General features: G+C 43.2%; 4 protein-coding genes across 4 annotated transcripts; all 4 read right to left on the bottom strand.

The window, feature by feature from the left end:
• Window positions 1-63733: 63733 nt before the first annotated feature.
• Window positions 63734-75247, bottom strand: LOC311136173 (monocarboxylate transporter 9-like). Its single transcript, XM_084170268.1, has 6 exons — window positions 74960-75247; window positions 73870-74114; window positions 67843-67986; window positions 66863-66958; window positions 65653-66516; window positions 63734-65366 (listed from the first exon to the last, which is right to left on the bottom strand). Exons 2-6 carry the CDS (start codon window positions 74072-74074, stop codon window positions 65182-65184), a joined length of 1494 nt encoding a protein of 497 aa, XP_084026394.1. The 5' UTR covers window positions 74075-74114; window positions 74960-75247; the 3' UTR covers window positions 63734-65181.
• A 12921-nt stretch (window positions 75248-88168) lies between these two features.
• On the bottom strand, window positions 88169-112561 carry LOC311129226 (coiled-coil domain-containing protein 6-like). The gene is made up of 9 exons (XM_084161528.1): window positions 112284-112561; window positions 111188-111337; window positions 108858-108986; window positions 108337-108440; window positions 107922-108082; window positions 105308-105464; window positions 104949-105049; window positions 98080-98201; window positions 88169-89499 (listed from the first exon to the last, which is right to left on the bottom strand). The coding sequence occupies exons 1-9, from the start codon at window positions 112536-112538 to the stop codon at window positions 89311-89313; spliced, it is 1368 nt and encodes a 455-aa protein (XP_084017654.1). The 5' UTR covers window positions 112539-112561; the 3' UTR covers window positions 88169-89310.
• LOC311129215 (E3 SUMO-protein ligase ZBED1-like) lies at window positions 98730-101336 on the bottom strand. The gene is made up of 3 exons (XM_084161519.1): window positions 100767-101336; window positions 99650-100278; window positions 98730-99565 (listed from the first exon to the last, which is right to left on the bottom strand). The coding sequence occupies exons 1-3, from the start codon at window positions 101323-101325 to the stop codon at window positions 99173-99175; spliced, it is 1581 nt and encodes a 526-aa protein (XP_084017645.1). The 5' UTR covers window positions 101326-101336; the 3' UTR covers window positions 98730-99172.
• Window positions 112562-115358: 2797 nt separating the features above from the next.
• On the bottom strand, window positions 115359-209361 carry LOC311130034 (ankyrin-3-like). The gene is made up of 47 exons (XM_084162651.1): window positions 209291-209361; window positions 201189-201290; window positions 199904-200002; window positions 198906-199004; window positions 198154-198252; window positions 194033-194218; window positions 189722-189820; window positions 187407-187505; window positions 187004-187102; window positions 186555-186752; window positions 185066-185164; window positions 184471-184569; window positions 184208-184306; window positions 183880-184077; window positions 182519-182617; window positions 181475-181573; window positions 173850-174047; window positions 170513-170611; window positions 169738-169836; window positions 169362-169460; window positions 169025-169120; window positions 167996-168068; window positions 167711-167767; window positions 162956-163079; window positions 156973-157075; window positions 155674-155780; window positions 153270-153494; window positions 152851-153005; window positions 152310-152521; window positions 151832-152039; window positions 151544-151640; window positions 139341-139569; window positions 139097-139222; window positions 138750-138872; window positions 138203-138232; window positions 137094-137175; window positions 128186-135376; window positions 127283-127357; window positions 124995-125126; window positions 124298-124441; window positions 120972-121953; window positions 120506-120692; window positions 120112-120186; window positions 119570-119653; window positions 119252-119368; window positions 118389-118477; window positions 115359-117509 (listed from the first exon to the last, which is right to left on the bottom strand). The coding sequence occupies exons 1-46, from the start codon at window positions 209324-209326 to the stop codon at window positions 118409-118411; spliced, it is 13407 nt and encodes a 4468-aa protein (XP_084018777.1). The 5' UTR covers window positions 209327-209361; the 3' UTR covers window positions 115359-117509; window positions 118389-118408.
• Between the last annotated feature and the right edge of the window lie 78997 nt (window positions 209362-288358).

Here is a 288358-nt window from a genome sequence, read left to right as displayed (position 1 = left end):
CAACCGGTATGTACAATTCACCAGTGATGGTTCACTGATGGTTCACCTCTCAACTTGTGCCAATGTCTGAAAGTATTCACTGAAATCGCCTTAGACTCACCGTTCTGTTCCATGTTTTGGCAGAAATGTACTATCCAAATATTTTTTTATTCCCAGACGAGATTAGAAACCCTGTCATCAAGGATTTGGTATATTCCTTGAAATGTAATAAGGCCAATTAAAGCCACCTGTTTGGGAAATAATGTGAATCAGGAGAAATGTTCCCTCAAATTTTTTGGGTCACTGAGCAAATCTCAGGTCTACTGGGCTCAAACTTGAACGTTGTGAAAATTCTGTGCAACTTCCTGCGCGTTTACTGTGAACACTGAGGCTGTACCTGCTTTAACAGTGGTCAAGTAGGCTACTGTGGCTATTTGATCATAAGGTAGGCCTACCAGAGTGGCATACTATCAAAAACAATGGAGAAAATGCATCTCATAACATTTTAACATGGAAATAGCTGTTCTATCGTTCAGCCTACAGTAGCAGCCAATGTGTGGTGTTCAATGCAGCCTACATTCCATGAGACTTTTGAAAAAAACATGCAGGGCTTGACATTAACCTGTTTATCCACTTGTCCTTCAGACAAAGAGATGACTGAAAATGTTGTTGTGTTGTTTGATGCAAGAAACCACTTTACAAATTAAAATGCATCATTATTCCCATACCATTATTACAGAGAATGAGACAAATTATGCTCCCCTCTGCCTATTGGCTAATTAGGCGTGAATAAGCTGTCTCAAAATACAACACTGCCCCTTTAAGACAAAAAAAATCTCTTTACTTGACTGCTTTTCAAATATGTCTAGACAAGCACACATTTGGTGATCTTGTAGGAAGCAATCACTCCCCCATTACTGACTACAAATGATCTATAACTAGGCTAATAACTCACTAACTAGGAAAGGATATGAACAAATGTACAAATGTGCACACGTTGCTACATGTAGCTCTCACTTTGATCTCAAAACAAGCACATCTACTTACGACCGCTCATGCTGTAAAAATAGTCCAGTTCAAAGTGAATGCCACAGATCCATACACTATATATGCAAAAGTATGTGGACACCCCTTCAAATTAGTGGATTCGGCTATTTCAGCCATACCCGTTGCTGACAGGTGAATAAAATCAAGCACACAGCCATGCAATCTCCATAGACAAACATTGGCAGTAGAATGGCCTTAATGAAGAGCTCAGTGACTTTCAACGTGGCACCATCATAGGCACCATCATAGGATGCCACCTTTCCAGTAGTGTCTGTCAATGCAATAGAATCCTACTCCGATGCGTTCTGCCTACAACACAATCTCTTGCATAGTTCGTTTTGTTTCAGTATTTTGCCTCAAAGTGACTAATATTGCGTTGATTCGATCACAATTCCCACAGTAAAGGGAAACGTTGATAATGTTAACGGGGAAAACTCTAGAAAGTTGAGTGAAGTACAATCTCGTGCTTCTCTGCGCAGGCTGATATTTATTCTGCGCAGTGCACAGCTTAGAGGGAACATTGGTCAGGGGGTAACTGGACCATACTAGAACCTTCAGTGTCAGCAAGGGCCTCAATCCTTTGCCAGATCAGCCTAGATGCTCACTTGACCACACAGACACATCGTAGGGACAACACACTCTTTGTGGGTCAAAGAGTTCACCCTCCTCATGTGTGTGTGTGTGTGTGTGTGTGGGGGGGGGGGCTGTCCAAGACCACTGCCACCTGCTACCCTCTCTGGGTTGGTTGGGGAGCAGGTTGTCAAAGGACAATTTAGTGTCAGACAACACTGTCTGGATCTAGCTGGAATGACTCAGAGCTGGTGTTTGTGCTTGCGTGTTTGTGTGTGTGTGTCTTTCCTATTGGCAAATCACAGATGATTTCACAGATGCCCCTCATTATACTGCGGAGAGGGGCTTTATAAATAGACAAAACATGTGGCAAATAAGATGTTGTGATGATGTGGATTTATGCCCACTCGTCACAAACACGCAGACTGTCCAATCAGCCATCAGGACCTTTTTTAGAATAGCACGTTCTATTTCCCTTATGCATTTTGCCATTTCTTTGTAGAAGCAGATTACTATTATTCTTTAGCTCCTTTGTTAGCAGTAAGCTACAGTTTATAGTTCATGCACAGTTCGGTAGGAAAATGTTTGTATGGAAAGGTATTTTTGTACAATCGGTTCCACACATAAATGCTGCTATTAACTGTCTCTAGCCTACGGGAGTGAAATGTTGTTTCGGTACACAGAATCATCGTAACACTCACAAGTTAGAAACGTTGTTTCATTCTGTTAATGCTTTCCTTTGTTCATACTTCCCACGTTGTGACAGAGCTCCATGTGTCCTGTCTTGTCTGTGTCATTTAGGCTGTGCATCAGGAGCGCGCGCGCGCCTTTGCGCATCGCTATATGTTACTCGGCTGCCATCATTCGCCGGTTCTATTCATGTAACATGTGCCCAATTTAAAGTGTACATGGAAGTGGTCACGTCTGTTTTAGACTGAATGTAAAACTCATTCTGAAAAACTCATTCTGATTGGCTGGGCCTGGCTCCCAAGTGGGTGGGCTCCCAGGCTCATCCATGGCTGCGCCCCTGCCCAGTCATGTGAAATCCATAGATTAGGGCCTAATGAATTTATTTCAATTTACTGATTTCCTTATATGAACTGTAACTCAGTAAAATCGTTGAAATTGTTGCATATTGCATTTATATTTTTCTTCAATATATGTCATGGGGTAATTATGAGGAAGCCAGTTTCATTTGTATACCAGTTATGTGGTTACTTGTCATTGGACATGTCTCAGGGAGGGGTTTAGAGAATATAAGCGCCAGTTTTGGGATTTCTGGGTAGATTGGGTTTGGTGATAGAGTGGGGAGGCTGCTTGAGCCAGGTACACCCCCAACCTGTAATAGCTATGGAAGCTACAGGGTAAGCCTGTTTTAGGCTTAGTGCAGTTTGTTATTTTGTTTGAGAAGTAAGTCTATTGTCTACCTGCTTGTCTTGTAAATATTCATTGCCGGCTATCACTATTGAACACTGAAAATAACCTTCTGCCTCCTGAATATCTGCCCTTAAGATCGCATCTCTATGTTACCTATTTCACAGATGTCAACATGATATGCTTTATATTTGGGGCTGAGATTTGTTATAGAGCTCGCTGTATGTTTTCGTTCCGAGCATAGTCATTTGCATAATAATGATGTGTCAAAATATGTAGACTCTTCCTTCTTGGCAGCTCACTGAGCTCAGTATGTAGTCTGAATCCTATCCATCAAATATCTCTAAGATAATCTCTCTATAGACTAGATGTTGAGACATGTCTTATCCCTTCTGTCCCTTGTTACATTGCATTGAGGGTGGTAGTGGGGATTTTTCTGAAGGTCTGGCTGAAATAGCCGAATCCACTAATCTGAAGGGGTGTCCACATACTTTTGCATATATAGTGTATGGATCTGTGGCATTCACTTTGAACTGGACTATTTTTACAGCATGAGCGGTCGTAAGTAGATGCGCTTGTTTTGAGATCAAAGTGAGAGCTACATGTAGCAACGTGTGCACATTTGAACATTTGTTCATATCCTTTCCTAGTTAGTGAGTTATTAGCCTAGTTATAGATCATTTGTAGTCAGCAATGGGGGAGTGATTGCTTCCTACAAGAGCACCAAATGTATGCATCTCTAGACATATTTGAAAAGCAGTCAAGTAAAGAGATTTTTTTTGTCTTAAAGAGGCAGTGTTGTATTTTGAGACAGCTTATTCACGCCTAATTAGCCAATAGGCAGAGGGGAGCATAATTTGTCTCATTCTCTGTAATAATGGTATGGGAATAATGATGCATTTTAATTTGTAAAGTGGTTTCTTGCATCAAACAACACAACAACATTTTCAGTCATCTCTTTGTCTGAAGGACAAGCGGATAAACAGGTTAACGTCAAGCCCTGCATGTTTTTTTTCAAAAGTCTCATGGAATGTAGGCCTGCATTGAACACCACACATTGGCTGCTACTGTAGGCTGAACGATAGAACAGCTGTTTCCATGTTAAAATGTTATGAGATTTATTTTCTAAATTGTTTTTGATAGTATGCCACTCTGGTAGGTCTACATTATGATCAAATGGCCACAGTAGCCTACTTGACCACTGTTAAAGCAGGTACAGCCTCAGTGTTCACAGTAAACGCGCAGGAAGTTGCACAGAATTTTCACAACGTTCAAGTTTGCGCCCAGCAGACCTGAGATTTGCTCAATGACCCAAAAAATTTGAGGGAACATTTCTCCTGATACACATTATTTCCCAAGCATGTGGCTTTAATTGGCCTTGTTACATTTCAAGGAATATACCAAATCCTTGATGACAGGGTTTCTAATCTCTTCTGGGAATATTTTTTTTTTGGGATAGTACATTTCTGCCAAAACATGGAACAGAACGGTGAGTCTAAGGCGATTTCAGTGAATACTTTCAGACATTGGCACAAGTTGAGAGGTGAACCATCAGTGAACCATCACTGGTGAATTGTACATACCGGTTGTCTTTACAACAGGAATAATACAGCCCTACAAGGAACTAAACACAGCAAAAAAAGGAAACGTCCCCTTTTCAGGACCCTGTCTTTCAAAGATAATTAGTAAAAATCCAAATAACTTCACAGATCTTCATTGTAAAGAGTTTAAACACTGTTTCCCATGCTTGTTCAATGAACCATAAACAATTAATGAACATGAACCTGTGGAACTGTCGTTAAGACACTAACAGCTTACAGACGGTAGGCAATTAAGGTCACAGTTATGAAAACTTAGGACACTAAAGAGGCCTTTCTACTGACTCTGAAAAACACCAAAAGAAAGATGCCCAGGGTCCCTGCTCATCTGCATGAACATGCCTTAGGCATGCTGCAAGGAGGCATGAGGACTGCAGATGTGGTCAGGGCAATAAATTGCAATGTCCGTACTGCGTGACGCCTAAGACAGCGCTACAGGGAGACAGGACGGACAGCTGATTGTCCTCGCAGTGGCAGACCACGTGTAACAACACCTGCACAGAATCGGTACATCCGAACATCACACCTGCGGGACAGGTACAAGATTGCAACAACAACTGCCCGAGTTACACCAGGAACACACAATCCCTCCATCAGTGCTCAGACTGTCCGCAATAGGCTGAGATGGTGAAGCGTGAATCATCACTCCAGTGAAACTTTTTCCACTGCTCCAGAGTCCAATGGCTGCGAGCTTTACACCAGTCCAGCCAACGTTTGGCATTGCACATGGTGATCTTAGGGTTGTGTGCGGCTGCTTGGCCATGGAAACCCATTTCATGAAGCTTCCGACAAACAGTTATTGTGCTGACGTTGCTTCCAGAGGCAGCTTGGAACTCGGTAGTGAGTGTTGCAACCGAGGATAGACGATTTTTACACGTTACGCGCTTCAGCACTTGGTGGTGTCGTTCTGTGAGCTTGTGTGGCCTACCACATTTTTACATTTACATTTTAGTCATTTAGCAGACGCTCTTATCCAGAGCGACTTACAGTTAGTGAATACATATTTTTTTATACTGGCCCCCCGTGGGAATTGAACCCACAACCCTGGCGTTGCAAACGCCATGCTCTATCAACTGAGCTACATCCCTGCCGGCCATTCCCTCCCCTACCCTGGACGACGCTGGGCCAATTGTGCGCCGCCCATGAGTCTCCCGGTCGCGGCCGGCTGCGACAGAGCCTGGATCCACTTCACGGCTGAGCCGTTGTTGCTCCTAGACGTTTCCACTTCACAATAACAATACTTACAGTTGACCGGGGCAGCTCTAGCAGGGCAGAAATTTGATGAACTGACTTGTTGGAAAGGTGGCATCCTATGACGGTGCCACATTGAAAGTCACTGAGCTCTTCAGTAGGGGCCATTCTACTGCCAATGTTTGTCTATGGAGATTGCATGGCTGTGTGCTAGATTTTATACACCTGTCAACAACAGGTGTGGCTGAAATAGCGGAATCCACTAATTTGAAGGGGTATCCACACCCTTTTGGCCATGTAGTGTATTAATCACCTAAGAGTCAGATGCAGAGCCATGGGGAAAGAAATAATATCTATAGTCAATGAACCTCTCTCACTGCATCCAAAATGCTTGGTACCCGCATCCACGTTTTCAAAATAGACTTGCTAAGGAGCAAAGCCTTTTTCAGTTTGGATAGGAAACGTTACTTTGAAACAGAATGCTGTATTATGCAGATGTATCTTGGGGACCAATTAGTCATTGTTCCACTTTTCTACATTTTCCAATAGTGAGGCAGAGACTGTTTTTATGTGTGGATACCCCTTCTAATTTGAAGGGGTGTGGATACCCCTTCAAATTAGTGGATTCCGCTATTTCAGCCACACCTGTTGTTGACAGGTGTATAAAATCTAGCACACAGCCATGCAATCTCCATAGACAAACATTGGCAGTAGAATGGCCCCTACTGAAGAGCTCAGTGACTTTCAATGTGGCACCGTCATAGGATGCCACCTTTCCAACAAGTCAGTTCATCAAATTTCTGCCCTGCTAGAGCTGCCCCGGTCAACTGTAAGTATTGTTATTGTGAAGTGGAAACGTCTAGGAGCAACAACGGCTCAGCCGTGAAGTGGATCCAGGCTCTGTCGCAGCCGGCCGCGACCGGGAGACTCATGGGCGGCGCACAATTGGCCCAGCGTTGTCCAGGGTAGGGGAGGGAATGGCCGGCAGGGATGTAGCTCAGTTGATAGAGCATGGCGTTTGCAACGCCAGGGTTGTGGGTTCGATTCCCACGGGGGGCCAGTATATAAAAATAAAAAATAAATATGTATTCACTAACTGTAAGTCGTTCTGGATAAGAGCGTCTGCTAAATGACTTAAATGTAAATGTAAAATGATAGGGTAAACCTTTGACTTTGCCATCTATTGTTATCTCCAAAATTTTGGCATACAATCCACTGCTCTAAGAAGTGACTGTAATCCACACTTTGGTTTTGGTAGAAAAGTGACTGCCAAGAAAAGCTTATGTTAGCATTTTCAGACAAAAAACGTTATTTTACTCAGCATAGTAGGTCCGAAGATAGCCCACACATTTGATGAGGCCACGCAAAAACACTTAACTAATGATTAGTAAATGGTTTATAAGGACCTATATTAAACATCTTATGAATTATCTTATGAATCATTATAAAATATTTTAAAAGTTGTTTATAAATGTGTGAATAACTAGGTTAGTAACATTTACAAAAGTACAAGTAATGATAAAAAAATGATGAATAAACTATTTACTAATTCATTATAAATGCTTTATTTACATGGAGTTATTATAAAGTCCATAAATAAATGTGTTGTAGCATAAAAAGATTTCTCACAAAAACTGAAGCCAACAGTCATCAGGTAAATACATCATATTTACAGTGCATTCGGAAAGAATTCAGACCTCTTCCCTTTTTCCACATTTTGTTACGTTACAGCCTTATTCTAAAATTGATTAAATTACTTTTTTCATCATCAATCTACACACAATACCCCATAATAACAAAGCAAAAACAGTAGTACTTTATTTACATAAGTATTCAGACCCTTCGCTATGAGACTCGAAATTGAGCTCAGGTGCATCCTGTTTCCATTGATGATCCTTGAGATGTTTCTACAACTTGATTGGAGTCCACCTGTGGTAAATTCAATTGATTGGACATGATTTGGAAAGGCACACACCTGTCTATATAAGGTCCCACAGTTGACAGAGCAAAAACCAAGCCATGAGGTCGAAGGAATTGTCTGTAGAGCTCCGAGACAGGATTGTGTCGAGGCACAGATCTGGGGAAGGGTACCAAAACATTTCTGCAGCATTGAAGGTCCCTAATAACACAGTGGCCTCCATCATTCTTAAATGGAATACGTTTTGAACCACCAAGACTCTTCCTAGAGCTGGCCGCCTAGCAAAACTGAGCAATCGGGGGAGAAGGGCCTTGGTCAGGGAGGTGACCAAGAACCCGATGGTCACTCTGACAGAGCTCCAGAGTTCCTCTGTAGAGATGGGAGAACATTCCAGAAGGACAACCATCTCTACAGCACTCCACCAATCAAGCCTTTATGGTAGTGGCCAGACGGAAGCCTCTCCTCAGTAAAAGGCACATGACAGCCCGCTTGGAATTTGCCAAAAGGCAACTAAAGGACTCTCAGACCATGAGAAACAAGATTTTCTGGTCTGATGAAACCAAGATTGAACTCTTTGGCCTGATTGCCAAGCGTCATGTCTGGAGGAAACCTGGCACCATCCCTACGGTGAAGCATGTTGGTGGCAGCATCATGCTGTGGGGATGTTTTTCAGAGGCAGGGACTGCGAGACTAGTCAGGAACGAGGGAAAGATGAACTGAGCAAAGTACAGAGAGATCCTTGATGAAAACCTGCTCCAGGACCTCACACTGGGGCAAAGGTTCACCTTCCAACAGGACAACAACCCTAAGCACACAGCCAAGAAAACGCAGGAGTGGCTTCGGGACAAGTCTCTGAATGTCCTTGAGTGGCCCAGCCAGAACCCGGACTCGAACCCGATCGAACATCTCTGGAGAGACCTGAAAATAGCTGTGCAGCGACACTCCCCATTCAACCTGACAGAGGTTGAGAGGATCTGCAGAGAAGAATGGGAAAAACTCCCCAAATACAGGTGTGCCAAGCTTATAGCGTCATACCCAAGAACACTTGCGGCTGTAATCGCTGCCAAAGGTTGAATTTGTTCTCTTGCCAACATTTCTAAAAACCTGTTTTTGCTTTGTTATTATGGGGTATTGTGTGTAGATTGATGAGTAATTTCTTATTTTTCCATTTTAGAATAAGGCTGTAATGTAACAAAATGTGGAAAAAGTCAAGGGGTCTGAATACTTTCCGAATGCACTGTAAATGTGTCTAAACCAAAGGGGAAACACTTATCACCAACATACAGTATGATAAAGACTTACTGTAAGCAGTTCCTTGTTTTTATTAGCTGGTTGTCACAGACAGTACACATACAGTAGGGCAGCATGGTATGTGGTAAACTTGTTGAAATGTCTCTGTAAATGTAAAGGCCTACTGTATATGCAAGTTTCTGGACAATTGTCTGTGACTGACTACAAAAATGTGATCTACTAATTCCTCTAAGAATTACAGTTTTGGAACTGCACAGAATGGCGTGTCAGTTTGCATTACCACAGTGAAGTGGACTTGAGGACTGACTGTCTGTGATTCTAATAATGGGACACATTGTGGCTAATTTACTGTATGTCTTGGAACCGTACAGCTGTCCAGACAGAGACAGTACTCCCATCCCTGCAGGGTGTGTCCTTAATTCCTGACTATCATCTTATATTTGTGCATGACTGCCTATTAACAAAAATAGAATTTGTTCAGGGATTTCTAAAATGTTCTGTAACCAACGTCAGAGCAAGTCAACTGACACCACACAAATGTTTCACTGAGTTTTTGTGGCCACAAAGTCAGATTGCTGATCAGACATCATAACATGCTCGGTGATAACATCCAGGGAACTAAAGCCTAACATCCACATGGGCGCACACATACAAAGCGTCAGGAGTGGCCTCGGTTTCTGCAGACACCCACTAATAAAGGTATCAAAACAATCATGAAATTACATAATGTACATAACTGAGCTGGGACAACTTCTCATAAATGTAATCATAACTTCATAAAAGGATGATAAAAATGTTTTAATTGTAGTGTGCATTCAGGTCAGGTCAAAGTTCAGAAATGCTTGTTTACAGTTATTGCTAATAACAATGTTTGAGATTCAGCTGACAAGTGACAAGTACATGATGTAAGTAGAGCAATTATATGTTCTAAGAGGTGTGATCTTTACAAGCTATAAGTTTTAGTTTACTGCATAACCTTACATGTAACTGAATTATCCAGAACATTGAATAGAGAATGTGGCATGATTGTTCCATACATTACTGCACAAGTGCACATACCTGGCATGGCCATTTAGAAAGGAATTTTGTACATATTGAGTATATGTTGGCCTTATGTAGACATTCTCAACATATAACCACTTTTGTTGTTGCTGAATACTTTCATATTATTCCACCTCTCTAATGGCTCCCATATGGGCTTTTTCAGGTGATACTATTCAGGGGACTGCACCTGTTCAGGTTGGATGGCATCCATGCCTTGCTGTGTGTGTTGGCCGTAAGACCTCCGGTCTCTTACGTGGTGCTGTCTCCGTCAAACCTTCCCACACTAATCTAGTCTGCTACATGACTAAAATGTCAAATGTAATTCCCAGTTAAATTTTTGTAATTTAGCAGATGCTTTTACCCATAGCGACTTACAGTTAGTGCATTCATCTTAAGATAGCTAGGTGGGACAACCACATCAGTTGTAGTAAGTACATTTTTCCTCAATAAAGAAGTTATTAGCAAACTATACTAATCAAAAATATAAATGTAACATGTAAATTGTTGGAAATAAAAGATCCCAGAAATGTTCCAGACGCACAAAAAGCTTATTTCTCTCAAATTTTGTGCACAAATCTGTTTACATCCCTGTTAGTGAGCATTTCTCATTTGCCAAGATAATCCATCCAACCTGGCAGGTGTGGCATATCAAGAAGCTGATTAAACAGCATGATCATTGCACAGGTGCACCTTGTGCTGGGGACAATAAAAGGCCACTCTAAAATGTCCAGTTTTGTCACACAACACAATGCCACAGATGTCTCAAGTTTTGAGGGAGCATGCAATTGGCATGCTGACTGCAGGAATGTCCACCAGAGCTGTTGTCACAGAATTTAATGTTCAGGTCACTACCATAAGCCGCCTCCAACGTCGTTTTAGAGAATTTGGCAGTACGTCCAACCGGCCTCACAACCGGCCTCACAACCGCAGACCCCGTGTAACCACGCCAGCCCAGGATCTCCACATCCGGCTTCTTCACCTGCAGGATCGTCTGAGACCAGCAACCCGGACAGCTCAGGGAAGCTCATCTGCATGCTCGTCGTCCTCACCAGGGTCTTGACCTGACTGCATTTCGGCGTCGTGACCAACTTCAGTGGGCAAATGCTCACCTTGGATAGCCACTGGCACGCTGGAGAAGTGTGCTCTTCACGGATGAAACCCGGTTTCAACTGTACCGGGCAGATGGCAAACAGCATGTATGGCATTGTGTGGGCGAGCGGTTTGCTGATGTCAACGTTGTAAACAGAGTGCCCCATGGTGGCGGTGGGATTATGGTATGGGCAGGCATAAGCTACGGACAACAAACACAATTGCATTTTATCGATGGCAATTTGAATGCACAGAGATACCGTGACGAGAACCTGAGGCCCATTGTCGTGCCATTCATCTGCCGCCATCACCTCATCTTTCAGCATGATAATGCACAGCCCCATGTCGCAAGGATCTGTACACAATCCCTGGAAGCTGAAAATGTCCCAGTTCTTCCATGGCCTGCATTCTCACCAGACATGTCACCCGTTGAGCATGTTTGGGATGCTCTGGATCAACGTGTACAACAGCGTGTTACAGTTCCCGCCAATATCCAGCAACTTCACACAGCCATTGAAGAGGAGTGGGACAACATTCCACAGGCCACAATCAACAGCCTGATCAACTTTATGCGAAGGAGATGTGTCACGTTGCATGAGGCAAATGGCGGTCACACCAGACTGACTGGTTTTCTGATCGACAGATGCATCTCTATATTCCCAGTCATGTGAAATCCATAGATTAGGGCCTAATTAATTTATTTAAATTGACTGATTTCCTTATATGAACTGTAACTCAGTAAAACCTTTGAAATTGTTGCATGTTGCATTTCCATTTTTGTTCAGTGTAGTAATATTGGAGTTAGCCTGGGCATAATGTTTGGTATGTTCTGTATAACCCAGGGGTGTCAAACGTACGGCCCGCGGGCCGAATCAGGCCCGCAAACGGGTTTAATCCAGCCCGCGAGTTGATTTAAAAAAAAATATATAAAAAATAAATAAATAACGTTTTTAAATATAAAAATGCGCTGCAATTTTTCAATAAAATAAACTGCTGTTCCAATTGCGTCCACTGGATGCCGCAATAGCAATTGTGTTAAGCAAGCAAACTGTTTATACCGGGGCAGAGCAAGTAGGTCAAGCACGTGCAGCCAATGAGCTACAGTGGGGGAAAAAAGTATTTAGTCAGCCACCAATTGTACAGGTTCTCCCACTTAAAAAGATGAGAGAGGCCTGTAATTTTCATCATAGGTACACGTCAACTATGACAGACAAATTGAGAAAAAAAATTCCAGAAAATCACATTGTAGGATTTTTAATGAATTTATTTGCAAATTATGGTGGAAAATAAGTATTTGGTCACCTACAAACAAGCAAGATTTCTGGCTCTCACAGACCTGTAACTTCTTCTTTAAGAGGCTCCTCTGTCCTCCACTCGTTACCTGTATTAATGGCACCTGTTTGAACTTGTTATCAGTATAAAAGACACCTGTCCACAACCTCAAACAGTCACACTCCAAACTCCACTATGGCCAAGACCAAAGAGCTGTCAAAGGACACCAGAAACAAAATTGTAGACCTGCACCAGGCTGGGAAGACTGAATCTGCAATAGGTAAGCAGCTTGGTTTGAAAAAATCAACTGTGGGAGCAATTATTAGGAAATGGAAGACATACAAGACCACTGATAATCTCCCTCGATCTGGGGCTCCACGCAAGATCTCACCCCGTGGGGTCAAAATGATCACAAGAACGGTGAGCAAAAATCCCAGAACCACACGGGGGGACCTAGTGAATGACCTGCAGAGAGCTGGGACCAAAGTAACAAAGCCTATCATCAGTAACACACTACGCCGCCAGGGACTCAAATCCTGCAGTATCAGACGTGTCCCCCTGCTTAAGCCAGTACATGTCCAGGCCCGTCTGAAGTTTGCTAGAGTGCATTTGGATGATCCAGAAGAGGATTGGGAGAATGTCATATGGTCAGATGAAACCAAAATAGAACTTTTTGGTAAAAACTCAACTCGTCGTGTTTGGAGGACAAAGAATGCTGAGTTGCATCCAAAGAACACCATACCTACTGTGAAGCATGGGGGTGGAAACATCATGCTTTGGGGCTGTTTTTCTGCAAAGGGACCAGGACGACTGATCCGTGTAAAGGAAAGAATGAATGGGGCCATGTATCGTGAGATTTTGAGTGAAAACCTCCTTCCATCAGCAAGGGCATTGAAGATGAAACGTGGCTGGGTCTTTCAGCATGACAATGATCCCAAACACACCGCCCGGGCAACGAAGGAGTGGCTTCGTAAGAAGCATTTCAAGGTCCTGGAGTGGCCTAGCCAGTCTCCAGATCTCAACCCCATAGAAAATCTTTGGAGGGAGTTGAAAGTCCGTGTTGCCCAGCGACAGCCCCAAAACATCACTGCTCTAGAGGAGATCTGCATGGAGGAATGGGCCAAAATACCAGCAACAGTGTGTGAAAACCGTGTGAAGACTTACAGAAAATGTTTGACCTGTGTCATTGCCAACAAAGGGTATATAACAAAGTATTGAGAAACTTTTGTTATTGACCAAATAGTTATTTTCCACCATAATTTGCAAATAAATTCATAAAAAATCCTACAATGTGATTTTCTGGATTTTTTTTCTCATTTTGTCTGTCATAGTTGACGTGTACCTATGATGAAAATTACAGGCCTCTCTCATCTTTTTAAGTGGGAGAACTTGCACAATTGGTGGCTGACTAAATACTTTTTTTCCCCACTGTACTTTGTTTTGCCCGCGATATTTATTACGGCTTCTACTTTTAACATTATGTGCTTTGGCACCCTCATTGCCCCAATATGTCTCTGTCAAAAAAGAGAAAAGTGGACGCAGAGTGCAGAGTGTTCCAAGAAAAATGGTCATCCTATTTAATCACGGAATTGAATGGGAAAGCTGTATGTTTGGTGTGTTCAGAGCATGTTGCAGTGCTGAAAGAATATAACCTTCGTCGCCACTATGTGAGTCTTCATGCCGACAAATATGACAACTTTCAAGGACAGCGGAGATGAGAGAAGGTGAATGAACTGTTGGCGGGTCTGAAGAAACAGCAGTCTGTGTTTACTCACAGCCGAGACATCAGTGACGCTGCAGTGAAAGCTAGCTACCTCATTGCTAATGAAATCGCAGTGGCTTCAAAACCATTTAGTGAGGGTGAATTTGTAAAAACATGCATGATGAAGGCAGTGGAGATTGTGTGCCCTGAAAAGCGGCAGGCTTTTGCAAATATCATCCTGACAAGAAACACAGTTGCAGACAGGATTTCCGATCTTTCAGTGGATTTGGACAGCCAGTTGAAGCAAAAAGTAAAGTCATTTATTGCGTTTTCGGTTGCAATTGATGAAAGCACGGACATTACAGATGTTGCACAACTGGCCATTTTTTCATCCGCGGAGTTGATGACACATTGACCGTCACCGAGGAGTTCGTGGAGTTGGTGCCGATGACAGATACAACGACAGCAGCTGATATTTTTACCGCACTCGTCGGCGCGCTGGACAGGGTCGGAGTGGACTGGTCCCGCGCTGTCAGCCTGGCTACAGATGGTGCGCCCTCAATGATCGGGAAAAAAGCAGGCGTTGTGACAAAGTTCAGAGAGAAAGTGCAATCTGCAAATGGAGGACGTGATTTTTTGACTTTTCACTGTATTTTGCACCAGGAGGCTTTGTGTTGCAAGTCATTAAAGATGGATAACGTCATGAAGGTGGTCATCCAAACTGTTAATTTCATCCGATCCAGAAGCCTGAATCACCGTCAGTTTGACAGCCTTCTCAGAGAGAAAGACCACATCTATGGCCTGCCATACCACACTGAGGTAAGATGGTTAAGCAGAGGTGCTGTGCTGAGGCGTTTCTTTGATTTCCGAGAAGAAATTGAACAGTTCATGGAAGAAAAGGGCAAACCAGTGTTAGAATTTCATTCCGCAGAATGGATGCCGGACCTTGCATTTATGGTGGATGTTACAGAGCACCTGAATAACTTGAACAAACAGCTGCAAGGGCGCAACAAAGTTGTCACGCAGTATTATGACAGCATACGTTCTTTCAAGTTGAAGCTGTCATTGTGGGAGACGCAACTTGCCGGTGGTGATGCAGCTCACTTCCCCTGTCTGAAAAATGTGTGCGCGACCCAACATGTGGCAGACATGAAGCGGTTCAAAGATAAAATAACTGGACTGTTACGGGAGTTTGAGCAACGCTTTCAGATTTATGTTTATATGTTTTTATGTTGATGTGCTATTGTTTTTAATTGATTTTATTTTATTTGTATATTTAACCTATTCTTGACTCTGTGGTTCTTGCACTTGTTTGGGGAACAGGATTTCATTATCTTTATCTACATTTCTGCCTGAGAAATGACACCCTGATATAGTTCTGTGATCTGTGAAACAGTTCTGTTAATCACTGAGGCATTGTGTGTTTGTGTGTTCTTTTTCTTTAGAATTTTCAAATAAACTTGACGTGTTTTATGATTAATAGTGATGTTGTGCTTGTACTATTTTGGACACACTGTCCTCAGGTTCCAGCTTTATGTTGTATGTTGATCGTATTAAAACAAAGAAAACAATCTGAAGTTGTTGTTTTTAAGTTATATATACCATGATTTTTCCGGTCCGGCCCACTTGGGAATAGATTTTCCTCCATGTGGCCCCTGAGCTAAAATGAGTTTGACACCCCTGGTATAACCCATATATGTGACTTAAATGGGTAATTTCCACCTAATACTTACCTAAGACTTGCCAGTGTTTATGTTAATGTTGGCGCTAGTGTTATTGTGTTTCCATCAGGATGTGACACTAAAGACTTGGAGCGAGCAGAATCAACAACCTCTGCATTATCAAGACAGTTGCTTTGTGAGAAGTTTGAGCCTTTTTGGTAAAACACTAGGGTAAGTCTCAGGTGGAAATTTGCCATAATCCTGTATGATTTATAATATAATTATTTTATTCAGAAACATGCATTTCACAGTTATTGGCACAGCTGAATTTAATACTTTGCCAAGATAACAGCTCTGAGTCGTCTCCTATAAATATTTGATGAGGTGGGAGAACACATAGGAAGGGATTTGTGACCATTCCTCCATACAGAAACTCTCCAGATCCTTCAGAGTCCTTGGTCCTCACTTGTGAACTCTCCTCTTCAGCTCACCCTACAGGTTTCAATGGGGTTTAGGTCAGGGGTCTGAGATGGCCATTGCAAAAGCTTGATTCTATGGTCAGTGAACCATATGTGTGGATTTGGAAGTATGCTTTGGATCGTTGTCCTGCTGGAAGATCGATAGACGACCCAGTTTTAGCCTCCTGGCAGAGGCAGACAGGTTTTGGCCTAAAATCTCCTGGTACTTGATGTAGTCCATGACGTAATGTATCCTAACAAGGTTCCCAGGGCCTTTGGAAGTAAAAACAGCCCCACAACATCACAGATCCACCACTATACTTCACAGTGGGGATTAGGTTATTTTCTGCATGACCATGGCTCTTTTTACACCAAACCCACCTCTGGTGTTTGTTGTATAGTATCTGAAGATTATGCCTTTGTTAAATGGTTTTCATGAAGAAATGGAATGTGTTTATGTTAGTATCCAGAGGGAAGGTTTTAGGTGTAACGCCACATCCAGCAGACCGGAAGTGTCTTGGAGACTGGGGATTGGCCAGAAGAGGTCAGCTTCGTTGTTTATAAATAGGGGGGTTAGGCGAGGAAGACGTCAGAACGGCCATGGCAATCGGGGAGCCGTTCTCCGGGTGTCATGTCACCTGTCATTTATGCTGTAACCTCGTGATTTTAGTAAAAGCCTCTAACACGATGCAGCATAAAACGGACTCTTTGTTGACAGCAATAATGACCACCATTCATCAGATACGACATAATGGCGCCCAACGTGGGGCTGGGTTTGCGTCTCTTCCTTGTTTCAGTCAATCGCCAGGCTAACCTGCTCTGAAGCATGGCCAAAAAAAAATGGTGAGTTTTTCTTACCGCTTCGGAGTTTGTTAGATTGGATATGACTTGTGTACACTGGAGAGATGTTCCATTAAGACCTTGCCTCGGTGGCGTTATTGCGGTCGACTGGAGTCTGCTAAAATGTTATTTCATTGGTAACGGGTGACAATGATAATTTAGAGCATTAAGATAGATTTCATTGGTAACGGGTGACAATGAGGATTTAGAGCATTAAAATGTTATTTCATTGGTAACGGGTGACAATGAGGATTTAGAGCATTAAGATAGATTTAATTGGTAACGGGTGACAATGAGGATTTAGAGAAGGCCGATATGCATTCATCTTTAGGGCACTGGACCGCTTTAAGACCCCGAGGGGGCCATTTTAGATAATGGGCTGGCAAACCCGTGTGTACGATAGAATGTATATTCGGTGAGTTTTTGAAGAGAACTCGGGTTGGTGGAATTTATCTGATTGTGATTATGATTTGACTCTCGTCCGACGGGGTGTTTGATTAGGTCTGATTTCTCGGTGTAATGGTCATTAATTCTCGGCAACAAAAACGGTAGGAGAAATAGGTTCAAAATAATTAGGCCAGTGCAGGGTGTGTGATTGTGTAGTAGGCCGCAGTTAGCTAGAGGCTAAGGCTAATGTCAAGGCTAAATGGGAGTGTGTTTCATGCTACATGGTACATCGTGGCTAGAGGCTAATGCTAAATGCTAATTGTGTTGTGTGCTACATGCTAACGTATCCTTAGAGATTCCATTGCGATGGATTAAAGTCTCTTAAATTTGTCTCTGTGTGTAAGTCAGGTTATATGTTTTGTGAGCGCTGTTAAATGTTGTTTGACTATAAGGGGGAAACGGGAGTTACAGCTGGAGTGTTATTCTGTCTGTTTGGGGAGAGAGAGTAGAGAATCTTCATTCCACGGTGAAAAGGGATTTTTGAATGGCTGTGCGCATGCGTTTAATTTTGCGATACTACACTACAGAAAGGGGGAGTTTATGACACGAGATTAGGACACGTGTTGATTTTACGGGGCTAAAAACTACGACATGAGGTTGGGCTAAGCCTACAAAACAAAATGGTGGGTTAAGGTCATAGGTCCCATTTGGCGTTACCCTGCAAGGGAAAATAGACAGACAGAGGAGAAATTTTAACACGATGATTCTAGTTTAAACTGCGATTGGTTAAAGATGAAACTTGTTTTGGAACCTATTGAATTTATAAATTAGATATATGGTAGCGGATTATAATAAATTGAATTAAATAATTAAATAACGGATTAAAATAAAATAATGTTTTTGAGCGATCTATTTAGTTCTGAGTTTAGTCTTAGAGTGAATAATGTAGAACGAATGAATATTGAATGGTTGGAAATACTCAGTGATGGCATTAACTACTAAAAGCTGTTTCTGTGTCTTTGTCCCTTGTCATGAGAGACAGGAGAGAGGGGGAGCGAGGAGATACAGGAAGTGATCACGTGACGCGGCAGAGGATCAAGTCAAAAAATAAGGTTTTGAGACTGTTACAAGATATGTGATGTTATGACAATTTTACATAGGCTTGGCAAATACTATTTCATTAAAAATTGCATTTTGGAAGCTCTGTGTATCACTGGGGTTTGATTACAGATGTGTTGGGAATCAAGGATGGATTGAGGATTGTTCTGTAAATTTAAGATAATTAGGTGCTGATAGAGCAAGGGGTTTATGGGAATTGGAGTAATGATAGGGTTAGAGGCTTTGTTTATGGGTATTTTAGTCTGAAGATGACTAACTTGCATTTACTTGCAGTTGATGGGTTGTGGTAAGATAGCCAACACTAATGGATAAGTTGGTGACATAGGATATAGGAATAAAAATTGGTTTTAATTATTCAGGATTTTTAATTGGGGTTGTTAGGGTTATATTAATAATTTAAGGGGGGAAGCCTTAGGCTATACAGTCTAAAATAAGATAGTTCACAATAAGGGAATATAAAAGGCTTGATATAGGGGAAAATTGATTAAAATAGTCATTCTTTAACTAAAGTAGTGTTAGGAGAAACTAATGGCAGATGTTAGTACACCTTTCTCACATATGGATTCAGCAAAAAGACACCCACCTTATGAGAAGGAAGCTTTCAGTGATCATCTAGGAGGGTGATTGTTACATCAGAGATGAAGACGAATAATAGATAGAGGACAAGCAGAAACGACGATGAAGATGAATCCAGAACTCCAGAAGGAAGAAAATGTGATGTATGGAAGAGAAGAGTGAGGTTAAAGAAGATGAGGATGATGAAGATGAGAGTGATGATGAAGAGGTCATGGGTGGATATGACTCTGTGATCAGAAGGAAGTTGGCAAGAGAGAAACGAAGAAGGATACACGAGATTTGATCTCTGATGAAGAGAGCGATGAAGATTTGGAGATTAAGGGTGCTTTATGTTCAAGAGGATTTTATCCTACAATGACTGGCAAAGAAGAAATAGGAGATATAGACCGAGGCGTATCAGGCCTGGAGGAAGCGACGACTTTGGGAGAGGTAAGAGAGCTAGAGGAACAGCTCGAGACGCTGAAGATACAGAAGAGGAGAAACTGCTGAGAGGATCCCAAGAATTGGAGAAGAACAAAGAAGAAAAAGGAGGAAGATTTCAGCTACACTTTCAGCAACTTTCAGAAGACTGTTATAATTGTGGATAGATTGGTACTTTACCTGTGATGAAAATGAGTCGGGAGAAAACAACAGAGGAAGATGAAGTAGCAAGTGAAGATCACCTGTTAGTGTCTAGAAGATCCGGAAGGGGGGTGCATTGCTGAGGGAATCGATTAGAGAAGAAGAGAAAATAGCTAACAATTGAAGTTAGGGAATCAATGGAGCTCTGCTATAAAAATCAAAGAGAAATCAAAATAGACATACTAATATTAGAAGAAACTGTTATGGCAGTGTTGGGAAGAGATGCATTGTTTAAATTGAATTGTACAATAAGATGTACACTAGACGACTGGGTTTTTGGGAATCATTTGCTTAAAAAAGATAATATCATAGGAAGGATGATAATATATTGTTCTGTCTATTAGACAATCTGTCTGGAAAAATAAAGTTAAAAGGGGTGACTGTTTATTCTGGGTGACATTCTTACACTAAGGGATTTCAGGCTAGGCTAAAAGGTGTTTAGTCGTTTTGCCAAGTCTGTGTGTAATGAGTCAGAAGCAGGTGGGGAACTTTCCCAATCACATATTCTAAACATTTGGTGGTAAGGGATTTTGTGGAAAATCAGGGGGAAAAGTTGTAAATGTTATGAGAGAAAAGATTAGATTAAAATAAGTTAGGAGTAGATTAGGGTTGAAGGAACTCTGAGACAGTAAGCTAAGTTTCAAAGTTAGTAGTAAGACAGAGAGAGAAGTGGTGAATGACATTTTTAGAAGTTTAGTGGGAAGATATGGTAGGAGGTTAGATCTGTTAGGGGCAGATGCATTGAGAAAGTATGTGTTGCTGAATGATAAGAAAAGATTGAGGGTGATTGAGTATCTATAGTTACAGTTCCCAGCAGGGAGATCAAGGTAATTATAGGTGTATTTTGTGTAATCACAAGTTTGAAAGTCAGGGATTAGGGAAAGGACTGAGATTTGGGGAAAAAGTGACACTAGTGGTGATAGATGGAAGTACAAGCAAAGACAACTAACTAAGGACATTAACACTTCAGTCTATTATAACAACAGTGAGAAGCAATTTTAACTCTTTCAACATTGATAGGTATTAAAGCCATAAATATATCGCATTTGGTTATAAGGGAACCAATACAGCACCAATTTTAGGGGAAAGAATACTTATTAGGGTTAGGATGGGGACGTTCCTCCCATATGGAGAGATAATTATGGAGAATAAGTATTGTTATCAGGACCCGGAGTAGAAGCTGTTGCACCTAGTCAAAGGAGGTATAGTTTGGAAGAGGGTTATTAGTGATTGTTCACTTATTTGGCGTAATGTTACAGAGAAAGGTCAGGGAGAATATATGTATACTTATCTAGTGCAAGCATTAGAAGTTGTTCCGGTTAAGAATTATGGGTTAAAGGGCTATGTAATTCGTAAAGTGATGCCTATAATGGAAGATTTGAAATCTGTTGAAGCTTCCGCAGTCACCGAAGGAGTTCAGGAGGAGTAGATTACAGTAGTCACTCTAACAGTAGATAATACACAGAGGATAATGGGAACTTTTGCACTAGAAGTAATTAGGGTTGATACAGCAGCTAAATCAACTACTTTAATGGTAACTTTGGAAGGGATTAGTGATACGATGGCAATAGCAAAAGAGGGAGTATGACATCGACAACAACTTTTCTGAAATTAAATGGGGAATTTTAGACTCATGGGTTATGTTACGGATGGAGAGTGCTGTCAATGATAGTACGAATGGGGTTAAAATAGGAGAACAGATAGTAGTAGAGAGAATATAGATTCATCATGGAGGACAGGATGAGATCTTTGATTTTGATGACAGACAAGGAGAGGTATCTGATCAGTACCGCTCGTTCTTCTGTTGTGGAAATTAGATTAACTCATTCTGTAAGATCAGTGAGGAATCTTGAGGGTCCATGTCTGTTGAGAATTCCAGCACCAAACATGTTAGACGGTCGCGCGGCCTCTATCAGGTATGGGTCAGTCTTATGCTTTGTCATGACTGTGGTATTGGCAACAGTCATTGACAGATAAAATAATGTCGTTGTCAGAACAGTGGTTTAAGCCTAGGTTTAAGTGTTCTTGGTTAAATGAATTACCCTATGGGAATTGTTAAATGGGAAAGGAAAATCAGGTAACAACGGAATCCTGAAGTATTCAGGTGAAACATTGAGGGCTAAAAGTTGTTTTTGTTCTAATAAAACATATGAGGTAAAGGGTATGTTTATGGGAATATCAGATTGGGATGTTATATGATAACTTTGGATAAGCATGAACATAAGGTTAGAGATGACAAATATAATGTAATTTTTAATATACCAGGTAGTAAGAAGAGCAGGACTTTGATGGTTAAAGGATTAGGTTTGCCTGACAATATGATTATGGAGAATTGTAGAGATATTTGGTGGGTTTGTGATGATAAAATATATATTCTTACATTATGAATGGACAGGATTTGGTTACATGTCAACGTTGAAGCTTCCATATGAGGCTTTTACTATTAAAAGAGGAGTAGCACCGAACACAGATCAATTTGAAACTAGAGTTCAAAATAGGATGAAAAGGGACATGTCATAGTCTTCAAGCCTATCATTGAAGGATAAGTCTAAGGGAGAAGGGGGGACTTTATTCATGGTATGGTGTAACATTTGGGAAGATCATAGTGATAAATATTAGTTATACTTTCAGATAATATCACTGGGGTTAAATAAGGGATGCATTTGGAAGACTTGGTTGCAAGATCAGTTAGGCCCAGTAGGGGCAGTGATGGGTCAGAGTTTAGTTTCAGCTTTGATAACACTGTGTGATGTTTGTAATTTGTTACTGACCTTTGAGAAAGCTATGGTATTGAGATAGGTTGGAGAGTGATTCCTGGAGACAACACTCAAATGTCGGTGTTGACTGTTCCTGATCTGGAGGAAGATGGATGGACTAATGATGGATAAATATCATTTTTTATGAGTTGATTATTTTTCAAAAAAAAAATTTCAATATTGGGGTGATGTTGGTATGATTTATGAATCAAAGGGGGGAATAGGTTTATGTGATTCATGCATCATTTATATATCAGTTTATATTCTTAGTGGATATTGATGTTTAATTTGAAAGGGTTGTTTTGCAAAAGATAGTGTTTGGTCGTTTCTTTTCTTTTCATTCCAGAAGCATTTGGGAGAACATGTGGAGATTGAAATACTCAAACAAAGACAATATGAAGGGACAATATGACTGGAGGAGATGAAACAAGGAGGGTGTGGCTGATTTCATCATCAACAATCCATTCATCCAAGTCAAGACTACAGGGAGATGAAGTGTAGTGGACTACATTCCAGTGTCTGCAATGAAATATAGACATGTGTAATACATAATTGTGTAATAGTCTCAGGTATTAATTTTTGTAGAATGATGTTTGATGTTATTGAATACATGTGAGGATCTTAGATGTTTTTGTTTATTTCGGTGAATGCTTAGGGACAGAAAGTCTAGGTAGGGAGAGTTCCACTTTTGGGGTCCAATGGGTTGACCAGCCTTTAGAGTGGATGTTTATGGATAGGATTTTGTTTGCAGGGGCTTACATGTGTATTTAATTGCATCATAGTTTCAAAATGCATTTACATGGTTTATGAGGTTATCTGGAGTACCGACGGTGGTTGCCTGGGGCAGAGGGACCATGAGAGAATTTTACTGTCTTGATTGATGGATGGCTATCTGAAAAGATGGCTGCCGGACAGTTTTTCGCTCTTACACTCCATAGAGATTTCTTCATATTTTATAGTAATGTATTCACACTTCATAAAGATAGTAATGTATTCACACTTCATAAACGGTTATTGCATAGAAAGGTATTTACACTCTAGAGGAGAATGTTTTTGGTTTAATGTTAAAGATACTCAATAAGATAAATTGTTACTAGTCATAATCCTATTCTGTTTGTTTTCGAGACGTTTAGTTCGTCTCGAAGGGGGGAATATAGTATCTGAAGATTATGCCTTTGTTAAATGGTTTTCATGAAGAAATGGAATGTGTTTATGTTAGTATCCAGAGGGAAGGTTTTAGGTGTAACGCCACATCCAGCAGACCGGAAGTGTCTTGGAGACTGGGGATTGGCCAGAGGAGGTCAGCTTCGTTGTTTATAAATAGGGGGGTTAGGCGAGGAAGACGTCAGAACGGCCATGGCAATCGGGGAGCCGTTCTCCGGGTGTCATGTCACCTGTCATTTATGCTGTAACCTCGTGATTTTAGTAAAAGCCTCTAACACGATGCAGCATAAAACGGACTCTTTGTTGACAGCAATAATGACCACCATTCATCAGATACGACAGTTGCCAAAAAGCTCTATTTTCGTATCGTCAGACCATAGAACCTGGTTCCAATCAAAGTTCCAATGACAGCAAACTCCAGGCGCTTATGTTTGTAGTTTGGTGACAGAAGATGCTTTCTTCTGGCAACCCTTCCAAATAACTTGTTGGCATGGAGGTGGCATCTAATTGTAGTTTTGGAGACTAGGTGACCCCAAGATGTAACCAACTTCTGCAATTCTCCAACTGTGATACTATACCATCCTTCTCATTGTGCTTGGGGGTAAAATAAACTTGCATCCTCTTCCAGGCAGGTTCATCACAGCTCCAGTTGTTTTAAATGTCTTAATAATCACACTAATAGTGGGGATAGGTATTTTCAGGCGTGTAGCTATCTTTTTATAGCCATTGCCTGATTTGTGAAGGTCAACAACCTTTTGTCTCATTTCATTTGTTTGTTCCCATGTTGATGGATAACAAAGGGAGTTTAGCATGTGTGTCACCTCATATTTACACCCCAGTGAAACAGGAAGTCATGGATGACAACTTAATAGTTCCCAAAGACTCAGATGAACTTTAGAAAGTAAAATTGCAATATAGATCAATTCGATTTTGTTCATAAGAATTTCTAGGGGTGCCAATAATTGTGACACGTATGTTTTTTAATAAAATCATTTTTTCTTGATGACGTTTTTTTTTTTTGAACAATTTTAATTCAATTAAAGGTTTGATTCCTATGATATTTTGAGTGTAAGATCAAGCTGATAAACAACAATGCCATTTTTTCACTGCCTTTTTTTACCTAGGGTGCCAATAATTCAGGAGGGCACTGTATGTGCTGCTGCAAAGTAAATGGAGTTCACTGGGGTAGGATGATGCATCATGAAACCCATCACAGGAGTCAAGGGAAGCAGGATATTCTGTCATTTATTAAAGATAACAGCATCTGAATGTGAATAAAGGTTAGATTAGAACTCAGATGGAATACATCTACAGCACCTTACATAATATTTTCAGAGTCATGGCCATGGTTAATTTAGTGAAAACTCAGGACATTATGAACCTCTGTAAGCCTATCCTCAGACGCCAAGGAGTGATGCACAGTACAAATCACTGTGGGGAAGGGAATCAAATCAAGCTTTATATATACATCACATTTCAGACATGGAATGCAACACAATATGCTTAAAAAAAAAAAAAAAAAAAAAGGAAATATTTACTACACAACAAACATAAGAGGATAAAAAAAATAAAAGAATAACAATAAAAACGTAATTAATTATAACATGTCTCACCTCAAAGTCGGACATGGCTGAGAGGGGTGGGGTGGTGACAGGGTGTCCCGGCTAGGAGGGGTGTGTTGGAGATCCGGGGGACAGATAAAGATGACAGATTGCTGCCTCAGGAGGTGGAGCAACAGGGCATTACACACACACACACACACTCTTCTCCTCCAGCATCCTGGGCCCTGATGGAACACTGCACAGGGAGAGGGAGACGAAACGTCAATAAAAATGTGTTCAGTAAAATACTGTGCTGATCAGAGGAAATCAAGACAATTATCTAACAGTGATTGTATGCCATTTTCAACTATTTCATTCACACCATTACTGTAAAATGAGATTTGCTTCTCTATGCAATTCAATATCGATACTGTAAACTTCATAACTGTAAATAACACAAGGGGACAGACCCGGCGCCAGAACAAATCAGTTGGACGGGTATTTGATTTCCATAGCCGGGCCCGTTTTTTTCACAGGACCTCGTATGTGTGCACGCGTGTGCACGTTCACAATTATTTTAAATGGGTGTAATAGTAGACCATAGGCAGCTCGTGAGTTTCAAGTTTGGGGAAGCTTAGCATTTATCCTACCATTTCTACCAATCTGTGTGCCAGTTATGATTATTTCTATATGCACATTTTGTGGAACAATTTCATTTCAATAGCCTAATAACGTTTTTGTTTCTCAAAATCATTGTCACGTGGTTAATCATAAAAAGTAAAATGATAAAAATCTAAAAGTTAATCTTAAACTATGGTGAGAGCATTAGCCTCTGCCATATGGACACATTGATACACTGTGATCCATTGGCGGCTAAAGAAATGAGAGCATAGAACTCAGAGATAGCCTATAGGCTAATGTAACAGTAGGCCTATAACTTCCATCATCAACTAAGTAAAATACATAGGCCTAAAGCCGACAAATAAAAACAGTTGAAAATTCAGGTTCTCTTCTCCACCTGTCTGCCTCCCTTTCTATCTGTCTTGACTTGAGCTATTGCTAGTGAAGTTCAACATTGTATTAAATCATCACAAGGTCTGGCCCGAAGCTGTCGCTAACAATCTTGCAACATTGTATCAACTAACCTATTCCGGGCCCTCAAAGTTTCCTGTGCCAGTGAGCTCAGGACAGAAAGCTGTTTTTTTATGACGTTTCCATTGAATTTATGGGATCATTAGATCATTTTATTTTGATCTTTCACACCGAGGCTTGATGATTATCAACATTTTTCAAATACTGAGGAACTATCATTCGCAATGGATGTAAAACAAAAATGAGGCATACATATCCATATCCCTCTCCCCTTCTCCTTGATGCAACATTTTAAATTATACTCAAGACACATTATCGTCACACATATTTGAGACACTTTTCACTGACAGCCGCAACTCAATCAGCTAGATCTATTGCCACGCGCACTACCCAAATTACGGGCTTCTCAAACACACTTGTGATTTGAAACAACGCAAAGCAATTTATTTTAAATAAGCTAATGATCCTCTGTGGCTAAGTCATGTTCCCTAGTGAAGTATTTTGAAGTATTTTATTTAGACAGGAGTAATTATATAATTTAGGCAAAACATCAATTTACTTTAGGGCAATCCACCATCCTAACAGTTCACTAGCCAATTTCCTTTCCAATTCACAAGAGGCTGAAACCAGAGATCTGTATATAATGATGAGATGCTCATGTCTCCGCCCTAACAATGGGAGTCTTTGTCCCAAAGGTGGGAAGGCAGGCGACAAGCTTAGGTCTGCATATTATTCCCTTAGAAACGCATTAGGCTTACCCTGGACAGATTCTGGCGAGAGTGAGCCCTCTTGCTTAGCCTTTTCCTCTCTGCTGAAACTATTTCATTGGAGAAAGCATCAGAGCGAGCGTAACAGCGCCCCTCTATATGTAGTCCATGTACTGTATCTGATGCTGTCTGGCCAGAAATAGTATGACATGCCATACTATTTTGGTCCAGACAGCATCAGATACAGTGCATTCGGAAAGTATTCAGACCCCTTGACTTTTTCCACATATTCTAAGGATTACATCGTTTTTTTTCCCCTCATCAATCTACACAGAATACCCCATAATGACAAAGCAAAAACAGATTTGTAGAAATTTTTGCACATTTATTACAAATTAAAAACTGAAATATCACATTTACATAAGTATTCAGACCCTTTAATCAGTACTTTGTTGAAGCACCTTTGGCAGCAATTACAGCCTCGAGTCTTCTTGGGTATGACGCTACAAGCTTGGCACACCTGTATTTGGGGAGTTTCTCCCAATCTTCTCTGCAGATCCTCTCAATCTCTGTCAGATTAGATGGGGAGCGTCGCTGCACAGCTATTTTCAGGTCTCTCCAGAGATGTTCGATTGGGTTCAAGTCCGGGCTCTGGCTGGGCCACTCAAGGACTTTCAGAGACTTGTCCCGAAGCCACTCCAGTCTGAGGTCCTGAGCGCTCTGGAGCAGGTTTTCATCAATGATCTCTCTGTACTTTGCTCTGTTAATCTTTACCTCGATCCTGACTAGTCTCCCAGTCCCTGCCACTGAAAAACATCCCCACAGCATGATGCTGCCACCACCATGCTTCACTGTAGGGATGGTGCCAGGCTTCCTCCAGATGTGACGCTTGGAATTCAGGCCAAAGAGTTCAATCTTGGTTTCATCAGACCAGATAATCTTGTTTCTCATGGTCAGAGTCCTTTAGGTGCCTTTTGGCAAACTCCAAGCAGGCTATCATGTGCCTTTTACTGAGGAGTGGCTTCCGTCTGGCCACTCTACCATAAAGACCTGATTGGTGGAGTGCTGCAGAGATGGTTGTCCTTCTGGAAGGTTCTCCCATCTCTACAGAGGAACTCTGGAGCTCTGTCAGAGTGACCATCTGCTTCTTGGTCACCTCCCTGACCAAGGCCCTTCTCCCCCGATTGCTCAGTTTGGCCAGGTGGACAGCTCTAGGAAGAGTCTTGGTGGTTCAAAACGTATTCCATTTAAGAATGATGGAGGCCACTGTGTTCTTGGGGACCTTAAATGCTGCAGAAATGTTTTGGTACCCTTCCCCAGATCTGTGTCTCGACACAATCCTGTCTCGGAGCTCTACGGACAATTCCTTCGACCTCATGGCTTGGTTTTTGCTCTGGCATGCACTGTCAACTGTGGGATCTTATATAGACAGGTGTGTGCCTTTCAAAATCATGTCCAATCAATTGAATTTACCACAGGTGGACTCCAATGAAGTTGTAGAAACATCTCAAGGATGATCAATGGAAACAGGATGCACCTGAGCTCAATTTCGAGTCTCATAGCAAAGGGTGTGAATACTTAAGTAAATAAGGTATTTCTGTTTTTATTTGTAATACATTTGCAAAATTCAAATTCAAAGTTAATCTGAACAGCACCCACAAATAATTTCAGGATAAAGACAAATTGAGACCGCTATTATTCTATTTTGCGAATTCAGTCAGGATTTGAGGTAACATATGAACACATAAGACGTGGAAAGTTTGTAGAATTGCAAGAAATTAGCTTTAAAATTCCAAAATGTTCTAGTAGCATGATGGCATAATGTGTAGAATTGCAGAACATTTCTTTAAAACTGCTAATTTTTCTCTCTGTCCACAAGAATGGTGTGAACATACTATGAAACTATATTATGGAAAAAAGATAAATTATATAAAGAATGATAGTAAAAAGCTCTGGAGTACCTTAAATGAAATTCTAGGCAAAAAAGCTAACTCCTTCCTTCATTGAGGCAGATGGCTAGTTTATAACAAAAGCTTTTGATATTGCCAACCACTTTAATAACTTTCTTGTTGACAAGATTAGCAAACTTAGGCTTGACATGCAAACAACAAAATGCTGAGCCTTCATATTCATGCATAACGGACCAAGAATGAAAGACAAGCACTGAATTCCACAAAGTTTGTGTGGAAGAGGTGAAGATTATTGCTATCTGCTTTCCTCTCTCTTTTTCTTAACAGTCCCGCCCTGGCAGGCAGACAGCGCAGGACGTCTGGCCAGGACTTTATACACACCTCCCTTTCCTCCTAATTTTCCCTCCCCACTTCAATCAGCTGTCATTTTATTTTGCTTGGCAAAATGTACACTTTGACAACAACCTCTGCTGGCCAGACACTTCCTCTTATTTCCAGTACTCAGACAGACGTGGGAGAGGAGGGAGGGAAGAGTGGGGGGAAAGGGGGGGGCGTTAACTGATATAAATAAGTATTTCCACTGCGTTGGGGCAGAGGCATGACAGGGCAGAAAGATCTCCGGGGGTCATGTTTGTTTACACAGATGGCAGAGCTCTGTAAACAGGAGAGGTACAGCTGTACTAGAACTTCTGTCATCCACCGCCTGTCCTGCACTATCACCCCACACCCATTTCCACAACTCTTTCAACTCCCCTCCACCACTTCCGGCTTCCAACTGTGCAATTGTGAGGATTGGAACTGGCAGTCATGTTTAATTGTTATACACTAATGTTTGCCTCAACTAGGACTGCAGTTGTGTAGGTTACTAACGTATCGAAAACAGTGGAACAATGTTTTTGTCTCTTTTATTAAGACAACTATTATGACTGAAAATTACACCCTTGCAGAGTTTGCCCAAGTTCTACAACCTGAATATGTCTCTGGGTTGATCTATGATGTGATGAATAAGGTTGGCATTGGCAATAACTCACTGAAATATACAGGGTCCAAAGACTGTGGCCAGGTACTCCACAGGCATGTGTTTCAATTGGCTGTGAGAGGCCACCTTTTTTAGTCCGGGTAACCATTTAATTAACTATTTAGTAGTCTTATGGCTATTTAGCATTTTTATGGCTCGGAGCCTGTTGGTCCGAGAGCCGATGCTCTGGTACCGTTTTCCAGGCGGTAGCAGAGTGAACAGTCTATTGCTTGGGTGGCTGAAGTCTTTGGCAATTTTCCGGGCCTTCCTCTGACACCGCCTGATATAGAGGTCCTAACATCCCAGAAAATTACATCGAATCCATAATCTTATTTTCAGACTAGTGGTTGAGCTGCATGTAAACACAAGCGTTGCATATTGCAGAGTTCTTTACCCACATCATGAAGCAAAATTTGCAGACAATGGTGGGAAGCATGTTTGTGAGGACCAAAGGTTACACTGTGATAAATTAACAGTCTGTGTCTCACCCCTTATGTCAGCTATAGGTTAGTAGAAACACACATATCATATGGAAACTGTAACTTGGATTCAGAAAGTATTCACACCCCTTGACTTTTTCCACATTTTGTTGTGTTACAGCCTGAATTTGAAATGGATTCAATTGAGATTTTTTGTCATTGGTATTCACACAATACCCCATAATATGGAATGGGGTTTTCGAAATGTTTACAAATTAAACATTAAAAAAGCTGAAATTTCTTGAATATTCAATTATTCAACCCCTTCGTTATGGCAAGTCAAAATAAGTTCAGGAGTAAAAATGTGCTTTACAAGTCACATAATAAGTTGCATGAACTCACTGTGTGCAATAATAGTGTTTAACATGCTTTTTGAATGACTACCCCATCTCTGTACCCCACACATACAATTATCTGTCGAGCAGTGAATTTCAAACACAGATTCAACCACAAAGACAAGGGAGGTTTTCCAATGCCTCACAAAGAAGGGCACCTATTGGTAGATGAAAAAAGAAACAGAATGGAGCTAAACACAGGCAAAATCCTAGAGGAAAGCCTGGTTCAGTCTGCTTTCCACCAGATACTGGGAGATTAATTCACAGGACAATAACATAAAACACAAGGCCAAATCTAAATTTTTAGTCATTTTAGCAGACGCTCTTATCCAGAGCGAATTACAGTTAGTGAGTGCATACATTTTCATACTGGTCCCCCGTGGGAATCGAACCCATAACCCTGGCGTTGCAAGCGCCATGCTCTACCAACTGAGCTACACTGGAGTTGCTTACAAGAAGACAGTGGATGTTCCTGAGGGGCGGAGTTACAGTTTTGACTTTAATCTACTTTAAAATCTATGGCAAGACCTGGAAATGGTTATCCAGCAATGATCAACAACCAATTTGACAGAGCTTGAAGAATTTCATAAAGAATAATGGCCAAATGTTACACAATCCAGGTGTGGAAAGCGCTTAGAGACTTACCCAGAAAGACTCACAGCTGTAATTGCTGCCAAGGGTGATTCTAACATGTATTGACTCAGGGGGTTGAATACTTATCTAAATCAAGATTATTAGTGGAGTTTCTTTTTTTAAATATATATATATATACAATTTTTACAAATGTTTCTTCCACTTTGACATTAGAGTATTTTGTGTAGGTCGTTGACAAAAAAATTAATGGGTGTGAATGCTTTCTGAAAGAACTGTATATAGCTTAATATACAGGTGATAACTGAGTTATCAAATCTGTGCATGACCCTATTGCCCTTTTTTCAAGGCATAATTTCCATACCTGTGAGGCTGAGTACCAGGTCCTTGTGGTGAGGCTCTGGTATGATGGGTCTGGGAAGCTCCTTGAAGAATAGTTGAGCAGGGAGGCCACACTGGAAACACCCCCTCCACCTCAAGACCACACTCAGCTGCCTGGTTCTCACCACAGAGCCAGACAGACAAAACAGACACCTCTGCTGCACACCTGGAGGAAGGACAGGGGATGGACCGTAAACAAACAAAATAATGTGTGTGCGTGCATGCATGTTTAGCAGTGTGATGCCTTACCATTTCTACCCAGAAAATCCACCATGTGTTGCAGAATGTGGGGAACTCCACAAACAAGCTGTTCATCTTCCCTCAGCCTATCAAGGGTTACCCCAAAGACAGGACTGGTGTCAGGGCCTGTGTTTGGAACAGTTGGCACAGGGCTGATCTTCACATTGTGCTTCCGAATTCTCACAGCAGACGAGTCATCTGCATAGAAAATACAAAAAAAAAACATCAGGCTGTATGCATTTTTGTCATTGTTATCATTATTTCCTGGGGCCATGTAGGGTAAGAGGCAACTGGATGGATTAATCAACACAGTATAAAAGTCAGGTATCCCACAGTTGTAATTCCCTCATTTTAACTTCCAGCAAACCAACAGCCATGTTAAAGCATAATATATCTGGGTTACTGCTTAAATGTCTGCTAAATGGGAAAATTGTGAAAATGTCACTAACTTTACTGTATTTCCTGCAATGTGCAACAGCTGATGCAACAGCTGATGCAGCTCGGGTGATGCATGCACTGAAAATGCAGTTTTTGCTTGCCTGTCCTTTATTCACTAACAAGCTATTTTCAATACTGAATTGCACTGTAGAATTGCACTGTAAATTACTCAAACCTACACAAACAGATAGCGAGGCGCTTACTCCCATCAAGTCAGCAAACAGCAACGCTCCATTTCTACGCGTCGTTTTGCTTCTTGGAAAGGTTCTTCAATTACATGTTTTCCATCGCCCGCGTGCATCGATATGCACATAAATTAAGAAACATAGCTTTACACTGACATCAGACGAAATAAGACATTTTCACTGTGGGCCTTGGCTAGCTAATTAGACTTATGTTTACTTTTTTGTCATGTGACAAGTAGGCATACTGTAACTATGGGGATTCTTCGGAGGGTGCATTTCATTTTCAGCCCAGTCAGAATGCAGTCAGTTTTCTCCTAAACTGAAACGTTGAAGCTGAATAGGCCTGCCTACCCATGTGCATACCACCGGTTTTATGTTCTGCTACAATGTATATGTTCCCTCTGAGATGAAAGCTAGATGCAAACATTTTTAGTAGGGGAGTGAACGTTATTTATAATAACGGTTACATGAAAAAGATCGTAACGTTACCTCTCTGAAATGGAAATGGATGGCCCTCCCTTCAGCAAAATATATTTTACATAAACCCTCCCTGAACGCTTCAAAAAAAGAAAATACACTCTCCTACATCCAAAATAATAATTAAAACAAAGTGGATAGCAGAGAGAACATGTCTACCGTTTATGCTCACTTCTTGGACAGAGAAGAGATAGCGTATGCAGTTTTAAAAATGTTTCTTCGTTCTTCACACATTACATGGTAACGCAATAATTTAGATAGCACATAGGGCTGCGGGCCAGAAGGTTGTGGGTTGGCAGACCACCCGGGACAAGAGTAGGGGTGGAACGATCTCCTTTATAGTAAAGCATTGCATGAATCTATCATCGTATTTGCAGGTCTGAGAAAAAAATTGCCTTATATAAATATTTCATGCAATTCTACCTCATTTTACATATTAGCAGAATATTTTTTAATACCACACAAATTACCGAAATTACAGGCTAAGAATGGACAGAGAGATGTGTTCATCTTATCATATTTTTCCCAATACCAAATCAGTGTGTGTTGTTTGCAACGCAATTGTTCCTGTTTAAGCAAAAGAGGTCAAAAGTGTTTCTCTAAACAACAGAATTAGAAATTAATCTATATTTCTCAAACGTCAAATTTCGAAGTTGTTCCAAATGTCAAATTTCAAAGTGTTTAAGGTTAAGTTTAGGCATTAACCCCAAATGTTTAAGGCCTGTCCCTAAAAGCTGTCTTGGTTTAAACATCTTCTGTACCGTTTGAAAGACTTATGTGTGCATTTTTGCTGTTATTTGCTGTGGGATAAGAGTCCGTTCTAAATTTCTAAATTTGTTTGCGTTGGAAGCAACGCAAACAGGGGGGAGTGTCTATAGGTATTGATAATACTGGACACAGGGATATTTTGCTTGAGGAAAATTGAAAAAGAATACAATGAAGGAATAAGGTGTCGTATATGATGAATGGTGGCAATTATCGCTTGTCAACAAAGAGTTCGCCATACTGCATCGTGTTAGAGGCTTTTATTAAAATCACGAATTTACAGCATAGATACAGACTCGCGATGTCCGGAGAACGGCTCCCAGATTGATATGGCCGTTCTGCCGTCTCATCGTTTAACCCCTATTTATAAACAATGCAAAGGGAGGGGCTACTCCCTCTTCTGGCCAATCACCAGTCTCCCCTCGGGCGTCACCCTCCAAGCGGCACATTTCAAATAACATCATAAAACATCCCCCCTTTGGCCTGAACAACCAACATTCCATTTCGTCATGAAAAACATTTAACAAAGGCATAATCTTCAGATACGATAAAGGCCAAGGAAAATGTATACAAATTAGGACATTGCGAATCTATGGCAAGCCCTCAAACGAGGCGATCATTAGGATGGGCCGAAAATCCTGAAAGCTCATTAGGTTGGTTTTAGGTCAGTCCCGGGGACTGGAGTTTGTGGTAGATACATTCAGTTGCAAGTTACCGCTCGACTTATAGTTGATGAGGTATATGTTTGATGTAACCGCTCATTGGATATCTGCAAACTCGTGGTAGCATAAATTTAGGAACAATTAAAAAACGGCGCGATGGAGGTAGAATGCTGCCTTAGAGGTCCGTAAGAACGGAAATAAGCCTCTTAAACTGTGTATGTGTGTGTGGGGGGGGGGGGAGAAAAAATAATAAAATAAAGACGTCTCTGTTGTGTTTAAACTGTGTGTCGACTCATGTTAGGATAAGATTTATGTTAGAGATATATACATATATATATATGTTTTGGTTGAGAACAGGGTTTTTTGTTTTTTGTAAGGAAATATGTAAGTTAAGGTTAAAAAATCTTATGAGTCTCCGTTGGTGAGAACGTTAATAATTGTTAACTATATATGAGCCCCCTGGAAGGACATTAAGGTTAAAAATCTTATGAGTCTCTATAAAAAGAGAACATTTACTAACTATTAGAATATCATGAGCCTACAGGGAGGAGTTTTTAAGAGTGTATAGAGATGTTTTGTAATGGATAAGAAAATAACTATAAATCTGCAGATTAGGATAAGTGAAGTTAAGAAACTTCAAAGTAGGATTTGTGTTCTATGTTTTGTGTTGGTTTGTGAGTTCTGCTAAGTGTTACAGTTTGTCTGTTGGGGGAAATAACGGAGGGACAGCTGGTCTGTCTACTTTCTGTTGTTTAGCTTGGAGAGAGCTGCTTGGGAGCTCTTCTTACTCTGAAATCGCACTGGTGAATGAACTACGCATGCGTGGGATTTTATGAGTTTAGAGTTACGTAGAGCAAATATGCCACTCCCCTGCCTGCACTGAGCTGCTGTGAGACGCAGACTCAGAGCAGACAGAGAAGAAGGGGGAGACTTACACACTAATAAAGTATTCTGTTTGTTAAATCGGCTGTTGTTTAATGATGAAACTATTTGATTGAGACCTTTTGAATTGATAAATTAGAGATATGTTGACGGATTAAAAATAAATAAAATAAAATGTTATTGAGCTATCTATAATATTCCTGAGTTAAGTTGTTTGCTTATTTCTTAGCGCGAATATGAACAGAGGAGTATTGCATGGTTGAAATAACCGAGTGAGTGCATAAAATACTAAATTCTTGTCTGTTCCTTTGTTCTTCTGTCATATGAGAGACGAGAAGGAGGAGACAGAGAGAGAGAGGAGGTGCTGACAAGTACATCACGCGACAGGGTGGGCTGCAACGGATCCAGTAAAATTAAGGCCAGTACTGTTCTGTTTACAAAACTTACCTTCCCATACAGGATATTTTTGTGCCCTTTCATGTTGTGACAATTTGACAGGGACTTGGCAACAGACTGATCAATTGATGTAATTGCATATTGGAGTTTTTTGTGCATGAGTTGGTTTGATTAGAGTTGTGTTGGAAATCGAGCACTGACATTATTCTGTAAAATTAAGGTCATTGGGTGCTTATTAAGCAATTGGTTTGTGAGTGCTGTAGTGTTGCTGGATTACAGGTCTTTCTTTTTTGGATTGCTCTGAAGTTGACTACTTTCCTTTGGTTTTCCTGATCAGATGTGGTTGCCACTAATTAATAAATTTGTAAAATAAATAGATTAATATATATATATATATATATATATATATATATATATATATATATATATATATATATACATTATATATATATATTGATTAATTAATTAATTAATTAATTAATTGTTTAATTTAAAAAATGAATAAAAATAATAATAAAAATAAGGGAGGGAACCATAAGCTACATAGTCTAAAATAATAAAATAATTCACAATAAAGGAATATAAAATAGTTGTTACAATGGGGAAAAAGGACATAAAAACTATGAAAGTAATTACTCCTGTTGATGTAGTACAAAATAGTAATCCTCTAGTTTATGCTATTGCAAGGTTATCTGGAAAATGGAATAAACGTTGGCCTGACATTGAACAACCATGGCCAGTGGAAGGGACTCTTAACCCTGACGTCATCAACATAATGAAAGTGCTTCTGTCGATTTATAAGGCAGATCAAAAGGAGGGGGAAAAAAGGGAACAACGTAAAGAAAAGAGACAAAGAGAGCTGGGTGTTCTTAAGCTGTTTGAAAATGAAGGACAAAAACTGATGAAAGATACCAACGATAAAAGAAACAGAGGTATAGAGAAAATGGTAAAAGAGGTGAAGGTGACAGAAAAACTAACGGCAGAAGTCAATACACCTTTCTCACATACGAATTCAGCAAAAAGACCCCCACCTTATGAGAAAGAAGTAGAGTTTAAGGACGTATATCCTCAGCTTCCAGTGATCATTCAGGAGGGTGATTATTGCATCAGAGATGAAGATGAACGAATAATAGAGAGAGGACAAGCAGAAACGACTATAAAGATGAATCCAAACTCCAAAAGTAAGAAGAAAACGAGATGTCTGGAAACTAAGGGTGGAGTGAGGTTCAGGAGGATGGAACTTGATGATGATGATGATGATGATCAGAGTGATTCGAGGACAAAACCTAGCCTTTGCAAAATACCGGTATGTCAGATATACTTGAGAAGCTGCCTGCTCTTCAAGATGGAGCATATCCTTGGATTTCAAAATTGGAAGAAATTAAGGTGGGAACACAGTCTGCCATAGGAGACATGAAGATACTTTTGGCTAATCTCCTTGGGATTACAGATATGGAAGAAATGTTTCAGAGAGCTCGACTTAATAGATATGTGGGGACTGCAGTGAATGACCCTAAATTGTTTATTTCATTTTTTTTTTTTTTTTTTTTAGTCTTTTAATTTCTTTTTTTGTTTTTTTTTTGGGGGGGGGGGGAATGGATCAGCTTAATATTGCAGATAGATTGTATCTTCTATCAATGTAATTGTCTGCATCACTTCAAATCCCCCATGTTTTTTATATATATATTCCCCTTTATTACTTTTCAACCCCACCATCCTTTCCCTACTTGGAGTAAATTAGTGAACAACAATGCCCAGGCCTCTACTTCCGGTCTATACTTACTATCTACACCTTATGGACAGAGTTAATTTTACAATAATTATATTATATATATATATATATATATATATATATATTTTTTTTTTTTTTTTTTTTTTGCTCCTGAACTTCTTCTACTCTCAACCTCTCCGATCATTTTCATGATGTCCATCCGGTTTGCTTCTATATGCCATATCTTTCTAACTGTGCTCTTTCCCAAAAGCTCCCAACATACAACCTATATACTTATTATGGACACAGTATGCTTACATTATTAGCTATCTTTGTTATTATTTGTTGTTATTTGTTATTAGTCCCATCCTTCAACTCTATTCAATACCTCCCATCTATCTCTTAACACCATCCATATAGGATTTCTATTTGCCATATATATTTCAACCGTACTGTGATGTTTTACAAAAGTTCTGAACCTTTCTATTCTCATTGCTTCTACAGATTGTGAATTAAAAATAAACATTTTTGCTAAAAGTATTATTATATTATTGATTGATTGACTATGACTTTTCAGATCACCCAGTAATGCTATCTGCAAGGTTAGTTCCAGGTAAATATTGCAATCCTTTAGCCATTCCTGGACCTGTGTCCAAAAACAAGCTACAAATGGACAGATCCAAAACAAATGATCTAATGATTATGTCTCTTCACAGCAAAATCTGCAGAGCTGGGAAGATTGTATCCCCCATATAAATAACATTCTATTGGTAGCAAGAATTTTATATAATAATTTAAATTGAAAGATTCTAATTTTTGAATCCGGTGTCGTTTTGCGTGTCAGTTCATAAACACTATGCCATGGGATCGATACGTCAAAGATCTCTTCCCAACTATTTTGCAATCTATATGGGACAGCTGTCAATCCTTTGGTCCTTAAGTGAAACTGATATACTTTTTTATTTATCACAGTTTTCCTTAACCAATTATGTTCTTTAATGCAAGGCCGACAGACAAGTTCCTTACTTTCTCCCCCTTCCACTTTCCTCTTCCACTTTTGCGGTAAGGCTGCAATTATTTGGTTGTAATTTTGGGTAGAGCAGACATTTCCATATGTTTTTGTTAGCTGCATGTGCGACATAACTCCACCAGTCCTACCGATGATATCATTTACAGAGATTATACCTTTTTTAAACATTCTGTCAAAAAATAAAGGTTTTTTGTCAATTAGTATATTTGAATTTAACCACAATATTTGTTGCATTATTTGTTCTGTCGTTTCTGGAGGATTAAATTGAAATTGCAACCAACTTTCTATGGCTTGTTTTAGAAATAGTGACATTTGGGAGATTATTTCCTTTTCAAATAACTGAAAGTGAGAGGTTGTAATCTGAATAAAGGGAAAAAGGCCTTTCTTGAACATTGGGTGAGACAATCTTACTAATTTCCTTGAGAACCAGTTCGGATTTAAGTATAACTTTTGGATGACTGAAGATTTTAGTGATAGGTCTAATGCTTTAATATTTAATAATTTCTGTCCTCCGAATTCATATTCATTATATAAATATGCTCTTTTAATTTTGTCTGGCTTGCCGTTCCAAATAAAATTGAATATTTTTTTCTCATATAATTTAAAAAACGGTTTGCTAGGCGTAGGCAAGACCATAAGCAAATAGGTAAACTGGGATAATACTAAAGAGTTAATCAGGGTGATTTTTCCACAAATTGACAGGTATTTTCCTTTCCATGGTAGTAAGATCTTATCTATTTTTGCTAACTTTCTATTAAAATGTATTGAAGTGAGATCATTTATTTCCTTTGGGATATGTATTCCGAGTATATCCACATCACCATCAGACCATTTTATTGGTAAACTACATGGTAATGTAAAAATTGTATTTTTTAGTGATCCAATACGTAATATAGTACATTTGTCATAATTTGGTTTTAATCCAGAGAGGTTAGAAAATGTATCTAGATCCTCTATGAGGCTGTGGAGGGATTCTATTATTGCATCTGATTTTAATAGCTAACATCTCGATGGCCACAATAAATAGATATGCCGATAGTGGACAACCTTGTTTCACTCCTCTTGACAGTTTAAAACTTTCTGAGAAATAGCCATTATTTACTATTTTACACCTAGGGTTACTATACATGATTTTGACCCATTTTATAAGAGATTCTCCAAAATTGAAATGCTCCAGGCATTTATATATAAACCCCAGTCGAACTTTATCAAATGCCTTTTCGAAGTCTGCTATGAATAGCAGGCCTGGTTTCCCATATTTTCCATAGTGTTCTATTGTTTCCAATACTTGCCTTATATTATCTCCAATGTATCTTCCATGTAAAAAACCTGTCTGATTAGAATGAATAATATCCGACAATACCTTTCTATGCGCTATACATTTTGCTAGGATTTTTGCATCACAACACTGAAGTGTAAGGGGCCTCCAATTTTGTAAATGGACTGGATCTTTATATTTTCCACTTGTATCCTGTTTCAGTAATAATGAGATCAGACCTTCTTCTTGAGTGTCAGATAATCTACCATTTACATAGGAGTGGTTAAAACATGCTAATAACGGTCCTCTTAGTATATCAAAAAAGGTTTGGTATACCTCGACTGGTATGCCATCCAACCCTGGAGTTTTCCCGGACTTAAAGTCTTTAATTGCATCCAGAAGTTCCTCCTCTGTAATTTCACCTTCACATGAGTCTTTCTGTGTGGCTGTTAATTTGACATTATCAATAGAAAAAAATCTCTACAATTAGCTTCAGTTAGAGGAGATGGAGGCGACTGAAAAGAAAACATATGCTTAAAGTACTTTGTTTCTTCCTTCAAAATATCATTTGGTGAATTATGGGTGACTCCGTCAATTGTAACCAGTTTCATTAAGTTCTTTTTGGTAGCATTCCTATGTTGAAGATTAAAAAAGAATTTTGTGCATTTTTCCCCATATTCCATCCAGTTTGCTTTATTTTTATAATATCTTTCTTGAATAAGTTTCTCCATTTATTTTTGTTTTTCCTCTAATTTATTCTGAGCCTCTATGTTACAGTTTTTATTGCCATCTATCTGTTCTGTTAGACTTTCTATTTCCTTTCTTAGTATAAACTCTTTTGACCTAAATTGCTTTTGTTTTCGAGATGAGTACTGAATTGCATGGCCTCTAAAGGCACATTTAAAGGTGTCCCATACAATAAGGGGATTTGCTGTACCTAAGTTATGTTGGAAAAAGTCAGTTATAAATTCCTTTGTTCTAATTATAAATAAATTATCATCCAATAGGCTTTGATTAAATTTCCAATATCCTCGCCCACGTGGAAATTCAGTAAGAGTAATGTATATGCCTATTATATGATGGTCCGACCGCATTCTGTCCCCTATCAACACTTTTTTTACTTTTGGTGCCAACGAGAATGAGATAAGAAAGAAGTCAAGACGACTAGCTTGATTCAGTCTCCGCCATGTATATCTCACTAGATCAGTATATTTAAGCCTCCATATATCTACTAGTTCTAATGTATCCATGACATTCACAATTTCCTTAAGAGCATGTGGGTGATTGTTTGTGGTGTGATTTCCTTTTCGGTCCATTGAGCTATTTAAAACAGTATTATAATCCCCCACCATAATAATATTGTCTTGAGTTGCTTGCAGGCTTGATAATTTATTATATATATTGTCAAAGAATTGTGGATCATCATTATTTGGTCCGTAAAGGTTAATGAGCCATATCTGTTTATGGTCCAATAACATATTTAAAATAATCCATCTACCTTGCGTATCTATTTGGACAATTTGCACATTCGGATCGAAATTACTATTAATTAATATCATCACCCCTTTTGAATTTCTTTGCCCATGGGAGAAGTATATTTCCCCCCCCCCCCCCCCCCCCCACCATTCTTTCTTCCACGCTACTTCATCTCGAATTGTTGAATGAGTTTCCTGTATACAATAGATATTATATTCCTTCTCTTTGAGCCATGTAAATATTGTTCTTCTTTTGTTATTATCAGCTAAGCCATTACAATTATAACTGGCTATACTTATTTCACCATACACTATAATGAGATACAAGTTTCAAGTCTATTTATCATTATATATGTTTGTAAATTTACCAATAAAAAATAGCGTAATGATTGAGTGTCCATATAGCTGTACCGTGATATTTGCATTGCTACGGAGTAACCCTTCAATTGTTCTCCACTAATTCCCCAGCTAAAGCCCCTCCCCATCCCAAGTTGAGCCGTCATCCCAGTGATCAGCATCCCACCCACGTCCCTCCGTATCCCTAAGGCCCCGAGAGGCCAGGACCCATCCACCCACAAAACAGAAGCAGATTAACCGCCAAAAGCATTTCCAATGCTTTCACCTCTATATATATATATATCTATATAACTGTTTTTTTTAAATTATGCATATCCTATTTTCCATCATTATCAATTAATATGCGTAATAATGTCGGCAGTTCACGCATAGGATTCTAATATATAACCCGGATTGCCATTGTATTACATTTAATTCATTGACAAGCAATTATTATCCTAGCAAATAATTCCCGTGGTCCATCCCATACCCTCCCCCCCAACATCCCCACCCCCCCACAACAGATGCCAGACAAGCACACACGCACATACTCACATACTCCAACACACTCAACCCCCCTCCTCCACAATCCACCATAAAATCAGATACTCAACGGCTGTTATATCCCAGAGCCCAACTCGAGAAATAACTTGATCTACGAGTGCACATACAGTTAAAGCTGATTGAGAAAGCATGCAGATTGAGCAGAAATTGATAACAATGTGAGATTTGATCTACTTAATCTATGTCAAGTCCTAGGTGATGGAGATCAGATCCACCCTCTTCACCTGAGACACAAACACTCTGATCCCCTGTTGTAACCATTTTCCCAAGCATCTCCATGCGGTCAGACCTTTGATTATTTTGTGCCACCTGGGCCACAATGATAAACCCCCTCTCTGATTGTCCGAGTGTGACCCCCTCCCCATGGGTTACTGCAGCCAGTGTTGCCAGCACTGCCACTACCTGGGTGGGCGTACCCCACCGGAATCCCCACCAGCTAGGTAAAAGGTCGTCAAGGTTCTCATTAGCAGCTTTGAGAATTTCGTTGTATATTATGCTCTCCCATCAGGGGGCTCTGGCTTTGTAGGACCAACCCTGCCAGGCAGGCTCAGAATCTTGAGGGGGCGGTGCTGCTCAAGTAGGTCTCTGACCGCATTTATTTCTCTGTTTAGGCTGCATATTCACAGCAGGTCCATAAAATAGATGGGAACTTCTCTTTGGTGTATGGGTCGCTCAGGTGGGTGTCCAGGTTATAGGGTTAGGGATCTTTCCATCATGATAGGACAATGAATAATTAGATTAGATGTATACTATATTTAAAAATGTATATCCCTCATCTACACAAAATTGAAAGCTCTCTCTCTCACTACCCCTGCTCATAGACCCCCGGTCGGCTCTGGGATATGCAACCATTTCCCCTCTCACTCACTTAACGCCGCACCTTTTCAAACACAAAAATGCACACCACATGGTTGACTGCGGAAGAAATGGGCCGAGCGTGCAAACGCACCCGCATCCACATCTGCCGCAAGGGGGAAAGGACGCCAGAGAGAACACAGGACCAACCACAACAACCATCCGCCAAAACAACAACCTCCCGCCAAAAAAGCCATGTTCTAATTATTTGTATTTAAAGATGTATTATTCTGCTTGTTATATTGTTTTATCCATTTATAAAATACTATACTTACTATAAATGTTATTTAATATTACAATCCCTATCATTGCTAGTATCAGGTGCTCCAATATTTGACTCCTCTATTACAACTTTTAGAATAGCCATGGAGTAGTCTTTGTGTCTCTGAACATTTGGTTGTCAATATATAATTTATCCACCACTAGTGCAACACGTTTCCCTTTTAATCTGTTTTCCTTGAAGATTGGATACAGAACTTTGCGCCTTTCTACAATCTCCTTCGGGAACTGATCATTCATGCCTATTTTCGTGCCAGCAAGTCTTTTTCCTAGGCTTTTCACCATAGCTTTATCCTTAAAAAAAGCAAATTTGGCAACGATTGGGCGCTCATATTTCTGTCCTCTTTTTCCGAAACGATGTACACGTTCGAGTTGGATTTTATCGACAGCCTCGAGTGGGATTTGTAGCGCTGTATGCAGGAAGTCCTTCATAATATTCTCTGTTATTTCTCCCTCCTTTTCCTGAATACCCGTAAGTACTAGATTTTCCCTCATCGATCTAGTTTGGATGTCTAGTAAGGCTTCTCTCAGAAGATTGTTCTCCTTTTTTAGTTCCCTAACGTCCGTTTCCATTTTAGAGACTGTTACTTTTATTTCTTTGGTTTCTTTCTCCATTACCAAAGCTTTTTCGTCACTCATTTGAAGACTCGCTTTCAACTCTTTTACATCTTTACTGACCAATTCTAGTATGCCCAATTTGTAATTTATCGACTTCAACAGGTCGCTTTCCACACTTACCATACCCAGTGGTGAAAAGCATATATCATCTGTATCAGTCGATGAGTCGCGTTTCCTTTTGGGGATCGGCTCTCCACGCTTGTCTTCAGTCATGTTTGGGTGTTGCTTGTTGTAGTAATATTTGTCGATATATTTCTCTAGCCTTATGATCTTATTTCTGTTATTATCCAGATTGAATTATATTAACTGCGAATATATGAAATGCTAATATTTAGTCTAACTTACTGATTTTGAATATTATGTTTTTATCTTGAGGTGTTTTGTACCGATTTCTATTCAATACGCCATCTTGTCTACGCGTGCCCCGCCCCTCACCCTACCTGAATTGTTGGCTGCAAGTAGAAATCGGCTGTGGAGAGCACTGAAAGATACGTTTCCAACAAATGTGCATCCTGACAACATTCTGATTGACCCACTAGGACAACAAGAAAATCCGAGAGCCTATGTGTCAAGAGTTCATCAAGTGTGGAGAAATATTACCGGAAATGATCCAGATGTGAGTCAAATTGAGCAGTCAATTTTGAGAGCTAAACTGCAGATGGGACTGCCCTCACCAGTAAGGAGCAAACTGGCAGAGGTGGTTGGACTTGGAAGCATGACAAAAGGCGTCTATACAGATCATATAGCCCATCAAGTGGATCTGTACAGGAAAAAGGGACACAACCAGAAAGAACAGGACCAAGAAACTCTCAGAAAACTCAATCAAATACAACTGGTGGAAAATAAGAAGGAGAAGAAACAAGCTTTGGTTATGCAGAATCAGTGTGCACCAAATCAACAATCACTGCCACAGCTTCAACCGGACCAGTTCCAACCGCAATTGTACCAGCCACCAATAGCGGTACCAGTTGTTTCATATCCACAGCCAGTCTCTGGACAGACACAGAATTGGAGAGGAAGAGGACGAGAAGGCTTAGAAAGAGGAAGAGGAGGAAGATTTAAGCCATACTCCCAGCAATCTTCAGAAGTGTGTTATAATTGTGGACAGGTTGGTCACTTTGCCCGTGAGTGCAATGGGCCAGGAGGAAACATCAGAGGGAATTTCAGAGGAAGATACAGGGGTCAGTCAAGATCATCTGGAGGACCGGTGAACCCCTATAGGGGCCCGGAGCAAGGATTCTAGGGGTGCCCAGAAGATCCAAAAGGGGGGTGTCAGCTGGTAGCATCAGGACCGGAAAAAGATCCAACAATTGAGGTGAAAATACACAACCGACCATTGGAAGTGATGGTGGATAGCGGAGTTGCTTTTATCTGTGTTCAGCCTGAAGACGTTACACATCTCACTATGTCCAATCAACTAATTAGGACAGGGATTTGAGGGAGTGAAACAGTTGATTCCTCTTACGGAACCAATTGAGCTCTGCAATAAAAATCAGAAAATTACAATACCCATACTGGTATCAGAACATACACCTATTGCATTGTTGGGAAGAGATGCATTGTGTAAGTTGAACTGTACAATAAAATGTACACCAGACGGCTGTCTGGTAGAAGTGCCAAAGGAAAAGGTTTACCAATTGTTGATGATGACAGAGATGGATTCGTCTTCAGTATTCTGGATTGGAAATCTCAGTGAAGATTTTTTGAAGCAGGCTAAGATATGGGAGACATTTATTGTGGCAAATATGCCAGATGCGAGGCTTCCGGAATATCCATTTCATTGTACGCTCAAGTATTTCAAGAATGCTGCCCAATCGAACTCAGTGGAATGGTTGAGTCATCAACCAAAGAAAGTTCAACTCAGCTCATGTTGCATAATTTTAGGACCACAAGGAGCAGCTATGAAGATAAACACAGACGATTATCTGGATAAAGAATTTGAGATTGAGAAGAGTGTGCCACATGTGACATGGTTGGTTTCTGAAGGCTATGAGCAGAAGCAAATAGGAGAAATGATGACAGAAGCAGAGAAAGTTGTTTTTGTACTGATGAAAGAGAATTTGGAGGATTTAGAGGAGTGAAGATCAGCGATTTCTCAAAATAATGATTTCGGCTCAAGGACAAGGAGAGTCATAAGCTGTACGGATGACACATGAATCTATTTGCAGTGTGAAGATGGATTAAGAACCTATGGAAGAGGAGATGTTGCAAAAAGTTCAAGAATGTTTGTGATCTCAAAGTAGTACCGATATTGGACTTGTGAAATCAGCCCAATTGAGGTGAAAGTTGAACTCCGACCAGGAGCCAGACCTCCTTGGAAGAATCAGTATCCATTGAAAGATGAAGCAATCCAAGGGATTGAACCATAAATTGAAGGACTTTCGAAAGCAGGTGTTTTGAAGACAAGAAAAAAAAATCCTCAGAGTAGCAATCCATTGTTGTCTTTGGAGAAACCATGAGGGCTTGATAGTAGCGCCTCTAGACCTATTAGGTCTGATGATTTAGGAAGCTATGGGTTAGCTCATGTTGCAAGGTGGGAGGTTAGGAGAAAGATCACAAAGGAGTATGGTTTTTGGGAACCATATTTGCTTGAACAGATTGACTATGTCATAGGCAGGTGCACAATCTGTCTGAAAAGTAATGTTTACAGGGGGTGACTGTTCTTCCTGGTTACATTCCTACACCAAGAGGTGAATAGGATGTCTAACCAAGCGAAAATATGCTAAATCGGTTGCCAAGTGTTTGTGTAAAGAAGTCATAAGCAGAGGGGCGCTGTTGGAAGCCAAGGATGTAGCACGCGTCTCCCTATCGCTCCTGAGTTAGTGACCAAATTTATATATTTAACTTTGCAAAATAGCATACATTTCTGTTTGCCCAGGCGTCTGAAGAGACCCATAAACAACTCAAGTTTAATAAATTTAAATTCGTAATGACATCAACCCGGCCAAAAACAGAGTCTGCAAGAGCAGGCCGCAACAAGCCTGCAACTTCTCCCGACTCACCCCCGCCACCGAACGCTGCCAATGTCGGCCCCACGGAAACACTGACTGTGGAGATGCTGCAATCCGTGATAGGCACCCTCAAAACCGACATTTTCGGAAAAATTGACTGTCTCTCTACCAATCTCAGGTCAGAGATATCAACGATCAAAGACGAGCTTAAAAAATCTATCGAGAGTATACAGAATAAGCTCGACGCACATGGGGTGACTTTATCGGATTTGGAGCGAGGTGCTACAGACCACAGCACTCGCATTAGCGAGCTAGAGGCTAACGTCGGCTCATTGACAACTAGGGTGGCATTCCTCGATAATAGATGCGAAGATATGGAAAGTAGAATGCGGAGGAACAACATTCGTCTACTGGGAATACCGGAGGGAGTGGAGGGCCCAAGGCCCACGGAGTACATGGCCCAGCTACTTCAGGAGCTGCTCGGGCTAGAGGAGAAGCCATTGCTAGACCGGGCTCACCGCACTCTGCGTAGCCGACCCAGGGATGGAGAACCCCCACGACCATTTGTCATCAGGGTGCATTTCTTTCACGTCCGCAACGACATACTGAGAAGATCGGGAGAAGCATCCCCTCTTCTACATAAGGGTAAAAGAGTCTCGATATTTGCGGACTACACAACAGCTGTGGCTAAGAGGCGGGCTAGCTTTGGAGCTGTGAAACGCCAACTACACGCCTGCCCGGGCGTGAAGTTCGGCCTCATCTACCCTGCGGTTTTGAGACTGACTTTACCGGACGGCTCCATGCACAGATTCGAGGACCCGGCTATAGCGGCAGATTTCATCAACAAGAACGTGAAAGCGGCTGTTGTACCGCATGCCCAGGTTTGCCACCTCTAATGCCAATATCTGGGGGTCTGCATGGCTGTTTCAGTTTGATCATTTACCATCTGCGTCGAGGTTAAACCTCTCTGAATCGAGGATAGTTTTCCTTAGACTCTGTTGGGGACCATTCTATCCATGTTTGGCTTACTCTAGTTAAATGGTCACTAATCTTAGGTAGCACAGAGTAAGAGTTATCATGCTTAGCTCTAAACTTTCTTTGTATTTAGGGTTTTGCTTGCATCTCATTTGGGGAGATGCTTCGGCAAGGGCGGGTGTGAGGGAAGGGTTTGTTCACTCTCTATTTGTATATAGTTTGTATATGTTTTTTGTGCCTCTTCGCTTGTTTTTGTTTTTTACATTTGCGCTTTTAGGTTCAACTAAGATCTTCAGTTTACATTGCACCTTGTCCTTTACACATCCTCTCTTTCTCTTAAGATATGACTCAGCCTAGTGTAGCCCATACTGCTGGAGGGAATGGCTTTAATTTTCTTACTTGGAACTGCAGGGGCATAAATAACCCAGTTAAACGTAGTAAGGTGCTACACCATCTTCATCATTTGAAAGCTCACATCATCTTTCTCCAAGAAACTCATCTGAAGGTATCACAACACTCAAGTCTTAGGTGCAGATGGGTGGGTCAGGTGTTCCATTCCTCATTTCAGAGTAAGGCGAGAGGGGTGGCTATTTTACTTCACAGATCGGTACCTTTTACATGTTCTAAGGTGATCGCAGATCCCCATGGTAGATATATAATTGTCAGTGGTAGGCTGCTCAATACAAAGGTTCTTCTTGTTAATATCTATGCTCCTAATTGGGACAATGGTGATTTTTTCAAATCGGTTTTCTCTACACTCCCAGATATGTCCACCCACATGTTGATTTTAGGAGGTGACTTTAACTGTTGGTTAGACCCACAATTGGATCGATCCTCCACTAAACCTACCACCTTATCAACCTCAGCCAGAGTTGTTCGAACCTTTATGTCTGAATTCGCAGTCTCAGATCCTTGGAGAATGGTTAATCCAGCTGGGAAAGCATACTCTTTTTTCTCATCGGTTCACCACACTTTTACGCGCATAGACTACTTCCTTGTTGATGACCGGCTCCTCCACTCCATATCTTCATGTTCATATAACCCAATTGTTGTATCTGACCACGCCCCTGTTACTATGGAAGTAGCTTTTCAAAATCTTGACAATCAGCGACCGCCTTGGCGACTAAAAACTCAACTGCTCAGTAATGAACACTTTGTCAATTTTGTTTTGAGTCAAATCGACTTTTTCATGATTACAAATAGAACCCCAAACATCTCTGCGTCTACTCTCTGGGAAACTTTGAAAGCTTATATCAGAGGTGAAATTATCTCCTACACCGCACATGAGAACAAATTGAAAAGGAATAGGTTATCTATGTTAACACGCTGTATTGCCCAATTAGATGACATTTATGCCGTTTCACCATCCCCGGATATTTATAAGGAACGTTTAACTCTGCAAGCAGAATTTGACACACTATTAACAGACCAGGTTACTGAAATGCTTGTCAAGTCTAGGAGCACTTACTATGAACAAGGAGATAAAGCCAGTAAATTATTAGCTCACAAGTTACGTCAACTATCATCATCATCTCAGATTACAAAAATCCGTACATCATCTGGGATATCATTAGATCCTGGGGGGATCAATGAGGAGTTCAAGAGATTTTACCAGTCTCTATATACCTCTGAAAGTAAAGCGGATACACTGGAATTGGATGATTTCTTCCACTCACTTTCTGTGCCTTCGGTCGGCCGGGATTTGGTTAAAAAATTAGAGCAGCCGATCACTGTTGAAGAACTGTCTAACGCTGTCAAATACCTTCAATCTGGGAGAAGCCCAGGGCCTGATGGCTACCCGACAGAGTTTTATAAAAAGTTTATCACCAAAATAGCCCCTATTCTAATTGAAATGTACAATGATGCATTTGTAAATGGTGCTCTCCCACATACTCTCACTCAAGCAACCATTTGTGTTATTCTTAAAAAAAACAAAGACCCTCTTGACTGTGCATCATACCGCCCAATTAGCCTGCTAAATGTGGACTATAAAATTCTAGCCAAAATTCTGGCAACGCGGCTAGTAACAGTCCTCCCATCAATTATCTCTCCGGATCAAACAGGATTTATAAAAAATAGACACTCATTCTTCAATCTCCGAAGATTATTTAATATTATATACAATCCTTCTGTCGACAATACCTCTGAAGCCATTATATCCCTGGACGCGGAGAAAGCGTTTGATCGGGTGAAATGGAAATACCTTTTTTACACTCTAAATAAATTTGGCTTTGGCTCCAAATTCATGACCTGGATAAAACTTCTGTACTCATCCCCCCAAGCCTCTGTCAGGACTAATAACACTCAATCAGATCGCTTCCCTTTGCAAAGATCGACACGTCAGGGTTGCCCTTTAAGTCCCTTACTATTTGCCCTCGCCATAGAGCCACTTGCAATAGCACTTCGCTCCAACCCCCTCATCAAAGGCATAGTCAGATACGGGCACGAACACAAACTGTCTTTATATGCAGATGATTTATTAATATACACATCCAATCTTTCTGTCTCTGTCCCTGCTGCCCTTGCCACTTTCGCATCCTTCGGTCACTTATCAGGGTATAAACTAAATCTCAGTAAAAGTGAATTGATGCCACTTAACATGGCTGCAAAAAAATCCCCTTTACATAACTTGCCATTTAAAATAGCTCACAGTAGTTTTATTTATCTCGGGGTACATGTCACAATTAGGTTTGAAAACCTTTTTCAAGCCAACTTTGCTCCTCTCTTAACCCGTACTAAGGACGATTTGGAACGGTGGTCTTTGCTACACCTCTCCTTAGTTGCTAGAATTAACTCTATTAAAATGAACACTCTCCCTAAATTCTTATACCTCTATCAGTGCCTTCCAATATTTCTACCCAATACATTTTTCAAAAAGATCGACGGCCTAATTCTACCCTTTATATGGGACAAAAAGCCTCCTAGGATGCGAAAACAGCTCTTGCAGAGGCCCAAACCAGACGGCGGTCTAGCTCTACCAGATTTCAGATCCTATTATTGGGCCGCTAACCTTAGGATCATTCAGTACTGGTTGCAGAGCAGAGTGATATTCCCACCCCCAACTTGGCTGGAGATGGAGGCTGCCTCGTCTACACCGGCATCATTGTCTTCCCTCGCTCACTCCTCTATTACAGGCCCTTACTCCTCCTTCACCAATAATATATGTGTCAAAACAACATTGAAGATCTGGAATCAATTTAGGCGCCACTTTGGGTTTCAAACAACCTCTTCCTTGGCTCCGGTAGCCTCAAACCCAGCTTTTCCCCCATCTATGACTGATGGTGCTTTCTCAACATGGTCTAATCTCGGTATTAAAAGATTCAGAGATCTGTATACTAACAATACATTTAGTACGTTTCAACAATTATCAGCTAAATTTGGTCTCCCCAGACATCACTTTTTTAGGTTCTTACAAGTCCGGAGTTATGTCCGCAGCATAGATCCAGGATTCCCCAACCTTTCTGGTGGAACACAGTTCGACACATTTCTCACCCCACTTCCTAATCAGAAAGGCACATTGTCAATAATCTATAGTCAAATTTGCTCACTACAAGCCATCTCATTAAACAATATCAAATCCTCTTGGGAGGAGGAACTGGGTGAGGAAATATCTGATGAACTATGGGAAGGGGCACTCAAAAGGGTACATAGCTCTTCTATTTGCGCTCGACACGGCCTCATCCAATGCAAACTCATTCATAGGGCCCACTGGACCAAAGCAAGACTATCAAAAATGTACAAGGATGTGAACCCTAATTGTGTTCGATGTAACCAGTCCCCTGCTAATCATGTGCACATGTTTTGGTGCTGCCCATCTCTTGTTGGTTTCTGGAAAGACATCTTTAACACACTCTCAGAATTAAGCGGCACACAGATCGAGCCAGACCCTCTCATTGCATTATTTGGAGTTTCCTTACCCACAATACAATTGACCAAAATGAATAAGGATGTAATTGCCTTTGTCACGTTGTTAGCGAGACGATTAATTTTACTTAGATGGAAATCCTCTGCAGCCCCTTCTCATGCTCTTTGGATTAAATCTATTTTGAATTGCATAAAGTTGGAGAAAATAAAACAGACACTCAATGGGTCTGTAGACAAATTCTATGCAAAGTGGGCTCCCTTCTTTTCTTATGTTAAAAGAATACATTTCCCTGCAGTTCCAGAGTGATATATATTTATATATTGGTGATGTAAGAAGCCTGGTATGTGCATATACGACATCTCGGATGTTAAGGACGGTAATAACTGTGCTAGCTGACCTATAACAACTGGATCAAAACAGATATTTTTCCTTTTTTTTTTTTTTTTTTTTTGTGTTTTATCTTATTTATGTATTTAATGTCTATTTTTTCTTTCATGTCTGTCTCTCTATGTTTTGCTGTATCGTTGTCTTCAAATTGTTGTTCCATATTCATACCAAATAATTTTCAAGTGCAATTATTTACTAAATGCTAGTACTGAAAATTCAATAAACAAAGTATATAAAAAAAATAAAAAAAAAAGAAGTCATAAGCAGGTGGGGATTTCCCGATCAAATATCCTCAAATTAGTGGGAAAGGAATTTGTGGATAAATCAGTGAAATGGTTTTTGAAAAAATTAGGAGAAAGTCAGACAAAAAAGTTAGGAAAACTAGGGTTGAAGGAACTCTAGGACAGTCAGCTCAGCTTCAATGTAAGTGCACGAGAGAGAACAGTGGTGAAGGGAAATTTAGAGTTCAGTGGAGAGATAATTATGGAGAAGAAGTGTTGTTATGAGGATAAGAAGTAGAAGCTGTTTCACCTAGTTAAAGGAAGTATGTTTTGTACAACGATATGAAGTGGAAGAGGGTTATGAGTGATTGCTCACTTATTTTGAGTAATGTTAGAGGGGAAGATCAGGGAGAATACTATCATGGAGGTACAGGATGAGTTCTTTGATTTTAATGGAAGACAAGAAAATATATCTGATCAATACCGCTCATTAGGGAAGAGAGAAACTAAATGGAAGGCATATGGATTTGTTTATTCTGTTTTGCAAATTAAAGATGGATGGGCAGGTAGGAATCTTTGGTTCCAGCAGTTAACTCATTCTGTAAGATCAGTGAGGAATCTTGAGGGTCCATGTCTGTTAAGAATTCCAGCACCAGGCACATGGGGTTCAATCTTAGAGACGGTGGCTCAACCTCTATCAAGTACATGTCAATCTTATGCTTTATCATGGCTGTTGTATCAGCAACAATCATTAACAGATACAATAATGTCGTTGTCGAAGCATTTGTTTAGGCCTAGGTTTAAGTGTTCTTGGTTAAATGAATTACCCTATGTGAATTTGTTAGATCGGAAGGAAAATCAGTTAACAGCGATTCCTGAAGCATTGGAGGTGAAACCAGAGAGGGCTAAAAGCAGTTTTTGTTCAAATAAAACATATGATGGAAAGGGTATGTTTATGGGAATATCAGATTGTGATGATTATATGATGACTTTGGGTAAGCATGAACATAAGATTAGTAATGAGAAATATAATGTAACTTTTTATGTTTCATTTAGTAAGAAGAGAAGGACTTTGATGGTGAAAGATCAGCTTTTGCCTGGTAATGTGACTATTGGGAATTTTAGAGATATTTGGTGGGTTTGTGGTGATAAAGCATATTCTTACCCTATGGATGGACAGGATGTTGTTACATGTCGATGTTGAAGCTTCCATATGAGGTTTATACCATTAAAAGAAGGGAAGCACCGGACACAGATAAATCTGATTCTAGGTTTGGAAATAGGGTGAAAAGGGACATGGCGAAATTTCATAGTCTGGAAGCCTACCATTGGAGGATAAGTCTAGGAGAGAAGTGGGGACTTGGACTTTTTCCATGGTATGGTGTAACATTTTTGGCTGATCACATTGATAATATTACCTATACTTTGCAGGGTTTTGCAAATGAAACGATAAGAGGGTTTAGCCTTCTGTCAAATACTCAAAGAAGTCACAGACTGACGCTGTTGAAACATGACATGGCTCTTGACTATATTTTAGCAAAACAAGGTGGCTTATGTTTGGCTATGAATTTGACGGGGGATGATTGTTATACTTTGATCCCAGATAGTTCCGATAATATCACTAGTGTTATAGATGCATTGAAGAATATAAGGGATGCGTTTGGTAGATCTGAAGGAGATGGATGGTCAGCGAAGGCTTGGTTGCAAGATCAGTTAGGCCCAGTGGGAGCAGTGATAGTTCAGATTTTAGTAGCAGCTCTGATAGCGCTGTGTGTGATGTTTTGCTTTTGTACTTTGTTAATGACTTTTGCGAAGGCTATGATATTGAGATGGGTTGGAGTTGTGATGCCTGGAGAAAACACTCAGATGCCGTTGTTAACTGTTACTGATCTAGATGAACAAGTGGGACTGGATGGAGTATTGATGGATAGATATCCATTTTGAATATCCGATCATTTTTCACATATTTTTACGTATTATTGTGATAGTTAGTATTTTGTGATGAATCAAAGGGGGGAAATGATATGTGATTCATTTTATATATCATTTTTATATTATTGTTGATATTGATGTTTTAATTTGAATGTGTTGTTTTGCAAAAGATACTGTTTGGTCTTTTCTTTTCTTCCAGAAGCATATGGGGGAATGTGTAGAGGGGATTCAAATACTCAAACATGGACAATATGAATGGACAATATGAATGGACTGGAGGAAGTGGAACAAGGAAGGTGTGGAAATGTTCAGATTCCATCATCGACGTTTCATTGAAAGTCGACACCGCTGAGGAGATGAAGTGTAGTGGACTACATTCCAGTGTCTGCAATGATATATAGACATATTTGCATGTGTAATACATAATTTGTGTCATATTTTTTCTGTATTAATTTTTGAAGAATGATATTTGCTGTAGTTGGGTACATGTGGGGATCTCAGATGTTTTTGTTTATTTCGTGGATGCTTAGGGATATTGGGTCTAGGCAGGGACAGAGAGAATCCACATGAGGGTCCGATGGGTCGACCAGCCTGAATATGGACATTTTTTATTGTATTTTGTTTGCTGAGGCTTTCATGTGTATTCAATTGCATCATAGTTTAAAATGCATTGATAAAGATGTATGAATTGATCTGGTGTACTTAGGTGGTTGCCTGGGGCAGAGGGGCCGTGAGAGAATTTTACTGTCTTGATTGATTGATGGATATTTGTAAAGAAAGCTGCCAGACAGGTTTTTCGCTCTCACACTCCATAAAGATTTGTTCATATTTCATAGACATTTATTTACACTCCATAGAAAAATTTGTTTTTGGTTTATTGCTAAAGTTACTCAATAAGAGAAATTGTTATTTGTCATAATCCTATTCTTTTTGTTTTCGAGACTTAATTAGTCTTGAAGGGGGGAAATATGTAGTGTCTAAACAGTTTATGACTTTGTTGATGTTTGCAAATGGTGTGTTAGAGGAAGTCTGTCAGGTGGCCTCCTGGGATTGGTTTATGGGAAAACACCCATATTATGTTACATAGGGCATAGGATATAAATACCACGGTTAAAACAAAGGACGGGGAGTAACAACATATTAGATCGGGCCGTTGTTCTCCAGATGCCTGCAGAAGTCTGTCAATTGACGCTGAAATCTTTTGATATAATAAACCTTTATAATCAAAGTACAGTGTCAGCGTACTCCTTGTTCTCACAGCATAATTAGCATCATTATTCAGTTACTACACATCTGAGTCACATCTTTCCCAGGTATTTTACAGCTTGTTCCTAGTATAAAGCACCACGGACCAAAGCGCTGTTATAGATCACTTTATATAATCAGATCGTTTTATTTTCATCAAAATCTTATACTAACAAGGGGTAGGCCTCTGGTTTTTATCAGGCCTATGGCATACCTTCTCATACCCCCTCAATTCAAGTGTTGTTTTTAATTTAACAGCCCCTCACTGACACAGAGGTAGGCTATTTGAAAAGTGCATGGTGGGTGGAGTAATTGACTGACTGTCAGGTGGCGACGGTGAAATGCGGTAGGCGAAGTCAAACGCAGGACACAGAGCTTACTGGAAACGTACTTTACTTGAAAGTAACCAGAGAAGAAAAAACTATCTGCATACAAGGAGGAAAACAACCCGCACTCTAACACTGCCGAAGACGAATAAAATAACACACAACACACAATGCACGACAGAGGGTTAAATAGGGGAAACAATACAACATAATGGGGAACAGGTGTACACAATCAGGACAAAACAAGTCAAACACCGAAACATAGATCAGTGGCAGCTAGTACTCCGGGGACGACGAACGCCGAAACCTGCCCGAGCAAGGAGGAGGAGCAGCTTTCGGATGATTCCGTGACAGTACCCCCCCCCCCCCCCCCCTTGACGCGCGGCTTCAGCCGTGCGCCGACCCCGGCCTCGGGGACGGCCAGGAGGACGCGGAGCAGGGCGAGTCGGATGACTCCGGTGGAAAACCCTCAACATGGAGGGATCTAGAATGTCCCTCCTGGGGACCCAGCACCGTTCCTCCGGACCGTACCCCTCCCACTCCATGAGATACTGCAGGCCCCCCGTCCGATACCTCGAATCCAAGATGGTACGGACTGAGTACGCCGGAGCCCCCTCGATGTCCAACGGGGGCGGAGGAGCCTCTCATACCTCATTCTCCTGGAGTGGACCAGCCACCACCGGCCTGAGGAGAGACACATGGAACGAGGGGTTAATGCGATAATACCTGGGCAGTTGTAACCTATAACATACCTCGTTCAATCTCCTCAGGACTTTAAAGGGCCCCACAAACCGCCGTCCCAGCTTCCGGCAGGGCAGGCGAAGGGGCAGGTTTCGGGTCGAGAGCCAGACCCGGTCTCCCGGTGCATACACCAGAGCCTCACTGCGGTGGCGATCGGCGCTCGCCTTTTGACGCCTGATGGCCCGCTGCAGATGGACGTGCGCAGCGTTCCAAGTTTCTTCCGAGCGCCGAAACCACTCGTCCACCGCAGGGGCTTCGTTCTGGCTCTGATGCCAAGGTGCCAGAACCAGCTGATACCCTAACACACACTGGAAAGGCGTAAGGTTAGTGGACGAATGACGGAGGGAGTTTTGGACTATCTCTGCCCAGGGAATATATCCCGACCACTCCTCTTGCCGGTCCTGGCAATATGACCTCAGAAACCTACCCACATCCTTGTTAACTCTCTCCACCTGCCCATTACTCTCGGGTTGAAAACCTGAGGTAAGGCTAATCGAGACCCCCAGACGATCCATAAATGCCCTCCAGACTCTAGAGGTGAACTGGGGACCCCGATCAGACACTATATCCTCAGGCACCCCATAGTGCCGGAAGACGTGTGTAAACAGGGCCTCAGCAGTTTGTAGGGCAGTAGGGAGACCTGGCAGGGGAATGAGACGGCAGGCTTTAGAAAACCGATCCACAACGACCAAGATCGTAGTGTTCCCCTGGGAGGGGGGAAGGTCCGTGACAAAATCTACCGATAGGTGAGACCACGGCCGTTGTGGAACGGGTAGGGGTTGTAACTTCCCCCTGGGCAGGTGTCTAGGTGCCTTACACTGGGCGCACACCGAGCAGGAGGAAACATAAACCCTCACGTCCTTAGCTAAGGTGGTCCTCTGTAGCTCAGCTGGTAGAGCACAGCGCTTGTAATGCCAAGGTAGTGGGTTCGATCCCCAGGACCACCCACACACAAAAATGTATGCACGCATGACTGTAAGTCGCTTTGGATAAAAGCGTCTGCTAAATGGCATATTATTATTATTTATTATTAAGGTTGGCCACCAGTACTTCTCACTAAGGCAGTGCACTGTCCGACCAATACCCGGATGACCAGAGGAGGGTGACGTGTGAGCCCAGTATATCAAACGGTCGCGAACCTCGAGCAGCACGTACCTCCGACCCTATGGACACTGTGGAGGAGTAGGGTCGGAACGTAACGCCCGCTCAATTTCCGCATCCACCTCCCGCACCACCGGTGCCACTAAGTAAGACTCCGGGAGTATGGGAGTGGGCTCAATGGACCTCTCCTCTGTGTCATATAGTCGGGACAGGGCGTCTGCCTTAGCGTTCTGGGACCCTGGTATATAGGTGAGCTTAAATACAAAACGGGAAAGAAACATTGACCACCTTGCCTGGCGAGGATTCAGCCTCCTCGCTGCCCGAATGTGCTCCAGGTCACGATGGTCAGTCAGAATGAGAAAAGGGTGTTTAGCCCCCTCAAGCCAATGTCTCCACACCTTCAGGGCTTGAACCACAGCCAACAGCTCCCTATCCCCCACAAGCTTCTTAGAATAGAAAGCACAGGGGCGGAGTTTAGGTGGCATACCCGAGCGCTGAGACAGCACAGCGCCGATCCCAGCCTCGGAAGCGTCCACCTCCACCTGGAATGCCAGAGAGGGATCCGGATGCGCCAGCACCGGAGCCGAGGTAAACAGGTCCTTCAGACGTTTAAACGCCCTGTCCGCCTCGGCTGACCACTGCAGGCGCACCGGACCCCCCTTTAGCAGAGAGGTAATGGGAGCTGCTACCTGTCCAAAGCCCCGGATGAACCTCCGGTAGTAATTGGCAAAACCCAAGAAGCGCTGCACCTCCTTTACCGTGGTGGGAGTCTGCCAATTACGCACGGCAGAAACGCGGTCAATCTCCATCTCTACCCCTGACGCGGACAACCGATGTCCCAGAAAGGAGATGGACTCCTGGAAGAACAGACATTTCTCCGCCTTCGCATACAGGTCATGCTCCAACAGTCTACCAAGCACTCGACGCACCAGGGACACATGCTCGGCTCGTGTAGCGGAATATATTAGAATGTCATCAATATATACCACAACACCCTGTCCATGCAAGTCCCGTAAAATCTCGTCCACAAATGATTGGAAGACTGAAGGAGCATTCATTAACCCGTATGGTATGACGAGGTACTCATAGTGACCCGAGGTGGTCCTGAATGCTGTCTTCCACTCATCTCCCTCCCTAATGCGCACCAGGATGTACTCGCTCCTAAGATCCAATTTTGTGAAGAATCGCGCCCGTGTAATGACTCCGTCATACTAGCAATCAGAGGGAGAGGATAGCTGTATTTGATGGTGATCTGATTTAGACCACGGTAATCAATACACGGGCGTAAACCCCCACCCTTCTTCTTCACGAAAAAGAAACTTGAGGAAGCAGGGGAAGTAGACGGCCGTATGTAACCCTGTCTCAAAGATTCGGTGACATAGGTTTCCATAGCGGCCGTCTCCTCCTGAGACAGAGGATACACGTGACTACGTGGAAACGCAGCGCCTACCTGGAGGTCTATCGCACAATCCCCCTGTCGATGAGGTGGTAATTGAGTCGCCTTCTTCTTACTGAAGGCGAGAGCCAAATCGGCATACTCAGGTGGAATATGCAAGGCGGGAACTTGGTTCGGGCTTTCCACCGTCGTTGCCCCTACGGAAACGCCTACACACCGCCCAGTACACTGATCAGACCATCCCTAGAGAGCTCTCTGCTGCCATTAAATGTTGGGGTCATGAGCTGTTAACCAGGGAAGCCCCAACACCACGGGAAACGCAGGAGAATCAATCAAATACAAACGTACTATCTCCTCATGACCCTCCTGCGTTTTCATCCGGAGAGGCGCTGTGACCTCCCTAATCAACCCAGACCCCAACGGGCGTCTATCTAGGGCATGAATGGGGAAGGGCACATCAACAGGTACGATAGGAATCCCTAACTTAGAGGTGAACTGGCGATCAATGAAATTCCCAGCTGCGCCTGAATCTACCAGCGCCTTATGCTGGGAGTGAGGAGAAACCTCGGGAAACACCACTTTAATACACATATGATCAGCAGAGAGCTCTGGGTGAGTTGGGTGCCTACTCACCTGGAATGACTCATCAGTGCATCGCCCACTGCCTCGATTCCTAGGAGACCCTCCCCAGCACCGACCAGCAGTGTGTCCTCTGCGGCCACAGTTGGTGCAGGGGACGGCCTCCCTCCTGGTCTCCCTCCTGGTCTCCCTAGCACCAGCACCCTCAAGCTCCATAGGGGTCGGCTCGGAAGTGCTGGGGGATGGAATGGACGGCCCCGAATCCGGACGTCTGCGGGTAGCCAACAGGGTATCCAGGCGAATCGACATGTCCACCAGTTGGTCAAAACTGAGGTTGGTGTCCCTGCAGGCTAATTCCCGACGCACGTCCTCCCTCAGTCTGCATCTGTAGTGGTCGATGAGGGCCCTCTCATTCCATCCCGTGTTAGCTGCTAGCGTCCAGAAGTCCAGCGCGAACTCCTGCGCGCTCCTCCTCCCCTGTCTAAGGTGGAATAGACGCTCACCTGCCGCTTTACCCTCTGGGGGATGATCGAATACTGCCCGGAAGCGGCGGGTGAACTCCGCATAGCTGACCGTAGCGGCGTCTATCCCACCCCATTCGGCGTTGGCCCATTCCAGCGCCTTGCCGGACAGACAGGAGATGAGGGCGGACACGCTCTCATATCCCGAGGGAGCTGGGTGAATGGTTGCTAGGTAGAGTTCAACCTGGAGTAGGAAACCCTGACACCCGGCCGCGGTGCCATCATAAGCCCTCGGGAGCGAGAGCCGAATCCCACTGGACTCCGGAGATGGACCGATGGGTATGGCTGATGGTGGTGGTATCGTAGGATGAGGTGTGGGCAAACCTCCACTCTCCCATCGCCTCAAGGTGTCCATCACCCCTTGGATGGTGGTACCCAGGTGCTGGATCACGGCTCCCCTGAGCACGGATGATCCTGCTGACTCCATCGGAAGGTGTGTTATTCTGTCAGGTGGCGACGGTGAAATGCGGTAGGCGAAGTCAAACGCAGGACACAGAGCTTACTGGAAACGTACTTTACTTGAAAGTAACCAGAGAAGAAAACCATCTCCATACAAGGAGGAAAACAACCCGCACTCTAACACTGCCGAAGACGAATACAATAACACACAACACACAATGCACGACAGAGGGTTAAATAGGGGAAACAATACAACATAATGGGGAACAGGTGTACACAATCAGGACAAAACAAGTCAAACACCAAAACATAGATCGGTGGCAGCTAGTACTCCGGGGACGACGAACGCCGAAACCTGCCCGAGCAAGGAGGAGGAGCAGCCTCGGCTGATTCCGTGACACTGACAAATCTATGGATGTATCAGCCTATAGCCTAATTTGTCTGTCAAACGTATATAGGCCTACCTCATATTTATTAAATAGGAAGAATCGGCTCCAACACAAAGCCCCCTCGTTGTTTGTAGTCTAATTAAAATTAAGAAGCTTGAAATGAATTATGCCTACTCGAATTTGCCTACTTTCAGCACCATGAGCTGTCATTTCCGATTGATTGTGCTGCGGCTGCTGCTTCAAGTTTCAGCACCAAAATGTAAATACCTAAAATCTGGATTATTGTAAGGCCAATAACTGTGATAAATACATAATGGGTAAGAAACATATTGTTTTGAATAAAATCAATTACAGTAGTAGCAAGCTATCAAAGTTGACCTCAGGTCCTTCTTCTCATCTTAGCCTCTCCTTCTCAAACTGAATAGAGTACCACAGTATGAGTCAAAATACCCATAAAACCTAGTGGTCAAACAAGGAAATTGTTCCAATTGTTTCTCCACCATACAGGCGAAGATATTGATAAAGGTCACCTTGTCCAAGAGAGATTTACATGGTTATCAAAACGTGACGCCAGGGTAAGCCTACACAAAACACAGCCGTTATTTTGAGTGTTTCTAAAATTCAGTGGTGTAAAGTACTTAAGTAAAAATACTTTAAAGTACTACTTAAGTAGTTTTTTTGAGTATCTGTACTTTACTTTACTATTGATATTTTTTGCCAACTTTTACTTTTACTCCACTACATTCCTAAAGAAAATAATGTACTTTTTACTCCATACATTTTCCCTGACTCCCAAAATTACTTGTTACATTTTCACAGGAAAATTGTCCAATTCATGCACTTATCAAGAGAACATCCCTGGTCAAGAGAACATCCCTGGTCATCCCTACTGCCTCTGATCTTGTGGACTCACTAAACACAAATGCTTCGTTTATAAATGATGTCTGAGTGTTGGGGGGTGCCCCTGGCTATCTGTAAATTAAGAAAACAAGAAAATGCTGCCGTCTGGTTTGCTTAATATAAGGAAATTGAAATTATTTTTTCTTTTACTTTTGATACTTAAGTATATTTTAGCAATTCCATTTATTTTGATACTTAAGTATATTTAAAACCAAATACTTTTAAAGTAGTATTTTACTGGGTGACTTTCACTTTTACTTGAGTCATTTTATATTAAGGTATCTTTACTTTTCGTCAAGTATTACAATTGAGTGCTTTTTCCACCACTGCTAAAATTCTCTATGGGAAAGATGAATGGTGGAAAAACGATTGGAACCTTTTCCCTGTTTGACCGCTAGGTTTTATGGGTATTATGACACCTCCACTCTGTGGCTCTATAGAACATAGGCTACAGGCTAGTCCACCAGCAAGATAGTGAATTTCTTTGACTAGGCCTAATCAAAAATTATTTTTTGGAAGAAGCCTTTGACTCTCCTCCTGAATGCCACCATAGGCCTACACAGCACAGCCATTGGTTAGGGAGCACACAAAAACGTTTTTTGATCAGCAAGAGCAGAGCAGACCGGGGCTCAGGGTTGGAATATCCACTGCTCTGTATAATGCACCATGTATAATACACCATCGCAGCAGGGAAATATAATAAATATTACTTTGCTCTGTGCTTCTCCGAGCATGAACTTCGTAGCTTATATATATAGGCTATAGGCTATGTATGGATCATTTGATTGAGATCACATTAAATATCCTATAGGCACATTTGATATTGTGCGCCCAGCGGAAAATCAGAGATGAGGGGGCAGCATTGGGCACACCTCAAAATATAGCCTAATAAGCAACTAATTCTAAAACACTGAGAAATATAAACATTTTATTAATTACAAATTACATGACCCTCCCCTGGACTAGATTTAAAAAAAGACTAAACCCTCCCCTTGACAGAAATGTAAAAGCATGACCCTCCCCCATTTTCCTACAGGCAACCATTCTGTACATTTCGATCCATCCCTAGTAGGATGTTGCACTGCCAAAGGACTGAATTAGATCAAACCTTCCAAGGAGTGTCTGGAGTTTACATATGTGCTCACCAGTGGCGATTTTAGCATGTAAATCTTGGTGGGGCAAACCAACAAAAAAAAAAAGTGGGATGCGTGCCAGCAAAGCCACGACACAACATAAACACTAAACAATACATTAATTGCACGATAACGGTGACCACCAACTGTTAGGGCCTACATAAAGCTGTCCCAACATCTTACGACTGCTACACCTGGCTATCAGCGGAGCCTTGTCTGGCAGTGAAACAGTTCATTCAGCCTCATTTATTGCCTTAAAAAAAAACATAGCTGATATGACTTGCTTAAACAAATGTGGTTTCTAATGACAATTGAGATGTACAAACTATGGCATAAAGGGGACGACAAGCGGATAAGAGGCAATCCGTAATTTCAATTAAGACATTAATGAGCGAGCTAGGACGGACGTAGTCAATATAACTATTTGTTTAGCACTTTTGAAATGTACAGCGACAGAATTCCGAACATGGGCCGTTCTTACAGTGTTCTCCCTGTACACCAAGTTCAGAACTGTAGCAAAAAAGAGACCATATTTGTATGCGGCTTTATTAACTCAATTAGTATTTTCTTATTTTTTTTTTACATTGTTTGCAAACTGATGTGACACATATTAATGCCAAAATAACATGCAAAACAGGCAAGCCCCATTTTCTTGCTAAAAATGTGGGGCTCAAACAGGTGCCCTGAATGATGGGTCGCCACTGGTGCTCACTCACACAATACCACCAAAATGTTCACCACATGTGCTGAAGTCAATTAGAAAGGACTTCAGTGAATCATATTTTATGTTAGTCAGACAGCATTAAAAAAAAACATATAGAATCACAATATTGAATTTCATTTTCATTTATTGGAACTTTTTTGTTGAAAATAACAAAATAGAAACAGCGAAATATTGCAAACATAAATACTGTAACACTGACATTAAAAAAAGAATAAGACAAAGTGGTTCAACATCATATAAAGTTACAGTTCTAATGTTTCTAACCTTTTTGGATCATAGATATTTTGTATTTCATTTCAACCCCGTAAAGACTTTTACAAAGACACTTGACTAAGAATAAAACAATATCCCAGTAGTCTTAGAATTGAAGAGGATATAAACTGAAATATGTTGTGGTACATTTTACATACAAAAATTGGATCTTCAAGTGACTAACAAAGCAGTATCACAATCATTCTATTCCTTAAAAACATAAAATCATAATGACAATAATGAATGACATCACTTTACATACAATGTGTATCTGGGACTGGCTCAGTGCATACTGTATACAATGTTGCTTATAAACGTTGAAAGATTTGAAGAAACGTACAAAATATAATGCTATAAAAAAAAGAAACATGCAGATGCAAAAACTAAATTAAAACATTCTCAATAGGACCATTCTGGTGAACAAATGCAGGAAAAGGGTCATGCCACAAAGAACTGATATATACTACTTAGAGGAACTGGACCTTATTCCTGTACAGTCTCTGGTATTTGCACAGCATATTATTCAGCAAGATCTTAGTCCGGTCAAGACAAAGTGAGGTGTTTAGTACCTCCCTAACTCAAACAAGTTTGGACAGTACAAGTAAAATACAGTACAATGCCAATGAACTTAAAAAGCAAGGCTTGTATTCATCAGGCATAACGTGTTGACAGGCATCCACCATCCTGGTGCTTTGGTAAGATAGAAACAAACAGTTTGTGCGGCTAGAATTAAAAAGAGTACATTAAAAGTGCATTCCCTCCTTTTTTTCCAATCCCTGTATTTTTTCCAGTAAATACCTGGGAAATTCTTTCAAATTTTAATTTTGCATGGTTATACATTTCAATATGTTGAGTAATTTGAACAGTCTTTTGTGTTTTCAACCAACATCTTCACAGGCCATTGTTGGTTTGTATTTCTCCACAGGGTCACCAGAGGAAAATGCCTTTTCCATTTGACCCAAGTAAAGATTCAGAAATGTAAAAAACAGTATTTATTCTAAGTAAACATAATCTATTTTATTCATTTGCTTAGAAACCATTTAGTTGAATAGGCCTCTTAAAATGAGGCCGTTATTAAAATGTTCAACATAGGCATCTTTCAAAATTCTGTAGTATAATGTAAGAAGTCTTAAAAACGCATTAAAGATGTATAGAAAAGGCCTACTCCACTTCAAAGCTCCTCTCAGGTACACATCTGTGAAATCTGGCACCAGGGAAAAAGCAACCTCTTGAAGGGTATAAAGCTTATCAGCAAAAATCGCTGGGAGCACTGGAGAGCAAGGTCCATGTGAAAGTTAGTGTTCAGGCTACAGAGGCAACTTTGTCACAGTTGCTGGTGTACTGAATGTCGGGCCTATTGATGTCAGCCTTCTTTTTGTCCCAGCACGGCAGAGCACACAGAAAGAGCGTGACTCCACCCAGGAGCACAGATCCTCCACTGAAGTAGAAGGCCAGGTCATAGGACTGGGTCCAGTCAAAGAACCACCCTGGAACAGGAAGAAGAGGAGAGAAAAAAAAAAAGAATTTCAGCAAAATCTCTCGACAATGTATGAGTCAGCAAAAGACTAGCTAAAGGCCAACATCTTGAGTTCAACATTCCCACTCACACATTAAGATTACATAATCTAAAAATGTTTTGACATATGGAAGAGTGATTCTCTGTAAAAGCATGAATACGAACCTGTACCAGCTCTAACCTAACAACTGTAAATGTGGACCACACACACACTCAGCAATGTTGACCAATGGTGTCAGAAGTGGGATCTTTCTTACCAACAACAGGGGGCCCAAGCATGATCCCGAATCCACCGAAAAACATGAGGATCCCATGGGCTTGGGTCAGTTTGTCCAGGCCCACAATCTTGGTAGTGATGTATGACGTTAGGGACCAGTTCCCAGAGAAAAAGCCCACCACAGCTGAGAGGACCTGCAGGCCTACGTAGCTCTTGGAGATGGGGATGAGGAGAAGGGCCGTCCCGGTCCCCAGCAGGGTGAAGGCATACAGGAACACACTGTTGATCCACCTCATGTCTGCTAGCATGCCCAGGGTCAGCTTGCCCACACCGGTAGTGATGGCTACAATGGAGACCAGGGGTATGATTCTGACCTCGTTGATGAGGCCCTCACTCTGGGCCACATCCTCCATGAAGAGGACCGGAGGGAAGGCTCCTAGGCTGAACAGGAAGATAGCTATGCAGAGGGCCATAAAGTTTCTGTCATGCAGGAAGTCAGCCATGGAGTGCATGTACTTTGAGTAAGCCTGACGCTTCTTCTTGATCATTTTCACAATGGTTGAACCTGCCATGAACCCCCCTTTGTTGTCAGGTGTGGTGATGGTGATGTCTTTGGCGTCGATGGTGATCAGGTGATCCTTGACCATCAGGTTTTTCTCGCCAGTGCCTGGTGTGGTCTTGAGGTCGTCAGCTGGCGGTTTCTTGAAGAGCTGCTCCTCTGTGCGCGCCAGAGCAGCCTTCTGTTTGAGGTAGTAGCCAGGCATGTTCAGGGGCCTCATGAAGCCGGCACAGGCCATGAGGTTGAGGGCCAAGGCCCCGATGATCAGCAGGCAGCCTTCCAGGCCAAAGAGAACAATCAGCTCATTCTGAGCCGTGGCATAGAGGAACCCTCCCACACTTGTGCCTAAATGAGAGAAGGGAACAATTTAGTGTTGGGATTCCAAGAATAAGCCCTTAGAGATTCATTAATATTAATTTAATAAAATCCTTGCTTAGTGGGACATCTTTGCCTAAAGCTAGCCTCCCTGTTCTCCCTTTCCTCAAGGGGACAAACACAGAATGCCCCAGAACTGTGTTGTATTACCAGTGTTCTTCTTGTCACCAGTCCACTTCCCTAATCACAAGGCTACAGTGTTTCTAGACTACAATGTTTACCTTGGCATTCCAAGACTTCCGGCTTCTGAAACATGAAAGAACTGAGCATGGAGACTTGGTGTGAACCCAGTGAGCGCAGAGGGGGGCTGAACTACCTGTGGTGACTATGCCGAGGGCGAGGCCACGTCTCTTGTCAAAGTACTGACAGGTGATGGTCAATGTGGCAGCATAGACAAGACCGCAGCCAAGACCTGTGGACAACAAAAACAACAGAGGTATTTTCATTAGCACATTTTAGAGGAGCATGTAGCTACAGTACCTTATTTACCATGGTGAAGAAGATATTTAATGTTCTGAGCAAATTCTTGCACAGTAAACTGAGAACCTTAATGTGAAACTGTGGGACCTGTGTAAGGCCATCTTAGTCATGTAAAAACATGCAGTAAATTCACCATGTTTAAAATCTGTTGCTCTGTGATAAAGTTGTTACATATTCACCATACAAATAACTTTTGTCTAGTGTAAAATCACCCCAATGGTAATTTGATCCGCAAAGGATGACTAGGGCAGAAAAGCGATGAGAGAATACTGAGCCACATGTGCAGCGCATCCAAGGGATGGTCTAAAAATAGACGCCCTTCTTCAAATATGCATGACCTCTCTCTCAGGACAATACCACAGGCAGTGGCCGTCTATTGAGCTCTTTCCCCTTAGCATGGCACAGCTATCACTGGGGGTTAGATAATGGGCTGCGAGGGGTGCATTCAAAATGTTGGGGGGAGGCATTAGTCATTTTTAGATCTCTGAATACATCCTACATATACCCTCACAGTGCATGTGTGCTGGAGCATAGACATTAACCTATTTTGAATAGACATGAACCTACTTTGAATAGACATGAACCTATTTTGAATAGACATGAACCTATTCAATTCTTGTGTCTTATCTATCATTGACTTGTGTTATTGTTTAACTGTGTAATATTTTTATGTAATCATCAGTTAAAAACAGTTCACTCCCTACAGAGTAAACAAGCAACTTCCTATAATTTCTCTCACACTGACAAGGCTAATCCTATATCTAATAGTGGGTCACACAAACCGCAGACTTCGTCCACCACGAGGTTCTCACTTACCGACGACGATCCCGTAAGAGAAGATGAGGAACTGGACGTTTGGGGCGAAGGCGCTGAGCATCAGGCCCCCTGCCACCATGACCCCACTGAAGATGGTCACAGGGCGCGCCCCAAAGTTATCCACACAGGCACTGCAGACAGGACCTGGGGGAGAAAATAGCGCAGAGAAGAAGTGTGAATTCAGTGTGTGTGTGGGAGTTGAGGGTACATTGTTGAATAGATGCAGTGAGTTAGGGAGGAGCAGAAATGAGATGACAAGACACAAACAACAAAGTCGCATGATGGAATTAATATGGTGCATTCAGGATCCACGTGGTGTTAGCAACAGATGGATTTCCTAAACAATACAAAAAGGATAGTGATACCGGTCAAGGTGTACCATACATGTTGGGCTATTTCATGGCAGGAAGACGTGATGTATCAACTTTAACCATGTGACATGGTCCCCCTTTCTGCCCTGATATTATTTTGACCTTATCGCTCCCTATTTAGGACAGAGTGTTCGTCTGTGCTCCTTAGTCTCTACCATAGGCGTGTTGTTGGCTAGGCTTGTGACTCTATTCATACTCCTCAAATGTTTACAACGAGGCCCCCTGAGGCCTAAAAGCGGCACTAGCTAGTTATTAGACACCAGAGCAGAGTTTAAGGGTCAGGGAAAAGGACAGCCTGTGATGCTCATTTGTCATCATCCTCACAGCATATCGAATTTAAAAGCACACCAAGTTACAGAAATATATCTATTTCTAGCAAGATGAGACCACTTACAGTGCCTTCAGAAAGTATTCACAGACCCTTACTTTTTCCACATTATGTTTTTACAAAGTGGGATTAAAATGTATTTAATTGTCAAAAAACACTAATATAGATTAGATAAGTATACCAATAACATGATGCCACCACCACCATGCTTGAACATATGAAAGAGTGGTACTCAGTGATGTGTTGGAATTGCCCCAAACATAACGCTTTGTATTCAGGACAAAAAGTCCATGTTTTTGCCACAATTTTTGCAGTTTTACTTTAGTGCCTTATTGCAAACAGGATGCATGTTTTGGAATATTTTTATTGTGTACAGGCTTCCTTCTTTTCACTCTGTCAATTAGGTTAGTATTGTGGAGTAACTACAATGTTGTTGAGCCATCCAAAGTTCTCCTATCACAGCCATTAAACTCTAACTGTTTTAAAGTCACCATTGGCCTCATGAGCGTCTTCCTTCTTCTCCGGCAACTGAGTTAGGAAGGATGCCTGTATCTTTGTATTGACTGGGTTTATTGATACACCATCCAAAATGTAATTAATAACTTTGTTATGCTCAAAGTGGACACAATTCCCAAAGCCAACACCTCCTTTGGCCGCCATTCCTTCCAGTTCTCTGCTGCCAATGACTGGAACGAATTGCAAAAATCTCTGAAGCTGGAAACTCTTATCTCCCTCAATAACTTTAAGCATCAGTTGTCAGAGCACCTTACCGATCACTGCACCTGTACACAGCCCATCTGAAATTAGCCCACCCAACTACCTCATCCCTATATTGTTATTATTTTGCTCTTTTGCACCACAGTATCTCTATTTGCACATAATCTCTTGCACATCTAGCATTCCAGTGTTAATACTATTGTAATTATTCTGCACTATAGCCTATTTATTGCCTACCTCCATAACTTGCTACATTTGCACACACTGTATATATATTTTCTGTTGTATTTTTGACTTTATGTTTTTTACCCCATATGTAACTCTGTGTTGTTTTTATTACACTGCTTTGCTTTATCTTGGCCAGGTCGCAGTTGTAAATGAGAACCTGTTCTCAACTGGTTTACCTGGTTAAATAAAGGTGAAATAAAATAAATAAATAAAAAAGTCAATGTCTGCTTTAAAAAAAAATTGAAAACCTCCCTGGTTTTTGTGGTTGAATTTATGCTTGACTGAGAGACCTTACAGATAATTGTTAGTGTGGGATACAGAGATGAGCTAGTCATTCAAAAATCATGTTAAACACTATTATTGCACACATAGTGAGTCCATGCAACTTATTATGTGAGTTGTTAAGCACATTTTTACTCCTTAACTTATTTATGCTTGCCATAACAAAGGGGTTGAATACTTATTGACTCAAGACATTTCAGCTTTTCATTTTATTTAATTTGTAAAAATTTCAAAAAACATAATTCCACTTTGACATTATGGGGTATTGTGTGTAGGCCAGTGACAAAAACATCTACATTAAATCCATTTTAAATTCAGGCGGTTACACAACAAAATGTGGAAAAAGTCAAGGGGTGTGAATACTTTCTGAAGGCACTGTATATCCTGATTGATGGCACAAGGGAAATATAGGTCTGTAAGGACAAATTGGATCCTTCAGTGGACAGAAGCAAGGGCTTGGGCAAAGTTTGGGGAGACGGTACGGGCCCAGATCCACAAGGGGGCAAAAGGGGGCTTAGCCCCCTCAGTTGAAATGTGTGCCCCCTCAGTTTTAGTTTCATGTCCCTATATAAAAATAGCAATAAAGTTCAAATGATCGAGTGACTGGTTACCACAAAATCTCTATCTCCGCTGCGCTGTGTCAGCACAATGGACAGAGTGTGTGTAGGGGGCTATGGAAAGCCACTGGAGCGGTTATATAGGACTCCTTTGGGTTTCCATAAAAAGCGGGAAAAAACGCTTCTCACCTGTGGTAGGCTAAGTGTATAACGTGATACGCCTCCACCTGTAATATTTGATTTAGATTTATAAGGGCGGGTTCAAGTTTACCATTGAAGCTGCTTTACTCAACTCTGCCTCACGCCCCACCACTTCAGAGTTTAGTTAGCTTCTTAGCTAGCTGTACATTTTTTTAGTGTTATTAGCCTTAGCCTATTTAGCTAGCTCGAACCAACTAATCTGCCACTGCCACGATGGATATCAGAAATTGGCTTCGCCAAAGTACCCAAACAAAGCCAAAGGAGAAGGGGACAGCTGGCTACTGTGTCAGTGGTTGCTAAAAGTTGTGACAGCGTTGTGAAGTTCCTCTCTGACATCGAATGCACGCATTCGTACAACACAGAAGTAAGACTCGAGGCTACAGGGCTGCTGAAGGCGGTGACGGACCCCGGCTTTAAGTTTTCTCTGGGTCTCTCTTCCCTATGCCGACCGTGGTTACTGCACTGACACATGGATTGACTTTTGGGGCGTCCACAGCTACATGCGAGAACTCATTTTCCACTTTGAAGAAGCATGCGAGGAAAGCTCAACTAATCCAATTGGCATTTGAGGGAGATCTTACAAGAGGATTTTGGGGAGAATGGAATGAACGATTACTGCAACTCTTCTGAAAAGGTAAGAAACAATCTAGCTGATTGCTTTTTATCAAAATATTGGTGGTATAGCCAGTGGCGTCCTTTCAGCAAAAACCTAGGGTATAGAATGGCAAAATGACTTCCTTAGCCAGCCTAGGTTTTCAACAGCCTTGCTTTAGTGTGTAGGGTGCTGTCCATGGTGCTGATAGAGCGCAGCGGAGATTTCGCGCCAACCTGTCACTTCTTGGTCAAAAGCCCTCAATGGTCTCGGCATTTGAACTTTTATGTTTATTGTGCTATAGCGTGATATAAGCAGAATTCAATATAATTCCAATGCAAGAACCCAAATGACAACCCTGGGTATAGCTACATATCGGTATGTTTCATCATAGAAATAAATACATTCTATTATGGTTTTCTTGGTAGCCTATTGGTTTTCGTGGTTGTAAATAGAACTGTATGTATTGGAATTTGATCCACAGAAGTGTATTGTGCCATATCACAACGTGTTGCTGAACTCACGAGCACCATGATTTTCTATGTTTGAAGCGGGGCCTATAGGCTTATTTATTTGGCAAGACAGCTGTGCATGGCTGCATCTCACTGTAGTAGGCTACTGCGTTTGTTTACTGTTAATGTAACTAGCCTAAAAATAGATTGTGTCATGCCTTTATCGATCTGATATTTTGTTTACTAGACCTACTTGGTAGTACCGTTGTTTTGTTCTGTTTTCGTTCGCAGTTGTGTCGGTATTCTAAGTGAAACTATATTCAGTATTTTTGCATGCATGAATAACTAGGCTACTTACTACTTTCAGCATTTAGTTTGCATTATTTTGGTAAGACAGCTGTATGTACGGCTGCATTCACATAGGCTGCTTGGAATAGGTGAATTACCTGATCTATCTTGTAGCTTATTTACATTACCGAAACAGCCTTACTGTAGTGTGTAGGGCACTGTCCATTGTGCTGATACAGTGCAGCGGAGATCAATGGTCTCGGAGTCTCAGCATTCATACTTTATGTTTATTGTGGTATAGCTTGATACAGCCAGAATTCAATAGAATTCCAACGCAAGAACCCCCAAAAATGTTGCTCTCTCACCGATTTCAACTGCCCCCTTAGTCACTTTATCCTGGCGCCGGGCCTGAGACGGTATCACCTCACTAACCCATAATCTGCAGCCAACTCATTAAAGACTGCTGTTTTCCTAGCATCGTGCCAAGTCAAATGCAGCCCAATCCTTTTAGTTTCCAAAGCTATCCACTGCACTGTTTGTATAGGTCCTTGTGTGTCTGATGCACATTGAATTGACTACTTGTTTTAGTACAGTGAACCTGAGTCTTAAATGTGACTGTCCTTATTATACACATCACTTTTTGTGCTGAGACGTATTGAATTCCCGATCAGACCACTGACAACCCGAGAGTGTGTGTAAAGAATAGCCAATCACGTCTTGTTGAACCCTGTCTCTACCTCCCTTCCGTTTCACCACCAGTTAAAACAGCCCATGGTGTAAGGCTGCATAGCCCAGCCCCACACGTGTTCTGGGAGCAATCTGTCTAGTCATGACTTTTCACAGACCTCTTTGGAAAGGCGACAACGTGAAGGGAGGCTTAGCCTGGCGGTAAATGTAAACCAAGACCGTGATCTACAATCTCTGATCCTGTTTTGCCTAAATAATATAAACTGACTTGAATACAGCTTGCAGTGAACTGTGAACTGAGTCCTCCTGTGTCCCTGGTCATTCCAAACGAATTAAACTGTTGAAAGCTTTATTATACTTTTCTCTCTTTTCCCCCCTTTTCTCCCCCCTTTTCTCTTTCCCATACACACACACACCCTCGGTGTGGTCACTGGTCACAGCTACGTAACGGCTAAGGGCTCCTCCTGCAGGTATGACAGGACTGTCTGTCGGGGGGCAGGTAGCCTAGCGTTCAAGAGTGTTGGGCCAGTAGCCAAAAGGTCGCTGGTTCGAATCCCCGAGCCGACTAGGTGAAAAATCTGACGATGTGTCCTTGAGCAAGGCACTTAACACCAATTGCTTCTGTCAGTCGCTCTGGATAAGAGCGTCTGCTTAATGACGTAAATGTAAATGACTTAGCATCAATCAATAACCTCAACTAAGTGTTAAGAGCACCACAAAGTGCCTCCATATTGCACAGTTCTCTTCATCTACTTAGGACAAGTCAGCACTTTCACAACTGTTGATATGTACCAGGTAAAATACTTATTTTCCTATCTTATCATGTGCCACTTTGCCCTCCAAACAAGATTACTTGGTTAGATAAAAACTGGTCTGTTACTTTACCCATAATGCCACATCATCGTATGTGTTTATAGAGACATTGGACCATTCTTTTGTCTGGTTCCGTATCAGTGACGTCATTAATTATACAACAGCAACCGGTGTCAGACATGCATACCAGGTGAGACTCTACACCAGACAATGTAGCTGCAACTGTAAAGTGCATAGATAAGTAAATTCAGGTCTAACCACTGACATGCTGTTAAGCATATCAATTCATAGCCATGCCAAGACAATCAATATGGAATTCTTGAACAGATGTTCAGATGCTGAGGTGAATAAATGTATGTTAAAAAAAATCTACATTAACTATTTTATAATATACAGAATTCTGCAGTTTAAGCACAGTGAGCTCTGAAGATATTCCCTGTCTTTGAATGAGAGCATTAGCCTTTACCTATACAGTATCTAAATAAATAAACAAAGTTCTGAGAATACTCACTGGCTATGAGTCCCACTCCAGAGACCAAGGAGCCGACCCAGGCCGTCATGCCTTTCCCCTCCTGGAAGGCGTGGAGCCACTCTGGGTACAGGACGCCCACTGACTGGGGGGAGCCATAGGCCAGGAACTGGGCCATGAAGCAGGCCACAATGATGACCCATCCCCAACCTCCATCCAGCGCTTTCTTTGAGCTCTGAGGACTCATGCTGTCTGCTTGGATCTTACAACTTCAACAGGGAGGGTTCCTGGGGAAAACAGAAAAAGAGCAAAACTTTTTAAAAACACAAGCGGAATAGACAAGCAATTGATCAAATGCATGAGAATACAGACAAAATAAATCACAAGCAAGTTTGGAGACATGAATCATGATCAAGGAAGAGATAAATTTAATAAGTTGCTTTCTAAAGTAGTAGATAAATGCCCACTCATGTCTTGATGTTGATGCTGCTCTTGCATGGTCTACCAGGCAGGTCACCTGTTCTACTGTACTTCCTAAACAGAGTGCAACCTTCCCATCCTGTGCTGCCCGTTTTGTGCCCTCACAGACCACACCTTGAAGGAGGGTTTGGTGTCTGGACTGCCTACCTTGTAGGCTACTTTAACCTGCATTGTCTATTTCCCCTTAGTTCTGGCACAAAACACTGAACTTTTAGAGGCGCACCCTGTTTCCTGTGCTGACAGAATCAATTTTTTAAACACCGTGCCATCTACACATAACTACCTATTTTTCTTTATGAAATAATATGGTTTTTGTTAGCATTTACGAGATATTCGTTGGCACTTAATCACCCATTACACATAGCCTACAAACTATATTATGCTGTATCTAGCCATAGCCCTACTATGCTATAATGTCGTGCTATAGTAGCCTATTGTTATTTTATTAACAAATCAAATCATATTTATCACATACACGTGTTTAGCAGATGTTATTGCGTATGTAGCGAAATGCTTATGCTTAGAGGCTCCGACAGTGCAGTAATATCTAACAACTAATATCTAACAATTTCACAACATATACCCAATACACACAAATCTAGTAAGGAATGGAATTTAAGAATATATACATAAGGAAATACATGCGACTTACCTCAACAACATCAAAAACAACAGCCACAAGCACAATGACAACATACAACTGCAGGATACGTGCGCGTTTGCCTACAGGGAGTTGCCATGAAGGATGGTTGGTATCCCGATAATAACTCTTATGTATAGAATCGAAATCAAATAAAACATAAACGACAACACATGCGGATGCCGAGCGACCGCTAGGCTATATCCGAGGTCCGGCGAGGCAGACCCGGGTTCCCCATCAGCAGCAGCTACGCGCACAGTATCCGTTTTATAGCCTATAGCTTTGTTGACGGAGAACAAACCGGTTCAAAGCGGTTTTTGCTGGTCCGGATTTATGTGCCACCTACGATGAGGAAACTCTGCTTCCTCTTCATCATGTGCGGAGCTAGAGAGCGCACACTACGCACTGCCACAGAGTAAACACAACTGAATAAGGATATGTTTTCGTCTATTTGATAATAAGCCCATCAATTCGAAACTGAGAGGCTCCATTTTATGCATCATGATAATAATGAATATAGGTGGGGTGGGGGACGTGTTCTTCGACTGCATGCATAGGCTATCGATTAGTCTATCAATTATAAAAGTTAACATATGTTATTAGCCTACCAGTGATGATCAGATAGCGCTTCAAAGTATTTCAAGTCAAATCAGATGTAATGTTTCTTCTCAAATAGTGTAAAAGCACCTTTGAATTTGTAAAAACTAAACGGAGTAATTAGTTGTTATCGCAATGAAAAATAACTTTATTTTCTCTTTACACTGAAAACATTTTATATATGTATTTTAATTACACATAATAGACCTACTCTAAACGACAAGTAAAGGGATCCTCCGAAGTTAGCACAGGAGTTATTTTGCCGGTGATGCTTGAGTGTGAAGTCTGAGCAATACTTACCGAGAACATTGTTAATATTGCGTCTGGTCCAGTCAGAACCGGTTGCTTGATGGCAAGAAGTCTAACATCAATTTGCACAGAGAGCGTGTTGCCGCTGGAAGCTGATGGTAAAAGCCTGGCATCATAAACTAGAAGTAACATAGTGAACATAAATCCGGGACATCCAAATGAGTATGATATGATACATTTGGTATGGTTACATAAGACAAAAACGAAAGTAGGGTGGTTGGTCGGGGTGGATGTATAATGTGAACATCAAGCAACCCAAAGGTTGCCAGTTCGAATCTCATCAGGGACAACTTTAGCATTTTAGCAACTTTTTAACTACTTTTCAACTACTTAGCATGTTAGCTAACCCTTCCCCTAACACTAACCTTAACCATTTTAGCTAACCCCAACCCTTTTAGCTAGCCCACTCCTTGAACATAATTTAAACCTAACTTTAATCCCTAACTTTAACCCCTAGCCTAGCTAACGTTAGCCACATAGTTAGAATTACTCTGCTCAAAAAAATAAAGGGAACACTTAAACAACACAATGTAACTCCAAGTCAATCACACTTCTGTGAAATCAAACTGTCCACTTAGGAAGCAACACTGATTGACAATACATTTCACATGCTGTTGTGCAAATGGAATAGACAACAGGTGGAAATTATAGGCAATTGGCAAGACACCCCCAATAAAGAAGTGGTTCTGCAGGTGGTGACCACAGACCACTTCTCAGTTCCTATGCTTCCTGGCTGATGTTTTGGTCACTTTTGAATGCTGGCGGTGCTTTCACTCTAGTGGTAGCATGAGACGGAGTCTACAACCCACACAAGTGGCTCAGGTAGTGCAGCTCATCCAGGATGGCACATCAATGCGAGCTGTGGCAAGAAGGTTTGCTGTGTCTGTCAGCGTAGTGTCCAGAGCATGGAGGCGCTACCAGGAGACAGGCCAGTACATCAGGAGACGTGGAGGAGGCCGTAGGAGGGCAACAACCCAGCAGCAGGACCGCTACCTCCGCCTTTGTGCAAGGAGGAGCAGGAGGAGCACTGCCAGAGCCCTGCAAAATGACCTCCAGCAGGCCACAAATGTGCATGTGTCTGCTCAAACGGTCAGAAACAGACTCCATGAGGGTGGTATGAGGGCCCGACGTCCACAGGTGGGGGCTGTGCTTACAGCCCAACACCGTGCAGGACGTTTGGCATTTGCCAGAGAACACCAAGATTGGCAAATTCGCCACTGGCGCCCTGTGCTCTTCACAGATGAAAGCAGGTTCACACTGAGCACATGTGACAGACGTGACAGAGTCTGGAGACGCCGTGGAGAACGTTCTGCTGCCTGCAACATCCTCCAGCATGACCGGTTTGGCGATGGGTCAGTCATGGTGTTGGGGGGCATTTCTTTGGGGGGCCGCACAGCCCTCCATGTGCTCGCCAGAGGTAGCCTGACTGCCATTAGGTACCGAGATGAGATCCTCAGACCCCTTGTGAGACCATATGCTGGTGCGGTTGGCCCTGGGTTCCTCCTAATGCAAGACAATGCTAGACCTCATGTGGCTGGAGTGTGTCAGCAGTTCCTCCAAGAGGAAGGCATTGATGCTATGGACTGGCCCGCCCGTTCCCCAGACCTGAATCCAATTGAGCACATCTGGGACATCATGTCTCGCTCCATCCTCCAACGCCACGTTGCACCACAGACTGTCCAGGAGTTGGCGGATGCTTTAGTCCAGGTCTGGGAGGAGATCCCTCAGGAGACCATCCGCCACCTCATCAGGAGCATGCCCAGGCGTTGTAGGGAGGTCATACAGGCACGTGAAGGCCACATACACTACTGAGCCTCATTTTGACTTGTTTTAAGGACATTACATCAAAGTTGGATCAGCCTGTAGTGTGGTTTTCCACTTTAATGTTGAGGGTGACTCCAAATCCAGACCTCCATGGGTTGATACATTTGATTTCCATTGATAATTTTTGTGTGATTTTGTTGTCAGCACATTCAACTATGTAAAGAAAAAAGTATTTAATAAGATTATTTCATTCATTCAGATCTAGGATGTGTTGTTTAAGTGTTCCCTTTATTTTTTTGAGCAGTGTAATAACATATCATACGTTTTGCAAATTCATAACATATTGTACGTTTTTCAAAAATCCTAACATATTGTATATTTTGAAAATTCGCAACTATCATACATTTTGAAAATTCGTAACAGATTGTACATTTTGCAAATTCGTAACATATAATAGGAATTGTAATTCCTAACATATCATACAAAATGAGTGATGGACATCCACAAATCAATACATACCATACAAAATGTAACATATCATACTAAATGGAGTACATTCAGAATAATGTGGCATATCAAGAAGCTGATTAAACAGCATTATCATTACACAGGTGAACCTTGTGCTGGGGACAATTAAATGGCACTTTAAAATGTGCCGTTTTTTCACACAACACAATGGCACAGATGTCTCAAGTTTCGAGGGAGTGTGCAATTGGCATGCTGACTGTAGGAATGTCCACCAGAGCTGTTGCCAGAAAATTGAATATTCATTTCTCTACCATAAGCTGCCACCAACGTAGTTTTAGAGAATTTGGCAGTACGTCCATCCGGCCTCACAACCGCAGACCACGTGTAACCATGCCAGCCCAGGACCTCCACATCCGGCTTCTTAGTGTAATACATCAACATCATATCGTCATTATAGCCCTAGGCTACATCATATTGCCATAGGCCTACAATAGGTTATATAGGCCTACACAACCTGGTCTCATAGACTAGAGCGAGGGCTCCAACCCTGTTCCTGAGAGCTACCGTCCTGTAGGTTTTTACTCCAACCCTAATCAAGCCCACCTGATTCTAATAATTAGCTGGTTTATGAGCTGAATCAGGTTAGTTACAACTGGGGTTGGAGTGAAAACCTACACGAGGGTAGCTCTCCAGGAACAGGGTTTGAGAGCCCTGGACCAGACCTAACATAGTAAACGTAAATCTGGGACACTATTAGTGTGATATGTAATGTTTGGTATGGTTACATAAGACAGAAGGTTACTTAAGGCAAAAACGAAAGTAGGGTGGTTGGTAGGCGTATAACACGAACATCTAGCAATCCAAAGGTTGAGTGTTCGAATGTCATCAAGGACAACTTTAGCATTTTAGCTAATTAGCAACTTGCAACTACTTACTACTTTTTAGCTACTTTGCAACTAGCATGTGAGCTAACTCTTCCCCTAACCCTTTAACCTAACTCCTAACCCTAACCTCTAAACCCCTGGCCTAGCTAACGTTTGCCACCAAGCTAACGTTAGGCACCTATCCACCTAGCTAACGTTAGCCACAACACATTGGAATACGTAACATAACATACGTTTAGCAAATTCGTAACAAATTGTACGAATTGCAATTCATAACATATCATACAAATTGTAATTTGTATCATATCATACGAAATGGATGATGGACATCCACAAATGAATACATACCATACGAAACTTAACATATCATACAGATTTGTATCCCGGATTTAAGTCTAGGTTGCCATACTGGGCTTTTTAAAATGTAATCTCTTTTTTTTTTTTTTTTTTTTAGCTACCATGTAACCCGCCACATTTTTTTATTAAGGGGAATGCAATTTTATTGTAGGCTGTTTTATTGGTTGAAGGCTATTTCTTGCCCTTACCATCAACATTCTATCAATAGATTACCTGATGGGGATTTCCTCCATGCAGTGGACCAGTGGAGTAATTTGCCTCAGGTAAAAAAGCAACATCCAGCTAATTTGACCAGCAGAGACACTCTAAAGCAGGGGTGTCAAACTCATTTTAGCTCAGGGGCCACATGGAGGAAAATCTATTCCCAAGTGGGCCGGACCGGAAAAATCATGGTATATATAACTTAAAAACAACAACTTCAGATTGTTTTCTTTGTTTTAATACGATCAACATACAACATAAAGCTGGAGCCTGAGGACAGTGTGTCCAAAATAGTACGAGCACAACATCACTATTAATCATAAAACACGTCAAGTTTATTTGAAAATTCTAAAGAAAAAGAACACACAAACACACAATGCCTCAGTGATTAACAGAACTGTTTCACAGATCACAGAACTATATCAGGGTGTCATTTCTCAGGCAGAAATGTAGATAAAAATAATGAAATCCTGTTCCCCAAACAAGTGCAAGAACCACAGAGTCAAGAATAGGTTAAATATACAAATAAAATAAAATAAATTAAAAACAATAGCACATCAACATAAAAACATATAAACATAAATCTGAAAGCGTTGCTCAAACTCCCGTAACAGTCCAGTTATTTTATCTTTGAACCGCTTCATGTCTGCCACATGTTGGGTCGCGCACACATTTTTCAGACAGGGGAAGTGAGCTGCATCACCACCGGCAAGTTGCGTCTCCCACAATGACAGCTTCAACTTGAAAGAACGTATGCTGTCATAATACTGCGTGACAACCAGCTGTTTGTTCAAGTTATTCAGGTGCTCTGTAACATCCACCATAAATGCAAGGTCCGGCATCCATTCTGCGGAATGAAATTCCTTTTCTTCCATGAACTGTTCAATTTCTTCTCGTAAATCAAAGAAACGCCTCAGCACAGCACCTCGGCTTAACCATCTTACCTCAGTGTGGTATGGCAGGCCATAGATGTGGTCTTTCTCTCTGAGAAGGCTGTCAAACTGACGGTGATTCAGGCTTCTGGATCGGATGAAATTAACAGTTTGGATGACCACCTTCATGACGTTATCCATCTTTAATGACTTGCAACACAAAGCCTCCTGGTGCAAAATACAGTGAAAAGTAAAAAAATCACGTCCTCCATTTGCAGATTGCACTTTCTCTCTGAACTTTGTCACAACGCCTGCTTTTTTCCCGATCATTGAGGGCGCACCATCTGTAGCCAGGCTGACAGCGCGGGACCAGTCCACTCCGACCCTGTCCAGCGCGCCGACGAGTGCGGTAAAAATATCAGCTGCTGTCGTTGTATCTGTCATCGGCACCAACTGCACGAACTCCTCGGTGACGGTCAATGTGTCATCAACTCCGCGGATGAAAAAATGGCCAGTTGTGCAACATCTGTAATGTCCGTGCTTTCATCAATTGCAACCGAAAACGCAATAAATGACTTTACTTTTTGCTTCAACTGGCTGTCCAAATCCACTGAAAGATCGGAAATCCTGTCTGCAACTGTGTTTCTTGTCAGGCTGATATTTGCAAAAGCCTGCCGCTTTTCAGGGCACACAATCTCCGCTGCCTTCATCATGCATGTTTTTACAAATTCACCCTCACTAAATGGTTTTGAAGCCACTGCGATTTCATTAGCAATGAGGTAGCTAGCTTTCACTGCAGCGTCACTGATGTCTCGGCTGTGAGTAAACACAGACTGCTGTTTCTTCAGACCCGCCAATTGGGGCAATGAGGGTGCCAAATACATATTGGGGCAATGAGGGTGCCAAAGCACATAATGTTAAAAGTAGAAGCCGTAATAAATATCGCGGGCAAAACAAAGCAGCTCATTGGCTGCACGTGCTTGACCTACTTGCTCTGCCCCGGTATAAACAGTTTGCTTGCTTAACACAATTGCTATTGCGCCATCCAGTGGACTCAATTGGAACAGCAGTTTATTTTATTGAAAAATTGCAGCGCATTTTTATACTTTAAAAAAAAAAAAAAAAAAAAAAAGAAATCTTCTAAATCATCTCGCGGGCCGGATTAAAACCGTTTGCGGGCCTGATCCGGCCCGCGGGCCGTATGTTTGACACCCCTGCTCTAAAGTTATGTAAGTCATTTAGATTGACATGTGGTGCACTTCAAACGTAACTTTAGATGCTTGAAGTTAGGTGCAAGCAACTATGTTACATTTGATTGATGACAATTATGTTTTACTGTGTCCTATAAGAGGAAATTCTTTCCTCAGCTCACCACAAATTGAATGCACAGTATTGCAACAATTGTACCACACCAGAGGTCAGTAGGCTTACAGCTCCATTCTGGGTTATAGAGCAACTGTATTTATCAGACTTATAGTTAATACAGTCCTGAATCCTGAGGAATTTGGGAAGAGCGGAGCTATGCCTTTCATGTCTGACAGATCATGCCCATCTGGAGAAATGGTTTTATTATTTCTGAGTCCTGGACTGAGGAAAGGACAGGCAGGGTTTTTCACACTGTGGTACCCAATGTTCCCAAGGAACTTTGATGCAGTTTCCCACAGTCAAACTCAGATGGATCTTACAGGACGACTTAGAATTCATAATCCCTTTCTCCTTGAAAAGAGAGGGAAGCACAGAGAGTGGAATACAGTTAATTGCATTCTTGTATGGTATTGCAATGATACTGTATGTTACTTCTGACCAGGGTTTCCTGAAATAGCTAACTGTACTGACTTAATAAACTATATAAATGAGTTCAATAAAGCTTTAAAATAAAATATATACACTACCAGTCCAAAGTTTGGACACATCTACTCATTCAAGGTTATTTATTTTTATTTTTATTTTTACATTATAGGATAATAGTGAAGACATCAAAACTATGAAATAACACATATGGAATCACTTAGTAACCAAAAAAGTGTTATAAAATATATTTAATTTGTTTATTTAAGATTCTTCAAATAGCCACCATTTGCCTTGATGACAGCTTTGCACACTCTTGGCAAACTTTTGACTGGTACTGTATATATTTTATATTCAGCAATAATAAAATAAAATCATGTTACACTCAATATTGATCTCTGACTATTCTATAGGTATGAATGGAGAAATAATGATGGTTACATAACCCATATCATACAAACATAGCCTGGGTACCAGTCTGTTTAGCTATTCCACACCATGTTTGGCATATGACACAGTACAAGGACTATAATGTTAGCAGAAACAAAATGTTAACCAGATTAATAGATATCCATATACAGTGCATTCGGAAAGTATTCAGACCCCTTGACTTTTTCCACATTTTGTTACGTTACAGACTTATTCTAAAATGGATTAAAATGTTTTTGTTCCTCATCAATCTACACACAATACCCCATCATTAGAAAGAAAAACTTTTTTTCGAAATTTTTGCAAATGTATTAAAAATAAAAAACTGAAATATCACATTTACATAAGTATTCAGACCCTTTACTCTGTACTTTGTTGAAGCACCTTTGGCAGCAAATACAGTCTTGAGTCTTCTTGGGTATCACGCTACCAGCTTGGCACACCTGTATTTGGGGAGTTTCTCCCATTCTTCTATGCAGATCCTCTCAAGCTCTGTCAGGTTGGATGGGGAGAGTCGCTGCACAGCTATATTCAGGTCTCTCCAGAGATGTTCGATCGGGTTCAAGTCCAGCTCTGGCTGGGCCACTCAAGAACATTCAGAGGCTTGTCCCGAAGCCACTCCTGCGTTGTCTTGGCTGTGTGCATAGGGTCGTTGTCCTGTTGGAAGGTGAACCTCAGTCTGAGGTTCTGAGCGCTCTGGAGCAGGTTTTCATCAAGGATCTCTCTGTACTTTGCTCAGTTCATCTTTCCCTCGATCCTGACTAGTCTCCCAACACCTTCCGATGAAAAACATTCCCACAGCATGATGCTGCCACCACCATGCTTCACTGTAGGGATGGTGCCAAGTTTCCTCCAGACGTGACGCTTGGCATTCAGGCCAAAGAGTTCAATCTTGGTTTCATCAAACCAGAGAATCTTGTTTCTCATGGTCTGAAAGTCCTTTAGGTGCCTATTTGCAAACTCCAAGCGGGCTGTCATTTAACTTTTATTGAGGAGTGGCTTCCATTTGGCCACTCTACCATAAAGGCCTGATTGGTGGAGTGCTGCAGAGACGGTTGTCCTTCTGGAAGGTTCTCCCATCTCCACAGAAGAACTATGGAGCTCTGTCATAGTGACCATCGGGATCTTGGTCACGTCCCTGACCAAAGCCCTTCTACCCCAATTGCTCAGTTTGGCCAGGCGGCCAGCTCTAGGAAGAGTCTTGGTGGTTCCAAACGTCTTCCATTTAAGAATGACGGAGGCCACTGTGTTCTTGGGGACCTTCAATGCTGGATACATTTTTTGGTACCGTTCCCCAGATCTTAGCCTCGACACAATCGTGTCTCGGAGCTCTACAGACAATTCCTTCGACCTCATGGCTTGGTTTTTTCTCTGACATGGAAGTTGTAGAAACATCTCAAGGATGATCAATGGAAATAGAATGCACCTGAGCTCAAATTCGAGTCTCATAGCAAACGGTCTGAATACTTATGTAAATAAGGTATTTGTTTATTTTTTATAAATTTACAAATATTTATAAAAACCTGTTCTCGCTTTGTCATTATGGGGTATTGTGTGTAGATTGATGAGATTTTTTATTTTATTTAATCCATTTTAGAATAAGGCTGTAATGTAACAAAACGTGGAAAAATAGTAGGGGTCTGAATACTTTCCGAATGGACTGTATCCCCAAAATGTCCTTACATATGGGCAGGGTTGAGGAATAACTGATTACATCTAATCTGATACATGTAATCTGATATTGAAAAAACAAACAAATGTAATCAGTTCCGATACCATCAAGAAATCTTGTAATCAGATTACAGATACATAATATACACACAAAAGTATGTGGACACCCCTTCAAATGAGTGGATTCGTCTAGTTCAGCCACAACAGTTGCTAACAGGTGTATAAAATCTAGCACACAGCCATGCAATCTCCATAGACCAACATTGGCAGTAGAATGGCCTTACTGAAGAGCTCAGTGACTTTCAACGTGGCACCGTCATAGGATGCCACCTTCCAACAAGTCATTTCGTAAAATTTCTGCCCTGCTAGAGCTGCCCCGTTCAACTGTAAGTATTGTTATTGTGGAGTGGAAACGTCTAGGAGCAACAACAGCTCAGCCGCGAAGTGGTAGGCCACACAAGCTCACAGAACGGGACCGCGAGTGCTGAAGCGCATAGCATGTAAAAATTGGCTGTCCTCGGTTGCAACACTCACTGCCGAGTTCTCTGGAAGCAACGTCAGCACAAGAACTGTTCGTCGGGAGCTTCATGAAATGAGTTTCCATGGCTGAGTAGCCGCATACAAGTCTAAGATCGCAATGCCAAGTGTCGGCTGGAGTGGTGTAAAGCTTGCCACAATTGGACTCTGGAGTAGTGGAAACAGGTTCTCTGGAGTGATGAATCACGCTTCACCATCTGGCAGTCTGACGGACAAATCTGGGTTTGGAGGATGCCAGGAGAACACTACCTGCCCGAATGCATAGTGCCACCTGTAAAGTTTGGTGGAGGAGGAATAACGGTCTGGGGCTGTTTTTAATGGTTCCAGTGAAGGGAAATCTTAACGCTACAGCATACAATGACATTTTAGACAATTTTGTGCTTCCAACATTGTGGCAGCAGTTTGGGGAAGGCCCTTTCCTGTTTCAGTATGACAATGCCCCTGTACACAAAGTGAGGTCCACAAGAAATGGTTTGTCGAGATCGGTGTGGAAGAACTTGACTGGCCTGCACAGAGCCCTGACCTCAACCCCATCAAACACCTTTGGGATGAATTGGAACGCCGACTGCGAGCCAGGCCCAACATCAGTGCCCAACCTCACTAATGCTCTTGTGGCTGAATGGAAGCAAGTCCCTGCAGCAATGTTCCAACATCTAGTGGAAAGCCTTCTCAGAAGAGTGGAGGCTGTTATAGCAGCAAAAGGGGACCAACTCCATATTAATGCCCATGATTTTGAAATGAGATGTTCGACAAGCAGGTGTCCACATACTGAGTTTGAGAAATCCCAAAGTTACGTTACTGATAAAAATGTGGACAGGTAACTAGTAACTGTAACAGATTACATTAAGAAAGTAACCTACCCAATCCTGCATATGGGCCTTATACAGTATGTAAGGACTTGATGTGTGCTTTTGGGATGTACAGTGCATTCGGAATGTATTCAGACCCCTTGACTTTTTCCACTTTGTTACGTTACGGCCTTATTCTAAAATATATATTTTTAATAATCCTCATCAATCTACACACACCCAATTATGACAAAGCGAAAACAGGTTTATAGATTATTTTTACTTATTTTAACAGAAATAAATATTCAGACCCTTTGCTATGAGACTCGAAATTGAGCTCAGGTGCATCCTGTTTCCTTTGATCATCCTTGAGATGTTTCTACAACTTGATTGGAGTCCACCTGTGGTAAATTCAATTGATTGAACATGATTTGGAAAGACACACACCTGTCTATATAAGGTCCCACAGTTGACAGTGAATGTCAGAGCAAAAACCAAGCCATGAGGTCGATGGAATTGTTCGTAGAGCTCCGAGGAAGGATTGTGTCGAGGCACAGATCTGGGGAAGGGTACCAAAACATTTCTGCAGCACTGAAGGTCCCAAAAACACAGTGGCCTCCATCATTCTTAAATGGAAGAAGTTTGGAACCACCAAGACTCTTCCTAGAGCTGGCCGCCCAGCCAAACTGAGCAATCGGGGGAGAAGGGCCTTGGTCAGGGAGGTGACCAAGAACCCTATAGTCACTTTGACAGAGCTCCAGAGTTCCTCTGTGGAGATGAGAGAACCATCCAGAAGGACAACCATCTCTGCAGCACTCCACCAATCAGGCCTTTATGTTAGAGTGACCAGAAGGAAGCCACTCAGTAAAAGGCACATGACAGCCCGCTTGGAGTTTGCCAAAAGGCACCTAAAGGGTTCTCAGACCATGAGAAACAAGATTCTCTGGTCTGATGAAACCAAGATTGAACTCTTTAGCCTGAATGCCAAGTGTCACGTCTGGAGGAAACCTGGCATCATCCCTACGGTGAAGCATGGTGGTGGCAGCATCATGCTGTGGGGATGTTTTTCAGCTGCAGGGACTGGGAGACTCGTCAGGATCGAGGGAAAGATGAACAGAACAAAGTACTGAGAGATCCTTGTTGAAAACCTGCTCCAGAGCGCTCAGGACCTCAGACTGGGACGAACGCTCACCTTCCAACAGGACAACGGCCCTAAGCACACAGCCAAGACAACGCAGGAGTGGCTTCGGGACAAGTCTCAATGTCCTTGATTGGCCCAGCCAGAGCCCGGACTTGAACCCGATCTAACATCTCTGGAGAGACCTGAAAAAAACTGTGGAGCGACGCTCCCCATCCAACCTGACAGATATTGAGAGGATCTGCAGAGAAGAATGGGAGAAACTCCCCAAATACAGTTGTGCCAAGCTTTAATCTCCACTATGCTGCTGACATGACCCTCCAAAAAGGAAAACATACTAACACACTTCTCCCAGCAGCTCTGGGAAGATGGCCAAGACTGACACCTTTAGGGAGGCTAAATATTTTCCCTTTCTCGCAGCATCATCTGTCCACATTCACACCGACAGAGACCTCAAGAGCAGCAACCAGCTGTTCAGTTGCATGAAACCAATCAGGGTGAGAGGGTCTGTTGTTGAAAACACAGAGCCGCCCCACGGGTGAATAAACACCAGTGTTTGCTCTGCCACCAGGTTCCGAGAACCCCAGATTAAAAGGGCACAGAGTCTCACAGCGTGGCTCCTTTCAGAGTCCAATCTGGATTCCTGCTTAGATTAGTTTGAGTTGCTTAGCTCTGCAACAGCATGCTGTACGATGAAAACATTACACACAGAGGTGTATCATATCACAACACATCTGAAAAAAGCTCTTTCAACATGGCTATCGCATACATTGTTTTAATGGTTGTTCTTTTGGCCCAAATGTGTGAATCGGTCTCTCCTGTCCACCCGACCTGCGGCCTACATTTCTGCCGGATCAAGTTCCCATCCAGTCCTTCGGGTTATTGCAATAACATTATAAAAGTTTATCACAGTAATCTCCCTGGAGATTGGAGTCATGAAAAGCCACTCTCCTGACTGGCTTGAACCAGTCCAAACCAAGTGGACTTGACGTTTGGTCATGGGCGCACAGCCAGGGGCGAGAGGTGAGCTATTGAGAGAGCTGCTTAAAATGAAATATTTTTGAAGCTAGATTAACATCAGTTCAGGGTGCTAAGGGGTAACAAGAGAAAGCCGGGCAAGGCTATTTTTATGTAGCTACTATCACACGCACAGCAGCTAAAAGAGAAAGGGGATTACTGAACAGTCTGTGAAGTGGTTCTGGTATTGGGAATAACATAGTTCCTCGCCAGAGTGGGATAGCATTTGGCTGAAGCCAGAGTAAGATTTCATTGCCTATGTCCTCTGCCACCAAGAAAACACTGGAATGTTGGAAGTGAGGGTCTGTTTTTAGGACTCTTTGATCTGGCAACCATCAGGGAAATCAAAGGGCAAGACATTAAGGACATTACACACAATAACACATTCACACCTTTGGACATATCATTTCCAGTCAATTACTTTATTAGTGCCAAAAGTTCATCTTGCATAACTTGTGTGACGTTCAGCTCAGGCTTATGCCAAAAATAAGTGTGACTGGAACACATGATTTTACAGAACAGCGCATGCTTCAGATAAGCCACGGTTTTGTGTGTGCATTCAATGCTGGTATTCAAATAAAAAATAGAGCAGAAGGATAAACACTGTCAGTCTTTCACTGGTTCATACATGACAACCTCCAGTAGAACTGAAAACATTACCAACAGTCAGAGTTGCCACATATTGTAAAAACAAAGTACAACACAATCACACTCAAATTAGAGTCACCTTCAAGAGCTTTTAATCATACATAGAAATGTCATTCAACAGTACCATTCATTTAGAATGTTATATCAGTATATTTAGTGTAAAGAGCATTATGTTTTTGTCTGATGAGGAATATCCATAGGGATGACAGAAGCTTTTATAAACTACACAAGAGATAGAGGTGTGAAAGAGAGAAAGACGCAAGAGTACATGACTACATATATTGTAACACCTCAGACTACATTTGAATACCTCAAAAGCCAAAATTTATCTGTGGTTTATGTACCATTGTCCATCCTTTTTATTATTTTTATTTTTATTTTTACGAGCAGTGTCTTTCAGAAACAAAACGTCAACATACATTTGTGCTAGCTCCCTCCCATTATCAATGCCCTATGTCTGGGTTACTCCTAAAGTTGAGCTTTCTTTTACAATACATTTTACCGACTTAAGCGATTCTTACTGGGATGCAATTGCTTAAGTTGCTTTTGAACAAGAGGGTGCACATTACTGCAGTTGGAATGTGGTATTGTAGACATGGAAGGGATCCAACACATCCAGCTCACAAACACCACTACAAGACGTTGTTACCATACGTGTTGGTTGTCAGCGCCACAATAACAATTCCAATCGTCGACAGTTCCAAACAAAAAACAAACATGTACAAGACAAGGTGAACAGATATCAGCCTACAAATCCCAGAAGCGCAGTTAAAGTCAGTCAATTCCTTAGAACGCCCCGTGTTGCTTCAGGTCTTCTGCCGGCTCATAGAAACTTGCTCTGTAGGGTTTCAACTCCCTGGTTGTCGAAGTAGTGTCGCATGGCATGGCACACATGTTAAGGCTGGGAGGGGGGATGTGCTGCATGCTGCGACATGGCTGCAGGAGAGGACATGGACTGGACCATCGGCTGCGCTGGCGGGGGGAGCGGGTGCAGAGGCTGCGCCTCTGAGTGCGTGTTGGGAGAGGGTGGCGGTGTCGGACGTTTGAATTTGTCTGGGCTGATGCTTCTTCTCGGGGAGGGCCTCTGTTTCAAAGAAAAGAGCAAAGACGAGAAACACTCTCTGTCATGTCAATTCTCATTTTAAAAAATTACCCTTTCACAAAAAGCTTGTATTTGAAATCGAACACCTTCAAATATCTTTCTGGAAACAGTGCCCCTCTTGCATTGGCGAGTCATAAACAAATACTGCTGGTGCCAAAGCGCTGGCGAATAGCTGGTGAATACACCCTGGCTTTGACGAGTGTCTGGGTGGCTGGCCTGGAGCTCCCTGTCACCACCACTTACTGCTGATGAGCTCTAGGATCTCTAATGACGGCTGCCACCCAGAAACCAACACACTTTAGAGGCATACAGTGTCACTTTTTCAATGGGAAATCGCAAGTCACCGAACAGAAGCAGAGTGTTCAGTTCACACAGTAAACTCTGAGCTCCTGACCCATCTGAGCTGAAACCTGTTTAAACACCAGGGTGGTCCTGGTACCTGATGAGAGGACCTGGTACCTGATGAGAGGAGGGTGAACTTCTGTGACTTCTCCCAGCAGCCAGTCAGACACGGGAAATCAATGTTACTTAACCAGTCTCCATAACCACAGGGAATGGCTTCACTCTACAGAGACACTAACCATGTTTCCATCCACAGTTTTTATGCAAGTAAAGTCATAACGTATATTCAAAAAAAATTCACGGCAGCTGTGATGGAAACAGGAAGTTTCGGTACAATTTTATAAATGCCGACAGATCATTTGTTCGTTCGACATGGTGTGATCTTTTTGTGTCTGTAAAATTAATTATGCGAGAAACGGTGTAGAAATGCCTTTATGTGCAGATATTGATATAACAACGATCATATCAAAATAAACTTGGAGTCACACGATGACATGTTGTGTGGTCCTCCCACTACGACTCGGAAAACCATGCAGTTTATTAGGCTACAGATTAAATAAATGATAGGATTCATTTTGTCTGATGCCTATGGAGTTGACAATGGTATTCCTCAAGGCAGTGCTATCAATTGTTTTCTGTTCAATATTATGATTAATGATGTGTTTACGAATGTGGGTAGGGGCATTGGGGCTTCCCTATATGCTGACAATGGAGCTTCGCAGGGTGGTGAAAGTGCACAGTGATCTTGATGCTCCTTTCCAATACATAGAGTGTCTTATTCTGGTGACATGATGATCGATGCTTGACTGTCGTTTGACAAATAAAAATATTCTCGCTCTTACCATAATAATCTCATCATGTAGACTAGTCTACCCGCACTATCTGCGAGCTGTTGGCTAGAGTACACATGCCAAGACCAGACTAGGCACATTTGATATTTAACGCAATAGATTTTTGACAAAACTATTGGTAGAGTTGAAAATGCGATGGAAACATATTGAACATATAGATTTTTATTCTGTACATGAAAACATAAGCAAAAAAGTAAATTGTATGTGCACTACGTCATCACGCACTGATTCTTATCCGCAACAAATCAATTTGGTGGAAACACCACTGGTGGGAAAATTTGCATATTTTCTTTATGCAGATTCTGGAATATTTACATTAAAATCTGTCACCAATTGGATGGAAACCTAGCCGATGTTGACATTGAGCCGGAGGCGTCTGCAGAAGACAGTCACTGATGTAAAATGTTCTACTCAGTACTCAGACTCCTACACAGAACTTTGGTATATTTTAGTATCCATTTGCAATTAATAGGCTAATCCATATTGCCCCAGGCTGCTCCCAGGTCCGTTTGTGCAGCAATGGAACGAATGATGGGACAGAGTGACCTGAACAGCAGTAACAGAAAAGTGAGGGAATGGAATTTCCTAAAGCCTGTGGTAATGAGTGGTTGAACGGGAGACAAAGGTTACAGGGATCTGTGTCAGATTGGGCTGATCCCTGCCGCCACCACAGTCATTACCACCCTGCTGGCACTGGGAGAGGACCTCCTGAGTAGATAACAGGCACTGGGAGGTCACTTAAACATAGGCAGGGAGGTCCCACAAGATTGTGCCGAATGGTGTGAGAACTGAAATACAAGCTTCTAAATCAAGAGCATTCTACAGCATAAATGGACATGAGAGCGTCTACATTGTTCGTCATGGGAGTATTGAATAAGTTTATCAATACAAGCACAAGGATGCTAGTCGGGCAAAATTAAATATACCCTCTCCCTGGAGTTTATGGTAACACACAAGGGATTCTTCTGCTATTGTAATCCTTGGGATGGAAAAACACTTTCAGTGTAAAGTTAAACAACTAAAACCAGAGATACAAAGTACAGATAAAGTCAGAAGTTTACATACACTTAGGTTGGAGTCATTAAAACTAGTTTTTCAACCACTCCACAAATGTCTTGTTAACAAACTATATTTTTGGCAAGTCGGTTACGACATCTACTTTGTGCATGACACAAGTAATTTCTCCAACAATTGTTTACAGACCGATTTCACTTATAATTCACTGTTTCACAATTCCAGTGGGTCAGAAGTTCACATACACTAAGCTGACTGTGCTTGGAAAATTCCAGAAAAAAATGTCATGGCTTTAGAAGCTTCTGATAGGCTAATTGACATAATTTGAGTCAATTGGAGGTGTACCTGTGGATGTATTTCAAGGCCTACCTTCAAACTCAGTGCCTCTTTGCTTGACATCATTGGAAAATCTAAAGAAATCAACCAAGACCTCAGAAAAAGAATTGTATACCTACACAAGTCTGGTTCATCCTTGGGAGCAATTTACAAAACACCTGAAGGTACCACGTTCATCTGTACAAACAATAGTATGCAAGTATAAACACCATGGGACCACGCAGCCGTCATACCACTCAGGAAGGAGACACGTTCTGTCTCCTAGAGACAAATCAATCCCAGAACAGCAGCAAAGGACCTTGTGAATATGCTGGAGGAAATAGGTACAAAAGTATCTATATCCACAGTAAAACAAGTCCTATATTGACATAACCTGAAAGGCCGCTCAGCAAGGAAGAAGCCACTGCTCCAAAACCGCCATAAAAAAGCCAGACTACGGTTTGCAACTGCATATGGGAACAAAGATCTTACTTTTTGGAGAAATGTCTTCTGGTCTGATGAAACAAAAATAGAACTGTTTGGCCATAATGACCATCGTTATGTTTGGAGGAAAAATGGGGCGGCTTGCAAGCCAAAGAACACCATCCCAACTGTGAAGAACAGGGGTGGCAGCATCATGCTGTGGGGGTGCTTTGCTGCAGGGGGACTGGTGCACTTCACAAAATAGATGGCATCATGAGGAAGGAAAATTATGTGGATACATTGAGGGGAAAAAAGTATTTTATCCCCTGCTGATTTTGTAAGTTTGCCCACTTACAATGAAATGATCAGTCTAATTTTAATGGTAGGTTTATTTGAACAGTGAGAGACAGAATAACAACAAAAAATCCAGAAAAACGCATGTCAAATGTTATAAATTGATTTGCATTTTAATGAGGGAAATAAGTATTTGACCCCCTCTCAATCAGAAAGATTTCTGGCTCCCAGGTGTCTTTTATGCAGGTAACGAGCTGAGATTAGGAGCACACTCTTAAAAGGGAGTGCTCCTAATCTCATTTTGATACCTGTATAAAAGACACCTGTCCACAGAAGCAATCAATCAATCAGATTCCAAACTCGCCACCATGGCCAAGACCAAAGAGCTCTCCAAAGGATGTCAGGGACAAGATTGTAGACCTACACAAGACTAGAATGGGCTACAAGACCATCGCCAAGCAGCTTGGTGAGAAGGTGACAACAGTTGGTGCGATTATTCGCAAATGGAAGAAACACAAAAGACCTGTCAATCTCCCTCGGCCTGGGGCTCCATGCAAGATCTCACCTTGTGGAGTTGCAATGATCATGAGAACGGTGAGGAATCAACCCAGAACTACACGGGAGGATCTTGTCAATGATCTCAAGGCAGCTGGGACCATAGTCACCAAGAAAACAATTGGTAACACTACGCCATGAAGGACTGAAATCCTGCAGCGCCCACAAGGTCCCCCTGCTCAAGAAAGCACATACAGTGGGAAAAAAAAGTATTTAGTCAGCCACCAATTGTGCAAGTTCTCCCACTTAAAAAGATGAGAGGCCTGTAATTTTATTTATCCAGAAAATCACATTGTATGATTTTTTTGAATTTATTTGCAAATTATGGTGGAAAGTAAGTATTTGGTCAATAACAAAAGTTTCTCAATACTTTGTTATATACCCTTTGTTGGCAATGACACAGGTCAAACGTTTTCTGTAAGTCTTCACACACTGTTGCTGGTATTTTGGCCCATTCCTCCATGCAGATCTCCTCTAGAGCAGTGACGTTTTGGGGCTGTCGCTGGGCAACACAGACTTTCAACTCCCTCCAAAGATTTTCTATGGGGTTGAGATCTGGAGACTGGCTAGGCCCGGGCGGTGTGTTTGGGATCATTGTCATGCTGAAAGACCCAGCCACGTTTCATCTTCAATGCCCTTGCTGATGGAAGGAGGTTTTCACTCAAAATCTCACGATACATGGCCACATTCATTCTTTCCTTTACACGGATCAGTCGTCCTGGTCCCTTTGCAGAAAAACAGCCCCAAAGCATGATGTTTCCACCCCCATGCTTCACAGTAGTTATGGTGTTCTTTGGATGCAACTCAGCATTCTTTGTCCTCCAAACACGACGAGTTGAGTTTTTACCAAAAAGTTCTATTTTGGTTTCATCTGACCATATGACATTCTCCCAATCCTCTTCTGGATCATCCAAATGCACTCTAGCAAACTTCAGACGGGCCTGGACATGTACTGGCTTAAGCAGGGGGACACGTCTGGCACTGCAGGATTTGAGTCCCTGGCGGCGTAGTGTGTTACTGATGGTAGGCTTTGTTACTTTGGTCCCAGCTCTCTGCAGGTCATTCACTAGGTGTGGTTCTATGAATTTTGCTCACCGTTCTTGTGATCATTTTGACCCCACGGGGTGAGATCTTGCGTGGAGCCCCAGATCGAGGGAGATTATCAGTGGTCTTGTACCTCTTCCATTTCCTAATAATTGCTCCCACAGTTGATTTCTTCAAACCAAGCTGCTTACCTATTGCAGATTCAGTCTTCCCAGCCTGGTGCAGGTCTACAATTTTGTTTCTGGTGTCCTTTGACAGCTCTTTGGTCTTGGCCATAGTGGAGTTTGGAGTGTGACTGTGAGGTTGTGGACAGATGTCTTTTATACTGATAACAAGTTCAAACAGGTGCCATTAATACAGGTAACGAGTGGAGGACAGAGGAGCCTCTTAAAGAAGAAGTTACAGGTCTGTGAGAGCCAGAAATCTTGCTTGTTTGTAGGTGACCAAATACTTATTTTCCACCATAATTTGCAAATAAATTCATTAAAAATCCTACAATGTGATTTTCTGGATTTCTTTTCTCTCAATTTGTCTGTCATAGTTTACGTGTACGTATGATGAAAATTACAGGCCTCTCATCTTTTTAAGTGGGAGAACTTGCACAATTGGTGGCTGACTAAATACTTTTTTTCTCCACTGTATACAGGCCCGTCTGAAGTTTGCCAATGAACATCTGAATGATTCAGAGGAGAAATGGGTGAAAGTGTTGTGGTCAGATGAGACCAAAATCGAGGTATTTGGCATCAACTCAACTCGCCATGTTTGGAGGAGGAGGAATGCTGCCTATGACCCCAAGAACACCATCCCCATGTCAAACATGGAGGTGGAAACATTATTCTTTGGGGGGTTTTTTTCTGCTAAGGGGACAGGACAACTTCACCGCATCAAAGGGACGATGGACGGGGCCATGTACCGTCAAATCTTGGGTGAGAACCTCCTTCCCTTAGCCAGGGCATTGAAAATGGGTCGTGGATGGGTATTCCAGCATGACAATGACCCAAAACACACGGCCAAGGCAACAAAGGAGTGGCTCAAGAATAAGCACATTAAGGTCCTGGAGTTGCCTAGCCAGTCTCCAGACCTTAATCCCATAGAAAATCTGTGGAGGGAGCTGAAGGTTCGAGTTGCCAAACATCAGCCTCGAAACCTTAATGACTTGAGAAGATCTGCAAAGAGGAGGGGGACAGAATCCCTCCTGAGATGTGTGCAAACCTGGTGGCCAACTACAATAAACGTCTGACCTCTGTGATTGCCAACAAGGGTTTTGCCACCAAGTACTGAGTCATGTTTTGCAGAGGGGTCAAATACTTATTTCCCTCATTAAAATGCAAATCAATTTATAACATTTTTGACATGCGTTTTTCTGGATTTTTTTGTTGTTATTCTGTCTCTCACTGTTCAAATAAACCTACCATTAAAATTATAGACTGATCATGTCTTTGTCATTGGGCAAACGTACAAAATCAGCAGGGGATCAAATACTTTTTTTCCTCACTGTATAATGAAGCAACATCTCAAGACATCAGTCAGGAAGTTAAAGCTTGGTCGCAAATGGGTCTTCCAAATGGACAATGACCCCAAGCGTACTTCCAAAGTTGTGGCAAAATGGCTTAAGGACAACAAAGTCAAGGTATTGGAGTGGCCATCACAAAGCCCTGACATCAATCCTATAGAAAATGTGTTGGCATAACTGAAAAAGCGTGTCCGAGCAAGGAGGCCTACAAACCTGACTCCGTTACACCAGCTCTGTCAGGAGGAATGGGACAAAATTCACCCAACTTATTGTGGGAAGCTTGTGGAAGGCTACCCGAAACGTTTGACCCAAGTTAAACAATTTAAAGGCAATGCTACCAAATACTAATTGAGTGTATGTAAACTTCTGAACCACTGGGAATGTGATGAAATAAATAAAAGCTGATATAAATAATTCTCTACTATTATTCTGACATTTCACATTCTTAAAATAAAAGTGGTGATCCTAACTGACCTAAGACAGGGAATTTTTACTAGGATTAAATGTCAGGAATTGTGAAAAACTGTGTTTAAATGTATTTGGCTAAGGAGCATTTAAACTTCCGACTTCAACTGTATGTATGTAGGAAAGATAGACCTATATATTTATTTATGTTACTTGTTTATTTACCCCTTTTTCTCCCCAATTTCGTGACATCCAAATTGGTAGTTACAGTATTGTCCCATCGCCGCAACTCCCGTACCGACTTCGGAGAGATTAAGGTTGAGAGCCATGCGTCCTCCGAAACACGTCCCTGCCAAGCCGCACTGCTTCTTGACACACTGCTCGCTTAACCCGGAAGCCAGCCGCACCAATGTGTCAGAGAAAACACTGAACAACTGGCAACCGTGTCAGCGTGCATGCGCCTGGCCCTTCACAGGAGTCGCTAGAGCGTGATGGGACAAGGAAATCCCAGCCTGCCAAACCCTCCCCTAACCTGGACGACGCTGGACCAATTGTGCGTCACCTCATGGGTCTCCCGGTCGCGGCCGTCTGCGACACAGCCCGGGATCGAACCTGGAGCTGGCTCGGCCCGACTCCTGGCCCATTTATCGAAAAGACCTCATTTGATTGACTATTCATATAGTCCAGGGATCATCAACTAGATTCAGCCGCGGGCCAACCTTTTCTTGAGCGAATGGTCGGGGGTCCAGAACATTATTTTAAATAATATGTAGATTGCAAATTGACTGCAAGAATCCCAAACAGATATAATATTTGACTAAAACAATAATTTCAAACCTTGCTATATGATAACACGTGGGAATACTTGGGAACAGATTTCCAAAATGAAAATAACTTGGAGCTGATTTCCTGGAGTTTTTACAGTCTTATGTCCAACAACAATTGATTGTTGAGGCTAGTTATGTAAGATGACGGACACAGTAGCTTTATACCGTAGCAAACAAATTAAAATGTGACCCAGATTAGGCTAGATACTAACGAACACACCATAAAGATAAATGGGCCACTTACACCCAACCCTCCTCCATCGTATTGGTAGGAGATCCATTCTTCACTATTGCTACATCTCAGCAAGGATCAATGTACACTTCTACACTCCCATGATATCTAGAGCCGGGACATTTTTGGTTAGTGCCATCTGATAATACTGTCTGCGCCATTTAAGAGAATAGCTGGCATTCATCCATCTACACATCAACCCCATTCTTGTCATGTTGCAGCTTATATAGCTTAGTTTTGCTTGCAATTTTCACAAGGTTGATCCATGAAAAATAACAATTACTGAAGATGATCAATGCATCCTAAGGCACCAAATAACCAGTAGTACTGATCACATTCCTGATAGTTTCTGGAGGTGCAATTGATGGCTCAAAGCTAATTCCGAAGCCCCAAACCAAACACTAGGCCTATTCACTGGCCTGCTTCAATGAAACAGGGGCGTAAGCGTTTGCACTGCTCAGTGTAAAATGACACTACGGTTCCATTTTCAATATTTCAATGTGCAGCTCACACTCAAGAACAATAGGATAAAGTGGCTCACGCTCTGTTCGCGCTGCCCAAAAGTTACGCTTACAGTGCAGCAGGTAAAATACCTACTGCTTTTGCGATGTCGCACTGTAGCTCCTATGTTAGGACTGATTTTAAAATCTCATATGACATTTAATTAGCATCATTACGTGCACTGTAAATTAAACCAAACTAGTTCAGATGCCCATTGGTGCTCTGATAGGAGTGAAGCAGACTCACCGCTACGGCGTGGGAGGATCCTCCGTGGATGTGCAGGGCTGGGGCGTTGAAGTGGGAGATGGCAGCTCTGGACAGAGTGGCTGGGGGAGTGAACCCAACTGTGTGACTGCCGTATGACAGACCTGGAAGAAGACAAAACCATTGTTTAGTTTGCAATGTATTTTAGGTCTCTGAATTCCATGTTCAGTTGCAGCCAAATATATTGGCACCCTTGCACTTTTGTTAAATAATTCCCTATTTCTTAAAAAATAAGTTCAAATTGAAAACAACTTTTTTGTTACTGGATTTTCAACATTGCAGAACCAATTTTATTTTTGTAAACTTAAGTTTACAATTTTAATTTAGACAAATGGCATGGACAAAATTATTGGCACCCGGGAGCTTCTACTTGGTTGCACAGCCTTTGGCCAAGATAACTCATCAATGCCCTCCAACTAAGGCTGAACGATTTTGGAAAATAATCTAATTGCGATTTTTTGCCCCCAATATTGCGATTGCGATTTAATATGCGATTTAATTTATTTATCCTTTTTCCCCTACAAAACATAATGAATGATTTAAATATGACCAACACAATAGTATATACATTTAGTGTGAAATGTTCTTTCCCATAGGCTGGGTCTATTTGTTAGAATTAAATTCAAACATGTATGACTTGAAATAAATGACATTTTTATTGAACTGCTCATTACAGAAACATCTGTGGCTTTGCCACTGTGCATTTAAATAATTTAAACAAAGGCATGAACTTTGTAAACACTGTGTGCAAAAGGTACAGTCTTAAGAAAAAAATAATTTTAAATTGTATGTATCTTACTGCTCCCAAGTCAGTAACATTTCACACAACTGAAACAAGGAATTTGCTTTGAAAATATTTTGTAAAATCAAAGTAAATAAAGTTATAAATAAAAAATGAGAAATGCACTTTTAATTTAGACAAACTATTTTTTATAAACGATTTGAATATTATAATATAAAATAGATGAGCCTCACTTATCTCAAGTACACAACAATAACACACCACACAGACTAAAGTTCACTACGAGTATGGCACTGCCAGCCATACTTATCCAACAGTTCTGTTCTCAGTGGCTCACAGGTTTTTTGCTAAGAAAACCAGAATATTGACTTTTTCTGGCTTCAAGGCTGAGCGAGTGCAAGTCACAATATTCCCTCCTGTGCTAAAAAGACGCTCTGAGGGAGCGCTTGTAGCAGGTACACAAAGATACTTGCGTGCCATGGTGCACAACTGTGGGTAGCTGATCTTGTGCACCCTCCACCAAGCCAATGGATCATCTTCTCCATCAATGGTAGGAGTCATCAGGTAATTGTTTATCTCTGCCTCTGCGACATCTTCAAGATTTACAGGCAAAGAAGGAGAGGCTGAACTGGTCTTGAAAAAACTGCCAAGAGACCTCTTCGTCTTTTCCCCCAAGGACTGTGCACTTTGAGGCATCTGAACAGTTTCAGTACGAGACCTCTTCTCCTATTAGATGAAAACAACAGCCATTCGTTTTCCAGTTAGATTTTACAGAAAATTTTTGTTTTTGTGAAATACATAATTATTTACCCAATGATATGTACGTTGTGCCAAGTCTACTATCTCTGTCTTCAGACGAGTCTTGATAGCAGGGATGTTGTCTGTACTGATGTACTGTATTTTGAACCTAGGGTCCAGGAAACAGGCAACATCCAAAAGCTCCTGGATGTTTGGGTCTCCATATTTGTTATTGAGGTATGCTAGGACTTTGGTTTTTATTGATTTAGTCAGGTCAGTGTCCTCAGCATCTTCAGCCAGGACTGATGTGGCAAAAAGGTGGAGAACTGGCTTGAGGTAGGAGATGCTTACATACTCCTCTCCAGAAAGAGCATCAGTAAACTCCAGTAGAGGATGCAGTGCCTTGTGAATCGACTCCAACACGTCAATATCCTGCCAGGTTGGGATAAGGGAGCGTGCATATCGATCTCCAGACAATACCTGAGAAATGGCTTTGGCCTGTTCAAGCACTCTGGCAATCATCATTTCTTTAGAACCCCATCTTGTTGGGCACTCCGTTATGAGGTTGTGCTCAGGGAGTTTGAGCTCTCTCTGTGCCTCCGTCAGGGCTGCTTTCTTCTTCCAACTGTGGGAAAAGTGCCCCACCAGCTTCCTGCACAGTGCTGTTGCCCTTGACACTCTGTCATCTTTGAGTGCATTTTCTAAAAGAAATAAAAAGTAGTGTATTACACACAATTTGAGTTTTGATACAAGGCTCTCACTATTACACACTCAAATTAGCTGTAATTCTGAAATACACACAACCACAACACATCCTCTCTCTCTCTCTCAATTCAAAGGGTCTTTATTTGCATGTCAATTCTCTCTCTCTTTCTCTCTCTCTCTCTCTCATAAACACTAAAAAAACATGTAAAAAACAAAAACAAGAAAAGAAAAAAAATGCAGGTGGGCATTCCACCACAGACAGACATATGATATAAGCAAGTAAAATGAATTTACATATTAGAAAAGGAGTGGAAGTATGAATTTATTTAATCCCATCCGATTTATATAATATCATTTATATATATTTGTATATTCAGCTTTACTAATCGACGCATCTCTCTCTCTCGCACTCGCGCACACACACACAAACACACACACACACACACACACACACACACACACACACACACACACGATAACTTACCAATGGCAAGATGTAATCTGTGGCCAAAACATTGGAGCCTCGTCCATTCATTAAGCCGCGCAGCAAGCACCATATTCGACGCGTTGTCCGTCGTGATGCAGACGTGATTCTCCTCGTGGAGATCCCAGCTGACAAGCCCTTCTCTCAGGCCGGCTGCAATATTTTCCCCTGTGTGATCGTCTGGGAAGTAGGTAGTTTGTAGGCAGCGAGCTCGGAGGTTGAAATCTTCATCAATAAAATGGACTGTAAGACTCTGGTACGGCTCAGCTGTGCGGCTTGACCACATATCAGTAGTGCTAGCAAAAAACTCCACCGTTTTAAGTTCCGCGGCGACTTTCTCTTTGCACTTTTTGTACAGCTCCGGTATGGCAGTCTGACTGAAGTATGTGCGGGAGGGTATACTGTAACGTTTATCAAGCGTATGTATTAATGCCATGAACCCAGGCTTGGTCACCGTGCTGAGAGGCATCATATCTTTGGCTATGAACTCGGTTATTGTCCGAGTGATTTCTCCGTGCCGTTTTGAATTACGTTCATACGGAGTGACACTTTCGAACATTTCTGTCAGTGATCCCTGTCTTGAGGTATTTGGCTTGTCTCGCGCACTGATGCTCGGCATTTTGGTCATACAACTGTCATGCATTGATTTGTGGTATTTTTTTAAGTGCTGAAACAGGTTTGTAGTGTTACCCCGTGAAGTAGCAATCGGAGCACGGCATGCTCTGCACAACACCTGACGCTGCTCAGCATCTTCTTTTTTAAAACCAAAATAGTTCCACACCACCGACGTGCTGTTCCTCTTCGATATTAAAGTATCAGCTGTGTCAGTTTCTGACTGTTCCGTCGAGCAAGAGGCCATTGCGCTGGACAGCATGAAAAGTCGCGTCACGTGACCACCTCAAATCGCGCACGTTGCGATTAGAAAATCGCGTTCAGTCAAATCGCGATATTATCGCGAATGCAATTAATCGTTCAGCCCTACCTCCAACTGCTGTTTTCAGCTATCGCCATAGGTTTTGGATGTGATTCAGATCTGGACTCTTCGCTGGCCACTCCAGAACAGTTCAGCATCTCTTATTGAAACATTCCTGGATTCTTTCTGATGTGTTTGGTGTCGTTGTCTTGCTGTAAGACAGACAACCTTCAATGGAGACCCAGTTTTTGGACACTAGGTTTAACATCAGACTCAACATTTCACTCCAAAACACCTTGATAATCTGCTGATTTAATGTCTTCCACACGTTCAAGGCTCCCAGTACCAGAGGCAGCAAATCACGGCCACAGCAATATCGAACCTCCCCCATGTTTGATTGTAGGGAGGGTGTTCTTTTCATTGAATGCTTCACTTGGTTGTCAGTAAACACAGCGCTGATCTGTATTGCCAAGGAGCTCTAATTTGGTTTCATTGGTCCACAGAACATTTTCCCCAGGATTAGGTGGGTTTTTGAAAAGTTCAATCAGGCTTTCTTGTGTCTCCTTCAGCAGTGGGTTCTTCCTAGGTTTACCAATGACCAAATGAAGCATTCAAAGAATGCCCTCCCTACAATCAAACATGGGGAGGTTCGATAATACTCTTGAGTTGATTTGCTGCCTCTGGTACTGGGGGCTTGAACGTGTGTAATACATCATGAAATCAGCAGATTATCAAGGTGTTTTCGAGTGCAATGTTCAACCCACTATCGGAAAACTGTGTCTGTTGAAGGTTGTGGGTCTTCCAACAGGACAACAACCCCAAACACACATCGAAAGCACCCTGGAATGGTTCAAGAAGAAACACTGGACTGTTCTGGAGTGGCCAGCGAAGAGTCCAGATCTGAATCACATACATAACCTATGGCGAGATCTGAAAACAGCAGATGGTGAAGGGCACCCCTCAAACATGGAAGAATTTGAGCAGTTTGCTGCTGAAAAGTGGGCAAAATTGCAGCAAGCTCATTGGTAGCTCCAAGAAGCATTTGTTGACAGTTATCTTGGCCAACGGCTGTGTAACCAAGTATTAACTCCGGGGTGCCAATAATTTTGTCCATGCATGTCTTTATTTTCTAAATTAAGTTCACAAATGATAAAATTGGCTCTGCAATGTTGAAAATCCAATAAGATCTCAAGACCAAAAGTTGTTGTTTTTAGAAGAAATAGGGAATATATTTGCGGCCAATATGCAAATGGTATGAATGTGAGTAAAGTAAGGTTGAGGATCTCTACGTGACTGGGAAAAACCATAAAGGCTGGTTGAAACATGCTGACCATGTTGCAGCATGGTCATTTCAATCAATACATTACACAGGCTTTGGGGCTGCTGCACTCACCAGGTTTCCACAACTGGCACTATACTTACACTCCTAATTGGGTTCACGCCACAGCGATCACCCAGCCAGCTACTTTGGGTCATTAGCGTCAGAAGCCTAACACAGTGTAGCTTGGTAACCTGGCCTGCTTAGCGTTTCTGGGGCCATGTCTAACAGAGCTATCAGCCCACTAACACTCGCTCATAATGTCTCTAGTTGTCTGGAACTGCAGACTGTCAGAGATAAACATACACAAATGACCATGCTGGACTTGTTTCAAACCCAATTACACTATTTTTGGTCATTCCAGGGAGCATCCTTACTCTTCCTTCTCTGGAGCAGCTTTAATGTAAAATGTTGCTCTTTGGGGAATGGGAGATACACAACTGGATATTGGCAGTGGTTTGTCTCAAGAGTGTTGTAACGTCGGCCTAATGGGGCGATAAAAGGTGAAAGACTAATCCTCAGGGGCGGCTGCAGTTATTGCTTATGATCAATGTAACCTTTCAGTCAGTTTATATCATGAAGTACCACAATGTCAATACTGCAAAAAACATCTATTCTCTAATAAGATGTTTTGAAGACCGACAGTCCTTGCAGCCCACTGGAACTTGAGCTCCATAGTCTTAAAGGCCCAGTGCAGTCAAAAAAGTGATTTTCCTGTGTTTTACATATAGTTCCACACTATGAAGTTGGAATAATACTGTGAAATAGTGAAAATGATAATAATGCCCTTTTAGTTTAAGTTCAAAAACATAATCTGAAATTTCAGCTTGTTTTGGTGGGGTGGAGTTTTGGCTTTCCATGGTGACATCACCAGGCGGTTAATTAGTTAGAACAATAATAGAGTTCCAAACCTAATTTTCAGTTCTACCCTCCCACTCAGACCACTCCTAGACAGTGCTAGCAAAATTCTTCTTTGAGAAATAGCCCTCTGCTAAGAAACTATTTTTTCTTTTTGACCATTTTAATTGAACACAACAAGGTACTTATTGTTACCCATACATTATTTGATATTGACATAAAAACAGCTGCATTGGACCTTTAATTATACACCTGAAAACATTTCCCGGACTAAAAATCATCCAATGTTACCCGTCTGATTTCCTTTAACTCCATCTGATCTGTTAACATGAACCATGGTTGCTAGGAGGTGCCTTGTATACTGAACCTGGGCGTTGCAGGATCTCTTTCAACAGGATGTGCTAAGAGGAACACTCAAAAGGAACTTGAAGCAGGCAAAGGATGTCACCCAAACAAAATAATGTATCCTTCAATTGGTATTAACTTTAGAAGCTGTCAATCACTTTACAAGATGTCTGACAATTTTAGAACGAACAATGTGGTTAGGGATTAGTGTTAGGGATATAAATAGGATTGAATAGATGTATTATCTTGATAAACCTGTTAACCCAACGTTCAAAACAAGTAGCGACCTTGTAACCGAGACAGGACTTGTACCAAGGTGACCTTAAATTCACCCAATTATCAGTAAGGATATATCAAACTGGAACAGAGAGTTCCTGATACACAGCTAGATAAAATACGACTTAATGATTAACTTAACATAAAATAGTACATTTTTTACATTTTAGTCATTTAGCAGACGCTCTTATCCAGAGCGACTTACAGTTAGTGAGTGCATGCATTTTTTCATACTGGCCCCCCGTGGGAATCGAACTCACAACCCTGGTGTTGCAAGCCAACTGAGCTACACGGGACTATACACCTATTCATATGACACTATATTTTACAACAACTCTGTCAGAGTCAATGGTGCTCTTTATGGACGTGGCGCTCTCTCTTCCTTCACCCAGTGACATAATAGATATTCGTAAAACAGTGTGTAATTATGAGGTGTTGGACGTGGGCCATTGTCTTCCTGTACTGTACGTACCAGGTGATATGGGTCGGCTGGAGCTGGGGGAAGGAGTGTATGGGATGGGACTGGATACCGTCCGTGCTCGCAAGCCTTGAGCTGACATCTCATTGAAGTATCTGACGGGGGAAAAGACCACAGTTTAGACAATTAACTTATGTCTCCAAATATCACTGCCAAATCCCTTGAGCAATGATTTGCTGTCTGAAATAGAAAGTACTAGCATTGGAGTATCAGGTGTGATATTGAGGAAGTGAGAGTGTGGGGTTGCATATTTGACGTTTGGCTATGAATGGCTGACAGAGTAGAAATTAAACATTGGTTGGAGATGGTGAAGTTGGAACAGAGTGTTTAATGGGTTGCTGTTTCATGTCTACCTCTCGTCGTCCATCTCCAGACTGGACTCGCTCTCAGATAGTTGTCTACACAGGGCCTCGCGGCGCTCCATCTCTCTCTGCAGCTTCCTCTGCAGACGGATGTTCTCCTCACGCATGTGCCGTTCCTCCTCAATGTACTGGGCCCGCTTCTCTGTGTCTGGGAGGGGACGGACAAATAAAGTTTAATCAAAAACAAATGCATCATCATTACACAGCAATGAGTCATTTCACAACAATGTATTTTTCTGAGAGAGCAAAGACGCAACAGTATTTATACAATATTATAATTAATGTGTTTACCAAAAGTAGTTGTCTATGATGCACCACTTCAATAGTTGTTTTAGTTAGCCCTTCTTTGGTGTTTTTTTTATATGCTCTTTATTGCTATAGTACAGCAGCTATTCACCTAAATACACTGTGTTTGTCATGTTTCAAAGTAACACTAGCTCCATAGTTGAAATAGGTCACGTCTGGTCTCTAATAACAAAGAGGGTTATGAGCTAAAAAAGTCCATGATTTCATCAGCTTCTTAGTATTATTTTTGCCACAGCCCTGGTCCAAGAGGGCTTTAGACCAAACAAAAGATGGGTCTGACAGCTCCCTCTAGTGTCTGCAGCAACCACCACAGAACATCAACTGTGTGTATTGCGCTGTCCATGTTGCTGAAGCTACAGCCATTTCTGACTGAAAAGTTATGTTAAAGAAATCCCTAATTTATTTCCCCTCAACCCTTGCTCTCTTTACATGACATGTATGCATCGCAAGCACCTGACCAATAGGGCCTGACCTATTATCATTATCACATAAATAAAGTGGTTATAACAAACTCTGAACACCGTAACACGTGACAACAAAATGGATGCAGAGTACATTAAAAATAAACTCGAAACGGGGGAATGTTTACTGGTTGCGCAGTCTGATGTGAGGATTTGACTAGTTGTGGAAAATATGTAACAACAATGTAAACACAAATTATAAGCGTTCCAGAGTCTGTTGTAACATTTTTTATTTTTTTTGTAAAGCCTTTATTACAGCAAAGACTAAAAACATTCACATTCATTCGTGAATGCAACTTTCGAAATGAAACGGTTTAGGCCTATTTATTGTTAACGCCAATTATTCAATGGTCGCTTTGTTATTTTAAAACTAAAATGCTTGATTGCATTTTACATCATGAATGACTCGCATTCTGTGTGATGACAAGAACAAATAAATGCTTGATTGATACAGTAGCCTATAAAAGTATTGAAATATAGGCCTAAGTAAGTTACGGTATTAAGACTAAACAGACAGCGCGATGGTGGTTACACAAGGCTGCTATACCAAGCCTACTAATGATAATGACATTACCTTTTATTATAATGATGACCATAATAATAATAATAACAATAAGGAGATCAAAGAAAAATGAGGATTATTATTAATATTAATATAATTTCTGACAATTTGGAACAGTGTTAACACTAAATAAATTATAAATAATACCATGGTCTAACGAATTTGGGAAATTGTTGCGTGAGGCTTGGTGCTCACGGAATCAGTAGGCTATTAAACACTCAATCAGGCAACAGAAGCAGGCTCAGTCTTATTTCTGTAGATAGCCTATATATGGATGATTTATAAATCCAGGCACATTTAACAGTTAGGCAATTGATTATAGACCTAATCAAGTTGGGGTTTCCTCTCTCCTCACTTTTCTTAGACAATTAAGGCAAGGGCTATTTTCTAGTCTCCTAACTCTGCTGCTACAGCATTATTCACAACACCAATATGCTGGTTAACTGCTATTATGCACATAGCAACATGGTCTAGGAAAAGGCGCCAATTCAACAGCTCACTGATGTGTTTCAGAATCGCAGACAGCGACCACTATCTAACGCGGGAGAAAGCGCATTTGTTATAAAATAATATTATTTTTTACTTGTGTTGCGCCATTGTGCTTACATAATATATCCACCATATACAATTTCAGTAGCACATTTCTTAGACTGATGGACTGTGCCATCCCCACAGCCTCCACAATGTATCAGTTCACTCAGACAGGCGCAAATCAGACAGGTGTCTTGTACACAAGTGTTATTTATTTTATTACTACTGCTCGATTAAAGATATCTCGATCAACCAACAGCCTGTGGACCAAACAATCGACCAGTCGACTAAATGGGGTCAGCCCTAGTGTGTCCACATCTGTTTGAGTGGTAGTATAACTATTCTTCCCAAATTGAATTAAATGAAAGTGTATAGACCTTTCAAACACATGATACACATGTATCGATTCCAGGCTGTATCACAACCGGCCGTGATTGGGAGTCCCATTGGGCGGCGCACAATTGGCCCAGCGTCGTCCGGGTTTGGCCGGTGTAGACCGCCATTGTAAATAAGAATTTGTTCTTAACTGACTTGCCTAGTTAAATAAAGGTTAAATAAAATAAATAAATCTGTAAAAAGATGAGTACTCTACTGTGACCTACTACCACTGGTGTTCTAAGATCACGTGAAACAATCAGTGAACAAAATGCACAAGTTCTGCATATAAAACTGACTGTAAATCTTCTTGAGCACCAAAGCTTTTCCGAATTCTGGCAAGGAGTACCCATTGGCCTTTGACACTCACGCTGCAGCTCGGTGGTACGGAGGCTCTTCTTCAGTCTCTCCACCTCGTTCTTCAGGAAGCGGATATGCCGCATCATGTTCTCCGGAGAGTCAATCTCCATGGAAACATCCCTGGGAGAGGGAGGAGCAGACACAGGCTGGTCCAACTTCTCCTGGAGGATTCTGTCAAAGACATGTGAGATCCAATGAATCAACACTGGGTAAAGTCAACAGATCCGCCAATAAGGGACGATGGAGAGAACCATTCGATATATTATTACTACTTTCCTAATAAAGATCATCACTAAAGAGCGCACAACAGTAATATGAAGGTTCATTTTGTTTACTTTCAACCATTCACTGAATCCAGCACCTGGGTTTCTCTAGATGTGCAGACTACCTAAAGAATATATGGTTACTAAATTATAAAATCCTACCTTTTCTCTGCCTCCAATTTGTCCATGCGCTTCCACAGTCTATTGACAAGAGCCTCTTGTTCTTGCTCTAATGTGTTTTCGAGGTCAATCTTCTCGCGCCTTAGCTGGAAAGAAAGGGAACACAGAAAAGAGATATTCAGTTTGAGAACATCTTACACAAAGAAATGCACACCCACACACACAAACGTATACATTCCCATCATGGTAACGGCATTTGCGCTTAAGTGGCAGTGCCGACACGATGTTTAAAGTTTGTCCTAATGTCCTCATAGAATAGACTCAGTTGCACCAAGACAATGTCATTGCACATGGCGTCACTCACAGGAGGCTGGTCAGGGAAGGACGGCTCAGAAAAATGGCTGGAATGGGGTGACTGGAATGGTATCAAACCCATGGAAACTATTGTGTTTTGATGCATTTGAAACCATTCCATTCATTCATTTCCAGACAAAACTATGAGCTCGTCCTCCCCAATTAAGGTGCCACCAGCTGCCTGTGGTGTCATTATAATGTCACTGTACCTGCTCCAAGGTGAGCTGCTTTGATATAGTGTCGTTCTCCATTTTCTTGATCTTCTTCATCAGTTTGTTGACCTGGAACTCCTGCTCCTGCTCCAAGTGCTGTTCCAACTCAGCCTTCTCATGTTGTAACTGTGGGAGGAAGATGGGAGGAGAAATCAATGCAAGTAATTGCAACCAATGGAAAGATTGGCATTAGAGCACTGTGGCTACATGTTGATAGGTCTGTATTACAGAGGTGGTAAAGTGTTGGTACTGCTTGTCTCTATGATTGTGATCTGGTGAAGAATATGTTGTGAAATGGCGACGGTGCAGCTAGATATTGCCGAAAGCAGCCAAAGCAACCACCTTTGGCAGTCTACCAATAAAAAGGGTGCGGCTCATAGCTTGTTAAAAATAAGAGGATTGTGTGATGGATTACGCAGATTGATTTTTTATTAGGGTAAAATCACTCATATCTAGAGAACACCGACTAATCATCAGGTCAAAATAAAACAAATAAAACAGGGGGTTGAGCTATTTTAGTTGAGTGCTAGAGGCCATTTGACAACCTAACCTTAGCCTATTACTACAGTACAGTGGACCCTAACTTCAGAAGAACAATCAGTGTACACCCTGCAGAGACATGCCTATTTCTTCGCGCCACAGACCTTTATTATAAGTTGGTGGGTGTTTATATTTGTCCTATTTCACACATGTATAAGTGTGTTATCATTTGCATGTGTGAATTGGATGGGATTTGTGTGTCCCAACTGCCCCCGAGACACCATCACGGCCAGGGTCTGCCATTATCAATGGCGACCCTGGAGCAATTAGGGTTAAGTGCCTTGCTCAAGGGCACGGCAACAGATTTATTTTCACCTTGTCAGCTCGTGGATTGGAACTAGCAACCTTTTGGTTACTGCCCCAACGCTCTAACCACTAGGCTACCTGGACCACAACATAGAAACACCACAACAGAAAGGACTGGAGTGTGCAGCCAATATTCCCAAAGATGATCAACAGCTTCAGGCAACATCGAATGTCAACAACTTTTCTCTTAAATTTGACCAATTAGTAGGAAATAATGATTGATTATTGGGCTTCCTGTGTAAACACAGCCATAGAGGGCTGTATCTGAAGGTGGATACAGGACTTCTAGGGCAGTGGCTCTCAAACCTCTCCTCGGTTTCACAATTTTGTCGTAGCCCTGAACTAGCTCACCAGAGTCACCTAGACATGGGCTTGATAATTAGTTGACAAGTTCAATCAGGTGTGCTAGCTCTAGAATAGTTCAAATAAACAGAATGGCTGGGTGTGCCAGAGGAGAGGTTTGAGAACCACTGATCTAGGGTATAGGACAGGGGTGGGCAAACTCCGGCCCGCCAGCCGATTAAATGTGGCCTGCGCGGGATTTTAAAAACCCACTCCGTGCCACACTTGAACGTCTAAAACTAGATAGAAAGTATATGTATTAATTATAATGGACCTATCTATATTCAAATAACTGCCCTTTCTCTGGCTCGCAAATAGATTTTGACTAACAAATTGGTCCAAAAAAATATAAAAATCCCTATGTGGCCCTCGTCCCAAAATCATTGCCCACCCCTGGTATAGGAGGAGGCCCAGTCCTTATAGTAGTAGTAGCCTATACCACTGAAAATACTAATACTATGAACCACTATTTACTGTTGAAGCCTGGGGTGTGATAGAACAGGGTTGCTAGTTCAAATCCACATTAGCATTGTTGTTCTTGCCTGGTGCAGGCCACTGACTTGAAACGCCTTACACGAAATTCATGGAAAAGGGTATGTCAGATAAAAGGTCATGTTCACATAAGTGTCTCCCTCCCACATAAATGACTACCATAATTTCTCATTTTATATCGACACTTGGTGAGGGGAACACGTGCTAAGGAGAGTCTGTCGACACTAAAGTGTAGGAGCAGAAGTGGGCCTGTTTTATGTTATGGAACAGGACAGATAACAAAAGCCTCCAGACTGTCTGACCTTTAACCAGGGTTTGTTAAAACACACGAGTGGTACAGTGAGATTCATGCTTCATCTTTGTACATCAAACCATTAGTCAGTACTACAAAGGTCAATAGCTCATACTGGTAATGGAGCTGAGGCTAAATGTGGGTCGGTTGCAAAAGAGGCCAAATAGCCTAACCCAGGAATAGGAGTAGTCAGTCGAGAGTCATTTAGAGTAGTGATGAGGTCGTTTAAGAAAATAACTTCAGTCAAGAACCAATACTGTTATGCGCTCCACCCCAAACCTTAGGTTGACACCGCGACAAATACTTGGCATAAGTTAAATGCCCCAGAGTCAGTTCTTTTCCAGCTGTCACTCACTTGCATGAGTTTTCTTGACAGTTCATTGGTGAGAAATTCCTCCTCTTTCTCATAGTTAACGGCGAGGGTCTCCTTCTCTTTCTGCAGGGCCTGGATCTTCTTGAACAGGGTGTTGCTGATGAACTCCTCCTCCTGCTCAGCCCTGGCTTGCTGCAGTCACGGAGAAACAAAGGACAAAATGTACCAAAAATATCAGTGCAGCATTCACAACAAAATGGCTCACGGAATACCTCAATACAACATGTCATAAATGTGCTACGGGATGCTTAAATGTTGGAATGGGTAACAATGGCAACAACATGAAGTGATTTGTCTTCGCCAATCGAATGTCAACTTCTACCACACTGCTCAGCTCACAGCTGTCTCTGCTAAAATATGAGATTGTTATTCGTAAAGGTGATGGCTTTCTAATTGGCACAGTAGTCTCTTGACAAAAGCAAGGAATAGTACTGTGCAGGTTTGCTGCATTAAGGTCTGTCAGCTGGAAAGGAAGCAGTTGGTCCACCCCATCAATGACTCAAGAAGTAGCCTATTGCAGCAACTGAATGAGTGACTGATGTTGAGGAACTAGCTATTCGTTTTTTTTTTTTTTACGTTAGGTCATGATTTATTATGAATTCAACAGTTGTGTCAAGGGGTAGATGTAACGTTAACGTTAAGCACAAAAAGAAAGAACAATGAGAACCCAAACTAAAGCCTCATAAGAGCAGACTAGTTGGCTAGTTTAGATGACACGGCTAACATTATTCTAACGTTAGTTAGATACAAACGTCAACTTCTTGGTCACCATTTGTCAAATGGATTAGGTGTCAGCAAATGAACAACAGGACGCATTGGCTAGCTAGCTAACTAAACTACGTTAGTTAACAACACCAAAACTAAACGGGCTACCTAGCTAACGTTAGCTAACCAACTAGCTACGCTAGCTCACTAAACTAGCTACATTATCTAGCAAGCCTCTTAACAAGCATAGCTAGCTAACGTTAGTTGGCTAATCTAGTTTGAATTTCGTATGTTTCACGTGCGTGTCTAACGTTAGGTGCATTTGTAGAATGTAGCTAGCTTGGCTAACCAACAAAAACCACCAGTTACTCACAATGGTGACGCTAGCTTTACGCAGGTCCCGATTCTCCCCCTGTAGCGCCTTGCACTTGAGTTTGAACGTCTCCAGCTCAATTTTAAGAACTTTGTTCTCCTGTTGTAGTGAGGCTAATCGGTTAGTTAACTCCTCTAATCGAAACTGTGAAATGACTACTCCCGGTTTGGTCAAATTTGAAGCGGAGGATGACATCGGTGTAGCCGAGCTACTCCCTGCTCCGTCGGTGTCGCTCTCGCTTGCACTGTCCGCCATGGCTATGTGCGACAGACAGTACCGTGGAGGAGACTGCAGCTGCAGTGTTTGTGAGGCAGCAGCAGGGTTTTAACTAGTTACCACAGTCACAAAGTCATAATTATGGCTAAAGCCCGCCTATTTCGACAATGTATCTTCTTAAAGTCTTATTTTAAACGTAAACTAACCCTAATCACACTGCTAACCGTATGCCTAACCCTAACCTCAAATGAAGACCAAAAAGCAAATAGTTGTTTTCATGTTTGACTTTGTGGCTGTGGCTTCTAGTGACAACGCGGCAGCATCCTACGAAAATTCGGTGTGGTGTGACCTTGCTCTGTGTTTCAACCACACGCGTGTTAAAATAGCGTCACCTTGTGGAGATAGCTCTGTGAAATGGTGTCCTATTTTGTGCCAATGTTCATCGATGCCATAGGATACAGAAAAGTACTTACACTACCAGTCAAAATATTGGACACCTACTCATTCAAGGGTTCTTCTTTATTTTTACTATTTTCTACATTGTAGAATAATAGTGAAGACATCAAAACTATGAAATAACACATATGGAACCATGTAGTAACCAAAAAAGTGTTAAACAAATCCAAATATATTTTATAATTGAGATTCTTCAAATAGCCACCCTGACAGCTTTGCACACTCTTGGCATTCTCTCAACCAGCTTCATGAGGTAGTCACCTGGAATGCATTTCAATTAACAGGTGTGCCTTCTTAAAAGTTAATTTGTGGAATTTCTTTCCTTCTTAATGCGTTTGAACCAATCAGTTGTGTTGTGACAAGGTAGGGGTGGTATACAGAAGATAGCCCTAAGTCCATATTATGGCAAGAACAGCTCAAATAAGAATATTATGGCAAGAACAGCTCAAATTAGCAAAGAGAAACGACAGTCCAGCATTACTTTAAGACATGAAGGTCAGTCAATACAGAACATTTCAAGTGCAGTCGCAAAAACCATCAAGCGCTATGATGAAACTGGCACTCATGAGGACCACTACAGGAATGGAAGACCCAGAGTTACCTCTGCTGCAGAAGATAAGTTCATTAGAGTTACCAGCCTCAGAAATTGCAGCCCAAATAAATGCTTCACAGAGTTCAAGTAACAGACACATCTCAACATCAGCTGTTCAGAGGAGACTGTGTGAATCAGGCCTTTATGGTCAAATTGCTGCAAATAAACCACTACTAAAGGACACCAATAAGAGGAAGAGACTTGCTTGGGCCAAGAAACATGAGCAATGGACATTAGTCTGGTGGAAATGTGTCCTTTGGTCTGGAGTCAAAGTCTTTGTGAGACGCGGTGTGGGTGAACGGATGATCTCCGTATGTGTATTTCCCACCGTAAAGCATGGAGGAGGAGGTGTTATGGTGTGAGGGTGCTTTGCTGGTGACACTGTCTGTGATTTATTTAGAATTCAAGGCACACTTAACCAGCATGGCTACCTCAGCATTCTACAGCGATACGCCATCCCATCTGGTTTGGGCTTAGTGGGACTATCATTTGTTTTCAACAGGACAATGACCCAATACAGCTCCAGGCTGTGTAACAGCTATTTTACCAAGAAGGAGAGTGATGGAGTGCTGCATCAGATGACCTGGCCTCCACAATCCCCCGACCTCAACCAAATTGAGATGGTTTGGGATGAGTCGGACGGCAGAGTGAAGGAAAAGCAGCCAACAAGTGCTCAGCATATGATATGTGGGAACTCCTTCAAGACTGTTGGAAAAGCATTCCTGGTGAAGCTGGTTGAGAGAATTCCAAGAGTGTGCAAAGCTGTCATCAAGGCAAAGGGTGGCTATTTGAAGAATCTCAAATATAAAATATATTTTGATTTGTTTAACACTTTTTTGGTTACTACATGATTCCATATATTTTATTTCATAGTTTTGATGTCTTCACTATTATTCTACAATGTAGAAAATAGTAAAAATAAAGAAAAACCCTTGAATGAGTAGGTGTTCTAAAACCTTTGACCGGTAGTGTATAGAAAAGTACAAGTGTAGTATATTGCAATTAAGTGGACATATTACTGAGGAAACCAAAAGCAAAGCTTTTCATCTTTCGCTTTATCCAACAGTAGTCTAATGAAAAGGTGCAGTGCATGAACAATATCATTTTCTGCAGTGTGGGTTTGATTGAATACAACCCCTTATATCTCCTTACCAGTCATGTACTGTATGTCTGTGACAAAATTTGAAATCAACTCCTAGTCTAGATTCTCTCCCTTCTCCCTAAGCATGCACTGCAACACATGCTCACATGGATTTAACAATGGTGGAAACTCCCTCCAGCCAATGCTTACACCAATTCCTTTAAATCCATGACAGGGAATGTGCAAGTGCACACTTCTGGAAAAGGGTGGAGAATCAGGACGCGGTCCAGGTGTCCCTATAGACACTTCTTGATGGCTTCTTGGGTTTTGTAGATCTGAAAAGACTGTAGGACTGAGAACCCACCCCACCTTGCCAAGGTATGATAGTTTATGTCAAAAATGTGTTAATCTCTGGCTTAGCTACTGATTTGTTATATTTTTTCTGCATTTAACTTATTCAAAATTATAACAAATGTAATAAAAGCAGGTGTTTACTGTGATGTTGTATTGAAGGTGCTTAGAAAGACACTTTATAGAAGATTTCATTTCTTGAAAATGTTATTTTGTTACTACCTCTTGTGTCCGGCTAATTATTCAATCATACATTACATTACATTTATCTACCAACCTCTTTTATTCCTTAGCCTAAACATTTCACAATCCATTGGAATTTCTTACGAACATAAGAGATTCAACATCACAGAAACACAAAGATCAAACAGAAACAAAATATTTCAAAACCAATGCATTTTTATTTATTTTGTTTTTAAATTACATTTTTTAAGACGCTTGAAACATTGTGGTGGCGTCATTGCTTCTATAGCCTCTAAAATAAGACCTTGAATAACCAAAGTGCTAGAATAGTTACATTTCAATGGCTTCACTCTGTTAGTAAGAATTGTACATCGAAAAATTAGCACAGGTGAAAACACATATCAAACAAAATTGACAAAATTGATAGTTCAACCATATCAAATTACCCTCTACCCCTTGATTGACATGTAGGATAGGATATATGATACAATACCCTAAATTGCTTCACTTGTAAAAAAAAAAAGAAAAAAAAAGTCCTTTACATGGTTGTCATGTCCACAGCATAAACATCATCATCACACTAAGTCTGAGCCTTCACACCAGAATAACACCACACTTGAACTACATGGGCCTCTAGTCAAACCAATACAAAGAGAAGATCTAATGCAAAGTAATCGCCAATGAGCTATCAAAACAATGCTAGTTAGACACTGCATACAGATTCTCAAGCCTAAAAAGATCACACAATTTCAGAGTTCAACACAATTTATTTTATGCTTAAATAATCGTTTTGACCATCCAGTGTTTTTGTCATACATATGCTATTAAGAGCTACAATCAAATAATGTATTGTGTGTCTTTATGTGAGTAGATTAAATTTAAGGAAATACTTCACAAAAACCCAAAACCCCCTCTTCTTCAAAACCACAGCAGCCTTTATAAAACCAATTGACACACTGCTAAAATGATTACAAACCGTCTTACAGCGTACAGCGACCTCTACACCTTATAGCCAATACACACAATACATTTATAATTTTACAGTGAGCCAGTCTACTAGCATATACATTCAGATTACTCCTTTCTCATAGCATTTATGATAATGCCTGCAGAAGCTGCCCTTCAGTTGTACATAGACAAACGGTAACCCTCAAGAAGCTATAGAACAAACTTTCTTCATACTGTTCCTTGTCCGAGACACAATAAATGCTTTTATGTTTATTTAATTTTTTTGTCATTTCAAATATAAAACTGGTGACAAATGTTAGGGCTATATGTGTACACAGATAAAGGGTTTTAATTCTAATTTCAATACAGTGTTTGCAAACTTGTACAAATTTTACTTAAAATAATGTGAAAGGCATGCATGAAAATATGAGTACTCTGAAAGACTGCTTTTTCAGAATTAGATACATCCCCATTTTGGGAATCACTGAAATTTGCAGAAGATTTTCTGGAAATGTCCTCTGTTAAAATCGAACCAACTTGTTTCATATACAAATATTATACCTGCTATAATAATTAATTATACAACAACGTGTGAAGTTCACTCAAATCTTCCAAAAAGTGGAACCATTTTGATAATCATGTTGAAAGCACTTGTAAAGTTCTCTCCTCTGCATTATCATCCTGTAACTCATCATTTTAGAATTGTACAGATTGTAATTTCTATACAGAAAAAAGCCTTGTTTTTTCAGGTTTAAAAAGGAAAACAAAACCCCCAGCAATTTACCACCTGACATTTATGGGTCCAAGAAAAAACTATAAGGCGAGTGTTGGAGGTGGATCAGAAGTGTTCCTCTTGTTTTTGTGTAATTTTGTTGAGTTTCTTTCTCCTACTACTAGAATTGAGCTTTTGTGCCATCTTTGGTCACAGGGAAGTGTATGTTCAGTTGCACCTGTAGTTTTTCTGTAAAGGAGTCCTTTTTCGGTCTCACCACAATGCTCCTCAAAAGCTCTCACGACACCAATGGTTTTTCTCATGACCACCTGTAGTTTTTCTGTAATGGAGTCCTTTTTAGGTGTCACCACAATGCTCCTCAAAAGCTCTCACGACACCAATGGCACGTTACGAGTCACAAACAGGAAACATAATTATTCTGGTCCATAGACCACAGGAAGTGAAAGCAGTATAATTAGAATTCAGATTCCATGGCGAGAACCTTCCAGATCCCTCAATTGACAGGGAGTGAGTTTTTCATGCTCATGCTAAAATCAGACGGGTCAAGTTCTTCACGCTTGAAAACCATGTGTTGGAAGTATTGGCTGAAATTTCATATTTTCCTTTAGTTTTCTAGTTGTTTGTAACTTTCTGCCCTGGAAACGGATGAGAATAATTCCTGCACACCTGAAAAATAAGAAAAGCTGTGATTACAACATATCAGAAATGTCGTTATTTTGGGCAGCTGTTGAGTTTGAGTCCCTTAGTTATTACTCATTCAGATTACTGTATAGATGTATTACCTCTACATCATAGCACATCATAGCATCTGAATTTTATGTTCCATTTTGCTGGCCACCCACACATTTACTGGAGCAATCATTCTCTCAATGACGCTAGAGAGCATCAAGAGGTCTGTTGAGCCACGGGTTGTCATGGTCACCCTGGTTGTCATGGAAACCACCAGCTGAGCCAGAGATCATATGAGAGTGCCACTACTCTTTTTATACAGGTTTGCTTAAACTGATAATTCACTGATGCATATAGCTAACAACACCTTACAGGGATTAACAGTAACCAATCAGATAGCGACCTCTCTTTGATGAAATTCCCACACAATAGTACTGTCTATGAGCTGGCCTGTGGGGGGATTTAGTGGATAAAGAGAGCGTTAGACAGAGAGAGTGTCTGTGTGACAATATATGCTGAGGTGTGTTTTGAGCATTATCCATTTTCCCTTTGTGACTAGTCACCCAACCACACAGCTGACGTAGCCAGAATCAAAACAGACAAGAGTCAGGCTTTCAGTTTGAAACATAAAGGTATGTTTGTGTGTGTGTACTGTTAGGAGTAGAATGAAGTACGTGAATCAGGGCAGAAGAGTAGAGTGGAGAACAGTGCAGAAGAGAACAAGTATAGTGAAATGGAGCAGAGCTGCACCAAGTTTAAACATGTATATGGAATGGAACAGAAAATATTGAGCACACCACTGAACAGTGACGGGGATAGAAATGAATGAGTTTATTAGAGAAGTGGTGGGGTAAAGCACTCTATTTGGTAAAGTACCTGGTGGAGCACAGCTAGCCCTACGAGTGAAGCTTCTTTTCTCCCGACCTCCTCTCCTCCTTCCTCCTGCTTTTAGCTCCATCTCCTTGCTGCAACACACAAATACACACACACACATACGAGTGAGACAAGACCAATTTCAGAACCCCACATCCTGAGAGGCATCCTGGCAAGCAGTACGAAACATTTATGCACTCACTAACTGTAAGTCGCTCTGGATAAGAGCGTCTGCTAAATGACTAAAAAATGTTTTAAAAAATGTAACCCAACACAGCAACCTGAAAACCGCAACCCGAGTGCAGCTAGACCAGAGATAAGCAACATGTGAGATTATTTAATATTAGCAACCTGAAACCATCAACCTGAAAGCAGTAAACCACACCACAGAGGCAAATGTTAGCACCACACACTCAGATAGCAGGACAACGTGAAGTGAAATCACACAAAGTTCTTGAGGCATAGTGAATGTTTAAATTCCTGGAAAAAAAGAATAGCCCAGAGGAGTTGTATTACCACAAACAAATGAGATGTATATGTGTCAGGGCAGAGCGCACCTTGTTCATGCCAGAACAATCCGTTTTCCAATTCAATGTGGGCCACAAACAATAGCTGGAACATATTCAGCATCCTAGTCATTGAGCACTCATGCATGCACGCACACAGAGACACACAGACTGGCAGACACTCAAACAGACACACACACACACTGGTAACATTAGCCGCAGAACTCCACGTCAAATCCCACGACCACATCCTGAGTTAAGGTCCAAAGGTTCCGACACGCCTGTTTTCTGTTCAGGCTCAGAACCCTAGAACCCCCTTGGGGCAACCCTCTATGCGGCCCATTCCGTCGTCATGCCAACCTCTAGCTCCTCCTCCAGTAAGAAAGGGCAAGGCCATTGGTCTCCTCGGTCCCACCTCCCCCTGTCCCTGCCCTGGTCGTCAGGCATGGACACCCGCCTGATGACTTTTCTGATGACCTGGGAAAGGGGAGGAGATAATGATCATGGTCAAGAAGGAGAGGGTATGGCCGGGATACACACACAAACACAAGTGGATAGGGTTCAGGAAGGTTTGGGAGGAGAGTTTAGAGGATGCCTTGAGAAGGTGGGTATGAGAAATCAGAGGTGTATTTTTAGGAAGAGGGGTAAATCAGAGTGAAGGCAGAGGCAGATAGTTACTTTTCTAGTGATGATGTTACCGTCTTCATCAGTAAACTGCTCTTCTGTCACTGATTCGCCAGGAATATTCTTCGCCTGTTCTCCCTGTAAGTGCTCATGGTTAGGACTACAATCATAACTGGTCCAAATTCACTTCAGCCAGTGTAACAGCAAACCACTAACACACTTTGCAGCAACAGCACCATCAAACTGCAAGCAAACCTCTAGAGACAGAATATTTTAGAATTCCCAGAGAGATGTTGAGTGAAACGATAACTAAATGAATGTGACATGTCCCTTTAAATGCCATCACAGAGGCAACAGTGAAACACAAAATGTTCCTTGATTGAAAACATGAAAGCAGGTTACCAGGCCAGGACACACTACACACTCGCGCACACACACACACACTTCAAACACACATTTCAGAAGTTTCCTTTTTCTCCCACTGATAGCTGTCAGTTAAGCGAGCCACACCAGTCCACTGCACACCAGAGGCAAACCTAGATTAACCATCTATCGCCAAACCTAAACCAAACCTTCACCCAGTCTCAGCAGGGTACCTTAAGAATGACCCGGCGCCGAAACACCCTGGTGGTGACGGTTTGTTCCTCATCAGAGCCGGACTCACTAAAACGCTGGTGAAGAGTGCAGTTAAGCAACATTACAGACAGTGAGAAGGAGATGTAGAAAACACACAAAAAAAGCAGGCGAGAGAAAATGTGTTAGCGTCACACAATCCCAAGGTTCTTCTGACATCAATAACAATAAACATCTGGAAAAAAGGGTCAAGTTAAATTTACAGTCAACCAGTTGATTTGAAAGAATGGACATCCAGTTCATGTCACTGTAAAAAGAAACAACAGGGATGTATCTGATGAGCCGTATTCACTGTAGTAGACACACATTCTACAAAAACATTTACAGTACAGTATCTTGCATAATCATTGCAATTACCTGGACTTTCTTCTCAAACACAAGTGTGCCTTCTTCCTTCCCATGTCCTGTTCTTCCGTTGGCTGAGTCCTGCGATACAGGAAGTGACCCGTCCTGAGGTGGTAGCTCCGTGTGATCGCCATTGTGCCTGGACCTCCCTGGCTCCCCTCTAGAGGAAGAGGTGATGGAGTCACTGGAGTTCTCCTGGCTATGGGGAGAGATTGAGAGAAAGAGTAAGGTTGAGACTAAGATTGCAACTCTGATTAATGGTTTAGGATTACAATTCAGAGAACATTGATTATGATAAAGCTCAATATTGAGAATAGGATGGGGTTGGTATCAAATGTACTGATTAAATTGTTTGTGACAAAGGCAGATTATGAAAAAAAAGACTGAGGCGAAGATATTGAATCCCAGTTGCAGATTTACATGAAAGTGTATTTATACTTCATCCTTAGCAGTGAAGGAATAATTTTGTTTTGTTTACCTATTTTCCTGGCGGTCTAGCAGGTCTGAGCTCACACTGCGGCCGGGTGTGGGCGGCTCCACGTTGACGCTGGATGTCTCACTGTGCCAACCTGGAAGTGAACACACGTCTTTTTCTGCCTGCTGCACCTGACTGAGAATCTCCTGAACCCTGGCCTCCGTCATCTCCTCGCCCTCCTCCTCCTCCTCTGAGCCTTCCTTCAAATGAATATCCTCCAACAGCGACTTTAACTTGTCTTCTGTCATCTCATCTTCGTCTCCATCCTCTTCCTCGGTGGAACCAGACACTCCCTGCTCCCCCAATGCCTCAGCCCCATTCTCTGGCTCCTTACCCCACTCCAACACCATCTTATTATCCCCCTCTTCCGCCACCTCAGCCCCATTCTCTCTTTCCTTTTCCCTCTCTTCCACCACTTTATCCCCCTCTTCCACCATCTCACCTGCCTCTACTACTTCCTCACCACCTCCCTGTGCAACCTCCTCAGCCCCTGCCTGTCTGCTGTCCTCCTGCTGTGCTTGCCCAGGTGATGATGGGGAGGATGATGATGATGATGATGATAAGGAGACTTGCTCTTTGACCTCTTTTTCTACTTCACACTGTTCAGGGGAAGCGAATGACATCTGTTGGAGGCTTATGTCCACTTCCCTTTTCTCTTCTTCCACTATTAGCACCTGGTCACCTTCAGCCATTCCCGTGTTGCTGGCAGTGGTGGGATCTAAGTCAAGGGTGAGAATGGACAGGGACAGCTCACAGGGTCTAGAAGGGCTCCTAGTGGAGGTGTCAGGCTCCACACTAGGCTCCATGTGTTCGGTCCAGGGCTCGGACTGGGTGAGGATGAGGATAGGAGGGTCTGGGTGGAGCTGGACAGAGGTAGGGTCGGGGTCAATGGTGAGGGTAGGGGGTTCAGAGTGGAGCTCCGTGAAGGAAGGGTCAGAGTGCAGTTGGGCAGGGGACTGCAGCTCTGCTAGGATGCTGTGATAATCTGTTGGGATATGATATACGCACATGGAAGCACATGACACAAGGAATCCCACATAAACCACACACTACATGGACTGAGTGACATGGACAATGGCACAGAGACTGACTATAGAGCATGCAACAAAACACCCACTAATTATGGTGACACTCAGAGGGGACACTGGTGTCATGAATCATCAGCACAATATGCAGCACTTTTGATTCACTTGAGAGCTACCTTAGAGAAACCCAACGTAAAAATGGTATAAAACAAATTATATTTACACTGATGAAAACAATTAATACTTATGTCTGTCACAGCTTTTAACAGTTTTATGACAAGTTAGTTTTCTTCTATTAAAGGGATGGGTTCATATGCAGCCTTTGAAATGGGATAAGAAAACAAAACAGAAATAATCAAAGTAAGGAATGCTAGGAATAGGAATTTTCATATGTGCAATGAGTGGGTTTTATTAGTTCAGATTTGAGTGGGTGTTCAGTCATGCTCACACAGAAAATATGAAAGAGGATAGGAGGGGGCCTAGATGAAGATTTCTAGGGTAGAGGGGTCGATGCGAACCCAAGAGGGAGGAGCAGTAAGAGAAGGTATGGGGGAAACACAGGGACACTGACACGCAGGACAGGGGGACAGGGAACGGATGGGAGGGGAGGAAGGGCCAGGACTAGGGCAGCGAGACCCTGCAGGTGATATTAGGGGGAGGACGGCAAAGGAGATGGGGGAGACAGAACGGGACGAAGGGGGAAATGGGGTTTCTAAGGATTCAAGACTGGGGGACTGGCATAGGGTCACATAGGGAGACAGATGGGGGGTGGGATTAGAAGAGAGGGCTGTGGCGTCCCCTGTGGGTTTAAGACTTGGTGACTGAGGAGAAGATGAAGGAGTCAGCTGGTGTATGGGAGTAGAGGATAGGGGTGTAGGTTGACTGGGTTCCCCAGTGGGTTGAGCCTGAGGACTCGAAAACTGAGCATTGAGGGAGATACTTGGAAGGGATGAGGGAGAGAGCTGGGGCATGGGAGTAGAGGACAGGTGTGTGGGTTGACTGGGGTCCCCAGTGGGTTGAAGACTTGGAGACTGGGGGATAAGAAGGAGACATGGAAGAGGAGAGGGAGCTGGATCGGGTGGTGGGGATGGGTGTAAATGTGTGAGGTCCATGAGTGAGACAGAGGATTCATAACATGGGGATCGGTGGTGTGGGGGTGTGGGCATAGTAAGGGAGAGAGGTGTGGAGGTCTGCAAGACCAAGAATGAGTCAGGGTTTAGGGAATTATTCTTAATCGATGAAGAAACTGGGAATGCAGAGATGGAGGTGCTCTCATGAACAACAAAGCATGCTACTGGTGAGGACACGCAACGATAAAAGAGAAACAAAGACACACAAAAAAATCTAACAAAATACTAAAACATAATTAGCAAGACAAGAAGATGATGAAGAAGAGGACAGAAAGGTGATTTTGAGAGATTAGGTGGCAGGGAAGGGAATGGGGAAGTGCAGAGATGACAGCACAATACTCTTAATAAGCAGTTAAGAGCTGTTATAAGCTGCCCTGGAGATTAGGCTGTGGAGATGGACGAGAGCATAAGGGGAAGAAGGTAGTCTGGTTTCACAGAGGAGGAAGCTCTGTCATTCTATCCGGGGAGGGCTCAGAGGAACTGGAGGTAGACTAGAGAACTAGACAGATCTAGAGCTATAGATGAACAGAGTACAACAGACTGTCTGTTGAGTTTATGGCTACTCAATGCATTAGGGAACAAAGGGTTTATACAGTAGTGTCCTGTTGAAGGTACAAGGTAATCAGGTAAAAGCAGTGTGTTATAGCATGCAACTGGTTAGCGTTATGGATAGTTTTAGTGTTTGTCATCAATTCATCTTTCAAAACCCTTGGAGCACAAATGCAATTTGATTTTCAGAGGGCTTAAATAATATAAAAGGTAATGTCAATCAAGACATCTCTAGAAAATCTTTGGGCTTAACATGCTACCCTCATCATCAGGGTTGATTGGTGTCAATTTAATAGTAACCCAGTCATTTCAGAAAGTGAATTAAAATACATTTCCTGAATTAACTAAGTTAAAAGTGAACCCATGGGATTCTGCATGCTAACATTTCCTCACACTCATTTCGAGTGCATGTCAGAAAATGGTTAGACAGAAACTGAAAAATAAAAGCAGAAAACTAAGGGTCAGACATCACCCTATCTAAGATAGGGTACTGTAGTCGCTATAGGCAAATTGCATTCAATAGTATTGCCAGGCAATTTGTTCTTATTTTTGCTACTGTTGTAAGGCAAAAACAAAAGAGGTGGCAGGAGAGGTAAGAGGTCAGCTAGATGGAGCTAAACTTTACCATCAGCCTGATCCAGGTAAACAGCGTTATCATCGGCAAAACTTCTCGTGCCTGAAATGTTACCATAGTCAAATATCGGCCCCTCCAGTAAAGTCACAATATCCATCCGATTGACTTTGGTCAGCACTCCAGTTAAGGCGTCTGCTGTAAGAAAAACAGACAATAGAAAGTCAGTCAAACAAAGACACTGTTTGTTGTACAATATGACAGTTGTCTGAACAATATGCACTGTTCCTTAATCAATTCCTTGTCATTGTCATAACTCTTACAAGGTAAATAGTTCACTATCACACTGCAGTGGGTGAAGGTGAAAAAAGGGTTGCCGTATTCTTCTCTTGTACAAGGAGACTAGGCCAAATGACATTTTCCTGTACTAAACATAATGTCCTTAGTAGGAGCATGAACATAATGTGACTTCATATTCAGCTGAAAGACAGCTGCACTAGGAATCTTAACAAAGATAGAGGCCATTCTGCTTCTACATAAGTCCTTTCAATGTCATTCAGTATGAGGCAGAGAGAGGGAGTTCAGAAGGAGAGAGGGATAAGAGAGGTAGTGAGGCCTTTTATGCACATGGAAAAGTACAGTAGCGAGGTACTCTGTAGTACACAATCATACAAGTGTAATAGAGTGAGACATGATAGAAGAGAAAGCCACAGGGGGTAGAAATACTTATGGGAGAAGGAGAGACACTCACTCGTTGCGTTTTTACCGTCCCGGCTGACCCATTTCTTTAGCAGCATGAAGCTCTGAGCTGTCAAGGAGTTGGGGTTCTCCACTCGGATGTGGTTGATCTCATCGACAGAAAAGTTCATTTCCCGAGCCAGCTCTGAAAACGCATCCAAAAATACATTACATCACAACAGTTCAGTGTTAATTTTGGCAATCGTTTTAGGATTTAGTCTAGTCTTAGTCATTTTGACTCAAATATCATTAACCTTTTACTGCAGTGGGCTAAATCAGGGTAACACAGAGTGTTTCTTGGTAGTCTTAAATCTACTTTGAAACAAAAGTATACACCTCACACACATAGTTAAGGGCTTAAAAAAAAGACAACTGTACCATGTCAGATATAGAGTTGAAATGTATTCCATTTTGAGTTTGCATCCCAATATTACACTTTATATACATCACAGAAGACTGAAATATTTAAAAACAAGTTTATGAATTATGAAATTATGAAAAATATTAATAACATTCCACTCATAAGGCCACTAGAGGGCAATTCGGTCATTTGACAGCAGCAAAGATTTTTTAGGTCACTAATTATTTAGTTACTGTCAAAATGACCAAAACAGTAGGCCATTTTAGTCCACCACCCAAAGGACATCTAGCCAACATGACACAACTGTGGGAAGCAACTGGGTCCACATTAACTCAAAATAAAGTTATTCACCCAGTCAGATATAGTGTAGTGGCAAGAGGAATTTAGTCAATCAATTGTTTGCTGTCCCTTTTCCTTTCTTTTTGTGCCACCAAATGTTACTTTGCATATAGGCTACTGGTTATGTTACCAGGGCCACGTTCTGTTGCAAAACGTTCTCGAATGTTACAGATAGAAATGCCATGAATAGAGCCGACGTTATTCCTTATGTCAGAGAGGCATGTTTGTTCTACATAGCATATATATTTTTTTATTTAACCCCTTTTTTATCCCCAATTGGTAGTTACAGTCTTGTCCCATTGCTGCAACTCCCGTATGGACTCGGGAGAGGCGAAGGTCGAGCGCCATGCGTCCTCCGAAACACGACCCGTCAAGCCGCACTGCTTCTTGACACACTGCTCACTTAACCTGGAAGCCAGCTGCACCAATGTGTCAGAGGAAACAGCCACAAGGAGTCGCTAGAGCGCGATGGGACAAGGACATCCCAGCCGGCCAAACCCTCCCCTAACCCGGACGACGCTGGGCCAATTGTGCGGTGTCTCATGGGTCTCCTGGTCGCGGCTGGCTGCGATACAGCCCGGGATCGAACCCGGATCTGTAGTGACGCCTCTAGCACTGTGATGCAATGCCTTAGACAGCTGTGCCACTCGGGAGGCCTACATAGCATATTTCTATCTGAACTTTTCAAAATGTTGTTTCCTGCTGAATGCACGCCAGGTTGTTAGCTACATCTAACTAATTAGCTAAAATGCTAAAGTTGTCCCTGATGAGATTCAAACTCGCAACCTTTGGGTTGCTCGACATTTGCGTTATACGCCCACCCACCCTGACCAACCACCCATAAGTAACCATCTGTCTTATGTAACCATACCAAACGTAACATATCATACTAATTTGAGTGTCCCGGATGGACATTTACTATGTTACATTTAGTCTATGAGACCAGGCTGGTTAGCTACTAGGAAGCAAGAGAGTCGCCTGCACGATGTGTATAATCGGAGGCGGAACAGCCGGGGCGGAGCCTGTCTGACTGTCTGCCCACACTCATCGCTTGCTATCCCGCAGCTCAGCAGATGATGTAGGCTGTATGTACCGGGTGTGGCTCGTCCTTCCCACTGCTGAACAGAACTGCGCTGCATATCTGTGCTGTTAATATTAATTATGCTTATCACTGAAAAGCTCTCAATCGCTCCAAAAACTCTTGTCCTGTCCACTTAGAGGTCCGATTTTAGTCACAAAGATAATTTTGTCTCGTCTCGTTTTAGTCAACTGAAATGAAAAGCCATTTTCGTTTAGTTATAGTTTTTTCTAGGTCTATTTAGTCAATTATAGTCTCGTCAATTACCACAGAAAAATTTGTGTTTAACAAATATTTTAGGTCACTATTTTTGTTGACGAAATGAACACTGCATCAGTTCAAGGCATCCATTTCTGTACATGAATGAGTATGCAGAGCTGAAGTGTAATAAGAGCATCACTCTGTAGAGGGCCCTGTTTCCTCACAATAATATCTGTGTTGTTTTCTTGAGAGAGGGGAAAGCAGGAGGATAGGCAGCCATGAAGCCAGATGGTACTGAGACCAGGGAGCACTATTTCCTTACCAGTCCAGCTAAGTCCCAGGTGGTCGGCCACGATGGCCATCCGCAGGTCTGTTCGCTCACAGGGACTCTGAGGACCTAAAGGGCAGAGATAATTTAAATAATCAACACTGTTCAGTACCTTTTCTACTGACTGAAATAGGAGTACAGAGGACTCTTTTCTTTTCTGGCCAAGCGTGGTATTTTTCAAATTATATAAAAGCATACTGAGTGTTTTGCAGCCTCTCCTCTGTGTTTGATATATACATATTTAATCAACAGGTTTACTGTAAATGTACATTTTATTATTCAATGGCTTGTTTAGGCTTCAGATTTAGTTTCCTGAATGGCAAGAAAAGGCAGAATAGACACTATATGATGGACTACAGTGTGTTATTTGGACACAGGTGCTCTGTGAATGTTTGTGAATATGTATCCTCTAAGCAGGCAGTAATTGTCATAAGAACCATACAAACAAAATAAAGTAAAAATGGGTCAAGAGTCATGTACTCTTAGGAACTCTAGGGTGGATTCATAGTTCTTAATGGGACTACACAGTACACATGCGGACAACCTTTCTGTTTTTGCTAAGGCGAATTAGCTCAGAGACACAACTTGACCATGAAATAGAATAAACTATAACTGCAGTTTTCAGTAGCCACCCTGCACAGACAGACAGATAGACAGACTCAGTAGCCTTCAACAGGAGACTGGCTGTGCCAGTGCACCAGTCACTACTCTGGCATGCTGAGGTATCTGACAACTAAGGGGTTGGGGGGAGGAGGAGAGTCTGACAAGGACAAGTACAGTACATAGATGACGATGACAGAATGACAGCTACTGTTTGAAGAATAAACACGCCACAGGCAATCAATCACAACGACTTCATGCAACTAAGGTTTTAACAAGTGTGAAAGTTTTACAAACTAGGCTTGATCTCCGCGACGGGGGGCGCCCGAGGCCCCGCAACCTGACTGCCCTCCTTCCCACCAGTCCGCCTACTCCTCCTGCTCCTCTCACTGCCGGAGGCCCTGTCGACCTTTGCCCTTACGGACAAGCCCCCGGCCTCAGCTCTCGAGCCTCTACCAGACCTCGACGAGCGGGAGGGCTGAGAGGGGTCCGACAGAGAGGTGCTCCTGGAGGTGCTGTCTTCCTCGGACTGTTCTCCCTGTGTCTTTTTCTCTTCGTCTGATAGGCGGTCGGCCAACTTTAGCGTCTCCCCGCTAATGCCCTTAAAGTACTCGATGGTGCGTTTACAAACCTCGTTGGCGTTCTCCCTACTCGTCTCACCTGATGAGCTAACCTGAGACCTGTCTTTGATGGGCAACCTGGAGGGAAACTGTATAGCTACTCTTTCCCTGGTAGACTGAGTTGTTACCTGCACTGATATTGGGGAGCTGGTTGTGCTGCTCTTTTTAATGTCTTTGATTGGGATTCTAGACCTGGGCTCTACTTTGGCAATGACAGGCTCTGCTCTTCTCCTGACCTCAGCCTTGACAACCTGTTTGGGTTTTTGCTTCCCTATTGCTGTGCCTTGTGTATGAAAAGACCACCCTGGCGCTTTGACAGGCAGCCTAGACTTTTGCTGCTTCGCCTCAGCTTCCTTGATGGCTTCACTTTGTCTTTGTTCAGCCTGAACACTGTTTTCTTCTACTCTCTCTAGAGTATCTCTACAGAACAAAGCTTCAATCCTACTGGCTTTCTGGAGAGTGGGTTCAGAAGATGACTGCAAATTAAACACCACACTGCCACACTGTATATAGTTAGCCAGGACGCTTGAGGACTCAAGGTTATTGTTGTTATTGCAGTTCTCTGCAGGGTAATCTCTTCTTTCTGACAGCGTTGGATATGTATATCCGCTAAACTGACTACCCACTGACTGGTTTTCCAAGCCAATGTATTCTGACATCTGACTTTCTGACATCTCTGCCTTACAATCTGTGTGATCCCCTGAGTCTTTATTCACTGTAATGGCTATTCCCATCTTAATGGGGGTGCGTAATTTGGGGTCAACTTTAGAGGTCGTAATCGTGCATGAGGATGTGGTCTCGGCTACAGTGTCAGCAGAAGGCGCATCGGTACAGCCAGTGTCAGAGCCAGTCTGTGCAGGGCTGCACTTTGCTGATGTGCTGCTGTCTGTGGCAGTCTCTACCTTCACCCCTTCACCCCTCTCCCCTGTTTTTGACTGAGAGGTAACTACCCCCGGACTCTTGCCCCCTCTCCCCTTGTCCCCTGATTTCCCATCAGAGGAATGCTCACCAATCTGGAAAAATTGAAGCCTCTCTTCAACAAAGTCCCGCTTGCTCATGTCAATTGCACCACTGCGGGTCATCTCAAACATCTTCCCCTCGTGGAAGGGGAAAGGGTTAGGCTCGCTAGTCGGTGTGCTCTCATCAGTCGGGGTTCTAGCAGGGGTAGTGTCTGGAGTGGTGGCTTGCGATTTGTCCTCCACAGACAAACCGAAAGGCTTGAGATCTTCTTCTCTCGCTTTTGCATCAAAAACTCCTTCTCCCCCTTTGCTTGACCAGGGGTCAAAATCTAAGCCTTTCGTGGCGACTGTTTTGAAGGTTGAGTTTAGCTCCTCTTCGAGTTGATAGCCAAAATAGTTATCTGCAAAGTCTTGTCTATCGCCCTGTCTCTCTGGATGTCTTCCCTCAAGAGTGTAGTCTTTTTCATCTCCTGTGTTTTGGTCTGAGTTTGCTTTCCCATTATCCCCTCCATCCTCACTTGGTGTTTTCTCCTCCTCTATGACTTCAAGCTTTGATTGACTAAAGGAACGATCACATGTCTTGCCGTCATTGGACAGGCTTGATGTTTTAAGGTCTTGTTCACTCAACCCATCATCCTCATCTTGAAGGTCATAGCCATCGAGAGAGTCTATTTCAGTGGCATCTGTGTCATGAGAGAACTCAGCAGTTGTGGCTATGGAGCAGTCTGTGATTGACTGATCGTTGCCATTTTGCTCTAAGTCTACATCCTCTGCTTTTTCAACGCCATTAGTGCCTGACTCCTTGTTGTTTCTGTTCCTCTCAGGCTTTTGGGGTTTCTGATGCTTCTCTCCTTCCTCCTTCTCCTTCATCTTGAAGGTGTACTTTTTGTTGGGAATGGGATGGAAGACAGACTCATCATCGCTAGAGTCGCTGTCGTCTGCTCCAGGTGGAACAGGAGATGGAGGTTGAACCCTGATGATGGGCTCTGCAAGGAGGTGCCGATCATGCTCCTCTTGGAGGTTCACCTCCATCATCTCTGTCTCAGCCTCTGAGGAGGCACAAGACCCCCTCTTATCAGGGTCAGAATTCTCTGCCTCTAAAGGCGGAGGTGGGGGAAACTCAATGTAAGCGACTCTTTTCTCTTTGGGTCGTTTCAGTGTTTCCTGATTTCGGTTGGAGGGTTCTGATGAGGCAGGCTTGGTTTTCTTTGGCAGAAACTCCTTGTAGATGAATGTCTTTCCTTCATCTTCCTCAGACTCCTCTGCTATTGGAATGGGCATGCCAGGCATGTATCCAATCACGGAATCTGGCGTTCTGGAGGCAAGGCTCACCTCCTCAGAACTTGGTGTCTCAGGAGTAACAGGACTTTTGGCAGAGCTGTCCATGAAAGTAACTTGCTCTAGAGTGTCATCCTCTGGGCTGCCTTGAGGAGATGGGGGCTGTTTTTGTTTAACGGTATAAAGCGCTCCCCGTTTCTCATGCACTGTTCTGCTCTCGTGACTAACTATCTTTTTGTATGTTCCCAGCTGCCCAGCTGTTTCTTTTTCGTATTGCTTGCCCACTTGGATGCTAACATAAACTGGCAAAGGTTTGATGTCTTTGAAACCCTCAGTAACAACTACAGGGGTTACGTTTTCTATGTACTCTACTTGGTCGCTATCTATACCATTACACACTACAGTTGACTGACTACTATCAAAAGTATCAGATGATTTTTCTACTGATGAGCCATTTGTAGATTTGTTGTCTTCAGAGCTGCTGTGTAACCTATTTCTAGCTAAAGTAGGTATTTGTGACCCTGCCCTTTCACACAGTTTAACATTGGTATCACATTTTAATGAAGTGGATTGATGATTCTCTGAGAAACTAGACGGCATTCTAACAGGAATTTGCGATTCCGAGTTTTTTTTTGGACTACCGGTACGTACATCAATACTATTTGGGTTTTCTCGGACCATTATTTTCTTGGTTGTCTCTTCTTTTCTGGCTATTCCATCTCTAAAACCCTGCAGTTCTCTTTGTGAATTGTGGTCATTGCCATGCGCATCTTGATCTAAAGTGTGGGCTAGTTTTGACACTTGGGGTTTATAGTTTCCATTTCCATGACATTCCCAAGTTTTGAAGGACTTTTTTTCTTCCTGTTCATTTCCGTTTGTGCCGTGTTTAGGAGATGAGTAAATATACCTATTAGCACTGGGGCTTTGTCCACTAGATCCTCTTACCTCACTTTCTAGAACCTTCCTGGTACATGCTGGACTGTCTGGTGATTTGGGGATATTTGAGCCTGCAAAAACTTGATACACAGGCAACTTACTTTCCTGGAGTTTTCTTACTGGGGGATTTGACGTTTGTCCCCATTGTGGACCCGTATCTTGCTTTTGAGCCTCTTGTTCAAATTGTAGCCTAACAGCGCTGACTTTGGAGGATGACATTTGAAAAGGTTTAGAGGCATCACCCGCATTGCCCTGTGAGATGCCATCCCCTGGTTTTCTATTGTCATCCTTATATTGTAGCAGCACTCTCCTCTCTGGGCTGCTTGGTAAACTAGCACATTTTCTATCATTGGAGCCAAACCTGTCTCTGAAACGGTCTCTACATTCTTCACCACTGCTCCCATTCCTGTATGCTGATCTTTCAGGACTGCTGTGCGTAGAGCTAGGCCCAGATCGTGTTTCCCTAAAGTCGGACCTACGGGACTTTTTCTCAGGGGACGAAAGCTCATCGTTCAGTTTCTCTGTCTTATCACGAAAAAACTGAGAGACTTCGCTAAGCTTTTCCTCTGCTTCCTTAACAGTTCTATCTACTCTGTCTTCATATATCAGCTTTTCTCTATTCTTGCTCTGTCTGTCATCAGTGACACGCATCCAAATAGAGTGCTTTGGGCTACCAGGTTCTGAGGAATACTGCAACAGTGTTAGTTTGTCAAAGTTATCGTCTACATTGGTAATTTGACCTGATTTGTCTGTGTTTGATGACCTCAAAATATATTCTTGCCTTGATCCACTAGACCTTCCCTGACTATAACGGCTCCTATCTGGGGAGTGAAAACGAGACCTGTCCCTTAAATACTCCTCAGTGTCAGAGTAAGACGAGTCTGGTTTCTCAGAGAGGAGCATTTTGTCTGCAAAGTTGTAGGACTCTCCTCTGAGTTCTGATGATTCATCATCATTATATTCCACAGAGTGCTGGCTGAGTAGCTTCAGGGTTTTGTACGAGTCGTCTGCCATGAGCTGTTCAGAGCTTGGACGACTGTCATCTTCCTGTGCCATGGGCGTGTTTACTCTTGAATACTCTAGGTAACAGGGGAGTGATTCTTCAGGCTCCTCCTCTCCCTGTCGTGACATTCCACTGTTCCCTTGGTAGAAGTACATCTCCTTCTCTGGGTGATTTTTTGTTTCCCGGATGATGACCTCAGTTGGTTCAGTTTTGTTGCCCTTTTCAATGTGAACCTCAATAATTCTTTCAACTTTGGGCTTTGAGCTGATATCCTCAAGAACTCTCTGTGATGTGTCATCATTTCCAGCCTTGTGCTCAAACAGTCCAGCAAGTTCTCTGGAGGGATCCCTGCCTGACTGGAAAGCTTTCATGATATCATGCACTGACATTGATTCTTCAATCCTCTCTGATGTATTCTCTTTACTCTGGGGTTTGTGGTACACCATTCGGGTGGTAGTCGTGATGTGGGTCTCTTCCTTAACTCGCATGCCCTTGCCCATTGAGTCATCGTCCGGGCTGATTTTCATCTGAAATGATTTAGTTTGGTCCACATTGGATGCATTCAGCCCTTTGGGTTCAGCATCAATGTATCTAACCGCCCTTGTATCCTCCATCATTGGTTGCTTGTTATCTTCAGGAGACTCATAGCTCCTAATAACATGAACAACCTCAGTCCTTGTCTCAGTGATTACTGGTGGAATATCCTGGAAAAGCGCCTTGGGTCCCATGCCTTCCGCACTCTGTGGGGCAGAGGGCGTCCTTTCACTCCTTGTCTCAAAGCCACTGTCTGAGAGGGGACTCTTGTCCTGGTCATGTGAGATGTCATCTGGAGATTCTAACATGGCATCAGGCCCAAATAGCACATCTGCTAGTTTACAGAGCTCCTTTTCTGAGGCAGAGGACCGCATGTTTGCGGGTGGCATTTTCAGCTTGTGCTCAGGTTTAAGCATACGTTTCTGTTTCTCCTCTCCTTCTCTTCTAAACTCGTCAGATCTATGCTTTACATCTGCAATTTTTGAGATAGAGCTACTGCCCATGTCATTTGTCAAGTAGTCTACTACCTTCGATAGATTGAAATCTCTGTCTGGTATAGTTTTAGTTTTGATTTGAGGGACCACTGTCTCATATCTTGGTGGATAACTCCAGTTGCTTTGCTGGGGATCCACTGGCACTTGTTTAGAGAACTGCACCTCATCTGTTGTATTTGTTTTAAAAGCTGTCTTGTTATCCTTGACCGCATCCTTGGTTAGTATCTCACTAACTTTGACCAGGTCCTGTTTCACTTTCTCTACAATTCTGTAAGGCTCCTCATCCTCTATTTTAGCCTCTTTGGGGGAGTCAGACTGGAAACCTTTGGAGGCTAAACTTGGTTCTGTTTGCAAGATGTTAGACATCCGTATCAAGTCCTCTTTCATTTCTGCCACGTCCTTCAGTATCTCTTGGCTGGAGGACAACGGGGATGAGGTGGTGGATTTTAGGGCAGACGGGGACATGAATAAGGGGGATTTGACAGGTGACAGAGTTCTGGCAAAGGAAGACTGGGCTTGAGAGTTTGTCTCAGCAGGCATAGTTTTTCGAGGGGACAAGAGGGCAGCAGCTGACTTTGACACCTCAGGGAGCTTTTTAAATTGGGGCTCTGGCAACACGTTTATAACTGAATACACTGGGACAGTCATTGTTCCAGATGTGACAGTGGTGTTAGAGTTTGGTGGGGACCTTAAAGAGGCATATAGGGAATTAGAGGCTGAGGATCTTATGGACTGGTAAGAGGATGACGCTGAGGAGGACATGGACTTGAGAGTGCCATATCCAGAGGCAGAGCAGGAATTGAAAGTCTTTTCAACCTCGTCAAAGGCTGCATTTACGCTTGTTGTTGCTGCATTGGTAGTTGCCTGTATCCTCTCCTGTAAGCTGTTGGAGAGTAGGGACGTGGGGGAGGAGGAGCGGTACTTTGTAGGGGATACTGTTCCATTGATCAGAGCTGCAGCACTAGGAGGACTGTTGGATTTAATTGGTGATGAGAGGGAGGAAAAGAGACTCCTTGAGGGTCTTGAGGGGTCTGCACTGGACCGGACAGAGGAGTGGCCAGGAACAGTTTTTATAGGAGAGGACGATGCTGTGGTACCAGTGCCCACAATGACACCCTTGAATGGCAGAGTTGAACTGTACATGTTCAGTGAGGATTTAGGGGAAGCAGGTGGGGTCATGGCGATTGATGACCTTTCTAGCAGACACCCTCCACCAGTGGTGATAGGAGAGGTTCTAGTAGACAATGCTGCCAGTCCCTTGATCGAAACATGGTCTGGAACGCTTCTGACTGGCGAGGACAGGAGACTGGGAGTGACCTGAACTGGGTACTGGGCCTGCTGAACTACAGTCTTTATTGGGGATGAAATGGTCCTGTACGACCTGATGGGAGAAGCTACGTCGCTGACTGACTTGATGGAATGTGCCGGTGAGCCGCCTATGTGGGACTTGATGGGGGACGCTGAGGTGATGGACCACACGGACTTCAGTGGAGAGGCAGTGGGCGTGTTGGACGATGAACTGGAGTGGGAACCGAACCCAGACTTGGCTTGCCCAGGGACGGAGACAGGAACAGCCGACCACGCCTGATAAGATCTCGTTGAAAAGACAGGTTTGTGAGTGTAGCCAGTAGGCTGTGTTCTCGGCGAGCTCCGATCAGTTGTTTCTTGAATAACCGAACCAAAGATTTAACATAAATTCAAGGAAAAATAATTGAAATAATAAAACAGAGAAACCAGAGAGAGAAAGTTGGAGTCAGTAAGGCCAATATTAATCAAAGCAGTAAGAATAATATAATTTATGCAACGTCAATTACTATCTAAACAAAGATGGGATGAAAAGTGATTATTTGAGGTCAATGATCTGTCATAAAATAGAACAGATACAAGACAACACACGATGAAGCATATGTGGCAACAAAATGCTTGAGATAACAGTGAAGAAACAATTTGAAACATACCAAGACAACAACACAACCATTCTATTGACCTTTGATGTGTTTTGTCTGTTTGCCGTTTTGCTACAGTGCCTTTTATATGTTTGGTGCACATCATGATCATATGTTTTCAATGCCAAAAATGACCCCACAATCCTTTTTGTAGATTATTAGTGCAATAATTGTCTCAAGGGTTCACTTACTGATTGGTTCACAAGAAATGAATGCCCTGAACAATCACAAAGTCAATACAAGTGAGGTGTTCTTCAAAATAATGAAAGAGATACAAGATAATAATTGTATTTGACATGAGGTTCAAAATCAATTTCAAAATAATAAATGAACATTTGGATGTTGCAATGCCAGTTGTTTTCACACAAATGTGATGAGACAAAAACAAGGAAAATATATTTCACAAAATGGAGAGGGTCTGCAAAGTATACAGAACAAAAATATAAACGCAACATGAAACAATTTCAAAGATTTTACTGAGTTACAGTTCATATAAGGAAATCAGTCAAATTCATTAGGCCATAATCTATGGATTTCACATGACTGGTCAGGGGTGCAGTAATGGGTGGGCCTTGGAGGGCATAGGTCCACCCACTTGGCAGCCAGGCCCACCCACTGGGGAGCCAGGCCCAGCCTATCAGAATTAGTTTTTCCACACAAAAGGGCTTTATTAAAGACAAAAATACTCCTCAGCACAACCCCCCCCCCCCCCCCCCCCCCCACAGACGATCCCACTGGTGTAGGAGCCGGATGTGGAGGTCCTGGGCTGGCGTGGTTACACGTGGTCTGCGGTTATGAGGCCGATTGGACGCACTGCCAAATTCTCTAAAACAACGTTGGAGGCAGCTTATGGTAGAGAAATGAAAATTCAATTCTCTGGCAACAGCTCTGGTGGACATTCCTGCAGTCAGCATGCCAATTGCACACTTCCTCAAAACATGAGACATCTGTAGCATTGTGTTGTGTAACAAAACTGCACATTTTAAAGTGGCCTTTCATTGTCCCCAGCACAAAGTGCACCTGCATAATGATCATGCCGTTTAATCAGCTTCTTGATATGCCACGCCTGTCAGGTGGATTGATTATCTTGGCAAAGGAGAAATGCTCACTAACAGGGATGTAAACAAATTTGTGCACAAAATTTGAGAGAAATACGCCTTTTGTGCGTATGGAAAATGTCTGGGATTTTTTATTTCAGCTCATGAAACATGGGACCAACACTTTACATGTTGCATTTATATTTTTCTTCAGTGTTTAAGACACAATAAACCATGCAAGTGTTGTCCAGGATGGATATGAATCATGACGTGTGATGACAGTATGGAAAGTGCTCATAATTCTACACTATGGATGTATGAATATATCTTACACTGCATAACGTTATTTATATTTTGTATGAACTGAGGATTTATGAAAGTAAAAATGTTAAACTCACTCGCTGCAGGGTCGGTCAGATAGCTGTAGCGCTTACGCAAAGCTAAGGAGGCAAATGTATGACGTCGGTCTGGTTTTTCAGTCTGCAACAACAAAAACAACAAAATATGTTTTAACATAAAATAAAGATTGGATTTAAAAGTCAAAAAGGTATATTCCCTTTTTTGACATTACGGCCAGAATTTCTCCCATTTTGTGATTTTGAAATCAAATCAAAATGATGCATTTGCAGTGTGGGAGTCCATGTTGTTGAGGTAGTAGGTAATGCAGGTGATTGACTAATAGATCCATGCTTTCCTCTGATTGGATAGATTGAGTGTGACCTTGGTGGCGCGATTTCAAGTGCATTAATCAATCTCATTTTGAAGAAACCCATGCAATATGTGATTATAAGATTTGGAGGACTCCATTGAGATGTCCACAAGCTGACACTAAGAATGCAGCTGATTTCTAAAAGAAATCATCTAAAGAGGAGGACACACTCCATTAGTTATGGATGAATGTTCTTTTAAGATCATGAGACTTAATGTAAATGAAGGAAAACACTGAGATATAGCTATAAACCATTAAACATTCTTGTCATCTTCTGCTGACTATATTGAGTTTTCCTCATGCAACAAATAACTAATTGGTCTTGTAGGTGTCTCCAAAGCATGCACAGAAGATGGCTGAAACCACAACTAAGCTGGAGTACTATGCACTATGGAGCAGTTTATCCACTTCTATCTGCCACCCAAATGCACATCTATATCATTCTATATCTTAAAATAGTGTGGAGGGATGGTGTTTTCTACTAGCCTACTGAACACATATGGAAAGAAAGATATGGAAAATAAGCCAGGGTGTGGTACACAAATTGCTCCTCTTGGCTTGGGATGAGAACTATAATAATAAACCCAGTTGAATTGAACTGTCATTAATGCGTTACACAAAGTCACTTGACTTCTCATCAATGACAGACTACTATCTGCTGCAAAAGCCTCTATACATCCTCAATCAAATAACGACAATCACCACACATTCATATACACTATTGATGCTAGCGTTCACAATAATAAAGCAACGGAAAAACAACAAAGCAGTCCATGTGATGAACAATCATGTATTTACCTCATCATCAGGATCAGACTCCATCATGTCCTGGTGGTTCCCAAGATGCATTGCAAACAAGGGGAAAGATGACACAATGGACAGCGGGTGGTTTATAATAGGTGTGGGTGGAAATAAACATCAGGAAATGAGAATGAAGCAGCTGAGGGCAGCAAACCATATTGGCATGGAAAAGGCTGTGGAAATAACTAGTCCACAGGCCACCAACGACCCAGAAAAGCAGCAAAAGGAACAGCAATGTCAATCAGAGTTTTTGAACACCGCATAGAGAAACAAAAAGAGAAATGCCACCATAACGTATTACTCTTCCACACTTTGAGTGAGGTAAATCAGTAATATAATGTGTATGACTGAATGTGTGTTTTGTGGGGGCATATAATTGGCATTGGCAAAAATACGGATAAAAGACACAAGCAGCAGGCATTCTAACCAAACGGAGGTCAACCTCTCCACTCTGCTGCTGTTACTGTACTTTGTCGTTCAATTCATTTACATGAGGATGACATGATATGGCCCAGAGGAAACATCATTCACATATCCAGCCTACCTTATTATGAGTTGGCAGTGTGATATTCAAATTACATATGGCAGTCTGTGGAAGACCTTTAGTGGTTTTTGGCTCTTTCAAGAATGAGAGTCGACCGCATGGTTCTTGGCCCATGTCTCTGACCTAAGGAGCAAAAAAACATGTACTATAAAAAAAGATATAATTTTTATACAAGATCTAAAATAAGAGCATAAGGACATTATTTTCTTGGTGCTGAAAAAAGGCCATGAGCATTAGAGCTTACAACATGTCAGCAAGTTTGAAGGACGATCATCCTCTCGCATACCACTATAATAGAAAAGTGTGACCTTATTACATATAAGAGGAGGATGAAAATGTGATTCTACCTTCACATTGAAAGGAAGCCGGTTCTCTTTGAAAGAGAAGAAGTTGAAGATCAGCTGCTGCCCACTCTTGGTAAGAGGAGATAAGTTGCCATAGCAATCCACATGGATAGGCTTGCCCTCCAAGACCTGTAAAATCATTATCAACAATAGCATGTCAATTCAGATAAACCATGTATCTGTGCTTGTGTCTACCTGTGTCAACATATTTTGTGTATGTGTGCGTGTGGGTGCAAATCAGACCCACCTCGATGTCCTTGCTCCTGGCCACCTCTTCAAAGTTCTCCTGTTGTTCCAGAGTCTTGTCCACTTTGTCGTCCGTCATGCAGAAGCAGCGGAGGCGTGACTCCACAGGATCGTTCATCTTGGCAAACACCACAAACTTGGCCAGGTACGGCACACAGATCAGCTCCCGGTATAGCTGAGAGGCCAGACCGACCGTCTCAGGAGTCTGGTGACAGTCTGCAAGCCAGAACCTGGAGGTAAGGGAAAAACGGAGGTGATGAGTAAAGATTAATATGTATGTTGAAGCCAATCAGAGAGTATCTTTGGCAAGAGCTTGGTTGAGGGGACCATAAACATTATAATGCATACAAAGCTTCACAAAGCTTTTTTGATAACAATTGATCTAAATCAGGGCTCTCCAACCCTGTTCCTGGAGAACTACTCTCCTGTAGGTTTTTGCTCCAACCCTAATCTAGCGCAACTGATTCTAATAATTAGCTGGTTGATAAGCTGAACCAGGTTAGTTTAGCTACAGGAGGGTAGTTCTGCAGGAATAGGGTTGGACTTACCAATGAGCGGGTGGCTACACTTTCCATACAGAGGCCGCATTATAGCTTACAACTCCCTAGAGCCGTTTTTTAAATTTAATTAGCTTTTTTTTTTTTTTTTCATCAACATCTGTCCGTCTAGATACAGTGCCTTTAGAAAGTATTCATACCTCTTGACTTATTCCACATTTTGTTGTGTTTCAGCCTGAATTCAAAATGGGTTAAATATATATCTACACACAATACCCTATAATGACAGTGAAAACATGTTTTAAGAGATTTTTTCAAATGTATTGAAAATGAAATACAGAAATACACTACATGACCAAAAGTATGTGGACACCTGCTTGTCAAACATCTCATTCCAAAATCATGGGCATTAATATGGAGTTGGTCCCCCTAAGCTGCTATACCAGCATCCACTCTTCTGGGAAGGCTTTCCACTAGATGTTAGAACATTGCTGCGGGGACTTGCTTCCATTCAGAAACAAAAGCATTAGTTAGGTCGGGCACTGATGTTGGGCGATTAAGCCTGGCTTGCAGTCGGCGTTCCAATTCATCCCAAAGGTGTTCGATGGGGTTGAGGTCATGGCTCTGTGCAGGCCAATCAAGTTCTTCCACACCAATCTCGACAAACCATTTCTGTACGGACCTCGCTTTGTGTACGGGGGCATTGTCATGCTGAAAAAGGAAGGGTCTTCCCCAAACTGTTGCCACAAAGTTGGAAGCATAGAATATTCTAGAATGTCATTGCGTGCTGTAGCGTTAAGATTTCCCTTCACTGGAACTAAGGGGCCTAGCCCAAACCATGAAAAACAGCCCCAGACCATTATTCTTCCTCCACCAAACTTTACAGTTGGCACTATGCAATCGGGCAGGTAGCGTTCTCCTGGCATCTGCCAAACCCAGATTAGTCTGTCGGACTGCCAGATGGTGAAGCGTGATTCATCACTCCAGAGAACGCGTTTCCACTGCTCCAGAGTCCAACGGCGGCGAGCTTTACACCAATTACAGCCGACGCTTGGTATTGCACATGGTGATCTTAGGCTTGTGTGCAGCTGCTCGGCCATGAAAACCCATTTCATGAAGCTCCTGACAAACACTTCTTGTGCTGACGTTGCTTCCAGAGGCAGTTTGGAACTCAGTAGTGAGTGTTGCAACCGAGGACGATTTTTACGCACTATGCGCTTCAGCACTCAGCGTTCCAGTTCTGTGAGCTTGTGTGGCCTCCCACTTCACGGCTGAGCCGTTGTTGCTCCTAGATGTTTCCACTCCACAATAACAGCACTTACAGTTGACCGTGGCAGCTCTAGCAGGGCAGAAATTTGACTAACTGACTTGTTGGGAAGTTGGCATCCTATGATGGTGCCGCGTTGAAAGTCACTGAGCTCTTCTGTAAGGCCATTATACTGCCAATGTTTGTCTATTTTTTATTATTATTTTTTTAACCTTTATTTAACCAGGTAAGCCAGTTGAGAACAAGTTCTCATTTACAACTGCGACCTGGCCAAGATAAAGCAAAGCAGTGCGATAAAAACAACAACACAGAGTTACATATGGGGTAAAAAAACATAAAGTCAATGAAATACAACAGAAAATATATATACAGTGTGTGCAAATGTAGCAAGTTATGGAGGTAAGGCAATAAATAGGCTATAGTGCAAAATTATTACAATTAGTATTAACACTGGAATGCTAGATGTGCAAGAGATTATGTGCAAGTAGAGATACTGGGGTGCAAAAGAGCAAAATAAATAACAATATAGGGATGAGGTAGTTGGGTGGGCTAATTTCAGATGGGCTGTGTACAGGTGCAGTGATCGGTAAGGTGCTCTGACAACTGATGCTTAAAGTTAGTGAGGGAGATAAGAGTCTCCAGCTTCAGAGATTTTTGCAATTCGTTCCAGTCATTAGCAGCAGAGAACTGGAAGGAATGGCGGCCAAAGGAGGTGTTGGCTTTGGGGATGACCAGTGAGATATACCTGCTGGAGCGCAGACTACGGGTGGGTGCTGCTATGGTGACCAATGAGCTAAGATAAGGCGGGGATTTGCCTAGCAGTGATTTATAGATGGCCTGGAGCCAGTGGGTTTGACAACGAACATGTAGTGAGGACCAGCCAACAAGAGACTATATGAGATTGCATGACAGTGTGCTCGATTGTATACACCTGTCAGCAATGGTTGTGGCTGAAATAGCCGAATCCACTAATTTGAAAGGGTGTCCACATACTTTTGTATATATAGTGTATCTCATTTACATAAGTAATCACACCCCTGAGTCAATACATGTTAGAATCACCTTTGGCAGCGATTATAGCTATGAGTCTTTCTGGGTAAGTCTCTAAGTGCTTTGCACACCTGTATTGTACTATATTTGCGCACATTATTATTTAAAAAAGCTCTGGCAAGTTGGTTGTTGATCATTGCTAGAGAGTCACTTTCATGTCTTGCCATAGATTTTCAAGCCGATTTAAGTCAAAACTGTAAATAGGCCAATCAGGAACATTCAATGTCGTCTTGGTAAGCAAATCCAGTGTATATTTGGCCTTGTGTTTTAGGTTATTGTCCTGCTGAAAGGTGTATTTGTCTCCCAGTGTCTGTTGGAAAGCAGATGGAACCAGGTTTCCCTCTAGGATTTTGCCTGTGCTTAGCTCTAATCTATTTATTTTTATCCTAAAAAACTCCCTCGTCCTTGCCGATGACAAGCATACCAATAACATGATGGAGCCACTACCATGCTCAAAAATATGTAGAATGGTACTCAGTGATGTGTTGTGTTGGATTTGCCCCAAACATAACGCTTTGTATTCAGGACATAAAGTTAATTTCTTTGCCACATTTTTTGCAGTTTTACTTTAGTGCCTTATTGCAAACAGGATGCATGTTTTGGAATATTTGTATTATGTACAGGCTCCCTTCTTTTCACTCTGTCATTTAGGTTAGTATTGTAGAGTAACTACAATGTTGTTGATTGTGGTCCTCTGTAGCTCAGCTGGTAGAGCACGGCGCTTGTAACGCCAAGGTAGTGGGTTCGATCCCCGGGACCACCCATACACAAAAATGTATGCACGCATGACTGTAAGTCGCTTTGGATAAAAGCGTCTGCTAAATGGCATATTATTATATTATCCATCCTCAGTTTTCTCCTATCACAGCAATTAAACTCTGTAATTGTTTTAAGTCACCATTGGCCTCATGGTGAAATCCCTGAGTGGTTTCCTTCCTCTCCGGCAACTGAGTTAGGAAGGACGCCTGCATCTTTGCAGTGACTGGGTGTATTGATACACCATCCAAAGTGTAAGTAAGTACTAACTTCACCATGCTCAAAGGGTTATTCAATGTCTGCTTTTTTTGTTGTTGCCAATAGGTCCCCTTCTTTGCGAGTCATTGGAAAAACTCCCTGGTCTTCGTGGTTGAATCTGTGTTTGAAATTCATTGCTTGACTGAGGGACCATACAGATACATATGTGGGGTACAGAGATTAAGTAGTCATTCAAAAATCATGTTAAGCACTTTTATTGCATACAGAGTGAGTCCATGCAACGTATTATGTGACTTGTTAAGCATATCTTTACTCCTGAACTCATTTAGGCTTGCCATAACAAAGGGGTTGTATACTTATTGACTCAAGACATTTCAGCTTTTCATTTTTTATTAATTAGTAAACATTTCTGAAAACATAATTCCACTTTGACATTATGGGGTATTGTGTGTAGTCCAGTGACACAAAATCTCAATTTAATCAATTTTAAATTCAGGCTGTAATACAACAAAATGTGGAAAAAGTCAAGGGTTTGAATACTTTCTGAAGGTACTGTACCCACATCAATACCCACACATGCAGTCAGAGCCTAGCCTTTTGGGGGCCCTAAGTGACATTTTGTTGGGGGGCCTGTCATGCCAAATAGTGTCCACCTCTGCATCACAATGGGATTCAATTAGCTGTTAGCGTCCATCCTAGGGCCGTTGCTAAAACTTGTCAAATTCTGCCCAGGCTACGTAATGAAAGAAAAAGATCTATAGCGTTCATTGCTATGCTGGTTGCTATGTTCTGAAGGCACGGAAAGAGAGGAGCGTGCAGTCAAAAGACAGGGGAAAATGTGATTGACGTTACATGTTATTTACGAGATGTTTTAACTTGAAATCTCACCGATTATTGGTGGATAAAGTACAAAACATGATGTTTACTTGCTTTCAAAACTTGATCGAAAACCTTGATTTAGCTAGCATGAGCATGCTGCAAGCAAGCATAGATGCTGCAAACGATGGATGCAAACACTACTGTGAATTAAGACCACTTTTCCAAATATCTTTACATAGCTAACTAGCTAAGCTTTGTTTTGTATTGTATTATTTGTGTTTGTAGATAATCAGTTTATTTAAATAGTTATCTCATATACTAAGTAGCCTATGACAAGTGCTATATCAGCTGTAAAATGTTATGGGGAAAGGGTGAACACCATTAATCAATGTTCTGGTCCTGAGTGATCAGATTGTAGCTGGGTACCATTAGAGACATTTGTTTCAGACTATATCTAGAAGTATAGGACATGCTATGGCCTATACCAGGGAAATGCATAATAATAATAATAATAATATGCCATTTAGCAGACGCTTTTATCCAAAGCGACTTACAGTCATGCGTGCATACATTTTTTTTTGTGTATAAGGGGAAGGACCTGTATTAGTAGATCATAGGAAACCCTGTTGCAGTAAGGTTATTGTAGCAATACCAGTGCCTATTGAATACCAATGTATTTGTGTAAATGAATAGATTTCTTGCTGAATTACTACATTCATGATAGGTAGTTTATCTTGTGTTTTCCTTGTTCCATACCAAGCTGCCATGGTGTGGGCCTCTGTCAAACAAATTCCTCCCAGCAGCACCAGAAACGCAAGCTAAGCTTTCAAAAATCACATCAGGAGGTAAGACAACCAGATATTTACCATGTTTACAGCGCACAATTAATTATCTGATTATGTAAATTTTTATTAGCATAATGTCTCAATTACAAGCAGTATGTTGCCCTTCTTTTTTTAAATATCCATTCCTCTGGAATCCCTACAATCACTGCAGTGAGTGCAACTTCAATCACGTCAATCAGTAAATGGTGAGTGACAAACAAGGGAAACATCTCAATAGTCCAAATGGCTTTCTCTCCCATTGTCTTCTTAAGGCGTCTGCATACTAGGTTCGGTTTGCTCCTAGCAGAACTCGGCAAAGTGAACGTCTGTCTCTTCCTTCTCTTCATCCTGTTACTCATTCTCTCCTCTTCCTTCAGACGAAATCCTGTGTCTAGTGACGTCTGATTGTCCAACAACCTGCCCACTCCACCCCATTCCCTTGTCCCTCATATGTCTGACCACTGGCTGCTTTCCCTCCAACTTCAAGACAGCCAGTCGGACCCCTCCTCAAGAAACGAACACTTCTCAAACAGGTATCCTTTCTTTCTTTTCTATCTAAAACTCCATCCATGTTTGGTTTTGATTTGGAGGGTGGTAGCATCTAACAGTTGGATTTCATTATTTCCTGGCCACCGCTCAGTGATGCAAACAACGCATTTATTTTCAGAACCGTCCATGGATATACACTCCGACGTGGAAAAGTGTAGCAAAACAGGCACAGACACAGGTCGGTAAATTAGTCACACGGTGGGTTTGTACAAAAGGTTGCCTTTCTCACAAGTTGTTCTCACTCTACACTGTTAAAAGTAAATGCTTGAAACACATCATCCTGAGATGTTTTGAAACATTATATGGTGTGTTGTATTACCACTTAATCAAGGGACTGGGAGCACTACCGGAAAAGGTTGAAAACACTATTTTGGTGTTTCGAGTTCTGTTTAGTGCAGAATAGAGGTCTTCACGGATCCACCTGTACCTTAATACCCGAGACTCGATCCGGAACCCGAGCGGGTCCAGATCCAGAATTCTAAATAATGTCACAGGTCTGAGTCGGATCTGATTGTCACGGCTCTTGGGTATGTGTAATTTTAACTGACTTGTCCGGAAGGATCCATACAGATCCGAACGCGACTGTTGCAGTAGAGAGAGAGAAATTGTATAATTTATGCTGCTGCTCTTTGCTTATCACGAGAGTCGCGCGTGTAGCTTGTTGTTGTTGTTGGCCAATCATAAGTCATCAAAGCGTCAATAGGCTACAGTCATAGAGCCTCCGTGTGGTGAAAAAGTTAGGGAGATATCTAATCAATGGAAGATGGAATTTAAATGATGGAATTAAAAGTTAAAGGAGAAGGATAGACTAAAATGCCCAAGAGCCAACAGGTAGGCTGCTACTTTATATTTTGAATGGAGTTGTTTGTAACTGTGTAGGACGATAAAACGCATGCAGCCTCAATTAGCCTAGCTAGCTATCTTAACTTCTCCCGGTTTCAGTCAAGACAGGTACTACGTAATCATATTGGATGATAAATAACCTAGCAATGGCAGCTATTAGTCAATTATAGTGCGAGTTGGCTTGGTTGGTAGCTGTCTATCGTCTCTCCCTCCCTCCTCCCTGTGTCACTCGCTCACACTCACAGTGGCCTATACACACAGCATGGCCCCTGCTAGAGCGTCACCTCTCTACTTCCTCTCCCTCAAGGTTTATCAGTTCTGGTAAATAAAGTAGCTTAAAAATTGACTTTTCTGCTGCTTCTCTCACTCGGATCAGACAGACCGGTCTAGTTATAATAATAATAATAATATAATATGCAATTTAGCAGACGCTTTTATCCAAAGCGACTTACAGTTGTCCTCGGGTACGTTCGGAACGGGTCTCTATATTAAAAATGTGTATTTATGCATATTGGGTCCGCATGGGAAAGCCCCAGGTCCATTTCGGGACGGGTACCCGTGAAGGCCTCTAGTGCAGAATTAGATACCTTCTCTTTTGGTGTCATTTCCTCTCTCTAAAATTTCTCAACACTATTATGGTGTTTAGAAGCTTGTCTAGTGCAGAATTAGGTCACTTGTTCTGGAGTATTTTTATATTTAACATTCATTTATGTATCTGATCATTTGCCAGTTTAACCCATTTTGGCAGGCATTGTTGAGCACGGTGCTAAATCCACTAGCAGAGGTTTTACAGCAAGCATGGCAGGATACTGTATTTGCCTCTACCATTAAAAGTTGGATTTGTGGGAATGGGTCGTCTCATCATTGAACGTCATTCTGTCTGACGGTTTTGATATCCATTCATCATGATCCATTACACGGCAAGCTGCTTAATACTAATATAGAAATACACTTTTCTTTTAAAAAACATGCATACAACATTGTGTAAAATAATCATAAAGTAAAATGAAAAATGAATTACCCACAATCCTCAAAAAATTTGGCAAGATAGGAAGTGCAAACTTCCAATGAGTTCAATCACTCAATTTTCTCTATCTTTGGTTATCCTCATACAAGATACTTACATTTTGAGCAACATATTAAGTTGGATTTATTCTTTTTTTTTTCTTGTAAAATGAAATTAACAAATCATTAAAACGGCTTGCATTCATTTTTATTAAGTATATGTTATATGTATTATTATTATTTTTTACCCCAGAATCATTTTTTTTTTTTACATTGTAGCTGTGTGGTTGAGTGTGTAAAATTCCAATGAAATGTACCATCATACTGTCCCAGAAGTCGGGGGTTCAATTCCGGCTTCCACCTGTCCCACTTTCACTCCTTCTCTGTCTCCTCCTGTTTATAATCTGTCTAAATAAAGCATAAAAAAAGGTGGAATTCCACAAAATAATATTCTCCATAGGCCCTTATCATCCTTGGTCCTCTGTTTTTTGACGACCATTTAACTATCTTACCAAAGGCGACCTTCTACCTACAAAGTTCTGCTATTGTATTCCAGCAGCACTTCCCTTCCTTTTTGTCTACACATTTATTCATGCTCTTATGTTGATCGAATTTAAATCTGAGGTAAAATTTTGTAACATGCAATATCAAGAGTAATGCAGTCATCTCCTGATTAGTGAGTGAATGCATGTGTTTATGTACAGTACATAGTGCATATACTTAAATGCAGACTCAGTGATATGACATGACCACAAGCAGTAGTGTGAGATATTGCAAAGTGAGGGCAAAGCAAATGGCTGCACTTGTTAATGGTAAGCATCTGTGCATGTGCCCAGGAGTTTTTCCTCATTCTCCTGCAGCATGATAGTTATGTGACAGCAGTCAGTAATTATGTGATTATGTGGCTCTTTTAAAAATGTTCTTCCTCGCATCCTCTCTTCTCGCCTCCTCAGAATGCATTGGAGGAGAATGTTTGAGACGAGGAATCTCGGATATTGTCCTCCAATCCGTTTTGAAAAGGAGGCGAAGAGAGAGGACGGGAGGAAGACAAATTGAGAAAGAGCCCTGAATCCCAAATCAATCCCTAGCCCTTACACCCTACATACTTGTGTATACCTGAGCAGGTTGAATAGGTGTAAGCAATATGGTGACACTTCTACCTTGACTATCAGAGGGTAAGATGGAGCTACTGAAGCCCTGAGTGTGTGAGTGTACTACTGCCTCCAAGAACTGCATGTTCGACATGTCAGAGAAGCATGTTTGTTCTACATAACATATTTCTATCTGAATGTTCCAAAACATTGTGTCCTGCTGAACGCACCCCTGACCTACCTGTAACCTGTGTGTTTTCTTTCTGCATCCTTCTACTCCTCTGTCTCCTCCCCTTTCCCCTTGTCCTCTGCTCCTATTCTCCAGGATCTAGGGGTTCTGCCATGCTCCGAGCAGCCTACCGTATCCCTTCCCCAGACCTTGATCCACCTGATGTCCTCCATGACCACCCACCCTCCAAGATCCCACTTTTCATTACATTATCTACAGCAGTGGTCACCAACCTTTTCTGAGTCAAGATCACTTTGTGAGTCAAAATGCAAGCCGAGATCTACCGCTCAGATTTGTATTAAACATGACTTAAAAAGCGTAAGCCTATGCAACATTAACCAATTAAAAAACAGTTCTGTAGCAATGAAGTTTGTGCAGCAGTCTAAAAGCCCAATACATTATTAATACATATTGGCTATGCTTGAATTGCCCCTGCCAATATTGTTCTTCTCAGACCATTTTGAAATGATATTTTACAATTTTAGGTATATGATCACACTGCTAATAGATCATTTGCTATATTACTTGTCATGCACAGCTTAATAATTAGCTATTTGTTTTACTGGACTGATGGCCTGCATCTCATGGTCAGTCTGAGGGGAGGGAGGGAGCAGCGGTGAGGTTGCATCTCACCTGACTCACCGTCCCGCCACTCTCCCTCCCTCCGCTGAGAAAAGAGGGGACAGTCTTCCAGCTGATGGCGAAACTCAAGTCGCACTGCATTATTTCTGCCTCATGCACCAATTCACGTTGTTACTCCTATGACCAGAGAAAGTGAAATATTCCTCGATATTAAAAAAGACACAAGCCGCTAATAATAACAAGCTTATCAGAACACTTTGCTATACTCATTCATTGCAGCTGCAGTGCTGGTAGTAGCGTGAGTACAATTAGGGAGAACGCACATTTATGGCTTATAAAAGTGTTGACAGAGCTGAATAACAACTTAAACATGAACTTACTCATAAAAACATCCAGCTCTTTGCTGTATTTGCACCTACCGCCAACAGAGCGAAAAAAAAAAAATCGACCAGGAATGCCTTGGAGATCGACCAGTCGATCGCGATCGACCAGGAATGCCTTGGAGATCGACCAGTCGATCGCGATCGACCAGGAATGCCTTGGACATCGACCAGTCGGTCGCGATCGACCAGGAATGCCTTGGAGATCGACCAGACGATCGCGATCGACCAGGAATGCCATGGAGATCGACCAGACGATCGCGATCGACCAGGAATGCCTTGGAGATCGACCAGACGATCGCGATCGACCAGGAATGCCTTGGAGATCGACCAGTCGCTCGCGATTGACCAGGAATGCCTTGGAGATCGACCAGACGATCGCGATTGACCAAGAATGCCTTGGAGATCGACCAGTTGGTGACAACTGATCTACAGCTACTGTTATTGTCATCTAATCTGCTAAGAAACTGTGCTTGCCATATCATCCTGGGCACAGTGAGATACACAGATACACTACATACACTAGCACTGCAAACACTCAGTCTCCCTCTTCAAGTCCCCCTTCTGAGACTGGCTGCCTGTTGAGGGAAAGTGACGGGCAGAACCACCCGTAGCACCCACTTCCTCTTTATCCCACACGCTAGAACTGAGAGATACAAAACAAATCACCCATACCCTACTTCTGCCAAGACTCTTTGAGGATCCCCCTCTCTCATATTATGTACTTTACTTGTCATTCATACTTCTGTTTTCTCAACTAAATTGTATTTTATTGTTTATGTGTTGATGTTAGCCTATACTCATGTATTTCAGTCTATAACTTCCATGTGGGTATATTAAATAAAATGAACAAGTTCATGACACACTTGTTCCACAAAAAGAGCAACGTTTTCATATTTCAATCTTAAATATTGCCAAGTTGGGTTTCTCAGGGTGTTCATTTAATTAATTAATTGTTGTAAATCCCTTTTTGTTATTTGTGAGTTCAACATTATTCAAATGTCTGTTGTGTCCTGCATTATATTCAACCACAAGTGTACTACTGTAGTACTGAGCTAAGCCTATGCCATGTGGTGGAGGAAGGGAGATCAGAAAAAATAGAGTATGGACTAATAGCATACTTTAGTGAAAGACTAGACAAGGGGAGTGAAGCTCTAAATAAAGACATGCCAGCCAGATGAGCCAGTGTATGAATTGAACTGATTTTCACACAAATTAAATAATAATAGCTGCATAGTAGCTCACTTCACACTCTGAAAGGTAGCTTAATGTGCAGTTGACACGTTTTCTTTGTGTCACGACTTCCGCCGAGGCTGCCTCCCCTCCTTGTTCGGGAAGGCTTCGGCGTTCGTCGTCACCGGCTTACTAGCCACTGCCGCACCATATATCATCATTCCATTTGTCTTGTCTTGTCAATCACACACACCTGGTTCTTATCCCCTTATTAGTCCGTGTATAGGTGTTCCCTCTGCCCCACTTGTCCTTGTGGGTGATTGTTAATTCGTGAGAGTAGTGTAGCTCGGTGGAGCTACTCGTACATTGTTATTGCCGGGGTAGATGTTTCCCCTGTGCCTGTTATTGTTGGAGCTACCATTACCTTGTATTGCCAGGGTAGATTTTCCCCTGTGCCTGTTTCGTTTGTCGCTATCCAGCGCTATTTGTGTACGACGGAATAAACTCTGCATTCGGTGATTACCCTCCTGCGCCTGACTCCTTCTATCACACTCATCACAATTTGCTATTTCGAATTGCATCTTGTTGAAATGTTAACAAGGTATTCAAAAGTAGATTGAAATAATGTATTCATATTATTAGCTAAACAAAACAAACAAAAATTGTTGTTTGGAAATCAGCTTTGTTTACATAGCGGGGATTTAAAGAACGTCCATTTGGCTATAATGATCTCCAAAATCCGAAGCATTAGCTCATCACACTGTTGATCAACCAACGGACGCTAACAGCTAATCGAATCCCCCCCCACCTTGACAGCAGAGAAAACATTTTGTTTTTAGAGTTAATTTCCTTTTGCCATGGCGCGTTGAGAGAATGTTGCAGTTAACTGGTTGTGAGCATATGAGAAAACATGGCCTTACCTGGCTGACACATTTGTCGTGAAGGAAACACAGTCTGTGACAAAGGACAGGGGAGTGGTCCCTGTGATGTCCTCCCACTGGGCAGGAGATGTTCCACCTGGATGGAAAACCACGAGAAAAGACAAATCCCCATCCCTGGTTAACCTCTCTTCCACCTACTGCAAACCCTGTCCTTCCATCCTGTCTCCAAGTAGGAGTGAACCTTGTTATCATTGACGGTCTGAACCAATTTCAATAGAGGTATGTTCTCAGCTACAAAGGTTGTTCAGAACATCCTGATGGACTTGCCTGTGATGCTGCAGAGGAGGCGCAGGCAGGGGGTGGAGTCCCCCCTATGTCCACTGGGGTGGCCGTCTGCAGATCGGGGCGGGACAGGGATCGTCATGGTAATGGGCTTGTGGAACTTCCTCCTCCTGGGCTCCACAGTAACGATAGGGCTGAAGGTGGCCCTGTTGCCGAGGAGATTCCTAACCATGTCGTCTGGGACGGGCTGAGCCTGCAGGGAGGGGGGGGGGGATGAAAGAGATGAATCAATGTTCTCTCATTTGTTCAAATTAGCATAATACATGACAAAAGCCATAATCCTTTACAAAGTCATGTTAAAATAAATCTCAATAGGATGAAGGTAGCCAACTCATCATCAATCAAAATCATGCTCTCAGCTCAAAAGTTGGACAATTTGACTAAAACCTTAAAGCTTAACACAAAACAAAGACTAATGGAGTTTCTAAACAATACAGCTAACTGATTGATTTGGCTTTCAGACCTGCAGTCCAACACGTATCTTCTTGGTGAGCGCTCCCTGTGGGAACGAGGCCTGGACCATGGGCACTGTCTGGCTGGACAGAGTCCCGCCCTCTGGACCCATGTGGTTACTCTCCTGCTTGATCCTGGACACCACCGCAAAGTACTGGGGGAAGTCCCTGGTGATGATCCGACAGATCCGCTTCTTCTCCAGCTCAGCATTGCTGTCCAGTTCTTTTGGATAACACATTAACAAATATAGATGGATGATGGATATTCAATATGTTATGTATGTCTGAATGACGAAGGAATGATTGGATGTGTCAGAGAGGGTATTCAATTACATTAGCAATGTTGACCTGAAATAATAACAATAATAATAATAATAATAATATTAATAATTCATTTAATTTGTAAAGCACTTTTCTCACACCCGAGGTGCAATAAAAAATAAAAAATAAAAACTGTAATAAAAACTATCCAAAACACAGAACATAGAACACATGCAACAAGCAAATCTATTTACAGGTGTCAATGCAGATGTCATGCTGTGTGTAACATACCTTCGTCCATCCCGTTCAGAATGTCCGTGATGTCACTTGGATGGCAGTCGTACTGGTGTTCCTTCCATGTGTCACCGTTGTCGCTCCTGAGTACGATCAGCTCCCTCTCCTTCCCCCTCATGGAGCCAAAATGAGGAATCTCCACGATCACAGGGCTAGAATGGAACAGAGCACCCAGAGATAGTTCAGAGCCCCCTTAGAGCCAAAAAGGTGGATCTTCACATTCAAATAGCAAAAATAGTATAGAGCAATGTTTTTGATCCTGGGGACCTAGCACTACACAGTTGATTCAAATGATCAACTCATCATCAAGCTTTGATAATTTGAATCAGCTATGTAGTGTTAAGGCAAAAACTAAAATGTGCACCCCCCAGGACAAGGATTAATAAACACTGGTATAGAGATAAGAGAAAACCTACCCCAGAAACTGGGCTCCTGCGGGGCCGACCTCCACCAGCCGGCTGACCAGGCCCTCTCCCTCCACCATGGGCGGGGGGTAGGCTAGCTTGTGCCTCTTGGCCAGGCGGCAGGTGATGCGGGTGGGAGCCGTGCACTTCCGGGGCGGGATGATGATACGCATGCCGTTGCTTCGGCTTCCTCTCATGGACCCCCCACGAGCATCCACCATGAAGCTAACCAGGAATCTGCCGGCGCAGAAATACAAATATTAGACCAGAAAGGGTGACACGGGAAGAGAGAGAGAGAGGCCATAACCACTGACACTTGAGATGGACGAATCCCATGCTGTGACCACCGTACACCCAAACACTCCGAAAAGAGAGAGAGAGTGGAAAGAAAATACTAGAGAAAGAGAGAGAGAGATAGACAGAGAGAGAGGAGATGGTGCTTCGAGTTCTCAAACTTGGCAGGTCTCACCTCTGACTCTTAACAATGTAACCTCAAGACACCGACTCTGTAAAGAACTCGGAGGTGATGTAATAGGGAAAAGGTGAGTTTCCTGCCAAGATCAATTACACTGAAGCAGTGATCAGTGATCTATATTAAACACCTTCACAAATGTTTCACCCCGAGTAGAAACTCAATTAAATCACAAATGAAAGGATGTGTTAGCTTCTACTAAATAAGTGCAGTTTGGGCATCCCATTAATTGTGGAAACTATTACCAGTAGTATTAAGCTATTAGTAGAACGAACAAGGGAATGTTTAAATTGAAATGCCTCATATAGTATGCCAGCTGTTAAAGGTAGACTCAGCGAAATGACGTTGCCGCAGATATTGAGTTGAGCGAGATGCCAGACTTTGCTCTCACACAGTCACACACAGTATCTGCGCATGTGCACGGGTTCGCTTCACGCTGTTCACAGCGTGGTAGCCAGGGCAACAAAACAGCGGAGATGTTCAGCCTCGCACTTCAACGCTCTTAGTTGTTGTGGAAATGGTTTACTTTTTGCATCTATGTCATATCGGTATCTACCTAAAGCCATAAAACCTTACCTAATAAAGATACCCTACATTTTCATTCAGCATGACATGCTGATCTAAGATGGCTGAGTTGTTACAGGAACCATTACATTTAAATGTTTAGTCATTTAGCAGATGCTCTTATCCAGAGCGACTTACAGGAGCAATTAGGGTTAAGTGCCTTGCTCAAGGGCACATTGACAGATTTTTCACCTAGTCGGCTCGGGGATTAGAACCAGCGACCTTTCGGTTACTGGCACAACGCTCTTACCCACTAAGCTACCTGCCGCACCATGTCTGACCTAAAACCATACCCAATGTTCTGTACAGTAAAGTGGTGTATTTGACTGTTCACATAGGATGCGTTTACACAGGCAGACGAATTCTGATCTTTTTTCCACTAATTTGTCTTTTGAACAATCACATCAGATCTTTTCACATCATATATTTGTCAGAGCTGATCTGATTGGTCAAAAATATCAGAATTGGGCTGCCTTTGTAAACGCAGCCATAGTATGTTTGCCTAAGCATGGCATCGTCTGTGTGTGCACTGTGCAGACCTGCTCATATATTTTTTTAGGGGCTTTATCCATAAATGCACTGTGAGATGGCACCTTAGTGAAAAAATCCTAAACACATCACTAGTACTACAGCTACACAGTGTAGATGAGAGACCAGACCACACAGATGACACAAGCACAGGAACAAAAGAGGAAAGAAGAAGTAGTGGAAACTGTGACATCACTGTGACATCATGGTGACATCACCAGACACAATCATCACCTGGAGTCATACTGAGGGAGCGGGGAGGACAAGCTGCAAAATAAAGACCAAAACAATGCAGGAGGCAAAAAACTAGATTTAGTAATACAGCACAATCAATTTAGTTTTTTAGGGTCTGATGCATTTCGCCATATAAGGCAAAAAAAGCATAAAAAGATGGTACAGAAATAAAAGAGAGGGACTGAAATACAGGAGAACTGGAAAAATGTAGGGCATTGAAAGGGGCAGAAACCCCAGTACACGAGACCTGACAAAACACAAAATATCTTCCATCTGTACTGGGCCCAGGACATTGGACTGTCAAGAGCATTTCCAATAAGACTAAATCATGTAGTCTACAGTGCAAGTCCATTACGTACTATACGTGAGGGTGACTTCCCTCAAACTATTCATCACTGCGGCTCAGCAAAATGAAATTGCACAAGAGACTGCAGAAAGGAAAACCTCATAACAGTATTTCACTGCAGACAACTGCTAGCTGGGTCTTTGTTGGGCTGATCAAATAGAGTATGTAGAGTAACATTCTCCTGTGTTTGGATTAGCAGTAGGCCCTGTCTGGCATGGCTAGAGCTAGCTGTGGCTTGGTGTCAGACTGGTTGGGAGATGGCTGGTTCTTACCCTGAGTGAATGGGGCTAGACACAGTGTTGCTGTGGTCCATGGTGTCTGGGGTCCAGCTGTAGCGCCTCAGACACTCTGCATCGTAGTCTCGGGTTATAGCCAGGTGCTGTGGAAGAGCAAATGCAGGAGGAGGGTCAACAGTTGAGTTATGAAGGAGACTTAATGGTTTCTGACCTAATCTGACGGTGACCCTCACTGATCTACAGACAGACATAAGAGGTGACACGTTTAATGACCTTCTGCATTCCTAACACACAATAAGAGAATATGACCCCTTACCCCTACAGACAAGTGATCTAACAGGACTCATAAAGTCTCTCACAGAAACATGTTTTTGTCATCTAAAACATTCAATATCACTTCTAAGAAACATGCTGAATATGATTAACAATTTGAACCACAAGAAGTGGTAAACGTCCAACTGAAACAATAATTTGTTTGTATAAAAATGAATCATGGGAATTTACAGTGACCAGACGTCACATGGGGAAATAAATAACTATTTACCTCACTAAGATGAGGACCAATGAACGGAATGAGAATTTCAGAGCTCAAACAAACAAATACGAATGGAGCCAGAGAGATGGTCATGGAGAGTGAGCAGAGCGAGGAAACCATCTATTGACATCATATACCTTATTGAGAGGGTCAACCAAGTAGGAAAGGTCTTTACAGACACTCTGAAGCTTTAGTGGAAAAAGCACAAGACACATCTGTTTAATCAGTTTTAACAACCAATTTGGAGGAAACTCTTTTTTTACAATGTGAGAAAACAAGATTTTACATGCATTCTAATACAAGGCTCCTCTTTGACCCAAATGTGTTTGTCGAACATGATGTCAGTGAAGTTGCAAATATTGTTTACAGTGCATCAGGTTAAAGTTCCTGTTTTAGATCCTGCATTGTGATCACCAAAAAATGTTTTAGGACAAACACTGCAGTGGGGATTTCCCAAGGCAGCTGGAAACCTTAAAGAGGCCACAGGGAATTTTGAATAAGCTCTTACATTAATTGTCCTACACAGCCTCAGCACTGTAAGTGCCAAACATAAACTAAACTAACGAAAAAGCCTAAAATAGGCACTTGGAAATAAAATGTAACCACGATCCAGGGGGAGGCTAAATCCATCACTAACCCCATCTCAGAGTTCACATTTTTTAAAATAATAGTGTCACACAATGCCCTTGACAAAAACCTAGAAAGGAGAAGAGAGGAGGAAGAGAGTGACACAGAAAGAGGAGATAGAGACAAGAAAGGGGTAAAGGAAAAGGTGGTGTGAGGATGTTAGGAGGACGTACTGTGTCCTTGGTCGGGGCGAGGATCTCCTCGATCATCATGCTGTCCCGTGCGTAGGAGCTGCGGTTGAGGGTGTTGGACCTATCCGAACTGAAGGAGCGGAGGCTGGGTTGTTTAAATGTTACCACGCAACACAGCGGGTGACAATGAACAGCAGGCCCAAACCAAAAGAAAAGCAAAAGTAAAATAAATCCATTACTACATGCAACCTCCAGGGAACTGAATTGTACTGTACAATGTACTGTATATAGCGCAGGGCAAGATTAGAGGTAGATAGGAGTTATTCAGAGATGGAAATGAAAGGGAGGTCAATCGGTTTTTACTGAGAGAGAAAGAGGGAGAGAGAGAAAGAGAGAGATAAAGGTGTTGTAGGTGTGTCTGTGTATCATGAACACTGATGTAAGAGGTCAAATACAGTCTGACTATTGTAGATGTTTCAGAGAGGACACTGGATGGAGAATCACATTTGATCTACTAACAAACAAATAATGTGGAAACTACACTACAGTACATATGGTATGGAACTAACTTTGAGTAATTCAATTACGTCACTAAAACATCCGGATTCTTTATGGTTATTAAATCAATATTTAGTTATAACGGTTCCTAAAAATAATCTTGAACTACTTTGAAGTATCCTAATTTGTATTCAGTTAAAGTAATGTAGCTAATTCAATTAAACATTCGTTTTAGGATGGGCAAAATTCTGTGTCTTTCATTTCTCAGATGACTTGGATTTGTGTTAGTTTGGTACAGAGATGATGGTCCTCTTCATCTTGCTTGCTGTGTTGTGATGTTTGCCTGGTGTTGCAGATGTTTGTGAGTATACACACACACTTCTAGGGGTGTTTTCTCAGAAGACGTGTGTGTATAACCTAGTTACGAGTGTGTGTGCCCATGTGTGTGTGTGTGTGTGTGTGTGTGTGTGTGTGTGTGTGTGTGTGGGTATGTGCGTAGACAGAGGGAGAGAAATACTGCAGAGCTCAACATGTTTGAGTTGGTATGCTATTCAGCACAGAGAAAAGTCCTTTATTCAGCACTGCAGCTGAAGTTTCTAAGCAACTCCACTCTGCCTGAATGGACTGGCATCACAAATCTGTTTTAGCCTACTCCAGTGTTTCCCAAATTGGAGTCGCAACCCCATGTGGGGTCGCCTGATTTTAAAATGGGGTCGCGAGATAAACCCAGACAAAAACATTTTGTGCTTGGTTCATTGAACCTAACCGTTATGTCAGTAACCTCTGGTAGCAGCTAGATGCGGTCGTAATAAACAAAGCGGTTTCTGTTTTCTTCCTACAAATGTGTCTCTATCTTTGTAACGGCTTAAGCCACAACATATTATGACCCCATCACTGAAAGATAAGACTCTGAGGAACACATACATGTCTTCTGTTTCCCTCTACAATGCCCACAATGACTCAATAGAACAGAGTGGACAAGACCAGGCACTAAATCAGACTGAGGGGAAAACATCAATGATGATGTTATTTTCTGTACAGAAGTTCATACAAAAATATTGCCTGATGATCTTCTGAACTTCCCAATACCTTTCTGATGCATTTCAGTCATTCAACCCATACTTCTTTAAGATTGAAATATTGTCAAAAAATACTGTCAGACTGATTTGTAACAGATTGTCATAGCCTTAATTAAAAAAGTAAACACTGGCCGTTCATTAAATCACTTTCCTTATATGGTGGGGTCACACATTTTATTTTATATAACAATGGGGTCGCAGGCCAAAAAAGTTTGGGAACCCCTGGCCTACTCTCTCTGTGGTGCTGCCTGTGTTTGCTCGTCACAGCTTTCCTTCCTCTCTCCTTCTTACCCCCTCTTTCTCTCTCTCGCTCTCTTTCCTCCTTTCCTCCAATCTTTCTCTCGCCAATTCAATTCCATTTTGTTTTATTTGTACAGAGTTGTTTACAATTACATTTTCACGGGTGCACTTAGTGGAAGCCTTCCCCCTTCCTTTATTTTACTCCCTCCTTACTCCCTCACTTTCTCCATCCGGCTTCTTTATGTACCATTTCATGCCTCTCAGTGGCCTTGATCAATCTGCCTCTGTCCCTCACCCCTTCCCTCTTTGCTATTCTGAACACTGCTTTGCACATTTCTCTCACTGCTTTCTCTCATCATCTCTTTTCCACTCTCACTCTCTCTCCACATTTTAAGATGAGGCAGTGTTATTTGATCTAGAAAGAAAGTGAATATTTGCTTATCTAAGTCAGCTCAACAAGTTGGTTGTGCAGACCATTACTATCATTGCTCGGTCATCATTAATCTGTCATTCATGACATAGTTCCAAGGCAAAATGTGTATGTGTGTGTGTGTGTGTGTGTGTGTGTGTGTGTGTGTGTGTGTGTGTGTGTGTGTGTGTGTGTGTGTGTGTGTGTGTGTGTGTGTGTGTGAGTGTGTGTGTGTGTGTGCGTGTGTGTGCGCGCACCTGCCATTGGTCTGTTATTCGTCAGATAGGTCAATGTGGGATTTTTAGACAACAAGCCATTCTTTGGCCTTAAGGTTTCCATCTCTGCATACCAGAGTAGGACATTTTAAAGCAATAGGTCATTTTTTAGGATTAAAATATCTCCAATTGATTGAAAATGGACTGAAACATATTGATCCCTGGAAGTTACAAAAAGTTTCACCTTAAAAAAAAATCTAAAGGGGAGGGTGTCACCTTAAACCACACCAAAAAGTTGGGTTAATAAACTCAAACCAAAGCACATGTCATTATTAAGTCACAACACATAACTGTCGCTTTTATTTTCTCATGTCTACTCTATTCATAACTTGTGTTAAATATTACTTGGTTTATTTGCAAATGATGAGGGGTTTATATTGACTTATGAGAAAATAAGGTGAACGTGTCAATGGAAAATATTAGTGAGCTCAAAATAAGTTTTCCAAATAATAAGTCACCAATAAACTTAAAGTATACCACACAAAGAATGACAATGGTTCATGAAGTCACAATACACAAAGGATGGGTCTGGGGAGGGAAATATGTTTCGAGAAAATGTGCTTTCTGCTCTTACCTGATCCTAGGACTAGAGTGAGAAACAGACAGGGTGCAAGAAAGAAAAAAGGAAAAGAAAAGTAGAGTGGTGAAAAGCAAAGCATTTAAAAACGTAAAAGCAGACCTGCTGTGTTTTTATTTTCATGTGACATTGATCTGCTTTTGCATGGGGCATGTTACAAGCCTGGGCTCATAGTCTGTGTGTGTGTGTGTGTGTGTGTGTGTGTGTGTGTGTGTGTGTGTGTGTGTGTGTGTGTGTGTGTGTGTGTGTGTGTGTGTGTGTGTGTGTGTGTGTGTGTGTGTGCGTGCGTGCGTGCGTGTGTGTGTGTGGAATAGATTGTGTGGCCCAGTCCGAGAGCAAACCACGCAAGGCCAATGTCATAAACAGAAAGGTAAGGGGAAAAGAAAGCAGCTGCTCGGCACCATACATTAATCAATCAATACAATAATTCACTGAAATAATAAAGCATTACATTTCCAGCACGGCAAAGAGTCATGTCAGCAATATCTTTTCACTGCACATATTCAACCAGTTTACTCTGCAATTAAAATAACAGAAGAATGATACAAGTTTCTCATAGCACAATATACAGGATAGGCATAGTTTATACAGTAGATGCAATACCTTATGAGAGAAAGCACTTGATTTGGACAGTCATCACTGTAACCTTTCAAGTTCCGAAAGCTTCTCTAGAGACTATAAAAATGGCACAGCCCAGTTCAAACCCCTTGGCTTGATTAATCAAACCAGGAAGAGCTGAAGTGAGTTCACGGCTCATATTGACTTTGTGACATGATGTGATAAACATTAAAAACATCTGACATCATCCATTATTGCTTAAAAGCTGATCTAACACTTATTTCATGATTAATCAAACAGTGGTTCTGTATTTGGGCTGTTTTGTTCCACAGTGTGCTGCTTCCTGACAGGCTGACACTGTTGTTGTTTTTAGTCAGTCAAGCATCACCATGCATTTGCCAGCTGTCAGGGGCACCACAATAGATGGCCAATGATGTGCTGTGGGATACACAATACTCATCTAATGTGGTGATGTATTTTCACCCAAACTTGCCAGTTTTCCGCTGGGCACTCAACTCTTAGCCAACAGCTAGTTGTCCTCTCTTTGAATACTGTACTGGGCAATAACGTATACATATCTGACCAAAGGCAGTATGTACAGTGCATTTGGAAAGTATTCAGACTCCATGACTTTTTCCACATTTTGTTACATTTATTTAAAAAAATCCTCATCAATCTACACACAATACCCCATAATGACAAAGCGAAAACAGTTGTTGTTTTTTGTTGTTGGAAATTTATAAAAACTAAAACATAGAAATACCTTATTTACATAATTATTCAGACACTTTGCTATGAGACTAGCATCCTGGTTCCATTGATCATCCTTGAGATGTTTCTACAACTTGATTGGAGTCCACCTGTGGTAAATTCAATTGATTGGACATGATTTGGAAAGGCACACACCTGTCTATATAAGGTCCCACAGTTGACAGTGCATGTCAGAGCAAAACCCAAGCCATGAGGTCGAAGGAATTGTCCGTAGAGCTCGGAGACAGGATTGTGTCGCGGCACAGATGTGGGGAAGGGTACCAAAACATTTCTGCAGTAGGAACTGAGCAATCAGGGAGAAGGGCCTTGGTCAGGGAGGTGACCAAGAACCCGATGGTCACTCTGACAGAGCTCCAGAGTTCCTCTGTGGAGATGGGATAACCTTCCAGAAGGACAACCATCTCTGCAGCACGCCACCAATCAGGCCTTTACGGTAGAGTTGCCAGACGGAAGCCACTCCTCAGTAAAAGGCACATGACAGCCCGCTTGGAGTTTGCCAAAAGGCCCCTAAAGGGTTCTCAGACCATGAGAAACAAGGTTCTCTGGTCTGATGAAACCAAGATTGAACTCTTTGGCCTGAATGCCAAGCGTCATGTCTGGAGGAAACCTGGCACCATCCCTAAGGTGAAGCATGGTGGTGGCAGCATCATGCTGTGGGGATGTTTTTCAGCGGCAGGGACTGGGAGACTAGTCAGGATCGAGGGAAAGATGAACAGAGCAAAGTACAGAGAGATCTTTGATGAAAACCTGCTCCAGAGCGCTCAGGACCTCAGACTGGGGCGAAGTTTTACCTTCCAACAGGACAACAACCCTAAGCACACAGCTAAGAAAACGCAGGAGTGGCTTCAGGACAAGTCTCTGAATGTCCTTGAGTGGCCCAGCCAGAGCCCGGACTTGAACTCGATTGAACATTTCTGGAGAGACCTGAAAATAGCTGTGCAGCGACGCTCCCCATCCAACCTGACAGAGCCTGAGAGGATCTGCAGAGAAGAATGGGAGAAACTCCCCAAATACAGACGTAAATGTAAATGTACAGGTGTGCCAAGCTTGTGGCGTCATACACAAGAAGACTCAAGGCTGTAATCGCTGCCAAACGTGCTTCAACAAAGTACTGGGTAAAGGGTCTGTATACTTATGTAAATGTGACATTTGCAAAGATTTCTAAAAAAGTGTTTTGCTTTGTCATTATGGGGTAGTGTGTAGATTGATGAGGGGGAAAAAACATTTTATCAATTTTAGAATGAGGCTGAAACGTAACAAAATGTGGCAAAAGTCAAGGGGTCTGAATACTTTCCGAATGCACTGTACAGTATAAGTGTAGGTATCAGTGACATTGAACAATAGTCATTCTATGGCCCGTAAAATACTCAAACTGCTGAATCATGATGCCATGCTGAACCAGGAGTATTACATCTTTATTACATCTTCATAACATATTTTTCTATGAAGGAAACTTAGATCACCACTATGTCTTTGAATTGCATTGCTCCCATACGTACAATTTCATCAACATATCAGCACATCTTAAACCTGTGTGTATGGAATGAACAAACACAGTGGCAATGCCAAACATGACATCACAATCAAGAGCATATAATGGCATAATACGGTCACATACCTTGCTGAGCGGACTCCTATGCTGAACCCCATGTAGCCCTCCTGTGGGAGAGAGTCGTCCCCCAGCTCCTTGAGGTCCTGGGGCCGCAGATATTTGTCAGTGTCGCCGGTCATTGCATCCTCACCTGGTGGAAAAGTCCCTCATCAATACTTCAAAGGCAATCCGGGCAAAAAGAGCATTGCGGTACTCCTAGAAAAACCTTACCACAGCTTTATAAGAGGCCTTGGGTAATTTATCAATGTCACTCTGATAACTAGTGGACCAGCATAGCTCTCCTGTTGGTAGGCTACTCATTGGGCTATAGTGAAGCTAAATAACAGCTACTCAGGTCTAGGCTACTTGAAATGAATGACACGGTAATAAATCCGTTCCAATCTATTCATAGGCTAATGAAGTCCCTTAGCTTGGAGATAGAGAAAAGCTACTTGCAGCATAGCTCTCCTGTCCAGTAAAACCAAACGCAGTTTGTATTGACACTCAAGCCAAAAAGCACAGAGGGTTAAACGCTAGCAGAACTCAAGCCGCAAGAGCACCTCGATTATCAAGGAGAAAAACACAGCAGTCCTTGTCGCGACAATCTATCCCCTTCTCCCCGACTCCAGCATGCAACAAACACTTCACTCTTCCACTGCAGCCCCTCCCCCCAGCAGTCCTACCTCTGCCGCACTCTCGCTCAGATGGGCTACAATGTCGCTACAGCTCTTTGCTACATTTTATTCAAATACGCTCCCATTCGCACAGTGACTGTAGAACATCAAAGGTGAGTAGGTTTTTCAAAGCTAATGCAGTAGACTACTGAAGAATATAACGTCATAGCATGCCAGCATGAACAATTCTCTTCTCCCTGTCCCAGCTTGCTCTCTCTCACACACGGCTCCCGCCTCAGCTACCCCGTAGCCTACAATATTCGACTGAATAGTGCTGCATTCTGCCACACAACTACGAAATGGCTTTATGCACCAATTCCCTGTGTCAAATCCATGCGACAGCACCCCTCCATGAACTACAGCCTAGCCTTCATGACTTACATAGAAAAACTGCCATGTCTGTCACCACTCTTATATTCCCGTGTTTGTCTTTATATTCCAATTATCCGCAGAACAGTTAACTTCCCCAAATAAATCCAGAGAGAGACGAGAGAGGTAGAAAATAAATCCCATACAGTCATGTGGTTGCAGCTGAAAGAATCCGAGGTTGAATTATTTGGTTTGGCTGTCCTTCCAGCAAAGGCCTATCCGAAAGCCTACTTATTGTATCTGCTGCAGTTGTTGCTAGTGTAGGGGCGGACTGCACCTCTGCCGCTGCTCTTCTGTCTCCTGCTGCAAACAAAGTTCAAACTATGCATACTTTTCCCGGTAGAGCACATCCGTGAGCGAAAAAGTAAATGAGGATGCCATTTAAGGTCGGAACAAGAGAGGTTGCTTTGCTAATGCATCTAGTTGGCTCAGTGAAAGCTAATCTCATTGGATTTGGAGATAAAGTCCACCAGTCCGGATAGCACCTCTGTCAATGGAGGCTGAATGGCACCAAAAACACAGCGGCAGAAGGATAGAGAGGTACTTATTTTACGACGGCGATAAACTCAGTTTGGTGAGACTGGAGGGAGAAAAAGGCTTTGAAGGACAACCCACTGGAACCCCTCCTGGATTTTTTTCCTTAGGAGGGGGGTGGACGGTGGAAATCTGGCTGCATTCCAAATGGGTGGACCAAAACTGATAATTGGTGCATCTTTTTGTCTCTCAAAGTAGCCTACACTTCAGTAAGTCAACACATTTTTGTAGTTTGGGAGAATTAGGCAACAATTATGACTGGTAACCACTTTTTCATTACATTTGAGTCATTTAGCAGATGCTCTTATCCAGAGCGACTTACATTATTTTGTTTTTTTTTCATACTGGCCCCCCGTGGGAATCGAACCGACAATCCTGGCGTTGCAAACGCCATGCTCTACCAAATGAGCTACATCCCTGCCGGCCATTCCCTCCCCTACCCTGAACGACGCTGGGCCAATTGTGCGCCGCCCCATGGGTCTCCCGGTCACGGCCAGCTACGACAGAGCCTGGATTCGAACCAGAAGCTCTAGTGGCACAGCTAGCACTGCGATGCAGTGGCTTAGACCACTGCGCCATATATATCCTGGGGTTATGCTAGGCTGAAAATAATAATATATATATATATATAAATATATATATTGTTCTTGTTATTTTCAGCCTAGGGGCTGTGCTGTGGACACTGATCCCAGAAGAATGCTGTGAGGACTTTAGACAGAGTGATCTAAGGAATGGGTAGTGGAATCAGCGTGCCACTCTGATTACAGCAGGACAGGAGTGACCTGTCATGGCCAATTGGATTGCCCTCCAGATAAAGAGATTAAGAGAGATGTAAACTTTTTCTGTCTGCACCATGGCATGCACTGTGGACGGACTGTCTAGAATTACTGGTGTAATGTATGGCCAGATATAACACCATTGTTCAGTAAGACTTTTCAGCATAGCTGCCTTGGTCGGTCTTACACTTAAGGCCATTTAGCAACATAGTAAACTGTGAGGATAACATGAACACTAAGAGCAGTAAACATTGCAGTGTGTGTTTATCAGCCCTGGTGTAGACACAGTAAGCACCACCTCTGATCAGTCACCAGATGAGTGTGTGGAACTTGTTGAGTCCAGCAGTATCATCTGACACAGAAACACTACACCCCTCTCTACAGTTACCTATGCAACACTCCATGGAAAAACTCATCCATTTTACAGTGGTGTCCGTTAATTGCTTCCCAAACACTTGGTGATAACTGAAATGGCCAGATCTGTTGCATGTACAGTTTCTGTGTAGTTACAAGGAATGTATAATAATTACTGTATTGTTACCAAATATATTGAAATACCATGTAACTACCATGCATAGTATTTTGGCAACAAAGTTAAATGACCCATAATGAATGTGGGAAAAAACATAAGTTAATTCAGCTTTACAGAAGGAAGGCCTGTCCCTTATAGCAAATTGCTCTAGGGCTCGAATACTTAGCTACATGCAGTGTAACCAGAATGACTGTGGATAGGTCACACCAAACATATCTTATCGCAAGCAAAAGAAAAGTCAAAATGCTCACACACAAACTTAATTTGTTTCCAGGGCTTACTTTCTCTGCTGATTTACACTACCAGTCAAAAGTTTGGACACACCTACTCATTCAAGGGTTTTTCTTTATTTGTAAAAAAAAACAATTACATTGTAGAATAATAGTGAACACATAAAAACTATGAAATAACACATATTGAATCATGTAGTAACCAAAAAAGTGTTAAACAAAGGATTTTTTTTTAAATGCGTTTGAGCCAATCAGTTGTATTGTGACGGGGGGGAAGATAGCCCTATTTGGTAAAATACCAAGTCCATATAATGGCAAGAACTGCTCAAATATTCAAAGAGAAACAACAGTCCATCATTACTTTAAGACATGAAGGTCAGTCGATACGGAAAATGTCAAGAACTTAGAAGGTTTCTTCAAGTGCAGTCGCAAAACCATCAAGCACTATGATGAAACTGGCTCTCATGAGGACCGCCACAGGAATTTATGAGGCTGGTAACTCTAATGAACTTATCCTCTGCAGCAGAGGTAAGTTCATTAGAGTTACCAGCCTCAGAAATTGCAGCCCAAATAAATGCTTCACAGAGTTCAAGTGACATGGCCATTAGACCGGTGGAAATCTGTCCTTTGGTCTTATGAGTCCAAATTTGAGATTTTTGGTTCAAACCGCTGTGTCTTTGTGAGACGCGGTGTAGGTGAACAGATTATCTCCTCATGTGTAGTTCCCACCGTAAAGCATGGAGGAGGAGGTGTTAAGGTGTGGGGGTGCTTTGCTGGTGACACTGTCTGTGATTTATTTAGAATTCAAGGCACACTTAACCAGCATGGCTACCAAAGCATTCTTTAGCGATACGCCATCCCATCTGGTTTGGGCTTAGTGGGACTATCATTTGTTTTTCAACAGGACAATGACCCAACACACCTCCAGGCTGTGTAAGGGCTATTTTACCAAGAAGGAGAGTGATGGAGTGCTGCATCAGATGACCTGGCCTCCACAATCCCCCGACCTCAACCCAATTGAGATGGTTTGGGATGAGTCGGACGGCAGAGTGAAGGAAAAGCAGCCAACAAGTGCTCAGCATATGTGGGAACTCCTTCAAGACTGTTGGAAAAGCATTCCAGGTGAAGCTGGTTGAGAGACTGCCAAGAGCATGCAAAGCTGTCATCAATGCAAAGGGTGGCTATTTGAAGAATATCAAATATAAAATATATTTTGATTTGTTTAACAGTTTTTTGGTTACTACATGATTCCATGTGTTATTTCATAGCTTTGATGTCTTCACTATTATTCTACAATGTAAAAAATAGTAAAAAATAAAGAAAAACCCTTGAATGAGTAGGTGTGTCCAAACTTTTGACTGGTACTGTACATTTGGTGACAATGCTTCAGCCATTGATATCAACTACTGATACATAGCTCAAACAAGATACTCAGAGAAAGCTGCATTTCAGTGAAAGGAAGCAGAGAGAAAGAGGTGTGTTCTGGCTATTATGTTCCAGATAGCCAGGCAAACTCCTAGCAGCAGCAGACAGTTAGTGAAGCAGTGTATCGGCAATGTGGCGAGATGGTTTACTTTCCAACAGGTGAGGCGCAGGTGAAGGAATGGGGTTACGTGAAAAGAGTGAAACATAAACAAAACTACTGCGTAGAAAAATGTGGCAAATACCTTCGTCAACATCTGAAATACAGTCCTCATTGAGAATTTCCGGCACATTAGCCTTAACTGTGTGATTTGAATACATACAGTAAATGGGATGTTAATAAGACACGTCAAATGGCACACTTTCACAAATATGAGATGCATCCACTCATGTTTGAATACACAAAACCCAGGTTAACCCTAACTGGCGAGGATCCAAACACATGATTCCACTGTCATCTCATGGGGGAATGCACGGCTTAGGTTATAAGGGACGTTTTACAACAGTCACATCATCACATATACTCATACCTTCATCTTCAGACATGTCCAGAAACTCGTTCATGGTCTCTGGGACGTTCATTTTGTGTTTTTCTGTCGTAGTCTGGTGATAAAAGAGGAAAGAGTGAGACATGAATAATGTAGATGAATTCTACTGTACCCAGTGACCCCTGCTTGGCCCTGGGTGTCACTATTAATACATCCCTCCTGACACGTGGACAGATCAGGTCTCAGGGGCTATTTGAGGAGCACCAGGAGATTCAATCTGGGCTTTTCACACAGGTCACTATCAAATATGTGAGGGAGCATTTCTGGAATCACATGGAGTTACTCTTGTATACTGTTTCAGGGCCAAGTACTAATTTGAGATACGCATAAGTAACTCATCCAGTGATTTCAAGGTTTGAGTTGTACAGTATTTTCACACCTCATGTTAGGATTCGGCCCAATTTCATCAGAGGAATAAACTAATGTTTATTAATTTATTCTGTACTTTTAGTGAACCCCAAGTACATGGTCAGATGACTGTAACAAATACTGTTCATAGAGACAGACCACTAGTCTGGATTTGCATTTGTTTTACATCCACTAGGAATGCAAATCGATATTTGCTTTGCATTACCATAGCACCATAACACACACAGAGAGATAAGCATGTTATGTACTGCAAGGTGTCTCACGTGTGATAACTGGACTAGTGTTTGGGTATGCACTTCCGTAATCTACACCTGCTACCAGTACAGCAATGGAACACAACTCAAGTCTTCCACTGCTGCTGTGTCTGCTTGCACAATTAGTATCAGATAAAGGTCTGTGTTCATGCCAGGTGAGTAGACTCATCAATGAGTACAATACACCAATTGAGATTTACAGTCAAATTGAGCGCCAGAAGCAATATTCACTGGACAAAGACAAGCAATAACAATGGGGCTAGGCCACACTGGTCCACATGAAAACAGATAGACGAGCAGGAAAACAGAGAGACAAACTAACTTACAGAAAGATAAACATACAGACAAACAAAGGCAAATGGACAAAGAGACAGGCATGGCGTCTTACCACAGAGGTCAGATTCTCATCAGTCAGCGGCATGAGAGTGTCCACCACAGAGATGTAACCAAGGCGACGGGCAATGGACAAGGCTGTGTTCCCGTTCTGTGAAGAGGAGGAGAAGAATTGGAGGTGTAAAGGATAGGAGGTTGTAATATGTGTGTGTTTTTACTTTGTTCTTGTGGACACATTAGTGCTGTGTATGTGTATGTACAGTATACAATGTATGTACAGTATACTATTGTATGTGTCCTGCTGCTCTATTTGTTTCTGTGTATCCCTGCTGACTGGGGCTTCTGTCAGAGAGCTGCTGAGACAGCAGGTTTTCCCATGGTGCCTCACTCACCACGGTCAGCTGATTGGCTGAGGCTCCGTGCTGCAGCAGCAGGTTGATGATTTGGGTGTGACCCTGCTGCGCCGCCTGGTGGAGGGGCGTGTAGCCGTTCTGTGGACAGAGACAGAGAGTAAAGGAGGGATGAGCGGGATGATAGTGAGAGAAAGAATGAGATGGGGAGAAATTGAGGGGAGTGAGGAAAGGGGAATGCAAAGAGAAAACAAGGGGGAGAAAATAGTAATACAAACAGTGGGGCAGCAAGGGAGGGAGAGCGGGAGGGACCAAAACAAAGAGAGTGTTAGGGAGGTGAAATAACACACACACATAACCTGACAAAGGTAAATACGCTCAAATGAACACCACATGGGAGAGATCTTCAGTTGTTTACCTTTGTTTTGCCATCAACTCTGGCCTGGTTCTGTATGAGGAAGTTTGCCATCTTGACGTTGCCATAGTGACAAGCCACATGCAGCGGAGTGTATCCCATCTGTTTTACCCAAGGGAAAGGGACAGAGAGAGGGGGAACAATAGAGAGAAAGAAAGGAAGATGTGAGCTTGTTACTTCTCGTCCTGTGACGTCACAGCCCTCGTGTGTGTAGGACGTAACTAACATTAACTTTACACAAGTGTGACACAAAATTCCTATTATACATCAAGAACTTAATAACACTTCTCTATTAGAAACACCTGATAGAAAAGATGAATGGATGAACAGCCTTGGCTTTCAACCAGTGTGCTGTCAGCACAAACACAGTGTGTAACCTCATGCTGTGTAACCTTGAGCTGCTGTAGGTCTCTGTCTGTGTTTGTGGGGGGGGGGGGGGGGGGGGGGGGGTGACGACAATGGGCGGTCTTCTGCATGAAGCAGGGGAGGTTACTGGTAGTGCCGCATGTACAGACACAAACACCTGTCACTCAGGTGTCCTCCTATCCTTTATTCATGGCTCACCTGAGAACAGGTGTGTGTGTGTGGGTAGGTGTTTATCTTTAGCACTTATTTAATGCACTATTCTAAACACATGAATTAACCATCTATAACCCCTGGTCTATGATTGACAGAGGAGAGTTGAAATCAAGGGCATCTCTTTGTCCCACAGGCTTTCACTGTGATAGTCTGTACGGTCTGTTCCCTGTGGTTGCCGTAGAAACAGCGTGACCTTCACCTTTGTCTCAGGGTCGATGTCCGCGCCCTGGTTGAGCAGGACTTCTGCCACGTTGACTTTGTCCTCCTGCGCCGCTAAGTGGAGAGGTGTGAGACCGCTCTGAAAGAGACATGCATGCGCGCATAGACACACACACACGGTTAGAATGCCTTTTTCATGGCTGGGGGATCGCAGCTTTGTCAAAGCAAAGCGTCTTTTCATCCACGTTTTTAAAAAGTAACAGGGATAGGACATTAGCTAGCAGGGAGGTTGTTTTGAAAATCCTGCGGCTGCTTTTGAACTCAGTAAAAAGCATCAGGGAAAATGAGAGACTCAGCTGTGGTCTAATCCACTATGCTAATGTGGCGAGAGGTGTTAATCTGCCTTCAACTAGTGCTCATTACGATGACACAGGCCCTCTAGGCTAATATTAGCGGGCTTAAATCAGCCCCAGAAAAGCCTGGCCACTGGTATGTCTATGTATGTGCCTTTGGTTACATGTGTCTGTGGTTGTCAAATCAAATCAAAAATCTAATTTTATTGGTCGCATACACATATTTTGCAGATGTTATCGCAGGTGCAGTGAAATGCTTATGGTTCTAGCTCCAACAGTGCAGTAATACCTAACAATACAAAGCAATACACACAAATCCCCCAAAAATAATTAAATTAAGAAATATAGTAGTTATATAGGATGAGCCTGGACTAGAATACAGTATAAAAATATAAAGTGGATAAACAGTATGTAAACATAATTAAAGTGACCAGTGTTCAATGACTATGTACATAGGGCAGCAGTCTCTAAGGTGCAGGTCAGAGTACAGGGTGGTAGCTGGCTAGTAACGCTGACTAAATTCAGGGCAGGGTACTGGACAGAGTCCGGCTAGTGGTGACTATTTAATGGTCTGATGGCCTGGAGATAGAAGCTGTTTTTCAGTCTCTCTGACATCTATCCATGGTTTTTGGTTTGGATAAGTTCTAATCGTCACAGTGGGAACAGCATTCTTTATGCACTTCCTGATGAACTCAGTCACAGAGTCAGTGTATACGTCAATACTATTCTCAGAGGCAGCCCGGGAGATTTCCCAGTCTGCGTGATCAAAACAATCTTGAAGCATAGATTTCGATTGGTCAGACCAACGTTGAACATTCCTTAACACGGGTACTTCCTGTTTAAGTTTCTGCCTATAGGAGGGGAGGAGCAAAATGGAGGCGTGATCTGATTTGCCAAAGGGAGGGCGGGGGAGTAGCAATGGTCAAGAGTGCTTGATGAGCGAGTAGCACAGGAGATAAAACTTAGGTAGCGTTTTCCTGATTTCCTTTATTCATGTACCCACGTACAATTAATGTAGCCTCAGGATTTGCGTTTTCCAGTTTGCACAAAGTCCAGTGTAGTTCCTTGAGAGGAAAATTATCTCGGTCGGCATTTGATGGTGAGGTATTCCAGATTGGGAGAACAAAAGGATTTGAGTTTCTGTACGTTACCACAATCACACCATGAGTTGTTAACCATGAAACATACACCTCTCTTTTTCCCGGAGAGTTCTTTCTTCCTGTCCGCGTGATGGACAGAGAACCCCGCTGGCTGAATGGAGGGGACAGTATATCCGGAGAGAGACATGATTCCATAAAACAGAGTACGCCTCCTGAGTCTGACTAAGAGCCTACTCCTTGCCTCTGGAAGTTCAAATAAAGAATCAAATTCAGGGAATTCACATTTCTGGTCAAAATCCTGGTGAGTGACTGTCGATCTAATATCCAAAAGTTATTTTCAGCTGTCGGTAAATAATCCAAGAAAAGTTCTGCGCAAATAATGTAAGAACTAACTAAAAATACTGCAAAGTTGGCTAGGAGCTACAGTGGGGAAAAAAAGTATTTAGTCAGCCACCAATTGTGCAAGTTCTCCCACTTAAAAAGATGAGAGAGGCCTGTAATTTTCATCATAGGTACACGTAAACTATGACAGACAAAATGAGAAAAAAATATCCAGAAAATCACATTGTAGGATTTTTTATGAATTTATTTGCAAATTATGGTGGAAAATAAGTATTTGGTCAATAACAAAAGTTTCTCAATACTTTGTTATATACCCTTTGTTGGCAATGACACAGGTCAAATGTTTTCTGTAAGTCTTCACAAGGTTTTCACACACTGTTGCTGGTATTTTGGCCCATTCCTCCATGCAGATTTCCTCTAGAGCAGTGATGTTTTGGGGCTGTCGCTGGGCAACACGGACCATATGACATTCTCCCAATCCTCTTCTGGATCATCCAAATGCACTCTAGCAAACTTCAGATGGGCCTGGACATGTACTGGCTTAAGCAGGGGGACATGTCTGGCACTGCAGGATTTGAGTCCCTGGCGGCGTAGTGTGTTACTGATGGTAGGCTTTGTTACTTTGGTCCCAGCTCTCTGCAGGTCATTCACTAGGTCCCCCCGTGTGGTTCTGGGATTTTTGCTCACCGTTCTTGTGATCATTTTGACCCCACGGTATGAGATCTTGCGTGGAGCCCCAGATCGAGGGAGATTATCAGTGGTCTTGTATGTCTTCCATTTCCTAATAATTGCTCCGACAGTTGATTTCTTCAAACCAAGCTGCTTACCTATTGCAGATTCAGTCTTCCCAGCCTGGTGCAGGTCTACAATTTTGTTTCTGGTGTCCTTTGACAGCCCTTTGGTCTTGGCCATAGTGGAGTTTGGAGTGTGACTGTTTGAGGTTGTGGACAGGTGTCTTTTATACTGATAACAAGTTCAAACAGGTGCCATTAATACAGGTAACGAGTGGAGGACAGAGGAGCCTCTTAAAGAAGAAGTTACAGGTCTGTGAGAGCCAGAAATCTTGCTTGTTTGTAGGTGACCAAATACTTATTTTCCACCATAATTTGCAAATAAATTCATTAAAAATCCTACAATGTGATTTTCTGGATTTTTTTTCTCATTTTGTCTGTCATAGTTGACGTGTACCTATGATGAGAATTACAGGCCTCTCTCATCTTTTTAAGTGGGAGAACTTGCACAATTAGGGGCTGACTAAATACTTTTTTTCCCCACTGTAGAAACAGGGCGACCATGTCTGTCGGCGCCATCCTGTTGTGTATGTGTGCATGTGAACAGTAGTGTTCTATATGAGTGTGTGTGTCCAAGGTATTGATGGGTCTTGAGGCCTATGAGTGTTGAGCTGTAAAAATATAATTTCCACATGTTACCCTCCTGTGAGACCAGGTGAGAGTGTGCGTGTGTTGTGTGTGTGTGTGTGTTTATGTGAATGTAGTATAGTGTGCTGTGTTTGTGCTGTGTGTGCACCTGTGTGTGTGCTTTGTATGTCTGTCTGTATGTGTATACACAGTGTGTGTGTTACCTTGTTGCCCATGTTGACATTGGCGTTCTTGGTGAGCAGCAGAGAGACCAGGTCCACACTGCCCTCCTGTGCAGCCAGGTGAACAGGGCTGATGCCCTGGCGGGTCACAGCGTTGGTATCCGCCCCGTACTCAAGTAGCGTGGTCCCTATGTCCATCTGGTTCTTCTTGGCAGCTATGTGGAGGGGTGTGTAGCCATTCTAAGAAGAAGAGACACAGGGGAAAGGTATTCAGCACTCTCTGAGTGTACTCTATTCCAGGAGTTCCCAAACCTTTTAGCATCGGGGACCCCTTTTGTGATAGCAAATTCATCATGGACCCCCTCATAATATCAGAACACAACTCTTACTTTAGAGTGTGATGAAAATACCATACAAGCAGTTTTACTATGACTTCAGTACATGACCGGAGAAATCAAGTCTCAGGCCCTGGGAAATAATATTTTAAAGGCCCTCCTCTTGGCATCAGAGAGAACATTTTGCAGCTACTTTCCTGCAATTCTACACGTTTTGCCTTGGGCAAAGAGAACAGTTAGCAGTTTTAAAGCTAATTTCTTGCAATTCTACACATTTGCCATGGGGCAGATTGTGCCATTTGCAGTTTTTAAGTTTAAATTGCAGTGTGTTTATGCCCCCTGCTCTATTCTACTCTATTCTATTATTTTTCCAAATATTTATCTGTATGGGACCTCATTTGGGTTCTAGATAAAGAGATTATAACACACAGTACACTGTAAACATTCCATAATCTTAGCTAGGTGCAAGATTTAACTTAAGGCCTTGGTTAGCCTAGGGATATCTTTTGTTTTATTTAAATAATTAAAATAGTCTTGTCAGACACATTTCAACCACCAGGGTGATGTTAACAGAAACAACATGTTTCACCCTCTTCTCCCTTCACTGGACACACACTACTAAACAACAATAGCGGCAGGCAGGTAGAACAAGAGTTTTTGGCTGGGTGTTAAAGCCAGATCCATCCCAACATCCCAAAGGGTTTCCCTGGAGAGAACTGTTAGAGGAGCTCCACTGGTGGTATGACACTACAGGTGGGCTTTAACGCCATGGAAAGTCCAAGGGGTGCAGGGCGGTGGGGGATGTAATAAAGAGAGCCGAGAACATGGGTAGAGGCAGTAGGCAGATGTGGAAAAGCAAGACAAGCTCTTGACACCTACTTCGACTGTCATATAAGAAAGAAGGTAACTCAGTGCAAGGCAGTAATATTAGTTCATACCATGATAACAAGCATATCATATCACAGTTGATGACACAGTAAGACTACATGCATTAAATCAGATTTGTTTTTCTTATTCTACGACTGTTTTGGGTCATTGGCTTTCCAGACAGTATAATTTTCCAGTTTTCCATCTCTCTGTCTGTGTCACGATCGTCGGATACAGAGGACCAAGGCGCAGCGTGGAAGGTGAACATATTTATTAAATAATGATTACACGAACAAAAACAACAAATCGATACGTAACGTCCAAAGGTGCAAAACACAAACCTACACAGGAACAAGATCCCACAAACACTGGGAAAACTGGCTGCTTAAGTATGGTTCCCAATCAGAGACAACAAGCAACAGCTGATACACGTTGCCTCTGATTGAGAACCACACTGGCCAACATAGAACTACAAAACTAGAACGAAAAACAAATGAAAACTCACACCCTGGCTCAACATACTAGAGTCCCCAGAGCCAGGGCGTGACAGTACCCCCCCCAAAGGCGCGGACTCCGGCCGCGCCAACCAAACACCACAGGGGAGGGACCGGGTGGGCACTCCGCCTTGGCGGCGGATCCGGCTCCGGGCATGATCCCCACTCCCTCTCCAACCCCCTAAAGTACCCCTGGTCCGGTCTGGCCCCGCTGGCCGGAGCTGGACTGCACACTGGTGGAGCGGATTGCTCTAGCTCCGGCGTGAAGCAGCTGACCGGTGCCGGACCAGGCACCGGTGGAACAGGCACGGGCCGTGCCGGACTGACGACGCACACCACTGGCTTGGTGTGGGGAGCAGGAACGGGCCGGACCGGGCTGGCGACGCTCACCATAGGCTTGGTGCGGGGAGCAGGAGCGGGCCGGACCGGGCTGGCGACGCGCACCATTGGCTTGGTGCGGGGAGCAGGAGCGGGCCGGACCGGGCTGACGAAGCGCACCACTGACTTGGTGCGGAGAGCAGGAATGGACCGGACTGGGCTGGCGACGCGCACCACAGGCTCGGTGCAAGGGACAGGAACAGACCGGACCGTACTGGGGACACACACCACTGGCCCTACGCAGGGATCAGGAACGGGCCGGACCGGACTGGTAACACACCCCAGTACCTCTCGCCGTGCCTCTACACCTTCCTTCCCCTTTTTGACCAGTGGCCCCCGTAACCTGGTGGCCTCCTCTGCCAACCCGCTGGGCCGCTCTATGGCGGTCTCCTGCTGCCCCGTCGTCCACGGCGTGAGCCCCCCCCTAAAAATTCTGGGCTTCTCTCCTACCCGTGGACCAGGTCTCCATATCTCTTGCCAGCCTTTCGCCCTTCTGCTTCCAAGTCAAGCCCCTCTCTTCCTCACACGGCTTGACCCAGTCGAGGAGGCGAAGGAGATCCGCTAGAGATCTCCCTGGCGATGGCTCCTGGACACGCTGCTTGGTCCAGTCTTGGTGGGAACTTCTGTCACGATCGTCGGGAACAGAGGACCAAGGCGCAGCGTGGAAGGTGAACATGCTTTTTATTAATGTTACACGAACAAAACAACAAACGATACGTGAAGTCCTACGGTACAAACACAAACCAAAAGGAACAAGATCCCACACCATACTGTGGGAAACAGGCTGACTAAGTATGGTTCCCAATCAGAGACAACAAGCAACAGCTGATTCACGTTGCCTCTGATTGAGAACCATACTGGCCAACATAGAAACACAATACTAGAACGAACACAAATGAAAACTCACACCCTGGCTCAACATACTAGAGTCCCCAGAGCCAGGGCGTGACAGTCTGTCTATCTGTCTGTCTCTGTGTGTGTCTGCTGTGACTGAAGCCAAAGGGGCAGGCAGCTGAGAAACACATAGACTGTTTCCTGTCATGTGACTTATAAACCTTAATCTCAACATTTCACCAAGCCAAGCCTAAGCTTCCTAGAGAATATTTAGTTTATTTTCCAAAACACTGAAAGTAGATAAGAGACACTGACTGTAGCTTGTTAACACAGATTTACAGTGCCTTCAGAAAGTATTCACACCCCTTGACTTTTTCCACATTTTGTTGTTACAGCCTGAATTTAAAATTAATTAAATTGAGATTTTGTGTCACTGATCTACACACAATACCCCATAATGTCAAAGTGGTGCTATGTTTTGTAGAAATGTTTACAAATTAATAAAAACTGAAAGGCTAAATGTCTTGAGTCAATAAGTATTCAACCCTTTTGTTATGGCAAGCCTAAATAAGTTCAGGAGTAAAAATGTGCGTAACAAGTCACATAATAAATTGCATAGACTCACTCTGTGTGCAATAATAGTGTTTACCCCATCTCTGTACCCCACATATACAATTAAATGTAAGGTCCCTCAGTCAAGCAGTGAATTTCAAGCACAGATTCAACCATAAAGACCAGGGAGACTTTTCCAATGGTCTGCAAAGAAGGGCACCTATTGGGTAGATGGGTTAAAAAAAAAAGCAGACATTGAATATCCCTTCGAGCATGCAGTTATTAATTACACTTTGGATGGTGTATTAATACACCCAGTCACTACAAAGATACAGGTGCCCTTCCTAACTCAGTTGCCGGAGAGGAAGGAAATCGTTCAGGGATTTCACCATGAGGCCAATGGTGATTTTAAAACAGTTACATAGTTTAATGTCTGTGATAGGACATAACTGAGGATGGATCAACAACATTGTAGTTACTCCACAATACTAACCTAATCGACAGAGTGAATAGAAGGAAGCCTGTACAGAATACAAATATTCCAAAATATGCATCCTGTTTGCAATAAGGCACTAAAGTAATACTGCAAGAAATGTGGCAAAGAAATGAACTTTTTGTCCTGAATACAAAGCGTTATGATTGGGGCAAATCCAACACAACATATCACTAAGTACCACTCTTCATATTTTCAAGCATGGTGGTGGCTGCATCATGTTATGGGTATGCTTGTCATCGGCAGGGACTAGGCAGGTTTTTTTGTTGAGAAAAAGAAACGGAATAGAGCTAAGCACAGGCAAAATCTTAGAGGAAAACTTGGTTCTGTCTGCTTTTCAACAGACACTGGGAGACAAATTCACCTTTAAACAGGACAATTACCTAAAACACAAGGCCAAATATACACTGGAGTTGGTTACCAAGATGACACTGAATGTTCCTGAGTGGCCTAGTTACAGTTTTGACTTAAATTGGCTTGAAAATCTATAGCAAGACTTGAAAATGGTTGTCTAGCAATGATCCACAACCAACTTGACAGATCTTAAATAATGATTTAATAAAATAATGTGCAAATATTGTACAATCCAGGTGTGCAAAGCTCTTAGAGACTTACCCAGAAAGACTCACAGCTGTAATCACCGCCAAAGGTGATTTTAATATGTTTTGACTCAGGGGGTTGAATACTTACTTAATCAAGATATATTAGTGTTCAATTTTACATAAATCATTATTCCACTTTTACATTAGTGTATTTTGTGTAGGTTGTTTACAATATTTTTTACAATTAAATCAATTTTTATCCAATTTTTAGCACAACAAAATGTGGAAAAAGTAAAGGGGTGTGAATACATTCTGAAGGCACTGTATAGAAGGAGAGAGAAAGAGAGAAATATTGTTTTACAAGGCTTCAATGTTTCTCCATCCAAGAGAGTTTTATTGGATGTAAGTGGACAGCCTGAGCATGATTTCCAACACTACAGCAGGGCCTGTACGACCACAAGACAACCAAAAGGTGACCCTAAGTCACTGGGCATGGTCCACTCTGGCACATGTAGAGCTTCGTCTGACTGTTATGCGGTTCAACAACAGCAGTAACTAAGTTACCATGCTTTTCTATAGGACCACACAGAAGGCTGTGACAGTCATGACAAACAAGCAGTATGAAGCAGTCAACTTAGCACTGAATCCTATCACACAATAGCATATATACTATATCATACATTGTTCCTCTTTGAAAGACAGCAATGGAAGTGTAATCACTCCTATCCTCTCCTGTTCTCATCATCATTGGTTAATAAAACAATCAGTTTGTAGCATGATGTACCTTTTACTGAAGTGTACTCTTTCAGCTACTAGATGTATTTAAAGTTAAGCCAATCCAAATATTAAACCCAACTCTCACAGACAATGTCAAAGAAAACACAGGCCAAGGACAAGAGACAACAAACAAATGTAAACACATTTAAGTGGTCCTCTGTAGCTCAGCTGGTAGAGCACGGCGCTTGTAACGCCAAGGTAGTGGGTTCGATCCCCGGGACCACCCATACACAAAAATGTATGCACGCATGACTGTAAGTCGCTTTGGATAAAAGCATCTGCTAAATGACGTATTATTATTAGTAAGTGTATAAAAAACACAAATTAATGAATGGTTCATCAGTTCGTTATCAGCTGGTACTGTAATGGTTATCAGCTGGTACTGTGGACCAAAAGGTAAAAAATCTTCATTATGCCTGCTTTACAGTATGTGGTACATTTTCACAACTCTTAATACAAAACTCAAAAAATCATCAAAAAGGCACATTTTCAATTGACTAAGTAAAACACACAAAATCATACAGCACTTTTTCACCAAACCTAATCAGTGTTTCATCTACAAATACATGTTTCACATTCCAATACAGGTTCATATAAAGTTATTGCCTTTCACAATGCAATGTTTCATTACATACGATTCTCTTCTCTTTCATTAAAAATACATTTGACTATTACTTAATCCTACTGCTCTTAATTGATGATCACTTAAACGTTTGGTAAACCTATAGATTTTACATGTAAACTGGTTTGTACTTCAGATTTTGAGAACTACATAATGAAAATGTATGTCTGTAAAGTAGAAATAAAAAGTATGAAACAAAAAAAGTATGAATGTTCTACTATGATGATAACTATTACTTCAGTCACAAATCAAATCAAAGTTTATTGGTCGCGTACACAGATTAGCAGATGTTACCGCAGGTGCAGCGAAATGCTTGTGTTTCTAGCTCCTACAGTGCAGTAATACAATATCAATACAAAACAATACCAATACGTAAATAATCCAGAAAGTCCAAAACAAGAAAGAAATGCATCCCCTATACAGTAAACATCTATCCAAAAGTTGCTGGCCAATGCAGTACTATAATACTGTAATATATGCCATTTACATAGCAGACTCTTTTATCCAAAGTGTCAACATTCCACACATTTTGGTATGTGACCCCAGTGGGAATCGAACCTACACCTCTGGTGTTGCTAGTGCCATGCTCTTATCAACTGAGCCACAAACAGGACCACTACAATACAGAAGTACAATACAATACTGTAAAATACAATACATGATTACAATACAGCTGGAAGATGTATGATTGCCTTCCCCATGAGTGTACCACCATCCTTCAGGCCATAGATGAGGCATGCAATGATTTAAATTGAGACATACAGTACCAGTCAAAGGTTTGGACACACATACTCATTCAAGGGTTTTTCTTTATTTTTACTATTTTCTACATTGTAGAATAATAGTGAAGACATCAAAACTATGAAATAACACATATGGAATCATGTAGTAACCAAAAAAGTGTTAAACAAATCAAAATATATTTTATATTTGAGATTCTTCAAAGTAGCCACCCTTTACCTTGATGACAGCTTTGCACACTCTTGGCATTCTCTCAACCAGCTTTCTTTCATTTCTTTCATTTGATTACATTATGAAAGATGTATTCAGTGATCACACCCTTGATCACACATGGGATAGAAATTATGGAAATGTGATGTTCAGTCAATGTGAAAACAGTGTAATGTACTGTAATTTACAGTACTGTAGCATACTACATTCAAAGGGCCATTTTGAAACATGTACAGTATGTTGCATTTGTTGCTATTGGATTAACTGGTTGTTAAAATAACTAAATTGAGAAGGTATGATGATTCAACTTATATTTTGGATCAATGGTTGTGTGGCGCAAGATGTCTACAAACAAAATGAATGCACAATGAAAGGTTTTGAATGTATACTGGCTGCATTACAAGTGTTACCAGTTTGGAGTTTTGTACTAAGAGTTTAGAGAATTCACCACATACTTGTGAAAATTGTACCAAAGCGAAAAGAAAAATAAACTGTAATCAGATCAATGGACCCAAATCAGTATGGTCAAATCAAATCAAATGTTATTTGTCACATGCGCCGAGTACAACAGGTGTAGATCTTACCGTGAAATGCTTACTTACAAGCCCTTAACCAACAATGCAGTTCAAGAAATACAGTTAAGAAAATATTTACTAAATAAGCTAAAGTCAAAAAATTAAATAGGAAAGTAACACAATAAAATTATATAACAATAACGAGGCTATATACAGGGGGTTCCGGTACCAAGATATGGTACTAGTCCCATTATGCTTGATATGGTGTGTGTGGTTGTGTATGACATTGTGTGTTTGAGTGAAGTACCTTGGCGGCGGCGTGGGGAGATGCTCCCTGATCCAGAAGCAGTAGAGCCACTCTCTGATTATCGTAGTGAGCAGCTACATGCAGTGGAGTTAGCCCACTCTAAAACACACACACACATGCAACACGGCGTTAGAAGGAGCCCAAACACCAAAGCACCAGGAGGGGGGAAGCCAGAACATAATCAGAACAGAAGGAAAAGCCATGGAGCTGATGGAACCCACTCAGACGGGGACCTGTTTTAGCGTAACACCACTGAGCACACAAAGCTGAATGAAGCCCACTTACAGTGCATCCACACAACTATCAAAATGCTGAATATTTAAACAGAAATATATTCAACAGAAAATGTATTTCTAGTGATATACAGTCACCCTGGAAACCAAATAATGTTATTGTGTGTGCCTGACAGCCTACATATTATTTTGCTACAGTGTGGATACACCATTCGATGGGAACTTGTTTTAGCGTACACAACCAAGCACTGTTAAACCACAAACACATTTTTTGAAGAGTCTCCATCTTCATTACGATACCTGCTTGCTATTATGTTAAGCACATTCAGGTGGATGGACACACAGACTCTGATCTGACACATCATTAGTACCAGTAGGCTCCTCATAAGTGTGTGTGGGTCTTTGTGTGTGTGTGTCTGTTCGTGAGCATGTGTGTGTGTCTCAGAAGAGAATGAATGAGTGGATGTCATCAGGAGGAAAAAAACAACTATGCACAGAAAGTTTTAGTGGAGGACAAGCATCTGTTTGCTGTGCTGTCTTGGGAAAAGTCATGATTTCCCTCAGTTCAGCTGCAGCTCCTATAGTCTATCTTCAGTAGGGTTCTGTTCCTTTTTAGAAGGACGCAGGTGAGACCACGGTAGGAGGCCAAAGGCCTACAGGATGACATATGACATCCATTCCAACAGAGGGGAGGGGAGAGTGGACATGTCTCAAACATCACAACCAATCTCATAGAACTAGAAGCAATTCAAATTCGATGGCCAAGCGAATGTTGTTGTATTTCAAGAGTTGCTTTCTTCACATATCCTACCTTTCCAGCTGCATCTGGAGCTGCTCTCTTCTGAAGAAGCAGGCTGGCCACTTCAATCTTCCCATACTTGGCTGCCACGTGAAGAGGACTGAACCCTTTCTGTAGAAGACATCAGGTGACACATCATCAACATGAGACAGCCAGGGAGAACAGACCTGCTCTGACAACCTAACTGACAGCACTATCTGTTGAACATGAGAGCTGAGGTGCATTCAAGATGTGTAAGGTTCTATAATGTAGCAAACCGTTCAACAACAGCAAGAGACGGGGACACTGCAATGGCATACTGTTAAATAACCTTATAGTAGGGTCTTGTTCACTTTAGCTTCATTGCCATGTGAAAGGAAGTATGGTGGGTGCTTGGGAAAGGTGTTTGTCTTGCTCAGTGGGTTGTGATAACCTGAGAAAATATGTCACTGGGTCTGTTTTTCATATCCTATTCCTCATCTATAAAAGGATAGCGTATAATGTGATCATGTTCATCTTGGTGAAGTCCCTCTGTGTTAGGGAGGGTATTTTAAGACCATAGGTCATATTTTCCAGATGAATGTGGAACTCCCACATATAACTCCCATATCACACACAGCAACCTTTGGCCTAATTTTTCCTAATGTTGTGATTCACACTCAATATTGCCATGTAATTGTGATGTGCTGTTATGGCCTACTTTTCTTCAGGTGCTGTTCTCTAACATCTCCAAAGGAATTATACTTCTTGTTGCAAAGAGGATCCTCCATGATATTATTGTTAAAACAAAATAACTGTGTTTGGTTTGGCGGTCTCTGCAGTCACTGTACTGTGCAGTACTAGCACAGCCAATCAACTGGTCCCACTATGACTTGACGTCATGCCTCTGGACAGCTACGGTACCTAAGGTACTGTCCCCTCAGATATAGTGTGTGTTTTAGAGAGAGTGAGAGCGAGAGAGAGAGAGAGAAAGAGAGAGAGAGAGAGAGAGAGAGAGATGGAGGCACAAAATCACATGGCACAAAATCACATGTACACATGCGCACACATGCACCAATACCCCAAGGTCTTATTTGACCTTCAAGAAGCTCATAGCTCAATTACGTGTGTGGAAGTGTAAGGAAATTAGCTTTCATGTCATTTCCATCCTGATAAGGTTTAGGAAATGAAAAAGAAACACCAGTGATGAGGAACAGTGGCTTCAAAGGACTATTGTTCTCCAATCAATGTTAGAAATGTTCAATCCACACTGTCCTTAGCCTGACCCTACAGATCATCAACTGACTAAACCACAACGACCATGGTTGAACTGCTAATAATAAATCGAAGTAATTCTTTATTTGTGAGTGCTTGCTTCTAATTTTCTGGTTGGACCCTAACCCAATCACACCGACCTTAGTGGATGCTGAGAGCGATGCACCCTGGTCCAGCAGCATGGCGGCTACGTCCTCGTGGCCTTCGCGGGCAGCCAGGTGGAGGGGTGTGTAGCCTGACGTGGTGGCAGCATTGGCAGAAGCCCCCCGCTGCAGCAGCTGCTGGACGATGTCGGCCTTCCCCAGCCGGCTGGAGATGTGCAGCGCCGTCTGGTCGTCCTGGGGGGAGACAAACACGATTATATTCTGTCCATTCCCTTCACAATGTTAAAAAAAGTGACACCAAATCAGTTCACAACCCAGTTAGACAACAAAGGTGTATGTGGAGGACTCCCTGACCCCTGCTCACCTTGGCCTTGGTCTCCACATTAGCTCCATTCTGCAGCAGGTATCGCACCACGTCTGCCTGACCTGCCCGTGCTGCCATGTGCAGCGCTGTCTCACCCCTCTGGAACACACACCCACACACCCACAACCACAGACAGACAGACAGACAGACAGACAGACAGACATACAGACATTGGTAATCTTCATGGTATGTATTACTCAATTTTGACTAGCTTATAATTTTTTGTTGAATATATGAAGAGCTGAGTGTAGTGTGACACCCACCACGTTGGTGGTGTTGGGCGAAGCTCCGTGATGTGTCAGAGAGTTGACAATGTTCTCATGTCCCATGAAGGCTGCCACGTGAATAGGAGTAAGTCCAGACTGCAAGCAAATCACAATGATAGTTACCAATCAATAGCATGGGTTCAACTGTACCTACAGTATATCTTCGAACAGGGGTGTCAAACATATGTCCCGAGGGCCAGATTCGGCCCGTGAGGGGGTCCAATCCGGCCTGCAAGTGGTTTGAGTAAAAAAACATTTACAATGACTACAACCAAATCAAATCTGTGTAGAAATGATAATGGACCTACATTCATACAGTTTCTTGACTGTGTCCAGCTTGCTAATAATCACCAAAATGAAAGCTAGACACAAGGAGCATCGAAAATTCCCAAAACGATGGCTAGAGGACTATTCTTAGCAAATGTTGACGGACCTACATACCTCGTTGAAGACCAAATGCGGTCCACAGGGCAAAATGAGTTTGACACCTCTGTCTTACAGTAAGAGAAACGCACACATGAATTATTTCCTCCTACCCCTAACGCCCTGTGTGTTACCCCAGGCCCAGCCCAGCCCTCTAACCCTAGCGTACCTCGGTCACAGCCTGGATCGATGCGCCGTGTTTCAGCAGCAGCTCCATCACTTTGACGCGATTCTTCTTGCAGGCGATGTGAAGTGGGGTGAAGCCATTCTAGAAACAGAATACCACAAAACCAAGTCTATAAACAGAAACTACTCAACTCCTCAGGCATTTTGGCACATATCTACTTTCTAAGGAGCATGGGCGGCAGGTAGCTTAGTGGGTAAGAGCGTTGTGCCAGTAACCGAAAGGTCGCTGGTTCTAATCCCCGAGCCGACTATGTGAAAAATCTGTCGATGTGCCCTTAAGCAAGGCACTTAACCCTAATTGCTCCTGTAAGTCGCTCTGGATAAGAGCGTCTGCTAAATGACTAAAATGTAAATGTAAGGAAAATGGCAGTTTCCCTTTACCCCTATTTTTTATGTTGTAGTTTAAACATGTGAGAGAGTAAGCTCGTACTGTAAACCTTAACTGAGTTTTATGCCACAATCGTGTAACAATTGTCCACACAGTTTCTCCTTGCCACTAAACCACAGAGCCACCACAACCATGGTTTCAGTCACCACAAAGCATGACAACATACTCAGTGAAGTGTTCCAAATCAGTATTTTCTCTCAAAACACACACAGGCACGCACACATACATGTGCATTCTCAAACATGTAGCTCTGCAGATCATCAAACACAAGCCACTTGAAGGGAGTATCTATATGAGAGCTTTATGAGAGCTCTACCCACTATAATAATAATAATAATAATAATAATAATAATAATAATATGCCAATTAGCAGACTCATTTAGCAGACGCTTTTATCCAAAGCGACTTACACCCACTGTGTTGTTGTGAATGGCACATAACTGTGGGATGGGCGTGCATTGTCACAGCTCTGATTACTTTTATCAGTATGGAAAGGGGAAGTTAATGTGCTATCAGGAAATGAGCATGGCTAAAGAAAAAGACAGTTGCCAACCCCACCCAGGGCGCAAAAGTCATACTTCCTTCACTTCATCTCACTTTCTTATTCCCCCATCCTCACTCTATCTCTTTGTCACTTGCAATTTAGATTTTCCTCTCATCACTGCAAGATAACAGAACACAAACAGACACAACTCCCAGAACATTACACAAGCGTAGTCAGCAGAGTGACATGAGAAATCCGTCCCACCCTCTCCACAACGTCTTTGAGCTCCTGCCCTCAGGTCACAGGTTCAGGATTCTGTGTGCACGAAAATGCTGCTATGAAAAGTTGTTTGTACCCACAGCATTTGCACAGCAACCAAAATAAGAACACTGAAATGTGACACTGAAATGTGAAACACTGTGGCACTGAAAATACAATATTTTCTTATGTAAACAGTTTTTTAACTGACACTCTTTTTATGTTGTTTATAAGCCGAAGACAAATGTCAGTTTCTAACTAAAATGGACAAAAGCATTTGAATCTTGAATTTGTACACCCTCTTCTTACACGGCAGCCCAACCCTCCACCCAGCTTTCTCACCAGTGCTTTAGCGTTAGGGTTGGCCTTCTTGTCCACTATGAGCTTGGCCACTTTGTAGTGTCCACAGTGGGCAGCCACGTGTAGCGCTGTCAGGTAGTCATTGGTGACATCATCGACGGGGACGTCATTCTGGAGGAGTAGCTGGACACAGTTGATGTGGTCGCCCTGAGTGGCCATGTGCAAAGGGGACAGCCCGTTCTAGAAGGGTGACAGACATATCGTTATATCAATGTTCTGTAGCGGTTGAAAATGTAACATTACAGCAACGTTCTGTGACAATCACAATTCTATCAGTGGTAGGAGACATTTGCAAACAACTTTAGATCAATGCTCTGCAAATGTTACCTGGATGAACATGTGTTTTACAAGTTATTATAAAGCTATATTATAATATTACAAGCAAATATTATAATTTGAGCAACAAAGTATATGATAGGAGCAGGTGTTACCTTCGTCTTGGACAGAATGGGGGCTCCGCGGTCCAGCAGAATCTCAACCACTTGTTCATGACCGCTCCTCGCTCCACAGTGAAGAGGTGTCAGTCCGTCCTACACACAACAACACGGTCAATAGGACCACAGAGTGGAAGGTCATGAAACATTCAGCCCACTATTGACTGAAATGCTGAAAAAACATATCTTGATAATATTTAAGTGAGTGCATACATACTGTATTAGAACAGGGTTAAAAAATATAACATGATCTGTCATCAATGAAAAAGTGCTGCATGTTAGGCAGTTAGGCATATACATGACAACATGCCTACTTCTACTACAAAAAATATAGAATGGAAGGCACTCATATATATATATATATAAACTGTGTTATATTTAATTATGTGAAGGCACTCACCTTGGTCTTGCCATCTATTTTGGAGCCTCTGTCCAACAGCAGTTTGACCATGTTACTATTTCCTCTTTTAGATGCCACATGGAGAGGTGTGATGTCATTCTGTTAGAACACAAAGGAGGTAGGAGTGAACCACACAGTACAGAGCTGTGAAAATTATCTGGATGTTGTCCATATGGCAATACTTAGTTCTCTGAGTAAACCTAAACAGCATCTGAAACTAATAAGGGAAAGACGCCAGCCTTCTATTGTTACAAAAACATCATTTGAGAAACAAACATTTGACAAACTGATATTCAAAGTATTCTGAATGGCATGTGTGGTATGTTTAACTAAGGGGGTGTAAAGCTGTTCATTATTGAGTATTATATGCCATCTCTTGTGTAATTTACTGTGGAGCGAATCATTCATTACTGTCGACTTCAAATAGAAACACAAACACTACGGCCAGATGCTGCCGTTTCATATAATTACAGGCTATCATTGTTAACCATTAAGCTAACCTCTAATGTTGACGCAAATAGGGGGTCTGTTGTTACACTCGTTGATATGTGTTGTTATGATTTCAACACTATCACTGTATGATCTGAGTACAGTATAAACAGTTGAAGTTGGAAGTTTACATACACCTTAGCCAAATACATTTAAACTCAGTTTTTCACAATTCTTGACATTTAATTCCCTGTCTTAGGTCAGTTAGGATCACCACTTTATTTTAAGAATGTGAAATGTCAGAATAATAGTAGAGAGAATGATTTATTTCAGCTTTTATTTATTTAATCACATTCCCAATGGGTCAGAAGTTTACATACACTCAATTAGTATTTGGTAGCATTGCTTTTAAATTGTTTAACTTGGGTCAAACGTTTTGGGTAGCCTTCCACAAGGTTCCCACAATAATTTGGGTGAATTTTGGCCCATTCCTCCTGACAGAGCTGGTGTAACCGAGTCAGGTTTGTAAGCCTCCTTGCTCGCACACGCTTTTTCAGTTCTGCCCACACATTTTCTATAGGATTGAGGTCAGGGCTTTGTGATGGCCACTCCAATACCTTGACTTTGTTGTCCTTAAGCCAGTTTGCTCCAACTTTGGAAGTATGCTTGGGGTCATTGTCCATTTGGAAGACCCATTTGCGACCAAGCTTTAACTTCCTGACTGATTGCTTCAATATATCCACATAATTTTCCTTCCTCATGATGCCATCTATTTTGTGAAGTGCACCAGTCCCTCCTGCAGCAAAGCACCCCCACAGCATGATGCTGCCAACCCGTGCTTCACGGTTGGGATGGTGTTCTTCTGCTTGCAAGGCACCCCCATTATCCTCCAAACATAACGATGGTCATTATGGCCAAACAGTTCTATTTTTGTTTCATCAGACCAGAGGACATTTCTCCAAAGAGTACGATCTTTGTCCCCATGTGCAGTGGCCAACCATAGTCTGACTTTATTATGGTGGTTTTGGAGCAGTGGCTTCTTCCTTGCTGAGCGGACTTTCAGGTTATGTCGATATAGGACTCGTTTTACTGTGGATATAGATACTTCTGTACCTGTTTCCTCCAGCATCTTCACAAGGTCCTTTGCTGTTGTTCTGTGATTGATTTGCACTTTTTGCACCAAAGTACGTTCATCTCTAGGAGACAGAACGCGTCTCCTTCCTGAGCGGTATGATGTCTGCGTCGTCCCATGGTTTTTATACTTGCGTACTATTGTTTGTACAGATGAACGTAGTACCTTCAGGCGTTTGGAAATTGCTCCCAAGGATGAACCAGACTTGTGGAGGTCTGGATGGATCTTTTTTCCCATGATGTCAAGCAAAGAGGCACTGGGTTTGAAGGTAGGCCTTGAAATACATCCACAGGTACACCTCCAATTGACTCAAATTATGTCAATTAGCCTATCAGAAGCTTCTAAAGCCATGACATCATTTTCTGGAATTTCCCAAGCTGTTTAAAGGCACAGTCAACTTAGCTTCTGACCCACTGGAATTGTGATACAGTGAATTATAAGTGGAATAATCTGTCTGTAAACAATTGTTGGAAAAATTACTTGTGTCATGCACAAAGTAGATGTCCTAACCGACTTGCCAAAACTATAGTTTGTTAACAAGAAATGTGTGGAGTGGTTGAAAAACGAGTTTTAATGACTCCAACCTAAGTGTATGTAAACTTCTGACTTCAACTGTAGGCAGTGGGAGGGTGGGGTGTTTTGAAGCACTATATGATGCAAAGAGGATGTAGTCTGTTGTGTGTAATTCTCCATAGAGTGTAGGGGAGTGTGGCTAGTAGCTCCTCCTGTGCAGCAGAGGGCAGAGCAGCCTTACCCTGGCCATGAAATCCACAGCGGCCCCTCGGTTCAGCAGAAGCGTGGCCACGTTGATGTTGCCATAGTGAGCAGCGATGTGGAGAGGAGTGAAGCCGCTCTGAGGGAGCAGGAGGAGAGCAGAGCACACAACAACAACACAGGAGTGAGAGACAATCAAGGGATTGATATTAGTTTCTCATATTAGCTATACTCGCATAAGTATACAGGCTACTACTGTACACATAAACAATCAAATATTACTTTTCTCACTGTGGCAGAGCAAGTCTTTGTTTTGAAAACCCGAACACAAATGCTGTAGACTGGAGTGTGAATGGTATGTTGACGTTCATATGTCATACCATTCGAAGTGATCATGAGTTTTCATGATTATTTCAATCTTACAACAGTGTTATACTGGATCATAACACATGAACTACCACACAATAAGGATAGACATAGGGGCATAAAGTCTGCAGTTACTGTAGTTTATGTAGGATTTCAACAACAACAGCCTGTTACCCCATGTATCATAAATACATGACTTCTTCATACAGTGGGGGAAAAAAGTATTTAGTCAGCCACCAATTGTGCAAGTTCTCCCACTTAAAAAGATGAGAGAGGCCTGTAATTTTCATCATAGGTACACGTCAACTATGACAGACAAATTGAGAAAAATAAATCCAGAAAATCACATTGTAGGATTTTAAAATAATTTATTTGCAAATTATGGTGGAAAATAAGTATTTGGTCACCTACAAACAAGCAAGATTTCTGGCTCTCACAGACCTGTAACTTCTTCTTTAAGAGGCTCCTTTGTCCTCCACTCGTTACCTGTATTAATGGCACCTGTTTGAACTTGTTATCAGTATAAAAGACACCTGTCCACAACCTCAAACAGTCACACTCCAAACTCCACTATGGCCAAGACCAAAGAGCTGTCAAAGGACACCAGAAACAAAATTGTAGACCTGCACCAGGCTGGGAAGACTGAATCTGCAATAGGTAAGCAGTTTGGTTTGAAGAAATCAACTGTGGGAGCAATTATTAGGAAATGGAAGACATACAAGACCACTGATAATCTCCCTCGATCTGGGGCTCCACGCAAGATCTCACCCCGTGGGGTCAAAATGATCACAAGAACGGTGAGCAAAAATCCCAGAACCACACGGGGGGACCTAGTGAATGACCTGCAGAGAGCTGGGACCAAAGTAACAAAGCCTACCATCAGTAACACACTACGCCGCCAGTGACTCAAATCCTGCAGTGCCAGACATGTTCCCCTGCTTAAGCCAGTACATGTCCAGGCCCGTCTGAAGTTTTGCCAGAGTGCATTTGGATGATCCAGAAGAGGATTGGGAGAATGTCATATGGTCAGATGAAACCAAAATAGAACGTTTTGGTAAAAACTCAACTCGTCGTGTTTGGAGGACAAAGAATGCTGAGTTGCATCCAAAGAACACCATACCTACTGTGAAGCATGGGGGTGGAAACATCATGCTTTGGGGCTGTTTTTCTGCAAAGGGACCAGGACGACTGATCCGTGTAAAGGAAAGAATGAATGGGGCCATGTATCGTGAGATTTTGAGTGAAAACCTCCTTCCATCAGCAAGGGTATTGAAGATGAAACGTGGCTGGGTCTTTCAGCATGACAATGATCCCAAACACACCGCCCGGGCGACGAAGGAGTGGCTTCATAAGAAGCATTTCAAGGTCCTGGAGTGGCCTAGCCAGTCTCCAGATCTCAACCCCATTGAAAATCTTTGGAGGGAGTTGAAAGTCCGTGTTGCCCAGCGACAGCCCCAAAACATCACTGCTCTAGAGGAGATCTGCATGGAGGAATGGGCCAAAATACCAGCAACAGTGTGTGAAAACCTTGTGAAGACTTACAGAAAACGTGTGACCTGTGTCATTGCCAACAAAGGGTATATAACAAAGTATTGAGAAACTTTTGTTATTGACCAAATACTTATTTTCCACCATAATTTGCAAATAAATTCATTAAAAATCCTACAATGTGATTTTCTGGATTTTTTTTTCTAATTTTGTCTGTCATAGTTGACGTGTACCTATGATGAAAATTACAGGCCTCTCTCATCTTTTTAAATGGGAGAACTTGCACAATTGGTGGCTGACTAAATACTTTTTTCCCCCACTGTATGTGAATGTAACCTATTTCATTCACTGGTGACTTCCTAATGACACCATGGCTTAGAGGGAAGCAGCAGTCCAAGCAAGAGGAATATAAGGGAAAGGGCACATTTCAGCTAAAGCTATCCAATCAGGGACTTAATTTTAGATAAAGCTATCCAATCACAGAGATCCCCATTTCAATTAGCCAATAATCCAGTACAAAGCAGGTGGTTGACCAAGCTTCCAGCACATAAACTACTAAAGTTGTGAGCATTATACACTGTTCTATTTATGTTATAAGAATAAACAAATCCGCTTGAGGTTTCATACAAATAAGATATATTTTTGCATTAAACACTTAATCATAAACGTAATATCTCTGACATTCACCATGGGACACAGATGGTTCCATTAAGTTTAAAACACATTAGAAGGAGTTAATCCAACTATCCAAACTATTGATTGGCAATGCTTTTAGCATCTACTATCATGCAGTGATATCTACATTTACGAAGCCAAGTAAAGATACTAGCCATATCCGCCAGCCTGGTAGCCATGCTGACCAAAACAGGCATTCTGAGAGGGCAGCCCGCTCTGCCATTGTTTTTGGTGGGGTGGGGTCCTTCTGTTTTTACTCTGGAAACAGCACTAACAGAAGTAACTAACGTCCCATGCACAAGCCTAAAGGGGATGGGGTTGGGAAGTTAAGATCTAAATGCGGTCTAATAACCAAACTAGTAGACCATTTCTCTGCTGCTGGGAGGCTGGGTTCCTTAAACCTAATAGGCCAGATTATAGTAAAAATACAGTCTGCTAAACAGTAAGACTTGTCTGTATTGAGCCATAACGTGATTTATCATTAACCATGTTATGGCAGGATATCTATCTTGGAACCAATTAAAACCTTGGAACCCATGGAATCCTTGTAACCCATGGAAACCTTGGAACCCATGGAATCCTTGTAACCCATGGAAACCTTGGAACCCATGGAATCCTTGTAACCCATGGAAACCTTGGAACCCATGGAATCTGTGGAAACCTTGAAACCTATGGAAACATTGGAACCCATGGAATCCTTAGAAAGAAACCTTGGAACCAATGGAATTCTTTCAAAACTTTGGGACCCATGGAAACCTTGGAACTCGTGGAATCCTTGGAACCCATAGACAACTTGGAACCCTTCTTGCCTCCAGCTACAGATATCCACAGTCCACATCAGTATTAGTAAGACATGCTGCATTATTACAGAACAATCGCTCTCTATCTACCAGTAATAACAGACAAACTACATGAATGAAGCAATGGGGAAAAGGCAAAAAAACTGAAAGAGAAGGGAGATATGGGGCTGCAGCAACACTAGTGTATGATATAGGGGGTTGTTTCTGTTTTTTGGGGGGGCTGCAATGGATAGAGTAAGTACTGTACAGTGTACAGGTATACCTCTGTCGTTCTATTCACCATCATCTAGGGGAGAGGGTACAAGACCAGCCAAGAGAGGAGAGAACTGGTGGTTAGTGTGCACACAACATCACACAACAAGGAGAGATTACAGGTGGAGTTACTTGAGTAGGTCTCTAGTTGGCCAGAGAGATTACAGGTGGAGTTACTGGAGTAGGTCTCTAGTTGGCCAGAGAGATTACAGGTGGAGTTACTGGAGTAGGTCTCTAGTTGGCCAGAGAGATTACAGGTGGAGTTACTGGAGTAGGTCTCTAGTTGGCCAGAGAGATTACAGGTGGAGTTACTGGAGTAGGTCTCTAGTTGGCCAGAGAGATTACAGGTGGAGTTACTGGAGTAGGTCTCTAGTTGGCCAGAGAAGTTATAATACAGAAACTGGCGCTGATGTTAAGATTAAAAGTTGCTAAATTCCAAACCAAACTGTCAGTTGTGGTTAAATTGTTCCACAGGATATAAGGTCACAGTACAGTATCAGCCATATCTCTTTATATCAATCTGCATCTTTCTTTCTCACCTCTCTGTATTATCTTACTCAGAATAATGTAATGCATTATTACATATGCACCTACACAAAACCTCAAAGTAAAAAAATAAATTAAAAAAACGAAATAAACAACAAAGAAATTGTTTTTAATAAATTAGATTAAAACAGATGAGCCTACTCATATGGGAAAAGAGCCAGGAAGACAGAGGTGAGAAGCAAAGGGAGAGAGATAACATTAGCAGAATGTAGTGTAGCGGTCACCTTGGACTCTACATCTGCATTGTGGTCATTCTGGAGCAGTAACGCTGCAGCCTTGGTGTCATCCTTGCGGGCGGCGATGTGCAGGGCGGGCAGACGCACCTTGCCCTTGGTGTCGTTCTCCAGGAGCAGAGACACCACCTGGTCATGTCCCTGCTGCAGAGCCACCGCCAGGGGGGTGAACCCGTCCTGTTAGAGGGGGACAGGGGGAAACTTAGTTAGAGGGGTAGGGGAAGTGAGTGACATAGACATCGCACATTTCCACAGCAATGATGAACCACTATAGTACTGTGTTACTAAAGACACAGTGTTACATGACCACAGGGGTAGTGCTATGGGCAGTTTTGCCTATGATCTTTTCTGGATTGACTGACCTTCATGTCTTAAAGTAATGATGGACTGTCATTTCTCTTTGCTTATTTGAGCTATTCTTGCCATAATATGGACTTGGTCTTTTACCGAATAGGGCTATCTTCTATATACCCCCCCTACCTTGTCGCAACACACCTGATTGGCTCAAACGCATTAAGAAGGAAAGAAATTCCACAAATTAACTTTTAAAAGGCACACCTGTTAATTGAAATGCATTCCAGGTGACTACCTCATGAAGCTGGTTGAGAGAATGCCAAGAGCATGCAAAGCTGTCATCAAGGCAAAGGGTGGCTATCTGAAGAATCTCAAATATAAAATATATTTTGATTTGTTAAACACTTTTTTGGTTCCTACATGATTCCATATGTGTTATTTCATAGTTGTGATGTCTTCACTATTATTCTACAATGTAGAAAATAGTAAAAATAAAGAAAAACCCTTGAATGAGTAGGTGTGTCCAAACCTTTGACTGGTACTGTATACAGTTGAAGTCGGGAGTTTACATACACTTAGGTTGGAGTCATTGAAACTTGTTTTTCAACCACTCCACACATTTCTTGTTAATAAACTATAGTTTTGGCAAGTCGGTTAGGACATCTACATTGTGCATGACACAAGTAATTTTTCCAACAATTGTTTACAGACAGATTATTTCATTTATAAAGTCAAGGTATTGGAGTGGCCATCACAAAGCCCTGACCACAATCCTATAGAAAATGTGTGGGCAGAACTGAAAAAGCGTGTGTGAGCAAGGAGGCCTATAAACCTGATTCATTTACACCAGCTCTGTCAGGAGGAAAGGGCCAAAATTCACCCAACTTATTTTGGGAAGCTTGTGGAAGGCTACCCGAAACGTTTGACCCAAGTTAAACAATTTAAAAGCAATGCTACCAAATACTAATTGAGTGTATGTAAACTTCTGACCCACTGGGAATGTGATGAAATAAATAAAAGCTGAAAGAAATAATTCTCTCTACTATTATTCTGACATTTCACATTCTTAAAATAAAGTGGTGATCCTAACTGACCTAAGACAGGGAATTTTTACTAGGATTAAATGTCAGAAATTGTGAAAAACTGAGTTTAAATGTATTTGGCTAAGGTGTATGTAAACTTCCGACTTCAACTGTATATAAATTATTTGGATCAAAATCCGTCATGAAATCTTATAGATGATGTCATGAAATCTTATTTAAATAATACATCTATATTCCTCAAAGTCTGACCAAATATCTTACTTTGCCTGTCTTTTTTTCAATCTGACGACAACACCTACAACCCAAAATCTATTGCACTTCATCGAACATCAAACAGATACTTTACATTTCACAGCATATAGAGTACATTTGACAGCGTGCAGGAGTATATACTGTAAACAATACATAGGCAGCTCTCAGTGTAAACCAGACTATACAGTGAGGGAAAAAAGTATTTGATCCCCTGCTGATTTTGTACATTTTCCCACTGGCAAAAAAATTATCAGTCTATAATTTTAATGGTAGGTTTATTTGAACAGTGAGAGACAGAATAACAACAAAAAAATCCAGAAAAACGCATGTCAAAAATGTTATAAATTGATTTGCATTTTAATGAGGGAAATAAGTATTTGACCACCTCTCAATCAGAAAGATTTCTGGCTCCCAGGTGTCTTTTATACAGGTAACGAGCTGAGATTAGGAGCACACTCTTAAAGGGAATGCACCTAATCTCAGCTTGTTACCTGTATAATAGACACCTGGGAGCCAGAAATCCTTCTGTCCACAGAAGCAATCAATCATTCAGATTCCAAACTCTCCACCATGGCCAAGACCAAAGAGCTCTCCAAGGATGTCAGGGACAAGATTGTAGACCTACACAAGGCTGGAATGGGCTACAAGACCATCGCCAAGCAGCTTGGTGAGAAGGTGACAACAGTTGGTGCGATTATTCGCAAATAGAAGAAACACAAAATAACTGTCAATCTCCCTCGGCCTGGGGCTCCATGCAAGATCTCACCTCATGGAGTTGCAATGATCATGAGAACGGTGAGGAATCAGCCCAGAACTACACGGGAAGATCTTGTCAATGATCTCAAGGCAGCTGGGACCACAGTCACCAAGAAAACAATTGGTAACACACTACGCCGTGAAGGACTGAAATCCTGCAGCACCCGCAAGGTCCCCCTGCTCAAGAAAACACATATACAGGGCCGTCTGAAGTTTGCCAATGAACATCTGAATGATTCAGAGGAGAACTGGGTGAAAGTGTTGTGGTCAGATGAGACCAAAATCGAGCTCTTTGGCATCAACTCAACTCGGCGTGTTAGGGGGAGGAGGAATGCTGCCTATGACCCCAAGAACACCATCCCCAACGTCAAACATGGAGGTGGAAACATTATGCTTTGGGGGTGTTTTTCTGCTAAGGGGACAGGACAACTTCACCGCGCATCAAAGGGACGATGGACGGGGCCATGTACCGTCAAATCTTGGGTGAGAACCTCCTTCCCTCAGCCAGGGCATTGAAAATAGGTTGTGGATGGGTATTCCAGCACGACAATGACCCAAAACACATGGCCAAGGCAACAAAGGAGTGGCTCAAGAAGAAGCACATTAAGGTCCTGGAGTGGCCTAGCCCGTCTCCAGACCTTAATCCCATAGAACATTTGTGGAAGGAGCTGAAGGTTCGAGTTGCCAAACGTCAGCCTCGAAACCTTAATGACTTGGAGAATATCTGCAAAGAGGAGTGGGACAAAATCCCTCCTGAGATGTGTGCAAACCTGGTGGCCAACTACAAGAAATGTCTGACCTCTGTGATTGCCAACAAGGGTTTTTCCACCAAGTACTAAGTCATGTTTTGCAGAGGGGACAAATACTTATTTCCCTCATTAAAATGCAAATCAATTTATTACATTTTTGACAGGTGTTATTCAGGATTTCTTTGTTGTTATTCTGTCTCTCACTGTTCAAATAAACCTACCATTAAAATTATAGACTGATCATGTCTTTGTCAGTGGGCAAACGTACAAAATCAGCAGGGGATCAAATACTTTTTTCCCTCACTGTAGAGGCTGATGGGGATAAAGGATCTTATCTCTGGCCTGCTCAAGGTCATTCAGCTCTACTATACACTACCAATCAATGAGGCGCTGCCTGCTGGAGTCCCTGAACCCACCACAGAGAGGGAGAGAGAGAGAGAGAGAGAGAGAGAGAGAGAGAGAGAGAGAGAGAGAGAGAGAGAGAGAGAGAGAGAGAGAGAGAGAGAGAGAGAGAGAGAGAGAGAGAGAGAGAGAGAGAGAGAGAGAGAGAGAGAGAGAGAGAGAGAGAGAGAGAGAGAGAGAGAGAGAGAGAGAGAGAGAGAGAGAGAGAGAGAGAGAGAGAGAGAGAGAGAGAGAGAGAGAGAGAGGGTGGGGACATAGAGAGCGAGACAGAGAGAGTTAGAGAGAGTGAGAAAGAGAGAGAGAGAGCAATAGAGCAAGATTTGGAGTGTGAGTGAATGAGAGGGAGGCAGTATGCAAGAGAGAGAGGCAGTATGCAAGAGAGAGAGAGTGTGGAGGAAAGGAGGGAAGGAGAGAGAGGTAGTAACAGAGAGAAAGAGGGAGATGGAAATAGAGAAAGAGAGAGGGGATATATAGAGAGAGTAAAAGAGGTGGTGGAGAGGATGGAGTTAACCATGCAGAGCTGGAGATAATATGGAGGCAGGGAGAGAGAGAGAGAGAGAGGGGGGGGAGCAGAGCAGTGAACAACTTAACAGGCAGGGTGGGCGGGGACACACACCTCGGTGGCCATACTCTGGCTGGAGTTGTGTTCCAGGAGGAAGCGAACCACCTCCAGATGGTTCTCTTGGGCAGCCATGTACAGCGGGGTGAAGCCATTCTACAAGAGAGGACCAACAGGAAACTCAACAATCAATTATAAAGCACACAGAGTAGCCTATATTATGACAGACAAATACAGTATATCATACTTTATCATACCACAGCTCAGACAATTTATACAGTACCATACAAAGTATATTACACAACTTCCATAGTAACCGTGTGCAGTGAAAAAAAGCACTCTTTGGTGGAGTGAAACATTCCAGTGATCTTTGTCAGCACTGTCTATTGCTATTGATCTGTGGAATGTCTCAATGGGGCAAGATTGGGGTTTTTGATGAAAGGAGAGGGAAACACATATTTCCCCTTGTCTCAGAGATGTGAAATGCATGGACAGCACAATCCTAGAGAGTATATTCCCAGTCAGAACCCTGCCAGACTAATACTTCTGCTCTGGCAGATCTCTCAAATGAATGATTTTCTAGTGGTGAACGGATATAGAGATGTGATTGTGTAGATGTTTCATTTATAAAGATATGGTCATGTTAATATGTTAAAATATTTATGGAATACAGTGTTTATGGAATACAGTGTGAGTCCTATACAGACTTGTTGTCATTAGAATGTGTGTTTAATGATGTGTTCTGTATCTCTGACCTGAGTGTGTGTAAAGTATACCTAAGTTATGTGTGTGTGTTATGGATATCCTACCTGAGACTGTGCGTTGACATTGGCTCCATTGGTCACCAGCTCTTTCACCACTTCCGTTTGGCCGGCCAGGGAGGCTATGTGAAGAGCGGTGTTTCCTTTCTGGATTAGACAGGAGAATGAAAGGCATGTCAGTTAATCCCTCCCCCACCTGTCCCAGTGTACCATTCCCTGCGCCCCCTTGCCAAACCTCAGTTATGCCTTTGTAGCGCTGGCATTTTCGCTTTGGCCTCCCGCTGGCCCTGGCTGCCATTGATGTGTCACTTCCGATGTACCACGTCCCACACATAAACAGGCTGCCCTCGTACCACCACCGTAAATAAAACCTGTGTAGTTTTTAATAAACCACCAGCGGGTTCTGAGCGGTGTGTTGACCCCGAGCATCCACGTGATGGAGTCTCTGATGTCAGCAACACTGTTGCACAATATCAACATAACTCACATAGAGTACAGTACTGAACATGAGGAGGTGAGCATGTTTGACTTATGGATAAAGACAACAGCTGGTAAAGACAACAGCTTTTGTGAGGGAGTTCCTACTCTCTGCTCAGTGTTTGAGTAGTTTGAAGACTCTCCTTAGTGTTGAATTTTTCATAGTGCTCAGTGTTTATATATAACTAGCGTCTGAATGGATTTATATATAACTAGTGTCTGCTTCCAATGGGAGAGAGGGAGCACAGAACACTAATGGTAGCCACAGTCTCCAAGTCTTTCTATGAACAAACATGGACATGCTGCTGGCCACACTGATGCTAACCACTGAATGCTAGGCTCAAGTTGTGCTTGTGACCGACTGGGTACAGAACCTGTGTCATTTGCACACCTCGAAACTAAGTCCACTGAATATCAGGCCTAGGAGCTAACACAAGTCTTCAGGTCTCAGGCAAATGTTACTCATCATGCATGTAGTTCACTGAACCATCTCTGCTACATGTGGACCTACAGTGTTGGCTGACAGCAACAAAGCAACAAAGCAGTGATAGATGCAGAGTGGGACTAACCTTGGTTGCTGCATCCACATTGGCTTCTAGTTTCAGCAGCTCAGCCACCACCTCCACATGACCCTCCTTAGAGGCCAGATGAAGAGCGTTCAATCCATTCTGAAAGAAATGACAGAAAGTGTTTAAATATATCTATGGCACCCATACATTCTCTGTAAAACAGACAGATTGTGCACATGGCGTGAGATTATTCAGATGAGGAACTGCTATGCCTTTCAAATCCATTCAAATTAGTGATTCATGTTGTGGCCTTGTTAAATCAAATCAAATAACATTTTATTTCTCACATACATGTGTTTAGCAGATGTTATTGCGGGTGTAGCGAAATGCTTGTGCTTCTAGCTCCGACAGTGCAGTAATATTTATCATATTTATCACAAAATTTATCATTGGGCTCCCGAGTGGCGCAGTGATCTAAGGCACTGCATCTCAGTGCTTGAGGCGTCACTACAGACCCCCCTGGTTCGATTCCAGGCTGTATCACAACCGGCCGTGATTGGGAGTCCCATAGGACGGCGCACAATTGGCCCAGTGTCGTCCGGGTTTGGCCGGTGTAGGCCGTCATTGTAAATAAGAATTTGTTCTTAACTGACTTGCCTAGTAAAATAAAAAAAAATATCTAACAAGTAATATCTAACAATTTCACAACATACAGTTGAAGTCGGAAGTTTACATACAGACCCACTTTTCAACCACTTCACACATTTCTTGTTAACAAACTATCGTTTTGGCAAGTCGGTTAGGACATCTACTTTGTGCATGACACAAGTAATTTTTCCAACAATTGTTTACAGACAGATTATTTCACTTATAATCCACTGTATCACAATTCCAGTGGGTCAGAAGTTTACATACACTAAGTTGACTGTGCCTTTAAACAGCTTGGAAAATTTCAGAAAATGATGTCATGGCTTTAGAAGCTTCTTATAGGCTAATTGACATTATTTGAGTCAATTGGAGGTGTACCTGTGGATGTATTTCAAGGCCTACCTTCAAACTCAATGCCTCTTTGCTTGACATCATGGGAAAATAAAAAGAAATCAGAAAAGACCTCAGAAAAAAAATTGTAGACCAGCCAAAACTGAGTTTAAATGTATTTGGCTAAGGTGTATGTAAACTTCAGACTTCAACTGTATACCCAATAAATAAATAAATGTTAAACAATTATCACACAGCCACAGGATTAAATGTATTTACTGCATATAGTTTCAGTTACATTAAAAGTATTGTATTGTGTACAAAATGAATGAATTGAACAGCAGATGTTGGATAATAAGCCACCCACCTGGTTGCAGATGTTGATTTCCACCCCAGACTTGAGGTAGTCCAGGGCCTTTTCCAGGTTCCCAGCCCGCGCTGCTCGCAGGTAACTGGCATTGCTGTCCGACTAAGAAGAGAGAGAGAGAGAGAAATATAGATCAAATACAGGCCACATACTGTACATACATGTGTCTACTGCTCTACAGCAGAGGGCTAGAATGAAAGCACTGGTTCATTTTCTCAGGGATTCGCTGCGATAAACAGTCACACACACATGTAAACACACACATTACACACAAACCAAAAATCTCAGATACTGTACCAGAATCATGTCTTTCTCAAATCCCCAAAACCCAAAGGTCCTTTGATTCGTGTAGAACGGTAGCTACATTTTAACTGTATTGCAAAGTACTGTAACGGTATACGAAAATAACACATCCCAAAGATCCAGCCAAACAAATGTAGCTATTATCTATCCCAACAAATTGTCATTCTGCATCATCCTTTCTTCATATCAGATCCCAGGACATTGTGATGCTAGCAGCGACAAACCCAAATATCTCACGACTCCAGAGTAAGACAACGGTGGGTGGTCCTGATTGTCAACATAGAAACCTCTATCTAAAAGTAAAGATAAGAAAACACACTCTCAGGAGACCATACTCTTAGTCCTCCTTTTCTAGAAAGAGAGAATGTACTGTATTATCCCTCCTTTCAGCTTTGCTCTTCTTTATTTTAAAATAGAGAGGGCTTTGTGCACAAAAATAAATGATGACACAAGCAATTTTGGGGTTTTGCCCATATAACAATTGTTTGTGTGTGGACAGGAATGTATGTCTGTGTCTGTGCATGCGTGTGTGTGCATGTGTGTATGTGTGAGTGTGCTTATGTGTGCGTGTCTGTCTTGCCAGCTCATGTCAGATTGTTCTGTTTGTGTCTGGGACATTACACAACAGAAACGGACACATAGCAAAGTCTGCACCTTTGCTTGCTGTAATTGTATGAAGTTTATTTCCAAAACCCTCAGAGCATGCAGTTGAGATAGACTGCTACATAAAGGGTCTAAGAGGCTAAATTCCCCTGAATTAACCAAGGCCCAGACCTTCTAAATTTAGCCCGTTTCCAGAGACACTTACAGTAAACTGGCAGACCCAAACAACATGAGTGCCACAACATTTTCCCCACCCCCATACTTTTCCAGGAATAACTCTGATGGGCAGAGGCTGGCTTGACAAATGACCAAGACATTCTTCCAGATTGCTCCAGTGATAGGGAATCAGAGTGGACTGTGGGAGCAATGTCAGAAGAGTGTGTGTGTGTGTGTGTGTGTGTGTGTGTGTGTGTGTGTGTGTGTGTGGGGGGGTGGGTGTGTGTGTGTGTGTGTGTGTGTGTGTGTGTGTGTGTGTGTGTGTGTGTGTGTGCGTGTGCGTATACGTGCGTGAATCCCACAAGTTAGTGGAGAACAACACATTAGCAGAGATCTTAGTGTCATAGGCTACAGTGCCTTGCAAAGTATTCATCCCCCTTGGCATTTTTCCTATTTTGTTGCATTACAACCTGTAATTTAAATAGATTTTTAATTTGGATTTCATGTAATGGACATACACAAAATAGTCCAAATTGGTGAAGTGAAATGAAAAAAATTGTTTCAAAAAATTATACAAAATAAATAACGGAAAACTGGTGCGTGCATATGTATTCACCCCCTTTGCTATGAAGCCCCTAAATAAGATCTGGTGCAACCAATTACTTTCAGAAGCCATATAATTAGTTAAATAAAGTCCACCTGTGTGCAATCTAAGTGTTACATGATCTGTCACATGATCTCAGTATATATACACCTATTCTGAAAGGCCCCAGAGTCTGCCACGCCACTAAGCAAGGGGCACCACTAAGCCAGAGACACTATGAAGACCAAGGAGCTCTCCAAACAGGTCAGGGACAAAGTTGTGGAGAAGTACAGATCAGGGTTGGGTTCTAAAAAAATATCCGAAACTTTGAACATCTTACGGAGCACCATTAAATCCATTATTTAAAAATGGAAAGAATATGGCACCACAACAAACCTGCCAAGAGAGGGCCACCCACCAAAACTCATGGACCAGGCAAGGAGGGCATTAATCAGAGAGGCAACAAAGAGACCAAAGATAACCCTGAAGGAGCTGCAAAGCTCCACAGCGGAGATTGGAGTAGCTGTTCAAAGGACCACTTTAAGCCATACACTCCACAGAGCTGGGCTTTACGGAAGAGTGGCAAGATAAAAGACATTGCTTAAAGAAAAAAATAAGCAAACACGTTTGCTTAAAAAACATGTTCGCCAAAAGGCATGTGGGAGACTCCCCAAACATAAGAAGGTACTCTGGTCAGATGAGACTAAAATTGAGCTTTTTGGCCATCAAGGAAAACACTATGTCTGGCGCAAACCCAACACCTCTCATCACCCCGAGAACACCATGTTTTTCATCGGCAGGGACTAGGAAACTGGTCAGAATTGAAGGAATGACGGATAGTGCTATATACAGGGAAATTCTTGAGGGAAACCTGTTTCAGTCTTCCAGAGATTTGAGACTGGGACGGATGTTCACCTTCCAGCAGGACAATGACCCTAAGCATACTGCTAAAACAACACTCGAGTGGTTTAAGGGGAAACATTTAAATGTCTTGGAATGGCCTAGTCAAAGCCCAGACCTCAATCCAATTGAGAATATGTGATATGACTTAAAGATTGCTGTACACCAGCAGAATCCATCCAACTTGAAGGAGCTGGAGCAGTTTTGCCTTGAAGAATGGGCAAAAATCCCAGTGGCTAGATGTGCCAAGCTTATAGAAACATACCCCAAGAGACTTGCAGCTGTAATTGCTGCAAAAGGTGGCTCTACAAAGTATTGAGTTATGCACGCTCAAGTTTGATGTTTTTTTGTCTTATTTCTTCTTTGTTTCACAATAAAAAATATTGTGCATCTGTCACGCCCTGGCTCTGGGGACGCTTGTATGTTGAGCAAGGGTGTGAGTTTTCTTTGTTTGTTCTAGTTTTGTATTTCTATGTTGGCCAGGGTGGCTCCCAATCGGAGACGGCTGTAGCTCGTTGTCTCTGATTGGGAGCCATACTTAGGTAGCCGTTGGGCATTGTTTTATGTGGGATCTTGTTCCGTATGGTTGTATTGTAACCAAGGACTTCACGTTTCGTATCGTTTGTTGTTTTGTTCGTGTGATCATTCAAATTAAAAGTATGTTCGCATTCCACGCTGCGCCTTGGTCCTCTGTGTATGACGAACGTGACAGCATCTTCAAAGTGGTAGGCATGTTGTGTAAATCAAATGATACAAAACTCCCAAAAAATCCATTTTAATTCCAGGTTGTAAGGCAACAAAATAGGAAAAATGCCAAGAGGGGTGAATACTTTCGCAAGCCACTGTACATAAATGCCTGTTGGCAGAACAGTGGCAGTGAACTATTAGTGTAATTTAATTGTTTCATCTTTGAAGAGACTAATGGTACAGTATATGGACAAATGCCATAATGTTTCTCATTTAAACACCTGGTCATTTTCTGTAATAAAACCGTAGTGCTGTGACTATGAATATGAACATACCTAAAAGGCTTTGTTTGGCACATAGCAGAGGCAGTGATTCTCAATGGCAATGTGAATCTGAGGGGTAATTTCAAAGCAGGTGAGAACTTTCCATCCTATGACTCGAATGCCTCTAAAGGTCTATCTCTCTAGTACAAAGCTTTGGACAACTCCTCCTTTGACCTATAACACTAGTAACCCCTGTCCTTCATTGTGAACAGTTATTACTGCTGGCTTCTCTCCAGAGTTGGCAGACTCCTTCCCTCATTTCAGTACCCAATCCATTCCAGACTGTGTCATTAAATTACTTTGCTCCAATTCTTATTGTCTCAGTTAGAGACAACACATTATCTCAATGATTTGTAGTGACATTGAGCTCTGTACCCCCCAAAATCTTCAAAACAAAACATGAGGACAAGTGTCGTAGGTCTATTATTCATTGTTTTTTTCTAGCACAAACGCACAAGCAGACACACTTTCCCACAGTGTGTGGTGGTTACATAACAAGCACATGCTGTAAGTGACTGTCAAGGATCTCTGAGAATAGTGTATTGTAGAGTGGCTACTGGCTCTGAGGTTTGTTCAGTGTCAGATGCTTGACTCTTAACTCAGACCACTGACATCAATATGTGAGGCCACTTACTGTTCTGGTGTCTCACTACTGTTGACAGTCAGACAACCAAACATTATTTCACGCCTCAACCCATGATGTCAACATACAAAGTATAGGATCATGGATGGTGGTATCGTGGATACAGTACTAGTGCTCCTCTGAAGTTCAACTTTCATTGAAGAGCCCTCCAATTAAAGCCTACATACAAAGTATAGGATCATGGATGGTGATATCGTGGATACAGTACTAGTGCTCCTCTGAAGTTCAACTTTCATTGAAGAGCCCTCCAATTAAAGCCTACATAACTGATTTATGTTTGTCTGAAATGTATTTCACAAGCTAAGCAATAACTCTCACCACTGTCACCACTCTCACCAAGACAATGGTGGAGTGATCATGTGGAGTGTTTCCCTGCAGATGATTTGCATGTCTATCATTCATAAAGGAATCACCCAGATTCAGGGTATCTAAAAGGGATGCACTCTCAAGGAAGTTGGAGCTTAGGCCTCCCAAGATAAGACGTTCAATATGAAGTCACACTGAGTTCAGTGACCCAAGTGGCCCTGGCTCAAGACAGAATAGTCCAGACTACAGTACAGTATATAATGCTACTAGGCAACAGTCTTTTAAAACCAGTCTCTCCATCACAGGCAAATGACTAGTGACACGGGTGACCACCATTTCAAATACCATCCCATCGCATTCAAGTCGGAGAGAGAAAATCGTCTTTGTGTGTAAGGAATTACAGAGGATAGAGAGAGATTAGCTTTGAAAATATGATTAAACTTTGCAGATCAGAAGTTCAAAGAAATTAGGTCATTAAAGAGTAGGCTAAGCCTGAAGGAATAGCGTTAATCTACTGTTAGATAGTTAAAGTGAGTGAGGCTCCGTCGCTCTGACTGACGACTGATTCCCTGTTAAAGAGAAAGCTCTTATTTACTAATTCAGTCTGAATTATGCTACAGCTTCACTTAGGCCAACATCATCTCAACAGCAAACATGTGGCACATTTTCTGTTAAGCTGCTATTAAAATGACAATCCAATATCTTCATGTAGGCCTATTAGGATTGTGCTCTGCTCTGTCTACACTCCTGTATCGAGGCAGAGTAGAGCTGCAAAGAGTTTTGCTAAATTAGTGTTTGGCCCAGATATCACTTATGACATCATTGAGTCAGGGGGTTGCTGTTTTGTGTGGAGTGATTGTCTTTGTGATATCTCCCACATGATGTCAACGTGACAAGTAGGTAGTAGAACAAAAACACAGACACACCCACACAGAGGCACCGCAAATCATCCACCCCCCCCACACACACATACATTCTATATTCTACATACAAATATACACACACACACACGGCATGTTGATGTCAGTGCTCCAGGCTACTGGTTAGCTCAGTTGGAGCCCAGAACCCGCTGCATTGTCTCATTTATCCCTGGCCCCCATGAGGGCCACATGAGCTCAGAATGCCGATTGGTGCCAAAAAAGCATCACACCACCACACAGACGCACTTTCCATGGGGAAAAACAACCCTATTGACAGGTTAATGCATGCATTGTGGAGCTATTAGTTAGACAGATATCATTACAAATCATTGCAAATTATATTTCTCTAAAAGGCCCTTTGGCGTAGATGGATGTGGACCAGCACTAGAATACTGAATGGCTTATAATTGGGAAAGTATTGACAGCAGGATTGTAAGCACTTCTATTTATCATTAGCAAATCATCCCTATAGGTCATGCTCAAACACATTTTATGCAGTTACATAATGGTTAACCCCATGCAAAATATGTAAAGGCCAAAACAGAATATCAGGCCTACAGTATATATAATGTTGAAGTGTAAAGGATGCAAGGGAAATGAGTGACTATGCCACATGTGTACTGAACAAAAATATAAATGCAACATGCAACAATTTCAAAGCTTTTACTGAAGTACAGTTTGTATAAGGAAATCAGTCAATTGAAATAAATAAATTAGGCCCTAATCTACGGATTTCACATCACTGGGCAGGGGTGAAGCCATCGGTGAGCATAGGCCCACCCACTTGGCAGCCAGGCCCACCCACTGGGGAGCCAGGCCCAGCCAATCAGAATGAGTTTTTCCCCACAAAAGGGCTTTATTACAGACAGAAATATTCCTCGGCACCCCCCACCCCCCTCAGACAATCCTACAGGTGAAGAAGCCGGATGTGGAGGTCCTTGGCTGGCGTGGTTACACGTGGTCTGCGGTTGTGAGGCTGGTTGGACGCACTGCCAAATTCTCTAAAACGACGTTGGAGGCAGCTTATGGTAGAGAAATTAACATTCAATTCTCTGGCAACAGCTCTGGTGGACATTCCTGTAGTCAGCATGCCAATTGCACGCTCCCTCAAAACGTGAGACATCTGTGGCATTGTGTTGTGTGACAAAACTGCACATTTTAAAGTGGCCTTTTATTGTCCCCAGCACAAGGTGCACCTGCGTAATGATCATGTTGTTTAATCAGCTTCTTGATATGCCACACCTGTCAGGTGGATTAATTATCTTTGCAAAGGAGAAATGCTCACTAACAGGGATGTAAACAAATTTGTGCACAACATTTGAGAGAAATAAGCTTTTTGTGCGTAAGAAACATTTCTGGGATCATTCAGCTCATAAAACATGGGACCAACACTTTACATGTTGCATTTATATTTTTGTTCAGTGTAATATCAATCGATTGCCCTTCATGCAGAGGATGGTGGCTTTGTGTGTGAGCTTCCTATTGATCTAAATAGCTACGCTACACATATGCACCACATCTGTATGTGGACTTCCATCCCTATCTTTGACTCACAGGCTGTGAGACACTTAGTTAGATTACATGTGATTGGCTGAAAATATCCTTTTAGAGAAGGAATCTCTAAAAATACAACAAAAACGCTGGTACCTGCACATGCTGTGCTCTCAGCTCTGATATAGGCTACAACTATATACATGCTATAACTCTGATCCAACTATATACAACTAGATATGAGAGCCCACACCCAGGAACCAAATATAGGGGAGATATAAATGTTAAGACTGGGAAGGAAGTTATCTCCAGGTCAGTGCTACACACTCACACACACACGCACACACACACACACACACACACACACACACACACACACACACACACACACACACACACACACACACACACACACACACACACACACACACACACACACACACACACACACACACACACACACACACACACACACACACACACACTCTCTCTCTCTCTCTCTCTCTCTCTCTCTCTCTCTCTCTCTTTTATAGCAGATCAGAGGTCAATTATCAGTGGAGAGATTATCCACCAAATTCAAGCCATCCACAAAGCCTTAGGAAATTCCCTGTGCAAGCAGCAGGACGCTCTACGCTGCACATCTGAATTTCCCTTATCACATTACCTGTCAAGGTCAGCTGGTTTGCACTGGATCCCTGACAAAGAGCATCATTTAGATAGTTCGCTCTAGTGAAAACACAAACTGGAAATTACAAAGCCCATATTGCCACCAGGATAATTCCCTTACGCCCTGATGCCAGAAAACCAAGATGTCCTCTGTAGTAGGAGAACCAGCCTCTCCAACACAGAGACCGACATGTTTGTGTCCCGTAACCATCCTGCATCCATGCACTACGCTGCACCACAAGGCTATACTACAGGGGCTGGTGACCTCTGAGCTCTTCACAGTCCAGGATATCAAATCAAATCGAAACACCATACTAACTCCTCGCCACAATAATAATAATAATAATAATAATAATATGCCATTTAGCAGACGCTTTTATCCAAAGCGACTTACAGTCATGCGTGCATACATTTTTACGTATGGGTGGTCCCCGGGATCGAACCCACAATCCCCCATCACAACTCCTCACAAGGCAGTAGTGATTCAAAAATGAATTGAGAAAATTCCAGGGAACACTTACTATTGTCAGGAAGTCTGCTGCCTCTTCCACAGCCATGTTTCCCCCACTCTCTCTGCAGTTCAGGAGTGAAACCTGAGCTCTCAATTAGCTCTGTTCCAGGCAGCACCACACACAGTAACCAGCACAGCACAGGGACAGGGAAGAGCAAGGTGCCATTATGTCAGGTGACCAAGTCAAAAAAAGAACAAATGCCAACCCAGCAGGACACCCAAAATAACGCTTCCTTCCACTGGGTGGTTGATGCTCCACGGGATGAAGGGATGGAGGCAGAGAGCAGAAGAGGAAGAGAGGTTCGCTTCCGTATCTAACCTTCCAAGACAAGTAAACAATCCCCTCTGTCAGTGTTTGTCTGTCTCTGACATACAAAAGGACACATGCCAAATCCCCTTCTCCCTCTCCCTCCCTCTTTCCCACTCTTTATGTCAACAAGGGCAAATCCCTTCAATCTCCCAGAGCTCACTCAGAAAGTACCCTAGAGATGGGAGGGTATAGGACAGGGAGAACACCCTGACTTACCATATTAGTAGATAGAACTTCCTCCCCCCGTCTCTTTCTCTAACGCTCTATCAGAGGGGGGGTAAATGTAATCTTGATATCCAAGGATAGGGAGGGAGGGGGACACTGAAAATAGCAGCTGAAACAAATGCTTTTGCTAAAAGGGGTCAACCATGTCAACACACTCTCCTCACTCTGTCACTCTCTCTCCCTCCTTCTCTCCCTCCCTCCGTCACTGCCGGCATGAGGCTCTTTATTGTCATCCTGCTTATCAGCTCTTTTCCCCCACAAAGGGAGTGTGTGTGTGCGTGGTGTTTGTGTGCATGCATGCACGTGTGTGTTTGTTTGTGTGTGTGTGTGTGCGTGTTTGTGTGTGTGTAAGGGGGCATTCTATCCAAACAACAGGGAGGTGGAGGGCTGGTGGGGACCTGCAGAGCACAACAATGCCGCCAGACGCTATTTCGGGGGGCTGGGGGGCACAACTAGTCAATGGGGACAGTTTTTGAGGAGATTAAGGGGACTTTCCCCCGGTATTAAGGACACCCCATCCTCCCACATACACCCCCTTAACACACGCCCCACATAGATCAGCAAGGAGACAGCCTAGGTCACTATCTGGCGTGACCCCCCCCCCCCCCCCCCAGCTGATCTCTATTACTTTCGGGCGGCTTTGCACACACCCTCCCCCCTGTCACCATATTATAGACACTGATGCCTCAATATTGATCCTGCAAACAGTGATTCTTGGTTTTGTTTACGCTTTGAACATAATTGTTTCTGTAAGTCATCACTATTGTATTGCAATGTGTAAGTGCAAAGCTCCAAGATGGGGAAATGTACCCCTTTTTTCCAAAACGGCTTGTTCTTCTCTCAAATGTGATTTTGTTGGACTGCCTCTGGCATTTGGAGATACGACAAACGCAGTTCATCAACATGAGACAAAAGGCACCTATTTATAGGCCAGCAATTCTTTGTTCTGCCAACTCTGCAGACAAGACACGTCCCCAGACACGCACGCACACGCACACGCACACGCACACGCACACGCACACGCACACGCACACGCACACACACACACACACACACACACAAAACACACGTCCAAGCTGGGCTGTCATTGGCTGTCACAGCTCCAGAGGAATGGCCTCCCTTGCATTCTGGGTAAGTACAATGTCTACTTCAAAAGCACACAGCGGAGTGAGTGATGCACCGTGATGTGCCATGGAACAGTCAGCTGGAACACGTGACTGGTAGATCACAGGTCCACAGTAACAGCATCCGCTATGGAACTGGGCTGTTACCATGGCAACACGTGAGGTTACAGTGGAGGAGGAAGAGAGTCAAGCCCACTTGCAAGGAATTATCTCACACACACAATCACACACTATAAATCAACAACCATTACACAAGCGAATCAACTCTGCACAGGAGCCTTGAAGACAAGTATCATGTCATATGATTTCATTGTACTGTAGCCTACTGTCTGATCAAATTACATAGAAAATCATGCAATAATGATCAATAAAATCACATGACGCACACACCTTTTTGCCTTTTTTTAATTATTTGAACTGACTGGTGGCCTTTGCGTGTGCTGAACCCAGATAACAAATGAATAAAGAGGGTCTGCCTTCAGAGCAAATTGAGAGCATGCACTGTATAACAGCATGCAGAGCTCAGAAGGAAATACTGTTTTCTTGGTATCGTACAGCTCTTAGTAGCAGCTCAGCATGAGGACAGCAAAACCATAGAGGGTCCTCTGGGACCAGACAAACTATGAGCGTACCAATTGAGTTGACATTAAATTAATCTCACAGCAAAAGCACCTTTGCTTAATAAAGGTTCTACCAGTGTGATCTTCCAGAGAAAGTCAGTCACTGAATTCTAAAACACAGCGTTTGTGAAAAACACAAGTTATAGTATTTGTTCCTCAATGACCGTTTTACCCCTTGGCTAAACAAACATGAATCCAAGTGATAGAAAATGATAAGATAGGCTAAGGCTATAAGATAAAACATCACAAAATCTACATGTAAAAATATAGAAGCCATCCAGGAGGAATACTCATGTGGAGGACTTGTGTAGAAAAGCCATCAGAGGAGCAAGATATTTACTGCAGAGATTTGGCTCAAGGGCACAACAACACTAAGTCACCTGGGACGTGAAAGGAGGAGAGGGAAGAACGAGAAAGAGATGGGGGGGGGGATCAAAATATTAGGCTGGACCATGAGAAAACCTTCAGACGGGGGGACCCGTTCTACTGTCAATACACCTTCAGGCTGAGTGTGAGTAGAAGGGGAATCCGCTGACATGGGGGGGATCTGGGGGTCATATTGGATCAAATTCCAACTCAGCAGAATATTCCAAACCTACACACATCACACGCTATGTAGCTTTACACAGATTCAGACAGAGAGAGAAGGAAAGAGAGAAAACAGAGAATGGATGGTCCGTATTTTTGGACCATTGTCATTGGGGAAGGAGAGAAAAAAAAAATGTATTTAGTCAGCCACCAATTGTGCAAGTTCTCCCACTTAAAAAGATGAGAGAGGCCTGTAATTTTCATCATAGGTACACGTCAACTATGAAAGACAAAATGAGAAAATAAAATCCAGAAAATCACATTGTAGGATTGTTAATGAATTTATTTGCAAATTATGGTGGAAAATAAGTATTTGGTCGATAACAAAAGATTCTCAATACTTTTGTCACGGTTTCGGCCGAGGCTGCCTCTCTCCCTTGTTCGGGCAGGTTTCGGCGTTCGTCGTCTCCGGAATTCTAGCTGCCACCGCTGTATGTTTCATGTTCGTTTGCTTTTGTCTGTTTGTTTCCACACCTGTTTCTGTTTTGGCGTAATTAGTGTCCTATAAGTTTCTCGTTGTGTTTGTCTAGTGTTGTGTGTAATTATTTTCCGTCAGTTGTGTGTATTGCTCGGTTGAGCTTCTCTCCACTACGCTGGAGTATTATCGCACCTGTTTGTGCGCGGTTACATTTTGTCGCACCTGTTTGTGCGCGGTTACATTTTGTCGCACCTGTTTGTGCGCTGTTTCTTTTCGCCGTTGTGCGTAATTTTCGCCTTCGGGCCAAGTTGTCCTTTTTGCCTATGTATGGGCAGTAATACAAGAGATTGGAATATCGTTCTGAGTCCTGCGTTTGATTCCACCATTACACCTACAGCACGCCCTGACAGAATTACACACCATCTATGGAATCAGCAGGAGCCGAAGCAGCCCAGACGAGACTGGAGGCCCAGGTTCGGGACCAACAAGATCAGCTCCTGCAGATGGGGACCGCCCTGCAGGAGGTGATTTCCACCCTCCGAGGCTGGGGTACGCCTCCACCGCCTCCCGCCCTGCCAGCACCATCGGCCAGCCCGCCCATTCCAGCGCCGGAACCTCGAGGAGTCCGACTATCTCTCCCGAGGGCCTACGACGGAACCGCGGCTGGGTGTCAGGGATTCCTACTCCAGGTGGAGCTATACCTGGCCACAGTGCACCCGGCACCTTCAGGGCATGAGAGCGTGTCCGCCCTGATCTCCTGCCTGGCCGGAAAAGCGTTGGAGTGGGCCAACGCGGAGTGGAGGAAGATCGACGCCACGACGATTACTTACAACGAGTTCTCCCGCCGCTTCAGGGCGGTGTTTGACCATCCCCCGGAGGGGAAAGCGGCGGGGGAGCGTCTGGTCTTCCTCCGGCAGGGGAGGAGAAGTGCCCAGGAATTTGCGCTCGAATTCCGTACTCTAGCGGCAGATGCAGGGTGGAATGATCGGGCCCTCATCGATCTATACAGATGTAGCCTACGAGAGGACGTCCGTCGGGAGCTGGCTTGTAGGGACACCAGCCTCTCTTTCGACCAGCTGGTTGACATGTCCATCAGGCTGGATAACCTACTGGCTACCCGCGGACGTCCTGCGGAGGGTCCGTCCATTTCACCCTCCAGCGCCTCCGAGCCGTGTCCTATGGAGCTCGGGGGCGCTGGCGCTAGAGAGAGGAGGAGTCGGCAGGCTAGGGGGTCCATCCACTGCACCAACTGTGGTCGGGGAGGACACACCGCGGCTAGGTGCTGGGGATGGCCTCCTAGGGGAGATGACGACAGGTCCCGCACTGGGGATTCCCTCCAGGTGAGTAGGCGCCCCACTCACCCAGAGCTCACTGTTGCCCATTTTTGTATGCCTGTACGTTTTCCACAGGTAGCACCTCATTCCCAGCATAAGGCGCTGGTAGATTCAGGCGCGGCTGGGAATTTTATTGATAAAAAGTTTTGTTTAGCGTTAGGGATTCCCCTCATTCCTGTTGATGTTCCTTTTCCCGTTCACGCCCTAGATAGTCGTCCGTTGGGTACGGGCTTAATCAGGGAGGTCACGGCGCCACTTAGGATGTGTGCGCAGGGGGATCATCAGGAGATGATTCAGCTGTTCCTGATTGACTCTCCTGCGTATCCGGTGGTGCTGGGCATGCCCTGGTTGAGTACCCATAACCCAGCTATTTCGTGGCAGGAGAGGGCTCTGATGGAGTGGTCTGCTCAGTGTGTGGGTAGATGTTTGGGCGTTTCCGTAGGGGCTACCTCGGTGGAGAGTCCAAACCAGGTGCCCGCATTGCACGTTCCACCTGAGTATGGGGATTTGGCTATTGCGTTTAGTAAGGCGAGGGCGACGCGGTTGCCACCCCATAGGCAGGGAGATTGTGCGATAGACCTCCAGGCAGGAGCTGCGCTCCCACGGAGCCATGTGTATCCTCTGTCTCAGGAGGAGAAGAAAGCTATGGAGATTTACATAGACGATTCGCTGAGACAAGGATACATACGGCCTTCCACTTCCCCTGCGTCCTCGAGTTTCTTTTTCGTGAAGAAAAAGGATGGTGGTTTGCGCCCGTGCATCGATTACCGTGGTCTCAATCAGATTACGGTGAAGTATAGTTATCCACTCCCGCTGATTGCGACCATGACTGAGTCGTTGCATGGGGCGCGTTTCTTCACGAAATTAGATCTCAGGAGCGCGTACAACTTGGTGCGCATCAGGGAGGGTGATGAATGGAAAACAGCCTTTAGTACCACCTCGGGCCATTACGAGTATCTGGTCATGCCATACGGGTTGATGAACGCTCCGTCAGTTTTCCAATCATTTGTGGATGAGATCTTCAGGGACATGCAGGGGCAGGGGGTGGTGGTGTACATTGATGACATTCTCGTGTACTCACCTACCCGTGTCGAGCATGTGGCCCTGGTGCGTAGAGTGTTGCGGAGGCTGGTGGAGCACGACCTGTATGTGAAGGCAGAGAAGTGTCTGTTTTTCCAGGAGTCGGTCTCCTTTTTGGGTTATCAGTTGTCTGCGTCAGGGGTGAAGATGGAGGTAGACCGGGTGTCGGCCGTGCGTAATTGGCAAACACCAACCACTGTGAAGGAGGTGCAGCAGTTTTTGGGGTTTGCAAATTACTACAGGAGGTTTATCCGGGGTTTTGGACAGGTGGCAGCTCCCATCACGTCTCTGTTGAAGGGGGGTCCGGTGCGTCTGCAGTGGTCGGCCGAGGCGGACAGGGCGTTTGGGAGGCTGAAGGACCTGTTTACCTCGGCCCCGGTGCTGGCGCATCCGGATCCCTCTTTGCCGTTCCAGGTAGAGGTGGACGCGTCGGAGGCCGGTTTAGGAGCCGTGCTTTCACAACGGTCTGGCGCGCCACCTAAACTCCGCCCCTGTGCTTTTTATTCTAAGAAGCTCAGTCCGGCGGAGCGGAACTATGACGTAGGGGACAGGGAGCTGTTAGCCGTGGTACAGGCTCTAAAGGTGTGGAGGCACTGGCTTGAGGGGGCTCAACATCCTTTCCTCATTTTGACGGACCACCGTAACCTGGAGTACATCCGGGCGGCGAGGAGGCTGAACCCTCGCCAGGCAAGATGGAGTATGTTCTTGACCAGGTTTACTTTTAAGATCACGTACATCCCTGGGTCACAGAATGGCAAGGCAGATGCGCTGTCTCGGCGGTATGACACGGAGGAGAGGTCCGTGGAGCCCACTCCCATACTGCCTGAGTCGTGTCTGGTGGCACCGGTAGTGTGGGAGGTCGATGCTGAACTCGAGCGGGCGTTACGCACCGACCCTAGTCCACCACAGTGCCCGGACGGTCGGAGGTACGTTCCGCTCGAGGTTCGGGATCGATTGATCTATTGGGCTCACACGTCACCCTCCTCTGGACATCCGGGTATCGGCCGGACAGTGCACTGTCTTAGTGCCAAGTACTGGTGGCCCACGTTGGCAAGGGATGTGAGGGTTTATGTTTCCTCCTGCTCGGTGTGCGCCCAGTGTAAGGCGCCTAGACATCTACCTAGGGGTAAGTTGCTACCCCTGCCCGTTCCACAACGACCATGGTCCCACCTCTCAGTGGACTTTATAACAGACCTTCCCCTCTCCCAAGGGAATACTACCATCCTGGTCGTTGTGGACCGGTTCTCTAAGGCCTGTCATTTGCTCCCCATGCCGGGTCTTCCTACTGCCCTACAAACTGCCGAGGCACTGTTTACCCATGTGTTCCGGCACTACGGGGTACCCGAGGACATTGTGGCTGATCGGGGTCCCCAATTCACCTCCAGAGTCTGGAGAGCGTTTATGGAGTGGTTGGGGGTCTCGGTGAGCCTCACCTCGGGTTACCACCCGGAGAGTAATGGGCAGGTGGAACGCGTAAACCAGGATGTGGGTAGGTTTCTCAGAACATACTGCCAGGACCGGCCGGAGGAGTGGTCAAGGTACGTTCCCTGGGCCGAGATGGCCCAGAATTCCCTACGCCATTCCTCCACTAACCTAACTCCATTTCAATGTGTGTTAGGTTACCAGCCGGTTCTGGCACCCTGGCAGCAGAGCCAGATCGAGGCTCCTGCGGTGGATGAGTGGGCGCGGCGCTCGGAGGAGACTTGGAACGCTGCACACGTCCACCTGCAGCGGGCCCTCCGACGTCAGAAGGCGAGCGCTGATCTCCACCGCAGTGAGGCACCGGTGTACGCACCTGGTGATCGAGTCTGGCTCTCTACCAGAAACCTGCCCCTCCGCCTGCCCTGTCGGAAACTGGGTCGGCGGTTTGTAGGGCCATTTAAAGTCCTGAGAAGGTTGAACGAGGTATGTTATAGATTACAGCTACCTGTGGAGTATAAGTGTATTAACCCCTCGTTCCATGTGTCCCTTCTCAGGCCGGTGGTAGCGGGCCCACTCCAAGAAAATGAGATCTTGGAGACTCCTCCGCCCCCGTTGGACATCGAGGGGGCACCGGCGTACTCCGTGAGATCCATCTTGGATTCGAGACGTCGGATGGGGGGTCTCCAGTATCTAGTGGAGTGGGAGGGGTACGGTCCGGAGGAGCGGTGCTGGGTGCCGAGGAGAGACGTTTTGGACCCGTCGCTCCTGACGGAATTCCATCGGGGGCATCCGACGCGCTCTGCTCCGCGTCCTCCTGGTCGTCCCCGAGGCCGGAGTCGGCGCACGTCTGGAGCCGCGCGTCAAGGGGGGGGTACTGTCACGGTTTCGGCCGAGGCTGCCTCTCTCCCTTGTTCGGGCAGGTTTCGGCGTTCGTCGTCTCCGGAATTCTAGCTGCCACCGCTGTATGTTTCATGTTCGTTTGCTTTTGTCTGTTTGTTTCCACACCTGTTTCTGTTTTGGCGTAATTAGTGTCCTATAAGTTTCTCGTTGTGTTTGTCTAGTGTTGTGTGTAATTATTTTCCGTCAGTTGTGTGTATTGCTCGGTTGAGCTTCTCTCCACTACGCTGGAGTATTATCGCACCTGTTTGTGCGCGGTTACATTTTGTCGCACCTGTTTGTGCGCGGTTACATTTTGTCGCACCTGTTTGTGCGCTGTTTCTTTTCGCCGTTGTGCGTAATTTTCGCCTTCGGGCCAAGTTGTCCTTTTTGCCTATGTATGGGCAGTAATACAAGAGATTGGAATATCGTTCTGAGTCCTGCGTTTGATTCCACCATTACACCTACAGCACGCTTTGACAACTTTGTTATATACCCTTTGTTGGCAATGACACAGGTCAAACGTTTTCTGTAAGTCTTCACAAGGTTTTCACACACTGTTGCTGGTATTTTGGCCCATTCCTCCATGCAGATCTCCTCTAGAGCAGTGATGTTTTGGGGCTGTCGCTGGGCAACACAGACTTTCAACTCCCTCCAAAGATTTTCTATGGGGTTGAGATCTGGAGACTGGCTAGGCCACTCCAGAACCTTGAAATGCTTCTTACGAAGCCACTCCTTCGTTGCCCGGGCGGTGTGTTTGGGATCATTGTCATGCTGAAAGACCCAGCCACGTTTCATCTTCAATGCCCTTGCTGATGGAAGGAGGTTTTCACTCAAAATCTCACGATACATGGCCCCATTCATTCTTTCCTTTACACGGATCAGTCGTCCTGGTCCCTTTGCAGAAAAACAGCCCCAAAGCATGATGTTTCCACCCCCATGCTTCATAGTAGGTATGGTGTTCTTTGGATGCAACTCAGCATTCTTTGTCCTCCAAACACGACGAGTTGAGTTTTTACCAAAAAGTTCTATTTTGGTTTCATCTGACCATATGACATTCTCCCAATCCTCTTCTGGATCATCCAAATGCACTCTAGCAAACTTCAGACGGGCCTGGACATGTACTGGCTTAAGCAGGGGGACACGTCTGGCACTGCAGGATTTGAGTCCCTGGCGGCGTAGTGTGTTACTGATGGTAGGCTTTGTTACTTTGGTCCCAGCTCTCTGCAGGTCATTCACTAGGTCCCCCCGTGTGGTTCTGGAATTTTTCCTCATCGTTCTTGTGATCATTTTGACCCCACGGGGTGAGATCTTGCGTGGAGCCCCAGATCGAGGGAGATTATCAGTGGTCTTGTATGTCTTCCATTTCCTAATAATTGCTCCCACAGTTGATTTCTTCAAACCAAGCTGCTTACCTATTGCAGATTCAGTCTTCCCAGCCTGGTGCAGGTCTACAATTTTGTTTCTGGTGTCATTTGACAGCTCTTTGGTCTTGGCCATAGTGGAGTTTGGAGTGTGACTGTTTGAGGTTGTGGACAGGTGTCTTTTATACTGATAACAAGTTCAAACAGGTGCCATTAATACAGGTAACGAGTGGAGGACAGAGGAGCCTCTTAAAGAAGAAGTTACAGGTCTGTGAGAGCCAGAAATCTTGCTTGTTTGTAGGTGACCAAATACTTATTTTCCACCATAATTTGCAAATAAATTCATTAAAAATCCTATAATGTGATTTTCTGGAGAAAAACTATCTCAATTTGTCTGTCATAGTTGACGTGTACCTATGATGAAAATTACAGGCCTCTCTCATCTTTTTAAGTGGGAGAACTTGCACAATTGGTGGCTGACTAAATACTTTTTTCCCCCACTGTATAGTCTAGAATTGTGGTATGGTATGGCAGGAATCCAGTGACATCATCACATTCCTTGCAGAGACCTGCACGGCAGTGTGTGTGCTGAGCGGAGGAACACAGGACTCTAGCGGAGGATCCATGACAATGCCACCACTAACATAACATATCAACAGCCAGACACTGTGCAGAAGTAACAAAGCTGCTGTGCACTGCTCCTACTAGGTCTGATGTTGCCATGGATGATAATTCCTAGGGGCCAAACACACAGTCATGCATGAGAACCTGTGTCTCTTGTATTAACAAGTTATAAACACAAAATGACTCTCTTTCAACAGCTGCTGGTAAAACCAAGCTTTCTGTAACACTACCTTTTTAAAGGAGGTCAACACATGGGCTAACCGTGACAATAACATGGTAAAACCATGAAGGTTTGGTACACTACTTAAAATGAAGATGAAATGAGGCACAATAATTACATCCAGTCTTGGGTGAGTAGGGAGCATAAGTGAGCAATTGAGTGTGTGTTTGTGCGTATGTGTCTGTTTGAGCGCGTGTGGGAGAGAGCGAGAGGAGACAGTGAAAAAGACAGAGCTCTTCTGATATCACATAGCTGCAGCGGCCCACTGCTTTTCCCATTACACACGTCAACGAATCGCACATCGTCTCCCTTCTCTGCTCTTTCCCCCATTGGCTCTCTACACTACCGTCTGCCCTTGGGTGAGGCCGACGACTTCACACAACTTATGACTTAATTTTCAGTCTGGTAACTGGCATAGCCCTTGGGTACATAAACTTTGGCCCATTCATTCTAATGTATTTTCCTCTGGCAATATGATTATGACTCAAAAGTCAATTGAGCCATTGAGGGGATTGCTATATAGTGCTAAACCAAAACAGCACTACAGTGGGGGACTGTAATATCTATCAATGGTAAGTGTTCCACAGCAAGAAGACAGAATTCCAGGTGCTCTCATATACTCACTTACACACCCATACCATCACACCTCCTCCTTCATGCTTCACGGTGGGAACGACACATGCAGAGATCATCCGTTCACCCACACCGCGTCTCACAAAGACACAGCAGTTGGAACTAAAAATCTCCAATTTGGACTCCAGACCAAAGGACAAATTTCCACCGGTCTAATGTCCATTGCTTGTGTTTCTTGGTGTCCTTTAGTAGTGGTTTCTTTGCGGCAATTCGACCATGAAGGCCTGATTCACACAATCCCCTCTGAACAGTTAATGTTGAGATGTGTCTGTGACTCTGTGAAGCATTTATTTGGGCTGCAATTTCTGAGGCTGGTAACTCTAATGAACTTATCCTCTGCAGCAGAGGTAACTCTGGGTCTTCCATTCCTGTGTGCAACTGCACTTGAAGAAACTTTCAAAGTTCTTGACATTTTCCATATTGACTGACCTTCATGTCTTAAAGTAATGATGGACTGTCGTTTCTCTTTGCTTATTTGAGCTGTTTTTGCCATAATATGGACTTGGTCTTTTACCAAATAGGGCTATCTTCTGTATACCCCTCCTACCGTGTCACAACACAACTGATTGGCTCAAACGCATTAAGAAGGAAAGAAATTCCACAGATTAACTTTTAAGAAGGCACACCTGTTAATTGAAATGCATTCCAGGTTACTACCTCATGAAGTTGGTTGAGAGAATGCCAAGTGTGTGCTGTCATCAAGGTAAAGGGTGGCTATTTTTATTTGTTTAACACTTTTTTGGTTACTACATGATTCCATATGTGTTATTTCATAGTTTTGATGTCATCATTATTATTCTACAATGTAGAAAATAGTCAAAATAAAGAAAAACTCTGGAATGAGTAGGTGTGTCCAAACTTTTGACTGGTACTGTATATACCTGTGTGTACGGGCAACTTCAACCAAGATCACAGATATACCCTAGTCTGGTCTCAGATCTGTACTGTGCATTTTCCAAGCCCTGTGTCACTCGATGCCATATATGTTTGGCATAGCAAGAACATAGCAGATGAGTTCGCCATACAGTTCTGCTACCATCCTAGAGACATACTGCTACTCATCCTACAGCTAATTGGCTGTCCCAATTGGAAGTAAAGTGGTGTATCAGTGATGTTCCCAACTCCAGATGATGCCCGAACTACCGCCCACCCCCTCCCGTACCTCTCTGCACGCACACCTGGATCTTTTTCCAGGGCCATCACAGGACTCTCTGTCCCAGACTGCTGCCTCTCCGATGGGGCACAACCACAATGATATGGAGGGGATAGGAGAGGGGGTGGACACAAGAGGCCTCCTCCCAACCACACAGACACACACACACGCACACAAACACACATGCACACACACACAGAGGACAGGGAGATGAGGAGTTTAGTGATTCACTCTTCAACACAGATGAGACCTCCTGGAGTTGAGAAGGCCAAAACACTCACAGACACACAAAGTTTTTCTCACGTTTCACTCCTCAGTTCTAAGACAGAGTACAGTAATAGTAGTCCTGCCTCAGTAGTATTCATATGACAACTTTAGGCTGATTAGTGTTAATTATGTTTGTGGTAGAGGGTGATGTTCAAAGTCTGTCAATATGTTGTGAGGAGGCAGAGGTCAGGCTAGGCCAGCTGGATCAGGTGCAGTAACATACAGTACAGTAGCTAGCCTCCATATGATGCCACATCTGTCTCTCTGGCTGCACTCCCCAGCTACATGTGGCAGCAGATTGAACTGAGTCTTAGTGTGAGTTAGAGCATAATTCCTGTAAGTATTCAACACACTACACTAGAAACTGTATGAAGGTAAAGTGAGTCAAGGTGCCAAATATGTGTTGACTCCAGGGTCCGTGTCTGTCTCTCGGTCTGTCTGCTAACTTATCACCAGGAACTCCAATCTCAGAGGCAAAAGTCTCTACAGGTCATTTGAACTGTATCAGAGAGAAAATGTGTGTGAGAGAGAGCAGAGCAACCGGGATCCATGGAACTCTTTATCCAAACGATTACAGTACGTCTCTATCTCTGTCTCTCTCTCTCTCTTTTGTCTCTGTCAAATAACAGACCATCTAGCCTACTTCTTGGCATTGCCAATGAAGAATGGGTTTTAGAGTTGACATAGAGTACAGCCTTTACTCTCCTCTCTGATACATGAGACTCTTTAAGAGCACTAACTTTATTACATACAGAGTAGAGTAAGGCCCAAAGGCTTTCAGACTTACTGTGCAAGACTCTCCCATTATCTTCTGTTGGAGAGTGTCTGTCTGATGCTAATCGCCTATCCTCTGAGACCCTAGCCAATGAAAAAGCTCCTCTCTGGCTGGAATTAATGGAGAAAATCTAACTTGGAAACGGACGAGCTGAATCATACAGTAGCCCTTTCCTGCGGTCAAATGATCAAATCGCCCTCTAGTGGCCTCATGGGTGGAATGTTCTTAATATTTTTCATTATAAAAAAAAAAACACCGAACATTCTGTGTTTCTATGTCAAACTGTTTTGTTATATTTCAGTCTTCTGTGATGTACAGTACCAGTCAAAAGTTTGGACACACCTACTCATTCCAGGGTTTTTCTTTATTTTGACTATTTCCTAAATTGTAGAATAATAGTGAAGACATCAAAACTATGAAATAACACATATGGAATCATGTAGTAAGCAAAAAATTGTTAAACAAATCAAAATATATTTGAGATTTGAGATTCTTCAAAGTAGCCACCCTTTGCCTTGCTGACAGTTTGATACACTCTTGGCATTTTCTCAAGTGCAGTCGCAAAAACCATCAAGCACTATGATGAAACTGGCTCTCATGAGGACTGCCACAGGAAAGGAACACCCAGAGTTACATCTGCTGCAGAGGATAAGTTCATTAGAGTTAACTGCACCTCAGATTGCAGCCCAAATAAATGCTTCACAGAGTTCAAGTCACAGACAGATCTCAACATCAACTGTTCAGAGGAGACCGCGCGAATCAGGCCTTCATGGTCGAATTGCTGCAAAGAAACCACTACTAAAGGACACCAATAAGAAGAAGAGACTTGCTTGGGCCAAGAAACACGAGCAATGGACATTAGACCGGTGGAAATCTGTCCTTTGGTCTGGTGAGTCCAAATTAGAGATTTTTTGTTCCAACCGCCTTGTCTTTGTGAGACGCAGAGTAGGTGAACGGCTGATCTCCGCATGTGTCGTTCCCACCGTGAAGCATGGAGGAGGAGGTGTGATGGTGTGGGGGTGCTTTGCTGGTGACACTGTCTGTGATTTATTTAGAATTCAAGGCACACTTACCCAGCATGACTACCACAGCATTCTAAAGCGATACGCCATCCCATCTGGTTTGCGCTTAGTGGGACTATCATTTGTTTTTCAACAGGACAATGACCCAACACAGCTCCAGGCTGCGTAACGGCTATTTGACTAAGAAGGAGAGTGATGGAGTGCTGCATCAGATGACCTGGTCTCCACAATCACCCGACCTCAACCCAATTGAGATGGTTTAGGATGAGTTGGACCACAGAGTGAAGGAAAAGCAGCCAACAAGTGCTCAGCATATGTGGGAACTCCTTCAGAACTGTTGGAAAAGCCTTCCAGGTGAATCTGGATGAGAGAATGCCAAGAGTGTGCAAAGCTGTCATCAAGGCAAAGGGTGGCAACTTTGAAGAATCTAAATACATATAACATACATTTTGATTTGTTAAAATTGTTTTGTTATTACATGATTCCATATGTGTTATTTCATAGTTTTGATGTCTTCACTATTATTCTACAATGTAGAAAATAGTACAAATAAAGAAAAACCCTTGAATGAGTAGGTGTGTCCAAACTTTTGACGGGTACTGTATGTAAAGTATAATATTGGGATGCAAACTCAAAATTGAATACCTTTCAACTCTATATCTGACATGGTACAGGTGTCTTCTTTTTGAAGCCCTTAAACATGTGTAAGAGGTGTATACTTTCGTTTGAACAAAAATTTTAAAGCAATATGTAAACAATTTCAGTGCTTTAACTGGGTTACAGTTCATATAAGGAAATCAGTCAATTGAAATAAATTCACTAGGCCCTAATCTATGGATTTCACATTACTGGGCTTGGCGCAGCCACCCTCTTGGGAGCCAGGCCCACCCACTGAGGTGCCAGGCCCAGCCAATCAGAATGAGTTTTCCCCACAAAAGGGCTTTACTACAGACATAAATACTCCTCAGTTTCATCAGCTGTCCGGGTGGCTGGTCTCAGACAATCCCACAGGAGAAAAAGCCGGAGGTCCTTGGCTGGCGTGGTTACACGTGGTCTGCGGTTGTGAGGCCGGTTGGACATACTGACAAATTCTCTAAAATGAAGTTGAAGGCGGCTTATGGTAGAGAAATTAACATACAATTCTCTGCCAACAGCTCTGGTGGACATTCCTGCTGTCAGCATGCCAATTGCACGCGCCCTCAAAACTTGAGACATCTGTGGCATTGTGTTGTGTGACAAAACTGCACATTTTAAAGTGGCCTTTTATTGTCCCCAGCACAAGGTGCACCTGTTTAATGATCATGCTATTTAATCAGCTTCTTGATATGCCACACCTGTCAGGTAGATTAATTATATTGGAAAAGGAGAAATGCTCACAGGGATGTAAACAAATTTGTGCACAAAATTTGAGAGAAATAAGCTTTTTGTGCGTATTGCAAATTTCTGGGATATTTTATTTCAGCTCATGAAACATGGGACCAACACTTTACATGTTGCGTTTATATTTTTGTTGAGTATAGACTTGTTTAAGACTACCAAGAAACACGCCACTGTGAGAGAGTATTCTGAGTTAGTGTCTAGTCTGAGACTGTGTCTGGAGTTGCAGAACAGCAGTCTCTTGTGAGACAGCACTAACATAAGGCCCCTTTTTATAGATTAGAGTAGACAAATAGATAAGCAGGTCTGAACTCTTGACAGTCTAATGATCTAGGTACAGACTGAGGGCTTTTTCCTTGAGTTCAATTACTGCTTTATAAATGTTATAATAGCGGAATAGAAACATTGAAACTCCACTGACCAAAACCCTCTCACTTTTGACACTGACTTGTTAATCTTCGCACATCATGTCAGCGACTGTGTGGAAATCTGTTTTTGTGGATCAGTGAAAGTGAATGAAGTGGAGTGTGTGTAAGTGTTTTTCCCTGAACTTTGGCACGGATAGAGCAGCAGATGAGAGCGGACCGTGAGCCATCTGTCCCCCTCTGAACCCACTCTGTCTCACCACAACAACACCACAACACCACCACCACAGTTAATATGCCTTGTCTCTGTCTCACTGACTAACCCTATGTCATAAAGAGACAGGATAACAAAATCATCATCCATTATTATACCATCATATTGATTGATTGAATTTATTAGACAATTTTTAAAATACATACATAAGGGGGCTCCAGCCAGTGATGCCTCCACATACAATTTAAGAAAATCATCAAGGATAACACAATAAAGCTTAAAAGCTTATTTCCAGTGTGGTCCTTTTGAAGAAGGGTGTAGGGATGTATTACAGTATATCATATGTAATCATCATTTCATAGGGCAAAATGGCTGCTCTTAACTAGTCTTTAGATAATAACTATATCACGTCTGTGTGTGTGAAGTGTTTAGCCTACTATCTCAGAGTGTGTTTGAGAGAGAGAGAGAGAGAGAGAGAGAGAGAGAGAGAGAGAGAGAGAGAGAGAGAGAGAGAGAGAGAGAGAGAGAGAGAGAGAGAGAGAGAAGGCACTCAGCTTTTGCTGTGCATCTAGGCTACAGATTATTATCTCACGGTTAACCTCTCCTATACATTTAAAATTTGGTAACACTTTACTTGACACGGTCATAACCATGTCATAATATGTCATAACATCTGACATAACTTGTCATAACCTCTCATAATATGGTCATAACTGTCTTGACCCAATTATTTACACCTCTTGTGACATATATTGTGTTATTTTATGGCTGGTTATGACACCTACATAAGAGTGTCAAAATCCACATTTATTCTAATTATTTCTTTCCCTGCCAAGCAGTTTCCTTTCGATTGAAAGTTTGTTTTTTAAATTCTTAGTTGTTGTAATGAATTCTTTACAATCATGTTTTTTTAATCATATTTTAAATACACTTTATGACACTGTCATGAAGCATTATGACGATCCGGTGTCACTTTACTTGAACTAAGGAAATACACTTTATGAAACTGTCAAAAAGCATTATGACAATCATAATCATATAAGCCAGATAGGTCTATCACGTACATGCCCTTATATCAGTCATCAGTCAAAAAGAGGGTGTCTTGTCCTGCTCCTGAAATCTGCTCCTGCATTCATCCCAGTCATCAGCAACACAGCATTTGCATATGTGATCATTGTGTGCGCTATTACAATGATAATTCAATATATATAAATTTATATTGAATATATTTATTTTTATATAACATAAACATATTGTTGACATGTAGGCTATGGTGTACTTGTCACGACTTCCGCCGAGGCTGCCTCCCCTCCTTGTTTGGGCAGGCTTCGGCGTTCGTCGTCACCGGCTTACTAACCACTGCCGCCCCAATTATCATCATCACATTTGTCTTGTCTTGTCAATCACACACACCTGGTTCTAATCCCCTCATTAGTCTGTGTATAAGTGTTCCCTCTGCCCCCTTGTCCTTGTGGGTGATTGTTTAAATGTGAGAGTAGTGTAGCTCGGTGGAGCTACTCGTACCGTTTTGTTGCCAGGGTAGATATTTCCCCTGTGCCTATGTATTGTATGGAGATACCGTTACAGTGTATTGCCAGGGTAGATAGTTTCCCCTGCGTCTGTTTCGTTTGTCGCTATTCCAGCGTATTTTGTGTAACGAAGGAATAAACTCTGTATACGGTGATTACCCTCCTGCGCCTGACTCCTTCCATCACACTCATCACAGTACTGGAATGTTTTGCCTTGTGTGGTAGGTTTTGTGGGTTTTGACACTTTTATGTAGGTGTCATAACCAGCCATAAAATAACTACCATGGTAGATTTTGTGGGTTTTTACACTTTTATGTAGGTGTCATAAAATGGCACAATATATGTCACAACAGGTCTAAATATGTGTCATGACAGTGTTATGGCTATATTATAACAGATTATGACAAGTTATGTCAGCTGTTATGACATGGTTATGTCAAGTAAGGTGTTACCTAACATTTTAGTCATTTAGCAAACGCTCTTATCCAGAGCGACTTAAATTTACATTTCATATTTTTGTCATTTAGCAGACGCTCTTATCCAGAGCAATTAGGGTTAAGTGCCCTGCTCAAGGGTACATCAGCAGATTTTTAACCTAGTAGTCAACGCTTTTAACCGCTATAGGATACCTGCTGCACTTGCAATTAGTGCATTCACCTTAAGATAGCTGGGTGAGACAACCACATATCACAGTCGTAGTTATGAGCAACGTCAGTGCCATGGGATTAATTTAATATACTCTTTGAAGACATTTTCAGAAGATAGGCAGGGACTCTGCTGTTCTAGCTTCAGGGGGAAGCTGGCTCCACCATTGGGGTGCCAGGACAGAGAAGAGCTTTGACTGGGCTGAGCGGGAGCTGACCCCCTGTAGGGGTGGGACAGCCAAGAGATCAGAGGGGGCAGGTAGGGAGGTAGGGAGGGGCAGTTCCCCTTGCTGCTCTATATGCAAGCACCACGATCTTGTAGTGGATGCAAGCTTCAACTGAAAGCCAGTGGAGTGTGCGGAGGAGCGGGGTGACATGGGAGAACTTGGGAAGGTTGAAAAACAGGTGGGATGCGGCCTTCTGGATAAGTTGCAGGGGTTTGATGGTATAAGCAGGAAGCCCAGCCAACAGAGAGTTGAAGTAGGCTAGAGGGGAGATGACAAGAGCCTGGATTAGGACCTGCGCCACTTCCTGTGTGAGGAAGGGTTGTACTCTACGGATGTTATAGAGCATGAACCTGCAGGAGCAAGTCACTGCTTTGACGTTTGCAGAGAATGACAGGGTGTTGTCCAGGGTCACGCCAAGGTTCTTTGCACTCTGGGAGGGGGAGACTGTAGAGTTGTCAACCATGATGGAGAGGTATTGGAGCGGGCAGGCCTTCCCTGGGAGGAATAGCAGCTCCTTCTTGTCGAGGTTGAGCTTGAGGTGGTGGGCTGACATCCGAGCTGAGATGTCTGCCAGGCACGCAGAGAAGTGGGTCGCCACTTTGGTGTCAGAAGAGGGGAAGGAGAAAAGTAGTTCAGTGTCATCCAAGTAGCAACGATAAGAGAGACCATGTGAGAATATGACGGAGTCAAGTGACTTTGTGTATAGAGAGCAGAGGTGAGAGCCTAGAACCGAGCCCTGGGGGACACCAGTAGTGAGAGTATGTTGTGCAGACTCAGATTCTCTCCAGGTCACTTGGTAGGAAAGACCTGCCAGGTAGGATGCAATCCAAGAGTGTGCAGACCCTGAGACTCCCAGCCCTGAGAGGGTGGAGAGGATGATCTGATGGTTTATGGTATCGAAGGCAGCAGATAGAATTAGGAGGATGAGAACAGAGGAGAGAGACTCAGCTTTGGCAGTGCGGAGAGTCTCCGTGACACAGAGGAGAGCGGTCTCGGTTGAGTGACCCGTCTTAAATCCTGACTGGTTAGGGCCAAGAAGATCGTTCTGAGAGAGATAACGAGAGTGTTGGTCAGAGACAGCACATTCAAGTGTTTTGGAAAGAAAAGAAAGAAGGGATACCGGTCTGTCGTTTTTTTTTACGTTATATGGGTCGAGTGTTGGTTTCTTGAGAAGGGGAGCAACTCTGGCCATTTTGAAGTCAGAGGGGACTCAGTCAGGGGTCAGGGATGAGTTGATGAGAGAAGTGAGGAATGGGAGAAGGTCTCCAGAGATGGTCTCGAGAAGGGAGGAGGGGATGGGGTCGAGCGGGCAGGTTGTCAAGTGGCCGGACATCACTAGTCATATGATTTCATCTGGAGAGAGCCCTCTATCTTATTAACCTTCTCTATCTTATTAACCTTCTATCTATTCCTGTAAACTGATCACAAGGACCTCATCCTCCACACCTTCCATATAGTTTGCATTACATATATCAGCCTTTTTTATTCACCTGGGACAGAAATTGGTTTCTGGCTGCTTTAGCAACCCGAGCATCAACAAAAAGCAACTCAAGTATGCATCTCAGTGCTTGAGGCGTCACTACAGACCCCCTGGTTCGATTCCAGGCTGTATCACAACCGGCCGTGATTGGGAGTCCCATAGGGCGGCGCACAATTGGCCCAGCGTCGTCCGGGTTTGGCTGGTGTAGGCCGTCATTGTAAATAAGAATTTGTTCTTAACTGACTTGCCTAGTTAAATAAAGGTTAAATAAAAAAATAAAAAAATGAGTATGATAATGGCTGTCTGTAACAGTTAGCCCCTAGGCTACAGAAAAGAATAAGCTATTCGATGTGGGAGGCACAAAGCTTGTAATAACATCATGCCTTCAATTAGGGTAGATGTAGTTTCATGACCAACAATATCTATTTGATTAATTCCTATGCTATTTTGAGCATGATTGGAACGAAGGTCTTACATTGTTTATGTGTGAGAAGACCTTGATTGGCTGGTTGCCTCCACAACCTCAACAGTTACAGTCACTCTCCATTATGGTAACATTGATGTCTCATCAAAGCTAAATAATCAATTCCTTAGGTCGACAGGTCAAGGGGTCGTCAGGTCAAGAAGCAACTAAGCCACACTCTGACATGTTGAACAGGACAATGCACCAAACTGATCATCCCATCTAGTTAAAGAAACCCAATGAGAGGAACAGCACCTGCCACAGCCACACAGTCACAGACCAGCAGCTTCAATGGAAACAGCCCTGGTCAGGATGAATTCTCCTGTCTCACATTCTTAACGCTCTATCTCTCTCTCTGCTGGCCTCATCCGTCTGCTTAATCTGTGTACACCTTGAGTTCAATGTTTCTCCAAATGTGCCACGTTTAGCTCAGGATACTTGAGATCAAATCAATACAGCGATACAGGAATATAGCCTGTCTTTGAATGTTTTGTTTGTCTTTTTTTTGCAAACAGACAATGCAAAGAAATCCTGATCCAGAGTTAAAGGGAAAATCCACCAAAAAATATATTTTGGTATTTTTTTCATTAGTCCACTGTTTATACTGAAATTGGTGCTTAATTCAGGTAAAACCAAGTATATTTTATTTTCCTAACCACGTAAAAATGTATCTGATGATTTATGCATATGTACTTTGGATGGTGTACGAGTGCGAGAAAAATAAATAAATGAAAATGTATGCACTCACTACTGTAAATCGCTCTGGATAAGTGTATCTGCTAAATGACAAAATAAATAAATATATATTAATAAATGTGCACTTATTGATCGTGTCCCTACTTATAAATATCTGGGCATCTGGATTGACAAAAAGCTATCTTTCAAACAGCATGTTGATGAGTTACTTAAGAAATTAACAATTAAAATAGGCTTCTTCTATAGGAAAAGGTCTTGTCTTTTGTTAAAAAAAGAATAATAATTCAGTCAACATTTATTCAGTTTATTGACTATGGCGATATCATCTATATGAATGCTGCTGCCACTGTATTGAAGCCATTGGATGCAGTTTATCATAATGCATTACTCTTTATTACAGGCGATAGGTTCAGTACACATCATTACATTTTGTATCAGAAAGTAGGCTGGCCCTCCTTGAAGTCTCAAAGATCGATGCATTGCGCTCTTTTTGTCTATAAAGCCCTCTTGCATAAACTTCCGCCATACCTTACCACATTGTTAACCTTCCGGCATATAAAGTATCAGACACGGACTCAGGTATGGCTAACCCTGGAGATCCCTTCAATCTTGAAAACTTGACTGCTGACATGACATTTTTTGGGGGGACTTTATCAACAGTGGACTAATGAAAAAATTACCAAAAGTCGTTTTTTGAGTTTATTTTCCCTTTAAGCTGAGACATGCTGCTGACTAGGCTATGCCTAATGATGTTACTAACTAGATGATGTCAGTCACTTGCTTGTCGCTAACAGCATGGTATGATATAGGAGTGGAAGGTACCATCCTTCATCCAGAGTAGGGGTCGGTCCAGTGAGTATGTCTATGAGACTGAGTAACATCCTCCACAGACTCCACCACAGGAGGCTGCTGAGAGAAGGGCGGCTCATATTAATGGCTGGAACGGGACAAACGGCATCACATCAAACACATGGAAACCATGTGTTTGATGATTTTGATACCATTCCCCTCATTCCTCTCCAGCCATTACCATGAGCCCGTCCTTCCCAATTAAGGTGCCACCAACCTCCTGTGGTGCGCATCTACACACAATACCACATCATTACAATGTGGGAAAATGTTTTTAGAAATTTTTGCAATATATATTCCTTTACATAAGTATTTACACCCCTGAGTCAATACTTTGTAGAAGCACCTTTGGCGGCGATTACAGCTTTGAGTTGTCTTGGGTATGTCTGTATCAACTTTGTACATCTGGATTTGGGGATTTTCTCCCATTCTTCCTTGGAGATTTTCTCAAGCTCTGTTAAGTTAGATGACGAGTGGCGGTGAACAGCAATCTTCAAGTCTTTCCACATATTTTCAATGGGATTCAAGTCTGGGCTTTGGCTGTTCCACTCAAGGACTTTCACATTCTTGTTCTGAAGCCATTCCATCGTTGCTTTGGCTGTATGCTTGGGGTCATTATCCTGTTGGAATGTAAATCTTCGCCCCAGTCTAAGGTCGTTTGTACTCTGAAGCAGGTTCTCATCAAGGATTTGACTGTATTTGGCTCCATTCATTGTTCCCTCTATCCGTACCAGTCTCCCAGTCCCTGCCAATGAAAAACATACCAATAGCATGATGCTGCCACCACCATGCTTCATGGTAGGGATGGTGTTAGACGAGTGATGAGCTATGCCTGGTTTTATCCCGACATAGTGCTTTGCATTCAGGCCAAAGAGTAAAATTTTTGTCTCATCAGACCACAGAATCGTTTGCCTTATGCTCTCAGAGTCTTTCACGTGTCTTTTTGCAAACTCCAGGAGTGCTGTCATGTGCCTTTTTCTCAGGAGAGGCTTCCGTCTGGCCACTCTCCCATTAAGCACAGATTGGTAGAGTGCTGTAGAGACTGTTGTCCTTCTGGCAGGTTCTCCCATCTTAGCCAAGAACTCTGTAGTTCTGTCAGAGCGGTCATTGGGTTCTTGGTCACCTCCCTCACCAAGGCCCTTCTTGCCCGTTTGCCCGTTTTGCAGAGACTGGATAGTTCCATATTTTTTCAATTTCCCAATGATGGAGACCACTGTGCTCTTGGAAATTCTCAATGATGGAGACCACTGTGCTTTAGGAAATGTTCAACACTAGAAATTGTTTTATACCCTTCCCCAGATATGCCTTATCACAATTCTAACTTGGAGATCTACGGACAGTTCCTTGGACTTCATGGTATAGTTCCTGCTCTGACATGCATTGTCAACTGCAGGACTTTATATAGACAGTTGTGTTTCTTTGTAAATCATGTCCAAACAATTGAATTGGCCACAGGTGGACTCCAATCAAGTTGTAATGACATCTCAAAGATGATCAAAGGAAATTCGATGAACCTGAGCTCAATTTGGAGTGTAATAGCAAAGGGGTGTGAATACTTATGTAAATGAGATATTTCTGTATTTGATTTTCTATAAGTGTGGAATAAGTCAAGGGGTATTCATATTTTCTGAAGGCACTGTAAGTGCATCTATAGTGTCTGCTCTGTCTACTATGGCATGTTACACCGTCAAGGTTGGAGCTGAGAGGGAAGAGTAATGACCTATAATGAGACACTGCCTCACATGTTAATTACAACCACCGACCAGCCAAGCATGCATGCAATGGTACAAAAAAAGCCATAATTTATTACAACCTATGTGTTGTGATAATTGCGTTGTTTGCTCTATAACCTGTTAGTTCATATGCCTTACGACTATGATATACAGGCCTAAGGCCGAGACAATAAGAAGACACAATGGCAGAATAAATTCAACCAGACCTTTGTTTCATCACAAAACCGGAGAGCAACCTCTGTCTGGTGAAGTCCACAAAGCATATTGTACGTAACAAACAGTTACATGACCTACAGCATTGTCAAGAAAGTTAATGTGTCCGACATTTTCGGACTACTAAACAACTATTGATTTAGAACCACGGAGAGTTACTGCAAGTCGCAAAGAAAACAGGAGCTGCCTCCACTATTCCAGCACCATTTCAACTTCAACATTCCAACATCAAATCAAATCACCTACGCTTAATCTAATACAGAGACAACTAAAATATACCAAAAATAATTCTGTCCAATCAATGTAAGCTAAATATGATATGGCTGTCCATGGTTCTGATTTGTTTGTGTGTGTGTGTGTGTGTGCGTTCGTGCAAGTAGAAAAAACATGTTGACTCACCCTACTTGTAGAGAAACACCAACGCCATCCTCCTCTCTTTCATGTTGACGAAACGGTCTATGACTCTGTCATACAGTACACGCTTTTATTTTTGTTGTCCTAGCCTACCTGGCTAAAATGCTTCCTCGCTAGCCTAACTTCCTTTCATGGGCAACATTAGCTAGTTAACATTAGCCTTCTACATCTAGCTACATATTGAACTTCCATCCTCTCAGTCCAGTGGCACAATATATTAATTTATGGTTGGATCAGAATAACTTTTATAATCGTTGGCCAGTACAAATAATTAAGTAAAACCACAAGTCCAAATCCCTATCTCAATCCATGGCAATTTAGGAAAGGACACATTTTGCTAGATAGCTAGCCACTGGAGGACAACAACACAATGAGATGCAACAATTCAAGTTGTTTATGTCAATGATGTATTTCTCTTGATGCAATGTGATAGGAGAGAAGCCAAATCCAAACTTGTTTCCCTTGACATTTTTTTTTGGCACGCCAGGACCACTCACAGTTGAGTTCACTCAGTTTAGCTCAATGCTGATTGGCTATTATTTTATACTTTTTTATCAAGGGAGGCCAAATGCTTGCTGGCTTTCCTTGCATTCAATGCTACGGGCAGCAGCAATGTCATACTCTTTATGACCAGACAGTATCAGATAGATGGCCTATACATACAGAGAGGCGCTGTTTCGCTCGCTCGGATGCTTTCTCCGGTGAGATACAATCAGCCTCAGTAATGCAATTTTTTTTATCTCAATGGCTTTACTCCTGGCAGCACGGGAGGGCAATAGTTTTTTTCTATCCTTGGAAACATGGTTAGTGTTTTAATTGAGAAGGTCTTTGGTGATAAAAGCATCTCCAATGTGACCCTTTCTACTGGCCCAGCCATTTGCTTGTCAAGAGCCTTCACACTCTCAAGATGGCTGACAGTTGACACGGACAGAGTCAGCACTAACACCTTGACTCATATCTCACTGTCACACTGAATAAACTACATCCACACTTACAGTAATATTGATGTTAGCCAAGCATACTGTTGTTTCTCTCACAGCCGGGTGCCACTCAATATAGGCTACTGTACATTGATGATGGGAGAGCTTAGCTGTAGCAGTCACAATACAGTATCACACCCAAAACAGTACACTGTAGTATCTAGACAATGTATGACTTTGCTGACGTTTACAAATGGTGTCTTAGAGGAAGTTGACTCAGCTTGTGGAAGCATCTGGAGAGCATTTCTATAGGGGCACCCTAAAACAGGGGAAGTCTGTTATGTGGCGTCCTGGGATTGGTCTGTAGGGAAAACACCCATATCAGGTTACATAGGATATATATACCTTGGTTGGGACAAAGGACTGGGAGAACAACATATTAAAAGATTGGGCCGGTTGTTCTCCAGATGTCTGCAGAAGTCTGTAAATTGGCGCTGAAATCTTCGATGTAATAAACTATTATAATCGAGGACAGTGTCAGCGGATTTCTTGTCATCACAGCATCTCAGCATCGTTCGACACTACAACACTCTCACAGAATGATCCAAAAATAGCATCTGTGATTGATTGTCATTCTTAGATTAGGCACAATCTAGGCCTATATGCTGGAATAGTGTGTAGTACTGTACATGTTACTCCTGGCTATGTGCTTTTTCAAAGTCAGAATTTTTTTCTCAAAAAGCTTTATCCTTTAGAAGGAAACAAACAAACAAATAAAATATTTGTTTGCCACAAATATGTCACACTCTTAGGTGGTTGGCCGACGCTAAAAACAGTGAAGTTGATCAATCTACATCGAGGGAGGAGCTGATTTTTTGTATATGACAATGAAATATTCTTATAAACAAAAACAATTGTTGCCACCTTCAGTTCTTGCAATTTATCTCAAAAAAAGTATATTTCAACACTGTCTGCTCAGGCAAATTTGCGAACTGCTAAACTATTTTTATTTTTATTTTATTTCACCTTTATTTAACCAGGTAAGACAGTTGAGAACAAGTTCTCATTTACAACTGCGACCTGGCCAAGATAAAGCAAAGCAGTGCGATAAAAACAACAACACAGAGTTACATATGGGGTAAAAAAAAACATAAGGTCATAAAATACAACAGAAAATATATATACAGTGTGTGCAAATGTAGCAAGTTATGGAGGTAAGGCAATAAATAGGCTATAGTGCAAAATAATTACAATTAGTATTAACACTGGAATGCTAGATGTGCAAGAGATTATGTGCAAATAGAGATACTGGGGTGCAAAAAGAGCAAAATAAATAACAATATAGGGATGAGGTAGTTGGGTGGGCTAATTTCAGATGGGCTGTGTACATGTGCAGTGATCGGTAAGGTGCTCTGACAACTGATGCTTACAGTTAGTGAGGGAGATAAGAGTCTCCAGCTTCAGAGATTTTTGCAATTCGTTCCAGTCATTGGCAGCAGAGAACTGGAAGGAATGGCGGCCAAAGGAGGTGTTGGCTTTGGGAATGACCAGTGAGATATACCTGCTGGAGCACAGACTACAGGTGGGTGCTGCTATGGTGACCAATGAGCTAAGATAAGGCGGGGATTTGCCTAGCAGTGATTTATAGATGGCCTGGAGCCAGTGGGTTTGACGACGAACATGTAGTGAGGACCAGCCAACAAGAGCGTACAGGTCACAGTGGTGGGTAGTGGATGGGGCTTTGGAGACAAAACGGATGGCACTGTGATAGACTACATCCAATTTGCTGAGTAGAGTGTTGGAGGCTATTTTGTAAATGACATCGCCGAAGTCAAGGATCGGTAGGATAGTCCGTTTTACGAGGGCATGTTTGGCAGCATGAGTGAAGGAGGCTTTGTTGCGAAATAGGAAGCCGATTCTAGATTTAACTTTGGATTGGAGATTCTTAATGTGAGTCTGGAAGGAGAGTTTACAGTCTAACCAGACACCTAGGTATTTGTAGTTGTCCACATACTCTAGGTCAGACCCGTCGAGAGTGGTGATTCTAGTCGGGTGGGCGGGTGCCAGCAGCGTTCGATTGAAGAGCATGCATTTAGTTTTACTAGTGTTTAAGAGCAGTTGGAGGCTACTGAAGGAGTGTTGTATGGCATTGAAGCTCGTTTGGAGGTTTGTTAACACAGTGTCCAATGAAGGGCCAGATGTATACAATCAATCAGAACACCTGTACATACCCCTCATGATGAAGGCAGCCGAGGACAGGAGGTAAAATGGTGGAAGTGGATGCTGAGTTCGAATCAAGCAGCGCATCAAGCACAGTTGATGAAGATCAATGTCCTGAATGGACAACAGTAGTGCCGAAAACTGGAACAAAAAGGAAATTGTCTAAAATTGGAGTGGATCATACGTCTATAAATGATAATGAATTGCATCTTGTTGGGATGCGTTTGTTGAGTAAGGATGTAAGTATGCGCTGGGAAAAGTGGAGTCTGTCAGAGTGACCAGGAGTGGTCTTTTATTGATTAATTGTATTTCTGAAGAACAGAGGAAGATTGCAGTGGGCCTCAAAAGAATCCATCAAAGGAGTCATCTCAGGGGTGATGACTGATGTTCAGGTTGAATGCCTGAAGAGAATTCCTTGTGTGATTGGTGCCCGGTGTCTGACCTGCTGGGTGAATGGGGAAAAGAAGAAAGTCTGTCGGTCCTGTTGTTTTTTGATAAAGAGCATCTACCTACGCATGTAAAGCTTGGTTATGTAAGATACGCTGTAAGAGTTTTGTCCCTAAACCACTGCAGTGTAAGAACTGTAAAGGATTTGCCCATGTTTCCATTGCGTGCAGACAGACAGAGTATACTGAAGAATGGTGTGCAGAAATACGACGGTGTTGCAATTGTGGTGGGGGATCATGATCCCGAGTTCCTGGAGTGCCATGTAAGGGTGAAGGAGATTGAGGTGGCAAAAGATAGAGCGACCAATCGAATCTCCTATGCAGAGGTGATTCAAATTATTGAGAAAACAAGTGATGCTAGTGAATATATGTAGTGAATGTTTGCTGCCAGTCAAAAGAGTGTGTTAAAAAGGTGGATTTTGTGGCGTTGGTTGCCATAGACTAGTTTTTGGGACTTTTTACATCTGAAGACTTGCAAGGGGTACTGGCGTCGGAGCCTGTGTAGGGATCAGATCAGTTTTTATTTTATTTTATTATTTGGTAGTTTGGTATTTTTTCTTTTTTTCTGTTGTTGTCATGGTTCCACCTGTCACCAGAGGGCAACAGAATCCGTCCTAGAGTCTATTATTTTACATTTACATTTTATGACAGGTGTTTTCTATTTTCTAATTGTGAGTTCCCCTTTAAGAGACGTGTTCTTTCTGTTTCCCTTTGCAGTAGCTTGATTAGTTTGTCATGTGTGTTTGCCTCCTGAGGAGGTTCTCTAGTCCTAGTGTTTGTTGTTTTCTCAGTGTTACTGTAATCCTGTTGTTACCTATTCTCAGTAAAGTATTTACGTTTACTTTTACCACTGATTCCTCATTTGGTCTATTCTCTGCTCCTGGGTCCAACCTCATCATGTCACAACAAGCTACTGCCACCAACATGGACCCAGCAGAGATCACCCTCATCAAGAATGTTATAACCCATCAAGGAGCACTGTTGGGATGGCAGCAAGAACAACTCTCCCAAATATCTGAGACCCTTCGGGCACGTACCGATTCCCTCCTACCACGGCCCAACCCCAACCCAGGAGGAGCCAATGCCCAAGTCTCATCGCCCAGTACTACAGGTGTCGCCATAGTACCTCCAGGGAAGCTGCGCCGGGAACACGAGATCCCTGCCCCCGAGAGGTACATCGGTCACCCGGGAGGATGCAAGAGGTTCCTTACTCAGTGCTCTCTGGTTTTCGAGTTACAGTCCTCCTCGTTCCACACCGATCGAGCCATTATCACCTACATCATCTCTCTACTCTCAGGCAGGGCCCTGGCATGGGCTACGGCTATGTGGGAACAGCAGCCATCATCCTGCAGCTCCATATTGGCCTTCACTGCCGAATTGCAATGAGTCTTCGACCACCCAGCAAGCCGACTGTTCAGACTCCGCCAAGGGGCCAGACCAGTGGCTGACTTCGCCATTGAGTTCCGCACTCTCGCCGCCGAGAGCAGGTGGAATACGGAGGCACTGGTTACCGCTTTCTACTAGGGTCTGTCTAACCCCATCAAGGACAAACTGTCCGCTCGAGAACTGGGAGAGGACCTCGAGTCACTGATAACACTGGCAATCAGGGTTGACAACCGCATCCGAGAACGTGAGAGACAGCACTTTTTTGACACCATCCCGGTTTCCTGAGCACCCCAAGCCCCCCAAGTCCAGCATTGAGGAACCCATGCAGCTGGGACGCACACGTCTGAGCCCACAGGAACATGACAGGCACATGCACGAAGGCTGCTGCCTCTGTTGCGGAGGTCTCGGCCATCTCCGTGCTACATGTCCAGAGTTGACGGGAAACGCCAGAGCTGTGCAGTTACTCCCCAGCCACCCAGTCACCGTCTGTCACTACCTGCAATCCTCCATTGGGACAACTGTCAGCACCACATTCAAGCCTTTGTGGACTGGGGCCTCGGATCATTTCATGGACCAAGACTTCACCAGTAAACTACAAATCCCCTGCATGAAATGTCCCATCCCTCTGCAGCTTCAAGCGCTCGATGGGCGTCCCATCAGCTCCGGCCAGGTGGAGTATCAGACCAAGCCCATTCTACTGCAGGTTGGGTTGAACCATTCTGAGACTCTTAGCTTTCTTTTGATCACTGCTCCCGAGAATCCTCTGATCCTAGGGTACCCCTGGCAAGTGCTCCATGACCCACTATTCTCCTGGTCCACGGGACACCTGCTAGACTGGGGCAAGAACTGCCTAACCAAGTGTCTAAGACCTCCACCAAGAGCCTCGCCACGTTCCCGGGTCAACAGGTATGGCTGTCCACCCATGATCTTCCCTTAAAGGTGGACTCGCGGAAGCTCGCTCTGCATTGGACCATTCAAGATCCCGAGTCACATCAACCGGTCACCTACCGTCTCCAGCTTCCCAGGTCTATGAAGGTCTGTCCATCCTTCCATGTCTCCGACTCAAGCCGGTAAAAACCAGTCCCTTCTCTCCCCCCACACCTGCCCCTCCGCCTCCTCGACTTATTGATGGCCGCCCTGCCTACACTGTCTGGCGTCTGTTGGAGGCTCGCCCCGTCCGAGGTGCGCTGCAGCACCTGGTGGACTGGGAGGGTTACGGTCCCGAGGAGCGGGCGTGGGTGCCTGCCCGGGACAACCTGGATACGGGACTGTTCGGGAGTTCGACCAACTCTGTGGTGGTTGCACTGGCTCTGCGGCTGGAGACGCTTCTAGAAGGGGGGATTCTGTCATGCTTCCACCTGTCACCAGAGGGCGACAGAGACCATACTAGAGACTATTATGACACTCAGGTGTTTTCTATTTTCTAATTATGAGTTCCCCTTTAAGAGAGGTGTTTTCTGTTTCCCTTTGCAGTAGTTTGATTCATTTGTCATGTGTGTTTGCCTCCTGAGTAAGTTCTCTATTTTTGTTTTCTCACCGTTATTGTAATCCTGCTGTTACCTATTCTCAGTAAAGTGTTTACTTTTATCACTGATTTCCTTGTTTGGTCTATTCTCTGCTCCTGGGTCCAACATCATCATGTCACAGTTGTTTTTGGGAATCCTATTTCCGTCCCACACAGTAGGTGGCGGGATGCACATTAAATTGTGCTATAGCCAATATACCAAAGAAGAAGCCAGTGACCTGCTTCTATCTAACATGTAAACACGGCCTAAGATGAAATTGTGATCTGTTGTCAGTGTGTTAAGAGGAACTAACGTTAGCTCCCAAAGACTGAAATAAGATAAATATATTTTTTCAAGTGCACTTGAAATATGCCGCATGTAATATGAATGGTTTTGATCATATGAAGAGGTAACTTTGTTGACCATTTAGCCAATTTATTGAAAGCTAGCCAATGTTAGAGTTGACTACCCTAGCCAGTTAATACTGTAAATGTGCAAGCTCAGGAAGCTAGCATTTCATTAGCTATCTCTCTGTCAGTGGATTCAATTTTGAATCATGTTTTGGCATGATTGTCTCATTTCAAGTAACTACTTGCAGGCTTAAAGAAATATTAAACCATAGAATTTACATAGAAATCCAAATAAAAGCATGTAGATAGAAAGACTTGGGTCATGTATGCTAGAATGGAGTTTTCATATCAGCCAACACATATAGATGGGTTAGCTGACAACGTCTGACAACGTCACGAAAACAATGCGTGATTCAACAGGGCAGAAGTCTCTGTGTTGTAATTCTGGATGGTCAGATAGCTACTAACAATGACAAGTAGCTGCCAAGTGGGGAATCGTAGGTGGCTCATTTCAGCTAGTTTTATCTTGTTCTTGATACCATGTCTTGTTTTGAGGTGTTTTGACTGATGTAATGTTTATGCTAAAATGGCTAATATCTGCTAGCTAGCTAACCAACAACTGTAACAATTTATTTGAGAGACAAGTGCTCATTGTGCAAATGTATTTTTTCAATAAACATTGGAGACAAAATATAGTTCACATGTTGTCAACAATCCAAGCCAACCCCTGTCTGTTTTTCCCCAACTATGGCATAGCCTGCACATATAGGATACCAATTTTATGACTTTGTGGCTGAGCCACCTAGTGGCCACTCTGCAGAGCTGCCTCTGTAACAAGAGTAATTATGTAAAACGCTAACCTGCCAATACAACAGATCAGATACAGGTAACTGCCAAAATAAATGAAACATGATGGTGGTGGAAAACGCCATCTCAGGCGCTGCTCCAGAATCTCCCATAAGAGTTCAATTGTGTTGAGATCTGGTGAATGAGATACACACACACACACACACACACACACTTTAAACCCCCTATGCTCCATTGAGACCCCTCTTTCAGAGTCACAGAGATCTCGTCTTCTAGCCATGGTAGCCAAAATAATGGGCAGCTGGGCATTTTTATACATAACCCTAAGCATGATGGGATGTTAATTGCTGTATTAACTCTGAAAACCACAACTGTGTGGAAGTACCTGCTTTCAATATACTTTGTATCCCTAATTTACTCAAGTGTTTCCTTTATGTTGGCAGTTACCTGTATGTGATCATAATAGAAGTCCAAGATCATAACAAAAGTGCCCTGTTGTATGAGGAATTGACAAGTGTGCCTGGATATCACAGTGACTGAGTTATGTGGATGGACATGTTTTGCTGTATTTGTGGAATTGTAGAGTAGCAGCAGGATTAAGAAATGAGTTGTTTTGCTATGTAGATATTGTAGTGTACTGTCCAGAGAGGAATGAGTCTCCCCCTCCTCCTCCTCCTCCTCCTCCTCATCATCAGTATCTCTGCTGAGACCACTCACTCCCATCTCGCCAGTGTGTGTAGCTACTGTAGCTATTCTCCAGTGTGTTTGGAAGGCCCTCACTACCCCATCCCCCTCTCCTCTCTTTCTCTCTTCCTCTCTCATTTATTTCAATATATAGCCTACTCTTTCTTTCTCTCCCTTTACCTTCTCCTTGTTTCAACCTTGTTTTCTCTCCCTTTATCCTTCTCCCCTCTCTTTAGTTCCTTATACTATCTGTTTCTCCCTTTGTCTCCTTTCTCTTGCCAAGTCTTTTCCTTCATGTTCCTCTCCCTCTTTCCACAGTCTTTACTTTCCCTTGCTATCATTGATTGATTCCTAACACAAGCCAGTGACCTCAGAGGGCAATTGAACTCAAAGACAAACATGCATTCTGGTAATTGTACAGCAAAGGGAACCAAACATCCATCAAGCCTATTGAGACCATAGAATCAGTCTACACAGGCAGTTTTGTTTTGAACGACTGTAATAAAAAATGTAAATAAAGTTTAACCTATACCACTCCTTTTAGTAAATGTAAATACTCAATAACAGTCATTACTTTGCGGAGAAGATTATGTACAGTCATTTCTTTCATCTATTTCAGTGCGTTTTTTTTTGCTGACTATGACCTGCACCTCTTAAATACCACACCATCAAACAATAATCGCTGACTGTTGACAAGAGGCTCTGTACCATGTTTTGAAAGTGCCGGTATTGAATAATTCAGCATCAAACATTAATAAGCATAATTGCTTTGCTTTCTCTGTCTCTGTCTCAGGCAGATGCTGTTACCACACGTGTGAGTATGCAACACAGCTGGTGAGGCTGGAGCTGTGCTGGGGCTCTGTCTGAATGTGTTCAATGGGCATTGTACTGTGTGTGTGTGTGTGTGTGTGTGGACGTGTTTAACTATTCTTGTGGGGACCAGAAGTCAAACCAAAATTGGACCAACTGGGGACATTTTGTTGGTCCCCACAAGGTCAAATGCTATTTCTCGGGGGTTAAGGTTCGAATTAGTGTTAGGGTTCGAATTAGGTTTAGGGTTAGGGTTTGGATCTAGGGTTAGCTTTAGAGTTAGGGTTAGGAGCTAGGGTTAGGTTTAGGGTTATGGTTAAGGTTAGGTTTTTGGGTTAAGGTTAGGGTTAGGTTTAGGGTTAGGGGTTAGGGAAAATAGGATTTTGAATGGGACTGAATTGTGTGTCCCCACAAGGTTAGATGTAGAAGACTGTGTGTGTGTGTGCATGTGCATGTGTGTATAATAAGGCATCACACACTGCAGTGACCACAGGCTCATTATGCGGAAATATGACATAAGGATGCATAATCTATACACAACAATGGTAATACCATTCCCATCTTGAAGCCATACTGAACCTTTTACTAACTGCCAATAGACAAATGCAATACAGCACAGAACAGCACCGGATAGTTTAGTGGGCAGTGTTATCCACAGCTTTTCTGTTTCTCCTCCTTTCACTGTACTATCATGTGATACACATTCTAGAAATGTTAACATTTCCATGCTGGATCAAATTACTCTGCAACAAAGACGCTGTTCATTTCATGCTCAATTTCATCCAAGAGAAAACATTATTTATTCCCTGAAATAACAAAGCTTTTGTCCATGCAGTGATCCAGCAGTTTGTGTCTGGGACAAAGAGTATTCACACTCTATGCCACTCATTCTCTCAGAACATTCAAAACCAGGAAATGATATAGCCTAAAAATGTCCAATCAATTCAATCAATCTGGTATAGAGCAAGGCACCATAGATGTGGAGCAGGTAGAATGGACCCAGCTCTCTATTCCACATGATTTGTCAAGGACCCGTGAATAAGGTGGTACAAATATATACATTTTACATTTTAGTCATTTAGCAGACACTCTTATCCAGAGCTACTTACAGTTAGTGAGTGCATACATAAATATATTATTTTTTTTATAAAAAAGGAAACATCTATAAATAGGGATGGACTTTAAAAGCTGTCAAATACTAGGAAGAACTAGGATCACAGAACCAACTAGAAAAACAAGCTCTAACCAAATAAATGCTGAAACACTGGATGCCATTTATGTGAGACATACTGATTGTTGTGTGACACCAACACATGGGGGTAGATAGGGGGGTAGCTCTCTAATCATCAATCTGTGTCTTTAATCATCCATTTGTGTCTCTGAGAGACCTGACTGTGGAGGAGTGTCTGTTCTGTGATTATCATCGATCTACCCACAACACAGGCCATTTCCAACCCGTCGGGACACAGAGCCAGGCTCCGACTGGCTGACTCTGCCCACAAAGAGAGGCCTATTTCTGGGGACCAAGGAAGGCCAGAGTGGGTGGTAGAACCAGGGTCTTAATAAAAGTTCAAATAATCAAATATAGGCCTAGAATCTAAACACTGTTCAAATGATATCCTTTGGGATTTTGTCATTATCTTAATAATAAATAATATGCCATTTAGCAGACGCTTTTATCCAAAGCGACTTACAGTCGTGCGTGCATACATTTTTGTGTATGGGTGGTCCCGGGGATCGAACCCACTACCTTGGCGTTACAAGCGCCGTGCTCTACCAGCTGAGCTACAGAGGACCACCTACATCTTGCATGGCTCTAGTAGAGATGATTAGTTAAATATATGTTATTTTCTCCCTCCGCCTTGTGGGATGACACAGATCGATTAAGAAGCCAATAATGCTGTAACACATGAAATATGTAGGGGAACATTTACAGGCAAATTGTTTAGTAGTATTACTGATGGGATAGTGGATGGGATAGTGGCAGGTCGTTAGCAAAAAATTAAGCTGAGGTAGACAGAGGCCAGAGGGGGGTACGGTGTGTGTGTGGAGGGGCGTGGGTAGATTTGCCTCTATCCATGCATAGAATGTGTTCCATGGGTCAGAATACTGGTCTGAGGGACAGGACAATAACAACAGGAGGGCTTATCAGAGAGAGGTGAGGGTTATCACCTGCTGTACACACACACATAGACACAGAAACACACACTCTCCATTACACACAATAGAGCGGAGGGGTTTGGCTGGAGAGCGAGGGGAATGGGGGGAGCATGGTCGAGGGTATGTGTGTGTGTTCTTGGGAAGGGGGGGCGGGGCTGTTTAAGAGCTTGATGGAGGAGGCCTGGCCTTGATACACAGTGGGGGATTAATGAATGTGATGATGCCGGGCAGGGGGAAGAAAGGGAGGCTGTACAACACACACTCCGGTGCACATGCCTTGCTGCTATGGTTGGTGGTTGGCCCCAACCGGCTGGTGTGTGTGTGTGTGGACGTGTTTAACTCTATTTGTGTGTGTGTGTGTGTGTGTGTGTATGAGCGAGTGCATATGGGGTACAATATCACTGCATTAATGTGTGTGTATTGTGTGGGGGTGGGAGCTCAACTCTTCAAATGCACAGCATCCCTATGGCACTTCAGCAGCCTATTCCTAATGCTTTCCTTTAGCTCTTCACTACCCATTTCTAGTCATTTCCTATTATTTCCTTTATCCCGTTCTCTCCTCTCCTTAGTTCACTACCGCACCTGTCCTTACCTCTCCTTCTTTCCTCGCCTTTCCACCTTTCCAGATCTTCTCCTGTCCTGTCTTCTCATCTCCTCCCCCATCCCTCCTTTCTCCTCTCCTCCTTTCTTGCCCCTGTCATCCCCGACCCTGAGCACTTCATTAAACAGCGTTATCATACAGTACTGAATTTTAAACCCATAAATAACAGGAGTCAGGTCTCCCTCCCGCTTTCTCTTTCTCTCTCTGTCTCTCCCTCTTTCTGAGTTCTATAAACACATCATCTCATGCCTTGGGATTGGTTCTACAGTCGACTACAGGATTGTATATAGAGCAGCAACGGCTTCAAAGCAAGGCTATAAGGATATGTCCTTAAAAGGCTCTAACCATACTGCCTGTCCTTAAATTTTATAGTAAGTGGAATTTCTACTGCACATATTGCATTTATAAAGTAATAATGCGTAGCTGTTACTATGTAGGCTACGAATTAAAGGACTATGCTATTCTCTGTGAATTTGACCAAGAGGGAAAATGGCACGCTGTTATGTCTTAATCAATTACTAGAGAATAATACAAGATAAATAATCTTGCCGTTAAAGCTCTCATGTACAATCAAAAATCTGCTACACCACGCACCAAACGGAGAGATTCAGAGTTTATACGCACAACAGAAGCATCTAGGCTAATGCTCAAAACAGCCTCGGAGACAGAGACAGAGACAGCCTCTATGAGGAAGAGTGATGAGAGCAGCATCAGACTACAGGACTACCACTGAGCTGAGAGAAGAGAGGAGGACGCCACTCACCTTCAAATGACCTTTAGGCCTAACATCTCTCTCTCTCTCTCTCTCTCTCTCTCTCTCTCTCTCTCTCTCTCTCTCTCTCTCTCTCTCTCTCTCTCTCTCTCTCTCTCTCTCTCTCTCTCTCTCTCTCTCTCTCTCTCTCTCTCTCTCTCTCTCTCTCGCACTGTCCATCTCTGAGATGACATCCAGAACATGGTGGATTTTGACAATAACATGAAAGCTACACAATAGCCAATTTTTTACATTAACATCTTCTGTGTTCTATGGGTTATGGTGTACCATATCAGTAGTAGGATAAACACACCAGTCTTGTGTAGTCTCCAGTTACAGCTTTAGGGGTAAGTCCCCCCAGGACTCAGCTCTCCAGGACCCCTCAGATGACTGGGCCACTCGATCGATAATTAGAACAATCCCTATTACGGCGTCTCATAGGCCCTTGGAGACTGGATCTATTGCAGTGAGATAGATGGCTATACAGAATAGGGCAGTATACTGTAGATTGAAGGATTAAGGACTATGGATAACAGTCTTCTGTTCGCCAGAAATAAATGGCTTAAGACTTTGGAGGTGCCAGCATATTGAATGCAACTGAACAAAAGCAATCAATGATCAGATCAAATAAAGTGTTTCCTTCTTTTAACCAGAATTGTTAAATTACACTAGCAGTGTAGATGTTCCTGAAAAGCAAAGCTGGGCAGAGGGTTGTGTGGTTTCAGTTTAGCAGTTTAGCATTTAGTTTGATGAGTGGCCTGCCCATTTGAATGATGAGGGCTTTCTCTAGGTCACAACTGCACCCCTGGGACTGGTCCTGAATCAGCCACAACACACACAGCAATTCTCCTTTAGCGGGTTAAGGAAGGACCATTCTCTCTCTACACATACTGTATCTCTTGTGTTAGATAAGGACTGTTCCTAAATCAATCTGAATCTGAATCATCTTACAAATAATTATAAAGACGGATTCATTCATTCACGTTTCTGAGTAGAAGAAAGTGCTGTAGCCTCCATCACATCCCTTCAACATGTGGCCTGTCAAAAAAAATCTGTGATATTACCATCAGGTAGATTCAATCATAAAGCACTGCTATGTAACTATTACGACCAAGCATTTGGCAGGTTTTTTTAAGTCACACTTGCCGGCAGCCATCTTGGTGACAATTGTGTAATACTGGGTGGTGTTCCTAATGCCAATCCAATTAGCTTAGGTATGCATGAGTGCAGAATTCATTAACCTCCATCTTTATGGATGGGTGGGGGGAGGGGGAACAGGCAGAGGAACGACTGCTCGTTCTGCCTTTGTTTTGCTTGGCCCAAAACAGAGGGAAATGAGTGAGAATAAGAGAGGGACAGAGAGAGAGAGAGAGACAGAAAGGTAGACAGAGAGAGAGAGAGAGAGAGAGAGAGAGAGAGAGAGAGAGAGAGAGAGAGAGAGAGAGAGAGAGAGAGAGAGAGAGAGAGAGAGAGAGAGAGAGAGAGAGAGAGAGAGAGAGAGAGAGAGAGAGAGAGAGAGAGAGAGAGAGAGAGAGAGAGAGAGAGAGAGAGAGAGAGAGAGAGAGAGAGAGAGAGAGAGGATGGGGAGACTCCCATTTTGTGACCTACACGTGCTCAGTCTGGTAAGAGGAGGATGAGTGCCTCCCATCGTACCTAAAGGCTGCTTCCTCCTAGGTCTCCTTTTCCTCTCTAACACCTACAGGAGTCTCTTCTTACTACTGTTGCTAAAACCGAGCTCTAAGGGAATCCGCAAGCGCTTTGCTATGTCTCTGAGATAATAACATTGTAAGTAAAGGTGGTATGATAACCTGTGTGATAAGGTAACAGCTTCTAGTATAAGGTCTGGGCTTGATTTGCCTGACCTCTCCCCTGTTCCCCTGTTCCCCCTCACTGTGTCCGTGTCAGTAGGAGGTATCTCACTCACTGGTAGGCTACGATACCCCCATGCACAGCAGCTCCTTCGGAGGTGAGGAAGGTTAGTGGTCTCCTCTGCCAAAAGCAATCCTCCAGACACCTCCAGTCCATTAGGCCCATACAGCACAGAGTGAAGGCTGATAAGAGAGGCAGGCAGGCTCCTCAGTCAGCAATTTCTCTCTCTCTCTCCCTTCTTTCTCTCTCTCGCTCCTTCTCTTTTTATCTCTCCCCTTTTCTCTCCCCTCTCTATCCTTTTCTTTCTCTCTCCCATTGGGTAATGTTGGAGGGCCACCAGACAGGAGTACTGTAAACAACACAAGCTAAGCTCAGCCAAGCCCATGAGGTAGAATAAAAACAGGATCTGAGATAGACTGGATGTTCTGAAGCAAAAAGCAACTAGGCTATTACAGTTGTGTAGAAAATAAAAAAAGGAAAGGTTTGAGGGTCCTGTGTGTTTGTTATTCGGCATGTGGTGTGTGTGCATTAAACACATTTCCATTTCCGCTTATCAACAAAAGGAGCATATGAGGTGTTTATGCATTTGTTAGAGAAAGAGACAATGAGAGAGAGGAAAGAGAGCGAGAGATAAATAGAGAGAAAGACACATGAGGACAGGAGGAAGGATACAGCTCATCGGAGGAAGGGAAAACTGATTATCAGAGCGGAGCCTGCTATACTTGCAGGCAATCAATAAATGGAGAAGCGCTCCCTCAGCCCCACATGAAATATGAGTCTCTATAATAACGATAATAATGTCTCCCATGGACATCAGGAACAAACACACTCTCAAACACACACACAAAGATAATGTATACAATCAAAGAAGTTCAATCAGTCACCTAAAAGGTTTTTGTTAAATAAATAATATTTTCATAGATGTAAAAAAGCCAACATTGTTTATGCTGGGGTCAAATAACATTATCTATGGACCATAATTAAAACCGACAGCCCATTGACACAGACAATAAATGTCAGCCTTATTGAATAGATCTCATGGGTAAAATAATTGCATCCAGTAAACATCAAGCAGTAGATGCTTTACATCCAGCACGACATATTCTAGCTATTTATGAACTCAACCTATTTGTCCAGCAACACCAGAGTGATGTGCATACAGCAGGTAAAAGAACAAGCATTAACACACGTGTATCCTCCTTCATATGAAAAGCTTTGACATCAATATGCATTATACATGGACGTCTGTGCAGCCATCCAGCCTCACACAGATGCTCTCGACTGGACAACAACACAACCACATGCCCAGAACAGTACAGAACTCTTTGGATCACTAAGGAACCTGAAGTAGTTTGGATCAGTACCATACCCCTGTCCACTTGAAAAGCTGTAAGATCAAGGTTTTTGAATCAGCACACTAAGAGATGCTGATTTTGGAGTAAGACAGTGGTTGTGATGTTGTAGTATTTGGGGGAGCCCCGTGCTTATGCTGTAAATCAGACAATGCTATTAGAAATTCGAATTGTGACCTTACCACTGCGCAACACGAAGGCCCAGGCAGATACTTTACTAACAGGTGAAATTCAACAAGGTTACATGCACTCGAGCACACACTCAAACACACACACACACACACACACACACACACACACACACGCTGCGTGTGGGTGTGCTGCCCATATAAACACAATGGGGATGTGGCTGAGCCGGGAGTCTCGCTCCAGGGATAGTACCTTTCTCTTTTGTTCCCGGGACGCAAGTTTCTTAATTCTCCTTTTCTTTTCTTTCTCATCCTCGATAGCATTGACATCCACATCCCGGTTCTTCTTCAATGCGGAGGCTGCGTGAGCCATGGCGGAATAAAAACGGTAGAAATCCCAGGGAAGTGGAAGCCAACGATCTCAGAGAAAAAGATAAGGAAAGGGAAAAAGAGTTCCGTCCTGACAAGGAGAGTTTTGGAGAATAAGGTTCCCTCCTCAGTTAGGATGAAAAGATGAGAAACCAGCTCCTCCTGTTTCTGTGTCATCCACTGTCAGTGTAGAGGTAGTGCATCTAGAAGTGATAGAAGAGAAGCCGGATGGAGAGACACAGCATCACCAGGCACAGAGGTGAAGAGGAGAGGAGAGATCCGGTTACTACGGTAACCACCCTCTGTTTCTAGCTGTCCTCGTCACGTTCCCCTCCTGGTCCATGGCGGCACCTGGGCAGGTGCTCCGCGTGGATCTGTGTGTGTGTGTGTGTGTGAGAGATAGTGTGTGTGAGTGAATGTCTGTGTGTATGAATGGAGTGTGAGGGAGCCAGCTGGGGTAGGCAGGGAGGGGGAATGTGAGGGAGAGTGCGGGTGTGTGTACGGCTGTGAGTGTGTGTGTACTTTCCCCCCACCCACCAGCTGGAAGAGCCCAAGTGAGAGATGGAATGGGGGAGACAGTGTAGAGGACAGACTTAAGGGGGAGGTGGGATGGCCCTGATGGTAATTTTCTGTTCCTCACACACACACACACACACACACACACACACACACACACACACACACACACACACACACACACAGTGGTAGGAGGGGGAGGAGGTAAAATACCTATCCAATCATATTCAGAGCTGAGCCTTTTTTTAATAGAACTACTATTGTACAAAAGATGGCTGATTGTATAGCTTCGGAATACTAACTGCTGTCTGTGTCTTTTTAAGAATGACAACAGTAACTTTCAATGTGTCATACATTATCAAAAAGAAAGGACAAAAGGTCCTAATCACTGACATACTAATGCTTATGCTGAGAGAAAACAAATGAATGACAACTAGTTTCCTTTTCCCCCTACATCAGTTATTCAAATGTGCTGATAAAATAGCTGAGATTCTTTGTCCCTACACTGTGGTTATTATTCCATCTGAGGCCAGTGACATTTTGATGGAGGGTCAAATGGGATCAGGGGACTTTTTGTTTCACCAAATCTAATGGCTCTTTGTTGTAAAGAGAGACGGAGAAAGAGGGAGGAAGGGAGAGAAAAGGAATAAAGGAGGAGGATATCCAGAGCAGTGTAAGAGACAACTTTAGACTGGGTTAGATTTTTCAGGGATCAAAAAGAGGGTGTGAGAGAGAAAGTACAGAAACATATTTTTTCCAATGTCATTCACGTCCACTGCTCACGTCAAACATGGCAACGTGGAAAAGGGAACGGCCATCTTTGTTTTCTCTGTCTTTACTTCAGCACCTGAGTGCCTGCGCGGGTACTGCGCCGGCGCATGCCTGGCTGTTTCTGCCTCTGCTTTGTGTGTGTGTGACCGTATGTGTATTTGAGAAGAAGAGTAGAAAAGAGAGAAAAGGATCATCCCTCTTTCTTGTCAGAAAGAGGGCTGCCACACACACAAGGGACACATAACAGGTTTATTCTCCGGACACCAGCCATGTAACGATATGAGCGTGAAATCCCTTTTTATTTTTCTAATAGCGATGCAGACACCAGCTTCAGGGGCGGGGCCCTAGCTCCCCATCATGCATCAGGGGGTGTGACATTATGCCACATTATCATGTTGTCGCTAGGCGAGGACCAATGGTGATGCTCGGGGTGGCTGGTAGTTGAGGAGCACAGAAATGTAACACCAGTTGGGGGTTGCATGTAGGAAATCACAAGAAAACCAACCGCCATTCCTAAAAATCCTTTCTCAATGAGAAGCATGCAGAGAGACAGAGAGAAAAGGAAATGTTTCTCAATGGATAAGAAAAGATAATCCATACTTTGAAAACCTTGCGCTGGAATGATACATGAGATATAAATATAATTTGTACTGATATTTTGAAATATATAGCCTTTCAGTATGTCATAATACAGCCTATCATTGTAAAGAGGAATATTGAGAAATGGTTGCTAAATGCACACAACATCCATAACCATTAGACAGACCCATATTCAGTGGTCAAAGTCACCAATAGCTGGGTTGTTTCCAGTGATGGACTTTTAATAGACCCATTTCACCTTCGCTCCAGGCAACAAGCCATATCAATACAGCTACTGAACTGAAGAGTTTTAATAGGACAGTAAACGACTCAACAACAACAATACAGGAAATAGGCTACTTGCTGCTTGCTGCTTTGTGCAAATCGATTAGGCTGTGCCATGTCTTGCTAGGTTAACTACAAGTTATAAAAAGCTACACATCTCTGTGACAGAAAATGTCAATTTGATGTAAAGAAAACCTTTAAAAAATAATTTCAAGAAAATCGCTCTGGATTTGAACAAAAGGAAAGCCCCTGTTAAAAATGAGTCTGCATATTTTTACAGCCCCCTTGGCAGCATTATCATGAATCTCAAATAAAAGTGTCCAGCTAAAGGACTAGTTGCACCCTCATTGATGACACAATTTGCATGTCAGCCTGTCATCTTGTATGGGTTAAGCACATATGTTAGGCCATCTACTCTTACTGAAACATGTACCTCGAAGAGTGACAGCAGTGTTTAGGCCTTATTTTTGGTTCATCATGAATAAGTGTGATTGCTCCCCTGGGTGTAACAGAAGCTTTCCCTGTTCCCTGTTTTCAGTCTCATTGACCTTTTGACCTCCACAGCCACAACATTTTGTCCTGGTGACACCAAACACACAGCCTCAGACAAATCCAACAACACTGTGCATCCGTTACAGACTGAATTAGGTCAAACTGAGGTTAAGAGACATTCTCAAAATAGAAAGTGGTGATGACACAGCGTTCAAAGGCATAAAGTTTGTTTCTGACACTGAATATGTTCACAAGGTCTAATTGAGTGAAAGAAGAAAAGGTTCCCTGGTCTAATGCCAGAACTCTCAAAGCAAAGACCTAGAGGAAGATTCCGGAGTCGTTTGCACCTGTTCCATGAGCGCTTTACTATGACAAGATTCCTTTGTCTTTAGAGGGAAATCATTATGTCAGGATTGTGGTAACTCTATTGTACAACCTGTGTATCCACAACAACTCTGTTGCTCAAGGACAACAATGTAAGCTGTAAGGCTATTCATCAGCTTTTTAAAAATCAAATTAAACTTAAAGTGCTCTTAAAGTGCACTTGAATATTGCCATACATTTCAACATTAATTGAAAATTAAACAAACGAAAAGTGTGATTAATTTAAATAATTTAATTCAATTGGAATAAAAAATATAGCTGCGAGCAGGGTTCACAGGATGACAGAAAGGACACAAGATCAGTTGGACATCAAAGCAAGCACTCTTTCATGTAGGAACTATCTTCCTTTATACTGTATGTAATCAGTGAAAGCATTACCATGTTTATCTCTCAATACCACAAAGATGACGCAAGTGAAGTTTAGTCTACATTTTAGTCATTTAGCAGACACTATTATCCAGAGCGACTTACTGGAGCAATTAGGGTTAAGTGCTTTGCTCAAGCAGATCTACAGATTTTTCACCTAGTCGGCTTGGGGATTCTAACCAGCGACCTTTCGGTTACTGTTTTGTTATATTTCTGTCTTCTGTGATGTATATAAAGTGTAATATTGGGATGCAAACTAAAAAATGTATACATTTCATCTCTATATCTGATATGATACAGGTGTCTTCTTTTTTTAAGCCCATCACCATGTGTGTGAGTTGTATACTTTTGTTTCAAAGTAGATTTGTTTAAGACTACCAAGAAACACTCTGTGTGATCCTGAGTTAGCCCACTACCGTAAAAGGTTAAAGACTGACGTAATGAGTCTAAATACAAAATCTGGAGTGAATCTTATGTATGGTTCATGAGGAGAAGATGATTGCAGATGATTTTGAGCATTAGCGTTACATATGCAAAGAATGAGTTGTTAATAGTTTCAGTTTTTTGAGACATCAATACCAAATTCAGTGTGCTTCATCTTAGGGACATCCATGATAGCGATGGTGATGTCCATGATAGTTGATAGGTCACTTTTGAGTGGATTTACAATAGTTTAAATGGACACGTAAAATCTGATTTTTGATTTGTCAATAACTCAGACATCTTTTGACCAATCCTTTAGCTTTTCTTAAACGAAGTAAAGAAATGTACCATGGGCCTACATTCCAGATGGTGTCATTTGAACCTATGGTTCATGAGAATAATATTTGTAGCATATTTGAGCATATTAGCGTATGTGCTACAGTGGTAAAGTGTGGCCATCTTTGAATGCGTCAACGTTTTTTTCTCAAACTATTTTTGGGGAAAAAATCTGATTTCCTGATTTATCAATTACAGTTTAGTCATTTAGCAGATGCTCTTATCTAGAGCGACTTACAGGAGCAATTAGGGTTAAGTGCCTTGCTCAAGGGCACATCGACAGATTTTTTTTCACCTAGTCGGCTCGGGGATTAGAACCAGCGATCTTTTGGTTACTGGCACAACGCTCTTAACCACTAAGCTACCTGCCGCCCAAATTACTCACACATCTCTTAACCAATCCCTTAACGTTTCACAAACTAAGTTAAGAGATGTACAATGTGCCTACATACCAAATTTGGTTTTATTTGGACTACTCAAATCAAATCAAATTGTATTTGTCACAAGCGCCGAATACAAAAGGCGCTCCTCTCTGCACAGGCCATACAAAAGCTTCACACCGCGTGGCTGCTGCCACTCTAATCTGGTGGTCCCTGCGCGCACGACCCACGTGGAGTTCCAGGTCTCCGGCAGCCTCTGGAACTGCCATTCTGCGGCCAACAAGGCAGAGTTAATCTCAGCCTATGCTACTCTCCAGTCCCTCGACTTCTTGGCGCTGACGGAAACATGGATTACCACAGAAAACACTGCTACTCCTACTGCTCTCTCCTCATCTGACCATGTGTTCTCGCATACCCCGAGAGCATCTGGTCAGCGCGGCGGTGGCACAGGAATCCTCATCTCTCCCAAGTGGACATTCTCTCTTTTTCCCCTGATCTCCTCATTTAATTCCATGCTGTCACAGTCACTAGCCCATTCAAGCTTAACATCCTTGTCATTTATCGCCCTCCAGGTTCCCTTGGAGAGTTCATCAATGAGCTTGATGCCTTGATAAGTTCCTTTCCTAAGGATGGCTCACCCCTCACAGTTCTGGGTGACTTTAACCTCCCTACGTCTGCCTTTGACTAATTTCTCTCTTTCCACTCTCTCTCCAGATGAAATCTTGCGACTTGTGACGGCCGGCCGCCCAACAACCTGCCCACTTGACCCTATCCCCTCCTCTCTTCTCCAGACCATTTCCCGAGACCTTCTCCCTTACCTCACCTCCCTCATCAACTCATCCTTGACCGCTGGCCATGTCCCTTCCATCTTCAAGAGAGCGAGAGTTGCACCCCTCCTCAAAAAACCTACACTCAATCCCTCCGATGTCAACAACTACAGACCAGTATCCCTTCTTTCTTTTCTCTCCAAAACTCTTGAGCGTGCTGTCTCTAGCCAACTCTCCTGCTATCTTTCTCAGAATGACCTTCTTGATCCAAACCAGTCAGGTTTCAAGACTGGTCATTCAACTGAGACTGCTCTTCTCTGTGTCACGGAGGCTCTCCGCACTGCTAAAGCTAACTCTCTCTCCTCTGCTCTTATCCTTCTAGACCTGCTGCCTTTGATACTGTGAACCATCAGATCCTCCTCTCCACCCTCTCCGAGTTGGGCATCTCCGGCGCTGCTCACTCTTGGATTGCGTCCTACCTGAAAGGTCGCTCCTACCAGGTGGCGTGGCGAGAATCTGTCTCCCCACCACGTGCTCTCACCACTGGTGTCCCCCAGGGCTCAGTTCTAGGCCCTTTCCTATTCTCGCTATACACCAAGTCACTTGGCTCTGTCATATCCTCACATGGTCTCTCCTATCATTGCTACGCAGACGACACACAATTAATTTTCTCCTTTCCCCCTTCTGATAACCAGGTGGCGAATCGCATCTCTGCATGTCTGGCAGACATATCAGTGTGGATGTCGGATCACCATCTCAAGCTGAACCTTGGCAAGACGGAGCTGCTCTTCCTCCCGGGGAAGGACTGCCCGCTCCATGATCTCACCATCACGGTTGACAACTCCATTGTGTCCTCCTCCCAGAGTGCAAAGAACCTTGGCGTGACCCTGGACAACACCCTGTCGTTCTCCGCTAACATCAAAGCGGTGATCCGATCCTGCAGGTTCATGCTTGTTACGGATACAGGTATCCTGCGTCTTTTTGTGTTTTTCCTCTCCTTCTGCCCTAATCACAGGTGTCCTGTATGTTCCTGATTGGTGGTCATTGGGGTGTCTGCTGATTGCTGAGGTGGACCAATCAGTGGACATTCCTCTGCATTGCACCATCTGTTTTTGGTTTTTCAATCACACATCCTATTGTTTAAAAGCCGGTCAGTTGTGTTTGTAGAGAGAGACTATTTCCGTATGTGAGTATGGATACTGTGGTGTCCTGCGTTTTGTGTACTCACTCATTTGCTGGTTACTCTGTTTGGTAACTTTGTTAGAGACTATTTCCGTATGTGAGTATGGATACTGTGGTGTCCTGTGTTTTGTTTACTCACTCATTTGCTGGTTACTCTGTTTGGTAACTTTGTTGTGTGTTTCTGGAAAAGGGGAATTTAAGCAAGTTGCCCTTGGGCATACATTACCCGTAGGAAGAAAACTGTCTAAAAACACTAGTTAGACTTGAGCGGACCACCCACTGTATTTTTGTATGATTAGCAGTAGCTTAGCGGTTCTTGAGGCAGGCAAGATCAGTTTAGGTTTTTTTTACACTATTGTTTCATTTCTTCGGTCCTGCTTAGCCCTTTTTCCCAAACCTTTACCGTGTGTTCAAAAATAAACATTTTATGTTTGACGGTAGTTTATGGTTGTCGTGTAGTTTTTGTTCTCACTGTTCCATGTCACGATTCTAATTTGCATGAATTATGTTACGGGTCTCTTGTCCATCCACCCTAGACGTTTAAAGCCACAGGGTTTGTAACAATGCTCTACAACATTCACAGAGTACGACCCTACCTTACACAGAAAGCGGCACAGGTCCTAATCCAGGCATTGTCATCTCCCGTCTGGATTACTGCAATTCGCTGTTGGCTGGGATCCCTGCCTGTGCCATTAAACCCCTACAACTTATCCAGAACGCTGCAGCCCGTCTGGTGTTCAACCTTCCCAAGTTCTCTCATGTCACCCCGCTCCTCCGCACACTCCACTGGCTTCCAGTTGAGGCTCGCATCTACTACAAGACCATGGTTCTTGCATACGGAGCTGTGAGGGGAACAGCACCTCCTTACCTTCAGGCTCTGATCAGACCCTACACCCAATTGAGTGCACTACGTTCATCCACCCCTGGCCTGCTAGCTCCCCTACCTCTACGGAAGCACAGTTTCCGCTAAGCCCAGTCAAAGCTATTCGCTGCTCTGGCACCCCAATGGTGGAACAAGCTCCCCCACGACGCCAGGACAGCGGAGTCACTGACCACCTTCCGGAGACACTTGAAACCCTACCTCTTTAAGGAATACCTGGAATAGTATAAAGTAATCCTTCTTCCCCCACCCCCCCTCATAAAAAGAAGTGGTTGTCCCACTGGCTATCATAAGTTGAATGCACCAATTTGTAAGTCGTGCTGGATAAGAGCGTCTGCTAAATGATGTAAATGTGTAGACCTTAGTGTGAAATGCTTCCTTCCAAGCCCTCAACCAACAATGCAGTTTTAAGAAAATAGCTCTCAACACAATCCGTCAATGTGAATGGGGGCGTGTTTGGCCCTTTTGCTGTAGTCCACGATCAGCTTGTTTGTTTTTCTCACGTTGAGGGAGAGGTTGTTGTCCTGGCACCACATTGCCAAGTCTCTAACCTCCTCCCTAAAGGCTGTCTCATCATTGTCGGTGATCAGGCCTACCACCGTTTTGTCGTCAGCAAACTTAATGATGGTGTTGGAGTCGTGCTTGGCCACGCAGTCGTGGGTGAACAGGGAGTACATGACGAGACTAAGCACGCACCCCTGAGGGGCCCCTGTGTTGAGGATCAGCATGGCATATGTGTTGTTGCCTACCCTTACCACCTGGGGTGGCCCGTCAGGAGGTCCATGATCCAGTTGGAGAGGGAGGTGTTTAGTCCCAGGGTCCTTAACTTAGTGATGAGCTTTGTGGGCACTATGGTGTTGAACGCTGAGCTGTAGCCAATGAACAGCATTCTCACATAGGTGTTTATTTTGTCCAGGTGGGAAAGGGCAGTGTGAAGTGCAATTAAGATTGTGTCATCTGTGGATCTGTTCGGGCGGTATGCGAATTGGAGTGGGTCTAGTGTGTTGATGTGAGCCATGACCAGCCTTTCAAAGCACTTCATCGCTATAGACTTGAGTGCTACATGGCGGTAGTCATTTAGTTCTTGGGCACAGGGACTATGGTGGTCTGCTTGAAACATGTAGGTATTACAGACTCGGTCAGGGAGAGGTTGAAAATGTCAGTGAAGACACAAGCCAGTTGATCCGCACATGCTCTGAGTACACGTCCTGGTAATCTGTCTGGCCCCGCAGCCTTCTGAATGTTGACCTGTTTAAAGGTCTTACTCACATCGGCTAGGGAGAGTGTGATCACATAGTCTTCCAGAACAGCTGGTGCTCTCATGCATGCTTCAGTGTTTCTTGCTTCGAAACGAGAATAAAAGGCATTTAGCCCATCTCATTATGGTTCATGAGAAGTTTTTTTTTAAGGTTTTCAAAAATCCCCAAGAAGGAGGAAATATACACTGAACAGAAATGTAAACGCAACATGTAAAGTGTTGGTCCCATGTTTCATGAGCTGAAATAAAAGATTGCAGACATTTTCCATATACACAAATAACGTATTTCTCTCAAATGTTGTGCACAAATTTGTTTACATCCCTGTTAGTGAGCATTTCTCCTTTGCCAAGATAATCCATCCACCTGACAGGTGTATCAGCATGATCATTACACAGGTACACCTTGTGCTGAGGACAATAAAAGGCCACTCTAAAATGTGCAGTTTTGTCACACAACACAATGCCACAGATGTCTCAAGTTTTAAGGGAGCGTGCAATTGTTATGCTGACTGTAGGAATGTCCACCAGAGCTGTTGCCAGATAATTGTAAGTTAATTTCTCTACCATAAGCTGCCTCCAAAGCCATTTTAGAGAATTTGGCAATACGTCCAACGGGCCTCACAACCGCAGACCACATGTAACCACGCCAGCCCAGGACCTCCACATCTGGCTTCTTCACCTGCGGGATCGTCTGAGACCAGCCACCTGGACAGCTGATGAGGAGTATTTATGTCTGTAATAAAGGCCTTTTGTGTGGAAAAACGTATTCTGATTGGCTGGGCCTGGCTCCCCAGTGGGTGGGCCTGGCTCCCAAGTGGGTGGGTCTATTCCCTCCCAGGCCCACCCATGGCTACGCCCCTGCCCAGTCATGTGAACTCCAAAGATTAGCACCTAATGAATTTATTTCAATTGACTGATTTCCTGTAAATCGTTGAAATTGTTGCATGTTGCGTTTATATTTTTGTTCAGTATATAAAGTTTCAAGTCTCTAAGTCAAATGGGGTAGTGGATATGAGGGTTTAAGAGAGACTGCTTAAAACAGCACCACCTATAGGCCAATCAGTGCCATTCTTTTTTACCAAGTTACCCATGGCCTCTAGTTTATTTGTGCCAAACTAGAAAAAAAGTTACTAATCTCTGCTTGAGTTATTTGACCATGATTTTTTTGTCTCACTATATTTTGTGGTCACTGACTTTTCTTCTTAAGTCAAATACATAACAAGAGAAACAGCAAATACTATTTTTTGCTCTCTGTGAAACAAGGTATTCTGTGTTCTTTCTCTATTCTCTGAGTCCCTCTAGTGGTCAATGGTGCAAACAGGCTGGCAAATAGTAAACATTCTCAGTACGTAGGCTACAGTCAGCCCAAACTCTCTGGTGCAACAATTGCCCAAACTCTCTGGTGCAACAATTGCAGTTGTGTTGTATAAATGATGTAAAAACATTCAGGTCATCTCCTTGCTGAGGGCTGAGGGTGCTGAGGGTTTTCCCATGATTAACACTTCCACTGTGGTCATCTGGAACTAAATATAGGTCAGGGTCCACTCAAGTGGTTAATCTCCGGGAGTCCATTCTTAGCTTTATACGTCTAATTGTAATGTCTCCATTTGGAAAGGCTTACATGAATAATGCAATTGAAATTTAACCCAGTTAAATGCAAGTAACCTACCTAAATGTGTGTCACAACTGGTCCCTTTGAAATCAGACCAAAATGTATTTCCCAGGTTTCCCCACAGAGTGGCAGCCACACAGTATACACACAGCCACTGTAGTCAGCTCCTTAGATAGGGAGGATGCATTCTGTTTGTCAGTGAAAATGACAGGCTGACATATCGACTCTAAACTAGACTGTCAGCATCCAGGATCAGAACTAACTAACCGTTGTATAGCCTAATTATTCCAAGGGATAATTCAAGATAATGACCAAATGTACACATTGGTGGTTCCTCTAAGAGAAATAGTACACCTGGATACTTGGACCTCAGCTCAGCACTGTTAGATCAATGAGATGAAGCAAGCACTCAGCTTCAGGTGATTAATAACTATTGAGCATTTCTCTGAACTTCAAAGAGGTTTAAAAATGTATGATTCCGTCAGGTTTTAGACTGATAACCTAGTGGTTGCATCACTGCCTGGTATGGCAACTTCTCGGCCTCCGACCGCAAGGCACTACATAGGGTAGTGCGTACGGCCCAGTACATCACTGGGGCCAAGCTTCCTGCCATCCAGGACCTCTATACCAGGCGGTGTCAGAGGAAGGCCCTAAAGATTGTCCAAGACTCCAGCCACCCTAGTCATAGACTATTCTATGGCAAGCGGTACCGGAGCGCCAAGTCTAGGTCCAAGAGGCTTCTAAACAGCTTCTACCCCCAAGCCATAAGACTCCGGAACATCTAATCAAATGGCTACCCCCCCCCCCTTTTTATGCTGCTGCTACTCTCTGTTTATTATCTATGCAAAGTCACTTTAATATCTCTACCTACATGTACATATTACCTCAATTATCTCAACTAACCGGTGCCCCCGCACATTGACTTGGTGCCGGTATCCCCTGTATATAGTCCTGTGGTCCTCTGTAGCTCAATTGGTAGAGCATGGCACTTGTAACGCCAGGGTAATGGGTTCGATCCCCAGGACCACCCATACGTAAATATGTATGCACACATGACTGTAAGTCACTTGGATAAAAGCATCTGCTAAATGGCATAAAAATAAAAAATAAATTATATAGCCTCGCTATTGTTATTTTTACTGCTGCTATTTTATATTGTATTTTTTTGTGTGATTTGTTTTAGTATTCTTTCTTAAAACCGCATTGTTGGTTAAGGGCTTGTAAGTAAGCATTTCACTGTAAGGTCTACACCTGTTGTATTCGGCGCATGTGACAAATAAAATGTGATTTGATTTGATTTGATTGAAGCATTCTTACCATCAAAAGAGATGTATAACATAACAGCAGGGTCCTTAGGTGATCTGTAGTTGTAACCTACACGACATGGAGTTCACTATTATTTTTTTTCTGTAACAGTCTCAGACAATCTGAAAGCCCTGATGCTCCTCTGGTGTGGTCAACAGGACAGTTGGGGTAAAACAAGAGGGAAATAAGTCAAAGCCTAGCTTGTTGTGAATTATTTCTGTTACTATCCACATCCTACTCCTGAGTGTGGAATGAGTCAATGGGAGGTGAAGAACTGAACTGAAGCATCACAATTGTTTTTCTTTTGACAGTGTTTTCTCCTTATATACAGCCAGGCTTCTGTATGGTGTTCTAGGCTCCTAAGGGATAGTCAATGAATAACAAAACATGGGATTGTTCCTCGGCTAAGCATTTCCTCAAAATCAATGGAAGCTAATTTCTGGCCCATATGAATGACATGCTTGCTGTGCATGGGACGTAATCCTTTCTGTTTCACGTGAAAATGCCAAAAGAATAAACAATTTCACGGTTGAATGAGGACGGTCGGTAATGCACAACCATGCACAATCATCGAAAGTATTTCCATTTCAAACACAGGTTTATTTAACAATTCCTACTGCAATATAACAGCGGTTCATTACCAATACCCTCGATCATTTCAAAAGAGTCCCGCTATAATCTGTCACCATCTGAATTAATAAAATATGAGACGACATGAAAAAGGCTGAGAGAGAGTGGTAGTCAACTGCACGTCATTTACACATTAATTATTTCCATAAGGCACAGAAGTAATGTATTGGGTCCAATTAAATCAAAGCCTACTGTCTACGACAGGCTCTCAGACCAGGATGAGATCATTCTGATGAGAAACCATCAGGGTGCATTAAAACACAACTCATTGCTACAGTAGTCACATCCTAATGATGATCATAAAGAGGATTGTCTGATTGCTTTTCAACTGGAGTCAGAAAAACAAAATGACAGAAGCTGTGAGACAAGAAGCTGAGTTTTTCTTTCATAGATAGAGGATGGAGAGAGAGAGAGAGATCGAAAGAGAGAGAGAGAGAGAGAGAGAGATAAGAGGGATGGAGGAAGAGAGAGCGAGAGAGGAGTGAGCTGAGGTACAGTGGTTAGAGTACAGTCAGTAGTGTAGGCCAGTAGGGAGGTGGGTCACAACCCCGCCACTCACGACCCTGACCAACACCCCAGGGGAAAGCTGTTTACCCCTGCACTCAGGTACCTCTCGGAGAGCATTTCTCCATGGCGACTGGTCTCTACAGTATGACGACAGTCACCAAACAAACTGTCACAAAACACCAGAGTCACTGTGGGGACCATGCACTGTCACGAGGATACTCCAGAACCTTCTCAAAAAGGAGCAGTAGGCAAACAATGGTTGCCATGACAATCCGACCCCAATTTGGCCATTACTGCCTCAGCTCCACTGTGTGGAATCCATATTAAAACTGACCCCAGTCCAGTCTATCCATCCAGTGGGTGTAGAAATACAGCTAGCATTGCTCAACAATTAACAATGCATCTGTTATGCAAATACTATTCGGACAAAATATTTATTTTGAGTATACCGAAAATGTTTCAGACAATCAATTAATACAGTAGAATACTGTTGTTCAGACTGGCCTTTGGACACAGTCACACTGTAGGGAACAGTTTATTGCAATGGGGAGGATGCTACATGCTACGCAAATGCATTCATTTTGAATTGATAATTTAAGTTGGTAGCTATGTCACATAACGCAAAATGGTGCAGATTTTAGCCACGCTGCACTGAGTTTTGGAGGCACATCAAACACAAGCAGAGCACAGCACCTTCCTCTATTTGTACTGTGCATAGCACAAGTCACCAGCACCATATGTGTGTGCCCATCAGTGGGTCGCAATGCCATATGCCTTTTTCTGCTGGTGTAATGCTTTCTCTGTGCCAATCATCTTTCTGCTCATGGATGGGACTCTTCATTAGTACGAGTGGTCACGAGTTAGGAATGGTGTGTGTGCCTAAATGTGTGTTTGAAAGTGTAAGCATATGCTTATTTAACAAATGAATGTGCTCAAGTTTATGCCAGTGTTTGTGCATGATTGCAGACATTTAGTTTGTGAGAGTGTGCGTTTGTGAAAATGTGCGAACGTGTGTGTGTGAATTAGTGCACCAAACCTATTACTCTTATAAGCATGCTTAAGCCAGTGGCCAGTGGAATATCCTGAGTGTTGAGTTTCCCATCACAATGGGATCACAGAGTGGTGACAAGTCATGAGAGCTCGGGGAGCCTCTCTCTCTCCCTCCCTTCTAAAGCACTGCTCCCATTCTATCCCATATCAGTGAATCAGCACATAGCAAACAGCTGGGCAATACTGTAGGGTCACAGAGAACTCCTGAACTACACACACACACGCTTATGCGCATGCACATGCACACACACAGCTTTTTATACGTGAATCTTCACACACACTCAAGCCCCCCATGTACCATTTACTCCTCTCCATAGAGGAAAGGTCAGCTCCCGTTAAGGGTGTGTTGGTTGGGGTGATGTTATTAGACTAACAGTTGAAAACAGAAGTTGGGAGTATCTAAAGGTTTCACTTTGAAGTTTGCAGTAGGAGCACAAGGATCTTAACTGAGTCATTGCTCCATGGCTTAGTCTTTGTCAGATAACATGCAGGTACAAACACCTCAAACTGATCAAACTAATATAAAATAAAGCCAGGCAGTAACTCCTGCGACTTTCAACCCAACTATCGCCATGTCAAGTCTTCCAAGGTTTCACAAGTGACCTGTTATTTAGTTTCAGTTCACATAGGGCAGCCTATGACATGCATGTTTAGCTTTCACTGATTGGCAGGAAGGCCAGTTTGGCCATCCAAGGCTGTTTGTAGTTTTGTATTGCATCCAGTACCGCATTCTTTTTACACTACTACGTTAGCTCTTACGTTGACATAAGGTTAGAGGGTCCAATTAATGATATCGCATGCAATAGCGCATTCCAATATTGTAACAGGTTCTTTGAAAATTGTTGCCATAATACACTACAATCAATCCCAACATTTAAGAAGAGTAAGTCATGCATACCCTCTCTGATAAACATTCTAACACACTCACTCTTTATCATATTCACACAAACACACACAGAGATAAGAGAAAAAGAGAGGGCAGACAACAGGTGGCATAAATATCGTGCCCTCTCCTCCCAACTCAAGGGCTTGTCACGCCTCACACAAACTCTAGCCCCTGTCCTACTCATCCCGACATGGAGGTATAGCATGTGCCATGGATGACATTTTCAGTGTATTTGGAAAGTATTCAGACCCTTTTGACTTTTCCCACATTTTGTTACGTTACAACCTTATTCTAAAATGGATTAAATAAAAAGAATTCCTCATCAATCTACACACAATACCCCATAATGACAAAGCGAAAACAGGTTAAAAATATTTTTTGGAAATGTATTCAAAATAAACAACGGAAATATCTTATTTACATAAGTATTCAGACCCTTTGCTATGAGACTCAAAATTGAGCTCCGGTACATCCTGTTTCCATTGAACATGCTTGAGATGTTTCTACAACTTGATTGGAGTCCACCTGTGGTAAATTCAATTGATTGGACATGATTTGGAAAGGCACACACCTGTCTATATAAGGTCCCACAGTTGACATAGGTCCCGTGTAGCTCAGTTGGTAGAGCATGGCGCTTGCAACGCCAGGGTTGTGGGTTCGATTCCCACGGGGGGCCAGTATGAGAAAAAGAATGTATGCACTCACTAACTGTAAGTCGCTCTGAATAAGAGCGTCTGCTAAATGACTAAAATGTAAAATGTTGACAGTACATGTCAGAGCAAAAACCAAGCCATGAGGTCGAATAAATTGTTCGTAGAGCTCTGAGACAGGATTGTGTCGAGGCACAGATCTAGGGAAGGGTACCAAAAAAGTTTGACAGCATTGAAGGTACCTAAGAACACAGTGGACTCCATCATTCTTAAATGGAAGAAGTTTGGAACCACCAAGGCTCTTCCGAGAGCTGGCTGCCTGGCCAAACTGAGCAATTGGGGGAGAAGGGCCTTGGTCAGGGAGGTGACCAAGAACCCATGGTCACTCTGACAGAACTCCAGAGTTCCTCTGTGAAGATGGGAGAACCTTCCAGAAGGACAACCATCTCTGCAGAACTCCACCAATCAGGCCTTTATGGTAGAGTGGCCAGATGGAAGCCACTCCTCAGTAAAAGGCACATGATAGCCAACTTGGAGTTTGCCGGAAGGCACCTAAAGGACTCTCAGACCATGAGAAACAAGATTTTCTGGTCTGATGAAACCAAGATTGAAATCTTTGGCCTAAATGCCAAGCGTCACGTCTGGAGGAAACCTGGCACCATCGCTACGGTGAAGCATGTTGGTGGCAGTATCATGCTGTGGGGATGTTTTTCAGCGGCAGGGACTGGGAGACTAGGATCAACGGAAAGATGAAAGGGGCAAAGTACATAGAGATCCTTGATGAAAACCTGCTCTAGAGTGCTCAGGACCTCAGACTGGGGTGAAGGTTCCCCTTCCAACAGGACAACAACCCTTAGCACACAGCCAAGACAATGCAGGAGTGGCTTCGGGACAAGTCTCTGAATGTCCTTGAGTGGCCCAGCCAGAGCCCGGACTTGAACCCGATCGAATATCTCTGGAGAGACCTGAAAATAGCTGTGCAGCGATACTCACTATTCAACCTGACAGAGCTTGAGAGGATCTGCAGAGAAGAATGGGAGTAACTCCCCAAATACAGGTGTGCCAAGCTTGTAGCGTCATACCCAAGAAGACTCAAGGCTGTAATTGCTGCCAAAGGTGCTTCAACAAAGTACAGAGTAGAGGGTCTGAATACTTATGTAAATGTTATATTTCAGTAATTTATTGATATACATTTGCAAAAGATTCTAAAAACCTGTTTTTGCTTTGTCATTATGGGGTATTGTGTGTAGATTGAGTGGAAAAAAAACAATTTAATCAATTTTAGAATAAGGCTGTAATGTAACAAAATGTGGAAAAAGTCAAGGGGTCAGAATACTTTCCGAATGCACTGTGTATAACACACACACACACACTGTCAAAGGCTGATGTGTATGTGGTGGTGAAGTCAGGCGCAGGACACAGAGGATAAGTAAAGACGACTTTACTCGAACACTAAATACGCACGAAATAAACGTCTCCAACACTGGAGGGAAAAAACACCATATGCGTAAATTACACAAAGAGTATAACACCGACACAATGCATCCAAGACACGCGGACAATAACATACAAAGACAAAACACAAAACAGGTGAACTTATACGTGACATAATCAATACAGAATACGCAACAGGTGTACCCACTAGACATGACAAAACAAACATCGAAAACATCAAGCGGTAACAGCTAGTACTCCGGGGACGACGAACGCCGAAGCCTGCCCGAGCAAGGAGGAGGAGCAGCCTCGGCGGCATCCGTGACAGTACCCCCCCCTTGACGCGCGGCTCCAGCCGTACGCCGACCCCGGCCTCGGGGACGGCCAGGAGGACGCGGAGCAGGGCGCGTGGGGTGACTCCGGTGGAACTCCGTCAGGAGGGAGGGATCTAAAATGTCCCTCCTAGGCACCCAGCACCGTTCCTCCGGACCGTACCCCTCCCACTCCACGAGATACTGCAGACCCCCCATCCGACGTCTCAAATCCACGATGTACCGGACTGAGTACGCCGGAGCCCCCTCGATGTCCAGTGGGGGCGGAGGAGTCTCCCGTATCTCACTGTCCTGGAGTGGACCAGCTACCACCGGCCTGAGGAGAGACACATGGAACGAGGGGTTAATGTGATAATCATTAGGCAGTTGTAACCTGTAACATACCTCGTTCAATCTCCTCAGGACTTTAAATGGCCCCACAAACCGCCGACCCAGCTTCCGGCAGGGCAGGCGAAGGGGCAGGTTTCGAGTCGAGAGCCAGACTCGATCTCCAGGTGCGTACACTGGACCCTCACTGCGGTGGAGATCGGCGCTCGCCTTCTGCCTACAGATAGCCCGCTGCAGATGTACATGCGCAGCGTTCCATGTCTCCTCCGAGCGCCGAAACCACTCATCCACCGCAGGAGCCTCGATCTGGCTCTGATGCCATGGTGCCAGAACCGGCTGATACCCCAACACACACTGGAAAGGGGTCAGATTCGTAGAGGAATGGCGTAGAGAGTTCTGGGCAATCTCTGCCCAGGGGATATACCCCAACCACTCCTCCTGCCGGTCCTGGCAATAAGAAGAGAAGTTGAGGGCCATATGTATCCCTGTCTCAGAGACTCGGCTATGTATGTCTCCATAGCCGCCGTCTCCTCTTGAGACAGAGGATACACATGACTACGCGGAAGTGCAGCACCTGCCTGGAGGTCTATCGCAAAATCCCCCTGTCTATGAGGTGGCAATCGCGTCGCTCTAGTCTTGCTGAACACGAGTGCCAAATCATCATACTCAGGAGGAATGTGCAGTGCGGGCACTTGGTTCGGACTTTCCACCGTGGTCGCCCCTACGGAAACACCTAGACACCGCCCGACACACTGGTCAGACCACTCCTTGAGAGCCCTCTGTTGTCACGAAATGGTGGGGTCATGGGCGATTAACCAAGGAAGCCCCAGCACCACGGGATACGCAGGAGAGTCGATCAGATACAACTGAATGATCTCCTCATGACCCCCCTGCGTCTTCATCTTTAGTGGCGCTGTGACCTCCCTAATCAACCCAGATCCCAACGGACGGCTATCTAGGGCATGGATAGGAAAGGGCACATCTACTGGTAGGAGGGGAATCCCTAACTTAACACAAAAATTACGATCAATAAAATTCCCAGCTGCGCCTGAATCGACTAGCGCCTTATGCTGGGAATAAGATGCAACCTGGGGAAATACTACTGGTATACACAGGTGAACAACAGAGAGCTCTGGGTGAGTTGGGCGCCTACTCACCTGGAATGACTCCCCAGTGCGTGACCTGTTACCTCGATCCCCTGGAGGCCCTCCCCAGCACCTAACCGCAGTGTGTCCTCCACGGCCACAGTTGGTGCAGAGGACGCCTGTCTCCGGATCTCTCTCCTCCTCTCTCTAGCGCCAGCACCCCTGAGCTCCATAGGGCTCGGCTCGGAGGTGCTGGGGGATGGAATGGACGGCCCCAACTCCGGACGTTCGCGGGTAGCCAGCAGGGTATCCAGACGGATTGACATGTCCACCAACTGATCGAAGTTTAGATTGGTGTCCCTGCAGGCCAACTCTCGTCGAACGTCCTCTCGCAGGCTGCACCGATAGTGGTCGATGAGGGCCCTCTCATTCCACCCCGCATCCGCTGCTAGAATCCGGAAGTCCAGGGCGAACTCCTGTGCGCTCCTCTTCCCCTGTCGGAGGTGGAACAGACGCTCCCCCGCCGCTATACCCTCTGGGGGATGATCGAAAACAGCCCTGAAGCGGCGGGAGAACTCAGCGTAGCTGATGGTGGCGGCGTCTATTCCCCTCCATTCGGCATTGGCCCACTCCAAAGCCTTGCCGGATAGACAGGAGATGAGGGCGGAAACGCTCTCGTATCCCGAGGGCGCCGGGTGTATGGTTGCCAGGTAGAGTTCCACTTGAAGTAGGAACCCCTGACACCCGGCTGCGGTGCCATCATATGCCCTCGGGAGCGAGAGCCGAATCCCACTGGACTCCGGAGATGGTATGATGGGGCTGGCCGATGGTGGTGGTAATGTAGGAGGAGGTGTGGGCAAGCCTCCTCTTTCCCATCGGCGCAAGGTGTCCATCACGTCTTGCATGGCGGAGCCGAGTTGATGGATCATGGCGTCCTGGCTGCTGACCCGATCCTCCAGTGACTCGGGCACCGCCGCTGCTCCTGCTGACTCCATGGGTTGGTATGTTTTTCTGTCAAAGGCTGATGTGTATGCGGTGGTGAAGTCAGGCGCAGGACACAGAGGATAAGTAAAGACGACTTTACTCGAACACTAAATACGCACAAAATAAACGTCTCCAACACTGGAGGGAAAAACACCATATGCGTAAATGACACAAAGAGTATAACACCGACACAATGCATACAAGACACGCGGACAATAACATACAAAGACAAAAGACAAAACAGGTGAACTTATACGTGACATAATCAATACAGAATACGCAACAGGTGTACCCACTAGACATGACAAAACAAACATCGAAAACATCAAGCGGTAGCAGCTAGTACTCCGGGGACGACGAACGCTGAAGCCTGCCCGAGCAAGGAGGAGGAGCAGCCTCGGCGGCATCCGTGACACACACACACACAACCATCAGACTGTGTGCATGTGTCAATCAACACTACTCAGATGTGTGGAAAATGCCATAGGTAATTAATGTCAGTTACGGATATGGCTGTAATCCACAAAAACGTAATTAATGCATATCAAAGTGTAGCTAATACGGATCCATTATACCTCTTCCTGCTTCATGCCCATAAACTTAATAGAGGACAAATGAGAATATCATAAATTGTAACAGTTAATCATGTCAATTACATTTTGAGAAGTTAATCCAGCTGTATGGCAAAGTCATGCAAGGGTGTGTGTTAACATCGTCACTGCCTGATCGAACAGGCAGGCCTTCTTTTAGCCTCATTGGTTAGATGCATACGTAGCAAGACCTTGCATCAAAAATAGAGGTCTATTACAATGAAATACAGGGTTATGCACTTGTGGAGAGGTACAGTAATCATGCATCAATCAGCACGGCTATACTTAGAATGAATGGTTTACCATGGTATGAATTGTAACAGCAATCGTTACCTGACTATCTTATTCCTTGACGACTGAAAACTGATAAACAAGACCACTAATCAGGGAGTCTGCTGATTGGAAATGATCAACTCCCAGCATGCACTTTGATAACTAATTATGGATCTCCACACAGACGACTTTCCTTAATCAAGAAAAACACAGTGAGGAGTGCCAGACGTGAGATCTGTAGAAATGAAATCAGCCTAGCTTATTCTCTGAGGTCTACAAGAAACCTATTGCTATCCATTCAACATTAGTCAATACAGAGATATTATCACTTTTCAAGCCTTGGCATTAAATAAACAAACAACATGAATAAATGTGCATATGTATAATGTTTTATCACATTATGTGGATCTGAAATCGGACCTTAAGTAAACATCAGTCCATCATCAATTTGTGATTGATGCATTTCACAGCAACAACACGAAACCAAGTCATGCATCAATGACATCCAATCATCTTCTTCATCTCTGAAATATCCTAGAGAGAAAGAGAGAGAGATAGATAGAGAGAGAGAGAGAGAGAGAGAGAGAGAGAGAGAGAGAGAGAGAGAGAGAGAGAGAGAGAGAGAGAGAGAGAGAGAGAGAGAGAGAGAGAAGAGAAGAGCACTTATCAATGTTCCCTACAAGCCTTATAGCTCTGAGATGAGATCCAGAGCAAAGCTGATAAGCAACACCCTTCCTCATCCCCCTTTCCTCACTCCATCCCCCATCCTCTCTTATTCCTGTCAAATGCTGCGACTCCAGTATCAAATCAGTAGAAATTTCCTCAAATGTCAGTGGAGTCATTCTGTGAGTGGGGGGGGATAAGACCCCACTCTCATTCTCCCTCTCCCATCCCCCCACACGAGAGCTGTCATCTCCACCTCAACGCTGAGGTAACATTTGGGCACCGATGCGTGTATCACTCCTAAGTCCCCATAACCTCACCCATCCTGGCTGTACCTTCACCTTCTCCACTGACCTCATACTGTCATTGCTACTCAGCCAGAGGGAAAATTAAAAGCTGAGATGTCAAAGATGAGCACTCAAACTCGGACCCACAGAGGAATCTCATTGTTTCCTCCACCATTGATTGTGGCCTATAGATAAACTAACATCACATAGGGAGACTTTCTGTTTGGAATTGAATCTGAGAAGATAAGACGATTCTTTAACATTCCCCTACAACAGTATCAGACACATAGTAGAATAGTTGGAGCTACAAATAATTAGATATGACTTACCCATGTTACCTCTCTTTTCATCTTTGAGTCAATGGAGGTCTAGAGTCATTCTACATCCTCAGGTGGGAGAGGGGTATGGTAAACATGAGAGTAGCCTACTGGACATGCTGACAAGGGAAAGTGTGGTTGTGTTTACCAGGAGAGAGTGTACAGGTTGTTAACACACTTTAGCAACAAGTGACAGAAGGGTTACAGTGAGTTAATCACCCAGCGGCTAATCGGGTTAGGAGATCAACAAATGAGCTTCACCCTGAAAGGGGGACGCAACCCGTGAGACAACAGAGTGGGTCAGCGCCATTGTATGAATGAAGCATCGGGAGGTAGGGGCATTAGACCCAGTGCAGTAAAAAATGTGATTTTCCTGTGTTTTATATGTATTTCCACACTATGAGGTTGGAATAATACTGTGAAATGGTGAAAATGATGATAATGCCCCTTTAGTGTAAGCGCTGTTCGAAAAGACCGCCTGAAATATCTGCCTGTTTTGGTGAGATGGAGTTATGGCTTGTCTGGTGACAAGGCACTTAACCCCCCACAACAACAGCTCCCTGGGTGCCCAGTGTGGAAGCCCCCTGTACCTCTCCCAAAAAGATTGAATGTGTGTATTTCAGAGGGGTTGGGTTAAAAGCGGAGTCAAATTTCGGTTGGACCTTGTGTGCAATTGACCAATAAAGTGATCTTAATCTTAAAAACAGCTAGTTTTAAGTTTCCCCTAGACAGTCCCAGCTAAATTCTTGCTTGAGAAATTGCTCTTTGCTAAGAATATATTTTTGTATCTTTTTTTTCCATTGTAATTGAAAACAATCAAAGTAAGGTACTTAATTGTTACCCAGAAATTATTTGATATTGAGATAAAAACGGCTGCATTGGACCTTTAATACAACAACATTGGTTTACCCACCCTTTTCATCTATTAAAAGAAGATGTGGAGAAATAATAAAACAGCTTGAATCCACCTTGTGTTAGCAAGCACCTTGTGTTACTGGCGAATAATACAAAGTTGTGGTGGTTAGGCCTGTATCTTACACCAACTGCACGGCCTGCTTTTGTTTGGTGGGGTCAGCGCTCAGCCTCGCGCGGTCTCCTAGGCAACTGACAGCGCAGGCACAGAGACGCAAATAGAAGACAGACGAGTAGGCTACTGCACGAGAGAAAAAAAACAACATTCACACATCTTTCACACTTACGTATTTGTCGCACATTATTAGGTTGGTCTACCAGATTAAATACTTGATGCCTGCTCCTTCTGCCTGCACATGCTCAGACAGAAGGGTGCCATTTAAAATGCATTTGAATCGGCTGCCAGTCATTTTAATCCCCTGTGATTACAGATTTTTTTAAGAGTCTGTTCTTATTCTTAGTCTTGAAGCCAAACAGACTTTTCCAGTGTGTTTGGCATTCTTCAACTACAGACACTTAAGTTCGGAACTACAGTCTGAAACTGTCTGAGACACAGAGACAGACACACTGGCTGGCATGATAAATGATTATTTGCCTGTATTTCCCTAAAAAATTAAATAATTTTTATTTCACAAAAGTAGTGCACTGGGCCTTTACTAGTCCTGTATTAGCGGACCAATATAGCCTTCTGTAGCCCCCCAAAAATCCCAGAATCCAGGCCAAATCTCTGCGCTGTCCTGATCATGGCGTAGCACTGTTGTGAGGCCGTCCAACCGGTATCACAACTGCAGACCACGTGTAACCAAGCCAGCCCAGGACCTGAGGAGTATTTATGTCTGTAATAAAGCACTTTAGTGTGGAAAAACTCATTCTGATTGGCTGGGCCTGGCTTCCCAGTGGGTGGGTCTATGCCCTCCCAGGCCCACCCATGACTGTGCCCCTGCCAAGTCATGTGAAATCCATAGATTAGGGCCTCATTTATTTATTTCAATTGACTGATTTCCTTATGAACTGTAACTCAGTAAAATCTTTGAAATTGTGGCATGTTGCATAACATTTTTTGTTCTGTATAAAAACATAAAAGCCAATAGATGTAGCTAGCTATTATGCTCTCTTGGGTAAATAAATGACACAAGCCCAAGTAGGCTAATCTTTTTGAGTGTGGACTGTATTACTGTACTGTATTGTATTATACTGGACTGGAACTATGTACCTCATTCCAACCATGATAAAGTTGGGAGAGAACAAGCATTCTGGTGCAGCACATGCGGCCTACAAAGTGACAAGCATTTTTGTAAAAAAAAATTGGGAAATATAATAGGGCCTATTTCTATAATTAGTAGGCTGACCATATATACACTATATATACAAAAGTATGTGGACACCCCTTCAAATTAGTGGATTCGGCTATTGCATCCACACCCATTCCTGACAGGTGTATAAAATCGAGCACACAGTCATTCAATCTCCATAGACAAACATTGGCAGTAAAATGGCCTTACTGAAGAGCTCAGTGACTTTCAACGTGGCACTGTCATAGGATGCCACCTTTCCAACAAGTCAGTTCGTCAAATTTCTGCCCTGCTAGAGCTGCCCCGGTCAACTGTAAGTGCTGTTATTGTGAAGTGGAAACGTATCACTTACCGAGTTCCAAACTAGCTCTGGAAGCAACGTCAGCACAAGAACTGTTCATCAGGAGCTTCATGAAATGGGTTTCTATGGCCGAGCAGCCACACACAAACCTAAGATCACCATGCACAATGCTAAGCGTCGGCTGGAGTGGTGTAAAGCTCGCCGCCATTGGACTCTGCAGCAGTGGAAATGCCATTTGGCAGTCCGACAGACGAATCTGGGTTTGGCGGATGCCAGGAGAACGCTACCTGCCCCAATGCATAGTGCCAACTGTAAAGTTTGGTGGAGGAGGAATAATTGTCTGGGGCTGTTTTTCATGGTTCGGGCTAGGCCTCTTAGTTCCAGTGAAGGGACATCTTAACACTACAGCATACAATTACATTCTAGATGATTCTGTGCTTCCAACTTTGTGGCAACAGTTTGGGAAGGCCTTTCCTGTTTCAGCATGACAACGCCCCCGTGCACAAAGCGAGGTCCATACAGAAATGGTTTGTCGAGATCGGTGTGGAAGAACTTGACTGACCTGCACAGAGACCTGACCTCAACCCCATCAAACACCTTTGGGATGAATTATAACGCTGATTGCAAGCCAGGCCTAATCACCCAACATCAGTGCCCGACCTCACTAATGCTCTTGTGGCTGAATGGAAGCAAGTCCCCACAGCAATGTTCCAACATCCAGTGGAAAGCCTTCCCAGAAGACTGGAGGCTGTTATATGAGAAAAGGGGGGACCAACTCCATATTAATGCCCATGATTTTGGAATGAGATGTTCGACGAGCAGGTGTCCACATACTTTTGGTCATGTAGTGTACCTTTTATAATATTTCCCCTAATGTTATAGTCTACCTCCTCTTTCTCTCTCTATTGTTGCTTCATTCCTTCCTCACTTTCAACAGTTAAATGAAATAAGTTTAGTTGTCCTTATCTTCATCATTCTAATAACATGCTTGCATAATATAGGACTAGAATTAGATGCAGATAGCTTTCACTTCTCTTCACGAAGATTGAATGGTTATGGGTCTGAATAAATAACTGCTATAGCCTACTGCCATCACACGTTCACTCTACTTTCAAACTACCAATGAGTTCTATTAGCTGCTGTATTTAACATTCAGTAAACAAGAGCTTGCATCCCTCTTTGAATAGCCTATTGGTATAAGAAATGCAAAAATTAAAAGTCTAGCAAGCTATTCTAGTCTATCTTTTCCTGCTAAGGAGCGTTTTTTTACAGAGCGAGGCCAACGAAGCATAGGTGTGTGCATACTGAGCAAGAGACAGAGGCTATAAGTTAGAAAGTTATTATGCATAACACATCATTCATTAGCTAAATATACGGCTAATACTACATTGAATGTATTACCTGAAAGAGTTGGGCAAGGACATCTATATACACTGCTCAAAAAAACTAAAGGGAACACTAAAATAACACATCCTAGATCTGAATGAATGAAATAATCTTATTAAATACTTTTTTCTTTACATAGTTGAATGTGCTGACAACAAAATCACACAAAAATTATCAATGGAAATCAAATTTATCAACCCATGGAGGTCTGGATTTGGAGTCACCCTCAAAATTAAAGTGGAAAACCACACTACAGGCTGATCCAACTTTGATGTAATGTCCTTAAAACAAGCATAGGAACTGAGAAGTGGTCTGTGGTCACCACCTGCAAAACCAGTCCTTTATTGGGGGTGTCTTGCTAATTGCCTATAATTTCCACCTGTTGTCTATGCCATTTGCACAACAGCATGTGAAATGTATTGTCAATCAGTGTTGCTTCCTAAGTGGACAGTTTGATTTCACAGAAGTGTGATTGACTTGGAGTTACATTGTGTTGTTTAAGTGTTCCCTTGATTTTTTTGAGCAGTGTATATATGCCTATATCAATCTTGTACAGGATGATCTATTTCGGATGCAATTTGAATGTAATTGAGAAAGAGTGCGAGAGAGTGGTTGTGAGTGCACTGATTTAAAGCAACGATATTCGAGTGATATGCTGTTTTAAAACTGCAGCTGCAATAAATAAATAAATCGTAACAATTAAAAAATAAGGTGGAGATGTGTAAATTAGACGTGCATTCGGTCCTTATATTACTGTAGCATAGGCTATGCTGCAGCAAATGTAGGGCCTACCTATCACAATATGTTTTTTTTACCATGATAGGTCTACATTTACATTACATTTACGTCATTTAGCAGACGCTCTTATCCAGAGCGACTTACAGTTAGTACATACATTATTCATTTAAAAAAAAAAAAATTCATACTGGCCCCCCATGGGAATCAAACCCACAACCCTGGCGTTGCAAACGCCATGCTCTACCAACTGAGCTACCTCCCTGCTGGCCATTCCCTCCCCTACCCTGGACGACGCTGGGCCAATTGTGCGCCGCCCCATTGGTCTCCCGGTTGCGGCCGGCTACAGCAGAGCCTGGATTCGAACCAGGATCTCTAGTGGCACAGCTAGCACTGCGATGCAGTGCCTTAGACCACTGCGCCACTCGGGAGGATGTCTACATGCATTGTGAATTGCGCTCCATACTGGAACGGGCTGTTGGTCCCCACCATGAGCGTTGATGATTGATCATGCAGATAGCAGAGAGAAGGCCATAGAGAAGCCACATTTAGACATCACATATTATTTAACAGTTCCATTTCGCGTCATGCTTTTCATATAAATAATTTATTATAATTTACATGGAGTTATTGATCCAGGGAAAAGGGAGTGGTTTTGGTCGGTGAATCAAGGTAAATATTGGTAACTGGGTTCCCGCCATTCAGCCCTAGTGGGTGTGCTGCGATATTTTTTCTCAAATAAAATATAAATGTAATACTTAAAAATATATATTATTATTATTATTTTTTAGGGGGTGCTGCAGCATCCTCAGCACCCCTACTTCCCGCGGCTATGAAGGTGCCGTTTGGTGGGGTTGGTTGGTACAAATCAAACAGTCCATTGCAAAGAGACACTCACATATTGATTAATGCTTCGGGATGAAGTATCATTAGCTGGGCCAGAGAGAGAGATTCCCTCATCAAAAGCAGGAGAACCCAGGCAGTAGGAAGCTCTCTCCTCCATATATATGCAGATGATACAGTCTTATACTCAGCTGGCCCCTCAGATTTGCCACCAATGCTCCTTATAGGACACATCACTGCACTCTATACACCTCTGTAAACTGGTCATCTCTGTATACCCATCGCAAGACCCACTGGTTGATGCTTATTTATAAAACCCGCTTAGGCCTCACTCCCCCCTATCTGAGATACCTACTGCAGCCCTCATCCTCCACATACAACACTCGTTCTGCCAGTCACATTCTGTTAAAGGTCCCCAAAGCACACACACCCCTGGGTCGCTCGTCTTTTCAGTTCGCTGCAGCTAGCGACTGGAACGAGCTGCAAAAAACACTCAAACTGGACAGTTTTATCTCCATCTCTTCATTCAAAGACTCAATCATGGACACTCTTACTGACAGTTGTGGCTGCAACGTGTGATGTATTGTTGTCTCTACCTTCTTGCCTTTGTGCTGTTGTCTGTGCCCAATAATGTTTGTACCATGTTTTGTGCTGCTACAATGTTGTGCTGCTGCCATGTTGTGTTGCTACCATGTTGTTCTCATGTGGTGTTGCTACCATGCTGTGTTGTCATGTATTGCTGCCATGCTATGTTGTTGTCTAAGGTCTGTCTTTATATAGTGTTGTGGTGTCTCTCTTGTTGTGATGTGTGTTTTGTCCTAAATTTTTTATCCCAGCCCCCGTCCCCGCAGGAGGCCTTTTGCCTTTTGGTAGACAGTCATTGTAAATAAGAATTTGTTCTTAACTGACTTGCCTAGTTAAATAAAGGTTAAATAAAAAATACAAAATAAACCCATTCACTCAGTCTGACCCATATTACTCCTCAAGCTATCACACACACACACACACACACACACACACACACACACACACACACACACACACACACTCACACTCACACTCACACTCACACTCACACTCACACTCACACTCACACTCACACTCACACTCACACTCACACCACACACACACACACACACACACACACACACACACACACACACACACACACACACACACACACACACACACACACACACACACTCACACACACACACACACACACACTCACACACACACACACACACACAAACACACACGCACAGTGTACACTCGCAGCACATCCACACGCAGATAAACAGAAACACACATTTGTAAATACACACTCATACTTTCACACACTCTTGGGGGCTTGTTAAAGCAGACTTTCAGGACATGCTCCAGATGCAGGGTTCAGTCACCCTGCCAGGAAAGGAAATAGATGTTGAGTCGGACATAACAGCAAGTGTTCATAGCTTCCACTCTAGCTGAAAGCTATCATCACACTCAGGGGCCCTCTCTCTCTCTCCCCCTCACTCTCTAGGCCCCTGATCCTGCTTGTTGGCAGCAGAGGATGATGAGGGCTTTGATGTACAGACTTGTGTCTCAGTGTGTGCTGTGCATGTGCACAAGGAAGGAGGACTGTGTGTAAAATCTCTACCCTCCTGCTTTTTGACTTCACTTAACTGTCATGCAATCATCAGAAAGTGAGAGATTGACAGATAGGGCAGAAAGGTAAACAGAGCAAGCATCATATGGAGTGACAGAGGGAGAAAGGGACCAGACAGAAATATGCATGGAGGAAGAGAGACAAAGAGAGGGACGAAGGGAAAGAAAGTGAGTTGTGTATGATACTTCACACAAAATCAAACAATGTGGCTGCGTCTACACAGGCAGCCCAATTCTGATCTTTTTATACACTAATTGGTATTTTGACCAATCACATCCGATCTTTTCACATCAGATCTTTTTCAGATCTGATTGGTCAAAATACCAATTAGTGAAAAAAAGATCAGAATTGAGCTGCCTGTGTAAGCACAGCCTGTGTGAACCCCTGAAGGCTCCTCCTCTCTTTTTTTGTGTCAATGTGAGTAGGGCAGAGGCACTCTGATTTGTGATTTGTTTGCCTTTAGTCAAGCTTCATTTGATACACTACAACTACCATGACCCTGATTCCTAACACTCTGCTGGTTCATTAGTGCACTACTTAAAGCAGAGACCTACAGATAACTGCCAAAATAAAGGAAAAACTTGAGTAAATTAGGGATACAACGTATATTGAAAGCAGGTCCTTCCACACAGGTGTGGATCCTGAGTTAATTAAGCAATTAAAACACTCCATCATGCTTAGGGTCATGTATAAAAATCCACTGTTGCCCATTATTTTGGCTACCGTGGCTAGAAGAAGAGTTCTCAGTGACTTTGAAAGATAGGTCTCAAAGGAGCATAGGGGGTTCAAAGGTTGTGTGTGTGTGTGTGTGTGTGTGTGTGTGTGTGTGTTCTCAACCCAATTGAACAATTATGGGACAGCGTTTTCCACCACCATCAACAAAACACCAAATGATGGGTAACAGAGCTAGAGCGGTGTTTGTCAGACCATGAGACATCCTGAAAATCGGTCTTCTCTAAATATTGTCTGTAGCGTCCGAACGGTTTGGCCTACAAACTATTATGACCCCTCTATGGAAAGATGAGACTCTCACAAACACGTACATATTGTCACGGTTTCGGCCGAGGCTGCTCCTCTTCCTTGTTCGGGCGGACTTCGGCGGTCGTCGTCTCCGGAGTACTAGCTGCCACCGTTCGATGTTTTTTGTTCTTTTGGTTTTGTCTGTGCATAACACCTGTCCCTTATTTGTGTCTTGATTATTCTCCTTATTTAGTTGGTTTGTTTGGGGCAGGTGTTATGCGTGATTGTTGTTGTCAGTTTGCCTCCGAGTAGTTCTCTCTCTCGTTTATTTAGTATTTTCGAGAGTTCGCACTGCGTGCGCCTTTTCTTGTTTTTCCGCACTGTGTGTTGTGCGTAATTGTTCGTGCCGCCCAGTTGGGTTGGCGACTCATTTCCCGTGTTGGGATACATATATATACTAAAGTCCGTTGAAGAACCTCCTTGTCCCTGCGCTTGATTCCTGCACTACATCCACACTCAACACTCTGACAGAATCACGCATCATCATGGAATCAGCAGGAGCGACCGCGCCGACCGCCGATCTGGACGAACGGCTTCGTGGTCAGGAGGACCGTATGAACCAGGTGTGTCACGCCCTGGATAGGGTGATGACCACCCTACACCGATGGGAGACCAGCGGGGTGCCCACACCTCCAACCACCGACCCAGCTCCAGCGGTCAGCCCTCAGGGTACATCTCCGGAACCCAGTGGGATTCGGCTCTCGCTCCCGAGGGCGTACGACGGCTCCACCGCCGGGTGTCAAGGGTTCCTGCTGCAGGTGGAGCTCTACCTCGCCACCGTCCACCCGGCGCCCTCGGGACACGAGAGCGTCTCAGCCCTCATCTCCTGTCTCACCGGCAAGGCGTTGGAGTGGGCCAACGCCGAGTGGAGGAGAATGGACGCCGCAACCACGAACTATGCGGAGTTCTCCCGCCGCTTCCGTGCTGTATTCGACCATCCACCAGAGGGGAAGGCGGCGGGGGAGCGTCTGTTCTACCTCCGACAGGGGATGAGGAGCGCACAGGACTTTGCCTTGGAGTTCCGGACCCTAGCGGCTGACGCAGGGTGGAATGAGCGGGCCCATATCGACCATTTCCGCTGCAGCCTCCGGGAGGACGTCCAGCGAGAGTTGGCGTGCAGGGACACGTCGTTGACGTTCGACCAGCTGGTCGACATGGCCATCCGGCTGGATACCCTGCTCGCCACCCGTGGGCGTCCCGGAGGGGGGGGTCTGCCCATTCCACTCTCCAGCACCTCTGAGCCTAGCCCTATGGAGCTCTGAGGTGCTGGCGCTAGGGAACGCAGGGGAGGAGCCCGAGGGGGCCCGGCCCTTGCACCAACTGTGGTCGTGGAGGGCACACTGCGGCTAGGTGCTGGGGCGGGTCCTCCAGGGGAGGAGATGGCAGGTCTAGCATTGGGGGGTCCCCCCAGGTGAGTAGGCGCCCTGCTTACCCAGAGCTTTCTGTCGTGCACCTAACCTTGCCTGTTTGTTTCCCACAGGTTGCACCTCGTTCCCAGCATAAGGCGCTGGTAGATTCAGGCGCAGCTGGGAATTTTATAGATCGCCAGTTCTGTTTAGAGTTAGGGATTCCCCTCCTTCCTGTTGATAAGCCTTTCCCCGTCCATGCCCTAGATAGCCGTCCGTTAGGGTCTGGGTTGATTAGGGAGGTCACAGCACCACTTCAGATGATGGCGCAGGAGGGTCATGAGGAGAGAATTCAGCTTTATCTGATTGACTCTCCTGCGTATCCGGTGGTGCTGGGTCTTCCCTGGTTGATGACTCATGACCCTATTATTGGGTGGCGAGAGAAAGCTCTTAAAGGGTGGTCTGCTCAATGTGAGGGGCGGTGTCTGGGTGTTTCCATAGGGGCGACCTCGGTGGAGAGTCCGAATCTAATGCCAGCACTGCAGATTCCCCCCGAGTATGAGGATTTGGCACTGGCGTTCAGTAAGACTAGGGCTGCGCAGCTGCCGCCTCATAGACGGGGGGATTGTGCGATAGATCTCCAGTCAGGCGCAGCTCTCCCGCGGAGCCATGTGTATCCCTTGTCTCAAGAGGAGAAAAAATCGATGGAGACGTACATCTCTGAGTCTCTTAGACAGGGGTACATACGGTCCTCCGTTTCACCCGTTTCCTCAAGTTTCTTTTTTGTGAAGAAGAAGGATGGAGGTCTGCGGCCGTGTATTGATTACCGCGGTCTCAATCAGATCACAGTGAAGTACAGCTATCCACTTCCTCTGATTGCGACTATGACGGAGTCACTGCACGGCGCGCGGTTCTTTACAAAATTGGATCTTAGGAGCGCATATAACTTGGTGCGCATCCGTAAGGGCGATGAATGGAAGACAGCGTTTAGCACGACTTCCGGGCACTACGAGTATCTAGTCATGCCATATGGGTTGATGAATGCTCCCTCAGTCTTCCAATCCTTCGTTGATGAGATTTTCCGGGACATGCAGGGACAGGGAGTGGTTGTGTACATCGACGACATTCTGGTGTATAGTCCTACCCGTGCTGAGCATGTAGCCCTGGTGCGCCGAGTATTGCGGAGGCTGTTGGAGCATGACCTATATGTCAAGGCAGAGAAATGTCTGTTTTTTCAGAAGTCGGTCTCCTTTCTGGGTTACCAGTTATCTGCGTCAGGGGTGAAGATGGAGGTAGACCGGGTGTCAGCTGTGCGTAATTGGCAAACCCCAACCACTGTGAAGGAGGTGCAACGGTTCTTGGGTTTTGCGAATTACTACCGGAGGTTTATCCGGGGTTTTGGACAGGTGGCAGCTCCCATAACGTCTCTGTTAAAGGGGGGTCCGGTGCGCTTGCGGTGGTCAGCTGAGGCGGACAGGGCATTTGGGAGACTGAAGGACCTGTTTACCTCGGCGCCGGTGTTGGCGCATCCGGATCCCTCTTTACCGTTCCAAGTAGAGGTGGACGCGTCAGAGGCCGGAATAGGGGCCGTTCTTTCCCAGCGTTCTGGTACTCCACCTAAACTCCGTCCCTGTGCGTTCTACTCTAAGAAGCTCAGTCCGGCGGAGCGGAATTATGACGTAGGGGACAGGGAGCTGTTAGCCGTGGTACAGGCCCTAAAGGTGTGGCGGCATTGGCTCGAGGGGGCTCAACACCCTTTCCTCATTCAAACTGACCATCGTAACCTGGAGTACATCCGGGCAGCTAGGAGACTGAATCCTCGCCAGGCTCGTTGGACTATGTTCCTGGCCCGGTTTGTGTTTAAGATCACATACATCCCTGGGTCCCAGAACGGGAAGGCAGATGCTCTGTCCCGGCGGTATGACGCGGAGGAGAGGTCAGTTGAGTCCACGCCCATACTACCGGAGTCTTGTCTGGTTGCTCCGGTGGTGTGGGAGGTTGATGGTGAGATCGAGCGGGCGTTACGCACCGACCCGAGTCCTCCTCAGTGTCCTGTGGGTCGGACGTACGTTCCGCTCGAGATACGCGATCGCCTCATTTGTTGGGCTCACACGTCTCCCTCCTCTGGTCATCCGGGTATCGGCCGGACAGTGCACTGCCTTAGCACGAAGTACTGGTGGCCAACGTTAGCTAGGGATGTGAGGATTTATGTTTCCTCCTGTTCGGTGTGTGCCCAGTGTAAGGCGCCCAGACATTTGCCCAGGGGTAAGTTACAACCCCTGCCTATTCCACAACGACCCTGGTCCCACCTCTCGGTGGATTTTGTTACCGACCTTCCCCCCTCACAGGGAAACACTACCATCCTGGTCGTTGTGGATAGGTTCTCGAAGGCCTGTCGTCTCCTTCCCATGCCGGGTCTACCCACTGCCCTGCAGACCGCGGAGGCTCTGTTCACCCATGTCTTCCGGCATTACGGGGTACCCGAGGATATAGTGTCTGACCGAGGCCCCCAGTTCACCTCGAGAGTGTGGAGGGCATTTATGGAACGGTTGGGGGTGTCGGTAAGCCTTACCTCGGGTTACCACCCGGAAAGTAATGGGCAGGTTGAACGTGTCAACCAGGATGTGGGTAGGTTTCTGAGGTCATACTGTCAGGGCCGGCCGGAGGAGTGGGCGAGATATGTGCCCTGGGCGGAGATGGCACAGAACTCTCTTCGCCACTCCTCCACCCAACTAACCCCGTTTCAGTGTGTGTTGGGGTACCAGCCGGTGCTGGCACCATGGCATGAGAGCCAGATCGAGGCCCCCGCTGTGGATGAGTGGGTAAGGCGCTCGGAGGAGACGTGGGACGCTGCACACGTCCATCTGCAGCGTGCCATACGTCGACAGAAGACGAGCGCCGACCTACACCGCAGTGAGGGGCCAGTGTACGCACCTGGAGATCGAGTCTGGCTCTCAACCAGAAACCTGCCCCTCCGCCTGCCCTGCCGGAAGCTGGGTCGGCGGTTTGTGGGGCCGTTTAAAGTCCTGAGGAGATTGAACGAGGTGAGTTATAGGTTAGAACTACCTGTTGACTACAAAAATATTAACCCCTCGTTCCATGTGTCTCTCCTCAGGCCGGTGGTAGCTGGTCCACTCCAGGACTTTGAGATTGAGGAGACTCCTCCGCCCCCGTTGGACATCGAGGGGGCTCCGGCGTACACCGTGAGGTCCATTCTGGATTCTAGACGCCGGATGGGGGGTCTTCAATATCTCGTGGAGTGGGAGGGGTACGGTCCGGAGGAGCGGTGCTGGGTGCCAAGGAGGGACGTGCTAGACCAGTCCCTACTGACCGATTTCCATCGGGGTCATCCTGCGCGCCCTGCTCCGCGTCGTCCGGGTCGTCCTCGAGCTCCGGGTCGGCGCACGGCTGGAGCCGCGCGTCAAGGGGGGGGTACTGTCACGGTTTCGGCCGAGGCTGCTCCTCTTCCTTGTTCGGGCGGACTTCGGCGGTCGTCGTCTCCGGAGTACTAGCTGCCACCGTTCGATGTTTTTTGTTCTTTTGGTTTTGTCTGTGCATAACACCTGTCCCTTATTTGTGTCTTGATTATTCTCCTTATTTAGTTGGTTTGTTTGGGGCAGGTGTTATGCGTGATTGTTGTTGTCAGTTTGCCTCCGAGTAGTTCTCTCTCTCGTTTATTTAGTATTTTCGAGAGTTCGCACTGCGTGCGCCTTTTCTTGTTTTTCCGCACTGTGTGTTGTGCGTAATTGTTCGTGCCGCCCAGTTGGGTTGGCGACTCATTTCCCGTGTTGGGATACATATATATACTAAAGTCCGTTGAAGAACCTCCTTGTCCCTGCGCTTGATTCCTGCACTACATCCACACTCAACACTCTGACACATATTGTTTTGCTCTAGGATGCCCACAGGCCTCACAACACTCGTCTGAAGGTACCAGTTGAAAAAATGAATGGAAGTATATATTGAGACAAAAAGAAGGGGTTAAATACATGTAAAATACATGAAAAATATATATAATCTCAGATATATGACAGATACTTCAGAACAAACTTCCTTTTGATTTTCTTGGGTGACTATTTGTTGTTCCATGTAGTAAATATGTTACTCAGTGCATTTGTATGGGCTAATAGCAGTAAGCCCAAACACACATTTTCCTCAAATACATTTTTGATCCTTGCTATGACCTTCTTAAAACAATTACATATGGCTTAACAGTGCATGTCAGAGCAAAAACCAAGCCATGAGGTCAAAGGAATTGTCCGTAGAGCTCCGATACAGGATTGCGTCGAGGCACAGATCTGGGGAAGGGTACCAAAAAATCCCCAAGAACACAGTGGCCTCCATCATTCTAAAATGGAAGAAGATTGGAACCACAAAGACTCTTCCTAGAGCTGGCCGCCCGGCCAAACTGAGCAATCGGGGGAAAAGGGCCTTGGTCAGGGAGGTGACCAAGAACCCATGGTCACTCTGACAGAGCTCCAGAGTTCCTCTGTGGAGATGGGAGAACCTTTCAGAAGGACAACCATCTCTGCAGCACTCCACCAATCAGGCCTTTATGGTAGAGTGGCCAGACGGAAGCCACTCCTTAGTAAAAGGCATATGACAGCCCGCTTGGAGTTTGCCAAAAGGCACCTTAAGGACTCAGACCATGAGAAACAAGATTCTCTGGTCTGATGAAACCAAGATTGAACTCTTTGGCCTAAATGCCAAGCGTCACGTCGAGAGGAAACCTGGCACCATCCCTATGGTGAAGCTTGGGGATGGCAGCATCATGCTGTGGGAATGTTTTTCAGTGGCAGGGACTGGGAGACTAGTCAGGTTTGAGGGAAAGAGGAACAGAGCAAAGTACAGAGAGATCTTTGATGAAAACCTGCTCAAGAGCGCTCAGGATCTCAGACTGGGGCGAAGGTTCACCTTCCAACAGGACAATAACCCTAAGCACACAGCCAAGACAATGCAGGAGTGGCTTCAGGACAAGTCTCTGAATGTCCTTGAGTGGCCAAGCCAGAGCCCAGACTTGAACCCGATCTAACATGTCTGGGGAGACCTGAAAATAGCTGTGCAGCGATGCTCCCCATCCAACCTGACAGAGCTTGAGAGTATCTGCAGAGAAGAATGGGAGAAACTCCCCAAATACAGGTGTGCCAAGCTTGTAGCGTCATACCCAAGAAGACTCAAGGCTGTAATCGCTGCCAATGGTGCTTCAACAAAGTACTGAGTAAAGGGTCTGAATACCTATTTACATTTTATATTTCAGTTTTTTATTTTTATAAATTTGCAGAAAATTTTTTTAAACGGTTTTTGCTTTGTCATTATGGGGTATTGTGTGTGGATTGATGAGGGGGGAAAAACGATGTAATCCATTTTAGAATAAAGCTGTAACGTAACAAAATGTGGAAAAGGTCAAGGGGTCTGAATACTTTCCGAATGCACTGTATATGACATGAGTTTTAGGGCATGGAAATGTGAAGTGCACATTTGGACTTGCTTGCATGACATCAAAGCGGTATTTATTATAATCCTCAACATCTCATCTTTCAAAATACATAGTCCTCTTAATCTACAGCATTTCCCTCACTTAGACAATAAAACATTTGTAAAAGTTGCCCAATTAGCTGGAGGGATGGGGCAACTTCTTGTTTCACGAGGTGCTCAAGTTCATAATGGCTGTCAGTCAAAATCAATACAGCGCTATGAAGCGCAGAGTAAGAACTCTGACGTCATGTATAGCATGTTACTGTACAGCCACTGCGTTCCAATTTAGGCATTTATCATTGACCAAGTCTGCCATTTTCAACCCTTATACGGGAACAAGTGTAAAAGGCTACAGACTGAATTCAAGTGGTCTTGTGCGGTCTCAAGACCAAGACCATTAGATCAAGAGTCCATGGTTCCTTTTTTCAATTGTAAGATACTCAATTAGAGTGAATTTGAGCGCTGTACAGCACAGTAGAGTACAGTACAGTAGGTTACAGTACAGTAAAATATAGTAGAGCACAGTACAGTACAGTAAAATACAGTAGAGAACAGTACAAAAATAGCTTCTTTGCAAAGAGGAATTTCTCAAACAAGAATTTTGCTAGGACTGTCTGGGAGTGGTCTGAGTGGGGAAGGGAAAACTGAACTAGCTGTTATCGGCAGAAAGGTTTGGAACTCTCACCAGGGAAGGCCAAAACTTCATCCCACCCAAACAGGCTGAAATTTCAGGCGGTCTTTTGAAACAGCTCTTACACTAAAAGGGCATTATCCTAATTTTCACAATTCCACAGTATTATTCCAACCTCATAGTGTGGATATACAGTTGAAGTCGGAAGTTTACATACACTTAGGATGGAGTCATTAAAACTAGTTTTTCAACGTTTTGGCAAGTCGGTTACGACATCTACTTTGTGCATGACACAAGTAACTTTTCCAACAATCGTTTACAGAAAGATTATTTCATTTTAAATGCACTGTATCACAATTCCAGTGGGTCAGAAGTTTACTCTAAGTTGACTGTGCCTTTAAACAGCTTGGAAAATTCCAGAAAATGATGTCATGACTTTAGTAGCTTCTGATAGGCTAATTGACATCATTTGATTGGAGGTGTACATGTGGATGTATTTCAAGGCCTACCTTCAAACTCAGTGCCTCTTTGCTTGACATCATGGGAAAATCAAAAGAAATCAGCCAAGACCTCAGAAGAAAATGTGTAGACCTCCACAAGTCTGGTTCATCCTTGGGAGCAATTTCCAAACGCCTGAAGGTACCAAGTTCATCTGTACAAACAATAGTATGCAAGTATATACACCATGGGACCACGCAGCCGTCATACCGCTCAGGAAGGAGATGCGTTCTGTCTCCTAGAGATGAATGTACTTTGGTGCGAAAAGTGCAGTATCAATCCCAGAACAACAGCAAAGGACCTTGTGAAGATGCTGGAGAAAACAGGTACAAAAGTATCTATATCCACAGTAAAACAAGTCCTATATCGACATAACCTGAAAGACCGCTCAGCAAGGAAGAAGCCACTGCTCCAAAACCGCCATAAAAAAGCCAGACTACGGTTTGCAACTGCACATGGGGACAAAGATCGTACTTTTTGGAGAAATGTCCTCTGGTCTGATGAAACAAAAATAGAACTGTTTGGCCATAATAACCATCGTTATGTTTGGAGGATAAAGGAGGTTCCTTGCAAGCAGAAGAACACCATCCCAACCGTGAAGCACAGGGGTGGCAGCATCATGCTGCGGGGGTGCTTTTGGTGCACTTCACAAAATAGATGGCATCATGAGGAAGGAAAATTATGTGGATATATTGAAGCAACATCTCAAGACATCAGTCAGGAAGTTAAAGCTTGGTCGCAAATGGGTCTTCCAAATGGACAATGACCCTAAGCATACTTCCAAAGTTGTGGCAAAATGGCTTAAGGACAACAAAGTCAAGAG

Source organism: Coregonus lavaretus, assembly GCF_964263955.1.
Source record: "Coregonus lavaretus genome assembly, chromosome: 1".
Lineage (NCBI taxonomy): Eukaryota > Metazoa > Chordata > Actinopteri > Salmoniformes > Salmonidae > Coregonus > Coregonus lavaretus.
This window is presented reverse-complemented; position numbering and strand designations above follow the sequence as displayed.

Bases quoted from the DNA above. Each gene is read 5' to 3' on its own strand.
- LOC311136173 (XM_084170268.1), bottom strand. From the start codon at position 74,074: ATGAGTCCTCAGAGCTCAAAGAAAGCGCTGGATGGAGGTTGGGGATGG. The intron at 66,959-67,842 runs GTAAGTGAGAAC...TGTTGTCCACAG, and splicing joins CTCTTACGGGATCGTCGTCG to GTCTTGGCTGCGGTCTTGTC. The intron at 65,367-65,652 runs GTAAGAAAGATC...TTCCTGTTCCAG, and splicing joins GCTTGGGCCCCCTGTTGTTG to GGTGGTTCTTTGACTGGACC.
- LOC311129215 (XM_084161519.1), bottom strand. From the start codon at position 101,325: ATGTTCGAAAGTGTCACTCCGTATGAACGTAATTCAAAACGGCACGGA. The intron at 100,279-100,766 runs GTAAGTTATCGT...TATTTCTTTTAG, and splicing joins CAGATTACATCTTGCCATTG to AAAATGCACTCAAAGATGAC. The intron at 99,566-99,649 runs GTAAATAATTAT...TTCATCTAATAG, and splicing joins CACAACGTACATATCATTGG to GAGAAGAGGTCTCGTACTGA.
- LOC311129226 (XM_084161528.1), bottom strand. From the start codon at position 112,538: ATGGCGGACAGTGCAAGCGAGAGCGACACCGACGGAGCAGGGAGTAGC. The intron at 108,987-111,187 runs GTGAGTGACAGC...TTCCTCCCACAG, and splicing joins TGTCAAGAAAACTCATGCAA to TTACAACATGAGAAGGCTGA. The intron at 98,202-104,948 runs GTACGTACAGTA...GTCTTCTTCCAG, and splicing joins CAGCCGACCCATATCACCTG to GTCTGTCATACGGCAGTCAC.
- LOC311130034 (XM_084162651.1), bottom strand. From the start codon at position 209,326: ATGGCTGTGGAAGAGGCAGCAGACTTCCTGACAATA. The intron at 187,103-187,406 runs GTGAGTGCCTTC...TGTTGTGTGTAG, and splicing joins AAATAGATGGCAAGACCAAG to GACGGACTGACACCTCTTCA. The intron at 152,522-152,850 runs GTATGTTACACA...GTTATCCAAAAG, and splicing joins TCTGAACGGGATGGACGAAG to AACTGGACAGCAATGCTGAG.